We start from the raw sequence: 288358 nt of genomic DNA on the forward strand, positions 1-288358 counted from the left end.
GATAGAAGATAGCAACATCAAGGATGCATGGTATGATATTAATACTTGAGCAACACCGTATCTCAAACAAGACAAAGAAGGTATAGTTGCTCATACAAGATGCAGCCCTGACATGTTGGAGGGTTTTGCATGGTTTAAAGAGTCCCAAATGATGAGGATTGCTACTTTGGTGGCTGATGGGATTTATTTAATATGATAATGTTCACTTGCTTCGTTTGAGTACTTAATTAATCTTTTTTGTGCTCATTACTATTTAGACCCCAGGTTTCTACATTGTTGTTTCATATTAAGTATTAAGGGATTAGAAACCGGTGGGTTTTTAAATATTTTTCCCTTGGACCCCCTTTTTGAAACAATTTGGTTGTCCACTGAGTGACCTGCCTGGAATCTACCAGTTGAAGAAGGCGGAGAGATGTTTAGACCTTTTGTGATGGAGGGCGAGGAAGAATAGGTAAAGACAATGTGCTTCCTAACAGGGATGCAATCTCTGACAGACACTTGTTTGGGAGTGTTAAGAATAAGGTGTGCAGCCACGGTTTACACAACTTGCAACTTATTCAATGAAGAGGCATTCATATTTAAATAAAATGCATTGCAATAATCAAGGAGGAGACTAAAGCAATGACCACCAAGTGGCGCAGTTCAACTGGTATAATAAGAGTCCTAATTATGTAGGAGCAGGTGGGGCGAGTGACCTGTAACTCAAAAGTCAAGGAGGTATTGAGGATCAACCCAAAACTTCTGGCCGCTTTAACAGGAGTGGGTAAAGGCCACATTCCTCAGCCCACCAACTGCAAGACCAAATGGATTTCTGTGCACCAAACAGCACCTCAGTTTTTTCCGCATTCGTTTTAAGCACTTTTTCTTTCACCCAGATCTTAATCTTGGTCAAGCAAAGATCAACCTTTTTAACTACTGGGGGCAAGTTGTCAGAGTTGGCTATGATAATCTGTGTGTCGTCAGCATGAATGCTTGAAAACCGCAGGAATGATTAGTTCAATGGGAGGGGTGACATACAGATTGAAAAGAGTGGAGCTCAAGAAGGACCCCCGAGAGACCCTGCAAGGAAGACTAAAAGCCTTGGCTTTAAAGCCACCACAGCTGACAACATGCACTCTGTTGGTGAGGAAAGAACGGCAGCGATCAAGTGCTTTCCCACGGACAACTGCCTGGTGAAGACGCTGGACTAGGTGCGTGGGTGAGATGGTGTCAAAGGCTGCTGAAAGATCCTGCAACACCAGGACTGCTGCTCCGCCTGGCGCCCGATACTATCCGTGACAGCCACTACTGCTACTTCTGTACTATGGCCACTTCTAAAGCCATTCCCGATTAAGGTATTTCTCCAAGATTTTGGCAGGTGTAAGAAGAAGTGAGATAGGATGAAAGTCCTTCCTATCAGGGACCATGTAGGGCTTTTTTTTTTTAGAGGAATTAAAGTAGCTTCCTTCCAAGGTTGGAGAAAATTACTGAATTAAGGGCATGATCGAGTATATCCTGTAGAGTTTTAGCAATGCAATCAGGTGCCTGCTGTGAATTTTAAGTGACAGCAGTCCACAGGGGATCCTGATTTAAGGCTCATGAGAAGCTACTTGGTTTTCTGCTCGTAAATAGGGAGGAAAACAGAAAGCTTAGGGGACTCAATAGAGATGGCAAGTGATTCCATCGAAAAACTGAGTTCAACAGAGGATTTTGCCTCCGAAGTAGATGGTCACTTTATGGCAAAAATCTTGCTAAGAGTCAGTTTGACCAGAAGTGGAAGGGCTGAGATTTCTTTGACAACTCTAAAGAGTTACTTTGAAGGGTTACCTGCCAGTCTAAATTTATCTGTATTAAAGGTGGATTTAGCACCGTCGATAGCTCGTTTATTTGATGTATAAGAACTCTGAATCATTTTATCAGTAGGGTCGCGATACAATAGCCATTTCCGTTCTTGTCTACAAGTTTGGCACATCTGTCTAACATGGTCTGCAAACCAGGGCACGTAAGGTTTGGATTTGGTGCAACACCTACTTGTCAAACGGCAACATAGTCAAGGTTGCCCCTAACCAGTTTTGATATCCCTTGGCCGAGAACACAGGCAAGGTACCTACAGGGTTATGAGCCGAGTTAAGCGTCTGTTCAAGGCCTTCTGAGGGGATTCCACTCCAGTTCCTACCTAGGACTTTCTTAGGCTTAGATAGTTCCAAGCCCACCCCCTTAGGCATCAGTAGAGGGCAGCTCACATTAAAGTGAGCGGGGTGGCTTCACTGAACCTCAGGGCGGAAGAATCAGAAAAAATACCACCTAAAGTGTGCCCCACTGAGTGGGGGCTTTCGCCACCTCAGAAAAACCAAAGCACTGCATAGATTTTATTAAGGATAATGAGCCCTTGTTAGATAGGTCTTCTAAATGAAAATTGAAGCCGCCCAGCGCAGCAAAATTCTGATGGGAAGGGCTCAAGGGCTTGGAGCCAAGCTTCAAGGAAATCAGTGTGTGGGCCCGGAGAGGGGTAAATTGGAAGCTCTGTGAAAACGTGTATGGCAGTACTTTTCAATCTAAAACTCCTCCGTGACGTCTGACCCCGTGCACCATAACCACTTCTACAGTGCAATTAAATCAGTCCTTATAAATAATCACCGTCCGCCTCCTCTGCGGCCAAGATGATGTTGCCAAGACATAACGTAACCTGAAGGAATAGTGGCTACCAAATCTGGGCCCGAGACTGCAAAGTCCAGATGGAGATGTAATGAACTCATGAATGTCAGTGTGGTGTTTACACAAAGAGCATGCGTTTAGAAACGCACAGATAATTTAGGGACAGATAGTAGGTTTAATGGCGCTCTCTTGAGGTTTCCTATAAAACAGGGATGTGTAGAAATGCCAGTAGGTTAAACTTAAAGTTACAGCAAGGGCAGCTAAAAAGTTTCTCATTAATTAAACTGGCTCCCTTTGGGACAGAGCTCAACGAGATGGATCCGAGAGTACTACACACACAGGTAGCTTTGGGGTCATCTGACCTGAAACATCTGAGCTGTAACAGGGCATCCCTGGCGCTGTCTGGGCACAGACGGGCTTGCCTTGGGTGCACTTAGGCCCGTCCATGCTGGCATGTGTCCTAAATAGGCAAGGCTGGCCAAAAAACTAGCTCGCCAACCTTGCAAGATGGTGCCCGTAATCAGAGCAACCAGGAAGTGAGAACAGAGTGCCTTTTCCACACAAGCAGCCAAAGGCTGCAGCGGCCCGAAGGGCTAACCACAATGGAATGCGGCACAACAGACCCCTCCCCCGCCTCACTCAAAATGCAGCACAGATTTAAAATTACTGGTTGGGTCAGAGAGCCAGTGTTTGGCAGCGTGCCCGCACTGGCATTCTTGGGATCCGACACCACTCGAGAGGGAGCCGAAAGACTGCCAAAAAATATGCAGAATGGCCTCCTAAAAAGATCTGACCTGCCGCTGAGCCACTGATGGCCTGGGGAATCCACAGACTAGGATCAATTGTGGAATCTGGTCCTCTATCTTGAATCGAGAGCTAGACTGATTGGCATGTTGATTGCCTTAGGACTTCTCTGTGGATAGATTGATCAGATTAGGTAGAGTCCTGCTTCACCTTCTTATGTTTCCCCTTCGATTTGGACTTCAACCACAAAGACGACATGTCAAAGGTTCAGCGGTGTAAGTGCGTCCATGCCCTCAACTTGGAGTAGAACTTATGTGACGTCTATGTTCGACATACATGAGGGCACACTCATTCAAGATTTGGAATCGTAATCCAAACCCAAACATTAAAAGTACACCTGGAATTGAGAGCCAAACACTAAAAGTACACTTGATGGGGGTCCGTTACAGACATCTGTTTTCTTCAGTCACTGCATGGTTCATACCCTGTAGTTTTAGGTGGGGACATCGCTCCCATGAACACTTGATTTCAATTCCAAAGCCATAAAATACCGATGAAAGACTGAGCGGAGTTCCAGATCCACGCTCCAAGGTATGGAAAGAAAGCAACAGACGCTGCGCGCAGGTGTGACGCTTATATGCAGCTCTGCTCCACCGCTTCTGGCACAGAATGAAACCCACGTGGAGCTGCATGTCGCCACCTAGCAGCGTAGAGGAGCATTTCTATGAAACGTCCCAGATCCTGTTTGATACCGGAGGAGGAATTTGCAGTTAGAAGTATCCATTAGAAACTGTACTTCCAACTCTATTCTGTATGTAGCTCTAACCTTATTCTCAATCTACCTAGTGCACTGTGAAAAGCTTATGATTCTGGTATTAGCTTACCCAATCAGGAGGAACAAATTGAAAAGGCACCATGCTTGACCGCAGATTGGACACCTAAAGCCAGCAAGCTTACATAGCTGTTGACTCGCCAGTCATGTGTAACGCATTCCCACTGCAGACGCTGATCCCCACCCACTATGTGGCCAGATATTGGAGGCCACTCAGTCTCCTGCGGACAACCCCTCAGGGAATTAACCTCCAAGCCACCAGTCGGATGCCAAAGACCGGTCAACTGTTGTATTGTTTTTGATCCTCTTCAACCTAGATACACACCAGAGGCAGAACCTGGTTCAGTAACGACTCTTCTGTACTCTTCACTCCCATATTCTCCAACCACCCCTTTAATCGTTAAAACGGGAATGTCAGCATGTGGCATTTTTATAAAAACTCTGAATTGTAAGCAGTTCCATGCCAAGGGTGGAGATGGTATCAAAAATAGTTTGCAAGAATTAAGAAGACATGTCTGCATTTGCATTTCAAGTAAGTGAAAGAAACCGTTCTTTTGCTATGCAGAAATGGATTGTGGTCATGATTAATATGGTTCTACAGATGTGCAAGGTCTTTTAGCATACTTCAGGACTCCATTCACTGTAAGATGCCAGTAAGGCGCAAACGTGCTTCTTGTTGAAATGTGGAACATTACTCGAACATGCTTGCACTGAGTTATGAGGTTATCCTATTACTTCTTTAAAAATACAATAGAATCGAGCCAAATTTGACAGTGAAGGAGTGTTTATCATCTCAACACAATAGCCATGTTTTACAATGTTCAACACCCCTTGTCTGTTTTTATGCATTGCCTTGTTTGTAGGTAGATCTTCATTTTGTCCTTTGCTGATGTTTGGTGTTCTAGGAGCATCATAAGTCAAATGTAACAGGGTTTCTTACCTGTTCCTCGCCATCTTGTCCATAATGCATGCTGTAGTGCTGTTGTTTGTTGCCATTATGCATGCTGCTCAAACTGATCTGAAGCTGGTTTTGTCCAAAATCGGATACTGCAAGTTGCCAAACGTATCTTTTTCTATCATTGAGAGTCCACCAGATGGTACTCCTTAGTTGGTTATGTTACATAGATTTGTAATTGCACTAACATCCAGGTCGGTACCCAGTCGCTAAGCAGGTGTGAGTCTATGTACACACCGATGGCTTAGTGGGACTACTTGAAAAGCCAGGTCATCAGCTTCTTACAGAATTCAAGAAGTGAGGAGGAGGCGGTTATGTGAAGTGTCAGGTCATTCCATATTTAGGATTTATGGGAGGAGAAACGCTACTTCTCTATTTTATGTTTAATTAACTTTATAAATCTGATCTATAGCACTATCTACCCCACGGCAAAATAAAGTATCTCTACACTAGTAGCCTGTACTTCTGGCTTGAGTGCTGAAATTCACAGCCATGCAGCTGCATCAAGAGAAAACTTTAAGTATGTGTTAGAAATACTAATGCCTTCTCCATTGGATGCTTTGCCTCTTTTTTGGAATTCTTCTGCAAGGTGAGGGATTAGTGATTGCATCTCCTCTCCCCAAATCCTGATCAAAAGGTTTTTTTTAGTTGTCCAGGTGCCAAAGAGAGGCCACAGCTTGAGATACTTTCCTACTAACACTGTGTTTACTGTCAGGTAGCGGACTGGTTTTAAATTAGTTGTTGGTTATCTTTCAAGTACAAGTGGCCAAAATTAACTAATCAGCTTCTGCATGGGTTTAATGAAGTCGAGTCTTGTGGAGAGGGTTTGCGCTCTCTCTCTATTCTCGAGTCAACAACTTTGGAAGTAACTGTCCTTACGAAAACATTATTTTCATACAATACAGCGGGGAGCATGAACAAGGGCTTAAACTTTTCAACCGAAAACATGACTGAGTTTTGTTGTTCGCCCTCTATACAAAGCTACACTCTTAACAGAACAGTAGGCTGTGACATCAAGCGGTGACGACCTCAAGCAGCATCTTCTTGAGTTTGATCTGTGTCCAGATGTTGCCACATACATCATGTATGTGAAGACTTGTCCTCACTGCAGTCTTGCAGGCGACTGACACATCATCTAATTTCTCTGGAGTTAATGTATCTTCCTGTTCCAGCAATGGTGAAGGTGTATCGGGATTAGTATTTTCCCATTGCTTGGTTTCTGAGGATTCATACATGACAATAGTAAGTCACTGACATTTTTCTTCATAGGAAGTAACAATTTTGTTTAGACTTTGAGAGTATTTTTGCATTTCTATTTATGGCACAATGCATTTCTCCTTTTTGACTTTGACATTGTTCCAAGTCTTTTCTTTCAAGTTTGAAGTCTCTCTCTTTAAAGCCTTCTCTTGAACTTGTTTTTTCTTAGGGCCAGAAGAATATAACTTTATTCAAGAGATAACATTTGTTGTATTTTCAAAGTGGATGTCTTCTTTTATCAGCTTTTGATTGTTCATTATGAGGCCTTGTTAAAGTAAGACTTTCAATGATTTCTCCAAAATGTATTTTCAAACTGAATACTAGACCTGAGGATCATAGCAGAAGATTTTCTCATTGCTGGATTCCACCCTTTATTCAACCTGAACTTCCTCAGTTACTGCCAACTCTTTCATGCCTTCATCAACCCAAAGGAACATGGCTGCCATAGATCGGCGATACATTGAGTGCGTCATTGAATGTAAAGATTTATTCAATATATTTATATTAGCCCAATCGTTGCTTTTCTAAATTTAAGATTGTAAATTCAAAAAGTGAGCAGGCATAACAACCCTCGTTTTATGGCCTTTTGGGAGGCAGATAATCCATTCTAGATGTATGTCATTCATTGAGTACTTTCTATGGCAACTGGAACAGAACGGAAATGGACTGTTTTTCAGGGTCAAATTTTACACAAGATGAACGAAGGACAGAGTAAAACAACTATCCCCTCACCCCCCCCCCCCCCAAACAAATATAAAACTGTTGAAAACCCTAAAATGCCAGTATACTTGGCCGATTCCTTGCCTCTTGTTGCTTATCTTAAGATGCTTTCTATGACTTTTTACTGCTTGTTTTTTGATTCTTGATCCTGAAGAACAAGTTACTTACCTTCGGTAACGATGTATCTGTAAGAAACATTAGTTAGTTAGATTCCTCACCTTAGAATATCCCCAGGCGTCAGGCTGGATCCGGAAAGATTTTTGTAGCAATACCCCTTGCGCGTCGCTAGGCGTCGTCTAAGGCTCCGCGTCAGTCGTTGGCGTCGTGCGCCGGAATGACGTCGGATTACTTAGACGCCGCCCTCGCGCGCTGACGTCAGTTCTTGTACACAGCTTTCCGCGCCAGGGACGCTGAGCCATGCAAGAGACCGACACTGGTGCCAAAAAATCTAGGGCCCTGAAAGGGAGAACCTTAACCCTAGATGTCGGTTCGCAGAACGGGGAGGCTAGGTGGGTCGGTGAGGAATCTAACTAACTAATGTTTCTTACAGATACATCGTTACCGAAGGTAAGTAACTTGTTCATCTGAAAGAAACACGTTAGTTAGATTCCTCACCTTAGAATAGATACCCCAGCAATACCAACCCCGGTGGTGGGTCTGCGAACCAAGATCACACCAGAAAGTCCTGGAGAACAGAACGGCCAAAGTGGCCATCCCTCCGGACTTGGCTGTCCAGGCAGTAATGTCTCGCAAACGTGTGCAGCGAAGCCCACGTCGCCGCCTGACATGTCTTGAAAGGGGACTCCCCGCCCCAGTGCAGTCGTGGCCGCTGTGGCCGAGTAGAATGGGACCGTAGCCCAACAGGAGGAACCTTTTTCGCCAAAGAATAGCAGGTCTTAATACACAACACGACCCACCGAGAGATGGTCCGCTTGTGTACAGCTTTACCCTTCTTAGCCCCTACGTATCCAACAAAAAGTTGGTCGTCCACCCGGAACTGTCTTGTGCGGTCCAAATAAAAGGATAGCGCACGTTTTGGGTCCAGACGGTGGAGCCTCTCTTCATCTTTTGAAGGATGCGGAGGCGGAAAGAAGGTGGGCAGCGTGACAGATTGCCCGATGTGTAAGGGAGGCTTAGATGACAAAGCCTGGAGCTCACTCACCCGCCTAGCGGAGGTGATTGCTACCAAGAAAGCAGTTTTCAAAGTCAAAAGACGGATGGAACAGTTATGAAGGGGCTCAAAGGGAGCGCACATCAGAAAAGTGAGAACAAGGTTCAAGTCCCACTGAGGCATTACGAAAGGAACAGGAGGGTACATATGAGTAATGCCCTTGAGAAAGCGTGAAACAACAGGGGACTTGAAAAGAGAAGGCTGATCAGGAAGCCGTAGGAAAGCAGAGATAGCATCAAGATAACCTTTCAAGGTGCCCAGCGCAGAGCCCTGCTGGGCCAAGGAAAGAAGAAAGAGGAGAACCTCAGAAAGAGGGGCGGAAAGGGGATCCACAGCCTTTGCTGTGCACCATGCCACAAATTTGTTCCACCGGCAGGCGGATACCGTTTTTGTGGAGGGACGCCTGGCTGCCAGAATGACATCACAGACTTCAGGAGGCAAGTCAAATGGCATCAACTGCCGCCGCTCAATCTCCACGCATGTAGGTGGAGGCTGGACAGGTTCGGGTGGAGGACCGTCCCCTGCTGCTGCGACAGAAGATCCTCCTGAAGAGGCAGTCGTATCGGGGGAATCGATGGACATACTGAGTAGCTCGGGATACCAGTACCGTCGTGCCCAATCCGGAGCCACCAAGATGACTTGGGCCCGATCGCGCCTGATCTTCTTCAGCACTCTGGGCAGAAGTGGTATAGGCGTACAACAGACCACAACTCCACTCGCGACGAAAAGCGTCTCCGAGCGAGTGCCGCCTTGGAAACTCCAACGCGCAGAACCGCTGACATTGCGCATTCTCTTCGGTGGCGAATAGATCTAACCAAGGCTCTCCCCACTGCAGAAAGAGACCTTGCGCCACAGCCGAGTTCAGACGCCATTCGTGATCCATCATGCACCGGCGGCTGAGTTTGTCCGCTCTGGCGTTCAGAGAGCCCGCCAGATGTTGAACCACTAGGGTGATGCCCTGGTGTTACAGCCATGTCCAGAGGCGCAGGGCCTCCTGACAATGGGTCCACGACCCCACCCCGCCCTGTTTGTTGCAATACCACATGGCGGTGGTGTTGTCTGTGAACACCTGCACGACACTTCCCCAGACAGAGGGAAGGAAGGCTTTCAGTGCAAGTCTGATCGCCCTCAGCTCCAAAAGATTGATTTGGAGCCCTCTGTTCTCCGCCTCTCCCATACGGCCCCCCCATCCCAGGAGGGACGCATCCGTCACTACCACGTGCTCCGGTTGGGGAAGGGAGAGGGATCTGCCGCTGACCAATCGCGATTCGTGAGCCACCACTGCAGCTGTTTCGCAGTGCCCTCCGAGATCAAGACGTGGTCGGACAGGTTGCCTTGATGCTGGGCCCACTGAAACTTCAGGTCCCACTGCAGAGCCCGCATCCGCCATCTGGCGTGAGGTACTAACAGGATGCAGGAGGCCATCAGCCCCAGAAGCCGCAGCACCAACCTGACCGAAATCCAGGACAGAGGCCGGAAGATGGGAATCAGGGCTCAAATGTCCAGGACCCGCTGTTCCGGCGGATAGACCCGGAACTGCGCCGAATCGAGAACCACCCATATGAAAAGGAGCTTCTGGGAGGGACTCAGGTGCGACTTCGGCACATTGATGGAGAACCCCAGCGAATGCAAGAGGTCTGCTGTAGTCTGGAGGTGGGAGACGACTTGCTGGGGCGAGCCCGCCTTCAACAGCCAGTCGTCGAGATAGGGGAAGACTGGGACCCCTGACCTGCGCAGATGAGCTGCGACCACCACCATCACTTTCGTGAACACCCGAGGGGCACTGGTGAGGCCGAAGGGGAGCACGGTGAACTGAAAGTGCTCTTGATCCACCGTGAACCGCAGGTAACGCCGGTGGGCTGGCAGGACGGGGATGTGGAAATAAGCGTCCTGCAAGTCCAACACTACCATCCAGTCTCCAGGGTCTAGGGCAGCAAGAACCTGAGCTAAAGTTAGCATCTTGAACCTCTCCTTCAGAGAAAGGCGTTGACGCTTCTGAGATCCAAGATAGGGCGTAGGCCCCCTTTGCCCTTCTTGGGAACCAGAAAGTAGTGGGAATAGCAACCACGACCTACTTCTGGACCAGGAACGCGCTCGACGGCCTCTTTGGCCAAGAGGGCCGAAAACTCCTCCCGGAGTAGATGCAAATGATCCCCCGACATACGGTGGTTCTGCGGTGGCATGGCTGGAGGGGTCGTCTCGAAGGGGAGGGAGTAGCCCCTTCGGACGATTTGCAGCACCCACCTGTCCGAAGTGATGGAGCGCCAGTGGAGCAGGTGATGGCGAACTCTGCCCCCCACTGGCGTTGAATGGGCCTGAAAGCTCGGACTAGGAGGGCTTTGAGGCGGATGCTGCCGGGGTGGATGTGGACTGACCGGCACGTTGTCCTCCAGAACCGCCTCGGCGGAAACCACGTCCGCAACCGCGTGCAGGTTGGTTCTGCGGCCGGTGGCTGGGCGGACGTGAGGAGGCATCCCTTCCTTGGCCACGAAAGGGGCGAAAGGCGGAAGTTTGCAGCCGCGGCCCGGGAGTCCTTGAACCGGGCCAGCGCACTGTCCGCCTTCTCGCCAAAAAGGCGAGTGCCAACGAAGGGCATGTCCATGAGGGAGCTTTGGACATCCCCTGAAAACGACGTGGACCTCAGCCAGGCGTGACGCCGAAGCGCCACCGTGGTGGAAATCGCCCGACCCAGCGAGTCCGTGGTGTCTAATCCACATCTAATGGCGTGCAGTGCTGCATCTCGCCCGTTAGCAAGTGCTTGGGTGAGTCGCTCCCGGGCCTCCTCCGGGCACAAGGGCAGCACGTCCTCCACCGTATCCCACAGCGAGTGGGAATAACGGTTCAAAAGGCAAGCGGTATTTAAAGACCGCAGTCCCAAACTCAGGGACGAGAACAGTTTCTTTCCAAACTGCTCCAACCTCTTGGATTCCCTATACGGAGGAGCGGACGGGAAGGAGGATTGGGAGGTTGAGGCCTGGATAACCAGGCTCTCAGGGTGGGGTGGTGGGAGAGGAATGTGGGGTCGCCCGGAGCAGGGCGGTGGCGCCGGGCAGCGTTCCTGTCCACAGGAGGGACTGTGGAGGGCTTGGACCAAGTGCCCTGGAGAACGTCAATGAGGGCCTCATTAAACTGCAGCAGAGGCTCAGTGGAGCTTGCTGTCGGTTGAATGACCTCGGTGAGGACGTTAGTCCTCACAGCCACAGCAGGCAACTCTAGCCCTAGGGCTTTGGCCGCCTTGCGCAGCACCACAGAAAAGGCTGCACCTTCCTCCGAGGCCACAGTCAGAGGAGAGATGAATCCAGCGTCTGGAGAGGTATCCAAACCGCTGGCGTCCCCCAATTCCTCTGCCCAGTCCTGAGACAATTGGGCCTGTTCGGCCAGAGGGTCCTGAGACCCCTCCCAGTCGCCCTCATCATCCGATTCCTGGTAGACAGGAGGAATGATCGGAGCCGGACGGTGGATGAAGCGGTCACCCATCGGCACCGTGTCGGCATAGGGCTAAACTGAGGCTCGACGCCGTGCGGGGACGGCGTCGGGGGCGGAACCGGTGTCGGCGGAGGAGGCGACGTGAGGTCGACCGGCGCCGGCAGAGATCCAGGCCTGGATCCCTCGGGGACCTGCGGCGCCGGAGCCCTCGACGGCGCCGGGGCCAGAGCCCTCGACGGCGCCAGAGCCGCCGGCACGCAAGGTCGCCCAGTCAACCCTGCGGGCCCGAAGGCGTCGACGGCGGAGCCAGATTCCTCATGGCCGCGAGGAAGGCACTGACCTCCGCCGGAGTCGCGTCAGTCCCATGGACCGGAGGGTATGGGGACGATGGAGCCGCGGGGGTGGAACCACCCGGACCCTCGGCCGGGTCGCGCGACCGGCGAGGGGAGTCCGAAGAGCGATGACGCCGCTTGGACTTCTTAGAATGTTTGGAGTGACGGGACTTACCCGAAGATCCCGACAAGCGATGTCGATGGCTGCGGCTCCGCGAACGGTCCTTGGACCTCCTCCTGGACCGGGACCAAGAGCGACGCGGAGCAGAGTGTCGAAGCTCGAGCAGCTTACGAGACCGCTCCCGCCTAGCCTTCGACGTCAAGGCCTGACAGTCGGGGCACGACTCCGCGTCATGGTCGGCCCCCAGGCAGTACAGGCACCGGCGATCCGTTACCGACATCAGTCGGTGACAGGCGTCACAATGCTTGAATCCAGGAATCCTACCGGCACCAGATGTCGAGTCGAGTAACCAAAAGAGGTCAAAAAGTTAGTCAAAAAGTGACTAGGGGTAAGCTCTTCCCGGATCGGCACTCACTGGTGCGGAAAAACTGACGTCAGCGCGTGAGGGCGGCGTCTAAGTACTCTGACGACGTCATTCCGGCGCACGACGCCAACGACAGACGCGGAGCCGCAGGCGACGCGCAAGGGGTATTGCTACAAAAATCTTTCCGGATCCAGCCTGACGCCTGGGGATATTCTAAGGTGAGGAATCTAACTAACGTGTTTCTTTCAGATACAAACAATTAACTTGGCAGCCTGCCACTTCGCTTCCGGAGCCACCAGCAAATACAAGATGGTGGTCAAATAAGGGGGCAATGTGTGATTACAGTTTGTCAGTGTTAGAATGAGCCACAGATAAAACTGTTTTCTATGAAGACTCTAAACCCAACTAAAAGACTGAATAATCTTGAATAGTTTCAAGTTGCAAAAGTCCATTCTAATTTTGGCAGCCACTATGTTGCATGACTCACTGTTAATCAATACGAAGAAGAATTAAGTGCAATGTCTTATAAATTCATTCAGCTGTTTTCCAACAAATTCTCGCTCTTTGATAAAACACACATGAGTTGTGTCAGTTTCTAGGGACTCATACCCCTCAAATGGTATTTTAACAGCATCCTGTGCAGACAAAGCTTCTGCTCCAGATTTTGCTGCCGCACTCTCAGCCGCTTATGAGGCTAATAGGTTAGATCAAATCGGCAAAGGGGAAGGCGGTGTAAGCTCGAATTTATCTTAAACCACTTGAAGTTATCTGTCAAACTTTACAACTAGAGGACAGTGAGGCTCTACTATTCAAATGTTAAATGTCCAAGAAACATTTCACGGACTGCTAATTTACTGGCCACCTGGTCCCAAGGCAGTTTCTTAACGTACTAAATACTCTTGAAGAGTCCAGTATACACTACTCACATTTTACAGTTGTAGGTGATTTTAACTTTCATTTAGAAGATGCTGAAAATAAAGAATCATCACTTTAGACACATTTAGATTTGAATATGAATCAGCTGGGGAAGTCCGCTACACATAAGGCAGGCCACATCTTGGATGGCATTTTTTCAAATGATACTATCCTGAAGGTGGAAGCGGTACTCCCCTTAACCTGGTATAATCACAGCGCAGTTCATTTTACATTAGACTTACCAGTATAAGATACCTAAGCAAACCTAGCAGGGATAACAAAAATGTCATGCTTGGCACAAGTTAAATCACGAAGACTTGGAAAAGCACCTCAAAGTCTGAAGGCCGCTGCTCCCCGAACATTCAAACTAAGCAGCGGAAGAGTACAATAAGTGTCTGCATGACAATCTCTATTCTGGTCCCAGAGAAAAACTTTTAGAAATAGTCCATTTGCACCATGGTTCTCCCACACGTTAAGAGAAATGATGCAGAAATGCCGTAGACAAGAAACAATCTGTAGATCTAGCTACAGGGAACTATAAAAAGAATCTAAGTGCAGAAGTACTGCTCTTCTCTTGGAAGAATAACAAGGCATTCCCAGGTGATAAAATCCGTAATTGCCTCAGTGCAGGGTTTTGGTGGCTCTCTTTAAATCAACTTAAATGTAACGCTGGGAACACCAAGCTCCTCTTCTTCAGTCTGGATGCCGAAGCATCTTGGCAGTCTTTCTGTCCATCTCATGCCAACGTTTTTCACCTAAGGCTTTCTGAGTCACCTTGGGAGGGGGCATCATATTTGATGGACAATTGCGGTTTCGTACCCACGTCTATTCAGTGGTGGGTACTTGTTTTGCCCTGCTGTGTATGCTGCGAATGTTCCTGTATCTTTTGTTCTTTACGGCTAGACAACATGTGATCCAAGCCCTGATCACATCACAGTTGGACTATGGGAACGGGCTTTACATGAGCCTACCCAAATTCCTGAATGATAGGCTGCAGATGGTCCAGAACGTAGCGTCTCGAACAATATTCGGGTTACCCCGTAATTCCCATGCAACACAACTTCTTCAGAGTCTTCACTGGCTCCCAATGAGAAAAAGGATCATCTTTAAGATATTACTCTGTAACCAGAAAGCTCTACATGAAACTGGCCCAGGCTATCTACAAGCTAGAATTAAGTTCTATACTCCCCTGCGAAACCTTTGATCTGTAAATCTTTGTCTTGCCAAAGGTCCGAGGGTTAGGAAGGCAGGGTCGGGAGGGCAGATCTTTCCCTCTCCTGGCCCCTCTTTGTGGAATAAACTTCAGCTGACCATCAGATGCCTCAAGGCTACACCTGTGTTTAGAAAAAAGCTCAAGACCTGGCTCTTCTCTAGTCCCCAAGTCCTCCCCTACTATTTCCTCGTATGACCGTTCTTTGTGCATAGGCCACAGTACTGAGACTGCCTTAGTTGCAGTTTCAGAAGAGATCAGACTCACGGTGGACAACGAATGAAGGGCTGCGGTGGTCCTTTTGGATCTCTCCACAGCCTTGGATACTATGAGCCATACAGTTCCTTTGGAGCAGTTAGCAGCAATGGGGATCTCAGGATCTGCTTTTGACCTTCTGTCTTCATTTTTAGGAGATTGTGAGGAAAGGGGGACCATTGGGAAATTAAATTCAAGACCTTTTACTCTGACTTGCAAAGTTCCTCAAGGGTTGTTTCTCGGCCCTACGCTATTTAATATCTATGTGGCTCCTAAGCCAAACATATCTATTCGTTTGGCTTTCTCACCATAGTGTACGTTGATGACACCCAGATTGTGGTGTCGATCCCAAACAATGTTGAATGCGTTGCAGATTGGTTTAAATACTGTATGCGGGCCATTGTAAACTGTTTAAAATTAAACAGCCAAAAAACTGAGGTCTTTTCTGGAACAAATGTTGATGGCCTCAGCCCCTTGGTTCCCCTCTATCAATTTCGAAAGTAAGAAATCTAGGGGTCATATTTGACGCTGAGCTGTCATTTATGGAACAATTTAACAAATAGACATCTTCATCCTTTTTTATTATAAGAATACTAAGGAAGGTGTTACCCTTCATTCCATAACATCTGCAAAAGTCAGTGGTCATCTCCCTAGTTTTATGTAGGCTTGACTACTGTGATGCCAATTTATTTGGGCATTAAACAGAGATCACTAGATAAGCTTCAGGTGTTGCAGGCTAAAGCATGCTGTCTCCCAAGAAGATCCCCAAGTTTAAGTCTGTGACTGCTGCATTGGCGAAGTGTGATGTCGCTTCAAGAAGAGACGAGACGAACAACAGGTAAGTGGTGTTTGATTTATACACCTCATCCAACGGCGGTGGCGCAGCAACTGCCAGACCTCAGAATCTACTCACATGAGAGTCCTCTGAGAGTACTACCAGTGACCTCATTAGCAAATGAGGTGACATGCCACACTTCTCCCTTCCACACAAGCAATTACATGGCAAAACTTAAATAGTAAAATGTATGATAAGGAAAGGACAAACAGCAAATAAGCAATTTCAAAAGGAGCAACTCCTCATGCTACAAACTCTTTGCGGTAAGCAGGTTTCCTGATCACTCGGACACTCCGCCTGCGTATTGATGGAACACTTCTAGAACAACCATGCAAACCTGAAGTACAAGATTTACTTACTGCTGGTAGTGGTCTCAACATTGAGCGGTCAATGTGATTAGCTATTTTACGTTTGATAGTAACTCAGCTCTTGTTCCATATGCAACCATCATATGTCTTAACAGAAATTTTAAATCATTTGATGACTTGAAGGTCCTTGGTGAACTTGGATCATTCTGCACACCCTTTAGGAGCTTTTGACAAAATCACCCACATTGACCTCCACATCTCTCACACACTTATGAAAATCAAATTCTTCTTTCCTTTTGTGCTGAGAAGTTATCTCTTTCTCTCTGCACAAACCAGGAGAATTATCCACACATCCTTTGCTACAGTTCATCCACCCAGGACACACAAGAGTAGATGCCGATCTTCCTGTGAATAATGCGAAAGGAATCTTCCCTGTAGAGCCATGAGGTGAGAATCTATAGCCCATACGTCTATTGGACAACTCTTTTTACCAATCTAAGCCATTTGCTCTTTGGATGCCTTCCTTTAGAGTTTTGCGAATTGTCTCAATAGCACCATTCGTCTCAGGACGATAAAACGCTGACTTTTTGTGAACAATGCCACACCTCTGCAAAAAAGATTCTGTCTCACAAGAACAGAATTGCACACCATTATCTGTAAACAGATACCTGGGAAAAGCTCTCTCTCAAACACACCTTCCAGGAATTTGATAATCGCTGAAGAAGAAATGTCCTGTACACACGACACCTCAACCCACCTAGAATACAGATCCACGAGCACAATGACATAAGGTGTGGCATGTTCTCCTCTTATTGGACCAAGAATATCCATCACAACTTCTTCCCAAGGATATTTGGGTAGAGTTCTGGAAACCATGGGCAGTTGGTCTTGAGCCCTTTGTCTGAAACCGTACACTCCACACAATCTCTAATCAAGCTTTCAACGTCATGATCGAGTGTAGACCACCAAAAATGTCTCCTCAGTCTCCTTTTAGTCTTCACAATACCCATGTGCCCTTCATGTGCCAGACGTACAATTTTACCTCTCAAATTTTCTGGAGGAATTAATCTGGTGCCTCTCAACAGAAACCGTCTGTCAACTGGAAGCTCATTTAACACCTTCTCCCCAACATCCTGTACATTCCTTGAGCTTAGATTTATCCCTCATACCTGAAGTAACTAGATCTCTACTTTTGCACAAAGTGGCATCCTTCCATTCTTCTTCACTAATGGATCCTTCGGACACGCACAGACACACAGACACACTTCATGATCAAGATCATCACAATAGTTACACTGAACCATATCCAAATCAACCAGCCTGGATAAACAATCGGCTGAAAAATTGCTTGCACCTGGTACATACTGGACGGAGAAAGAAAAGTCTAGTCATCCCACTGCCCAGCTATGAATGCGTGACATAAGAGAATCAAGACCCTTTTTTGCAAATATCTCCACCAAGGGTTTGTGATCCGTTTGCACACCAAATTTGATACCCCAGAGAAATTGTTTATACCTCATTATAGACCAAAACAAAGCCAACGACTCGCGTTCAATTACAGAATAATTGCGTTCTGCAACCCTGAGCGTTCTTGATATGCAAGCAATAAGATTTTCCTTTCCATTCTTAGTCTGAATTAGTAAGGCACCTAAACCTTTACCGCTGGCATCACACACAATCTTAGTATCAGATGAAGCTTCAAAAGATTGCAGAGAGGGAGCATTGCCTAAATCTTGTTTTACACTGACAAACACTTGGTCACACTCTGCCCCCCACACAAAATCAGTGTTTTTCTTTAATAATTTTCTCATGTGAAAAGTCTTACTAGCAAAGTCTTTTTTAAAGCAACTGTAATTCCACCATTCCCAAAAAAGATGAGTTCTTCTTTTGTCATAGGTTCCTTCAAACTTTTGATAGTATCAACCAGTTCTCTCTTAGGTTTTATTCCTTTAGCAGTGACATTGTAGCCAAGATAACTTACTTCATTGACACCGAATTTGCACTTTTCTGACTGGAGTGTAAGGCCAGCATCGTGAAGTCTTTGTAAGACCTGACGAACATGAAGGTCATGCTCTATGTTGTTTGATACATAGATAATTATAACGTCCTGATAACACTTCCCACCAAGTTGACCTTTTAATATAATCGACATAGCTCTCTCAAAAGCTGCAGAAATTAAACCAAATGGCATTCTCTTGAATCGAAAGATGACAAATGGAGTCATGAAAGCTGTGAGATCTTGCGAACTCTCATGCAATTCAACCTGATAAGCTGACATCAGACCTAGAGTGCTGAAGACTTTAGTATCAGAAAAGGTAGTAATCATTTCCTCTATGTTGGGGAGCAGAAATTTGTCAACCACAACCTCTTTGTTCAACACTCAAGTCCACGCAGAGACGAATGTCTCCATTCCCTTTTTGTGCAACGACAATGGGAGCCAACCAGTTCGTAGCTTCGATTTCTTCAATGACCCCACACTCTACCAACCTCTTGAGTTCTAAATCAACTGCTGACTAAGTGCATCGGTATCCTCCTTACCTTTGCTACTACAGGACTGGCATTGTCTCTCAGTCTGATTTTATGCTTGTAGCCAATTAACTTACCAAGTTTATTTTTAAATAAACTATCAAACTCCTTAATGAATTTGTTTCCTTTGTGATCAACTTGGTCAAACTGTACCTGTGGATTTTTACTCTGATGAAGACTAACGCCCAACTCTTCTTGGCGATTCCAACCCAAAAAAACATCACCTTTGCAGGACACATACATTTTCCCACATGTGCTCTTGCCACAAACACCAATTGTTGCTATGAAATATCCCATCATGTCAATATTGCCCCCCCATACCATCCAGGTCGTATATCTAATTCATTGAGAGGTATACCATCAGGGAATACATTCAACAACGCTGGTCTTGAGATGATGGTGATACAGGAACATGAATCAAACTTCATTATTGTCTCTTTCCCATCAATACTAACTGTTTCAGCTCCACTGACTCCCTATCAGGAAAAGGATTGACTTCGAAGAGTTATGCCTGGCACATAAAGCGCTGCACGGATCTGGATCCCAGTACTTTAAAAGTACATTTTGGTGGTTTTATCCATTAAGAACACTGCGATGAGCCACCTACATATCTGTGATTGTTTCAAGGATTAAGAAAGTGGTATGGGTGGAGTGTGGGGTGGACGTAGTTTTGTACATTCCACTTGTAATCAGTGGAATGTTTATCCATTTTCTCTTAATAGTCAAGCAAATTTCCCCTGCTTTCATAAGCAACTAAAAAACCTGGCTGTTTTCAGCATCCCTACAGCTATTAGTACACCTGTGGAACAGATAGTCCTTCAACCTAAAACAAGACTAAGTATCAAGCCAGTGCCAAGACGCTCATAGGCAACCATTAATCAAGGACTATTTAAGACATCTTAGAACCATAAAGGGGACTTAAATTCCAAAAGTGTTTTGATAGAAATGTGCAGTACAGATGCTCATCACGACAGAATTTCAACAGCAAAATTGAATGTGGAAACTCTCAAACAATCCATTCCTTCAATTGAATGTTCTTAACTTTGATGGTTAAGCAAACAGCTACCCACCGTTTCTCAGTATCGGTTGTGCTGTTATGAGTCTCGTAACTCATTTCCTTGCTGCCCTCCTTTATACGAAATCATTTGCTTCTTGTGAAGTGCTTAAATGTTGCTAGTACCTCTAAGAAATTCATGTATAGATTGGCACATTTGTAGAATACTCACAGTAACACCAATATGTTCCGTTGGCAAAACTAACAACATTAATGAAAAAAGGAAACATACAGATAAATGTATTTTAATTAAGATTAAATATATTATTCCAAGATATTTTTCAAATTGCACTTGTACTGCACTAATCAACAGCCAAAGGCAATAAAAAAGGTGGAAGTGAAATTTCAGATATCAACACTTGACACAGAACGGCTGCCATGTAAAGCGACATACTGCTCCTTGGAACAAGGATACCTTTACACAAAAGAGTCATTTAACATTTTGGGAGAAGTTGAAAAAAAGGATGAAATAGACATATATAAAAAGTGCTTACTTTTTCAGGGTTTATTTTACATACAGTATTTCAATGAAGCGCAGTATGGCTAGAAACCACAGTCTATACATAGTGTGAGATGACAGTCTTATAAGTGTTATGGTTGATTCAGCACTGCTAACTAGCTTAAGCTACAAGCAAGTATGCCGTGGCGGAGCTGAATACAAAACCATATGGTATAGCACTGTTTGGAAGAATGTTAAATGACTCTATGGGCGCAAGAACATAAGTATAGTATTTATGTACATAACAGGTAGAAAACAACAAAACCAGCCCTAATAAAAATGACAACTAAAAATACCCTGCCCTGTATTTTACCAATTACTTCAAAAATGTACATACCCTAGTCAATCTGTGGTGAATGCAAAAGGACATGTTTATACAGATGGATAAAACAGAATTAAATTAAACAATTCTAACTTGAAAGTACATTACCATTATTAGATGCAGGTATAGATTAATAGAGTGCTGCTGGACAGATTTATTGTCAGGGAAAAGTTACAGAACTCAACAAACTTGAACATGCTTTCTACGGAACTCATCCAAAGAAACTGCTTCATTTGGGTTGTAAGCATGCTTCCTCCGCTTTTGCAGGGCTCCCGCCACATCAGCATTTCTCTCTGGCCCCAACAGTTCACATTAATTGCCTCTTTTCAATGATCAAAACAGAAAACATCTACCTATATTGGTGTGATGTTGAACGTAAACAAAGTCTAACACACACAAAGAAAAGTTGTCCTTTTTTGATCAACAAACATGCAACAGCAGATCCGAAGGCAGTGTTTGCCCATGGGACTTGCCAGCTGTGAGAGCTCAAATGTACTGTTCCTGGCAATCAATTTAAAATACAATCTTGTCTGCAGCAGTAAGCCCCAATGATTTTATGGAATTCATTTTTTGTTTTTCAGAGACAGTGTGCAGATTTCAGGTCAGCAAGAAATGAACTAAACAGCACTGTCGAGTTCTACAGAAATGCAACTTATTGCATCTACGTATACAGATGGGCAAAAATTAACAATGTCTTCATTTTGTTAAACTAAACCTTTAACTATGACAATCTATGAGAATGGTGCAATGCAGTGACTGATGGGAGACAAACAATGCAACCAGAAATTCCTATTGCAAATAGGCTGAATACTAGTTGACAGGCTTTAGGTTTTGATTCGTATTACAGATAGTCATTTGTCTAACGTCGAAGTGTGTGGCCAATTGCTCTTCTGAAGTAAACCCCTACTTTCCCTTAGCTAGTACAAACAATTTTGCAGTGTTTATCATCGACAGGGTTTTGCCCTCCATACATGGGAAAAGCTTGGCCTGCTCAAATTTAGTTCAAAAGAGTGGAAAACATTTGGTCTAACGCTGTACCCAACCTACACCATTGTTTGCCAAAATATGATAGACCTCTTTGCAATACCCGACTAATCTACAAAGAGGTCAGAGTTCACTACATTCTCTAGGAATCCCATCTTAAATAGAAAGAGAAATTTAATGAAGTGACATCTGAGAATACTAAAAGCTTCTATTGCAAAATTCACTGGGGTTAGCCAGTCTGCAGAAGGGTCAAAAAAGCTAACTTCTTCACTCTCATAAAAACTTGATAGCCATGCATGCCACCTTATTGACCAACAGTGGAGCACGAGCCACACTCTTTGTGTTATGGTAAGGCGATAAGGTGTGGGTTTGGACTTAGTTTTGCACTGGCAGTCAGCGGCGCTGCTGTCAAATGCCACGCGCAGACATGAGAACATACAAAATGGGGTAAACACTGAAGACTGTTCCGAGTGTGCTGTCAGCACATCCCCCGCACCAACCCAAGCGCATTAATAACTCTATCTTGTGTAATAAACTCTATAGTAGACTGTTTTGGATCGCCACAAAGAGTAAGAGTTGTCAAATTTCAGAAGGTAAACACCTCGACCAGGATACTGATGGCTGCCAGCATACACTTCTTCATGACAGTCTCGTCTATACACTGGTACAATCTCGTCGAGATGAGGCTTGTTGGCATTCTTTTTGGTTTTCTCTTCATTGTTAGGGTTGTCTGACAGAGAAAAAAGAACATATTTGTTGCTAAACATTTAATTTGGCACGTAACTAAAGCAAGAGTGCAATCAAATTTGACATCCACACAAAATGAGCAAAATTGAGTTTGTAGTGTACCTGTGAATCTTTGCTGTTTAGATTTCATACTACAGAACAGAAAGAATGCACTCATCACATGAGAGTTGCTCAAAAAAAGAATTCAACATGGTTATCTTGTTTGCTACAATAGGTTTTCTTACAAAAGGAATGCAAGTATAACTATTTCCTGTACGACAGTTTGGAGTTACCAGGAAAACTCCAGGTGAAGTTCTGCTCAACTCAGTGCAGAGCTGATTGACTCCACTTTTGACCTGTTCATGAACAGTTTTAAGATACACAAGGAAAAAGTGTAGCCAGTGAGGTTTACCAGATAGAAGCAGTTATGATTTTAAGTAAAAGTAGGACACCTTTTCAAAAAGGTAATTGAAGGCTGTAAAACACCCTATAAAAATACCTAAAAGACCAAGCGTAGATTAGATTTAATATTCCCATTCCACAGAAATGATCTATCTAGATAAATCAACTCTTCATGGACTAAGACAGTATTCAGTGTTAGAAGTTCAACTTCAGGAGACCTGAAGCCTGGTCAGCCCGGAAGGACGTTACTTACCTTTGGTAACGCTTTATCTGGTAAAGACAGGATCTGGCTGTAGATTCCTTATCTTAGAGACCTCCAGAGGTTCCAGACTGGATCCAGAAATTTTTCCAGCAGTACCTTTACACATCGGCAGAGGGCATCAAGTGAGTCTGTAGCGATGTTGTCTCCCGGATGTGACTCTAACTGAGTCTGCACCAATGTCAGTTTCTTTTCTGACTATTTCTGTGCTAACAACGCAGAGCCACCTAGATAAAAAGCCTCTGGCGACAGTGTGCCAAAAGGGGAAAAAGACTTATATCAACAAGTACAGAATGAAAGAACATAAGTAGAATGTAGAGAGGGAATCCAGGAGCCAACAGGGCACTCCGTTTGCAGAGCGGGGAGGATGGGTGGATCGGACAGGAATCTGTGGCTTTACCGTGTCTCTAGCAGATAAGGCGTTACCAAAGGTAAGTAACTTGTCTATCTGATAAGAGACATTTAACATCAGATTCCTGATCTTAAAATCAAATACCCAAGTAATAGATTTCTCAGAAAGGGAGGTACCATGTCGATCAAAGCAGTTTGCACAGCCCCTCAAAGCTTAAAGTACCCAACCATGTGCATTGATGTAGAGCAATGGTAGAGGCCCTAGCCCGACCAACAGAATCAGTAGTATCCATACCACAGCGGATCCTAAGTGTGGCAGTTTGCTGCCCATTTTGTGCCAGGGGAACAAGAGAATTCCGGGCTTACTATGAGGGGGAAGGCAAGAGGTGCTGCAGAGTGCCGCAAAGCGTGGGAGAAGCAGGCAAGCACACAAAAATTGTTCAGAGCGCACAGAGCGACACTGGAAGAGAAAATACGCCGACCACAAGCACCAAATTTCCTGGCTTCCCTTTCCGGGGGGGACAGGGGGAAGAAAGTACAAGTTACTTACCTTCGGTAACGATGTATCTGGTAGAGACGATTCTAGCCGCCGATTCCTTCACATAGAATTATCCCCAGGCGTGAGACTGGACCCGGAAAACTTTCTTGCCCAGCATCTCTGCGCGCCGAGGGGCGGTACCACGCGACTCCACCAGACGTCCTCCGCAGGCATGACGTCAGCGAGGTCACATAAGCCCCATCCCGGCGCGCTGTCGTCAGTTTGCTTCAGAGAACTTTTCCGTGCCACAACGCGGAGCCACCACAACAAAACTGAGGACAGCATGGGAACAGTGTGCGAAACCAGAAAAACAAAATAAAGAGAAAGAAAAGGAGAGAAACATCACCAGGCGACAACAGCAGGCCAGAGCAGGAAAAGAGCAGAGCACCACTCAGAGGAACAACAGAGCAAGCCAAGGCGAAAGCACCAGGTGGCAGCAAAGCACCAGAAGGCCATAGTAGCAAGGCCATAGCAAGAAAAGCGCAAAGCACCATTCCGTAGAACCACCTTGCAAGCCAAGAGCCCTCCTGGAGGCACAAACATGTGAAAGGAGAGAGAGTGAGTGACAGAGTGAGTGAGTGAAGTGGGAGAGTGAGTGAGTGAGCGAGTGAGTGAGTGAAGTGGGAGAGTGAGTGAGTGAGCGAGTGAGTGAGTGAAGTGGGAGAGTGAGTGAGCGAGCGAGTGAGTGAAGTGGGAGAGTGAGTGAGTGAGCGAGTGAGTGAGCGAGTGAGCGAGTGAGTGAGCGAGCGAGCGAGCGAGTGAGTGAGTGAGTGAGTGAGTGAGTGAGTGAGTGAGTGAGTGAGTGAGTGAGTGAGCGAGCGAGTGAGTGAGCGAGTGAGCGAGTGAGCGAGCGAGTGAGTGAGCGAGCGAGCGAGTGAGCGAATGAGAGCGAGCGTGAGAGAGAGAGCGAGAGAGAGAGCGAGAGAGAGAGCGAGCGAGAGCGAGAGCGAGAGCGAGAGCGAGAGCGAGAGCGAGAGCGAGAGAGAGTGAGAGAGAGAGTGAGAGAGAGAGTGAGAGAGAGTGAGAGAGAGTGAGAGAGAGTGAGAGAGAGTGAGAGAGAGTGAGAGAGAGTGAGAGAGAGTGAGAGAGAGTGAGAGAGAGTGAGAGAGAGTGAGAGAGAGTGAGAGAGAGAGAGTGAGAGAGAGAGAGAGAGAGAGAGAGAGTGAGAGAGAGAGAGAGTGAAGTGGGAGAGTGAAGTGGGAGAGTGAAGTGGGAGAGTGAAGTGGGAGAGTGAGACAGTGAGAGTGAGTGAGACAGTGAGAGTGAGGGAGACAGTGAGAGTGAGGGAGACAGTGAGAGTGAGGGAGACAGTGAGAGTGAGGGAGACAGTGAGAGTGAGGGAGACAGTGAGAGTGAGGGAGACAGTGAGAGTGAGGGAGACAGTGAGAGTGAGGGAGACAGTGAGAGTGAGGGAGACAGTGAGAGTGAGGGAGACAGTGAGAGTGAGGGAGACAGTGAGAGTGAGGGAGACAGTGAGAGTGAGGGAGACAGTGAGAGTGAGGGAGACAGTGAGAGTGAGGGAGACAGTGAGAGTGAGGGAGACAGTGAGAGTGAGGGAGACAGTGAGAGTGAGGGAGACAGTGAGAGTGAGGGAGACAGTGAGAGTGAGGGAGACAGTGAGAGTGAGGGAGACAGTGAGAGTGAGGGAGACAGTGAGAGTGAGGGAGACAGTGAGAGTGAGGGAGACAGTGAGAGTGAGGGAGACAGTGAGAGTGAGGGAGACAGTGAGAGTGAGGGAGACAGTGAGAGTGAGGGAGACAGTGAGAGTGAGGGAGACAGTGAGAGTGAGGGAGACAGTGAGAGTGAGGGAGACAGTGAGAGTGAGGGAGACAGTGAGAGTGAGGGAGACAGTGAGAGTGAGGGAGACAGTGAGAGTGAGGGAGACAGTGAGAGTGAGGGAGACAGTGAGAGTGAGGGAGACAGTGAGAGTGAGGGAGACAGTGAGAGTGAGGGAGACAGTGAGAGTGAGGGAGACAGTGAGAGTGAGGGAGACAGTGAGAGTGAGGGAGACAGTGAGAGTGAGGGAGACAGTGAGAGTGAGGGAGACAGTGAGAGTGAGGGAGACAGTGAGAGTGAGGGAGACAGTGAGAGTGAGGGAGACAGTGAGAGTGAGGGAGACAGTGAGAGTGAGGGAGACAGTGAGAGTGAGGGAGACAGTGAGAGTGAGGGAGACAGTGAGAGTGAGGGAGACAGTGAGAGTGAAGTGAGACTGAAGTGAGACAGTGAGAGTGAAGTGAGACAGTGAGAGTGAAGTGAGACAGAGAGAGTGAAGTGGGAGAGTGAGTGAGACAGTGAGTGAGTGAGACAGTGAGTGAGTGAGACAGTGAGTGAGTGAGACAGTGAGTGAGTGAGACAGTGAGTGAGTGAGACAGTGAGTGAGTGAGACAGTGAGTGAGTGAGTGAGAGACTGCAACCACAACCACATGGGGAAGGGCCACAAGCCCGGAACAGAGGAGCAACAGCAACCCACCCCCAGACTACACTGCCAAGGATGGCCACACCTCCTGAAAGGAGGTCAAAGGACAGGTAAAAGAATCCCTAACGAAGAAGACCGGTTGGGGGTCAGAAACTCCAACAACAGAGGGAAAGAGCAAAAGTAAGCCCTCACGCTGGAGAGAAACCAGCTAGAGGAATGCCTGACCGGAAGAAAATGAAGAGGACACCCACAGAAGATAAGTCACCCAGAGGGGGGCGACTGCAGAAACGCAAGCAGAGGATCCTCGCAGAACGGGGAGGAGGGGCGGGTCGTGAAGGATACTGCGGCTAGAATGGTCTCTACCAGATACAGCGTTACTGAAGGTAAGTAACTTGTACATCTGATAGAGACTACTAGCCACAGATTCCTTAACGTAGAATAGATACCCTAGCCATACCCAGAAGGGAGGTGGGCCGGCGAGAGAGCCTCCCCACCAGGAGAGACACAGGGCCCCAGTAGGGAACCAGTCACATGGCCAAGAAGGGAAAGGCCAGGAAACCCTGAGCCCAACCAAGGGAGAACTGCCCAACACCCTGCAGGGGCAGGCAGCGCCCGAAAAGCCGCAAAGAACACAAGGACCACCTCAGCCCTCCGGGAGAAGAGGTAGAACTGGAGGCAGGGCCCACTTGAAGAAACACATACACAGCGACAGAAAGAGCTGTACAGACCCTAGCCGCAAGCAGCTGACAAGGCTGCACCGCCAAAAGTGCAGACCGAAGAAGAAAGGCACAAGAGAATACAGCAAAGGCCACAAGGGTGTAGTAGAACAAACAGGTCTGCACCGGCATACACAGCCAGCAGCAGATCACATCACGGAACGGTGCACCCAGGACAAGCTAGGCGCCAGCCGAAGGCAGAGGCCAGGAAGGGTCAAGAAAGGCCAGCACACACTGACCCACGAAGTAGGTGGAACCAGGCAGAAAGAGAGACGGGGGACGGACCAAGCCGTCCACCAGGACACAAAAACCAGGGAAACCAGTGTCCCCCCCCCCCCCCCCCCCCCCCCAAAGAACACCAGACAGAGGACCAAGGCGGACAGAAGTGCAAACTGCTACAACGCACTGCCGCAGACAGCAGGCCGGACTAGGCAGGCAACACAGCGATCCAGGACGACGGACGGCCCGGGGTGCAACACAAGCCACTCCAAAACAATCAGCAAGAAGATCGCACCTGCGACATACCGTGATGCCACAGAGAGCAGAAGCCCAAAGGACGACCACACCTCCCCAGCACATGATAGAGCTATATAATAGCTACCAGTACCCCACATAGGGCATGTTACATCCCAGAACATGGGAACCCTCTTAGGAAAAAATTTCCGCAGCAGAGGACAAACAGAAAAACCTGCGCAGAAACCGCAGACAGCTTGCCAAGCAGCCAATAAAGAATACACAGAAGGCCTAATCTCAGAGCCTACACGGCTTACAAACAGCCAAAACAGGGCCGAACGAGCAGCCAACAGCACCAAAGGCCTAACAAAAGGACCTGAAGGTACATCAACTATACAGAACACACAAACGGGGCTACTTGCAACAAGGCCCCAGGAAAACAACGGAAGAACACCTCCCAAAACACAGACCGACTACAGGTCACTGAGGAGGAGGACGACGACGAAGCCCCGCAAGAAACCTCTGAATGGCAGAATCCGCAGGGGCGTGGGACAAAAGAGTTTCAAAGGGAAGGTCTACTAGTCGTTCCCTAACGTTCTCCGGGAACACATTATCCCATAGCCAGGCATGCCGACGAAGGGCTACCGAAGAAGCCATGGTACGACCAAGCACCTCCGAAACATCCAGAGCCGAGAGAAGAATAAACGCCGCCAGCTCCCGGCCATCCAACAAATGGTGCCTCAGATCAACACAGGCACCCTCCTGAGAAGCGGGAGGCATAAGGGACTCCGCCGAGTCCCACAAGCAAGAAGTGGCCCTAGCCAAGACACAGAGTGTTAAGGGCCCGCAAAGCCGCACTGGTGGAGGCGAAGATATTGCGCCCCCAGGAATCTAACCAGTGGGCCTCCCGGGACTGGGGGCACAAAAACCGATGGCAGGGAGGGAAAGGCTGCCTGCAAAAGAGGGCCCTGATAGAGGGGGTGGAGGGAGAGACAGATGGGATCATGCGGTGCAGGACGGTGGCAGTGCAGAAGTGGCTGGGGCACCGGGTCTCCCGTGGCGGCCTGCCCCCAAGCCCCCAAAAGAGAAGTGTGGAGCGAAGCCTCGAAGGGAAGAAGCAGCTCCCGACCACCAGAACCCTGATGGAGGACCTCTAGAAGATGATCCGTGGGGAAATGGGCAGCTGGATCGCCCATGCGCAAGATTCCCGCAGCCGTGGAAACAGCCCGAGCGAAGGCAGCACTCTCCTCCGTAGGGCCCAGCGGCGGGGAAAGCAGTTCCTCTGTGGGCGACGGCAGCAAGCTAAGGCGGCCGTCCCCCAGCCCAACCGGAGGAAGGAAAGGCCAAGCTTGAAGGAGGGGGGGGGGGGGGGGGGGGGGGGGGAGGTGAGGGTGGAGCGATGACTGGGGAACCTGAGGCGCCTCCGGCCAAGACTGCGGGCACGACGAAGAGCCGTCCTTAGAAGACGCCGGGTAAAAAGCCACGATGCGGCGACCCATCACCGGATAAGAAGAAACCATCAACCGCCGAACCTTTGGAGAAGAGGGGGCGTCCGAAGACTAATCAACGACCCGAAGCCGGCCCGGCGCTGTAGAGTCTGCGACCGGCGTCAGGTCAATGTCGACCGGCGCTGAAGGGGACGCCGGAACGACCTCCGCCACAACACGCACGGCAGGAGACCGAGGCTGGGTCTGAGCCAGGGCGGCTAAAGAACGGCGCCGAAACGGCGTCGACTCGACATCTGATGCGGCGGCTGCCGGTGTGGAGGGATGAGGGGGGCCTGGGGACATGCCCCGACCCCTAGCCGGCCCCTGCGGCGCCGCCAGGGCCAGCAGCCGGCCCCTGCGGTGCCACCAGGACCAGCAGCCGCCGCCTGCCCAGAGGACTGAGGGGGACTCGAGGACACGCCCGAGCCCCGGCAACCTCCCGCGACACCACAGGGACACCCGCGGGGGTTTGCGGCGAGGCAGAGGCACCGTGGTCTGAAGGAGGGAACTCCGAAGGGCCGCACCCCGACAGCACCACATCCTCCGAACCGGTCGGCGCCGGAGCCACCGGCGACGCCGCAGAAGTCCCCGCACGCGGCAAGGGATCCGCAGACTTCCCAGGTAGAGACGGGGAAGGAGGAGGAGCCAAAGGGGCCTGCAAGGCCACTGCATAGGCCTCCATCTGGGCTCTGGTCGCCCCCGCGCTGGGAAACAGCGGATAGGGTGGCGACGCGCAGGGCCGCACCACCCGCGGAGAACACACACACCCAACAGGCCGGGGACCGGGCCTCGGGGACAAACTGCGACACCAACAGGTGAGCGACGCCCTTGCGGCCTTGGAGAAGGATGATGTCTGAGCCGGAAGAGGCGGTTCTTGAAGCCGTCTGCGGGGGAAGGACTCGGCGCCGAAGCCGACCTGGACATGTGTGCCAAAAGGAGTTTCATCCGGCGCTCCCGCCGGGACTTCGGCTTCATTTGCTGACACGCCTCAGTCCGTGGAGTTGTGGTGCTCCCCCAAACACCACATGCAGATGGGATGAGGATCCGTCGCCAACATCTGGCACGCGCAAGACGAGCATTTCTTAAAGCCCGAATGCATTCGCACACTGTTCAAGAAAGTAGCCTAAAAGTGGAAAAGAAGGTCTGAAACAGGCCAGGGACAAGATCTGGATCCACGTTGCACGCGGAAAAGAAGAAAACTGACGTCAGCGCGCCAGGGTGGGGCTTATGTGACCTCACTGATGTCACACCCGCGGAGGACGTTGGGCGGAGCCGCGTGGTACAGCCTCCCGGCGCGTAGAGATGCTTGGCAAGAAAGTTTTCCGGGTCCAGTCTCACGCCTGGGGATAATTCTACGTTAAGGAATCTGCGGCTAGTAGTCTCTATCAGATATCAATATTCTGTGTGGCTAAAGCAGCTTGAACCACAAAGCTTTTAGCAGAGGGATGTCTAAGTAGACAGGAGGGATCCTCCAGGGCCCGTCGATGCCTGTGGGGAAGATAGCAATCCACAGGAAGTCCTGTTTCGGGTTTAGTCCAAGAAGGGCTGGCACTGCCCCCACCCCCAGCCAGGAGCAGCAGTAGCAAAACTTTAAACAAAAAACAAGAAAAAGTTATGTTTATTGTCCTATTTTTCTCCTGCCTTGTAGTCTTTGGGGGTGGTGCCACAGGATGACAGGCACCGAGGGGGGAGTGGTGGGCACTGCCTTCAGTGCAAATGACGGTTTGGCCAGCCGTCTGAGGCCGGCTAAACAGTCGTGCACACTGAAGCTTTTTCCAACCCAGCTGCATTGCTGGGTTGGAGAAACCAGGCACTGGCTTCCAGTCTCCCTGAGCTAGCGAATCAAGGGCGCTCAGGCTAATCCTGACGCTGCTCTCATGCTGTGAGAGCAGCGTCTGGATTGGCTGCAGGGCAGGCTGGGAGCTTGTGCCTGCAGTGGACCCAGAAGAGGGAGGATGTGGCGGGATTGAGGTAAGTGTTTGTTTATTTGTTTTGTCCCACGCCACTTTTCCCCCCGACACCAGCCACGAGTGTGTCCAAGCACCCAAAAGCATACCAAAAAGACAGTCACTGTAAGGAAGTTCAGGCTCAACATTTGACTGGGCAGGGTGTAGAACACCAATCAAGGGGTCTTTTGACAATTCCACCAAATGAAGGTGTAAATCCAGGGCAATCTAAACTTGATGAAGCATGTCCGTCAACACAGAGCTGGAGTTAGTAGCCAAACCGGGAGGAGACAAGAGGCTGGAGAAGATTCTAAGCCACTGGGGTCAGCCGAGCAATCAGCCAGATAGCACAGGGGGGGGGCGGTACTGTTACCTGAATTGGAGGAGGACACCCACCTTCCGTAGTACTTCCACAACCATGATCCTCAGAATAAAAACCCCGAGGAAGAAAGTCTGAGACAGTCAGCTCCATCGGCGCCGCAACGGAAGCGGGTCGACTTTGAGAAGGCAACACCTCAATGTTGGAAGGAGCGTTGACGGCACTACAATTGGCAGACAAGAGCTCAACACCAACTTGGAGTCAGCAGACCAAAAGCGGGAGCTGAAGGTGGTTGTATACCGACGCTGAGTAGGTGTTCGCCACAAGAGAAGAGGCCGACCTAAAGCCGAGGGCGAACCTGCCGAAAGAGTCACAGGCAGGACCCAATGCACCTCTGTGGGGCCTGAAGGCGCTCCACAGGGAAGGGAGGTGACAACCCAAGGGCAGAAAGAAGAGCATGAGCGTATTGTCTCATCTGAGTCAAAGACATCGCGGCCCCAGGATAGATGGGGAGATCTCATGCCTTGGCACTTCAACAGAAGAGTGGGGATCAGCGGTAGGCAAGGAAGGCAGGAGGCTCCGCAACTTGAACCGCCGGCACAGAGACTTCCCTCCAGACATCGAAGGTGAATGACGCCTCCGGGAACGGCTCCTAGAAGGGACATGCGATCCATCCCTAGAACGATTATGGGACCAAGGACGATGAGAAGACTTCAAAGTCTATGACATCTGCACTCCCACAAGCTTCCTGCAACGTTCCCTGCACGTCTTCAGTCGGAGCTGTTGACAAGAGTTGCACTTATCAGAGTCATGGTGCTCACCCAGACAATCGAGTGAGGATCCATGGCGGACATTTGTCCATAACAGGACTCCCAAGGCTTGAACCCTGAGGACATTGAAGAAAGGCACCTGTTCCGTCGATGAGAGATGTCAAGTAGGCTGGAAATCACCCGAGGAACTGCAGTGCGGATACGCAAGTTAGAACGGATAGGACAGAACTGACGTTGATGCGTCGGGGGAGGGCTTATATGGACTATGTTGATGTCACATCTGGGTGATGGAGTTGCTTGACGCCCTCTGCCGATGCACGGAGGTACTGCCGGGAACATTTCTGGATCCCGTCAGGCGCGTGGGGTAAATTCTAACATCAGGAATCTGCAGCTAGATGTCTTTATCAGAATGAGAGAAAGTAAAAACGCATATGCTGTTTGAAGGTGGGTCTCTAGTTACCAGGAGGTATGCACCCTGTACAAGTAGGGACCACAATCCTAGTCAGGGTGAGCTAGATACACACTAAAAGATGACCTGTGCTAACCCTCTGGTAGCCTGGCACAGAGCAGTCAGGTCTATCTAAAAAGGCAATGTCTAAAGTATTTGTGCAACACACAAACACCACAAAAATACTCCACACAGGTTTAGAATAGAGAATAATTTTATGAGTATAACAAGACCAAACCAATAAGTAGAACCAATAATAGGTTTTTAAAGAATAAACCAAAAATAGCGCTTCGAATTCAAGAGCACTAAGGGGTAACTTGAGGTTGCGCTAGACTGGGGTAAATTCGAAGTTCAGGGCAACCGCAATGGAGGACAGGCCGGCTACAGAACAGGTAGTGGTCATATAGGGGGTTTAGTGACCCTAAGGGTCAGTAGCCCTTTGGCTACTACCCTACACTCCCCGACCTCCCCTAAAATCAGTATTTAGGGGAGTCCCTGGCACCAGAGAAGCAAATCCTGACGACCTAAGAAGAGAGAGGACACCAAAGAGCCACAAAAGCAGACAGGAAAGAAGCAGCAGCTGACCTGGTACCAATCCTGCCGGAGGACTGCCTGTCATCGATAAAGACCCAAGACCACCTGTGAACACATAACCTACTCTCCTGCATTCTGAAGAAACTCCAAAGCAAAGACCCGGAGGCCTCCGGAACCGCCAGAACCAGACACCTAAAACCACCACTGCACCTGTCACCTCCGGCACGAGCTGATGTGCATCACTGGTGTCAACAAGGTCCCCCAGCCTTCCAGAGCCCGAATCCATGGTTGTTTCACCCCTTGTGGACTCCCAGACGCCACCTGCAATCTTTGCACACAGGCCGCCTCAACCGGGACTGCTCCCAGTAAGAAAACCTGACGTCTAAAGACACCTCTGCATCCGTCGCCCCAGGGCTCTCGGAGATGACCCCATGTGTTCCTACGTCCTTGAGTACCACAACACAATCTTACATTTCTATTAGGTTATGGTTTGTTATGAGATTTTGTTGAGTGCATAATTCACCCAAAGGTCTCAGAGCGCTAGCCTATCACAGGAAATGGAGAAGGGAGAGGAGAGGAGGGAGGAATGACAAAAACGACTTAAAACAGCCAGGTTTTGAGTGCCTTACGGAACTTTCTATGGTCGGTGTCCATACGTAGATGCAGAGGGAGTGAGTTCCATAGGGTGGGGGCAAGATAATGATCTTCCGCCATTCCTGGAGGTGCAGATCTTGAATGGAATAAGATGATGTTATGTTATAGGTATTGTTATTATAAGATAGTTGGAGCTCTTTGAAAATCTAGTCAGGGGCTCTAATGTCAACAGTGAAGATACTGTTAAATAAGGTCTCACAAATATTTTCATTTGGACACCTACAGTAAAATAAAACTGACTTGTTCACACTAGTTCAGAAAGCAAATGTGAAAAGCAAGCCAACAAAAATATAAAGCACAAGGACCTACCAGGATTCCCTCCAGATTAAAAAATGTTTTGCATACCACATCAAAAAGATGGATTGCTTACAAAACTGTACAGTGCTTTCCATTTACAAGAACAGGGGTAATAGTCCAGTCATATTGGCCAACATGTTTTTTCGAAATACCCTACATCATTAACCCAGATATTGCTAAGAAATCACAAGGTACTACAGCCTATACAAAACAAGTTAACAAAAGGGTTTAGCTACTAAAGATCAAGTATTTGTATTGCAACATCTGTAATTAAAACCCTAATCTATAAACAGAGTAAACAACAATGCATGCCATTCTACCAATTCTGGACTGCAGTCCGGCTTTCTAAAGGAGACTGTAGGTAACGTCTGAAAGATTACATAAGGGCCCGCTACTAAGACATGCCATCATGTGCTTCTACTCTTTTCCATTCAAATAAGAACTGGTTTACCAAGATAAAGATGCAATGCATTTTGGTTCCCATGGGGGTGAGGGGAGTATTAAATAGGGAACTGTAGGAAACTGGCTCTGTATATGGGATGCCAATAGGTGGTTATACCGTGCACAGAGGCCAAGGGTTCCCCAAAAGTGTACAGGGCTCAATGTAAAACCCAAAGTGCTCTATTAGTGGTAGTGTGGGCGCGCAGCCTTCGGCCTAACAGAGGACTGAAAGACATTTGTTGCACAACATTAACCATTAATGGACACACGACTCAAAAAGGAGATCCACTCCAATTTTAGAAAAATAAACTTTTTATTTCATTTTAAAACCAAGATCTTCGCAATAAGGTAAGTACGTTTTTAACTAAAAATACTTTTCACTTTAAAAAGACGACAGTGCAATTTCTGAACCGTTCAATGTTATCCTATGGAGAAAAACAAAGTACTACACTTACAAATCCAGTCTTCGAACACAAAGGTCAGCATGTGGCCAGGGTCAGGCGAGTACCAAACCTGCACCACCAGCGGCACAGGGGTGGCCAGGTGCAGAGGTTAAAGTTGGAGTTCGGCCCAATGCGTTTAATGGAGAATGGGGGTGCTTGAAGCCACACAGCTGGAACGCAAGTAGATCAGTGGCAGGGGGGAAAGCTTTGGGGGTTAGGACCAGCACAGGGGTGCCACAAAGCAGCACCAAACATACACCACCAGCAGCAAAGGGGCGGCTGAGTGCAGGGTGCAATTTCAACATCGGGCACCCAATGCTTTTCAAGGAGGATTCTGTTTTAGATAAACAGGGTGCAGGTGTCGCACCGGAGGTTGCAAGAGTGAGACCAACGACAGAAGAGGTAAGAAGAGATGTAAGGGGTCGGAGAGGCACTGTTGGCTCAGCTCACCAAGGTCCAAGTACTTCTGGTGCCTTTCGACGTCGAGGTCTTCTTACTGGAGTAGGTCACGGTCAGGTGGAGCCCCTGGATTCACACTGCAGGTGCCGTCGTGCATGCCAGGAGAGTTCAGCCAACGCTGAATTTGAGGTCAGGATCGCTGGGAAGACTTCACTGGACAGGTGAGCCACTCAGACTTGGGCCGTGGGCGTTGGGTGCAGAGTGGGCAGGAGACGGAGATCTGCTTGGATCTGGGATCCTTGTAGATGGATTCTTCTGGACAGGGCCACTTTTTTCTGAAGATTGGAGTCTTTCACGAAGGCAGCAGTCCTCCAGGGATTTTCAGAGGTCGCTGGCTGCAAGAAAGGTCGCAGAGTCGTCAAGCAGGGGACAGGTTGGTAGGGCTGGGGTAAGGTAGACGTCGCCTTCAGTCTTCTCTGCAGGGATGTCTTCTTTCTTCTTAGGTCGCCGCAGATCTAATTTTCAGGTCTGAGGAGCCACCTAAATACTGAATTTAGGGGCGTTTTTAGGGGAGTAGCAGGTAGGGCCAATAGGAATCATACCTGGGTTGACTACACCCTTAATTATGCCGCGCTCCGGTAGGAGGGGGCATAGCCCTAGCCCTGGTTGGAGGGGTCTCTCCATCTTCAAGATGGTGGGGACTGAAAGATGTCCTCCTCCACCTTAAGGGTGGAGTTGGCAGAGGTGAGCACATCTCCTGTTCATCTAGGTTTTTCTGACTGTTTTTTCGCTCAAAGTGGGGATGTAAATTGGGGGCTGCCATCTGCTGCAAGCAGCAGAAGCTGGTGGTCGCATTACAAAGGCAGCAGGCCTTTGAAGATTTTCCTTCGTGACACCTCTGCCCAGGAAGTGTATTGTTTCTGGTCCCAGAGAGCAGAGGCTCTCTACTCAGGGGTCTAGAAACCTGTCTTGTATGGCCGCCCGCCTAAAGCCAGTCAGTGTCCACACCAGGGTCGGTAGGTTTTCAGGTGGCACCTCTGAGGTGCCCTCTGAAAAAATGGTGTAATAAATCTCACACTGGCATCAGAGTGGATTTATTACAAGGAGTTGTTTGGTACCAAGCACTCCTGGTTTCAGTGAAGCCATCATGGTGCTGTAGAACTAGAGTTGTCGAGTTTGCAGTCCATGTACTCCTCAAGGCTTCCCTGGGACTTACAATATGCAAGAATTGACTTAAGTATTGTATGGGCATATTTACTCATGCACATATGTCCTCACGCACATATGTCCTCACCTGTGGTATAGTGCACTATGCCTTAAGAGCTGGGAGGCCTGCTAGAGGGGTGACTTACCTATAGCTACAGGCAGCGGTGGCTGGCATGACACCCAGGCAGGGTGCCATGTCGACTGTCGTTTTTCACCTCATAGGGGTATGCAAGCTGCAAGGGCAGTGGCATGATCCTAGCGAGGGGGCTCCAGGGGACCCTCTTCAGCTCCCAGGGCCAAGGTACTCAGGTATCATTTACTATGGATTTAAAGGGGGGCAGAAGTACCAATTGTGGGTATGTTTTAGGGTAGAAGCACTGGCACAGGGGACCTGGTTAGCAGGGACCCTGTGCACTACAATCAAAACCACATCAAAACCAGGCAAAAAGTGGGGGCTAACCATGTCAAAAAAGGCACTTTCTCACACGATGCTTGATGTAGTCAGCGCTCTGTAATTTGTACACAAACTTTTTAAAGCCCTGTAGGAAGGTGGAATCCGACTATATGGTTGCCCCCACTTTTTTCCTGGTGTTTGAATGGTTTTTGACTAGTCTGGCCGAGATCCTGCTATCCAGGACCCCAGCCTATCTGCTTACTCCCTTAAATAATTGGTGTGCATATTAGATGCACCAGTGATTGGATACTGTGGTACCTTATGAGCCCCTAGTATATGGTACCTTAGGTACCTAGGGCATTGGTACTTCACAGGCCTACCAGGGGCTGCAGCATGTATTATGCCACCCCTGGGAAGCATTCACAATCTGACACCACAGGCCTGCTACTGCAGCCTGTGTGAGGTAGTGTTAGCACTCCTCACTGAGGTATAGGTTCCTATATCTCACCATACACACACATATAAACCTATCAGTCACCCCTCTAGCAGGCCCTAACAATCCTGAGGGCAGGGTGCGTGGTTTACTATGTGAGGGGGTGCTTCTGCCTGAGCAGGACCCCTCTGCAGCTAGCAGAGTCTATTCTCTACTGCTGTTTGTGGATGCGGTTAAACCATATACTCTTAAGTGCATTATAACCTCGCGGTAAATGTTAACTTTGGAATGACTGCATCAAAACATGTCGTGTTTGGTGTCAAACAACTTGGAATCCTACCCCCACACCAGTAACTGGTGTGGGAGTAGGATCCCACCCTTCTAGAGGGGACGACATGTACCCACTGTACTACACGGTAGAAATCTTCCAGAGCCCTGGCATCACAAAATGGATGCCACCAGCACAGACACTGGGCTGCCCTCCTGCTGCTGACCGAAACTCGCAGTGGAGGGAGCCCAACAAAGGGTTTCCTGTCACAGGAAGGTGTCACCACCTCCCAGACAGGATTTAGTGTATTGGAGCTGGGTGGGTGCACTCTTAGTGCTTTGAAGTCCTGCACTGGGGGAGCAGTAGGCTCCTCTGTGCATATGCCAGCTCAAACCAGTTCAGGGGCTACCTGCCCCTGCTCTGGTGCGAAACTGGACAAAGGGAAGTGGGTGTAACCACCCACTACCCTGACCCTCCTAGAGGAGTGGTCATAGAGCTAGTCCCTCCCCTATCTTCACTATAAGATACCAAGCATTGTCAATGCAATTCAGATTACACCTGGACGACGCTCTACAAAGAAGTATCCTGGCCCTTCGACGTTCCACTATCTCTGGAAGACTGAAGATTCTCCCTTGGAGTCAAGGAGTGACTCCCCTGCTTGGCAGCCACCAAAACTCTTCTACAACGGTTGCAAACTTTACCGCTCCCGCCGGAGCCCGAAGTCCCTGCATCCCCTGAAGCGGATTTCCTGACCTATCGACGCCCATTTTGAGTCCCCAGCGAAGCTGTGGCATCTGGACCCCACGAGTGACGAGGAACAGCAATACCAGGGAACCGTGCACTGATTTCGAGTGCAAGCCCTAATCTACGTCCAACGAAGTTGTGCTTTGGACCATTTGTTGTCCAAGTCCCGAGCAGGTCTAGTACCGAAATTCAGCGGCCTACCCCGTCCCGAGTGACCGTGGGCTGCTGTTAAACTTTTCCTGCAAAGGCGTCTTCGTGGTTGCTTGCCCGTTGGCTAGTAACTCACCTGAAGACTTCCACATCGACTTCAAGGGCTCGCCCGGTTGCTCTGGGCCTGCCCTCACTTACCCTCGCTGGGTAAGTCCATCAGACCTTGCTGGTCTGCACCATTGCCAATCTTCACTGCACACGAGACTTGCGGCTGCCAAGGCTTGTTGGCTCCAATCCGGGTGCCTACACCATCAACAGCTGCAGACGTCGTGGGACCTCCCGAATCCAGCTGCTGGTCATAGTCGAATCTTCCTGGACCTCGTGAGCGAAGAGACAAAACACCATCAACGACCTGAAGAGACGCGACAGCTGTGGTCATCCATCTTGCTGGCCACCGGTCACTGGCAAGTGACTTTGAACTCTGTCCCCTCAATTTCTAGGTCTTCTGCAACTCCAATCCATCTTCTGATTCCAGCGGACACCTCTCCAGTCGTCACAAGCAGCAAGTCTTCAGTGATCTCCATTGAAAACAGCATCGCGACCCGACACCAAAGGACACCTGTGCACCCGGCTTCCCTGGGTGAGGTAACTCGTGCACTCCGGTGCCCAAGTGTGTGTTGGCCCTCGAAATACTTACCCTGTAAGTTGCTTGCTTGTTGACTTTTGCGAAGTGCCCTGAAACTGTAATAAACAAACCGCGACATTTGCCATTGAAACATATAGGAAACCCGCGTGTGTGTTTAGACACTGCACGCGTCTCCTGTGGGCTGGCTACTTACCTGCTAACACTGCAGAAGTGAAGCCCCAGCGATTCCCAAGGCCCTAGGCCTCTTCATTTTGCAAGTCGAGTTTGTTACACCATTTTTTTTGTATATGGTCTGGTATGCCCCTAGGGCTACAGCCATATTTGTGCTTAATGTATTGAGAACTGTTGATCTTTTGAATGTTTACCTGGCTCTAATCTCATAAAGAGATTAGTAGAGTATATTTAGAAATAAATACATATATATTTGATATATATACCTGTGTGGTGTCTTTTCATTTGGTAATTCAAGAGATTATAAGGTAAAACAAGCTGCTTTACATTCCTCAGAGACTATATATATGCTAGGCCAACTTCTCACAAGCCCAAATCTAAAAACATCAATACTATACTTGAGGAAAGGCAGTATGTTGAAAGGGTGGGTCACTGAGCAGCGTGAAGGCCTAGAAGTTATCAGTGGATCTCTCACCCCGGACTCAATAGGACTTTGGCTATGTTGCTGTGGAGGTGGGCTATGCTGTTGTCTTTGAGTCAACCCCCTTCCGAAGCCTTGAAAGGGGCAAAACAGTTGGGGATACTGCCTCACGGGCACAGAAAGGCTGAGGGTGCAGGCTGTGGCCCTGCATTTCTTGAGGAACTCCAAGGCAGAGTCTGCTTTATCTCCGAAAAGACAGGTATTGTCAAATGGCACATTCATTAGTTACTCCACAAGTATGGGAGAGACCCTTCTACCAAAAGGGACAGGGTAAAATATCAAACGGATGAGGACCCCATTGAACAGACGGGATCACTAGATATATGAGAAAACTAGGGTGAAAGTTAATAAAGAACCCCATAGATTATCACGAAAAGGAGAAGTGAAAACTCGCAGTAAGGCTACCGGTCTCTAAGTGTACCAAGGGAAACCAAGATTGTCTTCCATGAATACAGTCAGTGAAATGTGAGTGAACTGATTGGGTGAAAAGTGGGCAGGCAAACATTAAAACTGACCTCACCGCCCAGACCAATCGGGTGATCATTTCAAAATATTTAATAAAGAGACTTAATCAGTGGCAATTAAACCATGTGAGACAAAGTGAGAGCCCATTGTGCCCATTGTGACTTGACTATTTTATTGGTTTTTAATATTTTGTCCAGAAGAACTGTATACCACCGAAACGCTGCGTCGAAAACCTATCATATTACTTGTTCTTTTGTATTCTATGGTGGCAAACTGCAATGAAATCTGTTTTTTCGTTATGTATTATGGCATTTTTTTTTTTAGCTTTGTGATGGAGACAAATTGATATTGCTTTTATAAAATAACAGATCGTACTAGTGAGAGATGTCAGTAATGTGATGTTGCACAAATCATGAATGCTTTCAGTAATTATTTTTGATGATATACTAGTTATTATTTGAAGAAAATACTGATCATATTTTTATGTTTTAAGGATTAATTATATGTGAAATAAAAGATACATTTTTACATTAAATAGGGTTCATTGTTTAGAGAGCTGAGTGGATGGTTAATGAATGAGAGTTCCCACAAAGAAGATGAATATATAGGTGTGAGAATACGAGTATCACATAGGGACCTTTCACTGTTTATGTTAATTAGCTACTATTGAATGTCACCCAAAATGAAATTCAACCCAGTGTTCAAGGAGGTGTCTACCCATTGGTGCCCTGAAGGCCCATATAAATATGGGTAATGGCAGGATTCTATTTTGTTCAGGCAGGTGTCTATCCCTTTGGTGTCCTGGAGGGCCATATAAAAACTGGAAATGGCAGGATTCTATCAGAATTAGAATGTGGGTTAACCGGTTACAGCAAAGGTTGTAGAAAGCATGACTTTGGTCAAGGTAATGAGATGTTCACCTCAAGGAGATTAAACCACTAGCTACTCCTCTGGCACCATTGTGGAAGGGACGGACATGGATCGTGGTACTGGGTTCATCAGGGGGGAGTGGGTTCATCAGGGGAGAGTGGGTTCATCAGGGGAGAGTGGGTTTGGGCGGGCCATGTGCCCTTGCACACTGCTGAGGCAAAATATGAAGAAAACTAGTCCAAAGACAAAAAAAAGTTATGGAAGCGAGTTCTGGGTACACATCCAAAGGGCCAGAAAGTAAGAAACAGATGTCAACTTGAAGTGGTGGTGCTTTTATGTGGCTCCAGCATTCACTTCCGGGGTTGGATGGAGTTGACATGGATCCACGCTTCACCACCAGCTGGCATGCAGGAGGAATGCTGCAAAAATGTTTTACTGGGCCTCCCTCTACAGGCCACGAACTTAAAACAGCCAATTCATTTTAGAGTAATTTTTTCCTGATTAATTAGTGCAAAATGCAATTTAAGAATTGCCTGTATTTTTTAAAATCTTCTGCTTGTTAGAAACAAAAAATCATCAGAGACATTGAAGCTTAAATAGAGTTAACAAAATGGAACCTGTCCTTGCAAACTCAAGCCCTCTAATTTAATACAATATAAAATATCCCAAGACAACTGTTCATATGAGCAGTATTCACAGGGCTCTCAGAACCAGAACCAGTACTCTGAAATAGGGGGTTGGCATAAGTAGAAAGGGAATATTGAGCAAAAAAGGAGCTGCAGAGGGAAAAGGAAAAAAAAATGGAGCATCCTCCACCCTTACGCCACATTTATTTTTCGATCACCCTCCTTTTTCTAGAATCCCAATGACAGGGGAGTGGCCCTTTAGTTTAAAAAAAGAAGTGAAAAAAAAGGGAAGGGAAGAAAAACCCACAAGGGACCCATTGAGTATAGTGTGCGTATGGAAGATTTTACTGAGGTGAGTGGAGTTTTGCGGTCATACAAAGAATAGGGAGGTGGAAGGCTAGGACCAGAGCGGCAGTGAGATAGGGACTAAGCTCCAGGAAGTTGAGGCGCGAGCCCAGCGGAATCAGTAATTTGTAAAACATGCAGATAAATCCTTCTGTACTTGGATACAAGGCTTCATATATCTTATAGTTTTCTTATTTCTTTAGTACAAGTTTGACCAGAGTTCAGTTTGTTTACCTGTGAATTATAGTTTGTGGATTCTACCTCTCATACCTCCACCTCATCCCTATCTAGTCAGTCAGTCAGAATACTTTATTTCGATAAATAAATATCATAAAAAGGCATAGAAACAGTACAATATAAATTTCACACAATCAACAATTCATAATTTCTAAAATATTTAAAAAGGGGTCAGTTGAATAAAACATCCTAAAAACATCATTAGCATATTAGGTTTCTATTCTCTTAAGTTCACAGAGGAGGCATTTCATGTGAGAAATTAAATATTCAGTCATTCATAACATCGTAACAGTTGGATTATTAGAGAGCTTCCTCTTCTTCACCCTAACAGCACCCACCAAAAAACTAGCGACATGGAACATGATCCTAGGGGTCTGCAGTAACTGTAAAAACAAGAGGGCAGGCTTAACCTGTATAAACCCAGCCTCCTTTAAAATTGGAATCAAGTATTTCTTTCTTAATGCCGCGTAATGGTCACAGAACATCAAAAAGTGCAATGTGTTCTGGGTCGAAAAATTGTCACAATTACACGGCATTGCATTTTCAGGAGTACACCAAGTTGGAAAATGACCAAGAGTTAGATGAATCAGATTGAACCGAAAACGTGTGAGGAGAAAACGGTGAAAAGGTTGATTTACAATGGTTAAATATAATTCAGGGCCTACATGTGTACTCAAAATAATACTAGCCCGCACCAATGGTTTCTCAAATTCCACTTGTTCTCTTTCTAAACTAAACAAATCTCTCATCATACCTTTGATCAAACCAATATCTTTGACAGTTATCAATTCCGGGGAATAGAAAAGGTCTCGTCTCCCTATTTTAACAAGACAATTTTTAATGTAGACTAGCCAAGCTATTTTATTTACTTTATACAGCTGCAGGCAGTCTTTTAAAATGATATGGTTGAGGGGAAATTCTTGATTCAACCAGGTCTTTAGCCAGACCAAAACGGGGGCCATTCTAATCAGGTCTGAAATATAACCCACACCAAGTTCAGTGTGAACAATATATGTGGAAGTAGACTGTGGGAGAGAAAGAACAGATCTTAAGAATTTATTCTCCGTGATCTGTATGCTTTCCATAGAGCAATTACCCCATATCGCACTTCCATATGTGGCAACAGCAAGACATTTTGCTTTATAGATTTTTAATAAAGTTACAATTGGCCTTGCACCTAGTTTATTCATAAATCCCTGAAGAGCAGAAGATGATTTAACAAGGGCAACGTTTCTGTTTTTTATCTGAGGACCCCAGGTACCTTTCTCGTCGAAAGTGATCCCCAGATATGGAAATGTTGCTACTCTACACAGTTCTTGCTTCCCACAAATGAAAGTTTTTGAGAGCTTATTTTTGTTACACTTGCCCATAATCATTATCTGAGACTTTTTAGCATTGATCTTTAGGTCCAGGGAAGCCATAAAGACCTCAAAAGCGTCCAATAATCGTTGGAGGCCAACACCAGTACGAGAAAGCAAAACAGCGTCGTCCGCGTATAGGAGGACTGGAATTCCAAGTTCTCCTATACGTGGAATATCAAGGGTTGCATCTTTTAGTGTGGGTTCCAAGGCATTTATGTAAACAGTAAATAGGAGGGGTGCCAAAATGCACCCCTGCCTAACTCCCCTTTCTGAGTTAAAGTGGCTCGTACATCGCCCCTCAGGGGTAACTCTAACTGAAGCAGTTAGATCAGTATGTAAATCAGCTAGGAGATTAACAAGAGCCCTGTCCAGTCCCAAGTCAAGCAAAATTTTCCATAACTTGGAACGATTTACAAGGTCAAAGGCTGACGAGAGGTCCATGAACCCCAGGTACATGGACCCCTCCTTCGCCTTCGTGTATTTTTCTATTAATAAATACAAATTCAGACCTTGATCTATAGTGCTCCTTTTTCGGTCTAAAACCATACTGGACGTCTGCTAAGACCCCTTTCTCTGTTAACCAATCGTTCAGTTTTGTTAATCTATTTAAGTAGCAGCGCTGGAATTGCATTATCTTTCCCATGAGACTTGAATACTTAAGAGGCAGTTTGTGACCAGAGAATGCTGCTGGAAAAAAACTCAAATAGTTTCTAGAGTTATTTGCAGTATTTGATTTATACTTCATGTTAGAGTGAAATAACATATTAATGCTCTTTTTGGCATTCTGACAATATACTTAACCCTAAACTGAAGGCGCTTTGGATTTCTCTAGAAGCATATTTTAACATGAACAGCTTTTTTGCTTGCTTAAGAGTGAATTGACAAAGCAAACACAGAGATGATGGACGGAGCACTGAAGCTTTTCAGACACTCACCCCCAGTCACAGATCTGGGTTGAATCTATCATCGTTCTTTAGCTCACTCCACCACCCCAGTTCATACCCAGCCATATGCAAATCAGTCTTGACCCTGCTCCTTATGGGAACAGTCCAGCCCGAACTGCCAAGGCAGGTCTTCCCTGGACTGGATAAAAGCATCCTGGGACCGGTTTTGGGCTAACACCCCTCATCAGTCAGGCTAACTTGAATGCAGTGGCAAAGTGAGCAACCATCCCTCTTGAACATGGTCTTTAACAGGGATTCATACGTGCTGCCTCAATTTATATATTTTTGTATTATTTATACATGACCTTCCTACCACTCTAATGGTCCTACCCACCCATCCATGGTTGGTTTAACACCTGTAACAGTTCTGCTTGTATGCTGACCATCAAGTTATCCTTGACAGAACCAAAGTAGGTTTACAGCACCAACTAGATCTGTTGTCTGATTATTGTACCACCACCAGATTAAGTATTAACATACAGAAAATGCGATCCTTTATTGTAGAATGCCTGGTGACTAGCTGGTCAGTAGGTAGAAACGTTACAGAAATATAAATATGTGGGCGTTATCTTGTAGAGATGTCTCACACGAAACCTGCTAGGGAAAGCATTGTTGAGTAAAGTATTAACAAGCTTTGTTGACCTGATTAAATTTAACACACTTTATTGTGGATACTTACTGGCTCTACTTCCCACAGTCTAAAGCAAAAGTACTTTGTAATCAAATTATACATTTGCTAAATTTATGGGGAACTTGATCAAAAGAGCCTTTGGCCTCCCCTCTCTTACTGTTACACAAGCATTGCATGTAGAATTAGGGTTGCAATAATTTAATGAAACAGGTGAAATGCAATCTATTTTTCTTTTTTAATTTAGTAAGGAATGGCCTAACCACTTTACCAAGCATGTTTCATGGACCTTTGTAGTTATAACGGTCAGTGGACTCTTAGTGTAAAATAAGACTTGGAGGTAGTAGCGAAACTGTATCCAGATTCGGATTTCAATTCATTACAAAATGCCCTTTGTGTAAACAAATCTCAATTAAAGAAAAATGCTTATTTATTTCAAGTATGGTTGCTTTAGACAAGGTTTTAAATTAAAAAAATCATCAGGTGTTCAAACAGTGAATAATGTTTAGGCGCTTTGTTATATATTATATTAGTCCCTGGTCTTCGCTTAGACATAAGTAGCTTAGGATGCATATTGGTATAACTGTTTCGCCTTTTAAGCACTGTAATTGAGATAACCGCAAGACGTTTAAACAATGTGAATTTTATCTTCAGATACATAGCCACTTGAACTACAGTTTATGCTTCTGCCGTAATTATTTGTAACTGATGAATTTATCTGTGCTCAACTACTATTTAAAACAAATTCCATTAGAACTGCTACAGCAGCAATGGATCAGCTACAAATGAGGTAAATGGGGCACTAGGACCGACCTTGTATTTAAAAAATAGCAAATGTGTATAAAAAGATGAATGTGAAATATTTGAATGCAATATATGTGTCTTTTTTAGATGTATGATTATACGGACATTTCTGTTTAATATATTTTGTTTATTGTTATAATTTAGACATGCTTCCTTTGATTCATAGTAACTGTCAAACTTTTACTTTTTTTTAAAAAAAATTTTTATTTTACTGCTAATGTTAAAGATAATCTAGTTTTTGTTTACGTTAATTTCATTGAAAAACCACAAGTCTAACATTAGGTAAAAATAGAACATAATTTGCATAACGCTAGCATGATCTCAGTCATCTTTGCGAAACTAGCAACTTTACAAATGGATTTTGAAAATAGGTTGTGACAAATAAAAAAAGAAAAGAATATAAAAATACCTTCGTCCTCTTCTTCATCCTCGCTTGATTCACTGACATGCACACTGACTGCTGTATTAGGGGAGTCTGTCCATTCAAAATATACCCCAAAACCAATGTCATAACTGTCTGTAGCAAACTCCCAAAAGAGGTAGGAGCCTTCCTCATGAGTTGGTACTCGGACTGTCACCACCTCGCCTCGGCCCACGGTGATCACAGAGTCTGCATCCTGTCGAATCTTCTCTTTGAAGTCTTTGATTTGTGGTCGCGTCCACATGGATGGAGCTGCAATAACTGGTACGGATTCTATTGAACAGAGAAATTATAAATATGAATGCATCACTCAAAAGAAAGTACTCTTCATTAATCCCTAGGCACTGGAATAACAACAATACTTCATTGTACTGTTCTTTAAAATATCTAATTGAATCTATTCAATGCTACATTTCTTTGCTTTTACCTTAAAGAAAATTACATTTTGGTGTGTTGAAATTTGCAACCGTAGAAGTGGAGCCTGGCTCAAGCCTAATGAAATTATTCATTGCAGTGACTACAGTACTCTCAGTTTCTAAGACCCCTTTCTTTTACTTTAAGGACAGAACCAAAGCATGTCCTACACCTTAAAAGAACACCAACCATGTAGTTCCTAAGCAGTAGAAGGAGAGGAGTCATTCAGTCACAAGAATGGCAATTAACATTCTTGAAGGGAGGAACAAAGGCAAGAAGAAGAATAAAAGCCATTGAAAGGAAATGAGATTTACAAGAATGTCAATCAATGAATGGAGTGACTCAAAGCCCACTGTAAGTTTTAGTACTATACAATAGGCCGTCCAAAACAGACTCCTAAAAGCTATCTGTAGGATAGACCTAAAAAACTGCATGTATTCTGGACCATACCATTGAAAGATTTGAAAAGGATGCAGAGTAGTTTGTACTTAATTCACTGTGCTACTTGAAGCCAGTTAAGGTGTTTGAGTCAAAGTGCTGTGAACTGAAGACTTTAGACATATTTTTGCTGCTTGCTTTTGCAGCCTCTGGAGTTTCAACGGCTCTTTCTTTGGGCTCCAATGTAGACAATATTACAATAGTTGAGTCGCAACAACACAAATTCGATGCCAAGTGGTAACAGTAACAATAGGGGCTACTTCTAGGATGCATGCGATAGAAGGTGGTATTTTTAACACCAGTATAATTTAGAGACCGAAATCTCATTTTCAATTTAAATACATTCCTAGAACATTTAGGATAACCACACTCGAGGAAAACAAGTCATTTTGCTTTAACTGTGAATCTCTGCAAGAATGTTCAGATCACCTCTCGGATGGTCATTTACTACTTAAGCTAGAGTTGGAAAGCTTCTAGTTCCTGAATGCCAATGTGTCTCTTCAAGGCCTTCAAACCTTGACAATTTTGGCCTTTGAGCCATTCAAGTAGAGGTACCTCTAGTTCATCCAGAAGAATAAGTACTTCAGGAAACTAGTGATATTTTCTATTGTCTTTGGGGTGTAAAGGTGTGTGGTATGCAACTGGATTACAGTTAAGGAAATATTACACAAAGCAGATTATATAACTTCAGTTTCATTAGTGGGCTCACAACGCTGATGTTGTACCATAGAGAATAAGAAGTAAAGTGGGTATTGGGCCTGTTGAACAAACCACAGCGGCAAGCTTGGGTCTACAACTGCTTTGTACAAGGGTTTGCTCTTGGTTACTGAATACAATCTGACTTGCATTAGCAAATGACCCATTTTAACTATATGTACACCAAATGAAGCAACATAAAGAGATCTATGGCTTGTGGGTGTACAGGAAGGGACAATTAAATGTATCCCACTAAACACCGTACAGATCATGGACGACCAACATAATAGAAGCAGTAGAAGCAATTCAGCCTAATTTTTTAAAGCTATACCTTTAGGTCCATTCTCCATGGCTTCTTCCAAAGCGTTGGAGTCCAGGTCTCTTTCGGAACTGTCAATGTGTGCATGACTCTGTCCATTTACTGATGGTGGCTCTGCAGCTGAACCAGCATTCACCTTTGATGCGGTTGTTGCCAAAGACCCAGCGGCTGTTGAAGAGACTGTTTCCTGTTGCTTCTGTAAGGCTACCTGCAGTATTAAAACATATTTAGCACAGTATACATTCTTTCCTTTAAACGTGTTGCCAGCATTGTATCTAATCAGTTTATTTCAATAGGCACAATGTTTCACAACAGCACAAGTGCATAACATTATTTAAGATCAGAAGAACAAAACAGTTGCAACATTCAGTAAACCACACTCAAGGTAAAACAAGTTACTTTGCTTTAACTAAGAATCCCCGCTAGAAAGTTCACATTACCTCTCTTTGATGGAGCCCCGACAAGCACAAGAGCAGATTGACTTTATACTCAAAAGTAACTAAAATGCTGCCTTCAGTCACTCATTTAAAACAAATTAGCTATATTAGAATATACTGCTCCTCACCATCCATCACTTACATACCTCAGTGCTCCTAAACTTTGGTGGGTGAAAGGGTAGGTTACAAAGAACACAGAAGACCTGGCTAGCAAGAAATAGGCCCTATGGTTCACTGGAAGCCACTCCTGAGTTCATCTAGTGGTCTTAGTACAAAACATCAGCCCTTCTGGATGTCAAGTTCAGTCATTCGAACGGAAAAGTTGGAAATGTGTTTATCACACGCGTGACTGATAAATGCAACAAACTTGTAGCCCTTACGAGCCATGCTCGGTTAACAAAGAACGGTCTAGTTTTTTTTCACACCTGTGCACGATTACAAGAGCGCATGCCGTAGTTGGCCAATTTTAAATTGAAGTCTGGCCAATTTGACCTTGTGACGGCGCTGGCCTGAGCGCGTCTGGTTTCAGTGCATCTTCCTAGCGGTTGCTAGTGATGACCGGCCGACAGGTTTGCCTGCTGGAGACTGGCGGCCTGCCCTTGTTCTAAAATCGCACGCGTTTGGAGTTTTATGTATTGTTTGTTTTGGAACCTTTCTGAAACATTTTCCTTTGGCCGGGTTTTGCTCTGCCGCCCTCTCTGTGGGATTTCTTTTTGGCCGGGCTTTGCTCCGCTGTCCCTCCCTGTGAGATCCTCCTTGTGGCCGGGCTTTGCTCCGCTGTTTGCTGAGATCAGGACTTCATCCCCCAGCAGCCCCGCTATCACCGAGGACGCAGACGACGCTGCTAACGAGCGCCAGGAGGCGCATAAAGATCGGGGCGGGGCCTCGGCCCTTGTGGAACATTTCTGAAACATTTTCCTTTGGCTGGGTTTTGCTCCGCCGCCCTCCCTGTGGGATTTCTTTTTGGCCGGGCTTTGCTCCGCTGTCCCTCCCTGTGAGATCCTCCTTGTGGCTGCTAACGAGCGCCAGGAGGCGCATAAAGATCGGGACGCGCGCGGGCGCGCCGGGAGAAGCCCGGGACAAGGGCGGGCCGTCTTAGGCCGTCGGAGGCCGAAGGAGGCTGGGCTGGGCCTGTCCTCTTGGCTGTCTGAGTGAGGATATTTCCTGGAGATGTATTGTTATGTTTGAGGTTTGTTTGTATTGCAACCAGGGTGTATTTTACTTTCCTCCATCCTTTTTATTTCTGTAATCCCAACTGTTTTGAATAATTTGGTATAACAATTGAGGGATGTTCTATTGTTCTACTGGTCTTTGCTTTGAGAGTGTGGTACTGGTTCATACCGAGAACTAATAGGCTTGAGATAATGGGCAAAACTAAAATAGTGACTAGTCGTCCTTGTACTAGACAAAATATGGCTCCCAATACCCCTCTCACAAGCCTTACGGCTATTGACAAAATGCTTCAAAAAACTATAGGGGTGGTGGCAAATGCTATTGAGAACACTGAGCGACGTCTGTCTCTTACCCCAAGTTTAATTTCTTCTCCAATACTTGGGAATGTTTCTACTTCTATAGAGAACAACCTGGTTTCGTCGCTTGCATCCTCATTTGCTGAGCTTCCCCGTGCTCAAACTATTTTTGTGGCCAGCCCTGTGGGTACCTTATCGAACATCACACCACTACCCCAGGTTTCTCAAGTAAAATCTAGGACCCAAAAACCTCGGGGAAAAGAAAAAAAGAAGGCTAAGCCATGTACTAAACCTCCTACAAACAACCCTGCACCTAGAACACCTTGTAATTTGGGTCCAACACAATTGTCTGCCTGTCCAGCACCCCCGGTATGGGCTACCCATCTATTAATTGACTTACAAACTCAACTGGAATCACTCATCAATTCTCAATTTAAAACTCTGATGAGTAAGATTGATCGAGTGGTATCTTTAATTAATAGTAAACCACCTGGGTATCCATTTGCCCCTTCTGGGAGTGGGATTTCCCACAAGCCCACTGTGACTCCTTTGCCCAGTCATCAAGGTACTAGTTCTACAGCTTGCCCATTTAGTTCTAACGACAGTGGGGCACGGGCACTATCTAGTACGAACATACCTCCTCCCACTTTAGGTTTAAATGTTCCCGATCTCCCCATACCTTCTAGGCTGTCTACATCTGCTCCTAGTATGCCTCCACCTCCTTCTACTCTTTTTATTCCAACATTGGGTAAGAGGAGAGAGGATGGTGCTTCTATACCCCAATTTAAAGATGGGAATGTTCATAGTACTGGGCAACTACCACTGTCACTTTCTCCACATTTGCCTCCGGAGGCCTCGCCATATGTGGTGGTTCTCACAGGTGTTCCCCCACTGTCCGGTGCACGCCAGGAATCCTACCTCGAGCTGAAGAACAAGGTTACCCATTGGCTGAATACTTATAGATCTTTACCAAGAGGGAGCTCCGGGGAAATTTTGTTCGTGCGAAGGGTGGGCTGGCTGGGAGTGAATCGAAAAGATAAGGGAGGGGATTGTGTTATTATTAATTTCAGGGATCCTAGAGTGGCTAATTTTATTCTTGAATGGCAAGACCCGTCTTCCCAGAGTCTAATCTTACCTTTGCCTCTGGGTTATTTCTATTAACGGCCAGTTGGTTTGACAAGGTCCGACCTAAGGAATCTCTATTTTGGTCCACATACTGTTGCCTATAGTATTCCTGTTGCCAATTCCTTTGGCTGCTTGGACAACGAGGCTTGACTAGTTCCTTGTGTGGGGGCCACTGGTCCATCATATGGTCGGCCCAACTCCTTCAAGTCGGAGGGGAGTGTGCAGAGGGAGGTTTCTCTACCGTCAGTTTTGCCAACGCACCCGCGATTTCCCCTGGCTCCAATATTGGTACATCTGATGATGATTTAGGTTTGTCTCTAGCATCTCACCGAGGTCATCCCGTGAGCTCAGAGATTGTATCTCTCAGTTCCCCCGATGATGCAAACTCTGGCTCTTTAATAGGGTCATGAAATGTAGCAGGGTTGGGTCCTAAACTCTCCAATCCCGACTGGGAGGCTCTGATAGATAATTACGATCTGTGTCTCTTTCAAGAGACTTGGATGACGACTTCTCCGGTCAAGGTTGGTTTTGCCTCTTACAGTGTCCCGGCTGTGCAGGGTCCCAGGGGGCGACCCTCGGGGGTCTATGTACTTGGGTGGCTACACATTTGGGGTGTACAGTTAGTATTATCGATTCCCATTCCTCAGATATTCTTTGTACTATTCTGAAGTTCGGGGATGGTATTTCGATATTGGTAATTAATATCTATTTACACCCCATCCCTTTACAATTGGGATTTATCATTCTTAATGCCCTCAACGACCTTTTGATTTTGTTTCCTACACTCCCATACAAGATCATTGGGGGTGGTTTTAATTGCCAGTTTGAACCCCTGGTTGGCATACCCTCTATCACCTCTGAGGTAGATTTATCCTGGAATATACAGGATTGTCTTATGTACCCTGCTCTGCGTCTCACACCTCTGGCTATTGAGATTAACAAGCTCGTAGTATCTCATTCTTTGCGAGCCTGCAATGGTAGACTTGCCCCAGATGCCCCTGGGAAGCATACTTATAACAGACTGGGTAAAAGCTCAACCATTGATTACATCTTGGTAACTGTGGAGTTTTGGTCTTATCTTAAATCTCTCAAAATAGTGGCCAGGGCTGATAGTGACCATAATCTCCTCAGTCTGGAATTCTTGCATCATTTGGATCCAGCTCGAGCCCCAGGGACTTTGGTCCAATCTGCAGTACCCAACTTAATAGCAGTGGCTGGTGGTCGTCGCATTAGGTGGGCTAAGTTTTTGTCTACCCCAAACAAAATCGCGGCTCTATATTCACAGGTGGTCACCCATTTAGCGGAAGTATCTGTTCTCATGGAGGCCAGACAGGATCTATTATATTTCAAAGACCTAGAGACTATCCACACCAAACTTTTTTCAATGGCCGCTAGTTTTTTCTATATCACGGCAAAACCTAAGCTAAGTGGGATGAGGAAACAAGCCAATTGGCATAATTCTAGCTGTAGGGATGCTAAACGGGCATTCTTATGGGAGGTGAAAAACGGGACTTCTCATAGTATTAGAGGAGCCAGATCTTTGTATAAATCTGTTATCTGAAGCTAAAAAAGAGTGGGAGGTCGATAGGTGGGCTAATATAAAGGACGCCCTGGCTAGTCATGATTCCAGGACTTTCTGGAATTTATTCAGGTGTGGTAGATGTGAAGGACCCCCAGCTATAACACCTGGCCTCAGTGAGGAGGTTTGGTTGAGGCACTTTAAGCCCCTTTTCAGTGATCCGACAAGTGACACTGTGGTTGAATCTTCATCATCTTCAACTAATACACCTCCCCAAGTCCTTATTGAAGTAGGGGTCTCTGATCCAATTCTCTGTACCTCTTCTGAAATCCAGGCTGCCCTACTGAGTCTTTCCTCTGGTAAAGCCCCTGGTTTAGACAGGATCCCTGGGGATCTATTCAAAAGTGAACCAACGGTTTGGGTTCCATACCTTTTGATATATTATAATGCTATTCTTTCTGGTATGGCTATCCCTCATACTTGGAAGGGTGCAGAAATCATCCCTATCCAAAAAAAGGCCTCCCCTTTAGATCCAGTAAATTATTGGCCTATAAGTCTCATTGATGTCCTTCAGAAGGTATTTGCCCGAATTCTATTAACTAGGCTTGAAAGTTGGATGGAAGAATTTCATATTCTATCGCCCTTACAAGCAGGCTTTCGCCCTAGAGTCTCTACAATTGACCAACTGTTTAGGTTGTAGCTGGTACATTGGAATACTGTGTCTTTGGGGACGGGTTCTCTCTACCTGATCTTTGTGGATCTTAGATCCGCCTTTGATCTGGTACAGAGGGACAAGCTCTGGTTAATCTTACTTGAGATGGGCAGTCCCTCATACCTTTGTGACCTCTTCAAGCGTCTCCATTCTGGAACGTTTGCAAGGGTCCGCTATGGTATGAATGGTGAGCTTTCTGCACCCTTCCCGGTGGACAGGGGTGTCAGGCAGGGATGTGTGTTGGCCCCTACCTTGTTTACCCTATTCATCAACGGTTTGATTACACATCTTTTGGGGGCCAAGGATCTTGATTCTCCGATTTTAGCAGCTCGCAGAATACCGGCCCTAATGTTCGCTGATGATACCCTTTTACTTTCAAAATCTCCAATAGGAGCCCAGCGAACCTTGGAGGCCTTTTGTTCTTTTTCTCCTCGAGAAATTTGGTAATTAACCTTTCTAAAACCAAATATATGGTTTTTAATTCCAAACCATCAACCTACCCCCGTCCACACCTGGAGGGATGTTTTCTTGAGAAAGTTTCTACATTTGATTATTTGGAAGCCACCCTGAATGATAGGATGGAGTGGGATTCCCATATGGTCAAGGGTAATCTTAAGTTGATTCAATCATCAGGTGGAATTCTAAGGGTTTTTAATGAATGTTCTTATAAACCCTTGGGTCCCCCAGTGGAAATTATAGGGCTCAGGCTAGGGGAGCGGCACTATACGGCGTAGAGCTTTGGGGCCATGTTAACGCCAGCTCCATGTCCGTTACTGAAAATAATTTCATTAGACGCCTTTTAAACCTCCCTAAGAGTACTCCTTTGCTCCCCTTAAGACTGGATCTGGGATTGTTCCCTATCCAGGAGACTATCCTTCATCGACCTTTGTTTTACTAGAAGAGACTTTGGTCTACTCCAGAGTTATTAAGCTATAAGGAGGAGTTAGTCGACCTATTGTCTATTAGGGGATCGGGTAAAATTTTGTGGCTTAAACATGTTAAACAACTTTGCTACGATATACATAGGGAAGATTTGTGGACCTCACCAGAAACATCTTGCCCTCTGATTAGCAAGAGGACGTTGGGGGGTATTCTTAAACAGCATCACCTGAATCTCCGTGATCTGGACTCTAGCTTGGGCAGGCTGTCTTTTACATTTTTGGCGGTGAAGGATTACTATGTTTTAGAAAATTTTTGGGATGACATCCAGCCCTCGCTAGCAAAAAAACTTTATCTCCAACTCAGACACGGATCTTTACCTCTGCGGGCTTTGACAAATACATGGATTCCCACCTCATCTAGGTGGTGCCCCTGCCCTGGTTGTGAGCATGTAGAGGAGACAGATTTGCATGTTATGCTCTTTTGTCCCTCTTATAACAGGGCACGATTTAAATGGATCATTTCCCTTTGTAAACTAAGAGGTCTTAGGGATTATAGGGAAGTTTTTAGACTATTAAAACATGATACGACCCCCGTGTTTGTCTTTGCCACCTCGAGATTTCATCTCTCCATGTGGATCACAAGAAATGTAATACTCAAGGCAAACCATGTGTAGTATCATGATGTTCTACCTATTGATCTACTGTTCCTTTTTCTGGTCATTGACTGTTTTACTGTTTGATATTTTTAAAGCATATTTTAACTATTTTATTTAATGTATCATGGTTGAGGATGTTCTATGAATTTTTATCTTCATGTTTCTGTATTATACATCTGTGCTTTTATGGTTTATAACCGAAATAAAGCTATATGAATGAATGAAACTTTATCCACAAGCGGACTGGCACATGTTCAGGGAAGTAGAAATTTAACTGGATGAATTACAAATACCTGCCAAAACTTCAGCACCAAGTCTGATGGGGCTATGAAAGCTTCACTCTTGCTCATCAAATGAACTAGGGGTGGGCACAATTTATCACACAAACCAAAAGCAGTATTTCAAGGGTGCTGTACTGGTGGGCTAAGAAGAATTTTGCATGAAAAATTAACTACCTACGGAAGCATGATTCTGAAAGGTATAAAAGGGGTAGAGTTCTATGTTATGTTATATTATGTTAAAATTTCTTATAGAGCGCACATACACCGATTGGTTTCTTGGCACTCAACTAGGATATTGCCGGAGCCCCATGTGTTTGATCATCTGCTGGGTTGTAGATATAAGCTTGGATATATAGCCAAGCCTTCTGAATCTAAGGAATTCAGTGCAGGTTCTGATGTCCAAGGGAAGAGTATTCCAGAAGCTGGGTGACAGTACTGCAAACCTACAACCACCTCGTCGTGTCAGTTTGTAGGAAGGAATGGTTAGGAGGTTCTTATAAGCAGAGCACAAGCTCCGGGAAGGTATGTATTTTTTAACAGGCCTGGATATGAATTTTGGGCTAGCACCATGCAGGGACTTAAAAATGAGGCAGCCAACTTTAAATGCACACATTTGTGGGATAGGAAGCCAATGTAATTTTTCCATAATGGGGGAGACATGTTCCCATCTGGGTTGCTGAAATATCAGCCTGGCTGCCCGATTCTACACCAACTGCAGTCTTTTAGTGAGCTATAGAGGGATGCCGAAATAAAGAGTTGGCATAGTCCAGGTGTGAAATCACCATGGCTAGGACCACCTGGATCAGAGCTTCCAGAGTAAGCAATCTCCTGATCTTCCTTATCTTTCTGAGCTGAACGAAACAGGTGGAGGTTACTGCTCCTATCTGGGATTTCATAGTGAGGTCAGTATTGATGATCACCCCTAGACTATTGGCTGAGGGGGGAGGAGGCAACTTATTTGGCCAAAAATGTGCGTTCCAAGGGTTCTATAGAGTGCATTCGTTTTTGGGCTGATTTTTAGATACGTTGGAATGGAGCAAGACAGGCTGTGGCAGAGGTCCAATTTGGTGAAACTTCGCAATAGCAGTGTCGAAGATTGACCTAGGAAGGTGCACAGAAGGAGAGCGATCTGGCAGTGAGCATGTTGAAGCCCGGTATCTAGAAAGCGGAAGCATTTTATACCTGCTGAACTTTCTCTTCTTTCTAACAGGCTAAAGAACCAGACACACAAATTGCCACTAGTAAATAACTGATTTGTTCAGGACAAGCACCACCAACACTAGTTTCCATTGTAAATCTGGCAGCGGCAGAAGTAATGCAGGAAATATAGAAATAAATGGTGTAGGTACTTGTAGTAGTAGGACAAGGGTTTCCTTGGTAGACACACTCTGCAGAGATCATATGTGGCAATTCATGCCATGATGGACTCTTGTACAATATGATGATGGTCTTGTGGCAAAAGTCAAGGAATCATTTGGCACCGGGGCAGAATCAGGCCCACCTGCAGCAGCATTTCTGTCAACTATAGATTAGCGGCAAGAAAACACCACGACACACTTAGTAGGTTTTGCCCATGGATGATGAACATAGTCCAAGCCTACTTTGGGAATCAGTCATATGACACAAGAGGTTTTGAATTTGCAGACAAGCATTATTTTGATTAACTTGAGAAAGTCTCCTTGACTGACTGTAGCTCTCTCAAGCATGGCCCAATTCTTGTCTGCAGCGATCCATGTTACCTAGGAGATACGCAAATGCCACAAATTATGGGGTACCATAATCTGTAATCAGAAAGCAAAATGCCAAAAAGATCACTCAGAGTGATGGGGCATTGTAGGATTCTGATCCGCATTGTGAAAGTAGCTGCAGAGACATCCTCAATGGCCACTAATGGACTATTTTATTAACAAAACGTTTTAGAACAATTATAGCCCCAACATCTAGAAATGTGTGATTTTAGCCGCTTAATTAATCAAAAGGTTTAGCTGTAGGTCTTAGGGTGCTGTGCAGTGTAATAAATGTAGCATTTCGTCCATGTAAATCATTAACAACTAAGATATTTACTTATAGAACAAAGACTGTGTGGTGATATTTCAAAATATCTTCGAACCTGTTATGTTAGAATCCATGGTGAGTACAAAGCGGGCTTCTGCCACTGGTCTACCTTCCGAGTGCCAGCAGGTGGTTTGTGTGTCCTCATGGCTACCAGTCCAACCAGGCTGGGTGTGTGCGAGTGTGGCTTTCAGTCCTAGAAATGGGATGTGCCAGTGCATTGCAGGAATGGCAAAGCTTGGAGGCCTGAAGTGCCTCCCAGTCCATGCCTTCCCATTCCCAGTTAAAATGGAGGAGAGGAATACAACTCTTGGTCCAGGTTTGGGGCTGAGAGGATGCAGGTGGAACACACCTCCCAGTCCTGAGACAGGGGAGGCCTATACCTCGCAGTATCTACCCATGTCTTTCAAAACATGCCAAGACGTCTCACCTACCATGGCGTCCACGATTCCCAGTGTCTGCCAACTTATCCCTTTGCCCATTCTCCCCAGTGTCTCAATCAATCTCACTGTGTATCCAGTGTGCGTTTCCTTACATTACGCTACATCTTCCTCGATGTTCAACTCCTTGGCTACCACCCGCATCGTGTAAAGTTATGCGACAGTTGACATGTAAAGCACAGCCATCATTCATCAAAAAATGGAGACATGGCACTGAGTAAGACCTATAGTTTAAGTAACAACTCTACAGCACATCTAACCAAACTAAATGGTAATGTATTCTAGAGTACATTCATAGGAGACCCGGTGTTTTCATGTGTCCCTCCTATCTCTGCCTAAGCTAGTCACCTAATGTCTCCCTTGTAAGGTAGGAGGGTCTTCTGAGGTCCTTGACCCTCAATGTCTATCATTGTTGTGTCCACGTTTCAAAAAGTTGACCTGAACGTAAGTAAATGATTAAGGCTTTGTAAATAGTACGTGAGATACATAAAAGCAAGCACGTACTATATATTTACGCTTTGCATTAAGTCACATTTCTTTACAATGTGACTGACTTACAATTTGCGATTTTCTCTCGTTTGAGAAAATTGAATTATTATCGTAAGACCACATAATCCTGAATCAGCAAGTCATACCACAGCAGAACCTGCACAGCAAATTTCACAGCAGATCATGAGAATTCTTCAAACCATAAAACAGCTGCTAGCTCCTTTGAGATGGCTACATTCATTGGCTAGAACATACAGTGGGGTTTTCAATACTTTCAGAAGTCTACATTTTGGGCCTTCTAATCCTGATCAATTGAGAAACAGGCAGCAGACAATAAACCACTTGGCGTGAAAGCATAGAAGCGCATGAGAAAATGTAGAGCATCTAGTAGCTGTTAAAACAAGGAGCCTGGGCTGTCCATGTGTGCATCATACCTGTTGCTGTGCAAGCTGGACCTGGTACAGCTGCTGCATGTACTGTTGATAATGCTGCTCCTGGAGCTGACGGATCAGGATCTGCTGCTGCTCAAAGTTGCCTGGATACTGCTGTGCTGCATACTGCTGGAACTGAACTGCCGTCTGGGAGTTTAATGCTGCCATGATCTGCTGCCTAGATTAGTCAAAAATAAAACCAGAGAAGTTCGAAAAGTAAGTAAGGGAGACCAATATTTTTTCTTGAAGCAGACTTGTGCTTTAACAAAAATACTGTATTCCTTGCACAGTGATGTGTTCCTTCCGACCTTGAGGCTCACTCATAAGAATGCCAGTTACGCACACCAAAGTAGGAGTCACTCGGACACATTCCGAGGGCAACAGAGTCAAACAGATCTTTGTGTTTTAAAAATGACATAAAAAGATCTTGGATTAAAATATTGATATTACAAATGGCTGTGTCTCCACAAAGCTTGATGCAATACTGGTCTTCACCAGACAGGAAGATTAATCAGTTGACTATTGGAAGAACAAATCTTTGATGAACCTTCCAGGTCAGGTAGCTGCTTCTAACTGCCAATAAATCGTAATGATGCAGCATATCTTTTCCCCGTAATACTCTTGAAAAGAACAAACAAAAGAAAAATCAAGCACAAGGTCAAATTTTGTGAAGTTACATTACTTAAAAAATGTAGATACCTGGGATAGAGTTAAAAGATATTGGCAGTGCAATTGTGGTCTCCTTGACCTCCGACGGCCCACTTCTCTAATAGGAACAATGACTTCCCGAGATCATATGTGAAAGGAAGCATCCCCACTACTACATAGAGCTCACACGTCAGAAATGCACACCTTGCAATTCACCATCCGTCATTGGCATCAAACCACTACACCCTTCAACTGTCTCTAACTTCTTAACACTGACCACCCTTACAATACACTGTCACTTACCTCTTGTTCCACCTTTGTTCATTCTCTAACTCCAACGTCAAATTAAACAATGGTTAGGAATCCTAAAAACACAGCCTCAATCTACTTTGAGAGGACAACAACATCAACAGCCACACACGGTACATGTTCTGGTAGAGATAGATGGACCTATAAAAGTTTAATCAAATGTACAACCAAGAACTCCTGGATTGACAATATGCTGTGGTGTGCCTCAGCCTACCTTTAACCCTTTCTTACCTTCCTTCCGTACATACTGCAAAGTTGACAGCGTAATTTTTTATTTTGTCAACATGCCCAGATCACTATAACCTTTCCTTAAGGCGTTTCTTGGTGGTTACCTGATAGACATGCCCTTCAGAGCCAACCCAATCCGCATATTTCTCACTCCATGTGGAAGAACAACCCTTTCTCCTCACGTCATACAGAGTCACCAGATATCGTCAGTTAGTCTAAAATCTTGAAATAAAACCTCACACATTCAAGGATACAACTCTTTTGCATTAAGCCTGTTTCTTCCTCTAAGATGTTCATCTGCCATTGCCAACTCAAACTCCTCACCGCCAAACATTCCATGAGAACAACCACACACTTGCCACACCGCATCAGTTTCAAATTCAGCATCCTCTTCCTTCACAGTGAGGCAGGCAAGACAAACAGCAACCAGATTGCTCCAGCTCGGTACATACTCTAGCTCATAGTTATAACACTGCGATCCGACTGCCAGTTTCCAAAGTCAGTGCTTATGATCCATTCTCAGAATAATGCGTCGCCCCATATTTACATGTTTACTGTCCTCTCCACCCGAATCAGCAGCCAATGCTTCTCGTTCAATTAGAGTAATCACTCTCTGTACAAGACAATAAAAGGCAAACGCTACGGTTTGTTCTCTTTCTGCCTGTAACTGCGAAAGAACAGAATCGACCTCTATTGAACTGGCATCCCATGTAGTAAGTCTTCTTTCTCACGTCCAAAGGAGACAAAACGTGTGCCTTCACAATAGCCATTTTGAACTTCCTCAAATCTTTATTGCGCCTCTCCCCACAATTTCTCTTTTCTCAAAATAATTTGTAAATCTTCTGTTCTGTGGCAGAGTCCAGGACACACTTTGATAATAGTCCACTACGCTCTGCTCATCATCTGGAATTGCAGCATTGACAATGGCACTCACAAGAACTGATTTTGGTTTCATACCTTCTGATGAAACCGAATAGATCAAATATTTTAACTCGTTGCCAAATCCTTCATTTTTTCTTCGTACAATACTATACTAGTATTATACAATCTGTATACTTCTTGTTTTAAAACTAAGTTATGTTCTTCAATTAATTTTACAAAAACTAAGATGCCACTTTGAAAAAAGAGAACATTCTCTTGTTCTCCAAATATGCCTGTCATCAATCTTTGGAAGACACTTGCGGCAGAGGCAAAGTAGAAAGAGTCATGTGAATTGAAAGACTCCCTCTGTGGAAATGAATGCCATCAATACTTTCAATTACTTCCGAATTGATGTCAAGCATTCTTCATATCTCAGTTATATTTGGAATGAGAAAACAAGGCATTGCAAGTCTAAAAAAAACTTTAAACTAAATTCAGATTTTTTATTTCGTTAAAACAACTGAAGAGCACAATTCCTTTGCATTGAAAGGCTCAGGGAGATCCTCCCCAGCTATCTGTTTCGACATCCCCTTCACCTCTTCTCTGATCACTAGTGAACTTTCATCTAGCTTTCTGTCCTACAGGTGTTGCATTCTGCATTAGCACGATTTTACACACAGCCTTTAGCTAACCTTCCCTTAAAAACACTCAGAATACCATAAGATTTTATCTAAACCTGAATCTTCAATGACAATTACTTTATCAGCTGCTCTTGTGTTTATGACAATATTTAAGTTACATTGAAGTATCCAACCGAGAATAGGCAGAGCACTCTTTTCTACATAAAGCTTCCCTCTCACCACCCGATCTTGAAAATGGATATAGGCCCACACACATCCTAAAGCCATTGTAACCTTTCGGATTTATTTCCAGTGGATCCAGCTTGAAACCAGGCCATGTAGCTTCAAACATGTCTGAGGAACAATTGTGTATAGTAGTCGATAATCTACCAATAACATCAGGCCCAATGCCCCTTTCTGTGAGACTTTCTGCATCCCTTCCTAAAGTCAAAACTAATTGTTGAGGCAGGCCAAAAAAAAACACTCCACACCCATGGCATGAGCTTGTTCCAGCCTTCACAGCACGTTTCACTACTGGCTTCCCTATTAGGTGTTGTTAGTCTTTTGTCAATAGCATCCCCTCCATTCTTTGTCTCATCAGTCACAGCCATCGGAGTGCTGTTTCTTAAATCCACCCCCTCAGTCACCGCTGAGTGCTGTTTCATAATTCCACTCTGATCTCCCTCATATATATTTCGGATTTCTCCACCACCATGGCACCTGCAATCACTCAGTTCAGGCTGAGATTACCTGCTGCCCACAGACATTATTGCATCTTTTTGCTTGCACACCGGATGCTCCATTGATCTTTGATCCATTTTTCTGTCAATGGAGCAATTGACATTTATTTGCCAATTCCCCTAGCCTTTTTCCAGACTCATACACTGTTTAGCCTGCTCCTTTGGAATTGAGTGTAGAATTTGTGTCGCTTCAAAGGGAACGTATTTAAAGATGAACACACTTAACAGGTTTTTTCTATCCGAAGAGGCACTGAGTTAATCATGGGATTGGATGGAATTTTCGAATACTTCAATTCACTCCTCCCACTCAGTGGGGGTGTGGACCTGGTTGTGGCAGAAAGCTTGAAGGAACAATGGTTGATTGGGCAGTACCCATGGCAGAATTATACCTTTTGTAAGGCTACCACAACTTCAGATTCCGTTAAGGTGCTGCCAAAGTTTACTGGCACCTTGGGTTGATAGTAGTCCCGTGACAAGAAAGTATAAAGCAGTCCTCGTCAGCTTCAGCTGTCAGTGAGTGGCAGAAGGCTGGATCGAGAGTGCTGCTATTTGAAGTTTTATTAGTGGCTGTAGAGTATTGCCGATTAATGTATATGTAATGTTTGATTCTCACACTAGAGGGCAGCAGAGGGCTGACAAAGCAAACAGTCAAAGGACTGACTTATCACGTATTAAATTACGTACTGATGCTGCTCGTGTGCTCCAGAGGGGCCTGCAGAGTAAGGGCTCGCGCCGACCGACGGACGGGACGGATGGTGTCAGTGAGCGGTACTGAGGGCTGCTGCCGGGGGCGGAGTGTTCCTACTCCGCTCGCCTCACAGTGGAAAGCACGAGGCAGCACGCGCTCGATACGATAGGCTGTGCGCGCGGCCGACATTTAAAGGCTCGCGCCGGCTGTGGGGCATTAGATGTCATTGACACTGCGGGCACTCGCACCTTTGCCATCATTGCGCATGTGCTGGCTCCGTCTTCAGCACAAGGAGCCATAGGTAACGGAAGAAAAAACACAAGAATATGCCAAAAATGAACACACCACAATTCACTTAAAATGGGTGCCAGGCAATATCTTCAAGAGGCAGTCAAGTGAGGTGCTCTGTGTGGTGATTGGTATCTACGGCCTAGGTGCTAGCGTTACAGGGTCGGGGAGCTGCTTAAATAACACCACAGCTATCGTCTGGGCCGGAAGTCCCGTGCGATCTCCCTCCGCCCGTTTATTTTATTCTCTCTGGCCACGCCTGGCCAGAGAGTGTTACATTGTATGGATGCCCTTCAGGGCACTGGAGGCAGTCTCTCGGCCTAACAACTAGACTGCTACATCCCATCCCAAATCAGTGTTCTTCGGGGACATCAACAATACTTCAACATGCAAAGTCTGCTAGCCTTTGGCTCGGCCTTGGATTCGGCCATAGGCTGTAGCGACCTTGGGCATCGCGTTGATCTCTCCTTGCGCTGGCGGTGTTTCTACAACGCTGGATTGTCCACCATCCGTGGCCGGCATGGCATCTTCAGGCACTGAGTTTTGAGTGTTGTCGGTGTGTGGTGACAGCCCGCCACTTGGACACTCCTCACTCTCCACTCTCCTGGGGTGTTCACCATCGATGCTCTTCGGTTGTACTTGTTTGAACCAGGAGATATTCCGTGTGATGATCTCTCCTCCTTTCTTATCGGTGAGGGCAGTTCCATTGAGGTTCAGTACTGTCCACAATCTGGGCTCATATGCTGTGCGGAACTTCCCTCCGCTGCGACGGTGACGCACTAGGACGGTGCATCCAGGTGCTATGACTCTCGGCCGTGCTCTTCTCTGGCTACTTGCTCTGTCGTTAGTAGCTCTTCATCGAGCTTGTGTTTCGACAGGATATGACTCTGGTGTCCAGCTCTCAGCTACCGGAATGGTGTCTCGTCAGGGACCAGCTAGCATTAGTGCCCACGGCGATCACTGTGTAATGCAGTGTGATGTGCTGCGGTATTCTCTTAGAAATCTGTGAAGCATAATTTCGGGGTCAGATTGTTCGGCTACTGCTATGCGAAGGATTTTATTGAGTGTTCGCATGAACCGTTCCGCTTCACCATTGGCTTGAGGCCACTGAGGAGTGATGCGGTGATGTTTGATTCCTAGTTGCGTTAACAGCTCTTTAAATTCTCCTCCTTAAAATGGAGGTCCGTTGTCAATTTTTACGACTTGAGGTAGTCCAAAGAGAGCAAACGCTTTCTCGAGCACTGGCTGCAGATGGTTGAAAGATGTTGACGGTATGACATCTACAATAGGATACTTCGTGTAACTGTCGACTAGAACAGCGGTGACTCTTCCGTCTGGGAAGCTCCCACAGTCTAGGCTTACCCATGACCACGGGGACGGGGCTGGGTCCTCTGTTACTACCGGTGATGGTGCTTCTGGGTTACTGGTGAGCTGGCAGGCTCAGCAACTCCTCACAACAGTGTCCACGGCTGCCTCTAGGCCAGGGAACCACACCTTTTCTCGCATTTGTGACTTCATCCTCACAGTCCCTTGATGGCCTTCGTGAGCTAGAACAGTTGCTCTTTCCTGGAGGCCTACCAGGATGACGATCCGTGATCCACGTAGTACGACACCACTGTCGGAAGTGCTCAGCTCATCATGGACTCACCACATCTTCCCTAGACGGATTCAGTCTGGTTCGTTCCATCCGGTGATACCTTGGAGGAAGCCTTCCCTGCGTATGGCTTCTAGTACTTTTTGTAGCACAACGTCATTATTTGTTTCCTCTTTAATCTGTTCAATTGTGAGGGCTCGGGGGCAGACCCATTGAGACAGCATGCATACATATTCTTCGGTGCGTTGTTCTTGTCGGGCGCTTCCTGGAAGTGTGTCTAACGGGTGTCTAGACATGAAGTCAGCCGGATTTTTGGTTCCGGGTCTGTACTCTATGTCCATCTGAATATGTTGTAGTTGTATTGCCCACCTTTCAATCCTGGGCGGTGGATGCGGAGCAGTGCCTCTGAAGAGCGGAAGCAGTGGCTGGTGATCAGTTGCAACCTTGAACGGGTGTCCACAAATGTAAAGATGAAAATGGTTGCAGGCCCACTTGATAGCTAGCGCCTCTCGTTCAATTTGGGAGTAACGAGCTTCGGTTGGTGCGAGTGCTTTGCTTGCGAAGGCTAGGGGAACCCATTTTCCTGGCTCTGTCTCTTGGGCGAGGAGTGCTCCTAACCCCACGGGGCTGGCGTCCACTACTACTTCTGTTCGACGTGCCAGGTCAAAGTAGGCCATGGTGGTTTTACTCAGCAGAGTCGTCTTGACCTTTTGGAATGCCTCCTACTCTTCTTTTCCCCATTGCCACACTGCATCCTTCTTTGAAAGAGCTCTTAAAGGTTCGGCCACTGTAGTCAGGTTCGGTATGAACAGTCCACAGTATGTGGCCATGCCCAAAAAACTCCGAACTTCTGATGCTGTGTTGGGTGCTGGTGCTTGTTGAATAGCTTGCGACTTCCTGGGGTCTACTTGCACTCCATCTTGGCTGAATACGTAGCCAAAGAACTCAATGGCCTTTTGGAAGAATTGACATTTGTCCCGGTGGAGTGTTACTCATGGTCAACTAGTCGTTGCAACGTGGTTCGGAGGAGACGATGGTGCTCCTCGAGAGTCGCTGAGTGAATGAGTATATCGTCACTGATGTTGATGACGCCTTGGAGCCCAGATAGCATCTCCCGCACAGCGTTTTGAAAAATTTCTGCTGCCGAAGATATGCCGAAATTTAACCTTCTATAGCAGCGTAGCCCCAGGTGAGTTGAGCAAGTCGTGCTATACCTACTTTCTTCAGCCAGCTTCAGCTGGTGGTACCCCACGTTGAGGTCGAGTTTGGAAAACCACCGAGATCCATTGAGATCAGCTATTATGTCGTCGACCGTTGGGGTAAGGTGTCTCTCCCGCTTTATCGCCTGGTTAGGCATGCGCATGTCGATGCAGAGAGGTATCTTCCCTGGCTGTTTCGGCTTTTCGGCTATGACCATGGGTGACACCCAGGGTGTCGTCCCCGTGACTTTCTCGATCACTCCCTGTTGCTCTAAACTCTGTAGCTCCTGCTCAACGAGTGGTCTGAGATGAAAAGGTATGCGACGGTGCCGTAGGGCCACTGGTTTTACAGCTTTGTCAAAGTGTAGCTTCACTGGGTCTCTTTTCATGCATCCAAGGCCTTTGAAGACTTGAGGGAACAGCTCAAGTATATCATCGGCCTGTAGGGTCTTGACTGCGTTAGCAAAAGTTACCAGTCCCAGATCTTCTGCCGTGTGGCTGCTCACTAGGATATCCGCTTCTCGGTCTATGACGTGGAACGTCGTAGTGACCCCATGTGTTGACTTGCACCATCATCTTCCCCTTCAGGGGTAGCGGCTTCTGACTCCCATATGTCAAGATCTTTACGTTCGACGGGGCTAGTGCCAGCTTTGGCTTCAGTTGTTTGTACTGCTGGCAGCCCATGACGCTTATGGACGCTCCTGTGTCAATTAGAGCGGTTACTGGTGTTCCTGCAATTTCGATGGCGCACGTCGGTTGTGGCCTCCTTCGTTTTAGATCGCCAGCAAAAGATATCATGTAAGCTTCGGCCTCATCTTCTGTGGATTAGTCTAGGTACTGCCTTCGGTTGGCTGACATTTTCATTCCTTGAGATTGGTCTGCTTCGTCAAGCGACAACTGTCGTACTGCCTTGGACGGCGGACGTCTTCCTCGAGCACCTCTGCTTCTGGCCCCTCCTCTGCAGACAATGGCATAATGATTGAGGATGCCGCACTTCGAGCACGTCCGACCTTGTGCAGGGCATTCTTCCGGTGGATGTTCCTCATTTCTGCAGTAGCCACAGCGGGACCCCCGCTGACTTCTGGTCGGCCATCGCCCCCGGGCGCCCCTGGACGAAGTTCGCATGGCATCCGCACGTTCAGTCTTTATCGTTATCGGCTTTTCCACTTGCTGGGCAAGCTCGGCGTCTATGACTGTAGCTCTGGCATCAGAGAGTTCGTGCAACCTTGCTAGGATAAGAATATCTTCCAAGGTGATTCCTGGTTGTCGCAGTATGAGGGTCCGAAGGTGTTTGTTGCGGCACCCTTGGATTGCTTGGGCTCTTACTTCTTTGTTCTGGTCATCGTCCATGCAGGTACTAGTCAATTCTCGCAGTCGAGCGTGGAAGGCATCCATTGTCTCGCCTTCTCTCGGACGCGCTTGAGGAAGTTTGAATCGCTCGTAATCTGGGTTGAGCTGGGGATCAAAATGGGCATTTAGTGCCCTGACTGCTGCGTCGTAGTCGGTAGGAGGACCGGTATCCGGGAGGTGTGCAAACAGTTTATATATTTCTCTGTAGTTTCTCACAGGGGGAGGGGGTCGGAAAAGGGCATTGTGCTATGAGCAGATGCATTAGGTGTTGGGAGTGAACCACTAGATGGGAATAATATGCTCCATTGCTCCTGTTCATCAGCTAGTGAATTTATAAGCTTTGGATTACGATTTGTGTCTGTGCTGAATCCTTTGCTCCGGGTACGCAAGCACAGGAAGTGATCCACATGGGATGATTATGAGGCTGTCTGGTCAGCAATATCCTTTCATGAAACTAACAGGACAGTCAAGGATAAAAAGGATATAAACGGACAGCATGGAACCAAGGGGGGATGGAAGTGGTGTAGCTAAGGCTTTACACTGCAGCCTTAGAGAGGTAAACGGGCAGCTGAGTACTGAACAGATACAAAGGCTGCATACTTCATTGGGGCCCGTAGACCCTCCTCAGCTGTGCTGACCAGTAACAGGCCATGCCGGGCTACCTATCCAAGAAACCGACCTGAAAATTCCTTTATCTGCCTGTTCCATTACTATTCCTCCTCACACACAATCCCACGTAAAAAACAAAACCCCTGCTTATAAACGAGCTTGTCTTTCAAACTAACTAGATTCTGTAGCAGTCACATGAAAGAGTCTGTCTCCAGGACAGTTTCGAGGCTGCTTGGCCTGCAAGGCAGCAACTTTGGGCAAGCAGTTTTATGAGTCTCTTCATTAGAGACTGATATGAAAGAGGAATGCATCGGCTGTAGGGGTATCTGAGGAGGACATGCCCCATTTATCGCAGACTTAATCTGTGCGAGTCAAGTTCAATGAACTGGCCCATGCAATTAGGCCCATTTCTAAAACGCAGTGGTGTGAAGCATAAGCAAGCGGCCCAGAATCCAGAACTGGAGACTGGGCAGACTTCTGACTGCAAAGTGACAGAAGTGCCTGGAGAAAAATCTGTGTGAGTGGGAGCCAAATATGTTGTGCATTTTGACACAGATTACCTCACCCAGAGAAGAAGGGACAAACCTAAAGGCATGTACATGCATCTGGACTCAGAAATATAATTTCTGTGCAAAGGGGATCTAGTTTTCAGCCCCAGAAGAGAGTACACTTTAAAGCTACAAATGGAGGTACAATATATGTGAATTCCTGCATAGTAGGGTTCACACATTTTGCACACAAGTGCAAACAAAGCAAAGACTAGGGGTGGGCAATAAACTCCTCCAACAGCTGAGTTTTGCCCAATCCGCGTTACGCTTGTATTGCAGAGTTCCAGCAAAACTCCACCAACTGTCATGTGGTTGAGTATTTTCTCACTCACGGTTCACAAATGTTAAGTTGGCGAGTGAGAATTTGCAAATTCCAGCGCGATATTTTTGTGCTACAATGCCACTCATCGAGATTTTCTCAATGCGGGCAGTCGCAGCAGGTGGTGTTGCAAAATCTGCCGCTCGAGTAGAAAATCAATTTGAGCAGCAGAAAGAAGCAGCGCCCTCTGGCACACTGCATGGTGCTGTTCGAGCTGATTTTACAACCTTGAACAAACTCCCAGCGTTAAAAAGCAGCACAATAAGCCGAATTACACCAGTTCGGGGAACTCTATGGAGTTTCTCCTGTAACTCCGAGTTTCGCCCTCCCATGGCCAAGAGAAAACATGACCTTTTGTAAATCTTTTAGAATTATCAGGACTTTTTCCATGCTGAGCCATCTAGTTGGAAATGGCCTCTTACTTCTGCTGTTCCATACGGTATCTTTCTTCTTCTATCCGCCTTCTTTCTTCTTCTTCCCGTCTTAACCTCTCTTCCTCCTCTCGTCGACGTTTCTCCTCTTCTCTTTGTAGGCGCTCTCGTTCCTCCTCTTCTCTCCGTCTTCTTTCTTCCTCTTCCCGCCTTTAACACAAAACACAGTAAGATAAACACACATATTGCAAGACTGAATCGACAAAGGTTCAGATATAAAAGCAGTGGAGACTGTAAACTATAAGTATTAGAAAAAGGAATGATGGATTCCAAAGGCCCAGGGTAAGCAGTTCAAGAGTCAGTTTTAAGGGCAACCAGACAAACCAGGGAAAAATACAAACAGCACAACCACCCCCGCAAAGCTCAGAGTTAACATGAAGGAAATAAACTCCTTAAATGATCATTTGACAAAATGGATAGAATATCAATGGCGGAGGTCTGCGCAATGCTAAATTTACATACAAGGCGAAATACACTTCAGAGCTCTGCTAATGCTGTGGAATCATCAACTTGAGGTACGCTTGAAGTCCATGTAATCTAGTTATCATTTAAACTGATATTAGTAAGAGCAACAATAATGATTGTTACGCAAGGTCTGACTGCACCAAAGAGAATGAGCAGATTAATATGAAAATTAGGTTTATTGCCTCACCTTTTCCTTTCTTGCTCTTCTTTTTCTATTTTATGTGAGGTGACATATGTTGAAAAAAGGTGACAACACCTATTTAACAGCTTTACGAACTCTGTCATCGCGTCTTGCCTACTAGTGTTTCCCAGGGCAGCCCATTCTTTCCTAAATGAATAAAAGGGAACACATGTAATCAAGAAACAACATTTTAGCCATGATGAATCATACCACCTTGATTCACAACACATTTTTGGTTCATACTAAGCTACGCAATACAGGGATTCTCAACAATCAATACAAATAGACAAAAGAGCCCTCCTGTTGGAGCTTCTTTTCCGCCTTTACCATCAGCTCTTCTAAGTGACCTCAGAATGGCGTAAATGCAATACAAACAAGCGACATAGTACAATGTTCTAAAGAGCTCTGTGCCCGGTTTACGGAAGAAGTTAGTTAATTAGCTGCCCCATCAATCTAAACAACCCCCAGTGAAAATTGTTTACATCCCCGACAAAAGTCTGCGTCGAGAGCTGAAGCCACCCGTCCCTCCCTTCACTGGCAATACTGTGTCCAATCACTCTGCTGCTGGATGTAGAAACATTGGGAGAATTGTAGCAGCTCAACGTAGGATCTATCTCGAATCACATAATCTTCATGATTCTGAAAGTGGGCTATCAACTCAATGTACTAAATCTGCCTCAATAGATGACTTTTTGAGAGCTGCCGATGAAACCGGTCCTAGGATGCCTGTTTCCGGTCCAGGGAGGACCTGGCTTGGGAGTTCGGGCTAGACTGTTCCCATGAGGCATAGGGTCAAGACTGATCTGCATATGGCCAGGTCTAAACTGGGGTGGCATGGTGAGCAAAAGAATGATGGATTTAACCCAGATCTCTTGACTGGGGGTGAATGTTTTGATTTGTTCTGCATTCCGTCCATCAACTGTGTGGCTAATGCCACTTCTCTTCTAAGCTTGCTGGACTTATTAGCAGATTTCAATATGGTGAATCATGAGCTGCTTCCGCTGAGACTTAAGTGTTGGAATAGGTGCTGAAGCGCTGGATTGGTTTATATCTGTTCTGCAGAATCAGATGCAAAGAGTAATAGTTAGTAAGTTTTTGTCCTTGCCTTCTATAATACGCAAGCCTCAAGAATCAGCTCTACCTCCTCTATTATTTAATATCTATATTAGTCCTGAATTGGAAATTCTAATCAAGAGTGGCTATTCCTTTTACTCTTATGTAGGAAAAAACACAGCTTATTATTTTTTTTTTTTTAACTTGTCTTTTTATTTATTCTTTTACTTAACCAAGGTCCCCAATGACACAGCGTTAAGCCTACAACCCAGTTCGGGCCAGCCGCTTTTCAGTCAAAGCTCCTGAGGAGGATTCTATGGAAGCAGTATAAAATAATTTAAACACTGCATGTCGCCTACAACCCCTGTGGGGCCGGCCGCGTATCTAAACACATGGCGAGGTAGGGGCATTATATGTAGCGTTGGGGACCTTTGCAATGCAAAAACAAAAACACGGGCAAGGGGCCCATCAAAAGCGGATAGAGGAAACTAGATAGAAGAAAGCCAGACAGAAAGAAGAGAAAGAAGAGCAGGACAGCAGCCATAGTGGCCAGGCAGACGGACGGGAATGTGTAGGCAACAGCGCATAACATTAGACGTGCTTGCTTTGGGACTAATCATAGGGGGCGTCCCTGATGACTGACCTGTTCATATGAGGAGTCTACTGGGATCCGACGGTAGGAGGGCATCGTCAAAAAGGTGTAGCGCTCGGAGGGTAGGTAACGTGCATGTTCTGTTTTAGAAAGGTACTGGACTAGGGGCCGCCAGACAGCAGTGAAGCGTGTGTCACGCGATTGTAATCTTGCTGTAAGCAATTCCATAGTTAGCACATGCCATAAACGTGTATACCAAGCCGCTAATGGGGGAGTGTCCATTTTTTTCCAGTACAATGCTATAGTCTGTCCGGCTGCCCCTAGCATATGGAGTGCTATAGTCCAATTGCTGCGGGTAAGGGCTTTCAGACTGACAGGCTTAAGGCCCAAGAGAACTACTGTGGCGGAGTCAGGTAGTGGAAACCCCAGCACCCCCTTGATGTGGCTAAGTACTTCCTTCCAGAATAGGGTCAGGAGCGGGCACGCCCACCAGATGTGCATGAAATCTCCAGGAGCCTTCAGGCATCTCTAACACAATGAAGACACGATGGGGAACATTTTGTGCAGGCGAGTAGGCGTACAATACCATTGTGTCATGATTTTATAAGCGTTTTCCTTCTGCGGAACACTGTGATAAACCCCAGAGATATCCCGCCAGAGACGACGCCACTGCGCTGAGGTGATTTCCGTGGGGGAGAGCACCTGCCAATGGTGCTGGTAAAGATGTGGAGATAGGACCGGGGGATGTTGTAAAATCTGTATGTGCGAGAGATCAGGCCCTTTGACTCATCAAAGAAACGGACCAGCCGTTCAAACGGGGTGAATGGACGGGTAGCGGCCCTGTGCATTTCTGGGGAGGACACCCAGTGCCGCAGCTGCGCATACTGTAAACCCGCAGTCACCGGGAGACCAAAGTCCTCCCGACACCGGGCAAACGTCTTAAGTATTCCCCCTCGTACAGATCACCAATCACCCTACATCCCCCCTGTAACCAATCAGCAAAGGCTGGCGAGTGAAGGGCCGGTGGGAAGGCTGGGTTGCCCGAGATAGGTGTATGAGGGGAGGGAAATGTCGTTAAGCCCTTACGTACTGCAATCGCGTCCCATATATCCAATACCGTTTTGGTAGGGACTGCCATATAGACGCTCCGCGAGCGCGCCGTGCGAGAATGCCAGGCAAGGTCCCAAATGGAACGCCCGGTTACCGCCCTATCCATATGAAACCACACCTTCTCGCTCTCAACGGCTATCCATTCCGACACAAAGTGAAGGTGCGAGGCCCAATGATAGTCCAAGAGGTTAGGGCACTCAAGACCCCCCCCCCCCCCCCCTCTGTCGCGCGGCGACATGAGGGTCCTGTGGGAGAGTCGCGGCCTGCAGCCGCCCCAGATAAAGCGAATGATATCGCGTTGGAGGCCCTGAATTTGATGCTGCGGTATGGGGGTGGGGAGGCATTGAAATAAATATAAGATTTAGGGAGTATTGACATTTTTATGGCATTAAGCCTACCCAACCAAGAGACCGTGAGGTTTTTCCACCCCGCATATCTTCCAGAACAGTCCTCCGCCACTCCCGCCAGTTTACCTGGGTCCACGTGTCCAAGGTGGGGTTCAGTTGGAGGCCAAGATATCAAATATGCTCCGTGGCCCATTGGTAGGGAGCAAGCGTTTTCAGGACCAGCACTTCTTCTGGCGGAATCGTGAGATTCCGAGCCCAGGACTTGCCATGGTTTGTTTTGAGGCCCGAGACGTGCTCAAAGGACTGTAGTAGGGTATGGAGCAGTGGAAGAGACGTGTGCGGGCGCGACAAAGTAAGGATAAGATCATCCGCGAAGAGTGCCACCTTGTTTTGCCGGCCCCCAAGGGAGATCCCATGTACGTCCGGGTGCTGTCTAATCATCTCCGCTAAGGGCCCTACCACCAGGGCAATCAGCAGAGGTGACAAGGGACAGCCCTGTCGTGTAGCTCTAGAGATCGAGAAGGGATCTGTAAGCTGCCCATTGACTCGAACCAGAGCTTGCGGGGAAAGGTAAGGTGCCATGATCATATTCCCACCCAGTCCGATCTTCTGGAGTACCGCTCGAAGGAAGCCCCAATCCACTTGATCGAACGCCTTCTCCGCGTCCAGCGAGATAAGACAGGCTGGTATTTTCCAGTGCTGGGCTTTCCCCACCAGGTGCGCGATTCGACGCACATTATCCACCCCTTGCCTGCTGCGGATGAAGCCAACTTGATCCGGTTCCACAAGCCCGGGCATGTGGGGGTCCAAGCAGCTAGCGAGCATTTTGGTGTATATTTTAAGATCCGTATTCAGCAAAGCTATCTCCGCCATACCCATAGAGGACGACGGCCCCTCCGCACCCGAGAAGGAGTTATACAGCCGCAAGAGATGCTGCTGGAGCTGCGGCAGAAACATACGATAAAAAGCCAATGGCAAGCCATCTGGCCCTGGCGTCTTCCCGAGAGGCAGACCCTTCAGCGCCGCCCGCAATTCCTCCGTCGTGAGAGGGTCTTCCAGCTGTTGGGCATGTTGCGGGTGAATTGGCGTCCAGGGGAATTGAGCTAGGAAATCATCTAGGTCGGCGGGCGAGGGGTTGTCCGCCCCGTAGAGGGCAGCGTAGTAAGCCCTGAAGGCCTCACATTTAGCTTGTTCCGTAGTAGCCCAGACCCTACCTGGTGTTTGAATATTCGCTATGTGGGTATTCGCCGCACGAGCCCGCAGGCGCTGCGCCAGTACCCTACCTACTTTATCTCCCCCCTCAAAATACCGTTGCTTTAGGGTTAGCAGGGACGGCTTCGCCTTATAAGTGCGTAGTGTGCGGAGTTGGCCCCAGAGGTTAGCAAGCCATCGCAGAGTCACGAATGACCCTGATCCTGGCATTCTAGCACCTTTATGTCCTTGGAAAGGGTTCCTCCAGGCGGCGTGTCTCCCGGGCACGTGCAATCGCCAAGGACGTGATGTGGCCGCGGATGGTAGCCTTAAATGCATCCCGCACCACTGGAAAGGGAGTTTCAGGAAGATCATTGCTTACAAAGTAGGAGTCAATGGCAGACCGTATGCTCTCCACATCTGCCGGATCGCGCAGGATGTGCAATGGCAGTCGCCACCGTCGAGAGCGGACGGGAGAAGCGGCCGGGTCCTGCAGCAGAAGCTCCACATGGGCGTGGTCGGATATCGATATGTCGGACATAGATGCCCCCACCGTGTCCCGCACTGCATCATGGGAGATGAATAAATAATCAATACGCGAGTACGAATGGTGAACATGGGAGTAGTACGAGTAATCCCGCACCTCCGGAGAATGATATCGCCAGACATCCAGCAATCCAAGATCCGTTATATGTTTTCGAAGCGCGGAAGACATGGCTCCCGTCCCATTGGAGGGGTCCTCGCTACGGTCCATCGCAGGGTCCCATACAAGGTTAAAATCTCCCCCAAAAATTAAGGAGGACTCGCCATGTGGCACATGTTCTCGCATCAGTGCTCGGAGGTAAGAATCTTGCATCTGGTTTGGTGCATAAACATTGCACAGCGTGAGTGGGCGTCCTCCCACCCGCACCCCCACCCTTATGAAGCGTCCATCCGGACTGCAATAAGCCTTAGAGTGCCCCTGCCTGATTCCCGGTCTGCAGAGAATAGCCACCCCGGCTGTTTTGGTATCCGCCGAGGTCCAGAACTGGAGGGGATAGCTTGGATGCCCCATACGGGGAGTATCTACACGCAGCAGGTGGGTTTCTTGCAAACAAAGAATGTCCGGGCTATGCTGTCGCAAATAGCGCCACACCTGCTGCCGCTTGTTGGAGGAATTAAGGCCCTTAACATTAAGGGTTAGTATCTTTAATAGGCCAGGAACAGTCATGAGGAAATCAAATTCCAAGTTAGTCCATCATGCCACCGAAGAAAGCGCTGCTGGGGGGTAGGGAGGGAACACAGAGACGCGCCGACTCCAACACCAAGTGCGCGTTGCGGCAGCGTAAGTAACCACCCGCCATACCTAGCACCTGCTGAAAAGAAGAGGAAGCGATACAGAAAAGTAAGAGAGCAGAAAGTGAGAGGAGATAATTCCAACGTCGGCCAACCGGGCCACATTTCTCTGTTCCAATCGCCAGCCAGCCTACACCCTAGGGTTCGGACAAGCCTAGAGAAGTCGTAGTAGCAGTGGTGAGGGTTTGGTTAAAGTTGAGGAAGGTTGGCGCTCAAGCGTGTGCGACGTTGGTGTCACAGAGATCAAGTGTTTCCGGTGCTACCAGGTCAGGGGGAACAAACCCAAGGAAATAACCCCTGCAAATGTGTGGGTCATGGCCCACATCAACAAATTGTAAATGAAGTCCTGTGCACACGTATGAAAAATTATTACGTTCTGGGTGTGCCCATCAAAAAGCAAAAGATATCTGAAGTGCCTTGTTATGAAATCACAAAGGTCGACATCAGGCGTATTATGAGCAAAATTTCTTTATACGTGTGAATTCAGACCAATACAACATGAAAACAAATCAGCCGACACGTGTTTCGTCACAACGTGTAGCTATTGTGACTCATCAGGGCAGTTTGAGGATATTAACATTTGTGTCGAATAGTCCCAGGTGGCCAGATCTCGGCATGAGGAGGTGAATGACTACCCGTGAGAAAATGAACGGCGGTAAGCCAAAAACCGGATGAGTACGTACGGTTTAGATCAAGGTCGGTTTAGAATCAGCGTGTACTCCAAGGTGCGGGACCGCACCTTGGAGTACACGCTGATCCCTTACCCGAGATCACATTCTAAACCGACCTTGATCTAAACCGTACGTACGTAATGTCCTGTTTAGCCTGAAGGGAGTCTTGTTCGTTGAGAGGAGGGGTGCGCCAGCGCACGGTCGACCAGGCTGGCTCAGCAGAAACCCTTGCAGAGGATGGAGGACGAGCGGGGCTGGAGGGCCGTGAGGCAGGGAGTCTAAGCAGCTGCGCCGCATCCCTGTAGGATCGAATCACCCTTTGCCTAGATTCCCAGGTAAATATAGGCGCAAAGGGATGACCCCACTAGTAGGTGATATTCAAGCTTCGCAACTTATCAGTCACTGGTTTGAAGGTACGGCGGCGCCTAAGGGTAGCTGGGGCCAGATCCTGGAAAATCTGAAACCGATGCCCCTCATACGCGAGGTCCTGCTTGGCCCGTGCCGCCCGTAGAATAGCTTCCTTCTCTGTGAAAAAATGAACCCTGGTTAGTATATCAGGAATAAGGCCCGATCTGTTCGCAGGCCCAGGGACCCGGTGAGCCCGATCCAGGGCCGGGGGAGAAGCGTCCTCATCGCCCCACACTTCATGCAACAGGTGCGCCACATATGTCATGATGTCTTTCCCTTCCGCACCCAAGGGGATCTCCCGGATGCGGAGGTTATTCCGGCGACTTCGATTGTCCAAATCCTCCTGCTTCAGCTGCAAATCAATGTGTTGCTCTTCCAGTACAGCCAGACGCTGCCAAAGCTGCTCCTGGTCTTCTGTCCGGGCATCCATAGTCTTCTCCAACCCATCGACCCGTCCTCCAAGGTCCCCGACCTCTTTCCGGAGCTCTCTGACACAGGAGTGCACTTCAGTACGCAGGGAGACAATCTCCGATTTCAGTTCAGCCATGAAGGAGGACATAAAGGCCTGCGTCACCGGGAGCGAGTCTCCCCCAGCCGACGCCTGTCCCTCAGCGGGTGCAGACGAGCCCATCTTGCCCTACAAGGCCGCCACAGAGTTGTCCTTAGGGGCTGGCCCCGGGGCATCCTTGACTATTAGTGCGCGTCATAGTGGCGGCACAGTGGAACAGCCGGCAGTAAGACCTATCCTATAACGGAGGTCCCTCCGCCACCACCCCAAAGCACCGACCCCACAGAAGGCCCCCTTCCTCACCTCAGACTCCGTGAAAGGTGTTCAGCCCCACCGCTAACCCGACAAGCCCAGACAACGCCGAATAGGGGGGTCTTAACATTCAATTCGCCTCCACAGCTCTGCAAAATGTAGTAACTCAAAGGACCAGGAGCCCCTGTCAGTCCCCCACAGCCCTTCAAAGCACAGGTACACCCTGTGGAAGCATGTAAACAGACACAAGCCCCAACCCGCACCCCAGCAGAGTGAGAGCTACCAGACCAGGTTCAGGCCAGACCCATGATGCCCCGGGTGCCACAGCCCAACACCACCAGCAGCAGACAAAGTGGCAGCAATGAGCCGTCAATGGGGAGGGTTCACAGATCAATGGGCAGGAGCAGTCCAGCAAAGGGGTCGACCCGGCTGACGACAATATACAGACTCCCTCCCCCCCCCCCCCCCCCCCCAACGGCAAGGCCAGGCACCAGCCAGCAGTAGGAACAGGCCCGGCGAGCAGAGCACACTGGCGTCGAGTGACCTGTGAGGGAAGCACAGCAGGGGATGGGCGACATCAAAGAAAGTCTCCACCAGAGTCTCGTACCAGGCCCCCCCCCCCCCAGCACAGGGCCACCCCACCTCACAGAAATGGGGCACTAAAAGCAAGGTCTCTCCGGGGTCTCCAAACTCAAGAGCAGCTCTCCGTCTGCTTCTGTTGCCTCCTTGCGCTGGAGATCATCACGCAACTACCGGCCCCTCAGCCACCCGAAGCACGGCGAGCGCCAGCGATGGCCAGTCCGCTCTACCAACCGCCGCCGTCCGGGCCCCACCGCTTCTTCAAGTGTCGGGCAACAGGCGTCGTCGCTGGGCGACCCACGAGACCTCCCGCCGCCCTAGCGTGGCAGATATGGCGGCGGTGCAGCCCAAGGAGGATCCACGCGGGCCAGACTATCCCGCTGTCTCAGTTTACTGCCTTAAAGATGGCGGCCAGAGGAACTCCCAGGGGCATCTCCCGCCCCGCGTCCATGAGAGGCACGATGCAAGCTGGGCTCCACTGAAGGCAGAAGCGCTGCGTCGAACAGGGGGAGCACCCGCCCCCAATGGGCCCACAGCAAGGGGTCAGGGATGCACGCCCCCACAGCTTTACTCACAGTGCCGGGGGTCCCATGCAGGCACCACGACGGCCGCCGCCTCAACCAGCACTCGGGACACTGCCGTCCCCGCTGCTCTCCACGCAGGCCACCGCAGAGACCGCCACAGGCACAAGGTAGATGGAGGCAGTCCCGACAGGCTCCTTCACAGAAGAGCCCTGCACCCTCTGGCTCAGGACCGTCCACTCCTGGGGGATGCCACCCCGGATTCCACACGGAGGTGGGGGGATAAAACAACCGCAGAAAGTGCAGCAGCGGCCCCTCGCCAGTGCCCCTCGGCCACCACCAACCGTCAGGGCATATGAAGGCCCCCTCGGACCGGGAGAGCCAGCCAGCGAAGTCCCGGGGTCTGACGCACCTCACCGATCCAATCGCAGGAAATGGCGGTCCCAGGCCGACTGCAGGCATGCCGCCCGTCCGACCGCATCCGTGGCCCAGGTCCGCCGTCCGCACCCCCACTGACCGGGTGAGCGCTCCCGCAGTGCCTCCCTCACCTCTGGAGGCGGACAGCGCGCCAGGCATCAGCTCAGGACACAAGGGCCACTGCAAATCCGGAGGCCTCCAAACAGCACAAAATGGCAGGCGCACTAACCACCAGGCTGAGTTCCCGCACCAGACCGCCGCTTCCACGCCGTCCTCCTCCCACCAAGGGGTGTCGCGCACCAGCCGCACACAGTGCACCCCTGATTCGAGCATCGGGGTCCCCCAGCTCCGCTATAATAGCGTTAGTGCGCGGCGGCCTGCCGAAGCTCCTCTAGTGCGCGTCCGACTGCATCGTCAGTTAGACCACGCCCCCCACAGCTTATTTTTAACATTTTTGATGGCTCATTTGTTCTACTTCCAATGTGTTTAAAATAAAATAAGGACCTAGATAGATTGTAATGGGCTTACGATTAATATGGATTAAACTGAGGTGCAGTTAGGTAATGGGATGTAGCCTTTGGTGATTCTAATAAACTGAAACCAATTCAAGCATTCCGCCCATCATTTTTTTGTATTCCTCTGATTCAAGAGTTAGCACACAGGTTGGATATTCGTGCCCATTCATTTTTGAATGAGGTCAGATGTTTTTTTATACACATTACATAATAGAAGAGCAGCAAGGAATATTGCAGGCATCCCACTTCATTGCAAAATGGGGAACTCCGAGAAATGGACTGCATATTCTTTTTATGGAGATCTTTCTGCAATCTGGCTCGAATGACACATAAAACCACTTGCCCGCAGCATAGGAAGAATGGTATGCTAAGAGACCAAGTTTGTGTACACTCAAACAGAATTTAGTGCAAAAAAAAAAAAACAAGAGGGACTACTTTTATAAAGAACAGAGTGATGAAGACATGCAGCTTCTGGCTATCTCTATTCTACATATACAACTTACTAACTCCTCCATGTTCACTAGAAAGTGCCAACAAGCAAGTTACTACCTTTGGTAACACCTTATGTGGTAAAGACTATCTAGCCACAGACAAACTGAGCGGTCATATACAGAACCCTTCGAGACAATATCCATCGTCTTATTTTCATTTCATGCGTTAGAGTCCCAAGAACATAGCACAGTTAAGTACACTTTACATGACTAAGCAGCAGATTCCGCATCATATACAATTTGGGTTGACACAAGCACCAAAGTTTACATATTGTTACAACCATCAGATTCACTAGCCTGTTCATACCTCTCTCCAGCTTGCTATGTCCTCCTACAACTTTTTGTCATTGCGGAAGGCTTTCATACGCTGTTCCTCCAGTCTCCCACATCTCTTATCCAATTCACAAAAGAGGGGGCACGCTACCCATCCAGCAAATGGTGAACATTTGTTTAGCCAACACCAGTGCTAACTGTAGTAGCTTGTTAGCCCTTTTTCTTTTTTTTGCGTTGCGGTACCAGCCCTAGGAGGCACTGCTCAGGCGTAGCTTCTATTGCCATTCCAACCCCTCCACGGAGCCATGCTACTACATCAAGCCAATACTGATGAACTTCTGGCCATTCCCATGCCAAATGCATGTACCCCGTACGGGCTCCATGACATCTAGGACATCCATGCGAACGGGAGGCATTGATACGACAGAGCCTCGCCGGGGTCATATACACTCGCTGCAAGAAGTTTTAGTGCAGTATCTTCAACCGGGCATTACAAGACACCTTAAGCATTAGCGTGCATACTCTTACCCAGTCCCTCTCCAGCACGGCGTTTGCAAATCCTCGTTCCAAGCATCCCATGCCCTTAAGAGCCAAAGAACCCGAGTCCGCCCTCATGGCCTTGTACAACAAAGACACCGATCTGCACCCATCTCCACATGTTAGCAATATGTCCAAGGTCTCGGTGGTCCAGGGCATATCCGGATAAGTGGGCCATGTCACCTTGGCCAATTCCATCAGGCCTGCATATAGAAGATATTGCCCCTGTCCCCAGACAGGACCCTTCACACGCCTGCTCAAACGTAAGGTAGGTGTCATTTATATATAGGTCTGTCAATACTGTGCAGCCACCCTCTCTCCATCCCTGGAAAGACATGTTTTCCAGCATCCTGCGTACAGGGACCAACTGCCAGATGGACAATTCCGGGAGGAAGGGAGACCGCCCCAGCACTCGTTCCACAACTTTCTGCCACAAGCAGGCCATTTGCCTAACCACATATGGTAGATCCGCGCTCGCCCTGGCACCGCCCTGGCACCCTCCATCAAAGTCATAGGGAGATCATCTGGCTGCATCGCCCGGCAAGTAAATGCTTTTCCCAACTATCACCCTCATCCAACCACTGCATAGCATGCTGAAGTTGCGCCGCGTAATAATAAAGATCAAATCTAGGCACCCCTAGCCCACCCTCCTCATACCGTTACTGGCTCAATGGCCAGTGCGAACAGCAGCTGCAACAGCGGGCATCTCTGCCGTGTGCCACGCCCCAACAACCACTGCACCGACCTGGTTTGAACACATACCGCAGGATTTGTATATAACATTTTAACCCATCTACAAAAACGAGCTCCAATCGCCAACTTTCCAAGGATTTCCAACAAGTACCCTCAATCCATCATGTCAAATGCCTTTTCAAGGTCGATAGACACCAACGCCATCTCCTCAGGAGCCTCCTGTGTCTCATGCAATATATGCGTCAGCTGTCGTATGTTCATAGACGTACCAAGGCCCGGGATAAAGCCGCACTGGTCCTCGTGAATCAAATGAGCCATGTGTTGTCCCAACTGTTTGGCCAGCACTTTACATAAGATTTGTATGTCAGAGCTAATAATCGTCAAAGGTCGGTATGCCGCTGGGTCCCCAACATCGCCACCCAGCTTTGGGATCCGGCAAATTTCACCCTTGCGCATCGTAGGGGGGCAATATTCCACTGTCAAAGGACTCGTTTAAAGGTTTGCAACAAAGGCCGGACCAGCACCGCTGAATATGCCTGATAATACTCGATGGGCAACCCGTCACCTCCCGACGCTTTGGCCCTGGGTATGTCCGCTATCGCCTCCAACAGCTCCTCCTTGGTAATCTGCGCATTCAGATCCATCCTAACTTCTTCAGATACCTGCCACAACTGTAGGCCCTCCAAAAAGGGAATATAAAGGCCTGCACTTACCAGGGATTCTGCCCTGTACACTGTCTGCAGGTGTTGCCGGAACACCTCCAGCATAGCTGCCAGAGCATAGACCAGCTCGCCTGACTAGTAACTAAATGGGGGGGGGGGCAGGGAGGGGGGTACGGGGAGCCTGTTCCTTACGCAATATCCAGGCCAGTAATCGACCAGGTTTATCGCCCTCTGCATGCAGCCGCTGGCGATATTTCTTAAGTGTATACTTATCCAGCTTATCCCAAGTATCTGCAACCTGCTCCCGTAATGCACACTCTTTCCTGGGCATCATTTCGCCCCTGTGGCCCTGACACAAGCTCGGCCAACAATTTCTCCCTATCCTACAGCTCAGACTGTAGTAGCCTCTGAACGCCATGTCAGCCCCATTGCCATCCCCCTGATCACTGCCTTCATCGCATCCCACTTGTGGGATCTGTTGCTTGCAGAGCCCCAATTAAGGGACATATACTCTGTCAATACATTTGAGATTGCCTAATGCCCAACCGGGTCCTCCAGGATATCGGCAGGGAGCCATCTGCAGGAGCCCCACTCCCCCACTGCACCGAGCAGCACACAGGCGCGTGGTCAGATAAAAACAGAGCCAGATGTATAATCTCCGCTGGCATAAACGCTGGGTGCTCTGTCGCAAGTACCCCATCTAGGCGACTATGCGCGTTACGAGTGGGTGTTAAACGGGTAAATATTTTCTGAGTCGGTAGTGCTCCCTCCAAACATCCCAGACGCCCAGGTCACTCTTTAGTTTCTGCAACTGCTTAGTAATATGCTGTTTGTTGCCCCTTCTGGGCGGGTATCTATCCAGCTCAGGGTCCAACACACAAAGTTTCCCAACCATAGCAGGGGAGTGTCCAAGTCTGCAGTGATCAAGTCCTGCAGAGCCACAAAGGCATTTGGCTCATCAATATTAGGTGCATAGGTATTTAGTATACTAATCTCTTTGCCATCTAGCTTGCCCCGCAATAACACGCAGCGCCCTTCTACGTCCGCTTCTGTGTACTGTAGCGTAAACAGAGCCCCAGGTGCCACCCAAATCAGCCCCCCCATAGCATAGGTGGAATACGACGAGTAGAACACCTGCCCCCTCCACCTTTTTGCCAAACGCCCGCCCCAGCATCATCCAGATGTGTCTCTTGCAAGCACGCTAACTTTATGTTATGTCTCTTAAGGAATTAAAGGACCCTATGCTGTTTGGCGCAGGTGCCTAAACCCCTCACGTTCCAACTAGGAAACTTTACCACAACTACCATGGTCATACATTCGCACTCTGTCTGGCAATTTGCCAGGACTCAGCACTCTTCTGCAACAACACACTTTTGCAAAACACAACGGACGTTAACACAATAACAACTGAACCAACAACCCCACCCACGGATAATAATCACAGACTAATCTGCCCACCCACTGCTCGTGGCAGAACATGCACAGCATCCCACTAAGACCAACAGGGGCAACAAGAACAGGTCTCTTCCCAATCCGCCCACCATCTTCTGATCAGAGCCCCACTATCTTTCCGGAATGCGTAGAATACGCATACACATATGCCGAGAATAAGTCCCCCCCCCCACTCCCCGAAGTCCATACCTACGTGCATGAGTCCCCCACTATCTCCCCCCGCACACAGACCAATCCTCACAGCAACTAACAACACAATTCAGAGTTACCACAGTTCTGTGAGGTAGTCCCGGGGCACCAAGCCACAGCAAGGCCATGCATTGAGCATTTAACCACCGTCTCTCCCAAGAAGATCTTCCAACAAGGTCTCAGCCACAGTATCCATGGACAGTTGCAGCGCCTGATCCTGCGCATCAGGGTCAGCAGAGGCAGCTCCCAACAAGTGAATATCCACATTACCCTCCACGAGGGGATCAGGCTGCAATGTTCCATCCTCACCTACTGTTATCCTCCGTTGCGAGATCTCCGTAGCGTTCTGTGAATTCACTCGGTTTTTCTGCTGCCTGCAGGCCCCATCCGGGCTTGTCCCCAATCGTCGCTTCTGGCCCCTCGCTTCTCCAGGTGGCAGACCAACTCTGTGGATCACCAGCCACTCCCAGACATCCTCCGGGGAACAGCTTGGCGGGATACAGGAGCATGTACTGCATATTCAGCTCCCGCAGCTTGCGCTTCACTCCGAGGAAGGACTTACGGATGTATTAAACTTGCTTAGTATAGTCCGGGTATATAGCCACTTTATTACTAACCCTGGGCGTAGTTCGTGTAGTGGCACTACGCATAGCTACGCGAAGTGCACTTCGCGAGATACGCGTAGCACTACGCGAACTGCGTAGTGCACTGTTCGCGATGATTGCACAGTGCCGGATGCTTGTCCGCACTGTGCAATCATTGAAAACGGCATCTTGCACAGTGCGAGCTGTCGTTTTCTGCCGCTTGAGTAGATCTTTACTCGAGCAGCAGCTTTCTCAACGCAGACTGGTAGTTTCTCATCACGAGCAGTTGCGAGCATACGCGACCACTCGCAATGAGAAACCTGACCTCCCCGCGTTGAGAATCTCGCCGGGAGGTTTATTTTACACGCTCGCGATCGACAACTTGATGTTGCTGATCGCGAACGAGGAAAGTCTCGCCGGGATGTCATTTTACTCGCTCGCGGTCGCCAACTTGACGTTGAGGACCGCGAGCGAGCAAAAAAATGCCAACTACGCTATGCTATGCGATTTTGCACTGTGCTACGTGCAATTCGCGTAGCGCGAAGTAGCACAAACTACACAAACTTTGCGAGCGTAGTTGTCCGCCCAGGGTTATTTATTACTGTCATACTGGAGGTTCGGATGTTCCCTTGCCGCCCTCATGATGCAGTCTTTGTCTCGATAGTTGAGAATTTTAGCTATAATAGCTCGAGGTGGCGCCTCCGGGGGCAGGAGGGGGGACGAAAGCCTGTGCTATCACAAATACATCGGACAGTCCCTCGGGGCACAATTGGGTGTGAATCCAGTGCTCCACAAACTGCTCAGTTGAACCCTGTTCTGCTCTCTCCGGTATACCCAGTACTCAGATATTGCTTTGCCCCGCCCTCCCCTCCGACTCCTCGGCACAACTCTCCAATGCCATTGTGACCACAGTCATCTGCGCCACCTGCTGCTTTAGGGTGACCACTTCTCCTTTCAGGTCTGCTATATTCCCCTCCGCACTCGTGACTTTATCGGCACCTTTCTGAGATCCACAAGTAGTAGGTTCACATCCACAGAAACAGTGTATATTCTCCCCTGTATGTCTGCCATAAGTTCAGCCCTGGAGGGCTCCGGGCTCCTCTGAGGAGTCCTTCTCCGCCCATCCAGTCTGCCTAGTGAGCCACTGGCAGGGGGTGCTTAGGAGTAGTATACTGAGTGATGGTGTTGGAGCGAGGCAGCTTCTGGCCTTTCTCTTTACTACCTCTGCCAAGTGTTTGCCACACACAGACCTGCGTAATCTGAGTGGCAAGAGGATCTCCCCAACAAGCCAACATTATTAAAGCTGGCCCGCAATTGTGTCCATGCAGAAGGGCTCACTCAATAGTTAATTAGCCTCAATGTAGCAGGGCTGCAGCTACTGTTCCTCAGACCCCAATATAGCAGATAGGTACTAGGGCCAACCTATCCCAGGAGGGGTCTCAGGTGGGAAATCCCAGGTCAACCAGCCCACAATCAAGACGACCTGCACACCAAGGCCGTGCATTCAAGCAGCAGTTCAGCCCCAATGAGTTCTCATTTAGGATTATATTGTTGATCCCTCAGAGGCGCTACAGCAAATTCACAACGGCCCCCACGCTCTCACCAGGGGCGCCATTGCTCAACAGGGCACATGCATATGCACCTCTGCACCCTTCAATCCAATCGGCCCAGTCTCAATAACGCAAGGAAAGTGGGGGGCCCACAATCAACGACCCACCCCACTCACATCCAGCCCCCAAAGCTATAGGATCACTCACGTGCAGCAGCCCTGAGGGGGGGAGCCAACAGTCACAGTCAATGCCCAGCAAGGCTCCGATTAGACCTGCAGTGGAGCGCTCCGATTAGACCCGCAGTGGGGCGCTCCGCCCTCCAGGCCCCAACCGAAGGAACCGCTCTGGACTCATTCCCACACGCCAAATATCCTTGGATGCTACGGCTTCCAAGGTGCAGCCCACCCCACCTCGCTCCTGGGTGCCGATTCCGCAGCACGTCCCAGGAGCACAGCTCACCAATATCTGGGGGTCCCGCAGTAGGCCGCAACCCAACAGCCCATCACCGAACACGATCCCCACAGAGAGGGTCAGCAACCACGCCCCGGTGAACGAGCATAGCCAGGCGCCGCCGGCCATTCAGGGCAGCCCAACAATCAAGGGCACGGTAAGTGGCCACCGCAGTCCAGCGCAATCTCCATGTGGTGGCCTGGGAGCCTCGACAAGCTCCGATGCAGATGGGGCATTGCCTGCGAAGCCGGCGAGCAACACAAACTTTTGCGACCCCCGGAATGCAGGGTTGCAGCTCGTCCCAAGTCGGACCCCCAGCCTCAGGTGGTCTCCTGCAATCTTTCCCTGCTCAGGTGATGCAGTATTCCGAGGGCTATGCAGGATAAACGCAGGATTTTGGGGCAGACGGATGGAGAGCTGAGGAGGCTCTCGTCCTGTTGGCCGTGTTGCCTGGCCACGCTCAAGCCACAGACTGCTTACCATAGAATTATCCCTAGGTGTCAGATTGGATCTAGTAATTTTTCATGAACAGTACTCATGTATGTCGGTAAGTGGCGTCAATCAGCTCCATGTGGCTTCATCCGCACAGGAAAGGACGTGTGCGTGCCTATACAAGTGCCACCCTAGTGTGCTGACATTAGTTTGTTTTCACAACTTTTGACACCAGAAGCGCAGAGCCAAAAAGAGTACTGACCGATGGCATGTGAAACTAGGGCCCTGAAAGGGGAGACAGCTCTGAATCTACAAATCCGTTTGCAGATCGGTGAGGATGGGTCGGTCGGTAAGGCATCTGCGGTTAGATAGTTTCTACTAGATAAGGCCTCAAAGGTAAATAACTTGTTCATCTGATAGACATCTAGCTGCAGAATCATCACCTTAGAATCAAAATCCAAGCAATTACCCAGGAGGTGCAGCTGTGGAACAAATTCACACTATAAAGTTCTGCAGGACCAAACGGGCAAAGTGCCCATCCTTATGGACCGAACTGTCAGGGCAACAGTGCTTGGTGAACATGTACAGAGAAGCCCACGTTACTGCCAGACAGATGTACAGGACCAGAACTCCGCTTGCTAATGCAGGGGTCGCAGCCTTAGCTCTAGTAGAATTAGCACACAATCCCTTCGCGGATTGCTTCTTCGGCCAGCGCGGAGCAAGATTTTAATGCAGAGCATGATCCATAGGGAGATGGTGCTTTTATGCACAGCCTTCTCCTTTTTGGCTCCAACATACCCTTGAAGAGTTCAATCAATCAATCATGGAACTTATATCGCGCACTACTCACCCGTAAGGGTCTCAAGGCGCTTGGGGAAGGGGGTCTGCTACTGCTCGAACAGCCAGGTCTTGAGCTGTTTCCTGAAGGCCAGGTGGTCCTGGGTCATCCGCAGGTGGACGGGTAGGGAGTTCCAAGTCTTAGCTGCCAGGTAGGAGAATGACCTTCCTCCAGCGGTGGCTCTCTGGATGCGAGGGGCGAGGGCGAGGTTAGCGGAACGTAGCCGGCGGGTGGGCGTGTAGAAGGTGAGGCGGCTGTTGAGGTACCCTGGGCCTAGGTCGTGGAGGGACTTGTGTGCGTGGGTGAGGAGTCTGAACGTGATCCTCTTGTTGACAGGGAGCCAGTGCAGGTCTCTCAGGTGGCACGAGATGTGGCTGCGTCGGGGGACGTCCAGGATGAGTCGGGCGGAGGCGTTCTGGATACGCTGAAGTCTTTTCTGAAGCTTGGCTGTAGTACCGGCGTAGAGGGTGTTTCCGTAGTCTAGTCTGCTGGTGACGAGAGCGTGGGTGACCGTCTTCCTGGTCTCGGTCGGGATCCATCGGAAGATCTTTCGGAGCATGCGGAGGTTGTGGAAGCAAGCTGAGGAGACGGCGTTGACTTGTCTGGTCATCGATAGGGAGGAGTCCAGTATGACGCCCAAGTTGCGTGCGTGGTCCGTCGGTTCAGGTGCGGTGCCTAGTGCCGGGGGCCACCAGGAGTCGTCCCATGCGGAGGGTGATGGTCCCAGGATGAGGACTTCTGTCTTGTCCGTGTTCAGTTTCAGGCGGCTGATGTTCATCCATTCAGCGACGTCTGTCATCCCTTCGTGCAGGCTGGCTTTGGCGGTGTCGGGGTCTCTGGAGAGGGAGAGAATTAGCTGGGTGTCATCGGCGTAGGAAATGATGTTGAGGTTGTGTTGGCGTGCGATGGCAGCGAGGGGTTTCATGTAGATGTTGAAGAGAGTGGGGCTGAGCGACGATCCTTGCGGGACGCCGCAGATGACTTCGGTGGCCTCGGAACGGAGGGAGGCGTACTCTCTGTGTTCTGCCGGAGAGGTATGAGATGATCCATTCCAGAGCCTTCCCTTGGATGCCGGTGTCGTTGAGGCGTTGGACTAGTGTGCGGTGGCAGACAGTGTCAAATGCTGCGGCGAGGTCTAGGAGGATGAGTGCCGCTGTTTCGCCGTTGTCGAGCAGGGCTCGGATGTCGTCGGTGGCTGCGATGAGGGCGGTCTCGGTGCTGTGGTTGGCTCTGAATCCGGACTGTGATGGGTCGAGGGATCCGTTCGTCTCGAGGAAGGCTGCCAGTTGCTTGTTGACGACCTTCTCGATGACTTTGGCGGGGAAAGGAAGGAGCGAGATGGGGCGGAAGTTCTTGAGGTCGGTCGGGTCCGCTGTTGGTTTCTTCAGCAGAGCGCTGAGTTCGGCGTGCTTCCAGCTCTCCGGGAAGGTTGCTGTGTTGAAGGAGGTGTTGATGATGTCTCGGAGGTGGGGTGCGATGGTAGAGGCTGCCTTGTTGAAGACATGATGGGGGCACGGGTCGGTCGGAGATCCGGAGTGGATGGTGTTCATCATGCGTGACGTGTCTTCGGGGGTCACCTCGGTCCATGTCTGGAGGGTGGCGGCGGGGTGCGAAGGTACGACCGATGGGTGCGGGGGTGAAATGTCGAAGCTGTTGTGGATGTTGGCGATCTTGCGGTGGAAGTACGAGGCGAGGGAGTCGCAGAGGTCCTGTGAGGGAGTGATGTCGTTGTTGCCGGTGCTGGGGTTGGAGAACTCCTTGACGATGTTGAAGAGCTCCTTGCTGTCATGGGCGTTCTTGTCCAGTCGTTCCCGCAGAGATTTCTTCTTGGTGGTGCGGATGAGCTGGTGATGTCTGCGAGTGGCGAGTTTGAGTGCTGTTCTGTTGTCGGCGGTCTTGTTGAGGAGCCAGGCCTTCTCGAGGGTGCGGCAGGCCTTCTTGGAGTCCTTAAGTTCGTCGGTGAACCAGGGGGCCTTCTTGCTTCTGGGCCTGGTGAGGGGGTTCTTCAGTGGCACGAGGTCGTCGGCACAGGAGGTCAGCCACTGCGAGAGGTCGAGGGCAGCTGTGTTAGGGTCCGTGATCCTGACAGGTGGGCTCCGGCTGAGGGAGGTGGCGAGCTGGTCGGCGGTGATCTTGCTCCAGTTTCTGTGGGGAGCCTGCTTCGGGTGATGGTGGACCGTGTTCTTTCTGAAGCTGAAATGGACGCAGCTGTGGTCGGTCCAGTGAAGTCCGGTGGAGTGGCTGAAGGTGACGTGCTTGCTGGACGAGAAGAGTGGGTCGAGCGTGTGGCCGGCGAAGTGGGTGGGGGTGTTGACCAGTTGCTGAAGTCCGAGGTTGGCGAGGTTATCCAGCAGGGCGGTGGTGTTGCGGTCATTGTTGTTCTCCAGGTGGAAGTTGAGGTCCCCGAGGAGGATGTAGTCGGCGGAGGGGAGGGCGTGAGGGCTGATGAAGTCAGCGATGTCTTCGCAGAACTGTGCGCGTGGTCCCGGGAGTCTGTAGATGAGGGTGCCTCTGAGGGTAGTCTTGGGGTCGGTGTGGATCTGGAAGTGCAGGTATTCGGCGGCGTTGAATACGTCGATGGAGTCAGTCGAGATGCGAATGGTGCTCTTGTGTACGATGGCGATGCCTCCTCCGGTCTGGTTGACGCGATCCTTCCTGATGATCTTGTAGCCGTCCGGGATGGCTATGGCGATGTCGGGGGCTGAAGAGTCGTTCATCCAGGTTTCCGTGAGGAAGGCGACGTCTGGAGATGCGGTGTCGAGGAGGTTCCAGAGTTCCACGGCGTGTCTGTGGACGGAGCGGGTGTTGAGCAGGATGCACTTCAGGTGGTTGCTGTTGTCCGTCTTGGTGGGCGTGGTGCTTGTTTGGAGGCAAGAGAAGTTGCAGGATCGGCAGGCGAAGGGTCCATGGGTGCGTCGCGGGGACGCTCGGTAGCATCCGGGGGCTCGGGCGGTTTTGAGTGCGATGAGAGTAGCGAAGTCGTAGGTCCTGCGGGGGGGCTGGCGGGCGCGGGGACCAGGGGGTCTGGCGCTGGGCGCGGTCCAGGCGCGGACGGGCGCAGACGGGCTTACCTTTGGCGCACCTTCGGCGCTCATTCGGCGCTCATTCGGCGCTCCCGCTGCGCGGTCGCTGGGGGGGCGTCATAAATTAGGAGCCGGGAGGGAGGGTCAGCGGGAGGCGGGAGCGGGGTGGCCAATGGGCAGGGAGGGGGGGCGGGACTGAAGGAGGAGGCGGGAGTGGGAGTGTGCGCCTAGGGCAGCGGCGCCGAGAAAACGGCGGGAAAACCGGCGGGAAGCGACGGAGCCCAAGGAGTGACCAGGTAAGTGGCGGTGGTCAGCGGGCGTGAGGAGTGAAGGTAGCGGCGTGCGTAGCGACCAGGAAGCAGCAGGCGATACCTGGGAGGCGGAGGCGAGATGCAGGCAGCGGCGTCAGGTAGGTGGTGAGGAGCGGCAAACAGGCGTCAGGCAGCGGAGGCAGGTAGGTAGCAGCAGTGGGAGGGAGCGTCCGTCTGTGAAGGCACAGGGGGTCGCACTGACCAGCCCGCGGGGTCCCCTTAAATAAGGAGCCGGGAGGGAGGGTCAGCGGGAGGCGGGAGCGGGGTGGCCAATGGGCAGGGAGGGGGGGCGGGACTGAAGGAGGAGGTGGGACTGTGCGCCTGGGGCAGCGGCGCCGAGAAAACAGCGGGAAAACCGGCGGGAAGCGACGGAGCCCAAGGAGTGACCAGGTAAGTGGCGGTGGTCAGCGGGCGTGAGGAGTGAAGGTAGCGGCGTGGGTAGCGACCAGGAAGCAGCAGGCGATACCTGGGAGGCGGAGGCGAGATGCAGGCAGCGGCGTCAGGTAGGTGGTGAGGAGCGGCAAACAGGCGTCAGGCAGCGGAGGCAGGTAGGTAGCAGCAGTGGGAGGGAGCGTCCGTCTGTGAAGGCACAGGGGGTCGCTAAGAGTTGATCATCTAACCGGAACTCTTTTGTGCGTTCAAGGTAGAACAACAACGCTCTTTTTAGGTCCAGTTGATGGGAGTAGCTCCTCTTCATTAGAGAAACGCGGTGGAGCATAAAAGATAGGAAGAGTGATGGACATGAAAGGAAGCTCTAGTGGGAAGAAGCTTGTCTGGAAAGATGGTTAGGTATGGAGGCTTGGATGGCAAAGAATGGAGCTCACGGACCCTGCGGGAAGATGGTATTGCCAGTAAGGCAATCTTTGTGGCAAGGAGCTTGAGAGATTAGTTATGTAGGGTCTCAAAGGGAGCACCCATTATAAATGTAAGGATGAGATTGAGGTCCCACTGAGGCGTGATAAAGGGTAAAGGTGGAAACATATGTGTGAGACCTTTCAAAAAACTGTTTACAACAGGGGACTTGAAGAAGGATGGCTGATCTGGCAACCGCAGGTAGGCTGAGATGGCCCTTTAGGGTACCCAAAGCAGAGCCCTTCTGGGAAAGGATACACAGAAGGACCTGAGAGAAAGGCAGCAGAAAGAGGATCAACTTGATTTTCTGCACACAATGCCACAAACTTGCTCCAACGAGGTGTATACTGTCTTGGTAGAGGGACACCTGTCTGCCAAGATAACACTGCAGACTTCGGGCGGAAGATCGAAAGTTGTCAACTGTCGGAGAGATTCCCCATATAATGCGCCCACTGGAAGCAGTGTGAAAACATCAGGAGCAACATGTAAAAATATAAGTAGGGGGTCCCGTTCTTGAAGAAAGTAACGAAGTGCACCCAATATGTCTATGCTGATTTACTGCTTTCGGGAATTTACAAAAGTTTGCAGAAGTGTGCCAGGAAACCTAAAGTTCAGGTTTCCGGGCATACCCCAGGAAAACATTTGTGAATTCCATAAACATACATCCCAATATTTGATAGAGTGGAAATCTGCTGTGCAAGTGCAAATTCACTTGTTAAACCCTTTTCCTTTCAAAAATATTTCCACCAGTCTTAAAACGTCCGCCCAGAGGAGAATCTCATTTGCCTACAAAAGTTTTATGGCTGTCTTTGTCTGGAGGAAATTTACAACTTTAATAGTGGGAAAGGGCTGGAGGGAAGTTGGTTAATTTCCTGAATATTTAAGTTTGCAGGAATGCACAAACCCACTCGGCATTCCTGCCTTCAAACAACCAATTTCTGCTTGCTTCCAGACCGCGAGTAGGTTTGCACCCTCGAAAATCTTCAGGTGAGGAAATCTTTTTATGGAGTACAAAACCAACTTTTGTACTTGCATGTCAAAGTGTAAATATCTTTAAGAATTGGCAAATTACATTTCAACATTCAAGACTTTGTAGAGTTCATCTAGATGTTAACTGTAAATGTCCAGTAATTGATAGAGGGCTTGGCGAACAAGGGAACTGATGTACAGTGATCTGTCAAGATTCCAGAAAGTGGAGAAGGTAAAACTAAGTGTCACTGGACCGCTAAATACAATCTGGGTTTATTAAAACTAAAAAAATCAAGTGTATGTTTAACAAAGTCAATGTATTAGAGCAATTCCCAAGATGCTTTTGTGGAAAGTATAGTTAAGAGACACAGCAATGGTACAAGCAGAACAAGAAATTCCTACTCTGATGAAATATGAACTCCGAGCATAGTCAAAATGCTGGTATAGTCAAACCCCTACCACGATCAAAGACCTGGTCAAACCCAATGCCATTCATAAAAGAGCCTCTGCACATGCAGAGTCTGCGACTTTTTAAAGATTTGACATAAATGGATGCCTGGTATATTCAGAGCCCGGTATAATCAGCAATATGGTGTAACTGCTGCCTTATTACAACCCAAACCTTAACCTAATACAAGTCCTGGTATGATCAGAGAAGCGTTTCTCATAGTTCTGATATAATGAAACACTTCCATAATTTGTGACCTCAGTCCATGGCACCAAATTGGAGGAATGGATTTTAGTATAATCAGACTAGTAGATTTTTGAAGCATCTCTTGACAGATATTCAATAAAATTACACAACCCTTATACAGGAGCTCATCTGCATTAAAATGTTCAAGACCAAAGGTCAACCTTAACACCCGTTCATGTTTTTTAGTTTCAGACGGAAACAGAGCCATAACTTACTTGTCTTACAATTCTAACACTATGTGTAACAAAGCAATGTTACTGCAAAAAGAGATTAAAGACCAACAAAGACTTTACCTCCTATCATTTCCAAGCACATCAAAGAATCCCACCTCGGGGCAAGTGTCTGGATTATAGGGTCCCAAAAGGACATGCTTGTGCAAAGCCACCAGTTTGAGTTTTTCTTCATAAGTAGGATGAAACGCCTTGCCATCTTTGTCTGAAAAAGAGAAATTACAAAGCAAATTGAGAAATTTAAAAGAACAGAACAAATACATATGCTTAAATTTATCTTACACCAAAGTATATATTTGCTAAAAAAGTGGCAAGTGGTGCTACACAAAATATATCAAAAAGAAACTAAATGATAGTTTTCTGATTCATGAGCGAGGTTCTTCTATGCAAGCATTAGCAGCACGAAGAGCAAGTATGTTAATTCTTACCTTTCTGCATAACGTCCAACAGCCCTGTAAGAAACAAATGGCCCTCCCAGATTTGTGCAAATCATTACTTCAAAGTTTTAGACGGAACTGGCAAAGAAACAAGTTACAACTCTAACGTAAGTTACCTCCACTGTCGCTGGCACAAGCTGCCTAAAACCAGACATGGCACAACTTTACCTTGCAGTCAGCAAGCAGGACTGACCCCAACTTAACCAAAATACGACAAAACATCAGTAAAAGTGTACGATTATCTGAAATGTTTCGTTACGTTTTCAAGCTTCTCTGAACCTGCCACAGACCTTGTGACCAGGGTCAGCAGAACTTGCCTCTTGCTAGTGGACTACAGTAGACATTCCCACAATTGAAGTGGAAACACTGAGTACATGAAGCTCAGCAGAGTTTAGTACTCTGCTATGGAAGCAACACATTAATCAAGGAGCATTTCACAGAAATCAATGAGAGTGGAAGCCTGAAGGCAGGAAAAAACAAGCATTGGCATAGCCAATAGGTCTCGCCTTTGGGACCTTATAAGTGTTTAACCATGCAACAGTTGCATAACTAAACACTTATAAGGTCCCAAAAGCGAGACCTATTGGCTATGCCAATGCTTGTTTTAACTGCTGCAATCTATTGAAGCCTCACGGAGAACATCAAAGCGGCCGTGAAAGTGAAAGTAATTGCGGTAAAGCGCGACGCGCGCGCCCGCGCACATGCACTGTAGGTCTAGGCTGGCCTAGTAGCACTTTTCGGAGCCCTCACAAAATGTCTCGCCAGACCAGCGCATGCGCTGGGTCAGGCGAGACCCAACGAAGCATGTGTAAAACAGAGGCAAGATGTCAGACAACTATCCATGAGCTACACTTAACCCAAAACAAAACCCCACAGATGGACACAGCCTTTAGCTCTAGTGGCTGGGTGCAAGAGGTTCCCATTCAAAGATGCTAACGTATCAATTTGCATAACAGAAGATAACTACAACAAGCTCAAACAGGTGAGTCTCCAGCGCCACGCACACACAGCAATGGAAGTATTAACTGGTGCAGGAAGACTAAGTGAAGCTTCTTATATCTTCCTTCTCATGTTTTCCTCCAGCAGTGCTGAAGTATCACTATTAAAAAATATAAACATGATATATGACGATAAAATATCGATATCATACGGGTATCAAAATATCATATACCATATGTCACACATGGAATATGGTGACTAATGGGAACCACTGGACTAATGGCTTTGGATGCAAAGAAACACTTTTTCTGACAATTAACACAAGCTAGGGTGGGGGGGGGGGGGGGGGAAGAGTACTTGTTGTGCCAAAGTTTTTCATAGCTTATTGTTTCTATTTATTTACTTAGAAATTTCAGCTTACACCTGTGGGTAACGGCATTGGGGCAGCCCGGGACAATGAGAAGGTTAGCAAATCAAATGGGACTTCAGTTGGTTGCAAAACATAACATGCAAGACAACTTTATGCAATTTCCGGGGCAAGATATTCCAGAGAGGAACCAAGAGCACTAAAAGATTTTCCACTAAAATGTACTCGATGGTATCTGAAAACAAGATAAGGTAAGAAAGAGCCAGATCTGTCAGGTTGTGGTGGGGGGAAATTGCTTAGTTCCAGTGTTGTAGAAGGTCCTATGAATCGAGCATAGCACCTTAGACTGAATTCTCGGTTTCAGAGGCGGGATCGCAAACCGCTGAAACATGCTCAAATTAAAGTAGCCTAATAAAATGACAGATAATCAAGATTTGAATAAACTACAGCTTCGTGGTAAGAAATTCCAGCAAGATGAAGTAAAGGGTATGCCCACAGATTAGATGAGAAAAGATGGTATCACTGATAACCCTATACCAGTTGTTTTAGGGAAGAAATAGGAGCCTTTTCTTGGTTTCCAGCAAGTCAAGACACATGGTCTAGACCTTCTGAATTTGAGCATTCAGAGACAAGTCTTGATCAAGGGAAAAACCGAGCTTTTTCATAGAAATCTTTCTATAAACACTAATGCCCTGAAGTCTCAAGATAATTCAAGACCTGTTACTGTGTTTGTCTTTATTTGTGCAGACCTGTAATCATAAAATGAGTAATTTGTAGTTTAAGAGGGGAAAAAAAGGCTGCAACGCTAGAATAGAGAAACAAGCATTGATAAAGTCAACAGATCGGCCCCTGGCTAACTGATGGGATGGTTAACTTTCTCTTTTCTTTTTTATTAAAAGCCCATAACAATAACAAGAAATGGCATAGCCAATAAGGTCTCGGCAAAGTGAGAGCTATTGTTTTTGTTTATGTTTGGTTTTTTAACCGTCCCTGAGCATAAAAGGGGGGTGGGAGTGTCATCGCCTGCAGCAGCAGGGGAAAGTGCCTGCTACAAACAACCATGGATGGCAGGAAGTAAAGTGATAGGGGCGGGGACAGCTGGCATACATCTCCAACAGCATGACGCGTCTCGATCCCCAAGGGTCTTGATACACACACACCAAGATGCGACAGAAGTTCTCTCTAACAAACCTGTGCGGCATGTCCCATAGTGTGGCAAGTCCAGCTTACTGTGAGTGTAACAGAAGATGCCAAAAAACACTTGTGCAGAAATACGGGGCAAGATAAACAACAGACTGCTGTCAATGAGGCATAAGAGCGTCAACATTACACCAGCATGTTGGAACGGTTTAAGAGTTCATAAAAGCAAAAAGTGTGCAGCTGCGAAAAGCACGAGCACGGTCTAGAGTGCTGTTGAACCAAATAAAAATAGTCCTGAAAACATTTCTTAAAATGGTTGCTATGTATGAATAGTAGTACTTTGTGCCTGCTCTCTGGCTGGGCTAAAGACGGGAAGAGGAATGACACATGCATGCCATGGACAAATGGAGAGAAGGAATAATGGAGCAACGTGGGAGCTAGCAAATGTTAAACCTATGAGCGGGATGGCAAAATACATACAACAGGTCTTTTTTTGAGATAGCGCATGTGCGTCGTCTAGAGCAGAGACCTAAAAAGTATTGTAACACCTAAATGTGGCCCCATATACTTTCAATAACACTTTTAAAGTAAAAAAAAAAAATATCACATTTAATTTGATTAGAAGAGTGCAGATGCTTCCTAGCAGGCAGGTGTATTTAGCGCAGATATAGAAACTGTTTCTTACTGGCATAAAGAAAAGGTACTCCTGGCTTTAAATTACTGTAATCTGAACATGTAGTTTGACCACACAAGGATGACCAAAAACATTTTCTTCAAATGAAAGATAGGAAAGAAACAAATATTGGCAAAGTTTAGGCCCTTTAGCCTTGGCATAAAACGCCCTTCTTTTTAGAAGAATATGCACATGCGATATGGAAAATAATATGACTCGCAGTGCAAGAGATGCAGCGACTGGGCCATTGCCCCATGCGGTGTTGGGCAAAAGCAACATATGAATGACATGACAGTCGAACAAACTAACTGATGAAGAGAGCTGATCCAAGACCCATCTAAACACTATCCAATTTTATTTGTTACGGTTCTGATTACCTGAGGATGGGGATCATACCTGAGGATGGGGATCATACCTAAAATGAAGAGAGAATAGGGAAGATGTGCAATTGGAGGTAAATAAATGTATAGGGAAGCAGCGTAAGCGTGGGGTTACAAGGATATAGTGGAAGACAGAGTTGCAACGAAGGTAAAGGGATTCAGTAAAAGAAACAGCGAAAACAAGTACACATGAAATAACATTGTGTTACCACGCACAATGGATAACAACACTGCTGAAAAAGACAAAAGGAAAATAACGAAGATAGCCATGAAAGTACCCAGATAATGAGAAATAAAATGAGAAAATATAGAAGTCTTCAGGACATTACACACCTGCCTGAGATTTAGAATCTGTATCAAGACCTCTCCACATGGTGAGTTTCTTTTGGAGACAAAAAAGCACTTTCACAACTATCTTCCAATACCAAAGATAAGTAAATGAAAACGTTTTAGACCAAAACACATCCGGTTAACCAACCTATAAAAAAAACGCTGAGGCATGCAACTAAATAGTTGCTTGTCAAATGAACAAATGTTTAATTATGGCCAGCTGACAAATAGTACAGGTCCAGAGTGTACCGTACAAGGGAGCATAATAAAGCAGTTAACGGTGCCCTTGCTCGGTAGGCCATGGCTAACAGCATGGCTATGATCCAAGCTCAGTCTCCACGAGAGCACGCGTCTCACCATTCTATGGTTACACGTCAAGTGCAGGATGTTTTCCAGACTCCGCAGGTCAAGGAGCAACCCGTTTGTTTCCTTAGCAGCTAAAGGACAATAATGTCCTAAGAAGGGAAACAGAAGGAGGGACTAAAAAATGCTCTGGAATTTCGTTATCCGGCCAAAATGCCTATCTGAAGCATATAGCTGGATTCTAGCATAACTAAACACACTGCTTGTAGAGGAGGCACCTTACCTATAATTTTCCTCACAAGTGTTTCATCAAGTTGAAAAGATGTTATTTCAGTGAGAGGAAGGTCCTAGCACTTTTGACAATTCCATTTGTCTAGCCTAGACTGTGAAAATCTGATGCAGACAGCAACTACAACAAAGAGCATTTTATTCGTGTTTTTCAAGCTTTCATGTACATAACATTCATATGTATGTATATATGTATCCATGCATTTATATTTGTATTTATATAGATATATATATATACACACACATATACATACATTTGTATTTATATATATATATATATATATATATATATATATACACACACACACACACACATATATATGCATATATATATATACACACATATATATGTGCATATGTGTGTGCGTAAAGAGGTAGAGAGTGAGCAGTAGAGTAGTAGAGAGAGTAGAGTGAGTAGTAGAGAGTCAGAGAGTAGAGAGTAGTAGAGTGAGTAGTAGAGAGTCAGTAGAGAGTAGTAGAGAGTGAGTAGTAGAGAGTGGTAGAGAGAGAGTAGACAGTAGAGTAGTAGAGAGAGTAGTAGAGAGAGTAGAGTAGTAGAGAGAAATAGAGTAGTAAAGAGTGAGCAGTAAAGAGTGAGCAGTAAAGAGTGAGCAGTAGAGAGTGAGCAGTAGAGAGTGAATAGTAGAGAGTAGTAAAGAGTGAGCAGTAGAGAGCGAGTAATAGAATTTACAATAATGGGAACAAATTATTCAGTCAAGCAACATGAACCTCCATTTATTTGCCATTATCTTTGACTGCCTAAAATCCTCAATTGGTAAACCTTGTGCATCAGCAATAACAAATAGTAACACCAACCTAACTCAAAATGTGAACATATCTCTGCTCAACAATAGCACTGAACGTGAACAGATCACTGATCACTCCATCGCATGACAACCATCATTATAATCGAATCACTGGCTGCCAAACATGATCTCATAAAAGCCAAGCAAAAAAAATAAAGATCGCCCCAACAAACCACACCTGAGTACCACTGATCTGAGTATTAACATACATCAGGTATTCAGCATGAATGTGGGCTCTACAAATGCATGTTATATTACAGACCATCGCTTGTTCAACAGAGGAATTCACAAATTACACTTCCCACATACGACAATCAGGACCATTCACTCCCCGACACCCCACTCACATGTAATGCATTGAAATACTTCACATCATAATCACCCAGTACCCGTTATTACCTCAGGCAGCCCTGCTCATTTAAACTCACACCAGTGAACAGTACCAAAGTCTGTCTCTCTCTGGAATGCAACAGCACTACATGCCTTATCTAGAGTCAGGAGGATGCCCAGTTTGTTGTAGTAAGTGTTTGTGGAGGTCAGTGGCACTCTACATACGGCAGATAGGACATCTTCCACTCTTGGGTGAATGCCCCACTCCCTCAAACTCTAAATTAGGCCCAACGTCTTTGAAAAGTCCCCCCTTAAAATTGCATAACCAATGTAAACAGATCATCTGCTATCATAGATCATTTCTCAGGTTTGAGCTTTGGCACTATACAAGCACCCACCACCTCGTCATCCTACATTTCAACACATTTTTTCACTCCTCCTGAAGAAATGTGATTCATTTTGCATCAGAAATCAAATCCTCAAAATACTGACATTATTTTGGAGCGTTTCATACATTGATGTTTTAATGAAGGATGCGGATGCACACCCTGTAATGGTCGCATCTTCAGGAAATCTGCAGTGACATCCGAGAAAGGAACTCCACAATAATCCAGCTTTTGAATCACCCAGGCTGGGACTGTAGCACATAAATGGACTTAACAAACCTAAACATACCTTCTAAATCACTAACCGAATTAAGGACACCCAAAATTAAGGCTCTGTATTCGTTGCTAAGCTTAAGATGGCAAGAACAAGATTATGAAATAATGAATAGGGACTTTAGGGGTTCAAGACAACATCCATGGGTAATGTGCCATTAGGGTGTTGTTTATAATGTTCAACATGTCCTGCATTCTTCACCAAAACTGTTGACGCCATCATTGATGTTCTGATAAGATAGTAGATAAAACACCTAAATAGGATCGTGAGGTGTTATCCGCAAGAACAGATGAAGTAATGTGCTCCTAACAGAATGAAAAGTATCAAAACAATAAACACATCAGTTAAATAAGCCTTGTTGAGACAAGGTACAATTTAGAAACCTTGAAAGTTTATTAAAAGTTCATTACAAAAGGCAAAACATGGTTGATCAATCAAAATAGGGAAATAGCATAAAGCTCAGTCAACCATAGCATGAAGTCTAACACAATATTCTAAGTCTTAGACAAAAGACAGACTGACATGGTTCTGCTCTCCAAGAATCTCACATAGCAGGTCTAGTCTGGCAAAATAAGCTCCCCAAGTAGGGCTAAGTCAGACTAAGTCTGGACTGATCCAGAATTAGCTCTTTTTGTAGGCAAATATACAGTGTAAAGCACAGTCAGCATGAGGTGAGCAAAATGTTACATAGGTTCAGCGAAACTAAATAAATATAATGCAGCATCACCTAACACCATACGCTACATGAGTAACAATTTGTCCCCTTCTGATGTAATTTAATCGGAAGTGACAGTAAAAATCTAGTTACAAACAAAACAATGACAGTTAGAAAATGAATACGCCCTTTGAATTACTGGCGGGTAGAACCTCAAGTTACACTGGAAGGCTTCCTCTGCAGTTCTCTAACAGCAACACATCACAAATATTCCATTTGTGCACATTTTACTACGTGTGGAGAGAGAAATGAAAAGTCACGTTTGAAAACCAAGATGGAGTTGTGCCTAGTTTTGGCCTTATTTGGCTAATGTTAAGAAAAAATGATTCTATACACTACGGCATATTCGTATGTAGTGCAAAAAAGGTATAACACTAACCAAACATCATTTATTAGGCAGAAATATATCTTACGAATCCCTCCTCTGATGATTTATCACAATTTTCACTATTTCAATTTACAATAGTTTCCATCATCTTCAGCTTCTTGCATCTCGATTCCTCCGCAGTCTTGATATCATTACAGACATGTGCTTTAATGTTTTCCAACTCAATATCATTGTTTCTCTTCCTCTTCCTTGCAGGCGTTGCTGACACTTTTTCACACCCACAATGTAAACCTCTTTTAAAGTAAATTGCTTCTCATAACTATGGCAAAAAAATGATACTAATTCTACAAATACGATTAGTGGAGTTAAAATCTATATTGACAAACCACTCACCGACCTTTACACATCTCTTTCCAATCTCACTGACCCACATACAAACTGATTCCCACAATCCAAGTTCTTCAAGAACCTTTGCCTCAAGCGAAATGTGATATTTCCAATGCAATCATTAATAAGCTTGATGTTATCCAGTATGTAGGGACAGCACTGTTGAACCCTGAACACACGACAGGCTTCACCCCCTTGGCAAGTACATTTTCCAAAGTAAGACCATTTTGCATAACAATTGTATGCTTAGCCATTAACTCCTCGTTAATTAGAGCTAATGCACCACCAGTGTTAGAAACTAAGAGCTCAACTAGTGTAAAGAGCTTTCCAATTCTCACATCATTCAAAATCACATCAACGAAGAGTATCGCAGCACAAATATATCCATCATAATTTGTCTAAACCCATGCAATACTTCTTTTAAGGCTATCATCATCCCTTTCATTCATGTGATAAACATGAGGGAAAAATAAAGTAAGATAGCAGCTTCCCATCCAATTATGTTGTAGGTTAAAATGAGTAGTTTTGCCAAAAGCATAATAAATGCCTCCAGGTTCTTCAGGAGCCAAAAACTTATCAACCACCACATAAGTCCAAACACACTCACTCTTTCCAATCATTTCTATTGGGTCATTACTCTCTATCGCCGACGCACCATACACAATACTCAATTTCTCTCTTGCTCCACTCGCAGCCTAAGAGGCAATCTTGAATTTCTACATTTTTCTTCTACCTCTTGAAGCAATTTAATCTGTTTCGCAACTTCCCAATTTTGGATAAATTACACCTTTATTATGTTCTCACTTATGCTCCTCTTCAATCAACTTACAATCTTATTTTTTGTCATACTAGATTTCGAATTAGATTGCATTATTAGTGTCAAATGATATAAGTGGCTTTCAGATTTTCAGTTTCAGAATGCACTCCCAAGGAAGCACTGAAGTCTGTAAGGTAAGAAAAAATTCTCGGCCACGATGTATGTTGACAAAAATATTGCACGTGGTAAGGTAGTTGCAGGTAAAATGCCCAGCTGAAACAGAAATAGTTTAATTTCTGAGATTTCTGCAAAACTATTTCTTTGCAGAGACACATATAAGTAAGTCTTTTCAGAGGTGTAAAACATACTATATTCACTCAATACAGCAACATTCAGGAGTATATTCCTCCTTCAGGGAACAGCAATTGAACCTTTTCCAATAATGAAGGATTTCTAGTATTAAAGAATGTCCTTGACATCGCAAAGAGCAACTGAGGCATTCTTATATAAAATACACTGATTGTCAAATGCCTTTTGGCAGTAAACTATAACCAACAGACACAATGTTCTCTGTATGTCAAAATGCAAATATTTTATGCAGACAGGGCTACTTCTCTCAGCGACAAATTACTTGGCACACTTGTGTATATACGTAAATGAGGACCCTTGGCGACTGATTGCTATCTGAAACCAGGGTGCAGAAGTAGTCTTAAATATTGAGGTACTCACAGATATTTCAAAAGAGCAATTAAACTGGTTTATTTTTTCTCTCAAAGTACTTACAGTTGTGGCGGTTGCTACTGCCAACTTGAAGTTTAACAAAACTCCTTTGAAGAAGATCCAGTTTTAAGGAAAGCGCTAACTTAGAAGAAAGACTTTTCATCCACTGTGTCATTGTTTGAGGGGTGAGGATTGCAAGGACTGACTCTTGCCAAACAAATATAAATCAGACTAGTTGCAAGCCATCCAAGTGATACATCAAAGACAAACTGGGCATTTTTACTGTACACGACTGGTGGGCTCTCCAGTAGTACCCACCTAAATCCTCAACCCCCCCACCCCCACCCTAAAAAAAAAAATTCCGAAGAAAACTACGACCATATATATGCTATTCCAAAAAACAATAATCGAAAAAGATAGTCGGAGATCTGCTGGCAATGGGGTCGAGTGACTAAAACAACTTTCTTTCGGAATTTTCACAAGGTATAGTGGTACCCTCTATTATACTGGTACATATGTTGAGAGAAAATGCCAGAGCAAGAGAACATGGTATGTCGTTTTGTCTAGAAGAGAGTTAACACCCAAACTCAAGAACAGTGTTGGTATCCAGGTGCCACATTTCCAAAAGGATGGACAGTAACCGAAGAATGGACTGTGGTACAAAAAGAAGTCCAGACATAGTGGGAATGCTTTATTGGTAGCCTGGGGAAGAAATTTTGGGGAAATAGGGGTGGGGGAAGGACAGCTAAAAAAGTAGGAAACATTGAAGGACGCAAGTAAGGACTAGGTGATGAAGAGACTGGTAACATCCTCGACTAGAGGTTATCTCCGAGCTGCCACAGTCACACCATTTATGTCACCGCAGATGTATGTTCCTGTCCACATTAATGCTATAGTTGTATTTATATTTGATATACAAATAGTAAGGTGTAAAAAATGTTTTTATATTCACATCGGTTTGTGTTAACTTTTTTTTTAAACAAGTAGGCTATTAAATATTGGTCTAACTATGCTTTGGTATCTTTTCGTTGTTTGTGGAACTTGAGGACTTCTGAGCTATGATTAACATGCAAAGTAAGAGGAAAATTAGGTATGTAGCGTTTACAGAATGAAAGGCTCGTTACTCTTCGAACTCCTGTTGACCATTCAGTGCAGACTGTGAAATGTGCCTCAGTGTCATGGATTAGATACAGGTTTTCAGATGCTAAAATAATGTTAAGCAGAGAAGAAATCTAAATAAATTAAAAGTAAGGGGGCTCTAGCTGTATGTGAACCTCGTACTAGAAAAGAAAGCCCCCAAGTACCAGCTAATCCGCTTTTTTGTTGAAGCAGAAACCTTATTTTTCATTGAAATGTATTGGTAAATTAGGACACTACAACCTATGATTGATAGGTCATTGGTTGACATGTAATTGGTTAACTATTAAGGAAAATTAGTTAATTCGGATAATATGGTACAGATTGAATATAAAACAGAAATTCTGGTCCTGCAAACAATAAAACAATGGCAATGAAAATGTATTATACCTTTTTATAAGCAAAGTATTGTCTTATTGGCTTTGCTAGATCTTGTTTAAACTGGCAGATTTTTATTTTATTTTAAGATAGGTGCATTTGTCGTAATATCCCAAAGAATGTGATTGCCACAGCTAACATCACAAAGTATTTTCTTAAAGAAAAAACGATTAAAAAAAAAATCAACGCATTGACGGCCAACTCTGAAAACATTGCAACTATGGTTTATGTTATGACGATCATAACAGTCATTTTAGTATCGTAAATAAAAAAAAACACAAAGTATGCACACAGGTGCCAAAAGAAACCGCAGCACAGTAGCAGTGTGCAACTGTCTGGCAATCATCTGACACGCTTACATGAAAAATAAATAAGAAATGTACTACCATGGAGTGCAGAAACTCAAAGGAAAGAAAATGTTCTCTGATGTCATCAGTAGAAGGTTATCACTCAATCAAACAGAAACAAGGTAAAGAAGAAATACTCCAGAAGTTGGACAAAGACAGGATAGAAAGAGAAGCTACTGAATAACACACAAGCAAATTAAATGGACAAAAAGCCATCCAATCAAGTGAAAGGGGTTGACCATCTGTATATAATTGAATACACTGGAAACAGCAGGTCTTGGCCAACATACATTAGGTACACCTAACAATGCAACACTACTTGCATTCCAGCCCGTTTTGTGCCAATTCTAATGGCATCTACCATCAAACCAGGATTGCAGGGGCTTTCTTTTTCCGTTGGGATGTACTATTGGGAAAAATAAAATCGTTATAGCGGACATTAAAGAGGCCAGTTGGTCCATGGTTGGAGATTCTTGTCCAGTCCTTACGGGTCTAGAATAGACATTGACCAATGCTATTTTGAACTTAGGGGTAAAGTTACGTAGGATACACTGGATATCATTGGAGGAGAACTGGTGTACCTACCCATATACAAAGACCACCAGACGGTCTGCCCTTCCCCCTTGTGGTAGCAGCCATTGTGAAGGTCGCAAATCCCATCAGCACTATATACTCCCTAGCCCAGGTTTCCAGGAACAAACATATTGTGTTGGTATACAAAAGACACCAAATCAGAGTAGTCCAATTTATTTTTTAGGCCAGCAACGTTCCAGGATAGTACCCTCAGCGTGGCCGGTACTTCAAGTTTTTCTAGGTTTGCTGGAAGGATATCAATATTGGGGGCAATATCGCCCTCCGAGGGTCAAACGGGCTCCTCTCTCCTGGCCTTGATTGGGCGCCACTGTAGTGAAAAAGGTTAACTTGAGGGCTTAGGCCTTCTTGCATTCCTATGCTGATGCCCTGGTCTGAGATTATAAGGGTTTTAATGGGTGAGCCGAGTTGGCTATCGTTACAAGCCTGACTCTTAACTGTTGGCCCATCCATGTCTTACCCTCGTCCCTTTCTTTTTTGTTTGATTCCGTTTGCTTCTTTGTGCTTTCTTCCCCCATTCCGTGGATACTCTTCAGATTATATGCCCACATTTTAGGGTTTACTCTCTCCATTGGACTCCCTTCAAGATTTTTTGCCTGATCGGACTCATGTTGTTCTGTTAGTCAATCTAACTCGTCCAGGACCCCATACCTATTGGATAGAAGTAGACTGAACAACAGGGGTCTGGGTAACTGGTGCAGGGGATCCGCATGCTGATTGTTTGGGTTCCACATGCCCCACACATGGCTATTATGTGCCCTGATCGATGTTACTTAAGTAGGTTTATAAAAGTAACCAAGCAGGAGGGGCCGAATCCATGTGCCCAAGTCCTGATTGAAATAGTCCATGCAAGAGGCTACGAACCACCATTGGGTTTCTAAAATTGATCACAACACAGACCCCTTGCATGTCCTTGGGTCTGTTTCCTACCCAACTAACCCTATGGGTCATGGGAATCTCCCCTGCTTTATTGTAAGCGAACTGCCTGTGTCTTACCAGCCAAAACAGACATTTATTCATTAACTCATGCTGGGTTTCCCTCTGGCTTATGTTAATCTGAGGTACACCTCCTAATACAATAACATATGGAGATGAAGCAGGGGGTAGGTTAATGGTGGGAAAACTACCCTTATCAGCCCTGTCCACTCTGCTGGACTCATACCCTTTCCCCTCCCTTCTGCTCATCGGGTCACATGTTTGAGTGAGATTTCTCATTGGAGCCAAGTTGGAATATGCCAGGCCACCTGATATATCCACACAATTACCACTGAAGGTGTTGATGGTTCAGGGATTGTTTTGTGCACATGATGCGTCTTGCCTTTGTACGGACACTTTATTGGGGTTGGCTGTCTGGCCACTAGCATTAATTCCCCCTGCTACGGCCATAGGGGGCCTATCGCTACACCTTTGAGCCTGTTTTTCACAAGTTCGACCAGCTTGTCTAGGCGTGCTACCAGGGGGTGAGTTATTACTTTACGATAGATCTAATCTGTTCCTGTAGGCCCACCCATAGATTTCCTGCCCATGCTGGTTATTCAGTATGCTGTCAATATGACCAGAGTCTAAGTCATCGGGGCAAGAGTTGTTTTTGGGAGTTCCATTGTTAAACTTCTTTTGTTTGGCCGCCGTTCAAATTTTAGATTCATCGTTCTTTAAGAGGACCAAGATCCAGCCCCTCTTTCTGTAGATACACTTTGGGTGGGACTCCAGCTTCTGTATGTACTTCTTGTGGAATCGAAGATCGAGTTGATCTCTGTAATGACGACCGCTGGACGAGGGACAGAACCAGACGGTGAGCAACAGGGGTCTGGGGTTAGGCCTAGCAGTCTTTCAGCGAGTTCGATTTTGGTTGCCACTACTCCTATAGCCCTCTGTAACATTCTGTTGATTGATCTAGGTGGCAGAGATGAGGTTAGTAGCTGGGCCTGCGCCTTATGGCAGGCCCGATTCCCCATAGTTGCTTGGTATTGACAGAAAGCCAAAGGGAACCCCTTCAATGCTATGCAACAGAAACGCGACCGGAGTGGAGAGGGAGGGTGTAAAATATAAAATGCAAAGTGAAATACTAAAACAAATGCCACAAAACACGCTTCACTGACCGGAGCCTTCACCCACCACTGCAGGGACAGCAGAGCTGGTTCCTTAGCGGCCTCAGTTGTTTTTTTGCTGATTAATAGGACGTGGCCCAGCTAGCGGACGGGCGCAGGGCCCATCCTTAGCCCGGGAGCAGACGGGCCTGCCCTTGGCCCAGGCACGCTTGCGCGTGTCCCGCGCTGAGGGAGTCTCCCTGGCACTTAGCAGTGTTGGGGAGCAGCTGGCTCTGCCTTTCGGGGTTGAGTGCTGCTGGGGGACAGAGTCCCACACCAGAGGCAATTAAAGGTGCGTTACAGGCTGAGCCCGCCCGGTTCAAGTGCTCTCAAATCACATTCCTTTAGTAAAGACATGTCAATGAGGTATTTCAAGGGTAGCAGTTGCCACCAGACGTCCCCTTCGGTACCTCTGGCAATATCCTTGCTATCCCTGGTCTTAAGGGTGAAGATGCCTGTAACATGACCAGGAAGTAAACATGAAATATTTAAATTCTCTAGTTTCCACATCCTTGGTCACAACAGTACATACAACATGGGAGGATGGCGCAGGGTCAACACTGTCAAGTCACATCATGTGTTAAGGGCTAGATGATTACACTCCCACTACACCATAGATTTGGGTGCATCCAATGTCCACGCCAAAAGCAATTACATAAAAACACAAGGAAAAAACATTACTCGATTAATAACCTACCACGAGTGGTCAAGCTTGCATCACACATGCGACTGACCTCTTTGTGTAATCCACTTTACACTGCATCTTCCAATTTTACAGGTAGCATGATGAAAGTGATATTGAGCAGGTCAAAAACATGATTCAATAATTTAATACAAAATACAGCGAAACTGGGGTATGCATCACCCTAGAGGAAAATGTATGTTGCCAAATACAAAACTTGCACCAGCCAAGAATGACAAACTACATTTCAAGAAGTACACGTTGGTGAACTATAAAAATGCTTTAATATGAACGGCATGTTAAAATAAAAACACACACACACACACACACAAAGCACTCAGATGCAACGTCACTAGGTTTCTTGCCAGTTTCGAGCAGGAGCACCCTGCATTGTTCAACCAAAGCTGGAGAACAAAAAACACACCCATATTTCCTGCCAAACCTGCTTAGCAAGATACAGCGGCTACAACAACTCGGAGGACAGTAGAAAGCACCTTTGGACATCAATGGCCTGCAGCTTGTACACGCTGGCTGGATGAGTGGAGCAGTGAATTGAACGCTTGTTGGTCACCAGGTCAAATCATGGCAGGGCCCACTCGGCTTTGCAGCATTCTGAGGGTCAGGAAACTTAGTGGTATTAAACTGGGTAAATGCACCAGTTATTAGTAGCTCTTAGCCACGGCCGTGGTGGTGTACTACAAAAACAAATTAATATTAAATGAAAATGTCTGATGCATTGGTTTACATGCTAGTGACCAAGGAGTACAAAATGCTGCAGCAGGAAGAGCTACAGGGAAAGACAGGACGTGAATGACTATCGGCAATGATAGTGTTCATCTTCTGCTGCTGCCGGATCTGAAGAGGAGCTACAAATGCTTATAAGGCGGCTTATCAAATAAGCTTAGTATAAAATTAAAATCGTATTTTATATGCTCACATAAAATATTCCCAACAGAAACTACGATTACCTCTTCACTGCCAAAGAAATCATTTGACTCTTCCACACATTGTATGGTATAAAAAAAAAAAAAACTTATCTGGACTCCTGCTTTCACTCCAACCAGTGTAATGTGTTAATGAAGATGCAGTGTTAAGCGACGAATGTTACACGCCAAGTGACTGTGTAATACACACTACCTAATCATATGCCTACTGCTTAGTACTCAATCAATCAGTAGATTTGTAGAGAGATGCTTGTCACCCGGGAGGGTACCAAGGCGCTGGCTCGGCCCAGTTGATTAGCTGAATAGCTAGGTCTTCAGGTGCTTTCGGAACTCTAGAAGAGATGGGGATATCCGAAGATGAAAGTTTGGCTTGTTCCAGGTCTTGGCTGCTAGGTAGTAGAAGGAGAGGCCTCAGCATTCGCTACTTTGGATGTGAGTAAGGGCACCAAGATTTAAAAGCCTGTGCATCTCCGAAGCTGGCTCTTTCGGTACTGTCTTTTTTCCATACACCCGTCCCGCTATGCAAGCTGATTCCGAGTCGATTTAAACTCTTTCAGGCACAGGCTTTTCGTGCAGCAAAATGGGGTTAAACAAGCATTTACAATGCAATGGTCTCGGTAATATTATAGGTAGAGCTATTGGTATTGCTCATTATTTTTTTATCATTATTGTATCCCTAAATAAATGGCATACTCATTTCTATTGGCATTAGCTTTTTTTTTTTGCATATGTGATACCTATTGCATTAGCAGAGAGAGAGTGAGGTAGTGAGATAGAGAGAGTGAGGTATTGAAATAGAGAGTGAGGTAGTGAGAGAGAGTGAGGTAGATAGAGAGTGGGGTAGTGAGATAGAGAGAGTGAGGTAGTGAAAGAGTGAGGTAGTGAGGGAGAGGGATGTTGTGAGGTAGTGATATATAAGCATAGAGTGATGTGATGTAGTGAGAGAGAGGTAGTGAAAGAGAGAGTGAAAGTGAGTTAGTGAGATAGAAAGAGTGAGGTAGTGAGATAGAGAGTGATTGAGGTAGTGTGTGAGAGAGAGTGAAGTTGTGAGGTAGTGAGATAGAGTGGAGTAGTGAGATAGAGAGAGTTATGTAGTGAGAGAGTGAGGTAGTGAAACAGTGATGTAGTGAGGGAGAGGGATGTTGTGAGGTAGTGAGATGTAAGCAGAGTGGTGTTGTGATGTAGTGAGATAGAGAGAGGTAGTGAGAGACAGTGAAAGTGAGTTAGTGAGATAGAAAGAGTGAGGTACAGAGATAGAGAGTGAGCGATGTAGTGAGTTAGAGAGAGAGTGAAGTTGTGATATAGAGTGAGGTAGTGAGAGAGTGAGGTAGTGATCTTTTTAGAGAGAGAAGTAGTGAGATAGTGAGGTAGTGATATAGAGGGGAGTAGTGATGTATTGAGAGTTATGTAGTGAGAGAGAGTGAGGTAGATAGAGAGTGAGGTAGTGAAAGAGTGAGTTAGTGAGTGAGGTATTTTCTGACGTAGTGAGATAGAAACAGTGAGTGATGTTGTGAAATAGAGAAAGATTGAGGTAGTGAAAGAGAGAGTGAGGTAGTGAGGGATGTTGTGAGGTATTAAGATAGAAACAGAGAGTGATGTAGTGAAGTAGTGAGATAGAGTGAGGTAGTGAAAGAGTGAGTGTAAGTGACTTAGTGTATTTGAGAGAGAGAGAGTGAGGTAGTGAGATAGAGAGAGTGAATTAGTGAGTTAGAAAGAGAGTGAAGTTGTGAGGTAGTGAGAGAGTGATGTAGTGAAGTTTTGAGAGAGTGTGTTGTGATATAGTGAGGTAGTGAGAGTGAGATAGAAATAGATAGTGATGTAGTGATAGAGAGTGAGGTAGTGAGATAGAGTGAAGTTTTTAAGTAGTGTGTTAGAGTGAGAGATAGTTACTGTGGTAACTATGGAACTGTGGAAAACAACACTGCGACAAAAGATGTACTTACTACAAGACAGGCCCACTAGAGAATATAGCTGTGAGTTTGAGGTCAAAGAGACTGCGCCTGCCTCCGCTGTGAGAAGAGTAGGTGATGGCGTAGTGGCGCTGGAGATCACCTGTTGCCGAGTTTGAGGCATGCATGCCTCAATAGGAAGCCATTCCCCTAGCCCCTTTGTTTTTGTGTGGGATGGGCCAGTGCTTGTTGTCCTGTCTTTGTCCTCAACCCGAAGCGAACCTGGGAGCCAGGCTGCTTCAGCTTGTGCCCTCACCCCAGCGGCCACTTTCCGAAAGGATAGTAAGTCAACTGGAGAAATGGATCGCACAGGACTAACAGGGAAACAAGAGAGCACACCGGGCTGCGAGGGGAGCAAGAGAGCACACATGACTGACAGGGAAACAAGAGAGCACACCGGGCTGAGAGGGGAGCAAGAGAGCACACGGGTCTGAGAGGGGAGCAAGAGAGCACATGGGGCTGAGAGGGTAGCAAGAGAGCACACAGGACTGACAGGTAAGCAAGAGAGCGCACAGGTCTGAGAGGGGTGCAAGAGAACGTACAGTACTGACAGGGAAGCAAGAGATTGCAGATGTCTGAGAGGGGGTGCAAGACTGCACATAGGTCTGAGAGGGAAGGAAGAGAGCACAGAGGACTGACAGGGAAGCAAGAGAGCGCACAGGTCTGAGAGGGGAGCAAGAGAGTGCACGGGTCGGACAGGGGAGCAAGAGCGCCTTGGACTGGCAGTGGAGCAAGAGATCGCAGGGTTGGACAGGGGAGTATTGGAGAGCGCACAGGTCTGTTAGGGGAGCAAGAGAGCACGCCGGACTGACATGAGCAAGAGAGCACACGGGGCTGGCAGTGGAGCAAGAGAGCACACGGGTCGGACAGGGGAGCAAGAGAGCACACAAGGCTGGCAGTGGAGCACGAGAGCGCACAGGTCTGTCAGGGGAGCAAGAGAGCACACGGGACTGACATGAACAAGAGAGCACACAGGGCTGACAGGTGAGCAAGAGAGCACACGGGGCTGACAGGTGAGCAAGGGAGCACATAGGTTTGACAGGGGAGAAAGACAGCGCACAGAACTGAAGTGAATAGAAAACACACAGGACTGTCTGGGGAGCACAGAAGCACACGGGACGTGCAGGTGAACAATGGAGCACACAGGACTGGCAGAGGAACAAGGGAGCACGCATAGCTGGCAGGGGGAACAAGGAAGCACATAAGACTGGCGGGGGGGAATGGAAGAACGGAGAACTGGCACGGGTCAAGGGAGCACGCGGAACACGAATGGAAATCTTGCAAGCGAGAACGGGCAGTGGAGCAAAATAGCACGTGTTGCACGTGAACGCCGGTTCTGTGGCACCTCCTGTCGCATCTAAAAGGGGCGTCCTTCCATCATTTGGCGGTTCAGCTGGAAAAAGATGTGCTCCAATTCCCTTTTTCTGAATTCATGATAAATTCTAGGTTGTTTTATTTCTTCTGAAACTGTTGGTGGAGCTCCTGGTTCTGCGGGACTGGTTGTCAATGGATCCATGTTTCTAATCTGTGCATGTTAGAGCACATGACGCAGTGTTGAAGCATTGCACTCTCGCAACTGCAGAGAACACTCGGGGGCTCTCTGGAACGGGTAATGTTGCAACAGGATGCATCACTGGGTGGAAGAGAGACTGAAACATGTTCAGCAAAAACACACACACATTTAAACCTACTCCACCCACCCCTCTTTATCCACCTCCCGTTTCCATTTTGGAACATCCTCAGCGCAGCAGCTTCGGTGAGCCACACAGAATGGTGAAAAGGGAAGGAAAGACTTGTACAAAGGAGTACGCTGAAGAAAATACAAATAGGTTTGTACATCTTAATATGCAAATAGCATCTCAGGTGTTCGAGTACTTGCAGCGAAAAACCTAAACCCATTAGACACAAAAGGTGAGGGTGCGTGCACCCTTTTTCCAAGAGAAAGGTGATAAATACAGATTAAGGGTGGAAAGATTTCAAAACGTGTGGATGCTGTTGGATATATTTACCGGGCGAGGGAGAATATCTGGATAATGTGGAATGCAGTACCCTCTCGTGTCTTGGGATATCCACCTGCAGGGGCTGAAACGGCACTGCTTGCTGCTCGGCTGGTGAGTGTGTAACCACAGCAACTTTGACACTGTGGTGGCCCGGCGTCAGCTGCCTGTGCACGACGGTAAAACTCTCACATGCCCACTTCTCACCAGCTCAGTTACACACTGCCAGCTGGTGCACTGCCCAGCGCCCCGCGTGCCCACAGCCGGCATGTGTACCTACATGCGTGTGCACGAACATACAGCACCGATTCAAAAGAGCCTCGAAATATACCAATGATCTACCAGTGAGGAGGCCTTCCCATTGATGTAAAATAGCTTTAAGTCTATCTACCCAGCGATCACCAGACAGTACACGAACAAGTTCCAAGTCTCATTTAAAGTGTACCGGTGATGTATCCTTCAACTGAAAGTAACGTAACACCGCCGCAAAGGAGAAATAAATATGAAATTCAGTTACAAAATGAATATGTAGCACTGCTCCTAAGCAACGCACACAGCTCCCGATATATCCGGGAGAACTACTCCATACACCACCAACAGGGCTAGCTTAACGGGCGCCATGTGTTTCATAACATATTTGCACACAAGCGCTTTCAAGCAATCGGAAAGGATCTGACATATTTTAGAGTAATAGAAAAGTGTGCACATCGTGGATTGGTTGAAGCGGAGCATATTCGAATGATTGGCTACGGAGAGCTCGTCAGTAGTTCATAGGCTGTATGGCCATTGGCTGAAAAACTCTTGCTAGTTTCAGATTGGCTACAAAAGACTAGCAGATTTACACTCGCTCAGTCTAGTTTTTGCCCACACTCGCTCCATCTAGTTTTTGCCCTCAGAAGGGCGCTTGTGGCATCGCACGTTCCAATAGGCCCACTTCAATTCTGCTCTCATTGGCTGAGCATCGGGCAAGTTCCAATTTAGGAGTCAGTCTAGAGTCCAGAGAGGCGGGCGCCTGCTGTTAATTGCTCCCAGTTCAAACCCTGGGGCCGAGGCCTCGCAGTTCATATCTGTCTAAAGAGACGCGTTCGGTGGGTGCGGGTAAATTAAAATCTATATGCAGGCACATAGCAAAGGGAGACTGCTTTACAACAGCAATTCCGTCGCGAGCATTTAACAATGAAAATCAAAGTCACGGCTACGTACAAACTGCCGGGAATCGCCCTGAACACCACCGCCTTTCTCCGAGGCAGAGCAGAAATGCCTCGGAGAAAGGCAGCGGCATTTTCGGATTCGGGGGCGTGTTTGTCTTTTCTCTCCTCCAGCCATTGGCTGGAGGAGAGAATGAGACTTTCTTTAAAAAACACGCCCCCGATCCGAAAAGGACGGGGCCTGATCTGAGTGACGGGACCTCTTCTCCAATGGCTGGCCAGCATTCAAGAGGCCAGCCAATGGAGAACAGGGGAGAAGAGGGGCGGGTTCAAGCCCCTCTTCTCCAAGTCATTAAATCTCTCGACTTCCGGTTCTGCCTTCGGTAGACCGGATGGTCCCGAGACCTAAAAAAAAAAAAGTGTTTGGCATAGGAACATTCGAGAAAAGTCAGGATGGTATAACAATGTAGTGCAATATGGAACAGACTTGTGCAATAAATGTCAGGCTCTGAAGAATGTGAACAGGCCACGTTACATCTCGGGACAAATTTTAATTGATAAACCTCGCAGAATAATACAATCATTGGATAAGGCAAAAGGTCTGAGGTTAATGTGCTAAAGAAAGTACATTAAAGTCAGACAAGAAATACAAGGCAGACTTTATGGAGGGCTCTGCAGTTGTAAAATAGTCTCTCATACAGTTCAATGCAAGCAATGGACTCTGAAGGATACACCCAAATAGCAAATGTGATTAGTGGACAACTACAATGGGCTGAGCCAAGACATGTTTGACAAAATCTCAAGCCAAAACATGAGAGACTGGCTGAAGAAAGCTAATGTTTAAAAAGTGTGTCCCAAAGATCAATCCTATTGTGGGCAATAGGTCAATTCGACAGCTCTGCGCCAGAGCTTTAAAAAGGTTGTTAATCAATGCCACCTGCTGCTGTAAAACACATAAGTAGCAACAAGCATTTGCAATGCAATAGGTCTTGCGTTTACGAGAGTTTGAGTTATTGACATTGCAAATCATAATGCCTTTTATTTTTGTTTTAAAAACATAAATAAAAGGCATTGTTATTTACAATGCCAATAGCTGAAACTCTCGTAACTGCGAGACCTATTGCATTGCAAATGCTTGTTATTTGTGTTGAGGAAGGATGTAATGTATTGATTTCCGTCTGACAGGAGCATCACTTTCTGGCATGAGAGAAGGGCCGCCAGCACAAAGTGTGTGCGGATAGGATAAGGGGAAGCATGTGCATAGGGGAACAAAAAGAGCACTGAGCAGAGTACTCACCACTTGTGGAAATGTAAACAAACTCTTTCTTTATAATAAAAGAACTTCCACTCTGCGAACTATATTATCTATTACATTGCACACCAATGCTATCTATCAATGAATGTACATACAGGCCAATAGACCCGATTACGGTGGAAGACTCCTGATTTATGAAGCCAAAAATAGTATTATTTTAGCTGTCTCCTATCTGAAATTGCCTCTGCTTCAATAAAGGTAAATGGGGAAAATCCATTATCCGGACTAGCGTGCTACTCGCCGAAAAAACGCTTCAACACCCCATCAGGGTTGCAAGCGCTATATAAATGCAAACCTTTTTCCCTCTTCTATCCCTCCGCTATCCTTCTCAATCCAAATAACTGACCAACATATCCACCACTCAAATTACCTTCATATTTCACTATACTAATTCACCACTAATCCTTTATGGGTTCCAGAGAAGCGGGCTAGTCGCCGAAAAAGCGCTTTGATGCCTCGTCAGGGGTAGTAAGCACTATATAAATGCAAATACAATACAATTATCCTGAATTGTTTTTCAAACTCTCCCACTTTCCTAGTCTGAAAAGTTGGCATGTATGACAAGTGGAATTGCCTGAACCAAAGATATTACGGTCAGAACCTTACAACGAAAGACAAACCGTGAAAACTAATGGCAGAAGTGGGCTGATTCAATCCCCCACTGTATCTATACTACTTATTGCACGTCCCACTTTCTCTTTACTAATATTACAATTTTGAATAATTCAGAACAAGAGGCGAATAAAAACTAAAGTCTATAACCAGACCTAAAAAAAATACATTGCACGGACTCCGCACACACCGTTTCTCTGCAGACCTGTACATCAACAAAGCCCTGGACCTCTCTAACACATGCCATACCTGCTGTGGCAGAGGAAGCTACTGTCCTGCTCACACAGAAACAAAACCGGCTTCTCAATCCAGTCACCGAAGCAATCATCAGCATCCTGGTGTACCCTCCGCAGCAGAGGAAACACACAGAACCGATGTCCTTCACAATTAATCGAAGACACACGGACGGCCTCCAAAGAGGGAGACAGAACAGAATAACGAAACCAGACCACGGTTCCTTTAGGACGCCTGACAATGTGGGAGGAGCCGTGTCCTCTGCAGCGGCCATAATAAGGACAGTCAAAAATCGGCATTCTGTAGTCCGTGGTTGTACATTAATAAAACTGTAGATGCTTTGTTTTACAGGTGCAGCCTCACATGGCCCCCAACCTACGTTCACCCTGTGCTTGCTGGTTTTACCCGCTGGTACACGCTATCAATTACAAATTATATGCACATAGGTTGCTAGCACAACGGCAGACATGTTAGAGTCCGGCGATCCGTTGCATTAATTTCTTCTTCACGCTCATAGTCAGCACCTATTGTAGTTTCCGTTTGCGACTTCTGAGCTTCAGTTTTGGGCACGCAATCGATATGCTTTGTTGCACGCTCCTATTAATGACAACAAGTAAATACGAAATATTCTCGTCCTGGTCACCTTATCCAAGCATTTCAATTAGGGTATTTCAGGAACGCCTGAATCTGCTCTATTTGCTTTATTTTTGCCCACGAAAATTGCTTTGCATTACTGAATTGCCGGCATTGCAAACGAGTGGTGCGCGCACCACTGCGAGCCATATGTTTTCAATTATCGCGCACGTGTCTGGACACCATAATTGAAAACATATGGGCGTTGGTGCGCGAAACAGACACCAATAGGCCGTGGGCGGAGCAACGCGCCCGCCTTTGGCCTATTACGTGCGCTGTTAAAAAAAAAAAAACACGCACGCAAAGCCCAATAGCGGCACCCAAAATGAAAAGCACACGCACAAGTGTGTGCGATTCCAGGGTCCGTTTTGGAACCCCCCCACAAAAGGTCCTGCGCGAGCAGTGCTGTGCACTGCATCGCTAGGGGCGAGCCCTAAAAATCAGAAGGAAGTACAATTCAAACATGTATGTTAATCTAATAAGGAATATAAAAATAGGGGATTGATTCGATAAGGGTAACAGAGGCCAGAATCAATTAGCTATTATAAACATATGTTTACCTCTGAACCCATAGATCACAACTCTGTTTGATCATCAGTCCTTTTTATTGACTGAGAAAACCAATATCATTTTGCTTTTTTTCACAATTTTCTATAAACAGGGTAAGCTCTACACCAATAGGCTCCTTTGTTTTTTACAATATTCACACAAATATCCTGTACATAATATTTACATTTTTTTACACAAACATATACAAAAAACAAATAATACGACGTTATGTAACTAGGTTCTCCACCATTAGTTTTATCAATTCTGTATGAAAATGTCCAATATTATACACCTTTTGGGGCCTTAAACTAATTGTTCCTCGAAACAGTTGGGTTTTACTGGTCCTAGGCAGAGTCAGAAACAATGTTTTCAATGTTCTAACACGGGGGAACCTTATATTTATTAGGTTCCTTTTATTTGGGGAAGGAAAAAAGGCTATTTCCGCTATCCCTGTTTTTTCTGGATCTCTGCTAGTCTAATTTTTATATAGCCTACGCGTTTCGACCTTTGTATCTGGACCTACAAAGTCTTGGCAAGGTCTTCCTCAGGGCTTGCTTTACTGTTGTGTGGACATCTTTCTTTACTGATCTCCTAAAATTTCGTTGTGCCTGTGTGGCTCGAACCGATAATGTTCTCTGACCAGGTTGTGTTCCAATATGATGGGAAATGTCTGATCGCTTCTTTACTGGTTTCTCTTATGTTGTTTTTTTGTGGATTCCAAAGCCTTTTGAAGTTTTCGATTTTTCAAAAGGAGAAGGCTTGAGGTTCCTTTGCAAGAAAAGGAACCTCAAGCCTTCTCCTTTTGAAAAATCGAAAACTTCAAAAGGCTTTGGAATCCACAAAAAAACAACATAAGAGAAACCAGTAAAGAAGCGATCAGACATTTCCCATCATATTGGAACACAACCTGGTCAGAGAACATTATCGGTTCGAGCCACACAGGCACAACGAAATTTTAGGAGATCAGTAAAGAAAGATGTCCACACAACAGTAAAGCAAGCCCTGAGGAAGACCTTGCCAAGACTTTGTAGGTCCAGATACAAAGGTCGAAACGCGTAGGCTATATAAAAATTAGACTAGCAGAGATCCAGAAAAAACAGGGATAGCGGAAATAGCCTTTTTTCCTTCCCCAAATAAAAGGAACCTAATAAATATAAGGTTCCCCCGTGTTAGAACATTGAAAACATTGTTTCTGACTCTGCCTAGGACCAGTAAAACCCAACTGTTTCGAGGAACAATTAGTTTAAGGCCCCAAAAGGTGTATAATATTGGACATTTTCATACAGAATTGATAAAACTAATGGTGGAGAACCTAGTTACATAACGTCGTATTATTTGTTTTTTGTATATGTTTGTGTAAAAAAATGTAAATATTATGTACAGGATATTTGTGTGAATATTGTAAAAAACAAAGGAGCCTATTGGTGTAGAGCTTACCCTGTTTATAGAAAATTGTGAAAAAAAGCAAAATGATATTGGTTTTCTCAGTCAATAAAAAGGACTGATGATCAAACAGAGTTGTGATCTATGGGTTCAGAGGTAAACATATGTTTATAATTGTTAATCTAATGAAGCTTTGTGGTAAGCAAGTAAAGAACTAGCGAGCAATTTTGGTACACAATAGCTTCACTTTAGAGGACGATTACTATCTACGTGGTGCAATAAGGGTATATGATCAACCCGTACTGGAACACTCAGCGGAACTAACCTTAAAACCTACCAGAAATGACAAGCATTGGCGTAGCCAAAAGGTCTCGCCTTTGGGATCTTATAAGTATTTAGTTATGAAGTACAATATCCTTGGTGCAACAACATCAACTGCTGCATGGCTAAACACGTATAAGGTCCCAAAGGCGAGACCTATTGGCTATGCCAATGCTTGTTTAATACTGGAGGGACCATGTGGAAATGTGGCACTAAGGCCTAAACAAACCAGGCTCACTTGACCTTAGGTTTCCTCCCCTAAAATTTAGGTGGGGGCCTTACACCCCGGCAAGACATTATTAAATATGAATAAATCATTGTATAGCAGGGCATATGTGAGGGCTTGTTCGAATAGCATTTCCTACACTCGAAGGTTGAAGTTGAGCTACTTGCAGACGGGTGACCAGGCCACAGAGCGCTACTGTACCACTGACGCCCCTGTTTTGTTAGCTGGATTTTTTCCCTGTATACCCCCTGTCTATACCCCTTTCTGGTAAGTGCTGTCGGGCTGGATGGACAGATTGGCTAGAGCTGCTTGCCAAATTTCCACAGGATACATTACTAAACTTGTTTTTAATGAATAACCGGAGCAGTCTGTTAGTGAAAAAGTGATTGCATTTTACCTTCAAGTGTGTGGGGGTGTGTGGGTGGGTGTGTGGGTGGGGGTGGGGGTGTGGGGGTGGGGGTGTGTGTGTGTGTGTGGGGGGGGGGGCGTGGCGTGTGTGGGGGGGTGTGTGTGTGTGGGTGTGTGTGTGGGAGGTGTGGGGGGTTAAGGGGGTGTGGGGGGATGTGTGTGTGAGGGGGTGGGTGGGTGTGTGTGTGTGTTTATGTGTGTGTGTGGTGTGCGTGCATGTGCGCACGTGGTGGGGGGGCATCTATCCCTGTTCTTGAAGAGCTGGCCTCTCACTGAAGCGCTGGGCTCCGGTCTGAAAGTAAGTTCATTTCTTTCAACACACGTGCTGCGAAAACAGAACTCGCAGCTCTCCCAATTAACTGAGTACATAACTCACCCACAGTAGGGTGTATTCTTCCATCTGTTGTCCCAATAATCCAGTTACAAAACCATGACTATAACTCCCAGAAATTAAAGAGTTAACTTGGAGTGCATGTACTACTCATGCCTGAACCTGGGGAATGGGAACGTTTTGGCAGTGTCTCGCGTTAGTGCGCGTGCAGCAGCTCGGTGGTCTGTGTTCCTGCTGGCACATCATGCCTGCGTGCCGCCCTGCGCTGTTGAAGCCCGCCAAGGACCAGAGGGCTGTTCCCGCTTTTTGCGGCGGTGCTCCGGCAGGTTCTTCCAGTACCCGTCAATGTACAGGTATAACCGGCTCCCTTGTCTGGTCCTGGCGTCTATGGGATTCTTCAGTGTTGCAATATCCTGCAAGTGTAGATTGGAGTCATTCGACATACCATATAACCGTGACCTGTCAATCACAAGCAGTGGCGTAGCAAGGAAAAATAATCTGTAGTCCCCCCCCCCTCCCTATTCTGTATTAAAAAGTCCTAATTGAAGGGCAGTGCCCCCTCAAACCCCTAGTCTCTGCTGCCACTACACCTGCCGCACTATTGATAGGTACACCCCGATCACGAGGGTATGTGAAACACTAGTACCTTTGGTTGGGACACTTTTGTCAGTAATTAGCGCCTCATGTCTACCTTTATTTGTCCTACTGCAAGCATATGTGTAGACTTCGTTTAAATATGAGCCCCCACCGTGACCTTTCAACTGTTAATTTACTCATGACTTATTGCTTTTACATTAAAGCCAGGCTCAGTGAATTGTTGGTAGAGCCTGCTCGTATGAGCAGTTCCACTGGGAGGCATGGTGACATGCATGCCCTGCACGATTTACACACATGCAAGATGGTCCCTGGAAAAGACCCTAGAATTAAACACTCGACATAACGCAAGAACAACAATCAATACATTATGTATTCATTTTGCTCACCAACGAACCAATGTTCAACGTCTAAGCTTGCTATCGCTTGCACTTCAAAAGTAGACATAAGTTTTATCAAGCAACCGCAAAAGTGAACACGACGCGACCGCCATCTGTTTCCAATTAACGCGACTGCGAGACAAGCGCGGGCATAACTGGAAACAGATGGCGCAGCTGCTCACTCCCGCAAGGTAAACACTATACAAGCACGAGCGCTCCTTGGAAACAGTGCAGTACATGCACGAGTTTCCGAGAAAGTCCTGAGTGATTTCAAGAGGTCATCTTGCAGCGCTTGTGCGCTGCGTTAGGCTCGACCTAATAAACTACGGATTTGTATCCTTTGCTGACTTTGTTTACTTCGTTTCTTGCTTGATCAGAGAGCCTGTGAGTGGCCCAAAGGAGGACACAAGCCTGGAGCTTTAGACTGAAGGTAGGATTGAAGGTGGGACCAGGTGACCAGGGTGCTGATGAAGGGGCAAACAAGAACGTTGGCATATGTTGCAAGGTCATTTACCAAACGGAGATTGGGTGGGGAGTTTGTATTTCTCAGTGTAGGCACAATGGAATAACAAAGCAGACCTAAAAGCTTGAATTAATGCATAACTTCGGTGGGAGTGCATGTGTTGGATAGTGTAAGTGCAATAATTGTGATAGGAAGAGGAGTAAAAACAGGGTTGTTAGGGTCACACTGTCGCAGGGGGGAAAAAAAAAATAATCAGTAGTCGTCTGCTATTTTCCGTGTCCTCTGCATTTTTTTATCTTTATTTAGGCGGTAAAGGTTTGTGGATTGTACGGAGCGCACTCAACATACATGGCAGGTGCTTTACGGATGGGAGAAACTTTGGGCATTTCAGAGTGATACTTCCATAGCCATTCATAAAAAGCTAACACAAGACGCCTCAGACTTTGTGCCGCAGAAGTACAACACACAAACTCACTGATTAAATCTTCTGCTGAACAGCTCATGGGTGGGAGACCATGTTCTAAACAACTCATCCTTTTTTTGTCGACAAGGCTCCATTTAACCTATGTAATAGTGGTGACAATACAGGTTGATAGGGCAACTGATTCACCAAGTTCCAATCTAGACATTCAATAAAGTGAAAAAAGGACTACACTGAGTGCATGGCAGGGCAGGGCAAACAGTTCAGCAGTAGAAACAGAAGACATAATTGAAAGGAAACAAATGTAAAACAGCAACCGAAAGAGACACCTCAATGTTGGGTGCCAGTATCCTTGCTTGGGCTGAGAAAATAACTAATCCACACTGCTAACAGATGGATGCATTCTGCCGTCTGTCTGCCAGACATCTTGTATTTACCTTCCAAAACATAAATGTATATTTAGAAAGGAAGATCACAATTTTGCTTTAATGGAACAACAACATGTAACCAACATGCCACAGTGGTGTACCATGAGAGGAGACACTAAACTAAACCACCACACCAACACTGTTAAAAACACAACCCTCCACACGCACACTATACCAACACAACCCTCCATGCAAAACCACTTTTAACACTGGATTCTAATTTTGCATTATACAGGTTATCCATCAATGGCGAAAGAATGCCAACTTAGCTGCTATGTTCTCACCAGAAGCACTAGGTAATGAATTCCAATATACTTCATTGTCAACCAGTGCTGGACTGAAATATTGAATGAAGGTAAAATCCTCGATAGCCCTGAGAATAGTCGACTGCTTTCTGCCAAAGGATCTTTTGGTTCATCCAGCCACAAAAACATCTCTGAGGAAGCAGCACATATTCTTAGGTCCAGCGGTAGCCATGAGTTTTTGATTTTAGTAAAAAATATGCATCTTTACGTTTACATTTTTACTGAAGAAAAAACAAAGGTTAAAGAAAGTAACATTACAGTTAATTGTGAAAAAAACATCTGTTGGTTTAAAAAAACCTGTAGAAATTCACTAAAAAAAACCCAAAGGTTAATGTGATTGACGCTCTACCATCAGGGAGTGAGCAGCGGAGTGCTGTGGGCTGCTTTAATTGAGATGAGCCGGTTTCTGCATGATCAAACAACAATGGAAGAGACTGGCGATTCCACGGGCCCGCGCTGCCAGCCTATTGCCTTTCGAACCTGTCAGTGACACGAGGTGGGAGCTAAGCGCACACTGCAATTGGTAGGAATAGACAAAATGCTGGATCTATATTCCAACTGTGTTTTTTTGACAGACCATCTAAATTACGTACAGAATAAGACGCCATTATTTATATTCCACTTCCACAGGTTAAAAAAAGCGGTGCAGGCACATTATCACACTTTCCCTGCGGAGTCGCCAACATTGCAGACCCTGCACACTATGCTTGTCAGTCCAACACGACGTAAACTCCTTACCAGACTCTACCGATCCGCTAGAGCGGAGAAGTCCCTAGCTCGCAACAAAAGTTTGGAGAAATGGAATACATATTTTACTTTATTTTACTTGACATTGCCAGACTGGGGACATTGCTGCCAGCTTACTGGGGCCCTAACTTCTAATGGCAACCTCCGTAGAATTCACTTCAAATACATTAACCAGGCTTATCATACTCCACATAAGTTGTTCAAATATGGGCTCAGGGATACTGATAAATGTAAGATGTGGAACCTTGGATGCAGACTTCTGGCATCTAGACTGGGTATGCCATAGGGTGGCGGTGTTCTGGAATGGTGCGATTCATATACTGTCTAAAATGGTAGATACTGAATTGCAGTGTTCTCCGTACGTATGTCTGCTGGGCTTGGTGCCGTCCTTGAAGGGAGCTACAGGTAAACTTGTGAGGGTGGCTTTGCTCATGGCCAAGAGACGTGTGGCAATGACATGGTGGGGCACAGCTGGGCCTTCGACTGCACACTGGCTCAATGATCTGGCGTACTGCCGGGACAATTGTGTGCTGTATGCGGAGGAACTCCCCACCTCCTCAAGGCCTAATGACATTTGGGAACCACTGCTACAGTACCTACGGTCTGTTGAACATGAGGAGTCCCTAGGTAATGCGGAATGCTGAGCGTACTAGTTTTTTGCTTACATGCATGATACTTCGTTATGCTACACGGATCACATCGCTGTTGCAAATGTTAGATATATGCACAACTGCCACGGGTTGTTAAGTCTGTTTTCCACTTACATGTGCATTTTGATGATGTCTCTGTAAATTACATGTTTCAATAAAATTCTTTAAAAAAAAATAAAAACGTTTTGAACTACAAAAAAAATCAGCTAACTAGAATTACATCACTCATAACATGTTCTAAGACGTCATTTGAGACATCACTGATGACATCTCAAATGACAGGGCTTGGCCCTGTGGCAAATCGCAAACAGGCAGCCAACCCCACACTGCGCACAGCCATTGACGAAGCAGAGGGCTGGCCTGCAGTTAGGCCCTGTGGCCAACTCACCTGGAGGTAGCCAACCCCACCCTGCGCAGGGCCTTCTGTCACGTGCGGTGTGGGGTTGAATGGATGGCCTGGATTGCAGTCAGGCTCTGTGTTAAGCTCCTGGAGGCAGCCACCCAGATGAAGCCCACCCCCGTTCGTGGGTGGCATTGGGGTTAGCTGCAGGGCATGTCTTGCAGTCAGGCACAGCTTCAAACTCCCTGCAGGCAGCCAATCCCACGCTGCACACAGCATTTAGCCGTGCGCAGTGGGGTTGGCCACAGGTCTTGGTCTGCCCCCAGATGATGTAGCCAACCACCAAGCAGGCTGCCAAACCCACACCCTGCACAGCCTTGCAGTGCACAGCGTAGGGTTGGCCTTAGGGCCCTGGGGGCCCCATCCCCTGTGGTAAAATATATATATTAGGGGAGGGCGTGCGCATCCCCCTCCCTGATCCTGAATTCTTCCAATAAAAGGGGGAGGGAAGCCGTGTAGCATCCCTCTCAAGTCTTGAAAGTCCCCTGGGACCCTATCCCCTGGGTCCACACAATTAAATTGGGGAGGAGGGCGCGCATCCCAAACCCTTAGTAAGCCATGAAAACTAGCCCCCTCCACCCCAGGACAAAATACAATTTTTTAAAAAAATTGGGAGGGGGCCAAGCGGCCCCCCTTTCCAGGCTTTCTTGGGTCCGAGGACCCCATCCCTGGGGCCAAAATCTATGGGGATGGGATGGGCAGCCACACTCGACGAGCATGAATAGGCCCTGGTGGTCCCATGCCCTGGTGGTCCCATCTCCTGGGGCTAAATATAAAAGAAAGGGAGCAATGGAGCCTAATATGGCTTGGGGAAAGAGGTCAAGTGTTGTCCAGAATTCAAAAAACTTTAAACTATGTCCCCAAACCGGCCCCAAATCTTTTGAAAGAAGAGAACGAGGCCCTCCTGAGTCTTAAGGACAACAAACTACTCACCACCAAACCTTGTGATAAGGGAGATGGGATCGTCATTTTTGACACCCCCATCTATATTGACAAAATGAACAAACTATTTGTCTGTGGCTAAACACTACAAACGCATTACTATCAACCCTGAGCCAGCATTGAAACAACGAATTCTGGCCACTGTACGCGCCGCTGTGGATGAAGGATATCTGTGCTCCAAGGAAGCCGAGTTCCTCACACCCCGTCACACTAGAATACCGATCATCTATGGGGTGCCTAAGACCCACAAAAATGTACTTGATCCCCCCCTTAGACCAATTGTATCTACGATTGGCGCAGCAAGGGACCCCTATCAAAGTATGTTGACCAGTTTTTGAAACCTCTGGTAACTAAGCTTGAATCATATGTCAAGGATACCGGCCATTTCATCTCCAAGGTTGAGAACTTAGAGTACCGCAGCGACAGAGAACTTCTTGTCACCATGGACATAGAGTCCCTATATACTAACATTCCCCAGGAGGGAGCGTTGTCGACCATTGAAAAAATCTTACGCAGGGAACCCGACATCACCAATGCCCCATTTATTCTCCAATGTCTCAAGATCTTACTGGCTGAGAATTATTTTGAATTTAATAATGAATACTACCAACAAACCCAAGAGGTTAGCATGGGAGCTGCCTGTGCTCCTAGTGTAGCCTGCCTCTATATGGGCATGTTTGAAAAAATCAACATCTACAATGATATTGCCCCCTTCTTCGAGAATGTTTTTTCCTGGTCACGATTCATAGATGACATTTTTTTCATCTGGAAAGGGGACCAGACCTCCCTTGAAGAATTCATTCAATGGATCAACCTTGCGGACGCTAATCTGAGATTTACCGTCAATTCCAGTAATACCAAGATTGAATTCCTCGATGTGTGGGTGGAGCATAAAGACAACCAACTATTTGTCTCGCTATACACCAAACCTACCGCGAGGAATACCTTGCTCCAATTTGACAGCTACCATCCTCGCTGCCAACGGGAAGGCATTCCCTTCAGTCAGTTTCTCCGTCTCCGGAGTAACTGTACGGAGATGAAAGACTTTCTATCCCAGGCCGATGTCCTTAAAACCAAACTCCTCAATAGGGGCTATCCTTCCAAACTAGTGAAGAATTCCTTTAAAAGGGCCAGGTATTTTAACCGTTACACAATGTTCCAACAGAAGGAAGAAAAACCCACGGATCGTTTTGTATGCGTAACCAAACACTCCAACATTAATCACAAATGACCTAAATTTACACGCAGAGGACTCTTCTGACAAGCTTTGCCTTAACTTTCTTTCTACTTTAAAAGAGGCTGGATTAAGCCAATTGATCTTGTTTGCTCGAATTTCTCAAACATCCTGATTGAGGATCCCTATCCGGTGATTTGGTCGGACCACTTTTTTATCCCTTTTGCTATTCATCTTTGCCAGCATGTGAGACCTAAAATTCCCCCTAAGGCGGTAGGACGTAATTGGAGTAAGATCTCCCCTGACAGTATTGCCCTACATCTTGTAAATACCACTCCCAAAGACGCCCCTGATTTAGATTCACGCCGGACTAAACTCAACTGCTGGGTCACCTCTGCTATTGACTCGCTCACTCCTATGCGACCGATTAAAACCTTTCGAGCAGCTCCCTCCGCCCCATGGTACTCAGACGAGCTTCGGAAATATAAATCTTCTTGTAAGCTGTTGGAGCGCCGGTGGAGGTCATCCTATTCTATTGACACAAAACAAATATAAACTGGCCCTCAAAGAATACCGTAGGAAAATAATTGAGCATAAAAAATGTTACCTGGAGGAGAAAATTAATAGAGCGCATGGCTCGGCCAGGGAAATTTTTAACACAGTGAAGACTTTCACAGATCCCTTGGCTCTTAAACAGTGTCTTCCAGTCTCTCAGGCCCTTTGCTCCCGCCTCTCTGACTTCTTTGAAGACAAGATCGCGAAGATCTATGACACCTTCCCCAAGAATAATGATCTAGGGAGTGATACGCCTTTAACTGACCGCATCGAGTCTTCTTCCACCTTTTCAGACTTTGAGGCAATCTCACTGGAACACTCACTGATGGAACTGTCTAGATGCCGCTCCGGCTCACCACTTGACCCTTGGCCAGGCAAGCAATATAAATTATTGGCCTCTTTTCTTAATCCCTTCCTCAACTACATCTGGAATGACTCGCTCAAAACCGGAATTTTCCCGGAGTCTTGGAAACATGCCCAACTGGTCCCGATTATAGAGAAAGCTAATACAGATCCTAATGAGCCGGTGAACTATCGACCCATTTCTATGCTCCCAGCCCCTGCCAAGGTCCTTGAAAAGTTAGCTCAGCAACAACTGGCAGGTTTTCTTGAATCCCACGGCCTACTTCATGAATCCCAACATGGTTTTAGAAAGTGCCATAGCACTGAGTCTGCCCTTATAGAAATGGCCGACTCTGTGCGGTGGAAACTGGATGGGGGTTCCAGAGCGGTGCTGGTGCTGCTCGACTTGTCGGCAGCATTCGACACCGTCTCTCACCCCATCCTGAATGACCGTCTTCGGTCGAAGGGCATTCAGGGGAAGGCCCTGGAGTGGCTGACCTCTTTTTTGTCTAATCGCACCCAGGCAGTCTATACTCACCCTTTTACCTCTGTTAGCCGTACCCTGAAATGGGGTGTCCCTCAAGGCTCGGCTTTGAGCCCACTATTGTTCAATGTCTATTTTTCTCCTCTGGCTGAACTCATTGCTAGGTCAGGCATCATAGCTACTTCCTATGCAGATGATATTCAGCTGCTTTTCTCCTATGAGAGTGCCACGCAGACTACTTTTGATCCTCTGAAGGATTGTCTGCGGGACATTTCAAAATGGATGGACCATAACTGCCTCCGCATGAATGTGGCGAAAACGGAGGTTCTCTTTTTCCATCAACCCTCCCCTCTTGATGCAACTCTCTGGTGGCCACAGGAACTTAGCCTTCCCCCTGTCCCTAAGGACTCTGTAAAAAATCTAGGGGTCAAGTGGGACTCAAATCTTTCTTTTAGCAACCTAATACAAACCGTTTCAGCCGCTTGTTTTTCCAAGATCAGGATGATTAGGAAATTAATCACCTATCTCCCTAGTGACACCAGGAAAACCATAGTCCAGGCATTGATTACATCCAACCTTGACTATGCGAACGGCCTGTATTTTGGGTTGCCTGCGGGCCTCCTACATCGGCTCCAGACAGTCCAGAATGCGGCTGTTCGGCTGGTCTGCGGGGTTTCCCTACGCACCCATATTTCGCCTCATCGCAGAGCATTACATTGGCTACCAATCCATCAAAGAGCTGCATTCAAAGCCATGACCTTAGCCCATCGAGCAACTAGGGGTAGGGGATCGGCCTACCTCTCTGTTAGTATCCGTCCTTACTGTAACTCTCGGAACCTCCGTTCCAACTCCCAACATCTGCTTTCCATACCAAGATTCAGGAAAGCACGTTCTGGAGGTAAAACCTTCTGTGCCACAACTCTCTGGAACGAACTCCCGATCGCAATTAGGATGATCCAGGAAGAATTACCCTTCCGTAAGGCACTAAAAACTTTTCTCTTTTGTTAACCCCCCCAGGACTATCACTCTGCTTTCACTCAGAAGCGCCAGGACACCCCGTTGGGGTAGCTGCGCGCTATATAAAATACACAAAATAAATAAATAAAATAAAAATAAAATACGACAGATCATCAACTCTCACTGGTATCTTCTCAACATAGACTATAACATCTCATTAGAAAAACCACTCTTTGCCTTCAGAAGAAACAAAAACCTTGGGAATCTCCTAGTTCAAGGCAAAATACCGGATCCCTCTCCAGTGTCGCGCCAAACCTCCATTACTGGCCTGCATCCTATTACAGGAAACCATCGATGCGGCTCTTGTCAAGCCTGTCCAAATGCGTTGGTTAGGCAAAACATCAATATTAATAACCGTACTATCAACCTGACTGACCTCACAAACTGCCGCACCTCTAACATCATCATGCGATCTTCTGTCCATGCGACTTAACATATATCGGTGAAACCGGTAGAGAATGCAGACTAAGGATGTGCGAACATAAGTCCAACATTCGCATCAAAAAATCTGGCACACCTTTGGTGTCCCATTGGATTGAGCATGGCCACTCAGAACAAGATCTGAAATGGATCTTTGTAGAAAAGATACATACCCCTACTGGTAAGGACCCTACTACCATTAGAAAGAAAAGAGAGGTTTTTTGGATATACTTTCTGAATGTAGTAGCCCAGGGTTTAAATGATATATGCCCCTGGGAAAATGCGATCATATGAGTCTTTCCACATTACTCATTAGGGCTTTTAGCATCTATCCCCCCGTTTGGCATCTGATCCCTGATTTCAGTGCTTGAATTTTCTATATCCGATTGGTTAATCTTTTGATTTTAGCTGAATATCCTTTTTAGATATGCATTCCAGTTTATTTCTTTCTGTTTCTAAGATGGCTGCTTCATTCTACATGTTCCTCCATGTATTCATTTGCTACCCTTCTTTCATTTCTATTTTCTGGAAACCAACACGAGAGCTCCTATCTCCCGCTATGATCCGTTCACTTCACTATTTAAACACTGATTGTAACTGCAACCAGTTCTGCGCCATCTAGCTTTATCCTGAACATTTCACGGGTTGAAATATCACCGCCTGAACAACGCCTTTTATCCGCGGTAAGAACCCGACTCGATGCCTTGAAATCTGCATGCAATTTTGTTGTGCTGAGTTGGTTTTTGCGGCGTTTTGAAGCTTAAGTCTTTAACTACCTGATTTCTTTTGGCCCCTGTATTTCAAACTTATAGCTATGCCAATCCTGTCTGATTCCTTTACAAAGTAACTCATACCGTTACTGGCCCGTTCTTCTGACTTTTTAAGTAACCCGGGCGTTCTCCACTTTTTTGTTCTTAAAGCCGCTACGATATGGCCGCTTTATTAAAAAGTTCCTCCATGCCTTTTGGGCAGTCCCTTGTTTATCTCTAGATATCGTTGTACTCTCCTGGAGCTGAATCGCTAACTCCATTGAAGTACTATGCGATTGATTACCGCTGTATACTGGTGAGGAGGTTTCCATCTGTATCCTCCACCTTTTGGCGCCGCCGGAATTACGGTAAGCATGCTCCTTGATCCCCTTAGGGATATCCTTTGTCTGGATTGCTCCTGTTTCTATCACTACCCGTGTATTTTTAGAATGGGAATTTTGGGCTAACAGAGTTGCATTCACCCCTGCAACCTATTTAGACCACAGTATGATGAACTAGGTCTTTTCTGGCTATCACTTCTTCGTTCCGTTAGACGGAGAACTCATGTGATTGAATCTCCTATTATCGTCCGGACATGAAGCCCCCGTAAGACTACTGTCCTGTGTTTTGTTAACCTTATGGCTAATTGACTCTTTTCGCTCCCCTCCAGGAACGCGTTTATCCCCTTGCCCTGCCTATGTGGATTGATATTTCTAATTTTACTTAAAGAACAGCCCCTGACGCTACTTCTCTTACTTGGACCACACCGCTTCCGATTGTTTTCCTGAAGGTGTTCCCTCGTCGGGTAAGCCTCTGTGCTTAGTAGAGCTGCTGTTATCGTCTTCGGGGGTGTCTGTTACCCCTTTTTTTTCCTATGATATTTTTATGCCTTATTTTGTTTCTATATATATCTAGATAGTTTCCTGATTAGCTTCCTGATACCCTCTTGAGTCGTTGAACCCCACCTAGAGGAGTCTTTTCTTAAACGTATATCGAACTAAAAGGCATTGCCTGCTCACTATCTTGCTTTATAAAAAAAATTTCCCCCTTTCATCTTTTTCAGCCTGGGTGCACAAACTTTCGTGGGTATTAATTTCCCCTCACCTTATGTACTATCGATTATTCTATACATCACTGCACCATCGGAAACCTTACCGCTTTCCCTTTTTTTCTCCTTCACTGACTCTGGTGTTGATTTTTTTAAGTTGGAGCACTGCCTTTTTTTCCCTGGGAACTCTTATCTCCTCTGCGCTCATTCTTTAGGAGATGATATGCTGAGGGATGCATGTTGTCAGTCAGTCATAAGCTTTTATTCGATATGCAAGATATCTTGTAAGCACAATAAAAAAATACAATTATTACAATGTACACAAAGAAACAAAAGCTACAAGAAGCCAGTATGAAATTCATAAGAAGATAAAACGACATAAAATGCCCGTTAATAAATTAGCTAAAAAAGAATTAAACAGCTACTGACAATCTCTTACAGCGAATAAGCCAAAACGACTTTAAAAATTTTGCTATTCCACACACTAAAGGGGGGGAAGTGTCCGTGGTTAGGATACGCAAGGCTTCTAGGTGGCTACGTGTGCCCATATTTCGACAGAGGGGTTTCAACCAGGAACTCCTAGGCCTTGCATAATCCGGGCATTCAAATAAGACATGCGCAATGGACTCAACCCTGCTTGGGCAACATGCACAGTTGGGAGAAATACGGGCCGCTGGCGACCAACTCGATACCAATACACCTAGGGGGAGGGATCCAACTCTGAATTTAAAATAAAGGGCTCGGTCAAAGGGGAGAGTGATCAAGTCCAGGTAGGGTTCAAAAGCCACAATGTCTTTAATTTGCAAAAAGGCGACAGTGGACTTGCAGTGGTTAGAGTTTGTAATTAGACGCTCCGCACACCAATTCCAATAAAGCGCCTTAACAACTTCTTTTGGAGGGGCTGAACGTGATGACCAACAGCCTCCTAGACCGATCTTCTCCAAAAGCTTTTTAGTTTCACTTAGCCACTTTATCTTAGCCCAACCCCCCAGACTCATTATTTCCCCCAGGGCATCAGCATAGGAGTTTAGTTCTTCACCCCTCCAAATTCGCGTCCATAGCAGGAGCGGGCGAAGCTGGGCCTGGTCTTTAATGTTTTTACAGCCCGTGTCCAACCGTACTGGTACAGATGGTGTGCTCAGTGGCACGGAGATAAAGGATTTCAATAGCTTGCTCTCCGCTGTCTCTAGGGCGTTCAAACGGCAGTGGCCCCACAGTTCTGCCCCGTACAAGGCTGATGACACTACTTTAGCCTTGTAGATATCAATTACTGGGGTAAGTGATCTCCTAGGAGAGGCCCTGAACTCCCTCATGAGAGCACCTCCCACTCTCCTATGATTGAGGACCATTTTATCAATATGGTTAGCCCAAGACATCCTATCCGTGATCCGAATACCGAGGTAATCGAATTCGGCTACTTTGTCTAAGGGGATCGAGTTAAGTGTGGGTGGTCGGCCCAATTTCTTAGGAGGATTTAGGACTAGATATTTTGTTTTGTCCACATTTATTGTTAATCCTCTTACAGCACAGAACTCCTGAAAGCGCGTTAGTAATTTCTGGAGGCCTTGAGGGGTCTTCGAAATCAGGAGCGCGTCGTCCGCAAAAAGCAGGGTGGGGATACGGACTCCTCCGAGACAGGGGGCGTCGGCTGGTTCTTGTTGTAGATGTTTTACCACCCCGTTCACATATAGTGAGAATAGGGTGGGTGCCAAGACACAGCCCTGTCTTACGCCCCTGGACACTGGAATCTTCTCAGTGAGTTCTCCGTTTTTACCCCAACGGACCTGAGCAAAGGTATCGGCGTGAAGGCTAATGAGAAGGGACAAGATGTAAGGGGGTAATCCCAACTCATAAAGTACCCTCCAAAGATCTTCCCGGGGGACTAGGTCAAAGGCAGTCTTCAGGTCTATAAAGGCCAAGTAAAGGCTACCCTTGCCCAGTTCCACCACCTTCCACCCCAATAATACCAGCCTAAACACCTGCTCTATTGTCCCCATTCCAACCCGAAAACCTGCCTGAAAGTCTGATAGGATTTTGTTCTCCTCCACCCAGTGGAGAATCCTTCCAAGGATAGCTTTACCAGCTATCTTTTGGGTGGAGTCAATCAGACTTATAGGTCGGTAGTTCCCCGGTGTTTCCCTGCACCCTTTTTTATAAATCGGGACCACCACCGCCCCTTTCCAGGATTCTGGCACTGCCCCTCCCATCATGATGTCGTTTAGTAGAGCTGCTATGACCCGCGCCCACTCCGCTGGATATGCCCTCATGAGGTCCCCCGGGAGGCCATCAGGGCCCGCTGCCTTGCGAGGGGCTACCCACCCTAAAACCCCCTCAATCTCTAACGGAGTGAAGAGATCATAGGCGTGAGGTTCAGTTGTTCGTGTGAAGTCCATCCCCACATTACGATTCCCATCTAGAGGGAGGTATAGGGACCCAAAATGCTTTACCCAGCTTTGAGGCGGGATGTTACAGGGTCTCACAAGTGCATCGGGGTTTTTCCGTGTACCTATAAGATGCCAAAATGCCCTTGAGTCCCTAATTTTACTGGCCTGGAGCAGGTCTTCCCAGTATTTATCTTCCCACTCCTTCCTGGCAAGTTTAAGGGACTTATTGTAGGCCTTCCTTGCTTCCTGTATCACACTACGGGACTTGACTTTGATCGCCTCAACTAGCTTAGCCTTGTAAACCCTACATGTTTGGGTATACCAACCATCGACTGGTTTTTTAGAGTGTTTGTTACCCAACTTGTTATGGTGTGATGTAAAGACGTTAGTTAAGGCTTCTACCAGGGAGACAAAGAGCCCACTCACTTTACCCACCCCTTCTGAGGAGGTTCCAAGGTTTGATACCGCGTGGTTTAGGTGAAATAGTATTTCTTCTACCTTTGCCTCTGATAAAACCAATTTGGCCCATTTTATTCGTCTACCACAAGGGGAGACTTCAGAGTCGTCCGGAGGTGCGGCTACCCGATTTATATTATCCTTGCTTGAAGGACGCCACCACTGGACCATACTTAAAGAAAGCAAGTTGTGGTCACTTTCAGTCGAGGGGACCACCTGCATGTCCCTTACATAAGGCCATAGGTATACGTCTATTAAAAAATAATCTAACCTAGAGGTATGTCCTGGCCTATTATACGTGTGGGCACCCAGCCTATCCGAGGATGTCCTCCCATTTGCTGCCCTTAAGTTAAATTCAAGGCTCAGGGAGTATAACTGGAGCGCGACTTCTGACCACCTTCTAATCGGTGGGATTTCCAGGGCCGGAATCCCCCACCTGGTATCCTCCTCTTCTTGGTCGAGGGAAACGTCCGAGCCCAAAGGCTCGAACGTACAGTTCATATCACCAGCGACCAATGTACGAGACTTGTATGGGGTATTGTTTAACAAAGTCTCGAGGAGAGATATTACAGGAGACTTTCTCCCGCCCACGGTTCCCCGGGCATAAACATTATAAACATTTAAGACAACTCTTCCCCTTTGATCTATTAGGGTGATGTTTTGTATGTCTGGGGAACCTGTGGGGAACTCCATGATTCTACAATCTAGAGAAGCCGCGACCCAAATGAGGAGGCCACCCGCTGGACGCCCTCTCCCTGAATCCGAAACCTGCGCAGGGGAAGAATAGGAAGAAAAGCCCACCCTATGGACCGGTACATAGCTCCATGTCTCTTGGAAAAGGCACAGGGAGTGCTCATCAACCGAGGCAATAAAGTCCGGTAGAGCCAGTTTTCTTGCAATCCCTGCGACATTCCAGCTGAAAACCTTAAGGGCTAGGTCCGTCACAGCTGGAGTGTCGCTGGGCGCCGGAATGCCCCTACCTGTGGGCCTCCTCGCAGGAATATGAGGGGAACGTGGATCATGCAGGGTGGATACCGAGTCGTCTATCCCACTTGTAGGATTTCTTTTGATAGATAATACTTCCGCTGAATCTGCTCTATACCCAATTTCCAGTCAGATAGGTCCTGCTGTCCACAAATGGTTCTCCCTAATATCCCCTGAAACCCCAATCCAGTTCCGGCCAAGAGCAGGGGGACTTAAACTTCCTCCAGTAGAGTCAACAATTTGCCTGGGGTAAAAGTAGGAAAGATCTACCACTTTAACCCCCGGAGCCCCCATACTTTTAATAGGGGTGCAAATCGATGGTACTACTCTTGGGTCTTGGAAATTTATGATTATACAATCCCCCTCCTGCGTTTTTTTCCCCTGCCCTACCCAGTCCACTCTGCGGACACTTAAGATAATGCCATCCACACCCAGCGGGATTGGCTTGTTTGCCTTCAGCCAGTGGATACACTTATTCTTAAGTGATTGATGATTTTCCAACAGGCCTTCCTTTAGAGGAGGCACATTGACCATGACTGCAACAAAAGGTTGACAGTCTGGTGGGAGGTTTACTGGGGGGATCCGTCGTACTGGCTTACTGGAGGCCATTGAAGGGGTAGATATAGCGGTAGGATGGGATGCAGACCTAGGGGCTTTCTCTAGCGCTAACCTGTTAAAGTTGCTACGTACCCCTGGTTTTTGGGAGACTTCCATTTTGCCACTAGCTATCTGTGGGTGCTTTTGATGGAGAGGCTTAGGCTTATTTTTATCAGGCTCAATATGAGTTAATGAACCCTTTTGCTGAGGTCCTGCTTTAGGACGGGGGGGGGGGGGGGGAGATGTGAGAGCTGGAATTAATGGACTATTAGAAACACCCTTGTTAAGACATATTGGGTGCTTAGGCTCTCTCTGAGGTAAGGGCTTGTTCCCATTTGCACCCAAGTCCTTGTTTTCAGTCACTCTAATTATTTGTTTAACTGTTGTTTTAAGTGAGTGAAAGCCGTCAAGGGTTGATTGCTCAAGTTTCTCTATTCTTTCCCCGAGACCTTTAACTTGTGTTAGCAACGGATTCAAGAGGCTGTATACCTTCTCAAAAATATTTTCAGCCGTTGCTAAGTCAAGGAGCTTTAAAGGTTTGACAGTATTTGCGTCTGGATATAACCCCTCGGAAGGATTCAAAACATCCCCAACTATGTCAGATTCATTCGCTATAGCCTTGCCCCTTGTGGTTCTCATAGCAGCTCCAGAAGGCTTTCTTAGGCTTTGGTAAAGAGCGGCTTGTCTCACTAGGGAACCCTTTTTACGTTTTCGAACCTTTTTACTTAGGGGCCTATTCTCCTGTCTAGTGATTGGAGTTTGGGAGTTTTTGGGAGACCTAACTAGCTCCCCTTCTGATAGAGCTAAGGGCGAAGTGAGCGGTGTTGAGGGCTCCAGATCACCGATAACTTCGCTTGGGAGATTAGTTGGGAGATTGGTAAATGATGATGTGGACAGCCTACCAAGGCCATCAACCTCCGCTGTGGCTATAGGAAAAAGAGCAGCCAAATTTTCTAGCCTACCTATATTTTGCTCTATGCCAACCAACTGGGGGGGATCTATGGAAACACAAGGCACACTAGGAGGAGAAACGGATTGGACCTGGGCACTTGCCGGTATAAATGATTGAGCGTCGACCCCCAGGGATGAGCGTCTTGAGGGGAGGTAAACCTCAGATAAACGCCGTTCAGACATGGCAATCTCCTTTTCAATCACCGCCGCCACCCTGGTGATAAAGCGTAGTCCCTATGATGGGGATTGCAACGTTTGGCCCCCTTGCGCCTTCGTTCCTTAACAACTTCCCAGAACGAGTAGACATAGTTCTTCGGATACGGACCGGGGGTATGTACTCACAGTTACTGAAGAGGAAAGGGACGTGGCCCAGCCCAGCCTCCTTCGGCCTCTGACGGCCACAGACGGCCCGCCCTCTGCCCGGGCTCAGCCCGGCGCCGCCCGCGCGCGTCCCGGAGGGAGCCTTTCCTTTTAGAAGCGCCTCCGTGCGCGCTGATAGGCGGAAGGCGGAAGTGGTCAGTGCCTGCAATGCCTCACGGGAGCTGTAGTCTCCACCTGCTGTGGCCGGTGATGGAATAAGGCGGCAGGGAGATCGACAGCGTTAGCGCCCCGTCTCTGAGGCACTGCTCCACACCCAGGAACTGCCCGCAATGTCCGCTGTGCTGTGCTGCCAGGTGAGAGAGATTCAATTATTGTAATAATTATTTCCATTATCGTTTGTGCTGACCCCTAGTAAAAAAATGTTCTCTCACCCAGATGTAATGACTGATTTCTGCTTTATCCTCTAAGATATGAGTTATGGTGAAAATAAATTATTGTTCGTTATGCATTATTTGTTTAAATATCTTTTATGCTGGAACTGTTTGTATTAATTTGATGATTATCTCATAGGTTTTGCTGTGTCCCACACGTTTAACATCACCGTCGCCCTGATGAAGGTGTAGCCCTGTGCTGGGCCTAACACCGAAACGTGCGTTGGCGTTTACTTACAAGTGCCTACCTGAAGACTTCGCCTATCTACAATTATCTGGGAGCACACTAATTCTCCTTAACCTCCTTTGTGTCCAATTGCATATTCATTGATGAAAATGGTTTTTTAAGTTTAATATATACATATATCTATAAAAAAAATTATATATATGTCTGTGTAAATATGCTCTGCACTGAACCCACGAGTGTGCTGTATGAATGACTGTATGTATGTCTGTTGTTGTGTGGGACCATCCTTTATTTGTATTGTGTAATTCATTTATCTTGGTGAAATTTTGCGTACGAATATCATTATCCTGATTTTCGTTTATTTAAATATTTTTATTCTTTTGCCTAATTGGGTCAGCTGTTATCCTATCTTGTTTGTTTAATCTAGACCCTACTTGGGCTTATACATATCTATCGTGAGTAGGCAGTCGGTGTTGTCCCCTATTCCTTCTGCCTACCTATCCTACCTTTAGGGGCCCCCCTTCTATTGGAGATGGGATGGGCAGCCACACTCGACGGGCCTGAATAGGCCCTGGTGGTCTCATGCCCTGGTGGTCCCATCTCCTGGGGCTAAATATAAAAGAAAGGGAGCAATGGAGCCTAATATGGCTTGGGGAAAGAGGTCAAGTGGGCACAACAAATAAAAATGGGTAGGTGCAATATGGTCCCCCTGACCTCCCTAAGCCTTCATAAGCCCAGGATCCTCCATCCCCCTAGGATCATTGTTTTGTTTGAAAGGGGAGAGTGGCAGCCAGTTCCCCTCCCTAAGTTTCATCACGCCCTGAGGATCCATCCCCCAGGGCCAAAGCAAATTAAAAAGGGGAGGGGGGTGTGTGTGCTTTTTTTTTTTTTTTGGAGTAAATCCATTTGGTAGTTTGTAGAAATTACCCCAGGGCCGTCATTTTTGGCCCCCAGGGACACATTCCCTGGGGCCCAAAGTATATTTTAAGGTGAGGGGGACCTTTTAAAGACCCTAGGATCTCCATCCCTCAGGGCCTCTATTTACATTACAAGGGAGGTGGCCCGCGCCCCTCTCTGAGCATCAATGGCCCGGGGACCCCTTCCCCCAGACCTGACTCACTTGCTGTGTCCTAGGGAACCTGCCCCCGAGAGAGAGTAGTTTTCATGCCTGCAACGGCGCGGGCAGGGAAACTTGTGTTTGCTCTCATCTGTCAGGCGCATTTGCAAAACTATCGCCAAACAGGAGCAAACACGAAATCTAATCCCAGCAGGTGGGAGCTTAAAAAATGCTCCCACAAGCAGGCAGCAGACTTGACATCTGTTTTACTATTCGCACTGATGCTGGCAGGGAAACAGATCAACAATTGCTTCCGCCCTGAGGGAGCAGCATAAATAGCGGCTCCTGCAGAATGTGGGGGGTTGGCTTGTGATGCGTGGTCCCTGGGCTCCCTCTGCAGCCTCCAATGTTGTGCATGGTGGGCCCCAGGGCACTCACCTTAAAATAATGCGTGCCCTAGGAACTTGGGTCCCCAATGACATAATAGGCATGGGAATGGGGGACGGGTAATGCCCCTCCTCTTTTAAACAAGCATTGAAAATGCAATAGGTCTCGACTTTGATTAAGTTAAAGCCATTTGCTTTGCTAATGGTATTGTATAGCAAAGCAAATGGCTTTAACTTAATGAAAGGTGAGACTTACTGCATTTTTAATGCTCGTTTCCTTTTGTGATCCCTTAGGCCTCAAAGCCTCAGGAAGGATACATTAAACTTGTTGGTTATCTGCAGAGCCACTTGAATTCTGCAATTGTGCGGCTGCTGCATGTTTCGCATATTTATCGATTTGCCATATTTATCATATAATCCACCATCTGCTGAATAGTCTGCATATTTTAACAAAAGTCCTCTGTAAAGCTTGACTGGTCATCTTTCTGTTACTTTTTGCTATATTTGAGTGTTAAACTGAAACGAATGAGGAACAACCAATGTACAGACAATGTTAACAAGTGTGGAAATGACAAATAATGACGTAATACTATCATAAAATTGTACCTCATTGTGCCGCATTATTTAACTCAAACCTGCCGCATAGTTTGGCCTTCCCCTGCCGCATAATTCCAGTGGCCCTGTGTGAGTAGTTGGACTGGCATATGCTGGTCACTAGTTATAGTGGCCACCTTGCACCGGTCCAATTCGACTCTTAAGGTGTTGGTTTAAAAGACAACCTTTAAAGAAAGCTATCCTAGTGGTAGCTGTGGAGAGCAGCCTTCAGGCTAAGTCTTGAAGGAGTGTTAAGCTTATTGTTTTACCATAGATAACCTCTTGAATGACCAAATGAAAGAGTAGTCCACACAGGTATATATATAAAATATATGTATTTATTCTAAACAGAATCCCACAAGTCTCTTTATGAGGCTAGAGGTAAAGTTATAATTCAAACAAGCATTTATAGATACAATAAATAGCACTGGAATCACAGGGCCCCAGGGGGGGGACCAAACCATATATTAAAAAAGTGGTATAAGAACCACGACAATTCTACAGACAATGCCTAGGGCATTTAGGATCGCTGGCCCCTTAAGAATCCACCCCAGGTTATGAGGAAGGGGACCCACGGGAGGCGCGTGCAGTGGAAATAGCTGCTATCGGGATCTCTATTAAAGCCTATGGAGAATGTCGCGGTTTGATTTAAACAGATTAAAGACACTTCTAGCAGGAGTTCAAAGTTAAAAACTTAGAGTTAAGCTTTTGAGGAGCCCACTACCACAGGAGTACCGAGGTACCACTGTTACCTGCCCCAGGGAAGCCGGGTGCATAGGTCGTTTTCGATGTCGGGTCGCGGGCTGATTTTCAATGGGAAAATGTACAAAACTGCTGCTAGCCAAAAGCGTTGATGCCGTGAAGATTGAAGTTGTAGATCTTGTAGAGAAGAACCTGAAAGCAGAGGGGACAGAGTCTGGGTCACGGCACAGTGACCAGGGAGCTCAAGGAAAAGAGCCCTTCAATGTTGGGTGCTTCAAGTGGAAAAGGTGTAGCTTGGATCTGCAGCCAGGGGCTCCGGGAGGCTTCAAGGAAGGCCAGCTTCTGGAGGGCGACTGTCCCACGTCGGATGAGGGTCGCTGCGGTGTTAAGTGTCCGGATCGGATCCACTAAGCCTTGGTAACCGCAACCCACGCAAGATGAACAAATCAGCTACTGGTGCAGACCCACGAGGTCTGTGAGAGGTCTCCTTCGAGGAGACTGTAGAGTAGGCCTGGAGCAACCAGGGGAACTCTTAAAAGTAAGGATTGTCCTCCGCCAGGGCCCACAAGTCGAGAGACAAGGGACCGCGGAAGGCAGCAATTTGGAGTGCGTAAAAGGGTGCCCACGGGCCACCGGAGTGAGCTAGGGCGCTGATCTTTGGCACAGTTGCTGCTGAGAGGTTGGCTCAATATTGGGCCAAAGCACAACTTCCCCACTGGTCAGGGTCGTGTGCTACGCAAGAGGTGGCCGGTGTCCTGGGGTATCGGGGATCTCGGCACCCACGCGGTCCACGGTGCTCAGACTTGCTGGGCACGCTCACTGGCCTCTGGGATGCTAGGAAACCCACCTCAAGGTTGAGAGGAGTCGTCTATGTTCGAAGGAGCAGCGAAGTTCCAACCGGGTCACTTGCAGTGTTTCAGGTGCCTGCCAAGCAGGGGGGTAACTCCTTTACCCCAAGGGAGATTTCTTCAGTCAGCTGGGCAGCAGCTCGTCGAAGGTCAAGTCTGTGAAGTCCAAGATTAATCTGATTCTCCGGGGACACGTTATTCACCTTTATCCACAAGATTAGGGGAGTGTCCAGATCAGTGTCCACCAATGGTAGTTGAGGCGGGAAAGGGTGGCTACACCCTCTCCCCTTTACGTGTATCCCGCATGGCCGAGGGGCAGAATGTCCCTGAACCGGTTCCAGGCGGTGTATGCAGAATGTAGGCGCTGTAGCAGCCTACGTGCAACTCTGAAAGGTATCCTATGATGCACCCACCCAGTTCCAATCCACATAGCCTGTCTGGGAAGGTGCTGGCACCTCCCTGCAACAGGATCCCTATTGTCCAGCTGCCGAGGCTGGGGTTTTCCCCAGCAACAGGCAGCCAGAGTCGTGTGGGTGGCGAGTAGCATCCATTTTGTGATACGTGTGCACTTTTAAATTGGTGTCTAAATTCTGCCGCTTTTCCCATATCGCCCCTCTAGCAGGGGGGAATCATGCCCTCATGCCCATGACTGGACTGGGGTTAAAATTCCTACATGTTTGACACCAAACACGATATGGTTCTGTGTAGCCATTCTCAAGTTATCGCAATATACTTCTAATGCGGTTAAGAGTATATGTTATAGCGACACTACAAACATGTCATGTCTGAACTGGGGTGGCAGAGTGGGCTAAAGAACGGTGATGGATTAAACCCAGATCAGTTGACTGGGGGTGAGTGCTTGCAATGTTCAACACTCCATCCATCATTTCCTTTGGTTTTGCTTTGTTCGCCATAAGTTGGCAGGGTATGCTCAGACGTGAGTCCCTTGCTCACTTTGCCACTGGATTCAAGCAAGCCTGGTTGAAGACGGCTGAAATGCCAGAAACCGGTCCTAGGAAGCTTGTTTCCGGTCCAGGGAAGACATGGCTTGGCAGTTCGGGCTGGACTGTTCCCATGAGGCACAGGGTCAGACTGATCTGCATATGGCCATGTCTGAACTGGGGTGGCAGAGTGGGCTAAAGAACGGTGATGGATTAAACCCAGATCTGTTGACTGGGGGTGAGTGCTTGCAATGTTCAACACTCCGTCCATCATTTCCTTTGGTTTTGCCACACTACAAACAACCCAGCAATGGTTTTACGAAGGTTGCAGAGGGGCCCTACTCAGGTAGGGGTCCCCCCTCACACATCTCAGCACCCTGCCTTGTAGGATTAGCAAGGCCTGCTTGAGGGGTGACCAATGAGAATACATGTGTTGTACATAGGTGGGATACAGGGTACCTGTATCCCTGTAAGGGGGTGCAAGCACCACCTTACCCAGACTACAGTAGTGGTCTGGTGGTGTCATTTGGTATGGCTGTCCCAGGGTGGCACAATAAGTGCTGCAGCCCTGGTAGGCCTCTGAGGGACCCATGCCCTGGGTACCTAGGGTACCATCTACAAGGGCTGACAGGGTATCCTCGGTATCCAATTTGGTTGTACCTAGGGTACTCACATCAGTTTTAGGGAGGAAGCAGATAGGCTGGGGTCCTGGATAGCAGGATCCCAGCCAGACTACTCAAAAACCATCCAAATACCAGGCAAAAAGTGGGGGGCAACCATATAGTCAGATTCCACCTTCCTACACCCTGGTTATCTGGCAAGCCTCCACCACCTCTGAAACAGACGGTTCATTTCGCAAGCGATAATTTTTGTACCATGTTTCGTTAACTCGCTGCGGTTTCAAAACTCAAACATTTGCGTCAACATATACACTATCAAAAAATAGGAGTCTACGGAGTTCACATGTCTGAACCACCGTAAAGTGGCTACATAAAAGAAGAACAAACAAGGTTGCAGTCATTAATGTGCAGGAGTTCCGAGGAGCTCTCACATGAGCGCGGTATGCGGCCACACATTTTTCTTAAAAACGGCTAGTTTTCCATTGTATAAGTACAAGGTATTTTACTTTCAGAGGACCATCATCATCGCAACTATGAGAGACTGGGAACTACAACCGTAGAAATGGACTGGAATGTAGGGGATGAAGTTTACACCCCGAATCAATACCCCTGTTTGCAAGTACGTACTCCGGGGAGGTGGGGAGGGGTAGAGACACACGCACGCACACACACACACTCTACAGTTAGATCGCATACATGTCATTTGGGGGAGGTCTTGCATGGCCGTCCTTTGACCTTCACGCTGTCAGATTGCGATACTCGGCTGTATACTGGCCTGTTGGCGCAAAACCAGGAGCTGTCTGGACAACCGGACACATACCTCATAAGATAGTCCCTGAAGTCCTTGCTCTTCATGTAGTCAATACCCTTGCGTGCCAGTACTCCGGCCATTGTGGCGGCAGCATTTAGGTGCTCACAGCGGCAACAACCAAAGCAAGCACGATCAGCCGGTGTTGGCAGAGGGACTAGCTAAGACTCTGCGCCCGCTCCACCAGCTCACCAAGTCACAACCACCCCTCGCGTCATCGCTTTATGACACCCTTCGCACAGGGCCCCTAGATCCACGTCACCGTTACTTGCAGTAAGACACAAAATAAAACGAGGTCTACCGGGTGTAGAAGAGCCGCCTACCACGTTCACGTGCGGAACCAGCATTTCTAACGTTGATAAATTAAGTACGAGTACACTTAAAGAAAAAAACATTACCAGTTCTGAAACAGCAAACACCATTTCAAACAAACATTGGCTAACTGGTGCGCTGTTTCTTTTTTTAATGCATAATTTATTGGCAGCACATGACGAATAAAGAAAAAGAGAAAATTCTTTCAAACTGAGCATGACAATCAATGACTTTTCCGGGGGAGGGGGTTTCGACCATGCAGGCATATTAGAAGGAGGGGGGCATCGAGTGGGTGCACAGTAAGATTTGATCTTTTACTCCCGAAAATTACACAATGCCTTTATCTTGTGGCTCAGCATGCTACAGAAACGAGGGTCCACGCGCCCCTTCCCTGCTGCTAAACACGAGTGAAAGAAAATAGTGCTGAGCCACAAGATAAAGGCACAAGGTGGCAACCCTCAGTGTAAGGATTGCCTCTGGTGAAATCATTACACTGTGTTTTGCCTAATGTATGATGCAAAATAACGCGCACCAAATGAAAATTGGAGGCGGAGCCGCGAGACGACTTCTGGAATCGTATCGATTCCAAGAAGCCTCGTAAGACGAGAGCAGTGCATGCGCTGCTTACGTCAGGCCGAGACCTAAAAAAGATACGGCACCTGGGAGTAGGGTCCCTGGGACCTATAAGGTGAGAAGACACTCCCTCTCACCTTTAATTTCTCTGGCCCTGGGTGATAGGGTCTCCGGTACACAAAGGCCAATGCTATGCAGAGTGGCAAAGGCTCAACCCCACACTGCAGACAGCCCAAAGCTGTGCGTGGTGTTGCCTGAATGCAGGGGGTTACCTGCAGGCCAGGCCCAGCACGGGGCTGGCTGCCTTAAGGGCGGATGGACACGGGGCCTGCCAGAGGTCAGGCCCTGTGGCTAACCCTCACCATGCACAGTTTATTTTCTTTTAAAAAACCACGGTTACGGAGTAGTTATAGTTCGGAAATAGAATTTTTTAAAAACCTTAGAACTTCATTGAAAAAAAACAAAGATTACAGAGATATTATTGTCGGGCTCAGAATTCACTCGTACAAAACCAGTGAAACTCAGCAGTTATAGTTATCTGAGCTGACTATAACTTCCGACCCCGCAATGCAGTGCTTATGACCTAACATATTACATCACTCATGACATGGTCAGTGACACCATGGATGACATCATAAAGTGAGTAAGTGTTTTTAAGAGTTTATGGGTGTTAAACATATATACTAACCTACTACAAAAGTTGAACAAGTATACTAGGTGCACTACTTCGGAGTGTTACTATTTTTACATATATTATGAGAGTGGATGTGTGACTATATGTATCCTTGTGTGTACGAGTGTGTGAATTGCTGTATGGGTGTATAAGTGGGTGAGTGAGATGGTCTTATAGTGGTTGTATTGGTGGGTGAGTGGGTGTGTCAGTGGCTGTGTGAGTAAGTGGCGGGGTGAGTGGCTCTACGAGTGGGTAACTGGGTGCTTAGTGACATCATAGGTGAGTGAGTGGCTGTTTCAGTGGGTGTTTGGTTAAGTGAGTTAGTGTGTGAGTGGCTGTATAGGAGAGGGTGTGTGTGTGAATGGCTTTATGGGTGAGTGAGCGGATGTGTGAATGGGTATGTAAATGATTGGATGGGTGTGTGAGCGAATGTGTGTGTGCTTGTATGGGTGAGTGAGGGACTGTTGAGAGGCTGCATGGGTAAGTGGGTGTGTGAGTGACTGTAGGGTAATAACTGGGTGTGCGAGTAGCTGTGTAGCAGAGTGTGTGGCTGTATGAGTGACTGGTTTTATCAGTAGCTGTACGGGTGAATGAATGATTGTGCGAGAGGCTGTATGAGTGTGTCTGTATGAGTGTGTGTGTGAGTGGCTCTTTGGAGGAGTGAGTGGGTGTGTGAGTATTGGTATAGGTATGTGAATGGTTGTGTGCATGGGCATATGAGAGGTTGTATGGGGTGTAAGTGGATGTGTGAGTGGTTCTGTGAATGAGGTTATCAGTAATGTCACTGTAATCTGTGAGGTCATATGTAGTGCATTGCGGTGGTTGAAGTTATAGTTAGCTCAGGTACCTAGAACTGCCGAATTTCACTCAAAATCTGAGCCTAACTAGAACACCCACGCCCCTGTAATTTGTTTTTTTCAGCGAATTTTTTTAATTCTATTCCCGAACTGTAGCGTCCCTATTTATTTAGAAATCTGTTTATTGAGTTTGCAGGTAGCATCACATATTACATCATACGAAATCAACGAGCATCATAACATACATCATGGAGCGAAGTTTCAGTGCACAACACATGTATTCTGGCCATAGTACATCATCCGGAAAGGGAGTAACAGCGCCAGACTGTACAGCCGGCGGGGCTCTGAACACATCTGTCTCCATGTGTGATGCTATGGCTACAGACCTAGCGGAGAGCATCTGCTCACCAACTCCTGTACTTGTTACGTGCTAATCCCGGTGCATCCCCAAACAGTTATAAAAACAGTGCTAAACTCCCCGTTCAATAACCGGGTGGCCGTCTTCTCAACAGCCTAGCAACTAAAACAACTACCAACAGCAGCTCGCAGGTTCTAATCTAGACGGCCCTCCCATGTTGATCCCCTGCCCCGGCAGGTTCCGACCCCCCAGCCCCCCCCACCAGGACCGGTTCAAGCACTAAGATTCGAACCTTGGCATGCACTGTCCTCACTTTAAGGCCTGCCTAACACACTAGCGCAGCATCTCGACCAGCCGGACAGCCCCACATCACCCAACGCAGTCTATACAGCGCACTTCCGCTGCCTCCCGGGGCCACCTCCTCTGATTGCAGTAAAGTCCGCAGCATCTCCCCCCATTGGGGTGCGATGGGCGTCATTCTAAGGCCCAGTGTCTCCTCCCGCCTAAGTGCCACCTCCTCCGCCTTCGCCCACACCAGCAAAGAGCTACGCCATGCTCACATATGTGGCGCCGCGTCTGCCTTCCAGCGTTTGGTGATAAGTCGCTTTGCCACTATGATACCCAAATCGAGAAAGCGAGAGGCCACCTTAGCCGGGGGCGGCCGGTGAAAGAGATGTAATAAGTAAGTGGGCCACTCAGATGGTATTTCCCGGCCTGTACACCTACGGAGCTCCCCATGTACTGCCTGCCAGTACAACTGTAACGCAGGGCAGCCCCACAGCATGTGGAGCAGGTCGGCGTCAACTACTGCGCAGCGGGGGCAGCATGCATCCACGCGATGGAAATACTGGTTAATGGCAGCCGGCATGAGGTAGGCCCTGTGCAGGACAAAGAACTGTATTTGACGAAATCTCATGTTTCGAGGTACCCTCCTCGGCCCCTGCAGCACCCTCTCCCACTCTTTATCTACCATAGGGCGGCCAAGATCCCCCTCCCATCTCTCGCGCAGCCCCCCTAGGCTCGGCGCCGCGTGCATCCGCAAAGCCGCGGCAAACCATTTGATTAGATGCCCCCCTCGGCCCAAAACATGGAGGTATTGCAGCACTAAGTGCTGCTCCGGCTCTTCCCGCAAGTCCCCCCAGTGACCCGCCAGCGTCTCTATCAGGGCCCGGTGTCGGAGAAACTGTCCCTGTGCCAGCCCAGTCTCTGCCGCAAGGGTTTCGAACGGCAGAAGGCCCCCTTCATGGTATAAGTCCTCCAATGTGTGGATATCAGCCGCGTGCCAATCCCTGAGTTCTGCAGTTCCAAGCGTGCCCCGCCCGCAAGGGGAACCCTCCAGAGGAATTGCCGGGGCATATGGGATTCTGGCCCGTGTCAGCCGGAGACATCGACGGTAGCATTTATACGCCACCACTAGTAGCAGCGGTTCGGGCTTAAGCGCGCTCGTGGTCGGGTGAAAGATTCTGAGGAGCTCCGTTACTGCCAGCGGCGGGTTCCTCACCGTCGCCGTGTCTTCACGGCATCTGTCAGCTAGCCAGCGGGCCGCCCGAACTGTAGCGTCCCTATAACCTTTATAACTCATGTGTCCTAGTCCCACCCAGTGCACCCACTCGTCACTGATGGGCACTGCGAGGGAGACTGAAGGCCCCCGCGATTCCTGCTGGCTCCCCACTTGCAGAGCTGGCATTGCTTTTACACATAAGGAGCTGCTAACATGCCGCTCCCGGTGGGTAAAAGAAATTGTGCTCCGCTTTCAGAAAGCGAGAGCCTTGACGCTCTCACTTGCTGAAAGCGGAGTACAGTTTGCTATGTCTTGGCAGGAGTAGTAAAGCTCCCGTGTAGCCATAGCTAACAGCCATGTCCCAGGGGTGGGCACCCCAGGACATAGCAGGAGCCGACCCTCTGGAGTGGCAGCCCCAGGGCCATCTCTGGCTCCAGGAAGGTGCTCCCAACATTACAAAAGCCCTGGGTTTGGCAGTCTCCGGAGCTGCGACGGAGAAGTCCGCGAGCCCCCCTGTATTATTTCAATGTTTTAAAGCCCCGGGAACGTGGCAGCCCCAGGGGCTGCAGGGAGGAGGGATCCATGTCCCCCACATTGTGTAAAATTAAAGACTCAGGTAGGTGGCGGGCCCCAGGGCTGAGGGGGTCCAAGAGGACCCCCAATTATAATTAAATATGCCCTGAGGAAGTGGTGGTCCCCGGGGCATTAGTGGTCCCCGGGTAATTAGTAAGCCCCACGAAGGGGGGCCCATGCGGCTCCTACTTTATTTAAATACCCCGGGACCTGGCCCAACTGGGGGGGACGATTAGAAACAAAGCAGGGAAGCCCACACTTCATTTTTATTTATTTTTCCTGTGGGATTTGCAGATCCAGCGAGACTCCCGCCAAAATGTTTATTCAAAAAAAGCTTTTTTGGGCCAGTGGGACCCCTCAAGAGGCAAGAGGGTCACGCTGCATTTACACTTTCATTTTTACGTTCTTAGTGACTCAGTTCAAGTAGAGTCACAAGATGACTGCCAACACTTCCTGGTTTGAAGTGTTGGCAGCTAATCAGATTTCAGCACGATATTGGAAGGGGTCGCGGATCCTCCGGGTCCCTAGATATACAACTGAAAATGTCTTTACATTTCTCCGCAATTACTGAACGGATTTACACCACATCACAAAATGGCCCTTGCCTGAACCAACATCTACCTTGCTGCCAAATTTGGTGCAATACCGTTCAACAGCTCGGGCTGGAGGAATGTCTAAAGTTCCTTTAGAAATAAACATGGGAAAAATGCATTTTGGCACCCACCCTGTTTTTCCCGGCCCCCGCTTGACCTGATCACCCCGAAAATTTCAAGACAGCAGCTGAATTGAGTGTCAAACTAGCTGTGAAAATTTTGAGAGGGTCTGTCAAACTATGCCAAAGTTATTGGCAAAACAAAAAACGCTCTTCCTATGAAAACTACATCCTAACTATAACTACCTACGCACGCGCGTATTTATTTAATTGTTTTTTTTTTTTAAAGATCCTTTTAGTCATTCTCCTGCATTCATTGGTCTGTTATGCCATTCACATTTTTCTGCTGCCCACTACACCATATTTAGAGTCATCGGAATTATGATATTGTGCGGCTGCAACCTTTTTTGCATAATCAAGGATTTGATGCATTTGCCACATAATCTATCATATGCTGCATAATCTGCATATTTTAACCTAAAAACTGTTTCTAGCTCAAATGGGTCAGTGTTACTAACCTTGGTACATCTTAAGTGGTCATCTTACAGTTGATTAGTTCTCCATTTGATTATTAAAATGGTACTGAGGTGAAATTTTTGCCCAGACAGGGTTACCTTGCCTATAAATGACAAAATAATTAAGTGACCTTATTAAAAAAAGTTGCATTAGGCTGCATAATTTGCCTTTTGTTTGCACATAATTTGGTGCTCCCCTGCTACATAATTTCAGGGCCCAGAGCATACTGCACGAGGCAATTGGTCAGTCCACTTCAGCAATTATAATACAACTGGCTAGAATCAGCATCAGTCACGCCATTCTGCTCTTTCACAAGGAGCACAGCATATTTGCACAAAAAATAGTTCCCCTCAACCTAGGTAAGGCAATGAGCGCTTTTTGAGACCAAACAATATTTTCGTTTTTATTTTATTTTTTTAAATAATTATTCTTGGCAAGCAGCCTGCAGCTTGCCAAACAGTTTTACAAAAATCATGACAAATCAAAACACACAGGCAAAGAAAGTCAAATGGCTCGGTAGCTGAAGTCCATCCTATTGGCTTTGCCAGAGTTTGTTGTTATATACATAAAAGCTCAGCCGATGTGCAGAAATGTTGCTAAATATGTGCCAACCCTCTAGCTTCTTTTCAGAGGCGCCTGTAAAAGCTTAGGAATTTTAGCCCATTTACCAGCAAAACGTGCTGCAAAATCAATCGTCTGGCCCCATACATGATTTATTTAATCAAAGGATCGATCTCACTTTTACTAAACACACAAAACGTAGCCGATATTAAGACGACTTTAACACACTTGTCCAACGCTTCAAAAACGTTCATTTCCCAGAAAATTGGGTCGGGGAAGGAGGGGTAATTGTAAAACACAGCCTAGTCAGAGGGTTGAAAGGGAAAGCAAGCACAGGCTGCGGGTGAACAGCTCCGACCCTGCTCGCCTTGCAGATGCGCTGCGCCGACACCTAAACGCAAAGGCGGAAGTGAATCTGCAAGAAGGGATGGGCGGAAGCAAGCCGTTAACACTGCACGTCTGGCAGTTGGACCAACACAACAAACACAGCAACTGCCACCACACGGATAGCTCACATGTTCCGTGGTGTGGCTGTAAGAAAACGGCCAGAGTTTCCAAACACTCCCCTCCCCTCTTCCAGTCACAGGCCACTCGCTCTACTCATACATCACATGATGGCTGCCTCTGATCCTCAACCGATCTGCACTCTGGACTCAGAAGGTGTAACCCTTCATAGACTGTCACTGGATTGTCAGGCTATCACTATGCCAAAGGAAAGCACAACCACCCCTCGTAACAGGTGACGTGCACAGTTCTCCTATTGGGCAAGATTAGGAACGACAACGGGCACCTCTCCACATCACAGCCCCCCCCAATGTGCAAGGCAGCACCCCTAAGAAAGAAACTACTAGGACTATCAACATTAGATAGCGATAAAAAGACTGCAAACAAAGAAGACGCCCTTAACCTCGAATCTGATGGAGATAACCTAGAACCATGACGCAGAAACATTTAGGGTGGCAAGCACTAAGGACAGCTACTAAGGGGCTCGAACACCAGGAAGGGGCCTGGCCGCGGCCAAGGAAAGAGAGAACATAAACTAAACGGCAGAGCTTCTCATGCTCACCAGACAGTAATAGTGCGAAACAAGTGCTGTGGTTCAGAAGCGGTCAATCAGGACTCAAGACGCGAATGAAGCCATAACTAACACAGGTTAGATGAACACCCACAGGACATGAACTCCCACTGCACACCACCACACAGACACCACATGGCCTACTTTGAAGGTAACAAGCACATTTCCTTCACCACTCTGTGGCACACGTAAGTAGGGACAGCACCCACACTCCAGATCACATCACCCACACCAAATGAATTTGAGGAGATGGTGGGGATGAAGCCCTCTGGCGGCCGTGAACCAGTGCTGGGAAAAGCCCCAACAGCATCCAAGTATATACGTTAAAGCGCCAAGACGCATAAAATTAGCAAACGCTGCACCTTGCAAACACTCACTGACATCAAGGTCTTTCCAGCCACTAGTATGGGTTAACTACAGACAGAACCATGTGTGACAATCCAATTTACATCCTAGATAGGGTTTTCCTTCAGAAGGAGACGGACCCGGCTTCATGGCACCTTAATGTACAGCACGCTTAAAGTCATCTCCTACGCCAACGACACCCAGCTTGTCCTCTCACTTTCAGCAGACCCCAACACAACGCAATCCAACTTTCACAATTATATGAAGAATGTCTCAGCCTGGATGAAAGACAAATGCCTGAAGCTCAACACGGACAAGACTGAAGGACTGATTTTCAGCCATACACACCTCCATCTGGAATGACTCCTGGAGGCCAGCAAAACTCAGACCCACCCCCACTCTGAAAGATCACGCCCCAACCTTGGCCTCATCAGCGAATTCTCCACACAAAAAAACCGTCAACGCCATCTCCTCAGCCTGCTTCCGAATGGTACACAATCTTTAAGTGGCTACCCACAAGCAAAACAGTGACGCAGGCCCACAACACCAGCTGTCTAGACTACGGCAATGCACTCACCACAGGTTAACTCATGAGAAGAATCCAGACCATCCAGAATGCAGCAGCCAGGCTACCTGCCCAAAAGAACCCACCTCTTCCAGCACCCGAGAGACCTCCACTGGCTCCCCATCCAGAAGAGATGCCACTTCACGCTTCTGACCCACGCCTACAAAGCCCTCCACGACCAAGGACCAGCATACATGAACCACAGCCTGCACTTCCACGAACCTTTGCTCCACTCACCTCACCCTTGCACATACACCGCGGACATTTGCCAGTGCCACACAAGAGGATGATTCTTCTCCTACCTCGCAGCCAAATACTGAAACGCCCTCCCCCCCCACCTTCGAACAGCACCCTCATTGGAAGACTTCAGGAAGGGACTCAAGACCTGGCTCTTCAACCGAGACCCACAACCCCAGCACCAGCATACCCTCATGGGTGATAAGCTGCACGTTGATTATTAAAGCAGGAGATGCAATGCTGGAGCAGCGGGCCTACACACACATGGATTCTGGCTTATACTTCAGAGACCAGCAAGCCTTCCACAGAGCCTCCTGTAAAATTTGCTGAAGGGCTCATAATATTTGCCTAAGGCTGGTCACGTCACAGATATACAACAGCCTTGGTTGGAGTGAGGCCCCCTGCCATACAGGGGATGCAGGAGCCTTCTTACGGTCCTGTCCTAAAGACTGTCCAGGATTGAACAAATTAGTCCAGTGGTGCGGCTCGCTGCAGAGCAGTGACCTGCAAGGAATAGAGAACTGACTCAATGAAAGGCAGATCTTCCTTGAAGTGGGAGTACGAGAGTTAAGAGCACTCCTGCAGGTGACCTTACATGCCACAGACAATAATTCACACCAAAGTTTAAGAACTTCAAAACGTAGATAAAGATCTTAAAGCGCTACTGGATGAAAAGATAAAGTCTCAGTCACTGCGATGGCACAATGAGCGACAACTACAGTTTGACCTTCGGGGATACAGCAGTGCTTTCTCAAAAGGATATGCACCTCATTAATGATCCCAGTCTACTGAGAAGAGTGTGGCTGCCGGATCAGCTTCTCTACTGTGATGGTTAACAGGACTCAAAGGCGAGCTTATCTGTAAATATAGATTTACTTTACTCAATGGTTCCTCATGCACCGTCTTGAATAATTATCAATCAAAGGACGCTTGAGCACATCACCCCTAACTTGAAAGAACTGCACTGGCCTCTACTCCCTCCAAGACAACACTTCAAGGTTTGCTACGTCACCTCCACCTGAAAATACCCAACTATCCCGCCTCCGACTTCAATGCTCTAGTGGTATGTCCAGTACTAGGAGCACATCCGTTGCCAAGCTCATAACTCAAAAGACTCACAATGGACACACATGCCAACAGGCTTTTTTGTCATGTGGCCCAAAACTCAAGCATTACCTCCATTTCCATCTCGGGCTTTTGAAGAAAAAAACGTTATACTTCTATATCTGCAGTAACAGTAGTACGTTTCACATTAAGGTTTATATTTTCTTTACATAGTAATATTCATATTCTATGCTTGCGTTTGCACCACTCAAGTGCAGTTATTGAATGTGAACAATCAATCCACTCCACTATTACCCACTGCAAAATGCTTCAGAATTGCAGTAAAATAGCTGTAATTTGTAAAGTCATAACTGTGGATAGACCATATCTGCGCCTGTCAGTATGAACTCACTAGTTGACCCAGTAGGACCCCTTCTTTGGAAAGATACTACTAGTTACTGCTGTGCACATAAGCAAAAAAAACTCAAACTCGAAGACAATCACAAAATAAAAACAAAGAAGAGCTTGCATTTTCAAATGGTGACCAGGTATCTGAAGAAAGTTTACGTTAGTGGAGCTTTTCACCTAACCAGTCAGTTCTTCTTTGAGACTAGTTCTCCTGGTTCAGGTCCTTTGAGGGCAGGTAGGCATTTCTAGTGACGGATTGCTGCTGCAATCAAAGTTACTCTCTCACGAAGCTGCTTAAGGTCTCAATGCAGGAAAGGGTCTCTAGAGGATCACAGATAGAGCTAGTCCCAACAATACAACTAGAAGTCAGCTAGACTGACTTCAGCAGATGTGTGGTGGCGAACTATAGGGATAACATATATAGGCAGGGACTAATGCCTTCCAACTCTCTCCCAGAATCCATGGGATAATTTGAAACAATAGAGTACTCTGACCAAGAAAATAGGTCAAGGTAGAAAAAAAAAATGTAGAAAAAAAAGACAAGCAAACCTTCGAACTTTATAAAATAAAGTGGGAACTGGCTGTATTAAGCAGCATCTTTATAGTTTATGGGCGCAGCTCTTCACTGCATTTCATAGAAAACGGCAAGCGTAAATTAGTTTCTTAAATCGTGCAACTGCAGCCAACTTGATTGGTGTGGAAATTATGCACTTTGCAACGGACCTATGAGCTCGGTCAGCTATGTGACCATTACTTCTCCACACAAAAAGGGCAAGGGGGAGAGAGCGGAGTTACAAACATTCTGAAGAATATAAGTAGACCAGCGTTTCACCAAGAGCATTCAAATATTATACCACATACTAGCTAGTAAGTATGGCATTCCCACAAATTATAGAAAGATGTCACAGTAGATGGAATAAAAAAATTAAAAAAAACAGGGTTTGGTTTGAATGAACTGGAAGAGAGGTCTATAGGCGTCCGGTAACGTTGAGGTCAACCATGAGCAATGTAATGTATACAGCCAAAGGAGTCTTAAGGACAACAGAAGGTAAATCTATAAAACTCAAACAATAGAGGAATCTTGTTTGATGAATGCAAAGCAGTCAAACTATGAAACAGGTGCAGACAGAGCCATTCATATCGCAAAAAGGGAAGATGCTTTACCGTCAAGTGCATCACTATTGAGGCTTAGTAGGGAAACCGTATTCAGTTTTGAGGGGGCTCATTTCAAGAATGCAGCATGTTTATAGAAAGGCTGGAGGGCTTGGCGTTCTTTCACCTTCCATGATACAGAAAGGTGAATTAAACAAATTCCTGAAGGAAAGAATAGAAATATGCAGATAAACTGCAATGGAAAGGGTCAGCAAGATTGGACCAAGCACCCAAGAATCAGCAAGGATAGTCAAGACTTGGCGACTAGCCCTAAAGTGGTTGGGATAAGTCTGATTTTTTCCGGGCTGATAGGCTCTGCATACTTTCATTTTTAATGCAGACAAAGGCAGAATGTAGGTCCCATCTTTGCAATGGGAAGGGTCAGCAGAATGTCGCTAAGTACCCAGGAATTATCAAAGTTAGCCCGAAACATTGCAGCCAGCCCTCAAATAGTACTGGATATTTTGAGTTTTCCCTCAAATGTGCCTATATGGCCCTAGGCCAGAGCTTTTGGATGAACATAGCAGGTAACGGCTCTGCAACCAAGTGCAGATTTGAGCAGCAGTATGCAGGAGAATCAATCAACACACTGCTGCCTGAAGACAGCATTCAGAGGTTTCATTAGGAACTGTCTAGGACAGGAAATCTCACTTATTGGCTAGTAATACTTTACATCAAAGGCCTCTTGCTCCAGGTGAGAGCCGAGTTAATTTGTGGGCAGGTGGGGATGGGAAGGGGCCAGACAGAAGAGATCTGAATGAAATGTAAAATGTGGAGAAATACAAGGTGTTTTTTTCAAGGCTCACAGGTGAGACTAGTGCTAGGGTGAAACTGAACAAAATAAGAACTACTAAATTGGTGCCATACTGCTGTCCTGGCCAAAACAATGGAAGCTGGGTAAGCCTCCTTTCACTGAAATGCCTTTCATTAATAATACATTCTAAGTCAGGAGGATGTCGCCTTATGTTAACTAGAAAGAACATGGGTTTCTGGGATCTAAGAAAAGTATTAGGCTCGTAGGGCGGGGAGAGCACAGAAAAAAGATGCAGGCTGAGCCCCTCTTGCACAGTCAAGATAGTAACCTACCTAGTTCTTGGTCGTTTACCCTCGCATGTGCAGGGAATCAGCTTGAATAGGGCCTGTGCCATGACACGATTGCAGCTTGTTTGCCTTTGGGTACTTGAAAGGGTCTCCGGCTTACTTTGGCCTAGCAGGAGTAGGTGGAATCTGGGCCTTTTAAAGATTGTTTAGTTTCTGCTCAGGTGGTCAGCTTTGTCTGCTCTTCCACTTCCTTCCTCCTACATGAGGGCGATTTGCTCAACAGCATCCCTGCCTTTTCAAGAAAATTATATGAATGAAAGCTCTGATCACTTGACCTATTGGCTGTTTACTCATTCAACAACATATCTGCATGCTGCCACATGGATAACTGGGCTTTATCTGACTTTACCCTTTTTCTGATGTAGAGGCACACAGCATCCCGCTAGCCCTATAGCTAGGTTGATGCAATGTAGCTGCCTGTACAGTTTGTGCTTATTACAATTATAATTTGTAAGTCCTGCTTGGGCTCACTCGCTATGACCGTTTCCAAGGCCCTTGCAGAATTAAAAACACATTTATTTTAAAGCATTGTGCATTGCGTTTAAGGCTACACATGGCCTCGGTACCTGGCAATTGCCGCAACTTTTCAATCCTTACATTCCGTCAAGATCACGGAGATCATCAGACTGCGGCAACCTGATCATTAAAGGCACACAAAGTTAATTGGGGAGGAAAAAGTTTTGCATACACCACCGCCAAACTTTGGAACACTCTGCCTAGTTTTCTTAAAAAAGAATCCAATCTGCTTAATTTTAGAAAGCACCTAAAAACCTGGCTCTACTAACGTTTTTCCATCCTTTCTTTTGCTTGCATATCCTTGCTAAAGCGCCTAGACACCTCCGGGTACATGTAGCGCTATATAAATTCCTCATTTAATTTCACATACAGCCACCCCATCACAATGCAAGCCCTGCTTCCATTAACACGATAACAGCATCTCTGTGGTCATTACACAATATAAAAATACATCCCCACATATGCTCAAAACAATAAATACTACTATTCTAACTACACACAGGATTTGGGGTAGCTTGCTATCTTCATGGGGGAAGAACATAATCGCCCAACACGTAGGTAGCATACACAACACAAATGCTACAATACTAGGCAATAATATTTGAGAAAGATGGAATGGGTGGAGGGAGACAAAACGTCAAAAGGAAGTAAACAGAACAAGCGGCACTCTCCAAACACTACAGGTAATGATATGAGGCGGGGGCAAATTTACTTAGGGTCAAAAGTAAAGTTAGAAAACGAAAATATGCAAAAGCCTCCTAGAAGTGATAGTCCAGACTAGCTACCTAATGAACGAAAAATGCTTTAGGGAAAAAATGAGAATATTTGTATGCAAGTGAAAAGCTTCACATCAGGAGTGTAGTGCAAGCAGAAGAGAGGCAGGCAGGCAGGCAGGCGGACCTTGCAGGCTGCCGACGTTAAATCTTACAATGACTGATGTCTAAACTTATTCAAGGGGACATAGGAGAAGTAGATCAGTATGAACTTTGGCACGAAAATGCATTATTATGGCAAACAGCAACTAGTTATCTTTAGGAAAGGTGTCTGCAAGGAGGCATAGCATATACAGTACATTTCTCACTTGTAGAGAAAACTTTAGTTCGACTGATTGGCGTTTCATGCATTATGCTATATGTAGATGCTGTTAAATGTCATGCTGCACACTCAAAGACGATGTCTGAAATTAAGCTAGTATAATAGGTTGGCAGCAGACTCCTGTGTCAAGATTGGTTATTTTGAGCACGCAGAAATTTCCACACGAGAGTCCAGAACCGCTGCATACATCCATGCCAAGTCATAGCGAACCCGGTTCCCCAGCTTCGAGGTCAACCGCTCTAGCCGTAAGGCCACATCCTCTCGCCTGAAGTATTCACCTTGGAAAACATACAAGTCACTAGGTTCGGCCGTTGCTTTTGTCAGTGTGTGACGTCATTTGCTGCTTCCCTCTGGCTCACTGTACGTTCGGACTCAGTTGTCTTTCGGTCTATCTCAGTCTCAGGCACAACAGCAGCAGTCATCATGGCTTACCATGGGAAAGGCTTGAAGGTGCAGGTACAGCCCATTGTATCCCGAAACCATTATCATGCATGGAACATAGGAGGGAGACTTTGGTATGGTTATCCCAAAATACTAGTTTTGGCCGATTTACTCCGCTCCCTTTTAATGATGGTCTAAACCCCTCATCTCAGCTTGTTGGCAACCCACACTTGGAACCATTGCTTTAACTATCCCTAACGGCTGCCATGGCCATCATCGGATTCATTTCACCTCTGCTGTACAGTGCTTTATAAGTTCTCATACAGCTAACCACATTTTAGAGTTTATGACCCTGCTGTTGTTAAGCACTGCCCCCTCAGCAAAAACTGTAAAGACTGTCTAGAAGGTTAGAAAGGTGGGTCTGGTTGTTATATTATCCATCGTCTGTCTTTCTTCTGTATGGTGGTTTTCCATACCCGCTTCATTCCAGAATCTCATCTTCAGATACCTACAAAAGGTAAGTATACCAAGTATACACTTTTAGATGGGGAGTAATGCTTTGGACTTGCTGGTTGGGCGCGAATGGAATGGGTGGGTGCTATATTCGCTGGTTATGGGAGCACACATCGGATTCGCTTGAGGCTCACTGTGCTGCAGACAGCGGTCCAGCTTGTTCTTCTGTCACTGGAGTTGTGCTACTAAAACTACAAGCACAAAGTGCATTGCTTGTTTCTGGCTTTGCCAGTGCTTCATGTTACAGAACAGAATTTTAAAATGCTAGCAAGTCAAAAAACATAACTAAAAAACTTTGTCATTTAATAGGCCAATGGCTCTAACTTTCACAAATGCATAACAATTGCATTGCAAATGCTTGTTTTTTTACTGTCATCACACATCCCCTAAAGCTGTCCATTATATGCTTCGCATTCTTATAACGCACAATTTAAGGTAACACAAAAATTAAGAAGGGAGGCTTGCAAAATGCCTGGTACAAATTTACATTCAAATAGGATCTTAGACCATGAGGAACAAGGACACAACAAATATACTTTGCTTTAGAAAGGCCAAACTACCGACATTTGATGTCAAATTATTTTATTGTAAATATTGTTTTTTTCATTGCATACACAGAGCCTCTTGGGTACTTCAGAGTGCTTTTTGGAAACAGTGGGGGAAAGTAGAAAAAGGGAAACTGCTGGTCGTCAATCACAGCAAATTATGTAGCATCTAGTCCAGTGGTTCCCAAACTGGGGTCCGGGGACCCCCAAGGGTCCGTGACACATTCCCACGGGGTCCGCAGGCAGCAGTTTTAAAAGCAATGCAAAGTTCCTTGTATGAACAGCAGTTTTTGGGCACCAATAAAAGTGTCAAGATAACTCAGATGATTAATGTACCTGCTGGAGAGAGATGGGGTGTTTGTCCAGTGGCAGCTTTGAGTCATCTTAGGAAGCCCAGATGGTTAATATGCCTGCTGCAAAAAAGGTCTACCATGCATTTAAAAAATAAGTATTTTGTTTTGTGCATAGCTCAGTTAGTTCCTGCTTTTGCCAGAGACTCTTTTGTTATTATGCAGTTCACAAGTTCCAATCTCATTTAGCACAGTGAGCTATGAACTGACATTAAAGAGCTGCAAGTAAACTGCATTGTACACTTTAGTAAGTTATGCTTTTTCCCAGTCTATCACTATCCCAATGCTGCTAAAAAGGTTTGTTTGGGTAGAAATAAATGCTTATTATTAAAGTCAATGCTCATCCCTGTGTTATGTTCTGAAACCTGAGTTTGTGCTCTCAAGACCAAGCACTCTTAAAAAATGCCTACCAGTATGGATGACTTGTGAATACTACACCTCGTAGTCCCCTTTGCCTTATGTAACATTTTCTAGTCACTGATTTACAGACGTATGATTCATTGTCTCTGTACGTGTGTGATGTAAAGCGCTCCGACACCCTACAGTGGTTTGAGAGGTGCTATAAAACAAATTAAATACATGTGACAGTGGGGTTATGGAGAGATGAGAGGCACTGTTGGAGGGTAGTAGTGAGGGAATCAATGAAGATTCACAAAAGATTGTTGTATGCTGGTGCATAGTAAGGTCATTATTTCAATTCAATATATGACAAATGTGTTGTAAAATGCACCATTTTCCCCAAAATTTTCAGGGGGGAGAGACCCCCAATGCCCCCTTTGTAGTGGTCAGACTCACTCGCTGCACTTGGTGTGCAATGTATGGGGACTAGTCTGACAACATTTGTCAGAGCAGCTTTAAGTTTCCAGTCTAGCCTTAGCAGGAGCCCCAGGCTGTGAAATAAAACCAAACAATGAAAAGTTAGTCGTGAGATGCAGCACCAACCTTCCCATTAGGATTTTTCTATTTTTGCAAATATTTTAATATAAAAATACTAAAATCTTTAGTAATTTAAGTCTAGTCTTTGTTTGATCTGCATATGTGTGTGTTTTATTTTCTTCGAATTACAGTTTTAATGTTTGACATTTAAATCATACAAATTGCCTGAGGGTCCCCGGCTGCCAGTAATGACTCAATGGGGGTCCTTAGGAGTGAAAAGTGTGGGAACCACTGATCTAGTCTGTATGCAATAACGGAGACCCTCACATTTTTCTGAATTTATGACACAGGTATGTGAGAGTTGCAACCGTGGAGAGTTGAACACAGCTGAGCCCCACTTGTGCATAGATCCACCTAAGCAAAGCTGTCTTCCGAGCAAGAGTGTGAGCGTTTTTTGTTCAGTTGACCATAGCATCTGGCCTCGCAGTATGACAGAAGCACTTCTTACATTATGTAGTCCTCAGTTTTGTGGCATTTGGAGAATAAAGCACAAAGTTTTAAACTTGGTTTTCTATATGAACAATCAATAGACTTAAATGCTGGTGGAGTGCAGCTAAAAAGCCCCAGCAGTCAATTTCAGTAGTGTATTTAAGAAAAGGCAAGAGCATAGATGAAAATGCTCCAATGAGCAGTCAAGAGAGAGGTCAGCATTTCTTTAAGCAGGCATAGGTAGTAGTCATGTAGTTCAATTTGGGAGCAAAAGACAGTTCAGGGTTGCAGACGATTCGGAAATTTTAGCCAGCGTCATTGAACTGGAGCATTGTGTGATCACCCTAACCAAGCAGCAATATTTTAGTTACCGCAACATCGAGGCGAAGCCATATACAACTCATCTTTAGCTCGATATGTTTGATCGTTTCCAAATCCTCAAATACAGAAGACAGAAACGCACCAGGAAACCTACACAAAAGTTCAACCAGTTGAGGGAACAAATAAGTTGGCCGATAAGGGGGGCAGTATTTGACTGTGAATTTACCAGTGCAGATCGCCAGGTTGGGATGCTAAGAGGAACTGAGAAAATCATCTCAGCATCAATTAGCCAGATTCACCACAAGGTATAGCCCCTTATACAGGTATTCAGCAAGTTCTACACAAAATGTGCTGCTGTACTCTCAACATATATAAAAGTAATGGCGAACTGTTGCAAGTTCTAACCACTATATAGTTTCGTTACGTCCGGAGAACCCATGACAGTGCCAACAAACTATGTAGCTGCTAAAGTTGCAGGGAAATCCACTGATCAATGGATGATGGCAACCACTTAGCACTCTGCGTGACTGGAAGACACAAATAAAAACCACAATTTACTCAACTACCATTCTCCACAGGACTGCAGCAAGATTTTCCCATTCAATCAGCAATCATTTTGCCTTGCTCATAGACACAGGTATATTGAAAAGGTTGCCTCTGATGTTTTTAGGTCTCGCAGACCTGCGTTGCAGCGCACATGCGCTGCTCACGTCTGCGAGATATTGTGGGTGAGTAGATTTCAGAAGGGGGTTTGAAGCCCCACCCCTCATTTTAATTGGGTAGCGTCACCATTTATGGTAAACTGTGGCTTCCCATTGAAAATGAGGCTTCTGTGTTACCGCCCTTTGTCCTTTTGGGACGGCCCATCCGGATTGGGTCTCCTGCTTCAGGGCTGTTGTGAAGCAATTTCTTATCTCAGAGGCGTGTTATGTAAACAAGCCTCTGAGATCCAGTCCTGATGGACCTCCCAAAAGGAGACAGGGCGCCGCGTGTTTATTTTTGCATCGCGCTTTCGCTGAAAGTGAAAGCACGATGCAAATATAAACAGCACTATGGCGAGCGCTTATTATTTCAGGATTTCTGCGGCCCACCTATAGTTTCACTGATGGGTTTTAATGCTATCAGGCGGATAACATTAATCCATCAGCTGAGGTCTGCGCTAAAGGGGCACCAGCGCCTGTACGAGCTGTTGGTCACAATGCACTTTAAAATATTAAAATGTCTCCTGGCCCAAGATTTTCAGACATATTTGGGATTTTGCCCCCATGTCTTCTTTCAATCAGGTACAATTACTTTGGTATTTTTCCACCCATGGTTATTTATTAGATGGCAACATTTGGTTGCAAAACTGTAATTTCAAAGCTAACACCGTGACAGCAATCACAGCCGTCAGAAGCGCGGGATAATGAGAGCAATCCAACATCCAGGAATATGAATTTATGATCAGTGGCAAGCAGGCTGCCGCCAAGGCTTACAGCAATCCCATTGGACAGCCAGGCTTGATGAAGCCTGGGAACAGGCAATCGCAATGTGCGCGCAGCTCGCAATTGCCAGCATTTGTCCATAATTTAAAGCTATACGAGAAAAGGAAAGTATTCACCCGAACAACAAGCTGCCATTTGACAAAAGTAACAGTTACACAATTTTTAACCCATTATGTCCTCCTGTCCTCTCCTGCAATTCCCTTTTTAAATGGAAAATACCTATATCAAATCTTACACTATAACAACATTGACACTTGTGAAAACCAGAACAAAGAATCAATAACATTAACCACACGTCCATTTTGTTGTGTTTCTTAAGGAAGCCTTTGTTTCAGGCACTTCACCTTCTCACTTACCGACACTGACGGGTGCTATTGTAGGCTTGAAAGGTATTTTGTCACAAGTCAATAATGCGATACTTCACGAAGCCAATGACACTGTGTGCATACAACGAGAACTTTCCACGGTGACGTGACATTCTATACCAGATGCGGTATGGGACCATTTATTGACAGGCACCGCTATTATCAACAACTACACCACTACAATTTGCGGTAAACATCTCAGGCTTAAACTATCAACATAATTAGAGGCAGCAAAGTTCTGTAGATAGAGAGCCGACGCACTTCCGGCTTTGTGCAACGCGTGCTGTGACAGGATCGGCCGTTTCTCCTCTGTAGGGCCCAAGAAAATGCACAACATACATTTTCACAAAGAGATGTAATTGCCTAGTCGGATCCAGAGCTTGTCTGGAAACGTGAGATCCATTTTAAGAGTCTTTGCTGATGCCTTTTGTGAGAAGTTGGCCTGGTATATGCTGACCACTAGTTATAGTGGGCACCTTGCACCAGTCCACACAACCCCTTATTGATGATAGGTTAAAGACAAGCTTTATTGAAAGCTATCCTAGTGGTAGCTATGGAGAGCGGTCTTCAGGCTAAGTCTTGAAGGAATGTAAAGCAGCTTGTTTTACCAGTCTATAATCTCTTGAATGGCTAAATGAAAGACAACCACACCAGGTATATATATAAAATATATGTATTTATTTCTAAAACACACCCTTCTACTCTCTTTATGAGGCTAGAGGTTCAAACACATAAGTTACACTTCAAATATTACAGTAAAATAGCAGATACACGTCAGGCCCTAGGGGCGAGCCAAACCATATACTAAAATAGTGGTATAAGAACCAAGACATAACTAGACACAAGGCCTAGAGCATCGCTGGGACCCCAAGGAACCACCCAAGGTAGGGACACAGGGGACCCACGGGAGCCATGTGCAGTGTGGGAACAAAGCCGCGAGCTCCCGTTAGCTTCTATGGAGAAAGTCGCGGTTAGATTTTTAAAGATTAGGGACACTTAGAGATGAACTAGGACCAAACCCTTTTGGACATAGGAAGTTCTAGGGTCAAAACCCACAGGAGCACTGGACTACTCGAGTTACCACACCCAGGGAAGCCGGGTACATAGGTGTCAAATGGTGTTGGGTCGCGTCGTCGTTTTCAATGGGAGCTGGCGAAGAAGTGCTGCTGTCGTGAAGATGCAAAGTGTCCGAAGAGATCCAAGCCTGGATCAAAGATGAGAAGGACCTGAAAGCAGAGGGGACAGAGTCTGGGTCACTAGCCAGTGACCAGGGGCACGAAAGGCAAATGCCCATCGATGTCGGGTGATTTCAGGTGAAAGAGGTGAAGCTTGACTCTTCAGCCACGAGGACCAGGAGGCGTTGAGGACGACCAGGAACTGGATTTGAGCTGTCCCACGAAGGAAGTCGAGTGCTGCAGCATCGGTGCCCGGATAGGACACAACAAGCCTCGGCAACAGCAACCCACGCAGAAAGGAGAAAGATGCTTTGGTGCAGACCAGCAAGGTCTGAGGGACTCGCCACGCAGTGGGGAGTCAGGGCACGCCTGGAGCAACCAGGGAAGCCCAAGGAAAATCAAAGTTGCCTTCACAGGGACCCACCAGTCGACGGACCAGGAAGCGAAGGAGCCTCGAGCTGAAATACAAGAAGCGGGCTCACGGAACACTCGTGGAGTGTAGGTCCACAATCTTCGGTGCAGATGGTGCTGGGGGCGTGGGCTACAAGTAACTCAAAGCACGACTTCGAGAGACGTCGGGAAGTCAATGCACTTGCAAATGTGCACGGTGACCAGGAGTTCCGGTTCCACGTTACTCACGAGGGCTGCGGGTCTCAGCTTTGCTGGGGACTCAGGTCGGCCTCTGAGAAGTCTGGAAATCCTCTTCCTGGGCTGCAGATACTTCGGAGTCCGGCGGAAGCTTCGGAGATGCAGACTGGCAAAATGCTTTATTGGTGCCTGCCAAGCAGGGGAGTCACTCCTTGACCCAAAGGGAGATTTCTTCAGTCCTCTAGTCTTCAGTAGAGCGAAGTTCCAGGATTCAGTTGCAGAGTTTCGTCCAGGATATCTAAAGTCCTGTTGCCAGGGGTGCCTTACTTATACCTAAGGAAGGGGTTGGACTAACTCAGGGGACCCACCTATGGGAGGGTTTGGAAAGAGGGGTGGCTACACCTATTTCCTTTGTCCACTTTCGTGCCAGAGCAGGGGGCTGGTAGCCCCTGAACCGGTTTGAGCTGGACTATGCACAAGGACACCAAATGTGCCCCCAGTGCAGGACTTCAAAGCACTCAGCCCCAATACACATCAGCCTGTCTGGGAGGTGGTTACACCTCCCTGTGACAGGAAACCTATTGTCCGGGCCTCCCCTGCTAGAGTTTCGGTCAGCAGCAGAAGGTCAGAACCGTGTCTGTGGCTGCAGCATCCATTTTGTGATGTCAGGGCTCTTTTAAGTTGGTACCGGGTATACCGGTGCTGTCATGTCTCTTCCTCTAGAAGGGTGGGATCATACTCCCACACCAGTTACTGGTGTGGGGGTATGATTCCAAGGTGTTCGACACCAAACACAACATGTTTCCGTGCAGCCAGTCCAAAGTTAACATTTACTGTTTGGTTATAATGCACTTAAGAGTATATGGTCAGGCTGCACTACTGAGAACCCCGGATGATAGATTCCGAAGGCTGCAGAGGGGCTCATGCCTGGGCACCCTCTCACACATAACCAAGCACCCTGCCTTCAGGATTGATAAGGCCTGCCACAGGGGTGACTGATAGGCCTCTATGTGCAGTGATAGGTGAGATATAGTGAACCTATATCTCTGTAGGGGGTGCATGCACCACCTTACCTAGGCTGCAGTAGCAGACCTGTGGTGTCATTTTGGAGAGCTTCCCAGGGGTGGAATAATGCATGCGTCAGCCCCTGGTAGGCCTCTGGGGTACCTATGCCCTGGGTACATAGTATACTATATACTACGGACTTATAAGGGCACCCCAGAATCCAAATCTGTGGTGTACCTAAGGTACAATGAATCGATTTATGAGAGAAAGCAGATTGTATGGCTGGGAACCTGCTATTCAGGTCCCCAGCCTAAGTCAAAAACCATCAAAACACCAGGACAAAAAGTGTCGGCAACCATGTAGTCAGATCCCACCTTCCTACACCTTTGGCTTAGCAGAGTGGGTGAGTGGCAAGTGATTGTAGACATGTAAATGCTAGCAAGTAAAGATACATGTTCTATTGTGATTCGTGCCCTGTGATGTGTGATTTATGCAAGGCAAACTGAATACCTATCAGTACCGCGTAGAAAATTGGAACCCTTCTATGAATGTAATTCCCACAGGGCATTCGCACTGTTTACATATTTCTGCCCTGAACTCACTGAAATGGCGCATCACATTGTCTCATTGCCCACCTGCCTGCACTATGAAATAGCGCTTCTCTACCGATGACCCAGGAAGTACAACAGGAGGAAGAGTGCTTGCTTCAGAAGATTGCGGGTTAGAGGATGCTCCATATGGAACGTTTCCTGACAGGTCGAGATGTGCAAATGGAACTATGAAAGGAACAACCGACACCACAAACTTGCAATAGGGTTTTTTTTTTTTTATCTAAAAGGGCCTTTGTGGATTTTACTTTTTTATGAAAGTATCTGTCTTATTTTGATGTCCTAAAATATAGAAGTTTCATTTGGTGCCCCGTTATTTTCTTACTGTGCTTGCAAGTGTAATTTTTAGTTGAAAAGTCGATTGTATTTGCACAGAAAAATAGCACCGGTGAAAGGAGCATACGACACTAAGATTTTACACCACCATACACTAATTAAAGTGGCTGTTATTCCACGACGTTAAAAGTACATTAATGGAATTCTCATTTATGTAATTTTGAATTGTAGTCTGTCCCTTCCTTTCATGAAGATGATTCAGGTCGCACCTCTGGTCCAACGGAAGACCAAATGATTGTGAATTGTAACCGGGAACCCGGTATATCAGTGGTGGAATTGCAAAAAAGTCTAAAGCTTGTTTAACAAGCATTTGCAATGCAATAGGTCTCGCATTTGCGCGAGTTTAAGCTATTGGCATTGTAAATAACAATGCGTTTTATTTATGTTTCAAAAACCAAAAGATAAATAAAAGGCATTGTCATTTACAATGCCAAAAGCTGAAACTCGGGTAAATACGAGACCTGTTGCATTGCAAATGCTTGTTTAAGCACTATCATTGAGCCTTTATCAACTTCAAAGAGTGTCGATACCATAGGACACCAAACACATTTGTTAGAGAGTTTGTCTGAAAGGTTACACTGAACTTAAACATATGTTTCAAGGCAAGTACTTGACTGTAAAAATAATTGGAATGTGAGTAAACGACCTCAAAACACCTTAATTGCAAGTAAACTGAACCGCTTTAATACACTGCTGAAGTACTGGTGAAACATTAGTGTGAAAAAAAACCTATGACGTATGCTTCATCAAACTCCAATTTTACCCTATCTGTATATACTACGTTAACAATGGTATGCACAGACGAAAGAAATTACAGAGCAAGCGATTAAACCAGGGTTCACTGCGATGATAAAAGAGAAAGTTACTTGTATTCCTAGAACGGGTACCGGAGGCACTCAACTCTCTCCAGTCAGTAGATGTAGTGGAGAAAAAGAGTGTTAAAACTCAAATAGAGGTAGACATAGTAGAGGGTAGTGGCAAAAGAAAACTATAGCTGAAAACAAAACCTATCAGAACTTTACTTACTTGGAGGAGAAAAACGGATCAGTTTTATCAAATCTGCTATTCATTGTAGAAGAGCGAGAAAACACAAGGGTTCTTCAAGTTTTGAGTGGGCTTGAGATGACTGCTTTTAGCAACAAACCCCGGTTTTACCAGCACAAGTATATGCTAATCTTGGGTCAGGCCCACTGTTCCATACCATCAAAGGTTTTCATGCTGCCTTGGCTAATCACTTAAGAGGCCACTGTTCCGTGAGGAGGGGCTATAACCGCGCTGTATTGATAATGATTATTTCATTGTGCGTGCGAGGCGATGGGGTCAACTGATGCAGGTAATGTTTGTAAGTGATGTGGCGAGGGGTTTTTCGAGGACCACAACTCTGACTTGTCTTCTTGTAAATAAAACAATAAAATGTGTTTATCAAAAAAAGAAGCCACTGTTCCTGGCATTTACCGAACTAGTCCCCAATATACTACTCCCCAAACCGATGAGGGTGAGGCAAAAAGAACTAAGATATTTGTCCATAAATAACAGAGCGAGGTAAGCATGTATAACGATTCTCACCATTTTCAATCTGTTCTCAGGGTTCCTAGAGCCAGCAGTAACAGTGGGTAGCAAGCATCTTCCAGGCTTCGCAAATGCGGATAAAAAACATTGGGTCACATATGTCAGCAAAAAAGCTACCTGGTCACAAATATGTCTAAAAAAAAAAAAAAACACACTATTGAAGCCACTGGAAACATATCTTACATTGATAAACAACATATGTAAAAGAGGACCATCTTCGAATAAACTGATTGATCATTCCATCAAAACCATATACCACCACTTTCAGAAAACACGCCTCTACCATATGGAAAGTCCTTTACAATAAGAAAGCTACCTATGCACAAGCAGTATTTGGATCACATTGACTCATGCACACTTGACCATAAGAGAAAATAACTCACACTGAGAGACGAGAAGGGAAAGTGAGGCCAACTCTGCTCCAGCAGTAAGGATTGACTGACTGGCACTAGCCAACAATAAGACCCCTGCTTCTTAGCTACCCGACCATCCAACAGTACCTTTTTGCACATATCCTTAAAAATGCCAGAAAACATTTTCATCACATAACTTTAAAAGACTCCCTTTGAAAAGTTGGAGTGCTTTCTGACTATGTAAAGACGAGCAGATTGCCAACACAGGTTTAAAATTAAGATTCAGATCTACAATGACATTGACTTAAAATAATACAATCAAGTTAAAATTATACACTCAACAATGATCAATACAAATTTTAAAAACTTTACAAATACTTAAAAATATTAAAACACCATTTCTTTGATGGTGTGAAATATCAAGTGGGTCACCTCTTTAGTCGTACGTACACCATATTTCTGAAACAGAGGTTCCAGGAAGAGGTGTCGATTAAAGTGCAAATCAGGGCAGGTAAATAAAACATGGTCTAAATTTTGCACAGATTTTTTTTACATATTTCAGAAATTCGCTCTTCGAGGGATAATCCAACCCAAGCTCCAGTAACCACATTTATGGGTAGAATGTTCATATGCAGCAATAAATGAAAACGACGAACTTAGCATATCTAAACACATAGAGCTGTTCCTAATCCGCGCTTTTAGAAAATATTTAAATTGAGAGTACAACACTTCCAAAAAATCAGCTTCCCCCAAATTAAAGTGCGGAAGTGCTTGCTTAAGATTTTTAGAAAGAGAATACATTTTCTTATTCTGACCAAAAAGTGCAGAGCAAAAGTGACCTCTTATTTAAGCTTATTCCTAGCTGAGCGACTTAGCACAATATAGCAGCAAATTCCATTAAATAAGTGCATAAAAAGCCTATTTCTAAGCCCTTCAATAAGAGCCAATGAGTTTAATTTACGGTTTTTCCAGAGGATTTTGCCCTTCATTTTATTCAAGAAATCCCAAAAATGTGTATCAATTATTTCAGTAGCATACAACAGTGTAGATGGTATTTTTGCCCGGTAAACTGTGAGGAGATGTTTAAAACGTTGATGCTCATAGTCCTCTAAATAAAAAATTAAAAGAGTGCATTTGCATGAGCCTGGACCTTACTTATGGTACCAGAAATGTGTTCCTTCTCTTATAAATTGGCAGAAAATGTTTTCCCTAAATAGAGATGTGTTAACTGCATCCATTACTCGATTCCGCAAGGACCATTTATAGCTTCTAATTTATTTACAACAAAAAAATCAGCACTTTACTCTTCTGTATATTAACATTCGAGTAATAGCTATGTGCATATTTTTGTAGCTCATCTAAGTGACACTGGAATGAAACCTAAAACCACAATATCGCCAGCATAGAACAGGGAAGGTGTATGACAGGGATCCAACCTTGAAGCATCTCCTGCTACTTCCTTCAACAAATTAGGCAAGCCATAAATATATAAGGAATATAGCATGGGAGCCAATAAGCAGCCTTGCTTTAAACCGTTCTCTGTAGGGATTTTTGGGGAAAGCCCATGATCACCCTCAAGCAGGACTTGGAAAAGTCCAATGCCATAACATTAAGTGGAGTTTCAGGTATATTCAATGTACAAAGCTTGCTCCGAAAGGTGGGTCTGTCTACCCGGTAGAAAGCTGTTGATAAGTCTACAAATGCTACGTAGGCGTAATATATTTCTCTAAAATCACCTGAAGGGCAGTAATATTGTAGAGTCAAACTATTTTACTTAAAGCCTGCTTGCTCAATTGGAATAACATCGTTATCTCCGGCCCCGCTTCTTAGTTGTAGAAGAACACACTTGGCAAAACTTTTCCAAAGTAAATCGAGTAGCGTTATCTGCCTATTATTACAAGCTTGGGTGACTGAACATTTCTTATGGAGGGGAAGAATAATACCGCCCTTCCACAAAATAGGAACAGTACCAGCTGAATAGCAAAATTTGAAAAGAAGAAGTTAAATATCTTGATCTTAAATCTTTCTCCAAGTTTATAAATGTGATTGAAATGTGGTCAGGGCCTCCGGCACCCAACATTCAAGCCTAATGTATGAAGTTCCTAATCAGAAATTCATTTGGGCAATATATATCTAATTCCACAGGGCAAGAGGAATGGACAGGGACCAAGGACGTACCAACTGAAGTTAGCAGAGCAAAGATTCGAAAGATAGATTGTCTACTCGGTGGGTAATCATACATACCCTGGGCTTTACACTGCTTCCACTGGCTGTTGCAATAACCCTCCAGAAGCGTCTCAGATCTTCATGTTTTGTTGCCGTGCGGAGCTCTATCAAAATCTTGTACTCCTGCCGCTTTCTTCTACTAATTTTCCAACGAGCACGCCTCCTTTTTAAGATTAATTTCCTTTTATTGTGTGAGAAATTTAAATATTGCAGCCTTCGAAATGTATTAATCAATTTACTCTGGTGCCACTCTATTGTCAACTATAGGATTATTCCCAATAGTGGGAGGAGGAGGGCCAGATGGGAGGTCACTCTTATTTACAAATTTGGCCATGTTGTCTTCAAATTTATCAAAGGATATTATACCCTGCTCTATTCGCTTATTTAGGAAGTTAATTAAAGCTGCATTTAACTTCCCCTCATTACAACAGCTGGACCTGGGTGTCTGTCAGCCACCGCTCCTGCAGTACCCATAGGCGCTCAAACAGCCTCTTGAAAGACATTAAGTCATGTCCGAGGTTTGAGGCCCTTTCTAACTCAGACATGTACACACACCTGTGTAAGCTAGAATGCAGATCCATGAGGCAGGACAACATCCAGGAACTATGAGATGCTAAAGCTTCCAGATCATAATAAGTATTATAACTCCTACATAATAGGGAAAAGGTTAAACAGACTTCACCAGACTCAAATCACAAATCTACACCAACAACCCTGAGTGAACTTTGTCATCATGTGCTTATTTCTGGTATTCTATAGCTCTGGTGACGTATTAGTAAATTAACTACCGTAAAGAGATCACAAAAATGATATTACACGTTAAAAGGAAACAAAGACCACCACTTCTGCTTCCATGTATTTTTACTGGCTTCTAATGTTAAAGATAAAAGCATGTGGAAAACTGTGATTTTTCTACTTAAACGAATCCTACTGGTTGGTCCGCGTGAACAGCGTATGGACAACAAAAAAAAAGTAAACCACAGAAATCAATCTATCCCCACAGGTGTTGACAAGAAAAGAAATACTGTTCTGAAAGCTATGCATTCCCTAAATCTTCCACTTTCTCCACAATACCTCCGGCTGGTTTTTGACAGTTAATTATTAAAATGGTGAGGCTTTCCTTTCTGCTTTGTTTAAGCCTCTCCCTTGTAAATGTTTAACAATAGGCTGCTAAACTGCCACGTCTCGAACATAAAAACGAACCAGTTTCCCATCTCACATCTAACCCGAGGGGAACTGCAAACCAATGCCTCATGTACAATCACCAGCTATGCTCACAATTACACACCGTTCCTGAGAAGCGAGCAGCAATTTAAATTTGTCATTCATCCACCGTTACACGCTTCTACAAACATAGCCGTAACCATCTCATACCAACTGTGCACTTCTGAATCAGCGATGTAAACAGGAAAGGAATGCAAATCTATACGTCTACTCATAAAGGCATTTTTGAGTATGCAGAGTAGTACTCCTGTAGTACTTTTAACATATACTTTTACACAGGTCTGCATTAACCGCATAGCAGCCAAAATTGGAATATTTTCATAAAGGAGTACAACAAAGTACTGAGCCCTATTATAAAAGGGAGCGAGACATTTCTGGGTGAATCACAAGGATATGTACTAGTACTCCAGTAGTACTGCTTCCCATACTCGGAAATTCTTCTGTGTAGTGGTCAGTATATGATTGCCATTGGGTACTTCAGCATTTTTCTACTTTTAATCACACCAAGTATAATGATTTTTATTGTTCGAAAGCAGTCGGACTTATCCATATAGTAAAGTAAGGTGTGCAACACTGTCCCCAAACTGGATTTGAAACCTAAAAAAAAAAATAAGATAAGGACGCACTCTTAAAAGCACTACATCTCAATAAAGATACTGAACTTTAAAAAATCCTTTTCATATTTAATTGACTAAGTACAACGGCATCTCCTCAAATGAACGAAACTGGTTGTTTTACCCAAAGTAATCATTAGAATGCACAAGCTTCGCATTCAAGAAGAGAGTAAACTAATTAGAGTAGCTTCTAAAGAGAGTAGGTTATTTTTCTTTAGCATCACACTTCCTATGTCATCAGGACGCGTCTGTAGTTAAAGAAAAACACAAAAAAACATTTTCCAAAGTTCGCAAGTCATTTATTTTGCCTAGCAACGACACTTGCTTCTTTACTAAATTGCAATCCTGTATCTTTTAATTAGTTATACACACGTACAGGATACTTTGGTAGACATCACTTGACTCACAAAAAACAGCTAAGTCAGGAAGTTGAGGAAATATCAACTATAAATTATTCAGAATTCCTGCCAACAAATTGCAAAGTAACACCTTTGAATGATTCCATAAGTTGGTTCGCAAGCTTTTTCTCCATGGTGTGACAAGATGCTGCCTAATCACAGATCATCTCATTATCCTGGTTTACAGCATCCGACTGTGCTCTTTATGGGTATGCACTTGGGGATTTTAAACACACACAACGGGCAATGGGCTGCACCCCAATGTCTTGTATGCTAGAATTTGATCAAAAACATGCGTTTACACCTAGAGGGATTGAAAGGTAAAAGTAAAAACAGGATTTGGTAAGAACTCATTTTAAAATTCGGGTAGCAATCACAAAATGATCACGGATATATCAGTTGTTTCTAATTTTAAATTACTAGTTCGACATTCTTGATGGAATGGAGTATACTTCTCAGTGCAAAACGGTCCACCACCACTTATTAGCACAGATTGATAATATCACTAAAAGAAACACATCTGATGGGGAATGAATAAGTGTGATTTTTCTAGTAGACACCATGAAGTCTTTTCTTAAACTGAAATTATTAGAGGATGCCACTGCATGACAAACGTACTGTGTAGTCTCACCTCAAGCCTGCTTTACTCTATATAAATTATATATATACACACACATCGCGATGCTAGTTAAGGCCCCTATGCCTTAAATGATAACATTAAAAAAAAGCACAATGCCGCTCACGACTGTAGGAATGTAGGGACAGATATAGAAAACTGAAAAGCAAATCTGTATTGAGGATTTTAATTTAAGATATACTCTGGATAAATCATTTAACGAACTTACCAAGATGAAAGAGAAATAAATACATTGTGTTTAAAGAGCCTCAGATGAAAAAACGTAACTGGTCAGAAGAGTTGCGGAATTGAAAAATTAATGTGTAAGCTTACTTTCTACACACGGATATTTGTTCTAGATGAAATTGGGAAACGACTGATCATCACAAAATTTGCACCAGCCATCTCACACCTTTATTTGTAAATATTTAATATCAATGTGCAAATTTGGAGCAGCATAGGGATTGTGATGGGTATTTTGTCACCATGCGAAGCTCTCCACATTCTGTGTCAGCCTGCAGAGGTCAATGAGTATGTGAGTGCATATTTTTTCAGAGAGGTTTGCAGCTTTTCCCTGGGCACTTCTGGGGTTCTCTTTAATCTTTTAATACTACTTCTCACCAACCTGGTTTGTTCGAGTGGTTTACATTTGCAGGGTCAGGCAGACAACATCTATTGCTTTGTGAAGGCCTTGTCCAATCTGGTGAGCCATTTTGGTACCCTTTCAGTGTTCCCAGCAGAAATTAAGAGCACATTAGACCCTACCACAATCGGACTATAGTGCTGGTAATGACTCAAGCCATTTCATTAATCAACTCCTTTGTTTAAGGCATTAGTTATGAAAAGTGTCACCTAGGTGACAATTAATGTGTTACAGGGATTATACTAGAAAAATGGAAAGTTAATTTAGCTTCTATAATGAAGACCATTCTGAATAACCTCAGGATAAAAATAAATATAAAAGAACATAACATTTGGATCTCAAAGCAAGAGCTTTCTAAGGCCGGCTGCGTATCATAATGATGCGTGAGGCACTGGAAGGCCAATATATTTGTTAGTCTAGATTAAAAAGTTCTGATTCTTCAATCCCTTGAGTATGCAGGTTACACTAGCTTCCAGTAAATCAAGTGGTAGTTTCTAGTTTATTTCATCCATTGAGCAGTCTATGAAAAAATTAAGATCCATTATCACGCTTGCAGCTTCTGCTAAGCTAATGTCACATAGCGCCTCACTCTTGTGAGGCGAAGGGCCTCCATGATATAACTTTACAGCAATAATTAAGACATACTAAATCGAGTGAGAGGATTGTTTTATTTGCATGGTTTTGGTAGCATCTTTCAGAATTATGCAGGAAAATTATTTTTTGCATGATACAGGGATAGAACCATTGCTGACTGTTGAATGAAGCCGAAGGTTGTTTAAGATTAGGGCTACTGGAATTCTACAGCGATTTCAATATAATTATGGATTTGATGCATTTGCCACACCATTCATCTCCTGCTGCATAATTTGCAGATTTTAATTTAGAAAGCCAGTTTCTATCTCAATTCATTAAAGTTACTATAAATGCAGAGATGTGTGTTGCTGTGCTTTGGAAGCTAGAGCTGAGCAAGCCACAGAAAGCTTGGGTCTGGCTACAGACAAATACCTGGCCCAGTTTGAGGCCCTCGTGGAACATCAAGCCCAAAACAAGCTAAGCTTTCATAGCAGGCGATGTGGCCTGATGGCTACTGCTGCTGACCATGTATCATCAGGAGTCGAATCACGGCTTAGGCTCTGCATCCTGTAAATCGTGGCAAATCTTCCAGTGCTAAAAACAGCACATGTAAGTAGTCTGTATCTGTTGTGAACCACCACAGTTATGCCCTTGAGCAAGGTTCACGCTATGTAAAATTGCCCAAAATAAAATGAGGATTCTACCTGTCATCCAACTTCTAATCTGATCCTCCAAGAATTGAGCGCACAGCATTAACAATTGATGGCATTATGAGAACTATTGCGAAGATTGAAGCTGGGGGTAGTTTTCCTTGCTTGATAAAGAATAGGATTGATATTGTAAGTATTGCTTGACATTGTACCTGAAGTGCTTTGATTGGTCATCAATAGAAAGGATTATAAAAAAAACAAAAAACAATTGATGGCATAAAGAGATACCAGTCTAGCAGCTGAATTGCACAGTTTGAAACTAGATATTCTGGGATAAATCCAAGCCTCCCTCCTTGACTAAATTGTGAGGTCCGAGGCAACTACTTTAATTCACTGAGCATCATTTTGTTTATTATCACACGAGAGCACCTACGAATACTTAAATTCAGGATGTGAGCTGTACAAAAAAACAGTCTTGTTTGATTTAATAGCCTATAAAGTTGCTTAATTTATAAAAAATAATCTAGGCACCCGCATACTATACAAACGACAACAGACTTGCATTTGTGTTCACTGATAGTATGGTATGAGGGAAGAGGCAGGACCGCTTCTCAGTTCTCAGGGCTGGCTCCAAGAATCTGAAATACCCTTCCAACAGAGATCAGAGCCAACCCATCGACTGTTTCATTAAAAAAACAGGTCAAATGGCTACTGTTGGAAGAACTTCATCAGCAATAGCCTCTGTGTCAGCTGCTAGACACTTCCCTTCGTGCTTGACAATCATTTTCACGTTATGGGTTGAAAGGTATACTTGACAATTATTTTCACTTGGTGTTAGAAATATGTGCTGGACAATCATTTTTACTTGGGGTTTAAATTGTATAATTCGATGCTGAAATTGCTCGGCCCATCTAGTTGGGCTTTTACCTGTTTACTTGCTACCTCTTCTTCCCCTAGCACCCACATTTATTTTTATGCTTCAGGTTCCTCTCATGCTGCTTTATTGTATTTATACTGTTTCTTCACTTCAACATCAGTTTTCTCTTTGTACAGCACTCTGATACCAGTTTGAGTCTTGTTCACGTTTTCTAAAACTTTTCAAATAAAGAAATGTTTCAAAACGCCCACTTTTAATAAAAACTTTTCAAATAATCTTATGTACAAAGGTGAAATGCTTCTGCTTGTTAAAGAAATGCACTTTCTTGAATTCTGAAGACAACTTACTCTAACATGAGGATTGTTGCATGATTTACATGTTAACTATTTTCAAGGCTATACTCGTGCACGAGCTCTTAGAACCAGAGTCAAACCGACCCTTGGCTCAGCGCTCATGCTGCCAGCAGTATTAAAGCAACGTCAGGATTGGCAACAGAGGACTCTGGGAGCCTGTGCCCGCAGTGGAGAGGAGCACAATGCAGCAGGTGAATGTTTTTTGTTTTTCTCATTTGTCTCAACTCCCCCCCATCGAGACACCAGCAGCTACTGGTTAAATAGGTAGCATTGAGGTGAAACCTTTGCTGAGTGTTAATGTGTAGAAATGACAAAATAATAAAATGAAATATTATCAAATGCGCCAATTAATTTGCATTTTCTTGTTGTATAACTTATTCAACCCTACCACATAATTCCAGTGCCACTAATTTAAACAGCCATCCACGTTTCCGTTTCCAAAAATGCAGAGGCTTAGCCTGCCAAAAAGCAGATAAAATACCCAGCGTGTGCCCACATTAACACACACCGTGCAGCCACACTTCCCTGAGCAAACACAATCCTACTTGGTACATCACCCTTCCTTACTCACACAGGCCCCTTCCCGTTACCGTTGCAGGCCATCACTAAAATAGGTTGCGTCTCTATCTTTTTAAATACATGGGGTCACCACGACACACATTGGCTATTTTTCACTAGTACAATCACGAGCTCTTTCTTCTCTAAAACTTCGAGTGTCAACCCTCTGAATAACATGGGCTTTTGGCTTTACACCCACGTCTGCCTGAGGAAAAGAGGGGGCAGAAACACCGAACGAAAGTGCATTGAAATAATTACAGCACAGAGATCATCGAACAATATACCACTAAAAACAATAACCAAATTATAATCCAGATCACGACACAGACTAGGGCACCCCATACTTGCACATCTTGAAACCAGATATACTGGTCTGTACCTGGCAACCACACCCGCCCCCTCCCAAGCGCGTACACACACACAGGGAGATTATTCACTGCGCACCCATCTTCACCTTTGAAGAACTTGAGCGCGATATTGTAGATCTCTTCCAGGCTAAAACCCCAGCGTTGCTCGAGGCTCAGATCCTGGGTCTCCTGGTCCCCTTCGGGAGGTTCCTCTGGCCGGTGGTTGTGTACTACAGCCGGCTCCTGCTCCCCGGGACCGGGGTCTGGGCTCAGCGTCAGGCCATCAATGGAGACCTCGAGCCGCTCGGCGCCCACCACCGCCATGTCCTGCTGCGCTCAGAGCCGGGAGCGGCGGCCACGTACCTACATCCGCCTCACCCCTGACCCTATCCACGGCTTCCGGCAACGCAGGGAGCGGCGCGGGGCTGGATGGAAGCACTAACGTCAGAGCTGGCTGGGGACCTGTCAAAATGTAAACATAGAAAGAGGACAAGCGGCTCGCATTTAGACACAGATACATCGCAGACGCCATGTTGGAATGGGAAGATTCTTCATCGCTGGAAGTACTAATTTCAGGGATCAAAAGTGAATTTGTAAATGCAGTTCTACAACGCTGAAAAAAATTAGCTTTATATTTGAAAAACGTAGTTTTACTTAAACATGCAACTAGCGCGTCTATCATTAGCTTCTGTTAATTTAGAATCAATTCTGACAAATATGTGTAGATGACGTAGAAAGACAAGCGCAGGTCATCATTCTGGAATATTACAACAGCGATATCTAACGCTTCGCGACCAAAGGTGCTACAGTATCTCCAATACGGTCTTCTTGTTAACGTTAAGTCGTCCTGGAAACAAATGACGTCTGTAGTCGCGCACTCGTTTTAAGTAAACACCGAAGAGGCCGTCTTGGTGTGGGAAGAGGTCCATCTCCGGAAAATACTTTTCCTCAGTTCGGATTTCTAGTCTAAGCACAGAAGGAGGTGGACCTGTGTAGTATACTGGTATTGTGTGTACTGCACCTTTCATGCTTCTCTACCTTGCTGCTCAGCCAGTGTGGATGTTCTTGGAATGTTGGTATGTGTGGTGAGATCTAAGATGGTATGTGTGGAGTGTCAGTTGAGAGGATGGGCTGAGCAGCAAGGAAGCTGCTCCTGGTGGGGCTCACTCTGTAGAGAAGACCTTACTCTACATCTAATTCTGTACTACTCCATGTTGCTTGTGATTCCTGATCTACTAAATCTACAATAAGTCTACATGGAAATCCAACTGGCCTTCGGTTCCTTTTATTATTACATTTGGCGACGATCCGGAAAGAACCTTCCCTTGCCACCTGATGGTCTACAACATTTTTAAAAGCTGGAAGCAGCCCCATGGTAGGAGTTTCCTTCAACTTCAGCTACGCATTTAAAAGGCATACTGGCACCCGGTGAGCCCCACCAGTGACCTTCGATCGGTCGCCCTCAACCTCAGCGTGCCAGTTCCTGACTGCACACATCTGAAGTGTGCTATTGTACCAGTTCCTCCCATCTAAAAAAAAAAGAAAAAACCCTGTATGCCACGGTGTCAACCCAGTGTCAAGTATGACAACAATCACTGGCATACTTTCAAGCAATTACCACAAAGACTGGCAACCGTCATCACTTGGCAATATATTTAAAGGACTGGTGATACCTTTATTTTTAATGACCTTCAATGTCTGTCACGGCATTAATTCTTCAATTATGGACACCAGCTTTAAAAAAGCAGTTCGTGATTGCAGCGCTAACTTGTGCATCTTGACTCTGTCTTCACCAGCAGTATTTTTCCCTGCGGTTCCTATCAGCGAGCTGTGCATGACTGTAGCAAATTACAGTGACCTGCCTACCACCACATGGGGGCACAATATGGAGAGTGCATCTACTGTATGGAGAGTGCATCTATTGCAGGAGAGGTGCATAGACCTTCCCGTGTTGGTCTTGCTCAAAAGAGGGCTGCAGTGTTTATTTCCTATGTGTGTTTCCCTGATAGTATCTGGCTGTGTTGTACTTTGTTCCGGTCCTGGATGAAGTCAAGTGCAACTTATTTTTTTTTATTTTCATGCTTGGCCTGCGCTGAGACCTGATGCCCATACCTTGCCAACTGTCATTTTCAAATTTCAAAACTAAAGATGTGGCTCGAGCTCCAGCGCGCACTCACCTTCATCTTCTGGACAGGCTGACATCTCGTGGTTCCCTCTGTGACGTTGTAGGTGCCGCTCAATGCACGCCTTGGTGCACCAGCGTGCTGTGAACCACACGGCGCGCCGTCAAAAAAACGTGCTGCCATCTTGGCTACCCGAGGTTTCTCTTCAGGCTGCTGTCAGTGCGCGTTGCTGGAAATGTCTGTGGTGAAGAAAAGTTTCCAGAACGCTTCGATTCTTGTCGACTGATGCCACTTATTTAATCAAAACAAACTCCGATGTGGTGAAAAATGTGAGTACGACTTGCAGCACTTTGACACTGCAACACAAAGGGATCATCGCTCTGTGTTCAGCATAACATTGCACCTTATAGTGGATTAAGCACTTTGACTACCAGAAACTGATCAACAGCGTCTGGGTGCTACTGTCCTCCATCAGTAATCATCTGAAGCAAGTTTTCAAATGGTGATCTTATTCTAACACTAGTGGGTTCGGGTGAGACATCGCTCATCAGGGTTGCCGGACTATATTCTGGAGCTGTCCTATGTATCGTTTTCTTGACTCATTCTGGTATTATACTAGTACTTTAAGTTACAGGACCAGACTGCTTCTGGTGATTTTTGCAGTGTTTATTTTATTTAGTACATTAAGTCATATGTTATGCGCTCTATGTCAGTATACTATTTCATACTTTACTGGTGTATTTGCTCACTTTGCATTCACTAAGCAGAATTTTTATTTATTTGTTGATGTTCCCGATCTAGATATTTTCAGGGTACTAGGCTATGTTTTGTTTTCTTTAGGGTATTCGTTGTGTTGGAGCTGGTCTTCACACACTCTATTTTAACCTACAGTGTGGGTAGTGCACACCCTATACACTGATTCTACCCTACACGATGTTCTTTTTGTGCCTAGCATTAGTGTTCCAATCTCTCTACCCTTTTACATGGTTATTTAGCTGTGCGGATTGTTGTTTACCTCTAGTTTCTTGAAACCAAGGAGAGGGGGCTCTCACACCAAAGGGATGGAGCACCCAGTAACTGATAGGTTAAAAAAAGTTTTCCCTTTGGATGAATCGAATATTGTGCATCTGTCATTCACACATCACAACCAATAAACCGAGAGTTTACACAGAAAATTGATGATTGGGGCACTTATAAATCAACCGCAGTCTCATAAAAAATATCAGTATTTTTTAATTAATGTTTCAAATACAAAAATGTGAACTCTGAATATGAGTTCGATCACATTAAAATTCCTCAGAGTACATATATTATCGATACAAAATTAAATCAAATTAAAACATATACACATCAACAATCATTTAAACATATTAAAAAAAGGAAGAATACAAAGAAACAACACTACACTATGTCATTTAGAGCGTTAATTTGGACATTTGTATAGACAGCATTGAGCATGGGTCTAGATTCCCTGTCTAGGACTGTTTGCTGACCACCAAATTTAACCTTGTATGTAGGCGTCGACGCGTTTCGATGGTAAAATATCAATAGATACCACCTTCTTCAGGACAATACTTTTTATCTTCCTCAACTTTAAAAAAGGCCAAATCTCATATTTGCCGGTGCGACTGCACTCAGTTGGAGTATATTCTTATTGTTCTCCATGCTGTGATGCGATAATCACTGAAATGTGGATAATTTCTTATACGTTAAATCCTTTTATAGGTACCAGCTGGGCAATATTAATTTTACGATGGGGCACTTCCCCAAAATCTTGGACACCTGATGCAAACTGTGAATAGTTAAAACTCGGATACCACTCCCATTCAATTTAACTTTAGGCTCGTTCTTCAATCTTGACGTGGTCATACGTGTTCGGGATAAGTCTTTTATAATGGACTTGCTTGCTCGTGGTTGTGTATCCGACGAAAGCAATTCTCCCGAGGTGTTCGCCGCGTCTATCGTCCGCGTAATAACCTACCTCTAGTTTATGCATAAAGTTGAAGTGCACAATGGATAGCACCCATATTTCATTAATAATGCGCAATGGGCAGTGTTCACATATTTTGGTTTATTATGCGCAATGGGCAGTGTATCCATATTTTGGTTTGTTATGCACAATGGGCAGTGTACCCATATTTAGGTTAATAATGCGCAGTGGGCAGTGTTCATATATTTTGGTTTATTATGCTTATGCGCAATGGGCAGTGTACCCATATTTAGGTTTGTGATGCGCAATGGGCAGTGCACCCATATTTAGGTTTGTGATGCACAATGGGCAGTGCACCCATATTTAGGTTTGTTATGCGCAATGGGCAGTGTACCCATATTTAGGTTAGTAATGCACAATGGGCTGTGTACCCATATTTTGTTTTGTATTGCGCAATGGGCAGTGTACCCATATTTTGGATTGTAATGCGAAATGGGCATTACGTTCATTCTTCTTTTGCTTGTAAAGGAGGAAGAGGTGTGGTGTGTAGTTAATTAATTCAATGCATTCCTTTTTGGATTGATTGCATATGTTAGTATTTACTATGCTTACTTTTGTCTACCCTTTTTGCTGTTCTTTAAAGGGGAAGAGGTGCGTTATGCCATTTTTGTTAAATTAATGCAATGTTTTACTGCTATGTTTAGTTATGCTTTTACTATGCATTCTGCTCACTTAATTCTTTTGTTTTCTACTCACATAATTATTTTGTCGTTCTTTATTAAAGGGGGAAGGTGTGTAGTATACTGTTATTGTGTGTACTGCACCTTTCCTGCTTCTCTACCTTGCTGCTCAGCCAGTGTGGATGTTCTTGCAATGTTGGTATGTGTGGTGAGATGATAGAATGCTGGTATGACTGTGTGTGGAGTGTCAGTTGAGAGGATGGGCTGAGCAGCAAGGAAGCTGGTCCTGGTGGGGCTCACTCTGTAGAGAAGACCTTACTCTACATCTAATTCTGTACTACTCCATGTTGTGATTCCTGATACAATAAATCTACATGGAAATCCAACTGGCCTTCGGTTCCTCTTACCTATTACAACCTGCTGCGTTCTCTCACAGACAGGGCTTTTAGGTCTCGCCTGAGCCAGCGCATGTGCTGCCCTGGCGAGACATTTAGTGAGTGGGCTTTAAAAAGCAGACCACAGCTTTTTGGGTGGCATAGAGCGTGCGGTTACGTGTACTGTTACGAGCATAGGCGCCATCTGGCTTTCCTCTCGCTCTCCCAAGCGCGCTCTCGCGCTTCAATGCACCTCCCCCTCCCCGCCACAGTGCGTGTCTCGCGGCCGCGGGTCTTGTCGCACTCCCCCACCCCTCCCACTTGTTTCCTTCTTCAAGTCTCAAGCCCGCGTGCACTACCACCCCCCCTCCCACATGTTTACTTCTTCAAGCCTAGCGCGCACTCCCCCACCCCTCCCATTTGTGTCCTTCTTCAAGCCTCGTGCGCACTCCCCCACCCCTCCCACTTGTTTCCTTCTTCAAGCCTCGAGCGCACTCCCCCCACCCCTCCCACTTGTTTCCTTCTTCAAGCCTCAAGCCTGCCCAGCTGCAAGAGTTGTGCTTGTCAGGTCTGGCACCCGAGCTGAACATAAAATGCACCCTTTATGTTCACAAGGTTTTCATGGTGAATTCAGCTCGTGCGCTGGTACTTGAGGGTGCACGGACTCAGGCCACCCTGTGTGTCTGCCCGGCTCTGTTGGCTTTTGTGTGTAAATGAATATGCAGCTTGTGTATGTCTCCTAATCCAGGGTTTTGGCCCGTTTAATGCTGTGTTGACTTTTGGCACCTAAGGCAAGCGAGCAACTGGAAGACAGAGGTCATTTGCCCAGGATCACACGGTTTGGACAAGTAGATATTCCGGCATTGTAAGAACTCTGTTTCCTTGTCCGCCACTAGACTCCTAGCAGTAAAACCACATAAGATATACATTTTCAGGTCGTTTAGAGCTCTGTAAAGTTTGTTTTCCAGTTTTATGTTTCTAGCATGTAGGATTGTGTTTTTGCCTACCCTGTCATTAAAATCCTGCATATGCGGGGGAAATCCTGGCTTTGTGGTGAGCCCACGAGGCGTACCGTAGCTCAGACAAGTCCTCCCCTTTTAGACGTCAGTGCCTCTTGGTTTCCCTTCCCGTGACCCACAGAAGGCCATAGGAATTGCGCGGCTCTGCAGCTCAGGCCTTTCCTGTTTAATGATGTCTTTACCGTACTCGCCACATAATTTACAATCGTCTGCACAATGTGCAGATTTCAACAAAAATAGTTAAAATGGATCAAACGTTTGTACAGAAAAGTGCCGCGTGATGTTCAAGCTCAGTGGCAGACCTTTTTCAAAGGTAACTGGCTGTCCTTCGGTTGCTGGCTGCTGTATATAAGTATTAAAAGGCAAATTGTGAAGTGAATCTTTTGCTCAGGCGATATGAATGCATGTTAACATAAATTAGTCACATAATTCTGCCACAGAATGTCACATTAAGCGTCATTGTGTACCATTTTTGCCACATAATCTAGAATGACCCTTCTGCATAATTGGGTCCTCCATTGCCGCATAATTCCATTGGCCCTGCTTATGAGGCACAGTGCCCGGCTTTGGTGAGCTGGTATTTCTTCGTTTTGACAAAATGCTTTTCTTTCGTAGGCTGGTGGGTCATGCTTTGCCAACAGTAGTAAGACACAAGGCTCTCCTTTGGCGGGCTGGGGTTTTGTTTGTTTCAGTGTGAGGTCTCGTGTGGACTACAGTGGCATATGTGGCTCTTCATTGGTGAATTGGGTTGTTACGATTTGTGTGGATGTTCTCCGATCCTCTGGTCCAACTCCACCCTGCTTTACCTCTTCTCCGTCCGCATTTCTTTCTCCACCCTTCCCTTTCTTCACCCCCTCATCTCTGCTCTCCGCTCCCCTTTAACGGGCTTCCTTTTCGTCCACCCCTTTCTTTCCCTCTTATCTTCGTTTCTCTTTTCAATACCCGTACCACTCCTCTTGCCTGCAGGGCCTTAATTAGGGCAGTTTAGGCGTTAGTGGTTGTTGTGGTTTTACTTATATTTTCTACACCTTCTTTTCTTACCCATGTGTCCTGCCTTTATTTCTTCTTACATGTGTTAGTGGTTGTTGTGGTTTTACTTATATTTTCTACACCTTCTTTTCTTACCCATGTGTCCTGCCTTTATTTCTTCTTGCCTGTGTTGCCCCATATGTCATAGCTTGGCAACAGAATGCTGTAGTTTCTTGGAGGCTGCATCCTGGGCAGTTGGAGATTGGCTGCTGCCTGGACTGGTGGTCCTGTATATGTACTCTTGAATAAATACTCTTAAAGCTTCCAGTGTGCCCCTTTGGACTTCTTTACACTGGCGACGAGTTGTACCTGCGAGGGGACAGGATTTGATGACCACCAGTCTCCCCTGCGAACCCACTGCAGCATTACATGGCTTTGATCTGATGAAACAAGACTCAGGTACCATTTCATTGGGAAAGACTCATTTCCCGAGTTATTTCCATGTTCCTGAAGTAATTCTTACTTTAAAGACTGCCTACGCAACCTGGGATTCACAAGTTTTGTACTTGACAAAACTGCTACGTGGACTCTTCACTAATCGTGTGAATTGAGACTATTCTCGAGTCTTTTGCTGGCAAGGCGTTTGGTTTGTGTTCATGTTTTTCATGGATTATGCTCACTGCTGTTATGTTTTCATCGTGAGTGATAACTGACATTGACATTGGCATCATTTGAATTCCACTTGCGCTCGCTCGCGCACTGTAAAGCTCCTTACCTTCCATCAAAGGAATCCGATTCTTCGTGGGAGTCTGTGCGATGACGTTCATGTCCTGATCTTCTTCCTGCCGCATTGCATCTACATGTGTGACGTGGATAACGCTGTGTTGCATTTGCGTGCCGTGAGCCATCCGGAGTGACGCGGACTACGTGCCACCCTCTTTAATTTTACAATTTTACCAATCACGTTGGATTGTCTGTTTACCGCTACACCCCACAAGTGAGATTTTGTTTACTTTGTGCATCACTGATGTGCACACTCTTCCTTTATACAGTCATCTTTGCATAGTTCTGAATAGTTCTTCGAGATAGTGTCAGTGATGCGCACACTTATGGCATAATTCTGGAAGAGTTCTTCGAGACAGCGCACACATTTGGTGAAGGGTCTTAGTCTTAGTGTTCATTTCTATAGTAATCTGTTTTAGTGCATATCGCCGATGCGCACGGCTGCGCAGACAATTAAAAAAAAAAAAAAGAGTATTTTGAGAAATCGATCATTATTCCGTTTTGGTGCACAACTTTCAAACTAAGCACTCACTTATAGTTGTGGAACAATTCTTTTAAGCAGTATGTCAGTGATGCGCTCATTACCCAGTCCATTTCATCACATGTTATCTCTATTTCAATAGACTGATTTACGATTTCAAGTACTGTTACAAATTATTATCATTGACTATAGGACGTTGGTTCAGTGATAGTGAATTTCTATTGCAATTGTTCTTGTTTAATATTTGCTCACTCTTTTCTTGGTATTTTCTTCAAGATGGCTTCTTCCAGCATGTCTCAACCACCACAATTTCTCTCTGATGTTGGTGATCCCATCTTACCTTGCAAAAGGTGGAAGCCTCTATTTGACTCATATTTATTAGCTATTGGAGGGGAGAAATTTTCAGCTTTGAGAAAACAAGCCACATTATTGCATAATTTGGGGGTTGAAGGGAGACATGTTTATGACAGTTTGGATGAAATTGTCTTGGGGCGTGGTGAGGGTGAGCCTAAAAATCTCTATGACATGTCTGTTATGCTTGAAAAACATTTTGGTTAAAAAATTGATGTGGTATTAGAACGCCACAAGTTCTTTTCTAGGATCCAGGACAAACATGAAAAAATTAGCAGCTATGTAGCTACCTTAAAAACGTTAGCTCGCACCTGTGAGTTTGAACAACTTACTGATTCTCTTATTAGGGATCAAATTGTTAGATGCACGAATGACCCAAAGGTTCAACAGAAGCTTCTTGCAAAAAATCCTGATCTCAAAGATATGTTATCTATTGTGGAAAGCATGGAGAATACTAACATGTGGGTACGTGAGATGAAGGTAGAGAAAACTGGTGATGTTGCTGTAGATGATAAAGCTATTTATGAAATTAAGAGAGATGATTTCAAGAAAGACGATTCCTAGGGGGCATCCAAGGGGAGTCAAAGTGAGAGAGATAGAAACCTCCTGATTCAGAACAAACTCTATCCAAATATAAGTCTTCTGATTCTGAACAGTTTGGATCCAGAAACAACAGGTATGGTTTCAAATGTTTTAGATGTGGGAGTGAGAGTCATTCACCAAACAGTCCCAGTTGTTTAGCAAGATCTGTTGTCTGCAATAAGTTTGGGAAGAAGGGTCATTACGCATGTATGTGTTGTAGTGGTTGAAATCAAACTGTACGATATGTTGAACAAGAGAAAAAGTTTATTTGCAGTGTAAGAGAGGACGGTGTTGTCAATGGTAATACACTTGATATGCCTGAGTGTGAGGTGTTCATTGGTGGAGAACGATTTTCTGTTTTGGCTGACTCAGGGTCACCATACACTATGGTGGGTGATGCTAACTGGGATGCTGTTTTTGGTCTGGGAAATGTTGAACTATTTCCTCCGGACATCAACCCAGTAGGTCATGGTGGGGTCAAAATTGATGTTTTAGGATTTGTGATAAACAAATCAGTTCAAGGACAGAGAGACGCTTGGGAAAGTGTATGTAGCGAAAAGAGGAGACAATCTTCTTGGGTGGAGACACCAGAGGGATATGAGGATCAGATTAGATCCCAATTCACCTGAAAAAGTATTACTTTTGTCCTTTGGTTTGTTATCTGATGATGTGTGTTCACAATTTCCTAAGGTTTTTAGTGATGAGCTGGGTTTACTCAAAAACTTTTAACATAAAATTGTTTTAAAGCAAAATGCTCAACCTTTTGTCAGCAAAGTTAGGAAAGTTCCACACTTGTTGATGGAACCCTTAGATCAAGAGCTCAAGAGACTGTTATCTGCTGGTGTCATTGAAGGGATTGAATGCTCCGAATGGTTGGCTCCCATAGTTTTGGCACCCAAAGATGGTGGTAAAGGGATTTGCATGTGTGTAGACTTGCGTGGTCTTAATAGACATATTTGGGTTGACAGGCAACCTTTACCAAGCATCTCTCAAACTCTTGCTTTAATCAAAGATGCCAAGTGCTTTAGTGTGATGGATTTGTCATCTGCCTACCATGAGGTTCTCTTGCATCCGGACTCCAAGCATCTGACATCATTCGTGACACCTCTGGGGGCTTTCAGATTAATTTGAATGCCCTTTGGCCTGGCATCTGCTGCGACTTGCTTCCAGAGGGTCATAAATAAAGTTTTAGAAGGTTTACCCAAGGTCCTAATTTTCCAGGATGACATTCTGGTTTATGGGAAGGACCAACAAGATCATGATAAAGTGTTGTGGAAAGTTTTACAACAACTACAAGATGCTGGTCTAGTTATCAAAAAGGAAAAGTGTACATTTTGTGTATCATCTGTGAACTATTTAGGACATATAATTTCTTCTGAAGGAATTAGTCCCAAACTAGACATAACGGAAAGTATTGTGAAAGCTCCTGTACCTGTTAACAAAGACCAAGTTCGATCATTTTTAGGATTAGCAGAATTTTGCTCAAAATTTGTTCCTAATCTTGCTTGTGTTTCTTCTCCTCTCAGGTTATTACTCAAAAAAGGTGTTCAATTTGCATGGTCTGATGAATGTTCTTCTGCTTTGAACTCTATTAAGAATGTAATCAGTCGCGTGCCCACGTTGGGGCATTTTGATGCTTGTAAGAAAACAATTTTGTCCACTGATGCCAGCATGCTCGGTCTGGGAGCAGTCTTATCTCAGGTTGTGGATGGTGAGTCCAGAATTGTTGCTTTCGCCTCTCTCTCACTCAGGGGAGCTGAAGAGCGCTACTCGGTGATTGAGCGAGAGGCGTTGGCGGTTTTCTGGGCTATTCACCACTTCAAGTTTTACCTTTGGGGTTTGCCTGTGGTTGTTAGGACTGATCATCGTCCTTTATGCCAAATTTTCACATGCAGAGAGGTTGAAAATGTTTCTCCTAGAATCAAACGTTGGATGGAGGGGTTGTCAGAATTTAATTTCGTGGTTGAGTAAGTTCCTGGATCGATGAATGTCATTGCGGATTGCATTTCAAGGTAACCTCTAGATCAATCTGGTGTGGAAGTGGAAAATTCTCTGGTTGGATGGGTACACAAGTCTGCTGTAGACTCAGATAAATGGTCTTTAGCCTCTCGTGGTGACAGTGAATTGGAAATGGTCAAGACATTTTCAGTTGAAGGGTGGCCAGCAGACCAGGATGTACCTGAACATTTGAAATGTTTTATTAATGTCAAGGATGAGTTATGTGTTTTTGATGAGAAACTGTTGAGGGGTAATCTAGTGATGCCTCCTCGTGATCTTAGGTGCAAGCTCATTAATTTAGCCCATGAAGGACATTTAGGAAAGAATATGACAAAGGCCAGGGTTCGTGAGTGGTACTGGTGGCCAGCGATGGATAGATAGAGGAAATTGTTAAAGGTTGCTGGGAATGTGCTAACAGTGATAAGAGTAAGAAAACTTGTGCTGCACCACTTTCACCTGTAGAAGTTCCTTCTGAACCTTGGTCCAAGTTGGGTTTGGACATTGCTGGACCTTTTGAATCATTTGCTTATGATGAACGTTATGTGTTGTTGTTAGTGGATTACACTTCCAAGTGGGTAGTAACAAAATGTGTTCTTGTTGTGAACACCAGAACTGTTATAGAATTTCTTTGTGAGGAGTTCTCAATACCTAAGCACCTTATTACTGATAATGGTGTTCAGTTTGTCTCACATGAGATTAACAGATTTCTTAAAGAATTGTCCATCACTAATTACAAGACAGCTTTATATTCGCCGCAAGCCAACGGCTTGGCTGAAAGTATTAACAAGTTGGTCAAGTCTTGTGCTCAAAGGGCTTTACAAACCAGGTCTTCACTCAAAAAAATGCTTACGGAAACATGGTGGGCTCACCGTAATACTCCAAATTGTTTGACATCGGTTTCTCCTTTGTCAATTTTGAGATGGAGGAAACCACATGACAAGTTGAGTCCCGCCTGGTTAAAGTTGGATGTGAATGATGTGCGAATGGATGAACAGGTTGTTTTGAGATGGAGACTTCACCAAGGTAAATACAAAAGCAGGTTTGATTTGAGGAATTCTTCTCTCCTCAAACACTGGAGTGTTGGGGATGAAGTGTTGATCAGGAAACCTGGTCTTTTGAAGAAGGGTTGTTCACGGTTTATGGGACCCTTCATCATTAAGGAAGTTAGGAAGAATGTTGTAGTTTTGGATTCTGGTGAAGTGTGGAGCATGTCTCGGCTAGTTAAATGGGAACCTGGTTCTAATGCCCATGGGCGTGAACGAGGTTGTGTTTCTTCCAAGGAGCCTAGATGTTCTGGACCATGTGACAACTCTGGGACTGCAGGTTATGGTGATGTTCCTGTCGTGCCTGATCGGGGTAGTCACCGGAGATTGAGGTTCAGACCAACCTGGCATAAGGATTATAAAATGGCATAAGGATTATAAAATGTTTTAGACAGTTACATTGCAGTATTGTATTTATGTTTTTAACATTTTTATGCCACTCTTAATATAGTCTGGGGAGGGAGATGTGTTGTGGTTTACTTATATTTTCTACACATTCTTTTCTTACCCATGTGTCCTGCCTTTATTTCTTCTTACCTGTGTTGCTGGGCTGCGTCCCTGCATTCAATATGTCATAGCTTGGCAACAGAATGCTGTAGTTTCTTGGAGGCTACATCCTGGGCCGTTGGAGATTGCCTGCTGCCTGGACTGGTGGTCCTGTATATGTACTCTTGAATAAATACTCTTAAAGCTTCCAGTGTGCCCCTTTGGACTTCTTTACAGTGGTGTCTTCCGGGTGGTTGTGCCATGGACGTGACTGAGGAACAAACCAGCCCGGGGAGACGAAGCAGACGGGCGGATTTTTGGCAACTGCGAAACATTAAACTGTTGCATGGCTAGTAGAATTTTGTTGCGCTACTTACAGTGAGCCTATTCTCTACATAATGGCACATTCTTGATGCTCATTTGGCTTTTCCTCCTTCACGGTGGCCCATATTTACGTGCATTGAGCTTTATATGGTGAATTTTAATTCTTCCTTCTTTATGTCCCATAATTAACACGTATTGATTTCACTTCCTCAATCACTAGTCGGACCTACTTATTGTGAAGCGATTTCTACATGCAGTGATTCTCACATGGCGCTTCTTTACTTGTAGAATCCACTATCCCTTAGTGGCTCTTCCAAGCAACTCCCTGGGTGGCTCACCCCTGGCACCCTTAATTTTTGCCTACTTCCTACCTCTGGGTGAGACCCTATGCCATTTCCTGGACCCGTACACACACCTACTTCCTCCACCCTCTCTCTCTCTTCCTCCAACCTCTCTCTCTCTCTTCCTCCACCCTCTCTCTCTCTACCTCCCTCTACCTCTACCTCTCTTCCTCCACCCTCTCTACCTTTCTCTACTGCTCTACCTCTCTCTCTACCTCTCTCTCTACCTCTCTCTCTACCTCCCTCTCTACCTCTCTCTTTCTACCTCCCTCTCTCTCTATCCTCTCTCTCTCTACCGCTCTACCTCTCTTTCTACCTCTACCTCTCTCTCTCTACCTCACTCTACCTTTCTACCTCTCTCTCTTCCTCTCTCTCTCTACGTCTTTCTCTACCTCTCTCTCTCTACCTCTCTCTCTCTCTACCTCTCTACCTCTACCTCTACCTCTACCTCTCTCTCTACCTCTCTCTCTACCTCTCTCTCTAACTCTCTACCTCTCTTCCTCTACCTCTCTCTCTACCTCTCTACACACCTCTCTCTCTCTCTCTCTCTACACACCTCTCTCTCTCTACCTCTACACACCTCTCTCTCTCTACCTCTAAGTGGCAGCCGGAGCCTGATAGCACTGCTTGTCCTTTTAAAAAAAAAAGCATTGGCATAGCCAATAGGTTTCGCCTTTGGGGCCTTATAAATGTTTAACCATGCAACAGTTAATGTTGTTGCACCAAGGATATTGTGCTGCATAACTAAATACGTATATGGACCCAAAAGCGAGACCTATTGGCTATGCCAATGCTTGTTGTTTTTGTAGCAATTATTTTTATTGGCATGCATAAATGTGGGAAAAACAGCGGTACACACAGGACAACCAGAGTTCTTAATGACTGTAGTTAATCCTTACCTTGTTGACATCAAAGAGCGAACATTCTCCCGGCCTGTCCAGGGATCTGAGCAGCTCTGGCACCAGGTCATCACCTTGTTTTATGCTGGCACTGAGTTTCGAGCTGGGTGCGTGTTTCAAAATAATTACAGATAGACGTACAATAGATGAACCACTGTGCGGATATATCATCACATTTACCACCATTAATCTGACCATTATTTTTACCGTAGGCATTACACTATGACCTATTCTTTCTTGTCACTGCCATAACTTAATGTGGTTTTACTTGCACAGAACAGCAGTCTAGCAGGCATCAAACACATAAATAAAAATACAGATAGCCTCACCGAGGTAGCTACCGTAAGATTCTGAGATGCCCGCTTCACATCCTGCCTTTGCTCAGGGAACGACTTTTGGAATAGGAGGTCTTACTGATATTTGCTATGAAGTGACTGATCATGGGGGAACATGAGAGGGGTACATAGTATCACGATGTTTGTGGGGTATGTAGTCTTTAGTGGAAAAACAGCACAAGCCGTATATGGTGGGAAAAGTTTGATTAGAGGGCCAATCAGGGAGAAGTAGGGAGGTAACATATTAGTGAAATAGGGGAGGGTTAAAACAATGAACAATCACTTTTTGGAAGGGAGAAGGGAACCTGACGGTTTTAAATGCACATGGCAGGTACGGCATTAGCAGTTATGTATGCTATGGTTGTGGGGTGACAGCGGAGTTTATGAAGCAGTCACGGGAGAGTTTATGTAAGGTTACGAGCAGACAGTGGGGAAACCGGGGTAAGAGACAGAGGGAGAATACAAGTCCGAGCGAAGTAGTGCGGGGTAAACTAACTGACTGGAGCAGTGGTTTAAACAGAGGTGTGCAAAGTAAAGTGATTTATGTTTAGGGAAAAGTTTATTATTTAGAAATGAGGGACACAGTGGGTTTGAACAGAGGCACGGACGGTTGGTTGTAGGAGGGAGGAGCAAGGCAACACTTGTTTGCTGATGCAATGTTTGACATGGAGTTTGTCAGTAGGAAGGAAAAGAGATTGTTTATTAGTTCAAGCGTAACCAAGTGAAAGGACACTAGAGTAATTGGTTCTCTTTTGGAATAGGAGGTCTTACTGATATTTGCTATGAAGTGACTGATCATGGGGGAACATGAGAGGGGTACATAGTATCACGATGTTTAAAAAAAAAAAAAAAAAAAAAATTAATATCTATTGAGGAAATATGAATTTTATGACCAGTTATGTCCCCTATCTTAGACCCCAACGGCTCCATGTACATGCTACAAGTACATGTATGTTCCCTCTAGTTCCAGCTATGAAGACGCAAATACATGTGCGTCCAACGCCAGCATGTCCTCTTTCAGATCCGCCATGAATGGGTCAAATAGTCCATTCCTAAGTATGATTGGCCACCGACTTTATATGGTTCACTTTTCACGTTTTACAGTTCGGGCGAGTAGGCCCTGAATTCTGTCATCAAGCCTTTTCCTGCTTCTGCCTCTGAAATGCTCCAGCCTGGACCTGCATCCGTGTCCATGAACTTTGTCTTACTCTCTGCGCGGCTAACGGTGCCTGACGCGGCCTGTTGCCTGCCAAAAACTGTATTCAGCCTTCAAGTTATCTGCTCCGCTCCTCACCCAATGCATTCCTGTCTAGTAGTTTAGGTAAACATCCTTCCAGCTACCGAGCAAAGGGCTCGGCCTTGCTGTCTTTATACAAGTAATTCATAGCCCCTGTTACCATGGAAGATTCCTGCCCCCTCGCATCTCGTGTAGACACATAGACGCTTGTACATGCACTAACAGTCAGTATAGAATAGATTCCGTCCGAGAGACCTTTCCTTTTGGATAAAACAGTTCCTTAAACAAAGATATTAGATATTATTTGGGATTAGGTTGACCTGACCCCCCAGACTTCTGTCTCCACATGTAGAGCTAAATGTCAATTCCCCTTCACCCTCTAGTTGCACGTCAATCACACGTCATGCGGCTGCGCGCGCATCTCTGCCAAATATTTCTGCTGACACTGCAGGATTCTCTTATGGATCCACCCACTTGTGACATCATTTTAAATGACGTTTCTAGTATACGCCTGTATTTACGCCTATTTTCATTACGTATGTGTATTCTTATCTGTATTATCAGCTGTTACGCCTCCTGCATCTGTCTTAATGCAATGCTTTCCCTATATATATTGTTACTTGTCAATAATGTATTGCTGATCCCTTCCTGAACCTTCGGGGTGATGGAATAAGATTGCCTAGTTCGAACTATAATTCCTTTGTAAGGAATAAAGCCCTTTTCAGAACCTCTAATACCACGGATTCTGCCTCTTATTTTGACTGAGTTATTCTTACTAGACTTTACCGCATAAAAAATAGTACAGGTAATTTAAATATTTACCACATAAATTGGCGCCCGAACAGGGACACTTTCTCATCTCACGCGCCGGAGGTGCGTTGCAGGCCCGGTCTCCTGCCACAGCCGGACGGACAACAACGCGTACCCGCAGGATTTCCTGTATCTCCCTCCGACCAAGCGGGGGTGACTGAGGCTGCGATCAACACCCAGACGAGGCGGTGAGAAGTGCGAAGTATCCCGACCAGAGCCTAGCTGAGAGAGCAAGATCCGAGGTATACAGAGGCCCACCAGGTTCCGAAGTTCCGAGTCGCGTCGAGTCCAGTCCGGTCCAGTACAGTTCAGTTCCGAGGCCTTCCGTTCCGTGCTACCCGGTGAGTACCGTTGCTGGGGAGGCAGTTAGACGTGCACATTAATTTGTGCCGGTCCTGACGGGTTTGGGTACACAGATCCGGTCTGCACTGTTTTAGCAGTGTATCTGTACTGTTTAGCAGTATATCCAGTATGTTCATGTATATAATTCAATATTATCTAGTATTAGTATTATGTCAGTAACTAGTTTTCTTCTAATTATCATTGTTCGTTAAAAGTTAAATGTTAAATGTTAAATGTTTTACAGTGTCTAAAAATTGTGGTATGAATGAGTGTTCATTATTGTGTTTATTGTATTAATTGTGTTCAAGTCCAGTTCAAGTAAGAATCAAGTAGCAAGGTTTTAAAAATGCCGTTCTTTTCAAAATTAAGACAGATCAAAACTAGAAAAGGAGTGCTCGAAGAAGCTGTTCCCATTCCACCTAGGGACACCCCAGGGTACTTTATGTATCATAAACATGGCCTAGATGCCGTATTATATCTTGACCTATGGGTGGACTACACCAAGGATCTAGCAGAAAGTCAGAGGTGGCCCGCAGCTGGGACATGGGATGCAGATTGCATCATGAGAGTAGAAGAAGAATTATGGAAAAAGAAAGCCAGACAGTCACAGAAAGATGCCATTGAGTTATGGCGTAAAGAATCGCATAGGCGCACAGAGAAAGCGCTCAGACTGGAAGAGAAAAGTAGGGAGAACTCAAATAGAGCCCGAGAAAACGTATTAGTTGAGGAAGGTATCCGAGTAAAAAACCGAACAAGTAGACAGACAACGAAATGCTCTTATGAATGGTATGTATCCTCTTTTAGCCGAAGGTTTACCTAAGGCCACCCCGGAAAAACCGAAAGATTTGCCACCCCCATTACTCCCGATTAAAGCACATCCCAAGACCGCAAAAGATATTTTCCTTTCTTCCTATTTAGACGATGTAGCTCCCGAATATGCTAATGTTCCACCACACCCGCCACCTGTCGATGGTGCTCAACACCGAGATCATCAGCCCCCAGCTCCGCAACAACAAACTCCTCCGCACAATCCAGTAGGTCCATCTGTTTCCACCGTTTTTCCTGCATCCACAGTTTCTACCTTACATCCCACAAATCCTTTCGTGCCTAGCACCTCAGAAGGTGCGGCAGAAGGTGCGACAGCAATTTTCGCCACGCCACCATCACGAAGTAAATCGTCTCTTCGAGATTTAGCAAACCAACGTACACCCCAAATAGCAACGTCCGACGTGTTTAAAGAACATCTTGTAGATTGTAGATATGATCCAGTGCCCGGTAAAAATGACAGAATGCTGCTATCATCACTACGTATACGACGAGCGTCAATGTATTTAACGACACTACCAGGAATGATTAATCATCTAGACAATATATATCGCTTTGTCCAAACCGGGCAAGGCCCTGAAAGTATTGACGAAGCCATGGAATACCAGAAAGCGGATATACAGAGACAACTGTTACGTTTCTTCATAAACTGCTTGATCAGAAACAGAGATAGGTCCGAGGTAGATCAGGATGAAATGCAAGTACTTACCCGATGGGGTCAGAATATATCAGAGGGAAAACATGATAAACAGACATGTATAGTAGCTATGTGCCGAAAGATCCGCAAAGAAGTAGAACGAATACATAAAGCCAGATTGGAGGCAGACAAAACTGAATCAGAGGGAGAGGAGGAGGAAGAATCAGAAATGCCCACAGGACAATTAGAAACGATAGCCTATGTAGGTAGGGGAAGACCTTGTAACAATACCAGATACTTTAATGACCCGATACGTCCAATACGTCCAGAATGTAACAGACATTTCCAAACCCCTATGTTAAATACGAAGTCCCCTGAACACTTATTCCAGACTGCTGATAAACTACTCCGAGACCGAAGGGGGTATCATATGCTCGATTCTATGGATGAACAAGAATTAGCCAGGTCAGCAGTACAATGGGCTGACAGTTCTGAAAAATACAGTGATGATGCGTTAGCACACACGTTTTTGAATCTCACCCCAGACGAACAGCGTTTAGCTGGTATATACATGATACAACACCTTGTTATATTATATAGAAGCCAACACTCCGATCCTGGTCCCCTACCTGATATACTGATAGAATTACTCACGAATAAATGGAGAGGATCAGGTACTGATTTAATTAAGGAAATTCTAGAATATCGACACCAGTACATTGTCTTCGTATGCCCAGAACATGTTTCAGTTCCCCCCAAGTTGGAAAGAAAAATGTATCACATAGACAGACAGAATCCCTTACGCGAAGTACACCCTATAAGAGGTGAAGACAATAATTTTAAACGCGTGTTTGTGTACGCGCCCATAACTAAAATTGAATTATTAGAAATGAAGAAAGTAGTACCTAGCCATGACAAAGACCCAGCAGGTTTCCACCGTGAGATAAAAGACATGTTACTCATGGGAGAGTATACTTATCCCGACATTATGAAAATATTGAAAGTTTTATTGCCTGCCGGTATTTACGAGAAACTCAAAGAAAAGGAATGGGAGGTGGGAGACCAAAAGATAGATTGGACAGCATTAGAAAACGAAGAAAAGGCCCGAGCTGCAGGTTCAGGGCTTGGGGAAAGGACTACAGCATTACCAGGATTACTAGTGCAGGTACTACCACGCTTATTAACTACGAAAAAGGAAGACTGGGGTGCAATTTCAGCCTGTAAACAAAAACAAGATGAAGACACTAGTGATTTCTATTCCCGATTTGAAAAATGTTTTGGTATTAATAGTGGCATAAAAGCTAGTAGTGAGTCATACCCACATCTGTTTGTGACAAAATTAGTTGAGAATTCCCTGCCCCAAGTTAAGAGTAGAGTATTGAAATTCGAGAGTACTTGGCAAGGTAACACACCGTCACAGATGTTACAAATGTTACAATATCATCACAATAGAATTAGAGAAGAACAAGAACATGAACAAAGACGTATGAAAGACACGAAAATGAAAATGCTTGTTGCCCAGTCAGTTCCAGCTGACGGTCATAAAAAGGGTATGACACAGTCCAATGATTCAGCGGGTCCTGTTAGAGGGACATGCAACTATTGTAAACAGCCAGGTCATTATATACACGACTGCGCAGTTCTGAAACATAATATCTCTACGGGTATAACGAAAGAGAGACCACGTCCGCCTAGACAGGATCAGATCCAACAACAAGTACCTCAGAATATACAGCCTATGCCAGCTGTACAACAGACCGCACCACAACCACAACAACAATTACAACAACAGCCACAGCCTATTGCTGCAACACAAAACACGACACAACAGATGTACCAGTATGCACAAAATGACTATCCAGAGTATCAGCGCTACACATGAAATAGCCTAGAGAGGGAAGTTGGCTTACCCCTTATCGAGGTTCCCGTAGATCAAGAGGGTCCTTATGTACAGAGTCAAGTATTAGGGAAGGACCGAAAGTTTTTACTCGATACAGGGGCAAGCAGAACCACTATCAGTCACAGCGAAGTCCCAGGGGTACCCCTCTCAGGCTCACAAAATATTTCCCTTGGTTTTTCAGGAAAGCCCACTATTAACGAAGTATCACAACTACTGGCATTTACAGTTGGTCCATTGACACGGACTACAGACCTATTACTTACGAAATCATGTCCAGAAAACTTGTTAGGTATAAAAACATTGAAAGCTCTAGGAGCTGTAATATGTTGTTCTCCGGAAGGAGTACGACTATTTTTGCGTGACTTTAAAGGTCACTACGTGTCTAGAGACATGGATCACCGGTTACAGAATCTACCTGCACATTTATGGGCACAAGGCCCCACTGATGTAGGTTGTATGCACATTACACCATATCGAGTCACAATCAAAACAGGAGTGGTACTACCACGAATACGACAATACAAGTTACCCCCAGATGCTGTAGTGGCTTTACTGCAAATCATTGACGAGCTCATTGCGCAAGGAGTGGTTGTGGAAACCGACTCCAATGTATGTAATTCCCCGATAATTCCGATTCTTAAAAGAACTGATCCAAAAGCACCCCCAGTATATAGATTAGTTATTGATCTGCGAGAATTAAATAAATGCATTGTACCACAATACGCCGTGGTCCCAGATATCTCTTCATTGCTAACAGCCATAGATTCAGAAGCAATGTTCTTTACTGTAATTGATCTCAAGAACGCTTTCTTTAGCGTCCCAATCGATCCGGAAAGCCAATATTTGTTCGGATTCAGTTTAAATGGACGAAGTTTTAAATTCACACGCGCACCTCAAGGATTCACAGAAAGCCCCAGCATCTATAGCCAAGCACTGAAAAGAGAACTTGACAGTATTCACATGCCAGCTAACACTGCCCTGCTTCAATATGTCGATGATCTGCTGATCACCGCCCGAAGCGAACCTGAATGTGAAAAAGCATCACTGACGGTTTTACATTTCTTAGCCGACAAGGGGCACAAAGTGTCCCCTTCAAAGCTGCAATTCTGTGTCCAGCAAGTTGTGTACCTTGGGCACTTGCTGTCCAAGGGGGGAAGACAGCTTACACCCGACCGTATCCAGTTAATTGTTAACATGCCGCCACCTAAGACACAAAAGGAGGTACGGGCGTTCATAGGCCTCACTTCGTACTGTAGGCAGTGGATCCCTCAATATGCATTTCTAGCGAAACCACTCATTCAATTGACAACACAGGAGGCAGCGACATCGACTGTCCTCCCTTGGACTCAGGAACACACACAAGCTTTTGAAAGCTTAAAGAAAGCTTTATGCCAAGCACCTGTTTTAGCAACGCCATGTTACAGTAAACGTTTTACACTTTTCGTTACAGAACGTGAAGGTACTGCTTTGTCAGTACTCACGCAGGAACAAGCAGGATCACACAAGCCATGTGCTTATTTTTCTAGTACATTAGATCCCGTAGCTCAGGCTCTTCCTGCGTGCCTGAAATCAGTCGCAGCAACAGCTTTAGCAATCAGACAAAGCGATGCCATAGTATTAGGACATCAATTGACAGTACAAGTACCACACGCAGTAGAGGTTCTCTTGAACCGGACCCAAACACAACACTTGACTATAGCAAGACTGACGGGTTATGAATTAACATTGTTCCAGCCACACATAGAAATCAGACGTTGTAGTACATTAAATCCTGCCACACTTTTGCCATTAAATGGAACAGACCCATTGGCACATGATTGTATTGAAGTCATTACTATTACGACGAAACCCAGACAAGACTTGACAGATATTCCATTATCAGACCCAGACCTGACATTGTATGTAGATGGTTCATGTATGAGAACAAATACAGGAGAATTAGTGGCCGCTTATGCAGTCACAACAGATACTGAAATTATTGAAACAAATTGTATCAATACCTTGTCAGCTCAAGCAGCAGAGCTCATCGCTCTGACACAAGCCTGTATTCAAGCCAAAAATAAGAAAGTCAACATATACACAGATTCACGTTATGCATTCGGAGTCGTCCATGACTTCGGCGTGCTGTGGCGAGAGAGAGGTTATTTAACTTCTCACGGTGCCCACATCCAGCACGGTCCCCTTATTCAAGCTCTGTTAGATGCAATACATCTGCCTACTGCAATATCGATTATGAAGTGCAAGGCCCATACGAAAGTGACTGACATTATTTCCCAGGGTAACGACCTAGCTGACAGAACAGCTAAACAGACTGCTCAGAATCAGACTCGTCCAACTGACACGACAAAGACAATAGTTCCGACATCAACACACTGCATGACAGTTAAGGATCCCGCCCTTGATGTAATTGACATACAGACACATGCTACACCAGAAGAAATAAAGAGATGGACTGAATTAGGAGGGATCCAAACGGATCAAGGATGGATGACGAAGGGAAAATCTATATGGTTTCTCCCCGACTCCATGGTTCAGGTCATCATTAACACAATACATAGTCCAGCGCACCTAGGAGAGAAAGCTATGCTAGACAGTATTCAACACATTTGGTTCAATAAACACTTGCGAGCAGCAGCTAAACAGAAAGTACGTACCTGCATGATTTGTTGTCAGTTCAATCCAGGAAAAGGCGTACCTGTAGAACAGGGTGGATTTCAACTCCCCGATCACCCTTTTGAAGTCATCCAGATGGATTATATCCAGATGGAACGATGTCGAGGATTCAAATATGTCCTCGTAGTTGTATGCGCTCTCTCCCGGTGGACAGAGGCGTATCCCGTCTCAGATTACACTGCCCCGACTACTGCCAAACAGTTAGTTCGAGAATTCTTCCCACGGTATGGTTTGCCCCGTATCGTGTACTCAGACAATGGCCAGCCGTTCTCATCCGAGCTAATGAAACATGTTTCACTCCTATTAGGCTACCAATGGAAATTCCACTGTGTCCGACATCCCGAGGCAGCAGGTCTCGTGGAGCGACATAATCAAACTCTGAAAATTAGACTGTCCAAAGTATGTAGGGAAAAAGGTGTCGACTGGATAGTAGCTTTACCGGTTGCGCTCTTTTACATGAGAATGGTAGCACACTCTCGAACAGGGCTATCCCCGTATGAGGTGATCTTCGGTAGACCACCAAATATGTGGGGGACGCCTATACCTCGTAAAATAACTGATGTTGATTGTAATATGCTGACAGATTACCTGGCTTCCTTGATGTCTGCACTACAATCTTGTCGTTCACAGGTAGCTGCAGCTTTTCCCGATAACACTGAGGTGAAGCCCCCATGACGTGGTTCCGGGAGATATCGTATTTGTAAGGAATTTCGACAGAAGGAACCCGCTGGAGCCTCACTGGCAGTCGCCTAAACTCGTCTTATTGACCACAAGGACAGCTGTGAAGATCGAGGGACGTAAAGGGTGGTTGCACTCGAGCCATATCAAAAAGTTTCATGGACTATCATCCGACTTGAATTATCAGCCCTGCATTCCCTCACAGACTGACTCAAAACTCCCCCTGGTTGATAACACCGAAAAACAAAACTATAAACTGAAACTAAGGTCTAGCAAGTCAGACAATTTGATTGTTTAAGTCCTCTCCAAGGTGAATCGGTTGAATTTGTCTCTGACATGTATCCTCTAGACCGAAATAGAGAGAGAAATAGACAGGAACAGCTCAAGAAACAGGCGTACTGTAAATCACTTCGTAGTCACTGCATAGTGACATTATTGATTATGTTTTTTCTAAGTCTTCTGATTATTAGTGTCAGTATATTTTTACACATGTATTACCCTATCTCCAAGCGTGCTTTCAATGCTACTGCCGAACATTCTTTTAGCGAATTACCCCCACATGAGTTGTCCTATAGATTTGCGCTGCGCAACAACACATTCATTAGTATGTTACATCATTCTCATCAGACCAGCAATGCTACAAATTGTTGGATATGTGGCCGACTCCCTCCCTATCAGAAATACAAGGGAGTTCTGCCCCTCTTTCCGTATCCGTTCACACACAATGGCTCCTGTGGAGCATGGTTTAGTTTGATTAATTCCCTAGATTCAAATTCAGTAGTTTATCAAGACAACTGGGTTTGGGGAAACCTGAACCTAGTTTTACTTAAGGTCTGCTACCCTAACAAGGAGGGATTTCCCAAAAGAACAGGAACTGATCTAGAAAATGAAGTATATGGATTAGGTAACTTTACACTTAATCTCATGATCCTGAATGTTGAATCCGAAGCTACACCAATCTTGCCCGCTATGTCAGTATTTCCAGTTAGAGGCGAATTATGTGTAAGAAAGAATGGTTCAATACCCATGGGCCATAGTAAATGTACCACTGTAATAGAATTCAGTGATAAAGGCAAGTCTACATTTAGAGCTTCTCATCACTCCTACTTCATCTGTGGTCACACCGCATACATACGCCTACCCCTAGATTGGGATGGTACCTGTTACATTGCATTCCTTCTGCCACCTGTTTTCCTAGCCCCGCCTGATTACCATAGGAATACCCATTTAGTACACAATAGACAGCAGAGAGATCTCCCGATTGTCGACTACACTGAAACAGCATGGGAGCAATACACAGATTTCAATAAAGGTTTCTTTCCCTACATAGGTACAGTCACTAATAGTAAGCTGATACGTAGATTAACTAGAACCCTTGAAGCAGTAGTGAATGAAACTACTTCCGCCTTAGGCAACTTAACAGAGGAGCAGTCTGCGATGCGGATTGTTGTTCTTCAAAATCGTCTTGTCCTTGACGTCATTCTGGCCGATAGGGGCGGAGCTTGTAGGGTCATTGGATCAAGTTGCTGTGTTTTCATACCAGAAAACGCGCCGTCAGTATATAAAGCCATAACTCGACTTCATAAAATCGTAAGCCAGATACACCAGAATCCAGGCACCTGGACTTGGTCCGGTTGGTTCTGGAGCGTGTTGTCAGCCTGGGGATGGAGGATCCTATCCTTCCTAGGTATTGGCTTTCTCATACTATTCAGTTGTTGCTTGTGTCTACAATGTGGGCCAGCGATTTGTGGTCTGTGTGCCACATCGTGTATCCCGCCTTCAAATTTTCATTCAAGATCCCGGAAGAAGAAAGAAGAACAAATGATGCTATATGAACAGATTGATGGATTGATGAAAATGGATATTTCATAAGGGTCCGTAGGGGACAAGGAGGGAATGAGGAAATATGAATTTTATGACCAGTTATGTCCCCTATCTTAGACCCCAACGGCTCCATGTACATGCTACAAGTACATGTATGTTCCCTCTAGTTCCAGCTATGAAGACGCAAATACATGTGCGTCCAACGCCAACATGTCCTCTTTCAGATCCGCCATGAATGGGTCAAATAGTCCATTCCTAAGTATGATTGGCCACCGACTTTATATGGTTCACTTTTCACGTTTTACAGTTCGGGCGAGTAGGCCCTGAATTCTGTCATCAAGCCTTTTCCTGCTTCTGCCTCTGAAATGCTCCAGCCTGGACCTGCATCCGTGTCCATGAACTTTGTCTTACTCTCTGCGCGGCTAACGGTGCCTGACGCGGCCTGTTGCCTGCCAAAAACTGTATTCAGCCTTCAAGTTATCTGCTCCGCTCCTCACCCAATGCATTCCTGTCTAGTAGTTTAGGTAAACATCCTTCCAGCTACCGAGCAAAGGGCTCGGCCTTGCTGTCTTTATACAAGTAATTCATAGCCCCTGTTACCATGGAAGATTCCTGCCCCCTCGCATCTCGTGTAGACACATAGACGCTTGTACATGCACTAACAGTCAGTATAGAATAGATTCCGTCCGAGAGACCTTTCCTTTTGGATAAAACAGTTCCTTAAACAAAGATATTAGATATTATTTGGGATTAGGTTGACCTGACCCCCCAGACTTCTGTCTCCACATGTAGAGCTAAATGTCAATTCCCCTTCACCCTCTAGTTGCACGTCAATCACACGTCATGCGGCTGCGCGCGCATCTCTGCCAAATATTTCTGCTGACACTGCAGGATTCTCTTATGGATCTACCCACTTGTGACATCATTTTAAATGACGTTTCTAGTATACGCCTGTATTTACGCCTATTTTCATTACGTATGTGTATTCTTATCTGTATTATCAGCTGTTACGCCTCCTGCATCTGTCTTAATGCAATGCTTTCCCTATATATATTGTTACTTGTCAATAATGTATTGCTGATCCCTTCCTGAACCTTCGGGGTGATGGAATAAGATTGCCTAGTTCGAACTATAATTCCTTTGTAAGGAATAAAGCCCTTTTCAGAACCTCTAATACCACGGATTCTGCCTCTTATTTTGACTGAGTTATTCTTACTAGACTTTACCGCATAAAAAATAGTACAGGTAATTTAAATATTTACCACAGGTACGGCATTAGCAGTTATGTATGCTATGGTTGTGGGGTGACAGCGGAGTTTATGAAGCAGTCACGGGAGAGTTTATGTAAGGTTACGAGCAGACAGTGGGGAAACCGGGGTAAGAGACAGAGGGAGAATACAAGTCCGAGCGAAGTAGTGCGGGGTAAACTAACTGACTGGAGCAGTGGTTTAAACAGAGGTGTGCAAAGTAAAGTGATTTATGTTTAGGGAAAAGTTTATTATTTAGAAATGAGGGACACAGTGGGTTTGAACAGAGGCACGGACGGTTGGTTGTAGGAGGGAGGAGCAAGGCAACACTTGTTTGCTGATGCAATGTTTGACATGGAGTTTGTCAGTAGGAAGGAAAAGAGATTGTTTATTAGTTCAAGCGTAACCAAGTGAAAGGACACTAGAGTAATTGGTTCTCTTTTGGAATAGGAGGTCTTACTGATATTTGCTATGAAGTGACTGATCATGGGGGAACATGAGAGGGGTACATAGTATCACGATGTTTTTAAAAAAAATAAAAAAAAAAAAAAATTAATATCGATCTGAAATGTAAATCTAAAAAAGAAGTATGTTGGTTGAGCTGTAAATGGTGATTGCTTGTATTATTGTTTTTTATAGTGACCCCTGATGAAGGGCGATTATCGCCCGAAATGCATTGGGCTTTTTTAATAAATACACTGCCTTGGACGAATTCGGCATCTGTCATGTTCTTGCAAGAGGTCCGGAGGGGCACAGCGCGAACATAAGAAACATGGAAAAAGGCCTATTACTCGGAGTGTGGATTCAAATCAAAAATATGAACTGAATTAAAGGAGTATAATGAAGCAGTAAAGATGGTGAAAATTAGAAAGTTATGGTTTAATATGGAGCAACACATGGCTACTAAGATAGCGCCAGTTAGCAGTGCAACTATCTGGGGCGAGAGGACGCCTCTTCTCTTTAAGTCGTTTATTACACAGGTGCCATTAGGGTGGGGCACCATCTTAGTCTGCACACATTCTTTGAATAATTACGGATAAATTGGATTAAACGTGAAAACACGGAGTGCATCCCATTTATATAATTAATCATTTGCTCAGGGAACGCCTTGGGCGAAATCAAATTTAGCACCTTGTAGCTTGCCCATTTTTTTGCGGTAAAAAACTCCACCTACCTCATACATGCCAACATTTTAGATCAGGAAAGTGGGAGATTTTGAAAGTCATTGAGGGAATGGATTTCCTCCTTTGATATCTGTTGAAGTAGAGGCAATTTCAGGTGGGAAACGGCAAAAATGAAGGCATTTCTGGCTTTGAAAATCGGGAGCTTGCCACCTGAATTGGGTATGTTGGCATGTATGTTAACTGCACAAATATCTGTACAATTTTATGTCAAGACCGGAGGCTCCTATTATGCTTTCTAATCTTGCTTTAAATTTAATAGGAGCCAAGATAAACAAAACTACACCTCCCAAAAGGCCAAGCGACAAGCTGACCAATGGGAGAGCATGGAATTCACAACAAAAGGCAATCATGAAACACTCCCATGTATAATGACCAGCATGACTGCGAACAGCCCTGTTTTTTTGCTGCTCGCAGTCAAGATAAGTACATTGGCTTATTATTTATTGTTTACGGTGATATTGTTTTTCTGTTCATTGTTGTTTAGTGGGATAGTGTTGTTTCAATTATCGTGCCTTACCCGCCTATCAAGCAGCTCGTGCTTATCGTTTGGCCGCTGCTGCTCGCACGCGTTGTCTGTTCTTCTCTCAACGCGGTGCGAGTCGGCCATTTTCAACGGCTTTCTCCTCAGCTGTGGCGTTGTGCTGATAGCATCTCCTTTCTCCTTCCGGATTGTTCCATAAACAGTTTGCTGTTTTCTCTCGCCGTAGCTTGGTTTTTCCTCCGTGTCCTGATAACGATCTATTGACAGCCTCCGGTTATCAGTCAGCATCTCTGTGTGTGGTTTACTCTTCGTGGTCTCGGTCTCCACATTGAACACACGCCCTGGGGCGGGGCCTTTCTCCTTTCTTGAATTAACCCTTTAGTTACCTATTTCTGCCTTATTTAATATATATTTTGCTATGGAGTGTGATAGTTCTCCGTGTTCAGATATGGATAATGAAGAAGGAGAGGCATTCAAGAATGATTTAAATGTTTTTATTAACGCTTATGTAGAGCAAGGTGTTGAAGCATCCATGACAAAATTTTCAACAAATATGGAAAATTCAATATTAAATCTGATGTCCAAACTTTGGCCCATTCTGTGGGGGATATCAGAAAGAGAAAATCAGTACCTCCTTCCAATTCAAAAGACAATGTTCCAGATAATGATGCGTCACGAAATGTGAGTGAGGTTTCCACACATAACGTTGAGGACAAGGTTCCTCCCAGGACTTCTTCTAAGGAGGGGAATTCAATATCAGTTGGTAAATGCAAAGCTCGGTAAAAAAATTCAGAGGTACCTAAGAAACGTGATTTCTTAGATTCTGGATACTGATGATGATTTAGGTGACGCAGACAATGTGGCTGATTTATTTGGTGCCAATGAACTTTCCTTCTTTCCACCAGCAAAGAAGTCTGTTGTAATCAAAACAAAGTCCTGTTCCTGGTAACTTGAGGTGGTCATTTATTAATATAGTAGGTTCAAGATAAAGGTACAGAGAGCCCCACCAGGAGCAGCCTTCTGCTGCTCAGCCCATTCTCCCAACTGACAAACTCATTCACCCAGGATTCCATAGCATCATCCGCACCAACATTCCAAAGCACACTCACACTGGCTGAACAGCAGGTACAACACTTCTCCCTTCCTCATATTAAACAAAAATACAATGCAATGATACAAGTGAAAAGAACATCACAGAGAAGATAACATGCACATAAATCTGAAAAGGTACCATTGCAAAGACCTGAGAATGGTTGAAGGCAAACCAGAAAGAATGGATAGTAAGGAAAACACAGTACAGTGGGCTTGCAAGTTCACATCCAAAAATGCAAGAAAGCACAGTAGAAAAATTAATTTGCATGAATGTCAACAAAAGGCAAAGCAACAATAAAACATCAATGCCCACCCACGTACCTACAAAGAAGAAAAACAAACGGACAGGTAAATCAATCTATAAACAGAAAGACAACCTTTACACACATCCACTCCCTTTCCACACACAACTCCCACCTTACCACACAAAACCAAACAAACCAGCCAACTCCTACACCACACACAACCAACCAACCCCTGAGACACAAACATATCAGCTGGCCAGGCCGAAATGAACGTGAACACCAAAGGAAACAAACCACAACGATGCAGAAGAAAACACAACACATGACACGCAAGCTCAACCAGGACAAAAACGCCCGAGCTTAAAGGGAGGGAGGAAAGAGAGGACAAGCACACAGAAAATGCTCAGCGAAAATGCAAAGCTACAGGTGAAGTGAACTTCACCAACCAACCACACAAAAGTGGTATACACGAGTGACTAAAACATAGTCAACTCCAACCAAGGCCCACAAGGGAGACAAACCTAAGCCAACCCACAACCACAAAACAGTGGTAGGCCAAAGAGGCCCCAAAACATAGAGTCCTCTCACATACACACCACCAACAGTGAGAGGTAAACCCACTCCCCCAACAACCACAAGGGGTCATTTACGAAATATTGCCCACAAAGGTAACACACTAATGTCACCCACAACCACGAAAATAGTGGTAGGCTAGGGATGCTCAAAACCTAAGAGCCAACTCATACACACACCCCCAACAGAGAGATACAGAACAACGACAGGGGATGACCAGGAGTGACTTGACACGTAAAAGTCAACTCAGTAACACATACTCAGGTGGTAACAAAGAGTGACCTAACACCAAGGATGGACTCAAACACACCACCCACAGGGTGACGTACCCACGACACCCACACCCACCAAAGAGGTAGGAGACCAAAAGGGCATAACACCCAACAACCATCTCACACTTAAGCCCCCAACAGAGAGGGAACAGACAACACCCACAACCACGCCAAGGTGGTAACCCAGGGCGACCGAGCATAAAAAATGACAACAGAAACAACGTAACAACGGTAGATGAAACCACACACAAAAGGCAACACTGAGAGGCAAAGTGCCTACTTGAAAGTGTATGACACCCTTGCATGAAGTTAACAACACCTTATCAAGAAGTAACCCAACATATGCATTATTCAAAATGAAACATTTCGCCCAAGAGTTAATTGAAAAGAAATAGAAACCCCTTTCACCAAAAGTCATTGTGGGAAGAATAAAAGAGAGTCACACGAAATGAACAGGAAACGCTGGGAAACTTCCAACCTGAACGTAGACGGAGTTCAGGAACACTGCTCAAAGTACTTCTACAAGACGAAGGGGCGCCGGCCGGCAACAGGAAACACAGAAAAGCCACTTCCACATATGTGTAGTGCCCAGAACTCTTGGCTGAACAAGGATGCCGCTTCGTGAACACCATGCAGGGGCACACTAACGCAAGCTAAAAAGGATCACTGCAGACGCTGAGGAAAGAAATCCAACACTCTGTGGCTTCAGCCCAACCGAAACCAAGATGGCAGCACGCCGACTGACTGAGAGCCGGGTGGCTCCAGGCACGTCTATGCATCACAGCGTGGAGTCTGCAGGACACTGCGAACTGTCGAAGACACGGACTCGCGCTGGAGACAACGTACAGGAAAAAACGGTTGCAGGGAGGTGACAGTTGGGAGTTCAATTTGAAAACGGGAGGCACAGGAACGAAAAGTTTAGTGAGGATTACTTCAAAAGTACCAAACACCGCACTGATTCACGAAGGAAACATACGCAGGTGGAAACTCCTCTTCCGAAAATTACCCCTGACACGAACTCCAGCGAAACCACACACCTGTTGCTCCTTTTGACGTGGAAACACCTCATTTAAAAGCCACTCCTACAACGAACTCCAGGGACAGCACAAACCTGCCTCTTCCTGGTTGCACCTCCCAAGCTGCTCTTTCCCAAACGGGCAGAGGAAACTCTTCTTCCCAAAGCCGCTCTTGACATGGGCTCGGGGACTGCTCCGGCATGTTGCTCCACCTGACACAGACACTGGGGCCATGGAGTAAAGGCGCTACTCCATAAGACCCACTATGAACCCATCACAAGAGGCTCCTCCTTAAGACACAAACAAAGGGAACTCCTCTGTCCACAAGACAGGAACTGCGGGTACTTCTCCCACTAGTTGCTCTGTGGGATTGCCATCGGTACTTCCACACTGGGGCTCTGGGGGCTAGTCGCTCTTCTCAGCTCAGCTTGCAGCTCCACTCCTCACCACAACTCCACTTCAAACAAGAGCAGGAAAACACAGCAGGAACTGGCACACGAGGGTTGGGCAGACCGAAGTTGTGGTCACTGGTGGGGCTTAGGGTGCCAGGTAGCTGTGCCAAACTTAGTTACAGGAGGAGTTTCTTCAAGTCACACTTCTTCAGTTACAAACCAGTCCATTCAAGTTGCACGTGTAGATCCTTTCCAGGAAAAGTTGCCAAAATGTTGTAAACAAAACAAAGTCCTGTTCCTGGTAACTTAAGGTGGTAATTTATTAAGATAGTAGGTTCAAGATAAAGGTACAGAGAGCCCCACCAGGAGCAGCCTTCTGCTGCTCAGCCCATTCTCCCAACTGACAAACTCATTCACCCAACATTCCACAGCATCATCCGCACCAAAATTCCAAAGCACTCTCACACTGGCTGAGCAGCAGGTACAACAAAGTCCAAAATGGTTTCTTTTATTTCCAGACCGCTTCTGGATTCGGAGGGTTCCCCTATGTTTGACCCTTCTTCTATTGGCCATCCTAACTCCACAGAGTGGTTCCCTGCTACTCATGTTGGTGATTATATCGCCGCTAGACTTCATCTTCCTTTGGATAAATCCACCAGATCCAAACTCAAGTCAGAATGTCCTAGACCTTCCCTTTCTTCTAATATTACAGTTACCCTTGCTATTGACCAACCCTTGCTAACTTTCTTTTACAAGTTTGGCAAGGACCTCTGTAAAGGGGTTGATAGGACCTGGTCTAATTGCCAAGATAAGTTATTGGATATTGTGGGGCCTCTTGCACGCATATTTGATATGGTGGAATCTGCTGGTTGGAGGGCATGGATTTAGATCCGCAAGATATTTCTTTATGGATCCAACAAGCCTTTTCTCTTCTTGGCAACGCCAACTCTGCGATTATCCATGATCACCGTAAAGGACTCCTTTTAAAGCTGGATCCCAAGTTAGCAAACTTGGCTGCCCTTGATCCTGGGATCAAGACTGATCGTCTTCTGTTTGGTGATTCTTTTGTAAGGGACTTAAGTAAATACGTCACCACTTTTGCCTCAATTGATAAGGCCCAGCAATCATGAAGCCAAGGCTTTTCCTCAATGGGTTTTTGGACGCGCCGGTAGAGGCAGGAGTCGCTTTGCCGGCCGTTCATACCACAATCAAGGCTCCAGAGGATCATTTAATTTCAACTTTAATAATCAAGAGTTCAAACCCCAGTTCTACCCTCAAAGAAGTAGAGGTTTCAGAGGACGTGGACAAAAGAACTACAGGAATAATTCACAACAAGGTGAGTCCCTTCGGTCCTCCTCCTGTAGGTGGTTGTTTAAGGTTGTTCCTCTCAAAATGGCAAACTCTAACTGCAGATCCTTGGGTTCTAAACTCTATCCAAGGTTATCTTATAGAATTTTACGTTCAACCTTTTCAAACAGTTTTTCCTCCTCCTCTTATCTTCTCAGCCGACATGACAAATCTCATATCAATAGAAGTTCAATCCCTTCTACAGAAACAAGTGATTCAAATTTCTTCTCTAGATCTATCAGGGTTTCTAAGTTCCATCTTTCTGGTTCGCAAGAAAAACAAAAAGATACATCCTGTCATAAATCTGAAATTGTTCAATCAATTCGTAGTTTATCGTAATTTCAAAATGGAAAGTGTTATTCACCTCAGAGACTCAGTACATTTACATGACTGGATGGTCAGAATAGATTTACAGGATGCATATCTCACAATTCCGATTCATCATTCTCACAGGAAATTTCTCCAGTTCCAATGGCTTGGAGTGACTTGTCAATTTTGCTTCCTCCCTTTTAGTCTGTCTTCGGCACCTTGATGCTTTACAAAGATAATAAAACCGGTTGTGACTTATCGGTGATTCCTCAGCGTCAGGTTAATAATTTACTTGGACGATATCCTGAATCAGGACAAAGAAACATTGTTGTCACATTTACACCTCACTGGTTCTCTTCTTTCAGATCTGGGTTTCCTCTTAAATCCCAAAAAATCAATGCTCATTCCCACTCAGAAAATCGAATTCTTAGGTTTTCTCATAAATTCTTCCATTGCTTCCCTTCATCTACCTCAATCAAAAATTTCAGCAATCAAATCTGAGATTTCTCAGGTAATTCACAATTCCTTGATTTCCCTCAGATCCCTCGCAAGAATTGTAGGTCTGTTGTCCGCCTCCATCCAAACAATCTTTCCAGGACCTCTTCACTATTGAGCCGTCCAGCACCTGAAAATTCGCCATCTGCATCAAGGGCTGGCTTATTCAGATCTGCTTTCCATAGATCCAGAATCTCATCTAGAGCTCCAATGGTGGATAGACCATTTAGATGCATGGAACCGCAGAACCATCTTCGTCTCAGTCCCCGATCTTGTGTTAGAATCAGATGCAAGTCGGACGAGCTGGGGCGCCCGTTGTGGTACAATCTCTACTGGTGGTACGTGGTCTCTCGAGGAGTCGAGATTGCACATAAACTGTTTAGAGATGCTGGCAGGTTCCTTTGCAATCAAGAGTCTTGCAAAGGACAGAGTTCGCTGTTTTATCCTCCTTCACATGGACAATGTTTCTGTAGTTCGTTACATAAACCATCTAGGAGGAACCAAATCCAAACCCCTTGTGGAGTTAGCAAAGAATCTCTGGAAATTCTGCCTTCTTAACAAGATCTCAGTCAGAGCAGAATATCTCCCAGGCAATCTCAATTCCATCGCAGATTGGCACTCTCGTTATCTTCGAGTCTCCAGCAATTGGAAACTTCTTCCATCCGTCTTCCAATCTCTGTTTCAAAACTGGGGCCCTTTGCATATCTATCGTTTTGCTTCTCGTCTCAATACCCAACTTCCACAGTTTTTTAGCTGGCATCCAGATCCTTTGGCTTTAGCGACAGATGCTTTCCTTTAAGTTTGGTCTCCTCATCTCAATTACGCATTTCCTCCATTTATCATGATCAACAGGGTCCTTGCCCAGGTCCGGCATCAACTAGCTTCTCTAGTGATAGTGGTCCACTTCTGGAAGTCGCAGATTTGGTTCCCATCTCTCTTGGAACTGACTGCGGACTTTCCGGTACTTCTTCCTTCTTTTGACAATCAATCACTGCATTGCTTTCAGATTCCTTGGGTCATCCGCACAACTGATTCTAGACAATTCATTGCTCCTGTCAGCTTGGAAAATATTGGGTTTAACCACACTAACCTTGACATTTTCGCAGGAAGCTTTTGTCTTCATTAGCAGAACCTGGGCTCCAGACACGACTAGAGCTTACAAATCCGGTTTCCTTTCGAAATAGCCTGCTCTGAATTCCATTGTTGGCAACATATAACTGTACATCTAAAAAATCTATCTTCTCCATGTCATGACACACTGTGAAGCCCACGTTATGACTGTTGTTATTTAAAGAACTCACATATTCTCTAAGATCCTTCTTGGTTCCTTTCCAGATGACCTAGATGTCATCTATGAAATGTCCCTAGAAAAGGATGAAATCCATCCATTTTATTTTGCTGATGAGGCCATCTTGGCATTGATTTGGAGTATTACTAGTTCATTGTGTCTTACTAGAATACAGGGTGTCCTCTTTGGTCTGGCAGAACTGTGATTGGCTGGAAGAAAAGTTGGACTTAAAGACACTTGAGATTCAAATTGCTGATGCTGGCATTGGATTGGAGGACAGCTAGTCTTAGTAGAATACAGGGTGTCCTCCTTGGTCCTGCAGACCTGTGTTTAGCTGGAAGAAAAGTTAGACTTAATGACACACAAAAAAAAAGACGTTTGAGATTCAAATTGTTTATGCCGGAATCGGTTTAGAGGATAGCTAGTCTTAGTAGAATACATGGTGTTCTTTTTGGTCCGGCGGACCTGTGATTGGCTGGAGGAAAAGTTAGACTTAAAGACAAACAAAACAAGCATTTGCAATGCAATAGGTCTCGCATTTCGAGAATTTGAGCTATTGCCATTGTAAATGACAATGTCTTTTATTTGTGTGTTTTGAAAACCTGCAAGTGCTGCCTAAACATGCACTTTGTGCTTATAGTCCTTGCATATGAACTGCAAGGCTGGCAGTAAAAGAGGTGCAGTTACTGCCAGCCTTGTTTCTCATAAGCAACGAATATAAGTACAAATACAATTAGTCGCTTTGAAATGTGACAAAATACTTATTATATTAATTCCAGATTAGGTTGTACTCTATGTGGAGCTGATGAAGGGAAATTTATAGAAGGTCTAATATAAATGTGAGATGTGCTAGCGAGTAAGGTAATCACTGCCAATCTAGTTCAGGACTAAGTAAGTGTCCTGCCTGAAGACCTTCAAGAAAGTAGTCAATTGAGGCTGTAATTAAATCCTTTGGCGTGGGAGGATACAAGAAGAGACAAGGTGTCCTGGCGTCCAATAATCTCAATGACCTTCACAACTTGTACTCTAAATGCTCCATCTCCAACATGATCCAGCCCCCCGAACAGAGAACCTCCTCACCAGATTAGAGCTATCAATAAAGACAACCTCTCGAGAGTGAAAGTCATCCAGACTCCTTCCCCTATAAATCCGTTATAACTTAAATGTGTCCTACTCAATTGCAGGTCAGCCAGTAAACACGCCTCCGATATCTTCGACCTCATCCAACACAATGACTTAGACATTATCATCCTCACTGAAACTTGGCTAAATCCCACCTCCTCTCCTATTTTAGACCTCCTAGTACATCCTACTCATGACATAATTAGACTAGACAGAGCTCGGAAGCTGGGTGGTGGCATAGCATGTATTCACAGGAACACACACTAGATTTCTCTCATGGAGTCCTCTTCGCCTTCCTCCTGTGAATACCTCTGTCTCAGCATCTCAAGTAATAACCTGCCGGTTTGTAAACGTCACACTTTTTATCACCCCTAGGCGACAATCTCCCCTTCATCGAGCAACTAATGGAAATCATCTCTGGCAATGTTGACTCAGCCGTGTCCCAAATCTTCCTTGGTGACTTCAACCTTCACTGGTCCAACCCCAATGACCTTGCGGTAACTTGTCTTAAATTATTCTTAAATTATCAAGAACTGATTCAGCACTGTGACCAACCAACTCATAATAAAGGAGAAACTCTAGACCTCATTATCTCGAAAAGGCAGACCATCACTCTGTATACCATTACCCCTTGCGATTGGTCCGACCACCACTGCATCCTCTTTTATATTAACAGGGAGGTGTTGAGGACGAAGGGTCAACCAACGAAATCAAAGATCTGGAAAAGGGACCTCAGATCAATAAACTCAGTTGAACTAGCAGCCCACTGTAAATCTACCGTCTCCTCCCTAGCTGACTCGGGTGAGGTTCAGCTACTCACCGACTCATACAACTCGACCATCTCCAACATCATGGATGACATTGCACCACTCCAACAAAAAAATGCCTCAACAAAACTATCCAAACCGTGGTACAATGACAATTTAAACACAGAACGCCGCAACCTGAGGGCAGTTGAACGTTCTTGGAGATCCAAACCCTCCTTAGAACAACTAAAACTCCTTAGAGAGGTTAGGAGCTTCTACAACAAACAAATCAAGTGCGCTAAAGCTGACAACTTCAGACACCAACATTGATCAAGCTGCTAACCGCCCCAAGAAACTTTTCGAATTGGTCAAACAGCAATCTGTGGTAGCTGCAAACCTCTCTGACTCTGGAGACAGCCCACCTTCATGGAAAATCTTGCTGCTTTCTTCATTGAGAAATCAAGAAGTTATATACATTGATCTCGCCTCTAAGAATGCTCTCCTGCCATCCTCATGGTCCGCACAACCCCTTGACCTCTTAGTACAATGCAAACCTATCAGCATGAACACTAAGAACAACACGTCATGTGGGACCTTTACCCACTCAATGAAAAAGACATCAACATGGGTTACTCGGGGGATGGAATGTGTAAGCATGGATGTGGCTTGTCGGGTACCTTTCTTCATATCCTATGGGAATGTCCGGAGGTTGTGCGATTCTGGAACGGCATCCACGCCGTAATGGAGGAGGTCATGCACGTTGCTCTGTTGCCAGAGGCTAGGAGGTGTTTGTTGAATGTCTGGGAACCGAATGACTATAATGTGGCACAGACGCAGTGGGTGACTTTGGGGTACATGGTGGCTAAGCGTAATATTGCACAGCTGTGGGGCTCCCCGAGGCCGCCCACGACTGCAGTATGGAAGGAGAATATGGACTGGTGTATGTTCAGGGAAAAGACGGTGTATGTGGCGAGAGGCAAGCCCGGGAAATGGAATAAGGTATGGGGTCCATGGAATTTATATCGTGGACATATTTGCACCCCGCCTCTGCCGTTAGAGGTTGATATTGCTATGTCCCCCTAGCCACACATTCTGCGGGATTGTGTGAGGTGTGTTCCATGTTTTGTTTTCCCACTGCGCCCCACTTCCACTTCCTGTCAAGAACTGCTTCGGATACTGTATGTTGTCCCCCGTCCTGGGAAGCGCACGCTGCTATTCTGGACTCTCATTGCCTTGAGTGTGTTTTGTATTTCATAAAAAATGAAACTGTTTTATCCGATTGCTCTTGACCTATGGCCACGGCCTGTTGCATATGCTCACGAACTGCCGGGAGCTTCGCCTCTGGTTTATTTGAATGTGTGGCGTTGCATTGCGGGCCCTCGGGCTCTGTAGCGGCCGGCCTTGGAGGTTGTAGGCCCTTGTCTGTATTTTATTGTGTAAATAAAGGTTTCTTTAAAAAAAAAAAAAGACATCAACAAGATTCTCCAGCATATCAATCAACCCATCTAACCACTTTAATGACCCGTTGCTCTCGGCCATCTTCAAAGAAATCAAGAATGTACTCATCCCCACCTGGACAAGGATTGTAAATGCTTCTATATCACAAGGCACGATTCCTGACTGTCTAAAGCAGCTCAGGTGTCACCTATACTAAAAAAAACTAACTCAGATAAAGCTGATCTCAATAACTTCCGCCCTATCTCCAACATCCCCACACTAGCCAAACTCCTAGAAAAATGCTTACAATCCCAACTTTGTGCTCACATAGAGAGCTTCCAACTCTTTAGACCAACATCAATCAGGTTTTCGGAAGGGGCTTCAGAACTGAGTCGGCTCTCACTCACGTTATGGATGACATCTTAAAAATGCTTGACCAAAATGATTCATGCCTCCTAATCCTCCTTGACGTATCCTCCGCATTTGACACGGTTAATCATGACAACCTCCTATCCATTCTGAAGAATACGATGGGTTTCTCTGGTCGGGTGCTACAATGGTTCTCGTCCTTCCTCCATCACAGATCACAAAGAGTTGAGGCAAACCACTCCCTCTCCCAGCCCTCTCCAGTACTCATGGGTGTGCCCCAAGGGTCAGCCCTATCTCCTATCCTCTTCAACCTTTTCTTGGAACCATTAGCTAATTCTCTAAATTCCACAAACATTATTTTCCATATGTATGCGGACGATACGCAACTTTATCTGAAAATCTCATCCCCGGATGACAACATTTCACTCAACTCTATCCTAACGTCTACACAAAATTAGTTAACTGAGCACCATCTCCTGCTCAACACCTCCAAACTGAATTTCTTCTCATCTCGCCTCAGAATCATGTCCCCAAGCTAGACCTTTGGCTACATCACCTCACTGCTTTCAACTGCACCCCACTCATCATAGACTCTGCCAAAACCCTCGGAATCACCCTGGACAAGCACCTGAATATGAAAAATCACATCAGCAATGTGTGTAAGGGAGCTAATCACTTGATGAAGACACTTAGAAATATCAAACCATTCCTTCCACAAACCTATTTCAAGCAGGTGGTCCAAGCGCTTGTCTGTCGAAGGTTTGACTACAGCAGCGGTATGCTCTGTGGCCTTCCCAAATACACCCTGGCTCCACTAAGGGCATCACTGAATGCTGCGGCTAGATTGGTGACTGGTACCAAACGAAATGAGCACATATCCCCAGTCCTAAAATCTCTTAAATGGTTGCCCAACGAAGCTCGAATTCAGTTAAAGATTGCCGTTCTGGCGCACAATGCTCTGCATCTCAAAACTCCCAGGTACCTAGCGCAAAAGCTTGAATTATCCTGTGGTGGTAGAGCCTCAAGAAGCGCTAACACTTTCCTCCTGAAACCACTCATCCTTAGCAAAAAGAGAACTTGTCACCGCGCCTTTTCCGGCGCTGCCCCCAAGATATGGAACTCTCTTCCACCGGAAGTACGCAGAATCTCCTCAATGACTGCTTTCAAACTGGAAGCCAAAAGATTCCTAATGAACACATTCTTACCTTAATTGGGCTAGTTTTACCTGCTCGAAGCCATTGAGCCTACATCCATTGTACCAACATTTGATGCTGCTCTTCCTTACCGCATAGTGTGCCTTCCTGCGTAGTCTGCTATATACCTGTCTACTATATTACTCTCCCTGTCTAATTTGCCTTGTAATAATGCGATGTTTCCTGTCTTAGATGTCTTGATGGACAGAATGCAAAACAATGTCATACATTCAGCCCAGTACAGAGATCTGGGCCTAAATTCATAGTTTTTTTGCTCACCATGCCATTCCAGTGTGGACAGAGCCATATGCAAATCAGTCTTGACCCTGCGCCCAATGGGACGGGTATGCCCAGACGTGGGTCCCGTGCTCACCATGCCACTGGAATCAAGCTATCCTGGCTGAAGAGGGGTGAGACCGGTCCTAGGATGCTTGTTTCCAGTCCAGGGAGGACCTGGCTTGGCAGTTCAGGCAGGACTGTTCCCATGAGGCACAGGGTCAAGACTGATTTGCATATGGCTGGGTTCAAACTGGAACGGCATGGTAAGCAAAAGAATGATGGATTTAGGCCCAGATCTCTGTACTGGGGTGAATGTATGACATTGTTCTGCATTCTGTCCATCAACTGTTGTTTTTGCATTTGTCACCCCGAGTGGGAAGGGTATGCCCAGACGTGGGTACCGTGCTCTCCATGCCACTGGAATCAAGCATGAAACTGTTGTTTTTGCATTTAAGTGACTTATAGACACACACAATAAAAGACACTTGTGATTCACATTGTTGATGTCGGCATCGGATTGGAGGATAGCTAGTCCTAGTATAATGCAGGGTTTCCTCTCTAAACCGGCGTGTCAGTGATTGGCCAGAATGAGGGTCTGAGCATAAATATGGGCGGTCGACACTCTTTAATATATGCATGGATTTTAACTTCAAACAAGTGATGGGATTGGTACATTCATATAATGCACCAGAGAGGGAACAGGTTCTCGGAAAGTTGTGATTGGTTGAGAAACGGGTATAAATTAGGTGGCTTAGATAACCTGAAAGCTAGGCGTGAACTCATAGGCCATTTGAACCAGGAACCAGGAAGCAGAAAGCATGAAGGTCAGTACTGGGAAGGATATCGCCCTGGGTAGATTACCTAGATTGTTGACTGCAGGATACTTTACAGTTGAGCCCCAAGCACTATTGGACCTCCCTTTCACCAAACCATGGGTTCTAGTTTGGTGAAAGGGAGCTCCAATAGTGCTTGGGGCTCAATTGTAATGTGGCTACTAGCTTAGTATTTTTGGAAAGGAATTTATGTAATGAACTAATGGAAATTGTTGTATTTTTTGTTATAATTTTTTTGTTCTGTAATTGAGGGTTGATTAGAAAGGTATGGGGGTCCTTGAATCAATATATTTGTTTGATAAAGAGAATTTTGTCATTGAGGGTATTAAATAGGATACTGAATTAAATCCTTTTGTTATAGATAAGATGGGAGCACAACACGCCATCTAGTGGTATAAAATTGTGTCTAAGAGAATTTATGAGATAACAGGAGCCAACACTGGCTGGATGACAACATTGGGATATTCATCAAGTGAGGTATACAATTTTCAGACCGGGGATTTTAACCTGGGAAGAAGGAGGACAATATAGATTATGTTTATCCTTAAAAATAATTTATTTAAACTGTGTGTTCTGGAATTGGGAGAGTGATTTGCAAGGATATCATGATATTACCCAATCTCCATACACAGGCCAAATGTCTCCTAATGATGGGAACTTTATGGGATATTAGGTCACTGATGGAATTATCTAATACATTTGTGAATTTAATTATTTCTAGATGGTTATCTGATCTTTATATAGGGGGCAAATATCTGTGAATAATGGATCACTGGGGGTGGTTAGACGATTGCTACAACTTGGGTGATTAATTCAAGAATTGAATGGTTCTAAGAATGTATTAATTTTGATTTATATGGACTTTGGCTCGCACTGGGATGGGGAAACACCCAGTGAATGGATTATATTAGTATGTATATAGGTAAGGAGTCTTGCTGGGGTGTGTTTATGTGGGAAATGGTTAATGGGTGAATAGGTAGTATAGTAGTGTAGTACTATTTGTATGTATAAAACATCATTGGTGATATGTATGTCTAAATTTTAGGCCCTGATGAAGTCCCACAGGGATGAAACACATTGACTTGGCCGTATGGTTGCTTCTGTCAAATTGGCATTTTTTGACTAAAATTGGAATCAAAGTAACTTCAAGTCTCCTGTATAACTTTTATTCCTCACATCATGACAACTTGATCTATTCCTGGAGAACAGTTTAACCATCTGTTGATTTTGTAACAGATAATCCTATATAGAATTGAACGCTCCTTTTCATTTGTTATTTCTGGACCTTATGTTGGGGTGGCCTCTTGGCAATGGGGTCACAAAAGTAGAGCGTTGGAGGAAACAGAATTGGTATAAATTACACACCAGTGCGCCGTTTGGAGCCCACATTGCCAGTGTGCTTTTTTCTAGTAATCATTTTACTCACCACTGCTGGTGTCAAGATGAAGTCTCGATCCTCCAGAAATCCTTTCAGTTTCAAAGTGTGCCTCCAGAGATGCAGAACATGGACCAGTGGTTGTGCATGTTCTTTCTAACATATTTTATCATTATATTGTTTAATGTTTCAAGCTCCTGATCCTGTAGGACTTTAGGTTTCCGATTTTGAGAACCACGTAATGTGGGATTTAAAGAGACTGTTTTAGTTAATTGCTAGCAAACAAAATCCTACCTCTTTCTCTGCTTTCCGCTTTCAGGATATTCTCTCTTCTGCTCCTGCAGGTGAGGGCATATACCGGGGCTCCTTCACTCCGGTTGGCCTTAGTGTTTAATTAGCAAGTCAGAAGTATTGCCTAAATACTGGAACAATCATTTTGATTAGGGCACTTTCTAGTGTAACTTGTACCATTTGGCACTCCATTTGCATAACACGGGTTACACAGCAGGTACAGAAATGTGGGCAGCGTCTTGTGCAACCATCTTGAGACTTCAAATTATCATCTCATTTGATACAATAGTATTGCATGCAAGAGCAAACTGATATACAAATGGTCTATGAAGGACAACACTAAGCACAATAGAGTAATATATGATAACTGGGCAAATATATTCATACATCACATAGTCCGTTCTGAGATTTCAAATTAAGGCAGCTTATCGAACATTCATTATGTCTTAACAAATGCAATGTTAACATTTGGGGGGATTGATCTGTTCCACCAGCTTTAGGACTTCATTGTCTCTTCCAATGAGTGTCATTATAAGGTAAGGAATCTATCACAAAATAATGTTTCTCACAGATATATCATTACCGAAGGTAAGTAACTTGTTCATCTGAAAGAAACACGTTAATAATAGATTCCTTACCTTAGAATAGATACCCCAGGAATACCAACCCCGGTGGTGGGTCTGCGAACCAAGATCACACCAGGAAGTCCCAGAGAACAGAACGGCCGAAGAAGCCAAGCTGTCTCTCCGGACTTGGCTGTCCAGGCAATAGTGCTTAGTAAAAGTGTGCAGCGAGGCACATGTAGCTGCCTGACAGATGTCTTGTAAGGGGACACCACGTCCTTGGCCGACACGGCAGATCCTAAGCTAGGAAAAAGCACCTTGCCGCAGTTTTATAATTTTACCCCAGTCACTGTCTCAGATATTTTTAAGCTTCGAATGACAGCGAAATCGGGGTCACCATCTGATCCGTGCCCACCCTCAATATTAAAACTAGAACCTGAACCAGTCACACTAATGTTGACGGCCATCATTAATGCTATGTTTGCGGAAGGGTACTTCCCCAAAGCATGGAAAAGTGCATCCATACTACCCCTGTTAAAAAAAACGAGTCTAGGTCCTAAAGACTCCAACAACTTTAGACCCATCTCTAGACTCCCACTGCCTGCGAAAATTACAGAAAAAATAATGAATACCCAACTTAGTCGGTTCTTGGAAGAAGGGCAGGTGCTGGATCCCACCCAGTATGGTTTCCGGGGGGGACACAGCACGGAGTCCGCACTTCTTAAATCCACTGAAGAAATCAGGACTACATTGGACCAGGGAGCAAAAGTTGCCATGATTATGCTGGACCTCTCTGCGGCCTTTGATACGGTCCATCATGTTTTACTGATGGACTGGCTGCAAGAGATTGGAGTAAAGGGCACTGCCTGGAAATTACTCAAATCTTTCCTATCCAAATAGAGTAGAGATAGTGTCCCTCGGAGATTTAACTGCCAAACCTTTCTCATTGCCCTGTGGAGTCCCTCAGGGGTCATCCATGAGTCCAACTCTTTTTAACGTTTATGTATCACAGCTGGCTCCCACGATTGAATCCTTTGGGTTCAATTTGACTTCTTATGCAGATGACACCCAAATTGTAGTGTCACTGATACCAGATGGAGTACAGGGAATGGCGTCTCACTTACATGATTGCATGACAGCTGTGGGTAACTGGATGGCCCCAAACTGCCTTAAACTTAACTCCAGTAAAACGGAGGTGGTACTGTTCGGTAATGATCCAAATCTCTGGACCCCGCCATGGTGGCCGGATTCACTGGGTCCTCTTCCGATTCCTACTAGGAAGGACATTTTTTTAGGAGTCTATATAGACAACAAACTCAGTTTTAAGGATCAAGTGAACGCAGTGGTCTCAGCTACATATTACATTCTGAGATCCTGCAAAAAAAATATTCCATTCCTGCCCAAAGACAGCCAACAAACAGTCATTACTACCTTAGTCATGCCCAGACCAGATTACTGCAATAGCTTATATCTCCATGAGGGGCTCATTAAACATCCTTCAACTGCTGCAGAATGCAGCTGCCAGACTACTCATCGGCATACCAAAATATGCTTCAATCTCGGCTGAGATTAAAAGGTTCCACTGGTTGCCAATCAAAAAACGTGTTTTGTTTACAGCTCTGTGTGTGGTCTACAAATCCCTTCAAGGAAATGGACCCCTTCACCTAAAACGACGTTTCCGCTGGTATGTACCTAGAAGATCATTGCGCTCCTCAGAAGCAAAACTAGTCTCGGTACCCTGTGTAAAAAAAGCTAACTGGGGTGGCAGAAGTTTTGTTGTCGGTGCAGCCAAAGCATGGAACGACCTCCCTTTGCCTCTTAGATGCATGACAAATCTTCTGGACTTCTGGAAGGCCCTGAAAACATGTCTTTTTACTGCCCAATGACTTTTCATTACTCCTCCCATGTTTAGACCACTGTAAGACATCAAGTGTAGCGCCAGGACACCCTCGGGTAGCAGTTTGCGCTCTAGAAATGTCAATAACATTAACATTAACATTAACAATGCCATAGTGGGGAGGAGCCAAGATGGCGACCGGGACGGCAGCGTAGGCTCCCGGCTCCGTGAACCTCCGCACCCCGCACAGATATCCTGCACGAGATCCTTAGCCTGCGTCATCTACCCGTGTTGGTGAACGCGAGCGGCAACCGGCCGTGTGACCCCGAAGTTTCTGGCAGCGGTACCGCCGGAGAAATGACCGTCTGAAGTTTGCGGCCTGTGCAGCCCCGGAGCCGGGACCTCGAGTGAACGCCGTGGCCGGGCGGCAGTGCAACAACAACGGCCTTTGGTGACTGGGTGGGGTCGGACTGCCGGAGTGGTGCGAATATCGGACCGCGCTTCGCCGTGGTCGCTCCTACCACTAAGCGTAGCTGAACGAGTGCGTGCCCGTGGTGGCAACTCCAAGACTCTCCGGTGATTGCTTCAGCCTTCGCCGGTGAGCTGCCCGGACGCCGCCCGTAACTTGTCCCGATTCTTGCGGGCTGCTCCCGGATTTTCGCGGGCGCTGGTCCGTGGTGGGGACGACTGTGGCCCGTGACCACACACCGGACACATTGTTTGCCTGCCCTCGGAACCCAGTTACCAGTGCCATGGAACCCGAGGCGCTTGTGTCTGAGCCCCGGCCCCGATCTGGGATGGACCTACCCAGCGGCCATTTTGGTATGCCAGAGTCCACCATCCTGTACACCGGGTTGCAGCAGGATTGGGAGGGTGCGACTCTGAGGAGCGTAGCGGAGCGAGCGCCGAGAGCTGTACTGGGGTACGGTGACCTTCTCGAGGCTCTCGGTGCCCTTCACTCCACCCTGATTCACGGAGCCTGGGTGTTGGGGAGCAAGCTCGATGGAGTGACATCAGCGTCGGAACAGTTGCCGCCTGCCTATCCCCAGGTACACTGGGACTTCTCACGCCGCGCACGGGGGGGACAGTGTCGTGGCCGCCCCTGTGAATAGTGCACGCCTGGACTCTCCGGACAGTATATTAACGTGCGATCAGCTGGCTGTGGATTTGGTCTGTCCCGGAGGTTTCGGACCTGAGTGGGGGGTGGTGGCCTTGTCCCGTGCGCGGTCTCCGACGACCCAGGCAACGTCCAAGCAACGGTCGCCCGCCCTGGCTGATTCCGCCTTCCTGGGCCTGGTGTGCAGTGTAAATCCTGGCTCGGCATCGGGAAAGACGATCCTCCCTAGAGCTGACTGTGTCGATCTTCAGAGCCCTCTACCCTACCTGTGTGTGTCGCTTCCTGAGTTTTATTGGACACTTCTCTTCCTGGTAATATTGGACATGGCACTGGGACTGGGGGTATGCATGGGTGGGTTTGCAAAGAGTGGCCAAGGATGATGCTGACCCTTCCGAGGTGGTCACCTACTAGGCGGGCGGGCTCGGGAGTTGTGTGCTCTCACGGCATAACTGTTAGTGTACCAAGTGCGTAATGCTCCTTACTCCTCTTTGACAGGGTCGATTTTGTGTTCTTTATTGTTTGCTTTATGGGAAACCGTGTGGTGCGGGAGGGAGAAGCCGGGGGCGTGTTTTGCAGGCCCTCCTCCAGTTTATTAATACTCTCTCTACCCCCCCGTCTGGTGGGGGCTCTTTTCCCACTTCTTTTCTCTGTTTCTTCTATATTTCGGGTCTGGTTCCGGGGCGACAGGCACACTGCTGGGGGGGGGGGGGCCGTACTCATCTGCAGAGGTGCAGGGTGGGGGGTTGGGGGGGGGATCCTTTAGTCTTTCACCTCCTTTTTCTATGGCCTCCTTTTCTTCTCTTATTCTCCTTTGTCTTTTTCTGGGATCAGCATGGTAGTACTCCTTTGTTGTTAATCACTGCTGTTTCCGGAGTGCCATAATTTCCGTGGAGTTTCCTGGGTCTTGGGGCAGGGGGTTGCGGGCGCAAATGGCCGTGTCATTCCTCCACATCCTGAACTTCCTGTTTCAGCGCCATTGCTTAGATAGACTGCTGTGTATTGTTTACGTTCATCGTTCTGCCTGCCATTTTTCGCTGCTGGGAAACTGTTTGGCACCTGATCCTTCCATCCTTTTCTATTATAAAATGTAAACCTTGATTATCCTGGTCTCCTACTTGGGCTGTTCAGAGACTGAGAGAATGCTAGCGTCGAGATTTTGCTCCCCGAGGTACTGACTGTGATAGACCTGCTTTCTGTTATTCTGATTGTTTAGCGGCCGGCCCCGGGGGTTGTAGGCCCATACGTGTAATTGATTGAAATGTCAATAAAGGTTTTCAAAAAAAAAAACAAAAAAAAAAAAAAACAATGCCATAGTGGCAGCCGTCGCCCTGGTGGAATGGGCGCTCAGCCCCACCAGAGGCTCCTTTTTTGCCAGAGAATAACAGGCTTTAATACACAAGACGACCCATCGGGAGATAGTCCACTTGTGTACGGCCGACCTTTTTTGGCACCTGCGTAGCCAACAAAGAGCTGGTCATCCACCCGGAACTGTTACTCAGGTAAAATGAGAGCGCACGTTTTGGGTCCAGACGGTGGTGCCTCTCTTCCTCCCTGTAAGGATGCGGAGGCGGAAAGAAGGTGGGCAAGGTGATGGTCTGCCCGATGTGAAAGGCAGTGACAACCTTTGGCAGAAAGGATGGACGTGTTCTGAGCACAACCTTGTCCGGATGGACAGACAGAAAATTAGGTTTGCAAGAAAGAGCCTGGATCTCACTCACTCTCCTGATGGCATGAAGTGATGGCAACCATGAAAGCAGTCTTCAAAGTTAACAGACGAAGAGGACAGTTGTGAAGAGGATCAAAGGGAGCGCACATTAAATATGTGAGAACCAGGTTCAAGTCCCACTGTGGCATTACGAAGGGAATAGGAGGGAAAAGATGAGTAATGCCTTTGAGGAATTTATTTACCAACAGGGGACTTGAAACGAGAAGGCTGATCAGGAAGCCTAAGAAAGGCTGAAATAGCAGAAAGGTAGCCTTTGATAGTGCCCAATGCAGAACCCTGCTGGGCCAAAGAAAGAAGGAACAGAAGGACTTCTGAAAGAGGGGCAGAAAGGGGATCCACAGCCTTTGCTGTGCACCATGCCACAAACTTGTTCCACCTGCAGGCGTATACCAAATTAGTGGAGGGACGCCTGGCTACCAGAATTACATCACAGACTTCAGGAGGCAAGTCGAAAGGAATCAACTGTTGCCGCTCAATATCCACGCAAGGAGGTGAAAACTGGACAGGTTCGGGTGGAGGACCGTCCCCTGCTGCTGGGACAGAAGATCCTCCCAAAGAGGCAGTCAGATTGGGGGCTCGATGGTCATACTGAGTAGCTCGGGATACCAAACTCTTTGAGCCCAGTCCGGAACCACAAGAATGCCTTGGGCCCGGTCGCGCCTGATTTTCTTCAGCAGAAGTGGTATAGGCGGAAAGGAGTACAACAGACCGTAACTCCACTTGCGACGAAAAGCATCACCTAGCGAGTGCCGCCTTGGAAATTCCAATGCGCAGAACATTGCGCGCTCTCTTTGGTGGCGAATAGATCTAACCAAGGCTTTCCCCACTTTTGAAAGAGACCTTGCGCCACCTCTGAGTGAAGACACCATTCGTGATCCATCATGCACCTGCGGCTGAGTTCGTCCGCCCTGGCATTCAGTGAACCTGCCAGGTGTTGAACCACCAGGGAAATGCCCTGATGTTCCAGCCATGTCCAGAGGTGCAGGGCCTCCTGACATAGGGTCCACGACCCCACCCCGCCCTGTTTGTTGTAGTACCACATGGCAGTGGTGTTGTCTGTGAACACCTGCACTACTCTTCCCTTGACAGTGGGAAGGAATGCCTTCAGTGCAAGTCGGATCGCCCGAAGCTCCAAAAGGTTGATATGGTGGCTGGACTCCGCCGGAGACCAGAGGCCTCTGATCTCTTCCTCTCCCATGTGGCCGCCCCATCCCAGGAGGGACGCATCCGTCACCACTGTGTGCCCTGGTTGGGAAAGGGAGAGGGATCTGCCATTGACCCAATGCCGGTTTGTGAGCCACCACTGCAATTGTTGTGCAGTGCCCTCCGAAATCTGGACGTAATCGGACTGGTTACCCTGATGTTGCGCCCACTGGAACTTCAGGTCCCACTGCAGAGCCCGCATATGCCATCTGGCATGATCGACCAGCAGGATGCAGGAGGCCATGAGGCCCAGCAGCCTCAGGGTAATCCTGACCGAAACCCAGGATAGAGGCTGAAAGATCGGAATCAGAGCCTGAATGTCCTGGACTCGCCGTTCGGGAGGATAGACCCGAAAGTGCGTTGTATCCAAAACCGCTCCGATGAAGAGGAGCTTCTGAGAGGGAATCAGGTGCGACTTTGGCACATTGATGGAGAACCCCAGCAAATGCAGGAGGTCGGCCTTAGTCTGGAGGTGGAAGACGACTGCCCGGGGCGAGCCCACCTTCAACAGCCAGTCGTCGAGATAAAGGGAAGACTAAAACCCCTGATCTGTGCGGATGAGCTGCGACCACCACCATCACTTTTGAGAACACCCGAGGGGCGCTGGTAAGGCCCAAGGGGAGCAATGCTCGTGGCCTACCGTAAACCGCAGGTAACGCAGGACCGGAATGTGGAAATATGCGTCCTGCAGGTCCAATGCTACTATCCAGTCTCCAGGGTTGAGGGCAGATAAGACCTGAGCCAGAGTTAACATCTTGAACTTCTCCTTCCGGAGGAAGCGATTGACGCCCCGGAGGTCCAAGATAGGACGCAGGCCCATGTCCTTCTTGGGCACCAGAAAGTAGTGGGAGTAACAACCATGTGGCGTTCTGGTGCAGGAATGCCACTAAAGGAGCTAAAAGCAGAAGGCGGAGGAGAGCACGTTGCGGAAGGGCCCAGGGACTTGGCCGTAGCCCGCGAGTCCTTAAAGCGCTCTGCTTTGTTGCCGAAAAGGCGATAGCCATCAAAGGGCATGTCCATCAAAGTGTTCTGGACATCCCCAGAAAAACCAGTTGTCCTCAGCCGGGTATGGCGACGGAGCGCCACAGTCGTGGAAATCGCCCTGCCCAGCGAGTCGGCGGTGTCAAGGCCACAACGAATAGTGAACTTGGCTGCATCCCTCCCTTCAGCAATAGCATGAGAGAGCACTGTCCGAGCCTCCTCCGGACATTGACGCAGCACACAGGCCAACATATCCCACACAGAGTGGGAATAACGGCCTAAGAGTCATGCAGTGTTCACAGACCGCAGCCCCGAACTGGCGGCAGAAAAAATCTTCTTACCAAATTGATCCAGTTTCTTGGATTCCCTGTCGGTGGTACGGTAGGGAATGTGCTCGGGGACGCAGAGGCTTGGACAACCAAGCTCTCAGGGGTGGGGTGTTGGGAAAGGAAAAGGGGGTCGCCCGGGGCTGGGCAATGGCATCAGGCTACGCTCCTATCCACAGGAGCCCCTGTGATGGGCCTGGACCAGGTGCCCAAAAGAACATCCGAAAGTGCATTGTTAAAAGGCAGCAGTGGCTCCGAAGAGGTAGCTGTCGGATAAAGCACTTTTGTCAAGAGGTTAGTTCTGATGGCCACTGTAGGGAGCTTGAGGTGAAGGGCCTCGGCCACTCTACGCAACACCACTGTGTAACTTGCACCCTCCTCCGTAGTCACAGTAGGAGGAGAGAGCATGCCAAGGTCAGGAGAGGTATCAAGACCACTGGTATCCCCCAACTCCTTTGCCCAGTCCGGGTCAAACTCACATTGTGCTGTAAGAGGGTCATCAGACCCCTCCCAGTTCTCCCCTTCATCCGAAAGCTGATAAACAGGCCAAAAATAAGGAGGATGGACATAGGGATAGAAATCTCCCATCGGCGTCGGAATCGGAGTCGAGCGCCGCCAGTCCGGCGCCGTTTCCACATCCGGCTGAAACCGTGGGCGACGTCGTCCGGTGGGCCGGGCGACGTCAGAGGTAGTGCCGGTGTGGTCGACGTCGGTGGAGGTGTCACAAGGTCAACCGGCGTCAACCCGGATCCAGGCTTGGATCCATGGGGGTCCTGCAGTGCCAAGGCTGGAGCCGACAGCGATGCCAGAGCTGGAGCCGCCGACAGTAAAGTCCTAGAACCCCCAGTCAGGCCCAAGAGGGTCCTGAAGGTGCACCGGCGGGGCCCAACGGCCCAAAGAGGTGAGCCATGGCTGACAAAAATTCCTGCAGCTAGGCCGCAGTCGCCAACGGACCCAGGAAGGGCGGGTAGGCCGGCGGGGACTGCGTAGTCTCCGCCGGAGCCACCCGGGAGGCACCACCCGCACCCTCAGCCGTGTCACGCCACGGGTGAGTGGAAGTCAGAGTGATGGCGCTACTTCGACTTCTTGGAACGCTTCGTCCTACCTGACCCCGAGTGCGATGAATGTGGTGGCGGCTCTGCGACCGGTCCCTCGAAATCCCACGGGAACAGGACCTTGAGCGGCGTGGAGCCGACTGCCGGACTTCAAGCAACTTTCGGGACCACTCCCGCAAAGTCTTCGGCGCCATGGCCCGGCAGTCGGAGCACGACTTGGGGTCGTGGTCGCACTCCAGGTAGTAAAGACACACCCGGTGCGGGTCCGTCACCAACATCATGCGATGACAGTCCCCGCAGGTCTTGAAGCCGGGCATCCCTACTGCACCAGGAGTCGATCGACTCGAAAAATAGACACAAAAGGCCTTGAAAAAACTCTGTCAAAAAGGGACTGGGGGTACCGCTCTCTGCGGATCTGCGCTTACTGGCGCAGAAAAAGAAAGAACTGACGTCAGCGCACGAGGGCGGAGTCTAAGTAGCTGCCGCGACATCATCTTGGCGACCACGACGCCAACGACGGATGCAGAGACGCACGACGCCACCATCCGACGCACAGGGGTACTGCTGACGAAAACTTTCCGGATACAGTCTGACGCCTGGGGGTAATTCTAAGGTAAGGAATCTATCACTAACTTATTTCTTTCAGATGGGCTGTTCATTGCAAGTGTGAAGCAAGGGACTATTGTTCCAAAACAGGTGAATCCAGCCTGCCCCGCTCCTCGGTCAGTTTCAATTTAGCCAATGATACAATAAAGGAAAAGGGGAAACAACTGCCCTACTACCTCCACAACTATCAATCAATACACTCACACATGGTATGGCAGCTAGTGACTTGCCTCACCTTTGCCCATAGGGTATTCCCATACCCGTGAACAAAAAATCCAAAGATTATGAACGGAAAAACCTCACCCACTTTCTCTTAGCATGCTTCATCATTCACCATGTTAGGACAGTGCCAACTTAGCGGCATCAACCTTTCTACAAGGGAGCTAAGAATAAAGTAGTTCTGGTTAATCAAGGGGTCCAGATGTTATTTATTTATATATATATTTTTAGAGAGTTTTATATAGCGCAAACTAGACCCGAACCGGGTATCAGAGCACTTTACATGAGCACCAGTTTTGTTACAGAAGGACACATTAATTTTTTTTTTTCGGGCACGGTGAGATTAAGTGATTTACCCAGAATCACAGGATGTTGAGTGTCGTAGGCGAGACTCGAACCCAGTTCCCCAGCTTCGAGGTCGACCGCTCTAGCCGTAAGGCTACATCCTCTCCCCGATATTATAGTAAAACTACCTCTGCGTAAACCCTGGGGATTCCCTTTTTTCAGATGGTATGGAGGACAGGGTTCAAAAAATGATAAAGATGGGTGTGTATGAGATTCAATGTCTCAACACACCCACTATGTTAAATTAATGCCAACATGTTTCAGCCATCAGTAGGATCCCTACTTCGACAAAAACAAGCATTGGCATAGCTAATAGGTCTCGCTTTTGGGACCTTATAAGTATTTAGTTATGCAGCACAATATCCTTGGTGCAACAATATCAACTGTTGCATGTCTAAACACTTATAAGGTCCCAAAAGCAAGACCTATTGGCTTTGCCAATGCTTGTTTAAATCAGCACACGTTTTGAGTGGGTCTTGGGAGCTCTGAGGTTTACACACATTCATATAAGCTGTCTGAATGCTCACTACATGCACGATACATAAACAGGGCTTTCCTGCACGAAGTACCCATATAATAGCAGACTTCGCTCCTGGCAAAACTGCAATTACCCTCTGCCAGAGCTCGGTGAAAGAGGAGCCCTGGCTGAAGAGAAGACCAACGCACCCTCCCATCACACGGGACGACATTAATAGCTACCAGCCACCCACCTCAAGCGTAGTAAAAACCAACCGCCTTCAATCATTGGCTGAAGGTTCGTGAGAAGTAATTTCCGCGTTGTGCAATGCGTGCCTCGGATTTCTACCTCCTTATGATTCTTTCTCTGATTGGACTACAGTTTGACAGTTACTTCCCAGACCTCATCCACTCAGATTATTTGTTTGGGGTTAGCATGGCGGGGAATCCATGCGTCAGTGGGCGCGAACCACATGTTTTACCACCCTCTTCAAAGGAGGCGGGAGGAGACAGAAATAAATTCCACCAACCAATAGACTTGCTTGAGGGGCAATACTCACCCTCTGACAACTCTTTGATGTCACTAAAGCCGAAAGAGCCTCCTCTACTGTATTGTGATTGGTCTTTCTTGACGTCCGTCTCAGAGACAGTCGGGCCAACTGTAACACGAGTTGGGGGGATGATAAGGTGTAGACGCCTTCTCTTCTGAAACCACGCCCATGCTAGCCCTGCGCGCGGCTGTGTAGCAACTCCTGCGCGTGCCTTGAGGGTACCGGTCGCGAGGAGGAGGATGTGGCGTGCGGAGGGGAAATGGCTGCCGAAAACAAGCCGGAAGGTAAAGGAGGGGAACACTGGAATGTTTACGGGTTATTAGAGCGGTGCTGCTGTCTGCGAAGTGTTTGTGGGCGGGGGCCTGAAGGGGCTTGTCTGCCTGGGGCACCCTGGGGATGGAGACTGGATATTCACACGCCCTCAGGATTCCCTAACACGTGGGACAGAGTGAGACCCCCAGGGCTGTGAGGAGAGCGATGTCTTGAGGGCTGGTTTGTGGGTTCTGTTGTGTGCTTGCCTCTGTTCATGGGATCTACATCTGGGTGGTGAACTACCAGCGTGGGATCCAGGGGACATTGCGCGATACCGGGCTTAGTCAGGGGGTGTATGTTTTGTAATTGTGTAGAGGATGTGTTGTAAGAGATGATAGGAAAAGTGAAGGTCTTTTGTGTTGTTAGTGCATGGAAGTGAAGGGCTGCGAGGTGTGTTTGTAGTTTGAGCGATTAAACGGTGTGCTGGGAGAAGTTACAGGCTGCTGGGTAGTTGAGTGCGTAGTGAGGCATGAGTGTGTTCTATGGGTTTGTTAGAAGCTCGTAGGTAAAGATGGTCAACGGTTTGGGGTGTGCTTGGGGGTTACCGAAGTGGGATTGAAGTCTGGTTTAGTAAGGATGTATGGTTGAGAAGCCAAGGGGACCTTTGGGGGTTGCGATTGAAGGCTGGGGCTGTGTGTGTGAAGGAAGGAGCAGCTGTAAGGTAAGAGTGAAAGAAATGTGACCTCTGAGGTGTCTGAGTGATGGACCACTGGTGGTGTAGTGATGAAAGTAAACATGTGAGAGTACTGAGTGATGTAAGACCAACATTCAAGGGTAGAGAGTGACATGACGGAAGGACAACGTATGAGTATAGAGCGACGAAAGGTAAACATGTATGGTTGAGTTCCTTTTACTCACCCACGTGAGCGGTGTAAGTGATGGAAATTCAACTTGAGTGATGGAAGCGGAACAGGTGAGTAATGTGAGTGGCGTAAGAAAACCATGGGATTGATGTGAGTGCTAGAAGGGGGAATAGTTAAGGGGTAACGGATGAGTGTTGAGAACGATTAAAGGGGAAACAGGTGAGGCGTGTGAGTAACGGATTTGGGGGTAACTGTTGTGGATGGTAACGGCAATGAAGGGGCCTGTGAGGGGCATGATTGAGTGGTTGCTTAACTCTTCAGTGAAGAGTTGCGCAATGTGTGTGAAGGTATGCCTGTGAATGAGGGACATCCTCCATCTTACTATTGACAAACATGCAGTACAATAATGCAAATCCTGTAACTCTCCATTTAAAGTCTCGCCATTGCATTAAGTTATGGCAAAAGAAAATACGTTCTTCAAGTCCTTAGGTCCAAAAGCTGCTGTGAACGTTATATCATTTAATATATCACTGTCAAAATTTACATTTTATTGTAGGTTGTTGCACTGTCAGTGAATCAAAAGAACCAAAATCTTTGCTATGTACAGTGTATATGCTAAAGGGTATACATGGTCACTTAGGATTTAAATTGACAACATAGGTGCCTAATGGCGCTAAACTTGAAAAAGGTGTTTTTAAATTAACAATCCTTACCATCAATTACAGTTGACCTGGTGGCCTACTCTAAAAAATAAAGTGTAACACCTTCCGAGTATTTGAGCGTTGAGACATGCCACAGACTCGCTGTTTAAAATGTATTAGTGTCTTACTGCGTGTATGTGTTAATTGTGGTACACCCAGGGGTAACTTTTACTTATTTCGGATTTTCAACCACTGTATGATATTGTCTATTCTCGATTTATTGTGCCGCAAGTAGAAACCAGTAAAGCTGTACAGTTGTTAAATCCCCTATTATTACAAGTTGGATATGGCTTTTGAGTATGCGAACGGCATGAACATGCATGTTACTTTCTAAAAAAATACCATATGGTGTTCAGAATACCAGGACGGCTACCTGTAATTCAAAAGAACAATGTATTATAGATCACAGATTGAAGATTGGGTTAACAGGTGTTTGTGTGTTGCAGTAATCACGTTTTTAAGGCTTTTCCTGTGAGTTCTTGCTTTTCATAAATATAACTTGTCTTGGTTTTTTTTCTCTTTGAGAATTAATGTCTCGAGCATATCAGCTTTTTCAGCACAATGTACATTATTAAGTTGATGGATTTGACGTTTTGTTAGCTTTTAACTAAAGATATGTCTATATGGAATTGCATTTTTTTGTTGTTGCTTTTAGAGACTTAGTTTTTCAAAGTTTGACTGCTTTGAATGTTGGCAGGGGTGTTTTAGTATTTCCACGGTAAGAATTTCACATTATTGAATATCCACAAGGGGGTAGTGATGAACTACCAGAGATGACTTCCGTGGAATCCGCTGGCACAACAGAATGAATTCTATTCACCAATGAAACAGGTGCTCTTGCATTGTAAATCAATGCGATCTTTGTTAATAATTGACTTATCTTTCAGAAGAAGTTATTATTCTTGTGTGGTATAGCCCTTGGATGATGACTCGAAAGTTGAAAGGACCCTCCCTTAACTATACCGTCGCTATTCTTCCCACGTGTGCATGCATCCAGCCATTCAGAAATGCTAACAGTGTGCAATGCTTTGATAGCAAAACAAAAAAAAAAAGAAACTGCCTCACGCAGTTATATTATGATGTCCGCGTAGCTTTTCGGGAGAAACTGAGTGATTTTGTAAACTAGCATTGGCCGCGCGGCCGTGAAAGCGAAAGTGATCGCGATCAAAGCGAAAGTGATCGCGAGGATGCGCTCTGTGGTAAGCACGCGAGTGGTGCACATGCAGCAGTGATCGCGCTGGAAGGGAGGCAGATGGCGGCTGCGCACGTGCGCGCTAGCGTGAACGCAAGCTTTAGGCCAGCGAGGTCTGGCAGCACTTTGAAACCCCCAATACTAAATGTCTCACAGAGCAGCGCATGCGCTGGCTCAGGCGAGACCTAAAAACGGAGCGGGAGGGTCGAGGGCCTTTGTCATGGGATAGAACAGTAACCCTTAGTCCAGTCTGCGTGCGTAGTCATGCAATAAGGTAAAAGTAGTTTTATTTTTTTATAAACAATTTTATTGATTTAAGATACCGCGAGCATCGTCCAAACAGCATAATTTGCAGAGGAGAGAAAAATAAAATAATATGGTTATCCAGACCAGCAGAAAGATAATATTGGCCCACGCAGGGGCTGGTCTCTTTACACAGTCAGACTGTGATAAGACCACCACTTCCCTCATACTTTATCATGTTTTTTAGGACACCCACGAGCCTCATAGATGGGCTTTTCTTGCTGCGCACACCAGTCCACTCCCCTACGCCAGACTGATAGGGAGGGAGTTGCAGGCTGCTTGCATAGACGTGCCACGTCTGGTTTGGCCACCTGGTAGGCTAGGCCCACAAACATTTGCTCAGCGTGGTGGCACCCTAGCTCTGCCACCAGCCCCAGTAAGGCCATTCTAGGGGTTAATTTGATCAGGCCACCCAGGACTTTGGTAATTTCCCTCTCCACCCCAATCCAAAAGAGTTTCACCATAGGACAGTCCCAGACTACATGGAAGAAATCGACAGCTGGTTGTTTACAGCGCACACACAGAATGGGCTTCAAGAAACATGTTATATGCGTGAGGGTGATAATTAGGTCACGTGGAAGTAATTTATCTGTATCATACACAGCTGTGCAGAAATTGCCAGCTCCCGAGGGGCCATACAAGCCTCCCGCCAGTCATCATCTTCCAATTACCCCACAAATCCAACCCACTTCTGATGAAGGGTGGCAAAGTTATCAGGAGCATGAATGATCAATGTATGGTAGATTTAAGTAATCGTCCCCTTCCCCAAGCGCCCAATTAGTAACTTGGCTTCCAGTGGACTGTATTCCGGGATTGGTATGCCATAGAGGAGATGCATCGTCAGGACATGTCTCAGTTAGAGAAAGCAAAAGAACTGCGTGTTCGTCAGGGCAAAGTGTTCCGGCAACTATTGGAAGGACAGCAAAGTAGTCCCTTTGTAAATGTCTTCCAAATATGTAATACCTAACTGGTCCCATTGAAGAAACCCCTCAAGGGTGAAGAGTTGGTGGGTCCATGTGCCGCACCACGAGAGGGTGTGTTCAGTGCACTTACGGTCCCAGAAAATCAACTGTAATGCCTCCCTCCAGAATTGTATCACTACTTAGTTGTATGAGAGATTTTCCCTTGACATTGGATGTCCATAAAGTTTGATAATTAGGCCCTTGAATCCCATTCTAGGCGGTATGTCGGGTCATTTAATCCTCAAGCAAACCATTAGCTGACGGGTACCAATTGCGCCACCAAGCAGTATGCATAAATGTCAGCGACCCCTAGTCACCCATCAAAGGGTGACTTACGTGCTGCTAATAAGGCCACCCTGGGACTTTCCCGGACCAGATAAAGGAGTCAGTTTAGAAGTCAGGGAACAGAACCAGTGCCTGGGTATAGGGTACAGGAAATTCGCTAAGATATATAAATACCGGTGAAGACACATCATCTTGAAGAGGGTGTCACGCCCCTACGGATAAAGTGGCAGCCCCAGCCAGCGATGGAGAGCCCGCACCAGGCCCTGAAAATGAATGGCTCTCTGCGTCTCCCCTCACTTCTACCAGTATAGACTTGGCCAGGTTAATATGGACACCATAGACGTGAATGATCTCCAGGCAGTGAGGGCCAGAGCTAGGAGGATCCCAGAGGAACAGCAAGACATCATCTGCATAGAACGCCACTTGATCCTCAAATCCCGTCCCCCATCTCCACCCACTGACTTGTGCATCGCAGCGCAGAAGGCATGCCAATGGCTCAATAACTAAAGAAAATAATAGCGGGGAGAATAAGCACCCCTGACGCATCCCCTGTTGGATCAGAAAGGGAGTTGATAGTATGCCGTTCACCCGGACCTGGGCTCTGGGATTATGTTAAAGAAGCTGAAGCATCCTCCGAAATCTTGGCCCCGAGGCCCACTCGCCTCAGAACGGCCTCCAAGAATTCCCAGAAAAGCATGTCAAAGGCTTTGGTGAAGTTCACCAGAAGGAGGGCTAGGTTACCCTACACTTTTTGAGTTTGGGAGGGGGCAACTGACGTGGACCCCTCCCCACCATGAACCCACATTGGTCAAGATGGACAAAATAGGTAAGAGTCACGCCAGGTGAGTCGCAAGGATTATGGCGAAGATCTTAATGTCTGCTTTGATGAGGGAAATCGGAAGGTATGAGGCACACTTGTAGGGAGGCTTACCCTCTTTGGGGATGACCACAATAGTTGCATAGTCCAGGTTAGTGGGAAAGGAGCACCATGTATCACTTTGGCGTAAAAGTTTAACAGGTGTGGTGCAATGATGGAGCAAAATCTTTTAAAATATTCGATGGCATACCCATCTGGACCAGAGGTCCGGCCTGACTGGAGCCCAGATATAGGTAAATTGACCTCTACTTCCGTTAGGGGTTCATCTAGGTCCAGGGCCAGTGAGTGAGGGATAGAGGGCAGTGGGGTATCACGTAGGATGGAGTTTTTCACCTTGGGGAGGGGGGGCACCAGACGACTCGCATATGGGACTTGGTAATACATTGAGAAAGTGGGTGCTATGGTCGGCAACTCCTTTCTGAGATCACCCGCTTGATCTTGAATAGCTGGTACCACTCTAGAGGAGACTCCGTGAGTCGCCGGCCAATGCCGTAGTTTCCATGATTTGTCTCCCAATTCGTAGACTCTTTGAGGGGAGGCCCTCCACCACTGCTTTGACTCCTCCAACGAAACCTGCTGTAGTTCAGTGCGTGCAAGGTCTAATAGACGCTGTGCATCCCCCGAGCCGGGCCGCAGGACCAGATGATCTAGGTGTCATATTTGAGCTTCCAGGTCAGTCACTCACTGTTGCTGCAACGCTTCTGGTCTCTGGACGTAGCTTTGAAGCAGTCCTCTGATGGAGGGTTTGCAGGCTGCCCAGAGCGTCACCTTGGAGGACACTGAGCAGTGACTGGTCTGTAAATAGGCCTGGAGATCGTCCTCTACAAAGGAGGCACATTCAGGGGTCTTTAGATACCAGGCGCTAAATCACAATAAGAGGTCTGACCTCTAATTGTCAAATCACCGTCTCATACCTGGAAGAAGGGCAAGAATTACAGCCTTGATCCACTCTGGGTACTTTATCCACAGCAAATTAGAGGACAAATTGAGGTGAGTGACTTTCAACAAACAATTGATCTGTCCAAACTTTAACACGTGTCACACATGTGATGCACTTCTATCTTAAGTATTTTAATGCGTAAACACGTGAGCATCCATAATTCGTGCTAGAGGGTCCAAACACATGAGTCACAATAGTGGCGGACCACTCCTATAGGCACACACTAAAAGTGAAGTTATCCTCATTAGTAAAACAAAGCTTAAACTCAAATATTCTATATATCTCATTCGAGATAAGGAAATTATGAGGTGGAAAATCAATCAATCAATCAATCACTGCATTTGTAAAGCGCGCTACATACCCGAGAGGGTCTCAAGGCGCTGGGGAGGGGGGGCCGCTACTGATCGAAGAGCCGGGTCTTGAGGAGTCTTCTGAAGGCCAGCAGGTCCTGGGTCTGTCGTAGGATGGTGGGGAGATTGTTCCAGGTCTTGGCGGCGAGGTAGGAGAAGGATCTGCCGCCGGCTGTGGTTTTCCGGATGCGGGGGACTGTGGCGAGGGCGAGGTTGGCTGAGCGGAGTCTTCGGGTGGGGGTGTGGAAGCTGAGTCAGTTGTTGAGGTAAGTGGGTCCGGTGTTGTGTAGTGCTTTGTGTGCGTGGATGAGGAGTTTGAAGGTGATCCTTTTGTTGATGGGGAGCCAGTGCAGGCCTCTCAGGTGGGGTGTGATGTGGCTGCGGCGGGGGACGTCGAGGATGAGTCGGGCCGAGGCGTTCTGGATACGTTGGAGTCGTCTCAGGAGCTTGTTTGTTGTTCCTGAGTAGAGGGCGTTCCCGTAGTCGAGTCTGTTGGTGATGAGGGCCTGGGTGACGGTTTATCTCGTGTCGAGGGGGGATCCATTTGAAGATCCTGTGGAGCATACGGAGGGTGTTGAAGCAGGACACGGAGACGGCGTTGACTTGCCTGGTCATGGAGAGAGTGGAGTCGAGGATGACCCCCAGGTTGCGTGCGTGGTCCGTGGGTTCCGGGGCTGTGCCTAGCGATGTGGGCCACCAAGAGTCGTCCCAGGCTGTTGGGGTGGGTCCGAGAATGAGGACATCCGTCTTGTCTGAGTTCAGCTTCAGTCTGCTGTCCTTCACTGACACTGAGCTCTACCATCCCCGGATCCGAAAATATAGTCAAAAATCCATCTCATCGTGACACATTCAACATATTCCATGTGATGAAGATGATGTCACTGTTCAAATAGTTCAAGTCATGTTCATGGAGTATTGTAGATATTCAGGAATAAATGCCCATGAATCTAGATCATATCACTAGTGAACACAGGCACATTCTCTTCTGTGATAGAGGCATTACATTATCCGTATCCCCCCATAGCTCATTGCTGTGGTATAGACTTCCCAACTCAGCCTCTGAGAGAACGCATGGTTCCCAAACTGGGAATCTCACGCCCATTCATATATGGATGAGCACCCTCCACTCATACCTAATACTAGGTGCGGCTGCCAAAATTCATGTAAACGCATTACTATGCGCCATTATGATGCGGGCAGGGGAATACAGATCCCATGCCTCATTAATGCTACAGGAAAACAACGCAGACCTATTACGATGAACCCTTATGATGCGGGCCAGGGAAAATCAGATCTTAGCTCACGTGTCATTCTACCATTAACACACATAGTGGGTTAGGGGCTATGCCCCTTGTACCCATGTGGTGAAATCCCTTTACAATCTCCATGTTGCAATGCCACCCACCACACATTCACATGTTACGGCATTTGTGTGTACCTACTACTTATCCTCTCCTTATCATGACTGTGGCCGGGTATTGCACGTGTGCACATTGCTATATGGCACTTCTGATGTGGGCCCGGGAAGCAGGGTTTTCCGTCTATACTCTTCGGGTTCTGTGTTTACGGGTACTGGAACCGCCCTTATGGGTGGAGGTGAGCCATTCACTACCTGCGATGCCCTGTGTGAGTGTATCAATGTGGCCAGTGGTGTTCACGGCCTCTCCTCATTCCAGACCAAATCACCCAGCAATATGTTCAGCCCAATGTTTGTGTGATTTTTAATTGTACTACAAGCAGCAGAACGTAAAGTAAGAGCTAGGGCTGAGAATACCGCTCACACAAGACAAAAAATACCCTATAGGGAGCAATGACCACCCTCAGCCTCTGCACACCATAAATGTCTCATAAACAGTGCCTTGTCAAACAACTGTACATGCTGTTCACCCTTACTAAAGCAGAGCTCTCATGTTTTATAGGTCCATGTTTGAATCCGTAATTGAGTCCAGGACTCTGGTACTATTGCATCTGCTTTTCCCATTATAAACTCAGGCCTGCATGTACCAGAATGCAAAGCAAAAAGCTGGACTGGGCCAACCATTCATAAAGGCTCGTGAGATATATATGAGGGCTCTGATACTGTCCTGTGCCAACAGCAAGGCTCATTGAGTCACACACTCACAGCCAATATTTGTTGTGGACTACAGACCACAGGACCACTTCTGTCTGTCTTCCTTCCGAGGCTGACAAAACAAAAATACAATTACATTGGGTAACAGTAATACCTGTCACAGTGCTTTAGACAAAGCCAAAACGGTGGCATTAAGCCACATATAAATATCATTAAATCATCCTCATTATCAGGCAATCGCCTAGCAAATTATTTGGTCTTGTCTACAAACTGTGCCCATGACTACTGTGCTACACCAAATTATGCATATAAAAGTCATTAATGGTAAGGTTACAGATGACGCAATGGGGCCACCACTTCTACAGTCCCAGACTTTCACTTAACATCCAGGTGCATCCTGGGAGTTGTAGATTTTTCAATTAATTCAACTTTGCTATGGCACCCAGTGACAGTGAAATGTATGGGTGCCAACTAGATTTGTGAGATATTCAAAAACATGTCAAAGACATAAACATGATGGCAGGTAGTGTCTGTCTTTATCAATTCTAAATAAATGTGCTTGGAGACTGGCTTCCTCTTGAAGGACTGGCGGAGGGTTAGCTGTAGTCATGTAAGACAAAAAACAATCAATTTGTTCCCTTCTGCCGCACCAGATGAAATACAGGACATCAAAGAACCTCTCAAAGTGTGTTAACTATTAGGTGATTGCCGGTATGTTGTGCCTTTTTATTGATCTTGACAAATATTTTAAGCCCACAGGATTAAGGAAGAGGTGCGCCACAGTATGAATTGTTTAATGACAATTCTTCAGATGTCAAAAAATAAAAATATAGTCTGTGTTTACACTTCACACAGCTAAAAATAAAATTAATATTACTTAGAAAGAAAAGTAGTCCACAGTGTATTTTTGACTGGTTGAAATCCTGCCTTGAAAAATAACTGGCCATGAAGGGAAAGTGAACATTAACAGGATGCTGAACTTTATTTCGGACAGCTATTTAAGTGTGTTACAGCTTTCAAATGATAAGCAAAGTCCTACAAAGATGTGTCAATGTATGAGTTTTTTGGAATAAAGTTCTGAAGGTTCAAAAACCACACTGATTCGGTCTTGACAACTTTTCCAGCCAAAGGTCATTGTTATTCAGAAAGAAAAGATAGCTAGTCTCTGGGAACCATGCTAAAAAGTTCAAAGTTCCATAGAAAGCCTGTAATGCAATTCCATTTTTGTGAAAGTGGTATAACCAGGAAATCCACTTACCAGCGCTTTAACTGTGATGAAAAAGGCGGAGGTTTCAAGAATCATTTTGCCCAAAAATCACCTTTTCAAGTAATTAAGAGCAGTGCCGAGTAAACGTGACCTAGAATCCTATGCTTGGCACAGGATGCCACCTGACCAATACTAATGTCCCCATCTGTTTTCTGGCATTACAGTCAGACATTTCTAGCAAACACATGACTAAAATAAGCTAGAGCTGTTGTCTCTGCCAGTGCTTATTAGCAGTATCAGATCAATAACAAACACGAGAATGCTGTAAATAATTAGAATTGAAAATAAATCTATTTAGGAAATGTGACACCTAAAGATTACCAAGGTCTGTGGAAGGGGTATTGGTCTTCGGAGTGTCTTTATCGCTTCTGTTCCCCTCCCTCACACCGCTTTGCTTTGACACCTCTCATCTGTTAGACATGTAAGCCTTTCTTCTCACATTCTATAACCTTCAGCTGCATGTTGCACATGTCCACTCCTTTCTCTTCCTCACCATCTTTTAACTCAGTCCTCATCACCTTTCACCATTCCTCTGTCTTACACATACACACATCTTCTCTCCTCACCTGTAAACACGACATTGTCAATATTTCAACACTGTTTGCTTCCTTCACGCACTTTTACATAAATGGTAGTTATTCTTGGTGGGAGAACACGGATTGGAAGTGCATTTAGTATGAGCCCTGACAGACTCAGTGAGATACACACACTACTTCAGCCTGCACTCAAGGGCTCCCAAATGCACCCTGTCATGACCATCCACCCACAAGCTGACCTCACCCAGAGAAACCTAGTGGTGACTTAAAATGTGCTACACAAGACTTAAATGTTGCATTAAAACACATTTAAGAAAAACAACATCTGGGAAAAACATATATGCTTAAGGAATTGTAATTGCATTATATAGCACTTGCTACCCCTAACGAGGCGTCGAAGTATAGTGAAAATGTGAAAGTAATTTGAGCGGTGGACATGTTAGTCAGTTATTTGGATTGAGAAGGATAGTGGAGGGACATAGAAGGGAAAAGGTTTGCATTTATATAGCGCTTGCTACCCCTGATGGGGTGTTGAAGTGCTTTTCGGTGAGTAGCACGCTACTCCGGAACCCATAAAGGATTAGTGGTGAATTCATATAGTGAAATATGAAATTATTTTGAGTGGTGGACATGTTAGTCTGTTATTTGGATTGAAAATGATAGTGGAGGGATAGAAGGGAAGGATTTTGATTTTTTTTGTTTGTTTTGGAGCTCATAGCAGTAGAATGAGTCTTGGGATGAGTCAAAGGGAGGTTTAGGGGGATGAGTAAAGGGGAGGTAGAGGGGGTAGAGTCAGAGGGAGGGTTTAGAAAGGCTTGTTTTGGGGAAACGTGCGTAGGACATGAAATTCTTCAGCCATGATAAACGTATATTCCCCATTCATGAAACCATTGTGATGATAATTGAACCACAGTTACTCCACCGTTGTGTTTTTTTCTATGTTGTGTCACTACCTGCATATAAATTGTACACAATATTCTTATAAAATATCCATGCAGAAATAGGTAGAGTGTGAGTGTGTCAGCATGCCTGCACATCTAAAGTAGGAACCATGGTTCAACAATGCGCTAAATATTGAATCATTATATTGTACACATTGAGTAACTGTTTTTTATGATATATTGTTTTCAATTTCGCCCCCAAAAAAGAATATAATATTAAAAAAAAATCCTATCGATATAAATAAATATATATTTTTGATACTTTATCACATCTGGTTGTCCACATATTATTTCTGTATATCCATAGGTCCGCTTTGTCATTGTATTTCCTAAACGTTTTTTTCACACTTGAAGAAGGAGAAAAGTACTATAGAGTTAATAACACCCATAAATATCAATATATTCACCCACCATTTTTGAATACTTATTATCATTAAATCCACTAACTAAACTTTCCTTTTTTATCAGACCATATTACGTACAATGGACAGTTAAACTCTTGTGGAGACATATCCTATCAGAGAAATAATTCAGAACATTAGATCAACTAAGACTATTGATATCATTATCAATGAAACCATGCTAACAATTTCGCTGTATCTGCTGCATGCCATTCCTATTGTGATAAAAAATCAAATATAAAAAACTGCAACCCCACAAAATCAATCTTCAAGAAAACCCCTTACTTCAAAACAATAATAGGACATCTTTTCTTTTTCTTTGTCAAAAACAATAATCAAAAATCTAAATCTAACTTCAAAGAAAAACTTTTCCTCTTTTCTTTAATTCATAATCTCAAAACTTTATTTCTTCATCTAGATTGCTTTGCAAAGTTCAAAACTTATTTCACCACTGTCATGATTTGCAAAAGTTGAAGGTGGTTCTTCATCTTCTAGCTTGTTTTAAAAAATGGATTGGTAACAGTTTATCGGACCGTAGATCTCTGTATCTGGCTCTTCTCTTTCTTCTTTAGACACAGATGCAAGATGCGCCCATTCAGGTGAAGTGTACTTTCTGTTTGTAATTCTCTTCCTTGCTGGTCTTTTAGCAACAGATTATCCTCTGTCACTATTTTCTGATTCAATTTTAACTACCTCTGGTTCTTGTATGATCAATTCAATTTTGTTATTCTTTCTGTGATTTGTCTACCTTTGAGGTTATGACTCTTGCATCTTCAGTTAGTAATACTGCTGAATCTTTTTCACTCATTGACAAACTTGTGCTCTGATCAACATCAGCAAACTCTACCCACAGTGAATCCCTTTCTTCCTTTGGGAGTTCTTGAATTTTGAACTTCAGATTCTCATTAGATTGATTAGAGACTATTAATACTTAGTGCTGCTTTTAATTTTGCATTGGTTAGTGGCCATCACCTCCATGGACTACATTCTACTCGGGGACCTGAACTTCCACCTCGACAACAGCAACGACCCCGACTCCACCACTCTCCATGCCAACCTCGCCAACCTAGGACTGAAGCAGCTCATCAACACGCCCACCCACAGAACGGGTCACACCCTCGACCCCATCTTCGCGGGAGGAACCAACAACCGGTTCAGCCACACCAGCCAGCCCATCTGGACGGATCACCACTGCGTCCATTTCACCTTCAACACCACCACCGCAGCCAAATCCGCCCCGCGCCCTCCACAACGGAACTGGAGCAAAATCACAGAGGAACACCTCAACACCACCCTCCGTGCCCCCCAGCGCCACGACCGACACCAACTCCGCAGCGAGGGAATTTCACCGCTGGGTCACCTCCTGCGCCGACAAGTTGGCACCCTTCTGCCACCCCACCAAACAACGCTCTCTGAAGGCAGCCTGGTTCACCACAGAACTACAAGAAGCCAGACGCACCTGTAGACGCCTAGAGAAAACCTGGCGAAACCTTAAAACCGCGGAAGCACGGAACAACCACAAGAGCGCCCTGAAGGAATACGACCAGCGCATAAGAGACACCAAACGGACCTTCTTAAGAGACAAAGTCCAGACCAACACAACCAACGTCAAGGAACTGTTCAACGTCATACAGCAGTTCGCAAAACCCACCTGCGAAGCCACGGACGTCACTCCTTCCCAGGAACTTGAATTTGAATTTGAATTTAAAAACATTTATTGAGCGCACTTATACCATGCGGTTTCATGGCGCTTTAAGTGATGCAGTAGCAGTCGGCAGTAGAAGGCTAGACAATGTAGGCTTGCTCAAATAACAGGGTTTTGAGATCTTTCCGAAATTGTATGTATGAAGGAGAAATACGGAGAGCGGCAGGAAGAGAGTTCCAGAAGAGCGGGGCGAGAACAGCGAATTTCGCTTCGCCAGATTTCTGTTTCTTGAAGCGAGGAGTGGTCAGGAGAGCCTTGTGGGCAGAGCGGAGTTCGCGACCTGGAAGGTACGATTTTATGGCAGAGCATACAAACTCGGGGGCTGTACCCGATCTGGCCTGAAAGGTGAGGCAACCGAGTTTAAAAAGAGCACGCTCCCTCACCGGGAGCCAATGCAAAGCTTTAAGCAGGGGAGTGGCACGATGGTATTTGGGTAAGCCATAAATCAAACGAGCCGCTTGATTCTGAATGAGCTGCAAGCGATAGAACGCGTAGGCAGGAGCTCCATTGTAGATGATATTACCATAGTCAACTCGCGACAATACCATGGCCAGCACAATAATTTTTAAGGCAGAAAGGGAAAAAAAACGGGATACTTTCCTAATTAGCCTTAGTGAAAAAAAACAAGCAGAAACCACTGAACCAACTTGTGAGTGGATGGAGAGTTGTGAGTTAAGAAAAATCCCGAGAGTTTTGACCTTAGGGACGGGAAGAGGGGGAACACCAAGTGACAGGGGCCAGTGGGAGGAGGTCCATGGACTGCAACCACCTCCGGTCAGGACTAACTCAGTCTTGTCCGGATTGAGTTTGAGGTGGTTGCAGTTCATCCAGTCCTGAATGAATGTCATAACTGTCTGAACATTGGAGGCAGATGAAGGGGAATTAGAAAGATTAAAGATTAACTGGAGATCATCGGCGTAATTAAACACCGTGACCTCCATCTGCTGTAACGAAAAAATGAGGGGTGGATGTATAAATTAAATAAGAGGGGGGAAAGTGATGAGCCTTGAGGAACCCCGCATTCCACCTTACGAGAATCCGCGGTGAAGTTGGCCAGATGGACAGCTTGGGCCCTCCCTGTGAGGAAGGACTCAATCCACGAGAAGGCTAGGCCTTCTATGCCCGCCGCCCCTGACACGATTGAGGAGAATGGAGTGGTCCACCGTATCAAAGGCGGCGGACAGGTCTAATAAGATCAAGGCTTGCGGGAGGTTGGTGTCAATGCCTTCACGTAGCGCATCCATTGCCGAGATCACCACTTTCTCGGTGGAGTGCAATGGGCGGAAACCGGCTTGGCGAGAAGAAAGACAGTGATTGATTTCTACATGAGTACTTAGGGTAGTTGTGACATGAGTTTCCAGAATTTTTGCTAGATAAGGCAGTAGGGATATGGGACGATAATTGGAGGGGGAGGAAGGATCAGCGTCAGGTTTTTTAATAATAGGTATTACAACCGCTGATTTGTGTATGCCAGGGACATTTCCTTTCCTTAACGAGTCATTAAGGAGGGTCAGAGGGGGAGTGGGGGAGGTTAAATAAATTTCCCTAAGGATATGGGCTGGGGCGAAATCTAAGGGAGAACCAGATTTGACTCGGTGAAGTAATGGGAAGAATGTGTCCTCAGTTAGTAGTGGAATGAGATTGAGTTTAGGGACAGTGGGCGGGGGGGAGGGATTGACAAATGTGAGGGAGGGTGGGGGAATGTTAAGTTTAATTTTGGCTACTTTGTCAATAAAAAACTCATTGAGCGAGTTACAGAGGGACTGAGAGGGGGGAATGGTAGCCGTGGTTCTACTGGATAATGCTAGTTCATGGACCGTGGCAAAAATTTCCTTTGAGCGAGACTCAGCTGCCATAATCCTGCTGGTGTAGAATTCAGTTTTAGCCGCAAGAATGCCCTTTTTATAAGTTTTTAGAACAGACAGATACATTGTCTTTAGCTCTGGGCTATAGTTTTTCCTCCAGGCTCGCTCGGCTCTTCTAGCTGCTAATTTCTGTTCTTTTAGTTCTAAAGTAAACCATCGATTGGCTGCATGGGCCCGCTTAACAGTGAGTCGCCTCAGGGGGGCGAATTCGTCACCCGCCAAAGTCAGCCAGTTGTCGATGGCGACCAGTTGAGAGGTAGCAGTGAGGTCTGCAAGATCGGGAGCGGTTTTGGCCAGGGTTGAACAAAAAGAGGGCATATCCGTTTTTCCCCATTTCCTGACCCAGGTGTTTTTGGGAAGTGGAGGTTTGACCAACGCGGTCAGTGCAAGGGAAAAGGAAATGATAAAATGGTCGGACCAAGAGCACGGGGAAATTATGGGGGATGTAGATGGAATGTTTAATGCCCAGATTTGATCCAACATGTGACCGTGTGTATGTGTAGAGCCATGAGTGAGCAGTAAGAAATTTAAAGAAATCATAAAGTCTGTAAATTCTTTGGATTGAGGGCTTTCAACAGGTTCATTGGGCCAAAAGTTTAGGTCCCCTAGAACTAGTACCGATGAGTTGTTAACCACCAGGGTGGCTAAGAGAGCCTGAATGCTAGGAAGGAAGGATGGGGTAGGCTGGGGAGGACGGTAAATTAAGACAAAAGTGAGTGGTACCTGGTGGAAGGTTGAACGAGCTACAAGGTAGTCTACCTCAGGAATGGGTAGGGAAGGGAGAATCTGGAAGCTGAAGTCGGTCCGGGCTATTAAGGCCACTCCACCACCCCGTTTGCCCTCAGGCCGGTCAGCTCGAATGGCAGAGTATGATGGAGGCAGCGCGGCTAACACGTTGGGTAGGGAGTCAGCCTTGAACCAGGTCTCAGTTAAAAATATAAGGTCTGGGTTATGAGTGTCAATATAGTCAAATAACTGGTATTGATGACTAACCGCGGACCTAGTGTTTAGGAGTATTGCTGAGGTGTTGCAAGTTGGCGCTGGGGGAGCTGATGGGGGCAAGAGAATAAAGGATGGTGTTTTGGGTGAAGGAACTAAGTGTGGACCGATGATGGGAGGACAGTGAGGGGGGGGGAGTATAGATCAAGCTGTCTCAGGTGGGTACTGATCAGGGGGTCAACCGCTCCAGGGACCCAATAGGAGAGTAGTAGTGCTGACGAATACGTAAGTAAACGGGTAGCCTTTCGTGCCCCTAGCCCCGGTCGGCCGCGGACGGGCGCAGACGGGCTTAACTCTGGCGTAACTCCGGCGCGCCTACGTCGCGCCCGCTGCGCTCGTCCGCTGCGCTGACACATACTGCACGATTAAGTAGGGGCGGGGCGGTGGAGGAGGGGCAGGGCTGGGAAGGAAGGCAGCCCGATCAAAGATGGCGCCCGTTGCTACTAAGAGCCCGCAAATACGCCAACCCGCCCTGGCAACCCAACTCTGAAACCCCAATAAAGGTAAGAAACCTGCACAAACTTTAAAAACGAGTTAATAGCAGTAAAAATGCAGTACTAGTAAACATCGCCTGCGCTAGTAATCAGCGGAGGCGGAGAGCAGGGAGATCGCGACCAGTTATCCAAGCGTTATACCAGCCAGCCCACTGCCACCGGGCTACTAGCAAACACGAAAGGAGAGCAAGTCCAAACTCTTAAGTAGGGGCGGGGCGGTGGAGGAGGGGCAGGGCTGGGAAGGAAGGCAGCCCGATCAAAGATGGCGCCCGTTGCTGCTAAGAGCCCGCAAATACGCCAACCCGCCCTGGCAACCCAACTCTGAAACCCCAATAAAGGTAAGAAACCTGTACAAACTTTAAAAACGAGTTAATAGCAGTAAAAATGCAGTACTAGTAAACATCGCCTGCGCTAGTAATCAGCAGAGGCGGAGAGCAGGGAGATCGCGACCAGTTATCCAAGCGTTATACCAGCCAGCCCACTGCCAACGGGCTACTAGCAAACACGAAAGGAGAACAAGTCCAAACTCTTAAGTAGGGGCGGGGCGGTGGAGGAGGGGCAGGGCTGGGAAGGAAGGCAGCCCGATCAAAGATGGCGCCCGTTGCTGCTAAGAGCCCGCAAATACGCCAACCCGCCCTGGCAACCCAACTCTGAAACCCCAATAAAGGTAAGAAACCTGCACAAACTTTAAAAACGAGTTAATAGCAGTAAAAATGCAGTACTAGTAAACATCGCCTGCGCTAGCAATCAGTGACAAGCTCAGCTCCTATTTCCATCTGAAGATCAAGGCCCTCTACGACAACTTCAGTGAACCAGCACCGGACACTACCCCCCTTCCCACCACCGCTGACAAGCCTACCATCACGTCCTGGGATTCCGCACCCGTCGAACTCATCACCGCGACCATGAAGAACACTCACTCGGGAGCCCCTACGGACCCCTGCCCACCGCACATCTTCCACAGGACCACGCTGTCATCGCACCCTAACTGGGACTGATGATCAACACCTCTCTCAGATCCGGCATCTGCCCAGACGACTGGAAACGGGAGGAGGTGAAACCCCGCCTCAAAAAAACAACGGCCGACCCTACAGACCTGAAAAACTACCGACCCATCTCTCTCCTCGTCTTAGCGGCAAAAGTCACCGAGAGAATCGTGAACTCCCAGCTAACCTCCTTCATCGAAGAGAACTCCATCCTAGACGCCTCCCAGTCTGGATTCTGCAGCAACCACAGCACCGAGACCGTCCTCCTCGCCGCCACGGACAACATCCACATGCTACTGGACCAGGGACACACTGCGCCTTCATCCTTCTGGACCTTTCCGCAGCCTTCGACACCATCTCGCATCGCGCGCTCACAGCTAGACTTCACGACGCGGGGATACAAGGATCTGCCCTCGACTGGATCCAATCCTTCCTCTCCGGCAGAACCCAGAGGATTTGACTCCCTCCCTTCCTCTCCAACCCCACGGAAATTAACTGCGGACTACCTCAGGGAACTTCACTGAGCCCCACGCTCTTCACCATCTACATGGCCCCCCTCACCGCCATCATCAGACAGCATGGGCTCAGCATTGTATCATACGCCGACGACACACAGCTCATCCTCTCGCTCACGAAGAATCCCGAAGACACGAGACTCTGTTTCCAGGAAGGAATGAAGAACGTGGCAGCCTGGATGCAAGACAGCTGTTTGAAGCTCAACTCAGAGATGACCGAGGTCCTCATCCTCGGACCATGTCCCTCTGCCTGGGACTACACCTGGTGGACCTCCGCCCTCAGGAACCCACCCACCCCGACAGACCACGCTCGGAATCATCCTGAACTCCTCCTTCTCCATGAACCACCAGATCAACGCTGTCGCCTCCAGTAGTTTCAACTGCCTTCGGTTCCTCCATAAGTCCTTCAAATGGATCCCCCCGACTGCGAAAGACCGTCACCCACGCACTCATAACCAGCAGACTGGACTACGGCAACGCCCTCTACGCCGGAATCAACAGAACTCTTCTACACAAACTACAAACCATCCAGAATGCCGCGGCCAGACTCGTCCTCGGGACTCCACGTCACAAGCACATGACCAAACACCTACGAGGCCTCCATGGGCTACCCGTTGAGAAAAGGGTCACCTTCAAACTCCTCACCCATGCCTACAAATCCTTCAACAACATTGGACCCAGATACCTCAACGAGAGAATGTCCTTCCACGTACCCAAGAGGAACCTCCGCTCCAACGACCTCGCCCTGGCCGAGGTCCCCTGCATCCACAGGAACAGAACCTGTGGGAGAGCTTTCTCCTACATCATTGCAAAAACCTGGAACACGCTTCCTGTGAGCATCAGACACTCCCCGACCCTGCACACTTTCAGGAGGGACCTCAAGACCTGGCTCTTCGATTGATCCGGAGCTCTCCCTCTCCCAACAGCACCTTGAGACCCTCACCGGTGAGTAGCGCACTTTATAAACCCCTGATTGATTGATTGATTGATTGATTGATTGATTAGTCACTATGATCCTTAGATTGAAACTGACCACTGGTATCTACACCAGGATCTTTACCTTCATCAGCAAGTTCACTAGTTTTGAAATTTTCTTCACCCCCCTCTGGATCCAGTCTGCAAACGTGACTCTGTGACTCAGTGGTTGTATCACAACCTTTTAAGCGCTGTACTCACTCTTCTCGTGTGAGCGCCGTGGATACCAAAGTGTGACTCAAGCAACAGCATTGTTAGCCACAAGTGCAACTTGACAAGGACCTTTCCACTGCTCCTTAAAGCAGCTCTTGTGGCTGTGCTTTCCCCCCATAGTACGGTACCCTGGTTTCGAGGGATAGCACAGAGCTTCTCTTGACCATTCTGTTGCCAAATGCACCAAATAAGAGACATATTTCACTTCATGGGCCAGACCCTAGCAGTAATGTTGTATGATGTTGTATGTTATTGATACAAGTGTTGCTGAGGGTATGTAGGCTCTTCTCCTGCCTCTGCCCATTAACACTTCATGGCGCAAGAGTCAAGTTTTTTTTATCTGGGGTATTTCTAATGCTCATTAGAAGAAGAGAAAGAGCATCGGGCTATTTCAAACTGGTGGATGCACATACTTGGGCCAAATTGTTTTCGATAGTTCTGTTCGTCTTCGCTGCAATGCCAGATGATTGAGGATGATAGCTACAATGGAAGTTTGGATCAATCTATTTAAGAATGTCATGTTTGCAATGAGCTCCTTCCAGTGGAGGGGCTTGTCTTAATAAGCTTGGCAGGCTGAACTATGGATTCAATTCCCTTAACAAAAGTTTGGCATCTGTCATGCTGTCAGATTTCCAGGTAGGGTAGACCTCGACCCATTTAGAGAACATGCAGACATTCACAAGCATACTTTTTTTTAAAAACAAATTTTATTGAAATTCTGGGTACATCCAGGCCTGGAAAGCCTACACAGTGTGATGTAATTAATAAAACAGCAGACCTGAATGACCCTAGAGAACTATAGCCATAAAATGTATTAACACGGACAACCGCTCTCCCAAACCCCAGACAACTACTACATCTTTATTGTGTCATCAGCCACACTGTGGTATAAGTGCTGTCATCCCGAACCATGTGCCTGTATCTCCATATCTAACACTGCGTCGACGGATTGAGCTGGTGACAATGGGATACCTTGGAAGATCGTGGTGAGTTGCCTAATGTGACACAAAGGTGGCCGCCCTTTTGAATGGCGCACTGCGTGAGCCGCGGGCAGCCTCAGTCACAAACTGTGATGTTGCCAGACACCTTGTCCCTGTGCAGATTTGGTCTTATATACTCTGTCTGCCATAAGCAAAGCAGAAGTGAACATGTGTGCAATACCTCCAATATGGCTGGGGCTGCGTGTGTGCATCTGGGGGTTGCAGTTCTGATGATGTAACTTTCTATTCTCGATTGTCCTGTTTTCCATTTTCTCTATGTACCCTGTCCTGTGGTCTCTTATGCTCTAGGATAGCCAGTGACTGGACAGGCATCAGGTAAAAGAGGAGGAAGGATAATACCCGCTGTCAAATTGAACCTGGACCATTTCTTGGTTCCAGAGGATGCCAAAGGTCTAACCACCAACCCCACTGGCATGAACCTTAAATACATCTCTGTAGTAAAAGGAAGAAAGAACTCTTACCTTGGAAGTCACAGGGCAGGACTGGTCATGGGCTCTGGCAAGAACCTACAAAGAAAGAGGACAGGTTAGTGCAGGTAAAGGTAGACAGTGAAGAAGGACTAAGGTTGACAGTAACTGAACGAGAGAAAAACCACGGGGCGGGGGGGGCGTGAAGAGGAAAAAGTGGACAGGTGGACCTTCTGCAGGAGGCCACCACCAGGGAAGAGCACGGCAGTGGGAGCACTGGTGTGAATGATAAAGCACCCACCACAGGGCCTGCACTACAGAATCCAGAAGGACAGCATCCAGGTGACCACAGGAACTGCGACGCGCCGCAGCAGAGGGTGCAGACTGCTAGCAGGGAAGCGGATGCCGTGACTAACCCAAACGAGGAGGAGTGGACAGAGAGGTGGGGATACCTCGGCCTACCAGCAGCATGATGGGTCCCGTCACAGCCCCAGGGTGGGTTGTGGCAAGTTCAGGTGGGTCTCAGAGCAGGATCGAGTGGGTAAAGTATAGTGGGATGAAATGGAAGGCCTACTGGGTGCAAAACCCTCTTATTGGGTCAAGTTGCTGCAAGAAAAAAGGCATTGTGTGTTGGTTTGTAGATTGCCAGTTTGAAGAAGAGAAGCCACTAGCTGGAGCAAGTGGCCTGTTGAAGGGGCAAGTATGGAAGAATCCACTGGGCAATGCCCTTAATGGGGAGTGTTTCAATTTTTTGTTGAGTTATTTGATTTTGGTTGTCGGGTGCTATTTTGTTATCCTTTTACTTTCTAATTATACTTATCTGCTATTCCTTTGAGGCCACCGGAACCAGTCACCGGTCAGAAACTGGGAAACAACGCTTCTGGGCAGGAGGCGTTCCTGGGATTGTAGCCACATGGGAGGACAAAGTATTCTGTCCAGCACCTGCCTGAAGAAAGAAGAATGGGTACGTAACCGTGAGACGGGGAAGATTAGATTTCCTTTTTAAGATAATAGCCACTGTCCTTCCTTGCAATAAAAAATACATTTAAAAAACTCTTTCATTTAGTGTCCGCTCCTTGGTGAACCAGAACTACAAAACATGACAATATTTCTAAAAAGAAAAGCCCCAATTTCCCTATCATCTTGCTGAAATAATAGCAAATCAAAAATGGCATCTTGAGCGTCATAAACTCCAGAGACACATGCCACAAGGGTTCAAAGCAGCAGGATCCGAAGAAGGGACCAGTGGTCTGACTCCAGGTTGTGCCTAATCAAATCATCGGAAAAGACGGGAAGCACATTCCTCTTTCGAGGAACAATGCCTTCCAAAGACCATAATTCCAGCCAATGAAGGAGGAGCCAGAACAAATTCAAACCCACCATATGAAAGGTCTAAAATACCCAATGGGTCACATGGTAGATGGAATAAACATACAGGAGTCACACCAAGTACAAAAATGCTTCCACTGGGAGCAGAAATAGAGCTAAGCCTGAGGGATTGGAAATAATATGGACATGAGTATGATAGCTGAAAAAACAGTCTATAACAATAGGGGGTGTCTAAAAAAATGGAAAAAGGTGTGGGGCAAATGGAATGACTATTGAGGTGGTGTGGGTACTCCCCTACATCTGATACCAGGCCCGACCCCCTACCTGATTGTGTCCCTTCTCCAACTTGAAGGGCTCCGGTGGGCGGGTCTCGAGTTAATGATATACGGCTATATAAGCTGACTCCAATACCATCTTGCTCTGTAACAGACTCTATTGTGGTGTTTCAATGTTGTACTGGATTGAATAAAGAGAATATTTTTAAAAAAATGCTTCCAGTGTTGTCTATTAGACTTAAGGGGAGAGGCTTTCTGGAGGGTTGTAAGGCCTTCACCACTTCGAGGGACATCCTCAAATGAATCAACCTTAGCTGTTCATCTTCCATGCCTTACCCATCAACCAATCTTGCCGGAAAAGGGACAATCTCAGGGTGGTGGCATGAGGGGAAGTGGGAACAGAATCTTACATTCCAGAATTACAGCAAAATGTGCAGAAGGGGAAACCACGACCTACCTGGGAAACATGGGGCCACCAGAATCACTGATAAACCTGACCTCCAGATCTTGTCCAAAACCTTGGGAATGTGAAATAACAAGGAAAAACCAATAGCAACCCACCAGGTGACAGAAATGACTGTACAATCACGCCCCATGCCCTCTGCTCTTTTGTCCTCGAACAATACAAAGGCAGCAGAACATCCTCAACAGAGGAGAATATGCCCTTCCAGAGTTCCTCCAGATGGCCCATAATTTCCATCCAAACTTTGATCTGGATGAAACAGTTAATGGACGTAATGGGAAATACCTAGCTCAATAAGTCCACGTCTGGGAGATATGTGCCTCAATGGAATGTAGGTGAGCTACTACCCAGGAGAGCAATTAAAGTTTCAATTACTTCACGCCTGAAGTCAGTGCCTTCATCCTCATCACTGTCCCCTTGCTCTCATATGCCACCAGTATCACTGTTTTGCTTCGCCCTCCCAAATAATAGAAAATACAGATCTCCCATACGGAGGCACACATACGGCGAAGCTATAAAAACACCTGGAAAGACAGTTTTCAAAATAAAGCATGGGGTTTTATTCGTGCAACAGTCTCTAACAGAAATCTTTCCCAGATGTCAAATGAAACAACAAATAAATGTACATAGATATATATATATATGTGTGTGCAAGCAATAATAACACACTTATAAGTAAGCAAATGCAATTGTTAAATGTATGGAATAAAATACAAGCAGATAATAATACTAGGCGTCCACTGCAAGAAATAAACACTGTTAGATGCAAATAATCAGACACAAGGAGTCAAAAGGAAAGCATGAAAAGTTACAAAGATATATACACTAAATACATCAGATGATTATAACCACTGGAGACTTAAATGTGCACACAACCACACTCGCACATCACAATGGCAATAACCAAAAACAATACATCAACATCACCGAAAGAGTTTTCAACATTCTTGCCAACTCGGCTGGATTAGCCCTTGACAGCCAGGCAGAAGTCTCGATCGGGACCCTCAAAGTTCTGTGTGGCAACACATCTGCTCCATAGCGAGCTACCATCTGAGCATCAAGATTTTCCGCCTTTAATATCGTTTGCTCAACCTGAGGAGAAGTTTCTGGAAACCTTGCTCCTTTTCTTCTGTTATGTAAACCGAGCTGACCGTACTGGTCTGTGTCAGGGTCAAGACAGAAGCTGGCCAGGCCTCTGTAGATTGACTTCGAGACAGAGCTGTACATTCCACACGTTTCTCTGGAAACAACAATCTCTGCCGTGAAAGGTACCAAGTGCGCATCCTGCACATTATCTTAGTGATGCTTACGAAAGTCTCTAAAATTACAGAAAACAATCTTGAACGTGGATAGCCTAAACAACTTGAGTGATCTGGGGGCCAGCTTGTGTGCGCAAAGCTCAAGCTAGACAGCCAGAATTCAAGATGGCATGAAGGCATGTCAAAGGCAATAGTAAGAACTTCATATACTTACCAATTTACAACACAATTCACATTTGTGCACCACTACCTATAACACTACACACTTTATCTCCCAATGTACAACATAATGCATATTTGAGCACCACTGTATATAACACTACACTCCGAGACAGAGAAGTACATTCCACACATTTCTCACTCTCATGCTTTCAAATGCAATCTCACACATTCTATTCCTGGCAAGGCTGTAAAAAGAAAAGACTCCCACTTTGAAGCTACAAGGAACGCGAAAGAAATCATTAAGGAAAAAATGCACATGCAGGAAAAATGATGTTGTACATTCAATCTCAAATAAATAAAAACACCTAAAATCAATTAAAACAATGGTAGTCAAAGGTCATCACAGGGTCCCAATACATGGGAGTGCCTCTGGTGCTACAATCACCCAGGAGTTCCCACTGGTAATCCTCATCAGAAATTAATGGTATGTCCGCTGCAGCCTTGTGGTGTGAAGCACACAGCAGTGCACCACAATGTTGCAAACCTTGCCAGGAGAGTAGAGGCGGGCCCCTCCGGTATTGTCCAGGCACCTGAACCAGGCCTCCAGGAACCCCATAACCCACTCCACAAGACCTCAAGTTCACCAATTGGTCTCACCGAAGTGGACATTGTTGGGTTCTACACCGGTGCCAAAAACCAGGTATGATTCAGATACCCTGAGTCCGCTGAAAAACATAATCATAAACACAAATGTGAACTGCTGTTTGACTAGGCATATCACAACAGTTCAAACGGCATAAACATAATAGATTAGACTTACCAACAAGCAAGGCCTACTTGGTGCAAGGCCTGCCATTTTCTGTGGTATGCAGCTGCTGAGTAGCACTAATGGGTCATGGATGGACCTGGAAATCTTGCACAGACAGTTGTGATGTAGAGTTCTGCACTGCAAACTACCTGCACATTGATGGATGGGAACTGCTTCCTGTAGTGGTAAACTTGCTCCCGGTCATGAGATGGCGCCAACGAAAAATGAGTTCCGTCTATGGGTTCCTACTGCATGCGCCATTCAATCCATAGAACTCTGGCTTGCTATTGCTTCAGAGTAGCATTATCCATGGGAAACTGGATGTACTCATGCAAACCTCTGAACATAACAAACAGGACCTGGTTGAGGACAGTGGAAAAAAGTTGACTGAGACATTCCATTTCAGTCACTTACTGCATTCTGAAAACAACCAGTTAAACAGAAATGTAACACTATCATTATATACAATATAGGTTGTACTGCAGTAGGAATTCTGACTGCCGGACAAAGTTCAGATTGTAATTGCTGTTTCAATGCCTCTACAGTGTTTCAGTTTAGTCTGCACTTCTTAATAATGTGTCTTCCCTGCATGGTCTGTAGATCTGAACATGGTCTGTAAACACTTTCAATACCTTGACGTATCCTTCTCCAACTTGTCTGTTATGGATGATGCGGGGTAGGGAGGAACCAAATAGGTTTACGTCCGGGAAGAGACCATTGACTAAAGTTTTATTACAATATCCACCCACCTTCTTACCCTCATAAAGCTCTAAATAGGACGCTTCTAAAGAAATGCAAATGTATAGACAAAATGGGTCTATATGTATGGCATGTATGAGTATGGTGAATGGAAGTTTCACAATTAAATTCACACAAATAGGATGCTAACAGGATCCTTGTAAGGTTCTGACAAAAGCCAACTAGACCGCTGAGCCATTGGTGCGATGGCTGAAACATGTATACCCAGGGATACAGTGGATACTCTTTCCCTGAGTTCAACCCCACCTGTTTTAACTCCATCGGGGTGCTCTTTGAAAATAAAATGAGTCCTCAGGACACCCTAGACTGTTCTAAATCAAGGATCCCACACAATAACCAAAGAGCTCCCTTGGCTACCAAGGTTGAACCCGTCCGGATACACTAGGTATCTACACGGGGACTCTATGATGAAGCATGCCACTTGGAATCCCAGTGGGTGAAAGTCCATTCAACACCACATGCTGATCCCCCTGGGCGGATACAGAGAGATAGGCTAAGTACGGTAGGCCTCCTTCTTGGAATATTTTGTGGTGGACGATGGACATCAGCGCAAAATACACTGGCAATGTCTAAATTATGTGTGTACATATATCTTAGATGGTCACACTTGTTAAATGATAAAGTTACCCAAATTTACAAAATACGTAATGTCCTCTGCCACCATGACTTACTGACTGCCGTCTGCCAAAGTCAAAATCAAGCCCAGAGTAGTGTCTTTGCCAGATATATAACCAAAAAATACTATTTGGTTGGACAGCGGTCAGGGCATTCAGGATGTTCCTTTGGCATGGGGAAGCTAGACAGTACCTAGGGCAACATCAACCAGAGAGACAAACTGAGGTACAGCCATGAGATCATAAAGCATATCATGTTTTTCATGGAATGGGGAGGGGTGGCATAATTGATTTAGGACATGGTACTGCTTGAGACAAGACCAGCCTGAGCCGTGGGACTAAGCTTTTCAACAGCTAAGACAGTGGAGAACCTGCAGTTGAAAAGATCACAGTCCACTAGATTCTAAAGAGAGCATGCATAACTTCAATTTGATGGACAGAGTAAACTATTGTGTTTATGACAACCCTCTCCATAAATAGAAAAGGTGCCTAATTTAGAGTGGGGCTGGGATACTCCATCACAATTAAATATTGCGTCAGTTTAATTGCAAGTGCATTTTAGCTTATGGGACTTGTAATAAGGTGGACGGAGAAATCTGTCACATTTTGATGGAGCATCACATCCCAAAAAATATAAAGAAGTACCAGAGTCAAACATAAATTCATTAGGCAACAGAGACATTTTACTATTGTTTACATACAACAAGACTAGGGTGTATGGTACTAAACGCCAGCACACAACGTTGAGTGATGTCCTACTTAAAGAGCTAGAAATCATTGACCAATTATCCGAAATCAGACCAATGTATGTTAAGTAATCTTCGCATAATATCTCAATAATATTTTTTTAACAATTTGTGATGTTTGCCATTACATGCTTTTAACACCATTTATTTTTTACTTCTTATTTCCCTCTGTGAATGTCAGTCCCCATAACAAGAAGATCTGCAGCCCACTGCATGGATGTGGTAGTCACTGACCACCATGATGCCACACATTCTTACCGGTGCCAACTCCGACTTGGATGGGGAATGGAAGACCACATAGCAGAGACAAGAGAGCAACTTTCGTCTCATTTGAAAACAGTGATGGTGCTTCTGACCATTGTTTACAGTTTGATGGGTGGAAGACTATTGTCTCAAAAGTGACTACTATATTGCGCTCTCGTAATACAAGGGCCATAGGGCATAATGCACTTTTTAAGTCAGTAAATGGTGATCTGTCACATTTATCACCGAGTAACCGATTCACCAAACTATAAATCAGGACCAATGTGTCAATGATGTGATGATGGTTTCTGTGTGAATACTAACAATGCAATACTCTTTTTCTCGTATGTTAACTTGGTCACACATTAATATGTATACTAATATATGTATGCCTAGATTAGTTAACAAGCACGATTTAAAAAAATGATTAGATGTATATTTTTGTGGATGGGATACGCCATTGCAATGATTACGGTTATCTGCTGTAATACAAGTGTCATAAGCAATAATGCTGTGTAAAAGGTCAGATGGGTTATCAGCCATGTTAGTGACAGAGTATTCCGTCCACCAAATGTGAAACTAGACCCTTCATCAAGTGGATCTGTAGGCTTACACTCCCATAATCAGGTAAAAAGTGTTGGGTTTGCTCAGATCTTACAAAACATGATATGTTGGCATTATCTTGTATAACACAGTAATCTGTGACATGCATAGAATCCCTGGACCACTACTTGAGGGAATGAGTGCAAAGGGCATCCACATCTTGGGCAAATATATGCCAGACTATTGTCACAAAGCAGGCCTAGGCCTTAACACACACAGGTGTTTGAGGGTAGTTCCGTATAGTCCATAAAGCCTGACAGCAGATACAATTGTAAATTATTACTGCAGTGGACATTCCTGTTATAAAACTAACAAATATTAACATAACATGTATTATGGGTCTATATTTGAATTTGACAGATGGAATACTTTTTCCCACAGCATTGTGAATCTCCCGCCTATTGTATTACAAGTGCATTTATTAAGTGCAACCTTATTTTCTACACCAGAAAAAGAGCTTGTTGGTGTAAAGTCCTCTACTCTATGCTCCGATTATCATGTACCAGGAAAACACCCTATGGTCTCAAACTGACTCTAGCTCCTTCGCCCTCGCTCCATGCCAATGCCACCATCACCCTCTATAACAATGGGATCATCCTTATACAAGCGTCTAATGCCAATCTGATTAAGTTAGCCAATATCTTGCCGTCCCTCAAGCACGCGGCCTCGGCAAAGCCCATTTGATTTGATTTGATTTGATTTATCTATTTGTATAGCGCGCGATTGCCCGAGGGCGTCTTGGCGCCGAGATATACCACTGGGTCTGATGATGTTGACTAGAGCTGTGTGGAGAAAAGCCATGTTTTAACTTCCTTTCTGAAGGATTTCAGGGATGGACTGGTTTTTATGTCTAGTGGTAGTTGGTTCCATATTCTCGCTGCGTGTACCAGGAAGCTTCTTCCGCCCCAGTTAGTTTTCCTAAATCTAGGGACCCTGATGAGTTTCATTTGGCTGGATCTGAGCAGTCTGTTTGGCTCATATAGTTGCAGATGTGATTTTAGAAATTGTGATCCAGTTCCGTTTAGTGCTTTGTATGCCAAGCATAGTGATTTAAAATGTATCCTACTTACAATTGGTAGCCAGTGCAGGCTTTTTAGTTTATGGCTTACTTGTTCGAACTTTGACACCCACCCTCATTCTTCCAGCAATCAGGTCATCACCAGTCCCCCCCAACTCTCAGCCTAGACCCTCGCTCCCTTTGAATTACACCTCGCTGCCAGATGATCACAGTGCCGCTCAGTCCCTGGTGGAGGTGCCCCAACCTTCTAGTCCCTTGACCCAACAGGTGATAAACATCTTAGGGCAGCTGGGTGCACAACCAACTAGTCCGGCTCTCTCTGTCCCTCGCACAGAGAGCTCACCCAGTTCCCTATTTTTATTGCCCCAGCAATTGCGGGACATCTCGAGTCCTCTCGGCATACAGTCAGCTAGTCCGACCACTTCTGCTCCGCGCGCGAAGAGATCCCCATGTGACCTTGTATCTTTGCCTTCATCAATTGAACTCTCGTCCCTCATCCCTCCCCCCACACCACATACCAAGCAGGTGAATGGACAAATGCCCCACTCCGGCCATGATTTGCCATACCCTCGATCTCCGGTAGGACTTGCTCAGGACCCTCAGAGATATGGTCTGATCACTGTCGCTAAAGCTACAACATTGATTCCCAAGGTTCACTATACCCCGCTAGTTCCACACGTTCAACTCCCTCCCCAGGAACAACGATCCACCACCTTAGCGCACGCAGGCTTACACGGAGACTTCTCCTCTCTGTTAACACATCCTATACCCCTTTCAGACTTTGGTGCACGCCTTGATGATATATATCTCCAGCTGCACCTTCTCACTACCGAACTACATGACCTAAAAGTCCTTTCAAAGGATTTTTTCCCAATGATTAGTTCCATCCTCACCTCTACGAATCTGCCTAGAACCTCCCCAAGTGATAGTGATTGCTTGGGCCAGGTTTTAGCCTCCGCTGTCTCGCAAACCATTCCCTTAGCTAACGCGCCCACACGGCCCAGAAGAGCTGAGACCTTGGCGTCCAATGATATTAATGACCTTCACAACTCCTACTCGACTAGGTCCAATCCCAACTTGACCCCGCCGAAGCACATACAAACCATCCATCCTAACCTGCACAGAGAGCCTACTCATAATCTTAGAGTCATCAATAAAGACAATCTCACGCGTGTGAATGTCACCCAGACTCATTCAGCCACAAATCCTCCACGTTTGGAATGTGTACTACTCAATTACAGGTCTGCCAGCAAACATGCCTCCGAAATAGTCGACTTAATTCAACACAATGATCTTGACATCATCATCCTTACTGAATCCTGGCTAAATCCAGCCTCCACTCCTATTTTAGACCTCCTTGTACCTCCTACTCACGACATAATCAGGCTAGACAGAGTCAGGAAGCATGGAGGGGGCCTAGCCTGCATTCATAGAAACACACTCTCGATTTCCCACCTAGAGTCCTCTCCGCCCTCTGCCTGTGAATATCTTTGTCTCAACATCGCAAGTAACAACCAGCCGGTCTGCAAACTTCACACCTTTTATCACCCTCCGGGAGACAACCTCCTTTTCATTGAACAAATAATGGAGATCATCTCGAGTAATGTCGACTCAGCCATCTCCCAAATCTTTCTTGGCGATTTCAATCTCCATTGGTCTAATCCTAATGACCAAGCGGTTACTTGCCTTAAAGACGTTTTGAAGGATCATGAACTTAAGCAGCTCTGTGACCAGCCAACACACAACAAAGGTGAAACTTTAGACCTCATTATCTTGAAAGGGAAGTCCATCACACTGGAGTCCATTACTCCTTGCGATTGGTCAGACCACCACTGCATTCTCTTCTATATCAACATGGAGGTGAAGTTGAGGAAGGCTCATCCAACGAAATCTAAGATCTGGAAAAGGGATTTCAGATCTATAAACCCAGTTGAATTAGCTGCCCACTGTAAAACTGCCCTCTCCTCCCAAGCCGACTTGAGTGAGGTTCAGTTACTCACCGACGGTTACAACTCGACCATCTCTAACATCTTGGATGACATTGCACCTCTTCAACTAAAAAATACCTCAACAAAAAAATCCAAACCATGGTACAACGACAATCTAAACACAGAACGACGCAACCTCAGGGCAGCTGAACGAGCCCGGAAGTCAAATCCTTCTTTGGAGCACATAAAATTCCTTACAAGTGTGCTAAGGCAGATTACTTCAGACAACAACTTGATCAAGCCGCTAATCGCCCCAAGAAACTCTTCGAACTGGTCAAACAACAATCAATTTCGGGTACAAATCACTCTGTCTCCAATGTCAGCCCACTGTCTGGTGATTCATTTTCTGCTTTCTTCATTGAGAAATCAAGACTCATCTCCAGTGAACTTGCCTTCAAGAAGGCTCTACTGCCAGCTTCTGGGTCCGCACCACCACTTGTCATAGATAAGCCCAATCTCACAAACCTGATCATCAAGAACAAGGCCCCATGGAGCACATTTACCCCATTCAGTGAAAAGGACATCCACAGGATTCTTCAGAACATCAATCCAGCCAACCACTTCAGTGACCCATTGCCCCCGACCATCTTCAAAGAGATCAAGAATGCTCTCATCCCCACATGGACAAGGATAGTAAATGCTTCTCTATCCCAAGGCACGATCCCAGACTGTCTAAAAGCAGCGCATGTATCACCCATACTAAAAAAAACAACCACAGAGAATTCTGACCTCAATAATTTCCGCCCCATATCTAACATCCCCACTCTAGCTAAACTACTCGAAAAATGTGTACAATCCCAAATTTGTGCTCACATGGAGAATTTCCAACTCCTTAACCAACATCAATCAGGCTTTCGGAAGGGGCACAGCACAGAATCGGCACTCACACACGTTATTGACGACATATTAAATATACTCAATCAAAATGGCTCCTGCCTCCTGATCCTCCTTGATCTTTCCTCCGCATTCGACATGGTTAATCACGACAACCTCATTTCCACTCTGAAGAACAGGATGGGATTCTCGGGTCTAGTGCTACAATGAATCTCCTCCTTCCTCCACCACAGAACACAAAGAGTCAAGGCAAACCACTCCCTCTCCCAGCCCTCTCCAGTACTCATGGGTGTCCCCCAAGGATCCGCCCTCTCTCCTATCCTTTTCAACCTCTTTTTGGAACCTCTAGCTAATTCTTTAAATGACATGAACATTCCCTTCCATATGTACGCTGACGACACACAACTTTACCTGAAAATCTCATCCCTGGACAACATCATGTCACTCAACTCTACCTTAACGTCTACTCAAAATTGGTTAACTAAGAACCACCTCCTGCTCAACACTTCCAAAACTGAATTCCTTCTCATCTCTCCTCCGAACCACTCCTTCAAGCTAGACCTTTGGCTGACTCACCTCACTGCTTTCAATTGCACCCCTATCATCATAGACGCTGCCAAATCCCTCGGAATCACCTTGGATAAGCACCTGACTATGAAAAACCATATTAGCAACGTATGTAAGGGAGCTAATCACTTGACGAGGACACTCAGAAATATCAAGCCCTTCCTTCCACAACATGACTTCAAACAAGCGGTCCAAGCACTGGTCTTGCAGAGGCTAGATTATGGCAGCGCTACGCTTTGTGGCCTTCCCAAATACACCCTGGCTCCACTGAGGTCAGCACTGAACGTTGCGGCCAGACTAGTTACTGGTACCAAACGAAATGAGCACATCTCCCCAGTCCTAAAGTCTCTTAAATGGTTGCCCTACGAAGCCCGAATCCAGTTAAAGATTATCGTTCTAGCGCACAAAGCCTTGCACGACAACACACCCAGGTACCTAGCACAAAAGCTTGAATTATCATGTGGCGAGAGAGCTTCAAGAAGCGCTAACAACTTCCTCCTGAAACCACGTATCATGAATAAAAAGAGTACTTGTCGTCGGGCCTTTTCAGGTGCTGCACCAAAGATCTGGAACTCTCTTCCACCGGATTTGCGCAGAATATCATCAATAACTGCTTTCAAACTTGAAGCCAAAAGATTCCTAATGAACAAGTTCTTACCTTAATTTGGGCGATGTGCATTCGCACGCAACCATTGATCCTACAACAGGTGTTGATTGACTCTACATCCTTTTTACCATCCTGTGTTTCTGCTCACTGCCCCTTCGGATGTAAGGCTTGCCCCCCGTAGCAGCCTGTTATTGACCTTTATTTCATTACTCGCTGTGTACCATCTGTCTGTGATTATTGTGACTTTAATTGTTTGGTATTCTTATCTGATATCGTTACTGGAGCTGTATTCTGCCTCTCTTCTTGTTGTGTATCACTTGTATGTGATTGTTTGTGACTACAACTGGTTGGTATTTTTACTTGATATCGTTACTGGAATAGTACTCTCCCTTTCTTCCTTTTGTAAAGCGCTCCGATATCCCTCGGGATCTGGTTCGCGCTATATAAAACTTTATAAAATAAAAAAAATAAAAATTAGAACCTATGGCACTTGAGATACGGCAGATATGAATATGCCATATTCGTGATGGAGTATCTCATTCGTCAAACACTAAAGATGGTTTACAGTGTTTTTGTGCCTCAAACAAATTCTGCCTAAATTGTCGATGTTAGCTTGACCTTAATTTTGTGATTAAATACATTTTGTGATATCACATGAAGTGCCCTTTCTTTAGAATATTAACATGAATTGAAATGATTCAGGACATTTTTGCTGTGTGTACATTTTGCCATTTCAATCTGTATTGTGTCATTCATGTGTGCATATGTCTGCTTTGAGGTTCCTCTAGAGAAAGTGAGGAAGACACTGGCCACACTTCAGAGCAACACCGGGGCAACTCTGAGCCTGAAGGTGATACAATGGCACTGAGGGCCAGGAGGCCACATCTCCATCAGACACTGACTCTGGCCAGCACTTTGTGGTAGAAGTAGAAACATTAGAGGATAAAATATCTGCTTCTATGACTGCCATCACTAGCATCACCACCTCCTCATCCCTGTTTTTTGATCCCAAGCCAGCATCAAGTCCAACAAGCATTGGCATAGCCAATAGGTCTCGCCTATGGGACTTTATAAGTGTTTAGCCATGCAACAGTTGCATAACTAAATACTTATAAGGTCCCAAAAGCGTGACCTATTGGCTATGCAAAGCGGCCGCGAAAGTAAAAGTGATCGCGATCACGATCAAACATAAAGTGAAAGTAATCGCGGTAAAGCGCGGCGCGCGCGCCCGCGCACATGCACTGTAGCTCCAGGCTGGCATGGTAGCACTTTTTGGAGCCCTCTCAATAAGTCTTGCCAGAGCAGTGCATGCGCTGGGTCAGGCGAGACCTAAAAATGGACTGGGCTCTCCTTTGCCCTGGGCTCCTTTACCCCTGCTCCCATCTGGTCAGCACTGGTATCAGAGGAGCCACTGGAGGTTCTTTAGAAGCCGTCTGTTGGGCTGATGGTATTGTTACATGCCATCCCTGGCGTCAGTCTGGAACTGGGGAGAGTGATTGACATCCTGGAGAGCATATGCTCTGTTATGTCTGCCACACAGAGAGGTCCTGTCTCTGGATAATGCTACACAGAAACAATATCTCTGGTAGAGGCTGCTCGGACACCAGTGTTTCTGGCACACCTGCCTCTATTTCCCTTTCTGGTCTCATTCCAACGCCAACCACAGTTTTACCTGCAGACCAAATTCCTCCAACTCCCTCTATTATTCCACCTCCCCTTAAACCAACCAACACCCCTAAACAACACCATGCCCTTAAACATTCCTCCCCCGAAACCTCAAGCCCTGTCCCACAAACTAAAATACCCGCCTTACTTCCATCTTCTCCAAGAGGGTGGAGAGCTCCCCTGAGGTTGTTGAAGTGTTGTTGAGAGGCAAGCCCAGCTGGAGCCTTTCACATTTAAGACTGTGATAGGACACCCATCCCCTCCTTATCTGACTATAATATTTGTTCATTTTACAGGATATTGCCGTTAGTTTTTATTGTTTAATTTGTTCATTTATTTATAAAAAGTTACATTTCATCATTTTGTGTCTGTTTTTATTTTGCTTAGGTAGTGTTATAATGTTTGCGATATGTGATTGCCTTCAAGCTCAATAATACTGCCAACTACACCCTGAGCAGCACCCCTGTCTACCGGCCCCCCGGACCCCAAGCCAACTTTGTAAACACAATTGCGTACTTTGAACCCACTCCCCCTCCCCAATACTCAGTTGCAGTGCCTTCATCCTCTTCGGTCACCTCAAATACGACTTGGAGGACCCCACTGGCCCCAACACAGCCAAACTCCTAGAGGACCAGGCTTAACTTTGATTTAAGAAATGCATAAATAGCAGACGCGGTGCGTCCATTGGGGCGTTGCCCCCCCCCCGCCCGCAGCTGCTCCCTCGGCGTCTCTGAACTTAAGTAAACTCTCAGTTTACTCAAGTTCAGAGATGCGAGGGAGAACTGACAATCATGTCAGTCAGCATGACGTCGGACCGCCCACCCCCTTCAGAGTCTGAAGGGGGTGGGCGGTCCGGCGTCACGTTGACTGACATGCATTGTCAGTCAGTCGTCACCAGAGGCATGCAGCAGTAGTGCACAATGCACAAGTGCGCATGAGTGGGGACGGTTGGAGAAATTTTCTCCGTGCCCAGTCATGCGCACTAGTGGCTGCACAGGCTGGCGCATGTCCATTAGGAGAGCGAGGGTTGAGCAAAGGCTCAAACCTCGGTCTCCTAATGGGCAGGCGGGCGGAGAGTAACCGGGCCCTCAGCCAATCCTGGCGCTGCTTGCAGCGCCAGGAATGGCTGAGAGGGGTTGCCACCCACTTGCCAGCAGTGATCCTGAGAGTAGGTAGGCGCCAACGGATCCGGCGAGGCAGTGCGGACCTGCCTGGTCAGGTAGGAATGGATTTTTATTTTATTTTAAAACTCTCCCGCACCCACGCGCGACACCACCCCACCCCACATGACACACACCCCCGCGAATGTCTCCAGCCGCCACTGCCGACACATCTCAGTTTCTCCCATGGTAGTAGGTTGCCTGTCTCCATACTGTGAGGTCACCATGCTTATTACACTGGAAGTGTTGTGTCATTTTTTCGGGTGTCAGAAACTAGGACCGGATTCACAAACTTTATTTGCAATGCAAAACCCGGCAGTGGTGTCAGCGCTGTCAAGTGAGTGTTACCTACTTTTTGGTAGTCAAATTTATGTTCCCACCGCTGACTTTCTACTCCCAAAACCTATTTTGGTTACCATGCCTCAAATGCAGGAGAGTGTTACATTTTGGGCCTTGTTATTCAGACCCCTGATTGTACACGGGTGCAATTTACTTTACGAACCTTCGTATTGTGTGATGATTTGGGGGAAATGTCACCGAGATCAGAGTAATTTCTCGGCTAATTGCGTCTTGTCTCCTCTTAATATCGCGCATGTAACGGTTTCATTACCTTCACCTGACAATCACAGGGTGCCCAGCCGGCACCTCTCTGGCACACCTTCTGCCCCTCCCTTGCTTGGCCTCTCAAGCGCCATGAGGCAAGCGTCATCTTTAATTCTTACAGCAGACAGAATGCTGGCCATTCATTGCCAATCTTTGTATTGTTAGTTTTATCTGTTGTTTATAACATTAAATCACGGCACTCTGGTCTCTTTGACGAAGTCCTTACAGCAGCTATACCTGGGACTCTTTGTATTCCCCTCAACCGAGTTTCACTTTCCCTGAAGTCCATAAAATTATTATTGGTTCTTCGTGGACTAGAACTACTGATAGAGAGTCTTAGAAACTATGGTTTTCAAAAGTGAATTTGCAATACAGGTCTTTCCTATCAGCGCTGCTGTGTCCAGAGCTTTTATTATTGCTTTAATAATTTGTCTCTTAATACATCGTGTAAAGAGTAAGTGTGGACATGCGAGAATTAGTGTGAATCAAACAAGTGCACACGAAATTGAAATGTGAATATCGACAAGTGTGAATGAAGCACGAGTCTGTCACCGCCGTGTGAAAATGAGGGCAGGAGTGTTGCACCAATAAATAAAAATGGGGGCATGAGTGTGGCAGCAACAAGTGCTAATGAGAGCATGTGTGTGACATGACATGCTCAAGAGGAGCATGCGTGTGCCTCAAAAAAAGTGCAAAGGAGAGTATAGGTGTTGCACCAACACCTGCAAACAAGAGTCTTAGTTTTGCACCAGTATTGTATGCCTGCAAAGAGCATATGTGTCAGTAAAAACAAAAATAGTACTAATTACGCTCAGTAATCCCTAGTTGTTTGTTTACATGATTCCCTACACCTTGTGTGCTATAGGTATTTATAGTGCTTACTACCATAGACAAAGCGCTTAATCAGTTTGAGATGGTTAACATTCTACTCCTTGGCAGGCCAGTGTTGGTGATTTAGCCATGCTTGATGGTTATGATTTGCGATGGCATGTTATGGTATTTTAAACAATTTCGTGCATTATTTACTGATGGAAGTTTACTGGGAAGTTTTACAGAGAGCTTATTTGGGCAATAAGATGTTTAGTTGCATGGATAATTTTACACTTAGTTGTAGTTTTTGCACGAGGATATTACCGCCCTGTTGATTAAAGTTTGTTTCTCATGCTCTTAACTAGAAATTTTCAAAGTCATTTTTAGGTTGTGATTCAGGGTTAGGTAAAAGTGAGACCTCGGACATTGGGGAAGACGTGTAGGTTGTTCCGGCTCGCTCGCTACGCTTGCTCGCCACAGTGCAGTATTTATGCCCTACCACTTTCAAATGTCACCAGCCGCCACTGATAAATAGTGTATACATAAGAAACAAAGGCACGTGCCAAATGTGGAAAAACTGCCCTCACTCACAAAATTGTGACATGCTGCATTATAGGGTGTGCTACTGATACCCCCGCGCAGACCAACGCCTAGGGTGGAGCAACAGGGAGGGGAAGACAATACAAACAAATGTAGTAAAGGAGGGGTGTAGAAATCTTAATTTTCTCCTCTCACCTCCATCCATCACGTTTTTAATCTAGCCAGATGGCCTCAGAATACATTTGGCAGTGGGTACACATCTGAGCTAGTTTTAATCCTCACTGGCTGCACTTTTTCTTCAGTGATCCCAATACTGTGCATTTGTTTGTAATGTCTTCCCCTCCTTGTTGCTCTACCCCAGGTGTTGGTCTGCGCGGGGGTGTCAGTAGCACGCCCTATGATGAAGCATGTCAATTTTGTGAGTGGGCAGTTTTTCCACACTGGACATGTGCCTTTGTTTCTTATGTATACACCATTCATACACTTCTTCTTTTCCCTACTCCTTTTTGTGTGATTCAGTGACAGAACGGGGAGGCGGGAGTAGGGAGCTATCCTCTCCCCCCTTCTTTTTGTGGATATTAAACTTGGATTTACCAAGTGAGTGGAAGGCCCCACCCACACTGGCAGACACCTACTTGACCCCAGCTTCAGCGAAATCAGTGGACAAGCCCACATCCATCACCTGGTTTTGCCATGCCATTCTCCATTTCAACACACCCATCCTTCACCACCGTTAAAAAATGCCATTTCAAACCCTCACAATGGGATTGGAGCAAGGTCTCTGAAAAATCCTGGACCTTGGAGCTCCGACACCACAGACCGTAGCACCTCAATAACAACCTCCCCAGATGCATCCCCAACTTCAATGCCTGCATCTCCTCCTGCACAGACACCATGCCTCCACTGAGGACCACCAAGGCCGCCAGACCACAAGTAAGCTGGTACATACCTTACACTCCAGAGCACCAAGCGCCACTGCAAGCAGGGCCGGACTGGCCGAGGCGGGCACCGGGCAATCCCCCGGTGCGCTGCACGAGTGGGGGCCGGTTTCAGGCCCCTGGGGGCCGTTTTTGTTACATGGCCGTTTTTGCAGCATATCCCTGTAACAAAATCGGCCGAAAACCGCCCTGGCAAAGAGCTCGGCGGCACCCCCTGTCTCTGGGGGGAGGGGGCAGGCAGAGCACTTTGGCAGGGCCGGTTGTGGTTCCCAGTCCGGACCTGACCGCAAGCATCTACAATTAAGATTGAGACAAAGCCAGGATGACACAGACAAGAGCAACTACATATTAACCCTGAAATACGACCAACAAATCAGAGCCACAAAAAGCTATGCATCAAGCAAACGCATTGAATGCAGCAACCACCGCGACAAGGAAATCTTCGCCATCGTGAAAGAATTCACCTCTCTGGCAGCAAGCTCCACTAGAGCTCTCCCTCACAAGACCTCAACCTCATTTGTCTCTCTTTTTCAGCAGTAAGATCTCCAGCATCTGTGACAACTTTGAGCCCCAACTGGACCCCTCCACCCTCGCAGCTACCCTACCAGTCACTGCCAACACTTAAAGGACCACTCTGACCACCTGGCCCAATCATATCCATTTAAGAAACTGCAGTGATCTTGCACATCTTACACTCCAGCGCACCAGCAGACCCCCGTCCCTTATCACATATTCACTAAAGGACTGGACCCCAGCAGCTCAGCCCTCACCCTACTCCTGAGCAACTCGATTACTACACCCACCTACTCGGACACCTGGAAACACAACACAGTTCTCCCTCTACTAAGGAAACCCTGAGTGAACCCTATAACCCCAGCCAACTATCAGCCCACCTTCCTGCTACTCCTCCCGCTGAAAGTCATGGAGGCCTCCTCGAAACCACCCAATCCTGCTCTAATTTCAACCACAACAGTGAAAGCACCATCATCGCCATCATGGACGACATCTAACTGATCATTGACAGACAAGACACAGCTGCCATCATTCTTCTGGATCTAAGAGCCTCATTCAAAACAGTTTTCCAACTCATCCTCATTCGCCGCCTACATAATGCCAGCATTAAAGGACCAGCGCTCCACTAGATCTGCTCCTTTCTCACAAGCTGCACCCAGTCGATCAGCCTGAACCCCTGCACCACAGCTGCAACTAAACTCATTTGTGGAGTTCTAAAAGAATTATCACTCAGTCCCACTCTGTTAAACGCCTACATGGCCCCACTCGCCAGCATCATTCGCGTCTATAGAATACGTTATATCCTACTCAGACAACACCCAGCTCATTCTCTCCCTCTCTGACAAAACTATGATCACCCAAACCATCTTCTCTGCCTGCATGTCCAACGTCACCATATAGATGAAAGCCAACTGACTCAAGCTCAACATAGACATGACAGAAGTAGTCATCTTTGGTAAAGACTCCACCTGGTGACCTGCTGATCTCGGACCCACACCTAACCTAACCACCCATGCAAAGAATCCCAGAATAATAGTACGCTACCAGCTCGCTATGGCAGGCCAAGTGAACATAGTCTCCGCCTCCTGTGTCCACACCGAAGAGCGCTCAAGAAGGTTTTCAAGTGGCTTCCCTTCAACACCCGCAGAACCGTCAACAAGACACCCATCACCAGCAAGTTGCACTACGACAATGAAGAATAAAGCCACCAGGAAAGTGGTTACGCAGAGCTTTGCAGAACACACTTTCTCTCTGCGGTTACAGGAGATTGTTCGTACACATACTGTCTGTCATTGTTATTTTATGTTTGCTATGGGCGACAGTGCTTTGTATCTTACATTAGATCTAACTCGATGGGAGAGATTACTGCTATTTAGATTCAGGGCGGGGTTGGTTGGGCGTCTAGTATGCTTTTACGATTTGGAAGGTGCATGGAGTAAGGAACTCCCTCTTTGTCCCAGTAATGGCAAGGCGGATCAGTCTTTGCTACATTTTTTGTATTTCTGTGACTTCTATGGGCGATATTTTCAAACATGTATTAAACCAATACTGAACAAATTAGCCTTTTGGAAACGTAGGGTTGCACTAACCTATCTTCAAATGTTGAATAGTCCAGATATTTGTTATACCATTTGTTGCTTTCTTAAATTGGCCATTCGCAGTAGAAAAACAATGGCAGGGACTGAACGGGGTATCTTAGGTGTTTTAATCATGTTTTATATTATTTATATCTGATGAATTGATATTGTCTTAACATTCTTATTTATTGCATTGCACTGAGACCTGTATATTGTAATTTAAACGTATGTATTTATCTTACTGTATAATTTTATTATGTGCTTTTATGATTATTTTTTTAAGATCGAATAAAGATTTATTGAATTGACTACGACAATGCACTCTACATGGGAATTAACACACCCGACCTGAAAACTCCAGACCATACAGAATTCAGCTGCCAGACTCACACTCGGACTTCCCCCTGGCACTTACATCACCCCATGCCTCAAAGACCTCCAGTGGCACCCCATCCACAGTCACTCTTCAAACTCCTCACACACACCTATAAAGCCCTGCACAACATCGGACTTACCTAGCTCAACAACCGCATTAACTTCCAAATACCTACCCCAGAACTCCACTCAGCCGGACTCCTACTCACACACATCCCCGCATACACAGAACCAGATCCGGAGGCCCGCCTCCTACCTCGCTCCCAAAGCCTGGAACAGCCTAACCCTGCACATCAGAGCCACCTTCTCCGTTCTTGAATTGTGCTACAAACTGAATCCATGACTTGTCACCAAGTATCGGTCCATGCTGCTCCTTCTTTTCAGCACCAGTACACCCTCCCAGGTGATTAATGAGCTCTACAAATACCCATAACACAACATAGCAAAACACAACATAGCATAGCATAAACGTAACATAACATATTTCATTATGTTGCTTATATTAACCTGTAGTGTAGTTCCAATAGTACCCTTCATGCAGGACCTACGCATTTGCGGATAACATAAACTGTGGGTCTGGTGGCAGACTACCTCTGTACACTCACGCCAAATATGTTAGCCTGTTTTCGCATTACCTAGCTCGTAGTGCTACTAGAATCTCCTGTTATCAGAGAGATTCGTTTTTGCAACCTCAGAACACAATAACTTCAGACTTGAGGAAACAATATACTACTTTTCACCAAGTCACTCGTGCTTGCTTGTTTTGTTCTCAGAGAGATACAGAGAAGAAACAGTTGAGCGTTTTTACAATAAAAATGTATTGTACCGTAGTTCTTCTCATGTAAAGTAAGTGCGCTGTTACAATTGTAACACAGTAGCAGAGATATAGAACCAGCAGTACAGTGAATAAGAAGGAATAGTATTGTTCTACCATTTTGCAATAGTCACGAATATATACATGAATATGAACTGCATTTATAAAATAAAGTGCGTACTCCTAAAATGCCTGACTAGATGTACCTAAGTGTACCTAGCATGTGAGTAGGTGCTACAGAGCCTAAGAGCCAAGACTCCCTCTAGGATTGAGTCGAACCCCCATACCTGAATAGTGAGAGTGTGGGACTTCGTCCTCGACTTGAGTTGGACACCCTGCGAGGGATCGTCAAACCACTGTCAGCTGGACCGATGGCATGCCGGAGCTGCAGCGTCTCTGGTCAGTGTGTCGGCCTTGAAGTCTTGGTTCCCTCCTGCTCTCTGGTAGCAAGAGGCGCTGTATTTATATAGTCTATGTATATGTGTTACCCATTGTTCAGTATGAGGATGACGTTGGGGATTAAACCTTGTGCGTCGATGGGAGAGGTGAAGTATACCTCCTGGAGAGTGTACTCATCAATTATTCATATGTGCTAAGGTTGACGTCTTAGCAATATCGATTGGGAAAAACCCACCCTCGGCATGGAACTAGGTGAAAGGTTTAGTCCATAAAAGGCTGCAGTCCTTACAAGGCGTGATGTCCCTATAAGGCATTTTGTCCTTATTTGGAGTTATGTCCTTATACGGCTCGTTCATATGAAATAACAGGGAGATGATATAGGGAAAGTGTTCGATGTTCCCTGGACCTATATTAGGGTACCGATATGAAATATAACACCTACTCCACCTTATACTTAACAATAATAATACACATTTCTAAAATACACATGTATAAGTGTCAGTGCATAAAATTATCAAGTAATCATTTTAAAAGTTTCTAAAAGCGTTAAAAACAGTTTGAAAAACGAGGAAAAAAATGTTCTTTGGTAATGTTTGACATTGTTGGAAAGTTCCGCAAATCACAGTTCTAAATGAGTTCGATCACACAAGTTGAACTACTACAAGCGTTCCTAGAAGGCCATGCTTTGAGATAGAAAGTGTCAATTTGAAAACGTTATTTTGAAAAGGGGAAAGAAAATTTCTGATTTCGTTCCCAGCACACGATGAGCCAGATTTAGATTAGAAGTCCTGGCTGGAAGACATAACATTATCGCTGCCTGCTACAGCAGGGAACAAACATTGTAATACCTCGCATAGCACGTCAAGTGTGCATTGATGAAACTCCTCGCTGCCAACAGCTGTTGTGTAGGCTTCCAGTACTGGATTTGACTCCTCGGTGTCATTGCTGGAGCTGAAATTTAATTCAGTCGTGAAAGGCACCTGCGGCTCCTCGAGGAAGGCATGTGTCAAGATAGGAATACGCTGGGGACAGAGCCATGCATGGGATCACAAAGGTTCCACCCTGGAGTCTAAGTCCGCTGGAGTCTCCGTCAGAGGTGTCAGACAGATGTCCAATTCGCATTCGCCTCCGCAGAACAGGCATCGGAAGACAGGTACGATGCAGTCCTCAAAGACTGGTCTGAAGGATAAGAACCAAGAAGCACTCAGTTCTCATAGGCGAGGTGCACCGCGATGCTGTACCATGTGCTCACTGTAATGTCTTTCCAGGAAAGCCTTCGCAATCTCGCTGGCGGATTGTCCGTCCATTGCGCAGCAGGTAGACGATAATCAGGATTCCAGCTACAGCGAGCAGTATCAGAGGTAGACTCCTGAAAATACTTCCAAACACGGAGTGTATGAAGTTAGGAATAACTCTGAGGATAGTCTGGAAAGTGCTAAGGAATCTGGACCCTATGGTCTTAAATAGGTGTATAACGCCACTCGTATCAGACATGTTAAAGATACGTCCTACCATTTCTACGAAATGTAGGGGGCAGTTTGTTCGAATTAGCACCTGTATCTCGGTCGAGGTCCTTGCAACTTGAAGTTCAAAGGTTTCTCGAGCGGAGGTCAGTGGCACGGTTTTCTGTAAAAGCATGGCTTTCATTCTGCTCAAAGCATCAAACTGTATCAACGGAACATTCAGTGAAGGCCATACTTGCGCCTCCCTGACTGTATTTGTGGAAAGAAACAATACTTGCATACAGAAAGTAACCCTGGTGTTCACGGTGACCAGATATGCAATGCCTGGAAGCATGCCACAACAACCTTGATCATTCAGCATGAAGTAACTCCCATTCAAAAGTAACTCAGACACTGGCGATTTTACGGCAGCTGGTGTTCCTTTCATGTGGCAAGACAGATTTGAAACTGAACCATTACAGGCTCCGGGCAAAACGATATCTTGGCATATGAGAGAACCGCTTAAAGCGCTCTTGCAGTTGGTGCCACTAAGAAACACTTCTCGATCCCCACTCCGCATCGAAATCTATATGGTAAATCCCAGAATTTCTTAATGTACTCTTTACCCAATTTTTCATATCTGCCTGCCTGCCTTTGCTCAAGGCAATGGTGAAACTGAAATGTAGTGACCGGGGGAGTGATTTGGCCATGGATTAGCCACTCAGTTGATGGTAATTCAGCTAATGTAAATGGTAGTCTGTCCAGTTTTTCAATTTGCAGCATTTTATATTTAGCTCCCCTTTGTGCCATTTCAATCTGTTTATCAGTTAGATTGTATTCTGAAAACAGAGACGTACTGTTTATAAAACGCCAAGGCACAAGGCCTGCAAGCAAAGATTGTAGCGTCACGCTCAATAACATAATAGAATGTAACTGTGATTGGCCGTGTTGTAATATGGCTAAATCCTGTTCCAGTATGTCAATAGCAGAAGATACAATGTTGCCCAATGAATATACTCTGGAGGTCAAAGTTGTTAACCCATTATCCACCACAGCAAAAGTTTTTTCTAAGTTTATATGGTCTATTTCCCGAATTCTCTCTGCGGCTTCTTGTTGGGAAATCTTCCAGATTTCATTATAGGCAGCATAAATGCCTGCATATATGAAACGTTTTTGACGTTCTTTCCTAGGTCCTAGTAAAAAGTCCCTAAGATCCATGTCTTGTGAGAGTAAAAGTAAGTGTTGTTTCACTTCTGCAAGTGTTGAGGCTTTTAGCCAATCTAGACACAACTTCCCAACACTGTAGGATGTTACTACCCCTGGGTATGCTCTCTGTACATAACGTGGGTCTGGCCTATGCATATTGTGTCCCTCGGTGATGTGTAGGAACCTTTTATGACATATGATTGTGTCTAAGGGCCAAACCGCCCAATCCTTCCAATTGGGGTCTGTTCTATTGTACTTTAATATGTCATCAACTGTTGCCCCTTCCTTTATAGAAGAATTCTGCCACCCATGTGTTGGTGTAGGAAACTTTGGAGAGTTCATGTCCTTTGTCTAGGCTATTCCAAGACAGGATGTCTGTTGCACAATATCATTTAAAAAAAAGATCATCTGCTGTGGAATGAGGCACGTTCTAAATAGTGCCTCTGTACCCTGGAGTTGCCAGTCCTTTGAACCCCAAATCGATTTTGTGTCAATTTCGTCTTGCTATAGGTCGAAACCCTGTTCAGACAATTAGGCCAAAAATGAAGCAGAGTACATCTGTTTAGTGTTTGCTAGCATGATTTTCAGTGCTGATGTTGGTGCAACCTTATAATAGAATGAGGCTGGATCTGTGATGTTAAAGCCTGAAAAGTATGCAAATTTCTGTGCAAACGTTTGTGAACTCGTTTTTGGTGGTGTTGGGCAATGTTTCCACTGATGATACTCAAATACATTCCTAGGTGAAATGGATTTGTGGAGAAAGTGATGACCAAAATGTTGGTAACAGTACAATTTGTCATAGTCTGATGAACCTTCTAACATTTCATTATTAGAAAATGAAGCAGTTTTCTCTAAATCAGATAACATGTTATTAACTGTTTCAGTGTCCCAATCAACAGAAAATGTACTGGAGGTAATGAAATCACTTAATGAGATTTTAAATACATGATTAATTTTTGTAAGTTCGGCTGGTCCGAATATGTTGAAATCAACCTTGTCCCATAATATACCATCCGGTATAGGTACAGCTGCGATGTTCACTGATGACAAGTCTCTTCGTTCACGATGTGATGATGTGCGTGGCTTCAGGAGGATGTTGACCTTTCAGGCTGTTGAATCTTGTTGAAGATAATGTCCATTAATAAGCATACTAAAAGTCAATACTAAACCTAGCCATAAAAGAAAAAACATTATCCCAGAAATTACCCAGAGTTCAATCCAAGGTGAAACCAGGTATGTCTTTTGAAGAAAGAGAAGAAAGTTCTTTAATTCTTGCTTGAATGGTGTTTTGGCTGGCGTCGTTTCCGGCTCGCTTGGATCCAGAAAAAACGTATCAAAGTTAATGAAGTAGCCTGAAGCAGTTCGATCAATTGTTGGAATTGCATCAGGATTAATTGAAATGTCCTTTTCCTCTCGACGAGGCATGTTGATGTAGACATCTGTATTAGGTCTAATTGCAACTTGTGAATTATTCTTATTTTGATTTTGATTTTGAATGTTTGGTTCAAGTGGAACAAGTTCCATAGCATCGTTGCTTAGTCCTTCATTCCTTACAGGTGGGTCTTCAAACTTGATGAGTCTTTCGGTTTGAACTTCTTGGATTGTATGTAGCTAGAGGAGGGCGTCTGCTACATTGGAGCCCACTAGGCCTACTGTTTAGTATCGGCCACATAGTGTGGTTTGATTAAGTCGATTGAGACAAATCTTTTCTCCTTTTTTCCAGCAAGAGGCGGGAGCAGCACAGTTCTTGTTCCGTGTACTGCAAGGACAGGTACAGGTTTCCTGTAAGAGGGTCCAATTTCCATTTAGTCTGCAATTTTCTCTCTGACCAAATCCCCGACTTTTGGGATCCAGACAGGTCTTGCCATGACTACCTTGACTTCTTCAGTGGCGGTCTGCTTTAGATGGACATTGCTTTGTTTTGTCCTGGACTCTTTTAGATCCTGTAAAACAGCCAAACGCTCATGGATATCAAATGGTTTTTCATCCGCCACTGCGCCTTCACAATCAAGATCAGGTACCCACATTTGTGTCCCAAAAAGGACTTCATATGGAGTGACACCCCCTAGAGAGCTTCTTGGCTGGTTGTTTAATGCCCGTTGTACCCCATAAAGGTGTGTGACCCAACTACCGCCCTTGCCTAATACTCTAGCTGTTAAAGATTGCTTTAAGTCCCGTTTTTTTCTCTCCAAAACAGAATTTCCTTCAGGATGATACTGAGATGAGAACCGCAATGCTACGCCCATTCTTTCCATGGCCGCTTTGTAAGCCCGTGAGCTAAACGCAGGGCCGCAGTCAGAGTGTAACGTGCCAACTGCGTATGTTCCGATAAATCTCGCAAATCTTTTATAACAGTTCGAGCATCAGCAGAACGCTGAAGCCACACCCATAGGAATCTCGAGCATGAATCCACTGCCACCATGATATACCTGTAAGCCCGGTCTGTTTGTAAGGGACTGCAGTGGTCCAAGTACACACATGCGAGAGGTTTGTCTGACTTTAGTAATGGCGTCTATGCCGGGCGTGTAACGGTGGAGCCTTTCATTTGCTGGCAGATGTCACATTTCAAGACATAGTCTTTGGTTTGTTTGGATAAGCCTGGTCACCAGTAGTGCTGTTTCAGTAAAGAAATAGTCGCCGTAACGCCTGTGTGCGCAGAGCCCAAACCCTCGTGTGCAGCTAGTATTTAACCTTGCCTACGATCCATATTTAGTATTACTCTATCCCCCACTCCAGGAATCTGAGCATATGGAATGTTTTGTGCATCTAATTTGTAGGAGTACTTGAGTGGAAATGTTTAATTCCCTGTACTGCTGGTTCTATATCTCTGCTACTGTGTTACAATTATAACAGCGCACTTACTTTACATGAGAAGAACTACAGTACAAAAAATTCTTATTGTAAAAATGCTCGACTGTTTCTTCTCTGTATCTCTCTGAGAACAAAACAAGCAAGCGCGAGTGACTGGGTGAAAAGTAGTATATTGTTTCCATGAGTCTGAGGTTATTGTGTTCGGAGGTTGCAAAAACTAATCTCTCTGATAACAGGAGATTCTAGTAGCACTATGAGCTAGCTAATGCGAAAACAGGTTAACATATTCAGCGGGAGTGTACAGAGTTAGTCTGCCACCAGACCCACAGTTTATGTTATCCGCAAATGCGTAGGTCCTGCATGAAGGGTACTATTGGAACTAATCCAATTTCCAATGTTCGTAATTTCCTTTGTGTAACATTGTGCGAGAATGTATTTTAATACCTTTCTCATGCATGTTATAGGAACTGGTAGTCATAGTGTGAGGGGTTAGTGTGTATGGTGTGGAAGTGTGTGATCATATTTTACATTATTATTTGGGTAATTGAATTAAGGTATATGTTCAGATGTTCAGGGTTATATGAAGTGCATGCCTCAAATTAAGTGTGCATACACCTAATAGTTGATTTTAATCAAACTGTTTATGTTTAGAGTTCTTACTAGTATTCAAAGTATTCAAACGCTTAAGTTAAATAAACATGTTAGTTATGGTGTGTTTGCCTAATATGTTTGTCTCTCTCTTTGGACATTTAAAACAAGTATTATCAAACCCAATAGGTCTCGCCTTTGGGGAATACTGGCTTTGCCACTGGTTCTAGCCTTGCTGCATAAGCATCGATGTGCTGGGTAGCATGGCTTTAAAAAAAAAGAAAAAGAACTATGTGCTACAATCTGTGGATATTCTGTAGGTATGATTTTGATGCAAGTGCTTTTTCTCATTTTGTTTGCTGATCTGAGTTGGATCGGTAAACAAAAAGAAAGATTAAGGCATGGGGGAAAGCAACACAGAGGGGGAAAGCAACATGGAGGGAGGGTGAGTAGGAGCAGTCAACATGGAGGGCGGGGGCGAAGTAACACAGAGGACAATCCCACATGGAGTGCGGGTATGTGGGGGCCTCCACAGGAGAGTGGGGTGAAGGAATATGGAAAAAGGGAATGTGCAGGGGCAACCAACACAGAAGGCGGGCGGGGGCAAAGTGTCATGAAGGGTGAAGCAACATGGAGGGAAAGGGGGTGGGCTGCACCTGTTTGGAATACCTTCTAATAATTCCTAAGATTTTACTGTCATACATATTTATATAAACGAGTTGGGCATATCCCAAGTTTGTAAAACATGATTCATCTTTCCGTCTTTATGTGGAAAAACTGAATGTGGGTGTTATTGCAACTTTGTCACCCTTTGGATTTTGTACCTAACAGACATAAATAAGGAATGTTATTGGTGTGCGAGGTACGTATGCCGCAAACTGCAGTTTTGCAATTGGTCACTGAGTTGTCTGAATATTGTCCCATTTGGGGTGCTTTCTGTACTGGGACAATGTAGAAACTGTTCTATGATGCTTTACATGCTGGTGCAACATTATCTGAGATGTCTGTGGTGCTTTACATTCCAGTACATTATGGAACTGGCCAGTCTGTAGTGCTTTCTGTATTGGGACATTGTGGGAACTGGTCTATGATGCTTTACATGCTGGTGCAACATGATCTGAGCTGTCTGTGGTGCTTTACATTCCGGTACAATATGGAACTGGCCAGCCCACGGTGCCTTTCATATTTGGACGCTGTGGGAACTGGTCTCTGTGGTGCCTTCCATATTTGGACACTGTGGGAACTGGTTCTCTGTGGGCCTTTCATATTTGGACGCTGTGGGAACTGGTCTCTGTGGTGCCTTTCATAGTTTGACGCTGTGGGAACTGGTCTGTGTGGTGCCTTCCATATTTGTGCACTGTGGGAACTGGTCTGTGTGGTACCTTCCATATTTGGACACTGTGGGAACTGGTCTCTGTGGTGCCTTCCATATTTGGACGCTGTGGGAACTGGTCTATGTGGTGCCTTCCATATTTGGACGCTGTGGGAACTGGTCTTTGTGGTACCTTCCATAGTTGGACGCTGTGGGAACCGGTCTCTGTGGTGCCTTCCATATTTGGATGCTGTGGGAACTGGTCTCTGTAGTGCCTTCCATATTTGGACTGTTCCCATGAGGCACAGGGTCAAGACTGATTTGCATATGGCCAGGTCTAAACTGGTGTGGCATGGTGAGCAAAAGAATGATGGATTTAACCCAGATCTCTTGACTGGGGTGAATGTTTTGATTTGTTCTGCATTCCGTTCATCAATTGTATGTCTTTTGCTTTCTTGCCCTAAGTGCGCCAGGTATGCCCAGACGTGGGTCTGGTGCTCACTGTGCCACTGGATTCAAGCTATCCTGGCTGAAGAGGGGTGAAACCCCGAAACCGGTCCTAGGATGCTTGTTTCCAGTCCAGGGAGGACCTGGCTTGGCAGTTTGGCCTGGACTGTTCCCATGAGGCACAGGGTCAAGACTGATTTGCATATGGCCAGGTCTAAACTGGGGTGGCATGGTGTGCAAAAGAATGATGGATTTAACCCAGATCTCTTGACTGGGGTGAATGTTTTGAATTGTTCTGCATTCCGTCCATCAATTGTGTGTCGTTTGCTTTCTCGCCATCGGTGTCCTGGGTATGCCCAGATGTGGGTTCCGGTGCTCACTGTGCTACTAGATTCAAGCTATCCTGGCTGAAGAGGGGTAAAACCCCGAAACCGGTCCTAGGATGCTTGTTTCCAGTCCAGGGAGGACCTGGCTTGGCAGTTTGGCCTGGACTGTTCCCATGAGGCACAGGGTCAAGACTGATTTGCATATGGCCAGGTCTAAACTGGGGTGGCATGGTGAGCAAAAAAATTATGGATTTAACCCATATCTCTTGACTGGGTGTGAATGTTTTGATTTGTTCTGCATTCCATCTATCAATTGTATGTCTTTTGGCCTGGACTGTTCCCATGAGGCACAGGGTCAAGACTGATTTGCATATGGCCAGGTCTAAACTGGGGTGGCATGGTGAGCAAAAGAATGATGGATTTAACCCAGATCTCTTGACTGGGGTGAATGTTTTCATTTGTTCTGCATTCCGTTCATCAATTGTATGTCTTTTGCTTTCTTGCCCTAAGTGCGCCAGGTATGCCCAGACGTGGGTCCGGTGCTCACTGTGCCACTGGATTCAAGCTATCCTGACTGAAGAGGGGTGAAACCCCGAAACCAGTCCTAGGATGGTTGTTTCCGGTCCAGGGAGGACCTGGCTTGGCAGTTCGGTCTGGACTGTTCCCATGAAGCACAGGGTCAAGACTGATTTGCATATGGCCAGGTCTAAACTGGGGTGGCATGGTGTGCAAAAGAATGATGGATTTAACCCAGATCTCTTGACTGGGGTGAATGTTTTGAATTGTTCTTCATTCCGTCCATCAATTGTGTGTCGTTTGCTTTCTCGCCATAGGTGTCCTGGGTATGCCCAGATGTGGGTTCCGGTGCTCACTGTGACACTGGATTCAAGCTATCCTGGCTGAAGAGGGGTGAAACTCCGAAACCGGTCCTAGGATGCTTGTTTCCAGTCCAGGGAGGACCTGGCTTGGCAGTTTGGCCTGGACTGTTCCCATGAGGCACAGGGTCAAGACTGATTTGCATATGTATCTGTACTCCTGAGGCACAGCCGGGAGCTCTGCTAGAAATTGGATCTTTTAAATACTTATGTAAATTGTTTTTAAAACTTGCGTACTTCTCCCTTACCTGTTAGGCTGGTTGGGGCATCTATCCGGTACCTAATTACCCGCGCAGCCGATCTGAACGCTGCCACGGGGTTGGGAATTCGCAAGCACCGCCATCAGCGACCCAGCCTGTTCACAGGCCACACCCACTTCTCCAGGCCACACCCCCCTACGTCCTCTTCCCGCATAAAACTATGCACAGTACTCGGACGCGCTGCGGACGGGCGCAGCGGGCGCGCCGTCAGCGCGCCAAAGGCGCGCCAAAGGCAAGCCCGTCTGGGCCCGTCCGGGCCCAGCCGGACCCAGGCCCAGGAACTCTGCCGGATTTGTTGCAGGATCGCCTGGTGTACACAAGTGACATGCTTCGGGCCCTTCACCAGAAAAAATCTCAGGACTGCCACTACGTCCATGCCGAAGGTAAACCCTTTATCAATTGTGCACGTTGTAACTTAGCCGAATACGGCCCGGGAAAGCCGGGACTACAGATGGGCCTCCTTAACTGCCGCTCACTCCCTAAGCATGCGCACAAAATCAATTTGCTGATACAGGATCATGGCCTGGTCGCTCTGTTTCTCACAGAAACCTGGCTCTCCACCAGCACGGACTCGGACATTGTCAATGCCCTACCCCCAGGCTATCTCATTCAAACCTTACATAGACCTAAGGGGAGAGGAGGAGGGCTGGCAATCATCTACAGAGAACATCTTGCCTGTAGGATTAGCAATGCCAATATTGAAGATTGCGAAAGCTGCTACTTTGTCCTTCAAATTTCCCCGGCACACTCCCTTTCAGGACTGTTGCTCTACCGCCCTCCGGGGACACCAGGGAATTTCCTCAACGCCCTCACTGACACGGCGTCACAATCAGTTTCCTCCACCTCGAACTTTCTCGTCGTGGGCGATCTCAACCTTCATCTTAATGACCCCACAGATTCTTCAGCTTCGGATCTTCTTCAGGAACTTAGGTCTTTCAATATCCGATTGATTAACAACGAACCTACCCATGACAAGGGTCACCTTTTGGACCCCGTCCTGACCAACATCAGGGATATCACCTCGGGTCCCCCCATCCCTCTCCCTTGGTCAGATCACTTCCTTGTTCCCTTTTTCTGGCACCTTACCAATGCACTCCCCCAACCCCCCAAAATCCGAGTGACAGACCGTCGTTGGCACAAGCTTGAACCGGTGGAATGGGCCAGTTTGCTCTCTGATTCTACACCTATCCTCTCCACGGACCCGGTCACGGCCGACGAACAGTTCAATTTTTGGCTCACATCCTCACTGGACAAACTCCTCCCCAAAACTATCACCCTTAAACATACCAAAAGAGTTACTCCTGCCCCCTGGTATACTCCGGCACTCAAATCCCTTCAACAGGAATGTAAGAGAACAGAACGCTCCTGGAGAAAGGATAAATCTAATGAAAAGAAGGCTGCCTATCACACCGCCTTACAAAACTATAAAACCACCCTCCGCAATACCAAAACTCTATTCTTCCAAGAAAGAATAGAACAATCCGCTAGCTCCAGTGTGGTAAATAATTTAATTACCGGTACTTAATTTGATGCGGAAAATTTAATAAGAATAGCTCAGTAAAATAAGAGGCAGAATCCGTGGTATTAGAGGTTCGGAACGGGCTTTATTCCAAAACACAATTCGAATTTGTGGGCTTCATATTCCATCACCACGAAGGTTCAGGAAGTGAAGGACAATACTTTATTGACAGGTAATCATTTTTATAGAAGAGGCATTACAGTGAAACAGATGCAGGAGGCGTAACAGTTGATAACAGAGATAAAAACATACATGCGTAACTAAAGAACGTCATTAGGTATGATGTCACAAATGGGTGGTTCCATGAAAGAATTTCGCAATGTCAGCAAAAATACTTGGCAGAGATGCGCGCGCAGCAGCATGACGTGTGATTGACGTGCAACTAGGGGGAGAATGGGACTTGACATTTAGCTCTACATGTGGAGACAGAAGTCTGGGGTTATGTCAACCTAATCCTAAATCATATCTTACATCCTATGTTTAAAGAACTGTGTTATCCAAAAAGAGAGGTCTCCTAGGATAGAATCTTATTCTATACTGACTATACTGACTGTTAGTGCGTGTACAAGCGTCTAAGTGTCTACACTAGATGCGAGGGGGTAGGAATATTCCATGGTAACAGGGCTATGAATTACTTGCATGAAGACAACGAGGCCTGGCCTCTTTGCACGGTAGCTGGAGGAATGTTTACCTAAACTGTTAGACAGGAATGCATCGGATGAGGAGCGGAGCAGAGCAGATAATCTTGAAGGTGAAATACAGTTTTGGCAGGCAAACAGGCCGAGTCAGGCACCGTTAGCCGCGCAGGGAGTAGGACAAAGTTCATGGATACAGATGCGAGCTCAGACTGGAGTTTTCAGAGGCAGAAGGCAGGAAAAGGCTTGATGGCAGAATCAGGGCCTATTCGCCTGGACTGTAAAAATGGGATAAATGAACCATATAAAGCCGGTGGCCTTTCATACTTAGGAATAGGATATCCGGCCCATTCATGGCGGATCTGAAAGAGGACATGTTGACGGTGAACGCACATGTGTTTGCGTCTTCAAAACTGGAACTGGAGGGAACATACATGTACTTGTGACTTATACATGAAACCGTTGGGGTCCAAGATAGGGGACATAACTGATCATAAAAATCCATATTTCCACATTCCCTCCTTGTCCCCTACTTGCCCTTAAGAGATATCAATCTTCATCAATCCGTTGATCTGTTCATATAACATCATTTGTTCTTCTTTCTTCTTCCGGGATGAATGAAAACTTGGTGGTGGAATACACGATGTGGCACACAGACCACAAATCGCTGGTCCACATTGTAGGCATAAGCAGCAACTGAATAATATGAGAAAGCCAATACCTAGGAAGGATAGGACCCTCCATCCCCAGGCTGACAGTACACTCCAAAACCAACCGGACCAAGTCCAGGTGCCTGGATTCTGGTGTATCTGGCTTACAATCTTATGAAGGCGGGTTATGGCTTTATATACTGACGGCGAATTTTCTGGTATGAAAATGCAACAACTTGATCCGATGACCCTACAAGCTCCGCCCCTATCGGCCAGGATGACGTCAAGGACAAGACGATTTTGAAGCACAACAATCCGCATAGCAGACTGTTCTTCTGTTAAATTGCCTAAGGCGGAAATAGTTTCGTTCACTACTGCTTCAAGGGTTCTGGTTAATCTACGTATCAACTTACTATTGGTAACTGTTCCTATATAGGGGAAGAAACCTTTATTGAAATCTGTGTATTTTTCCCATGCTGTTTCAGTGTAATCGACGATTGGGAGATCTCTCTGCTGTCTATTGTGTACTAAATGAGTATTTCTGTGATAATCAGGAGGAGCTAGGAAAACAGGTGGCAAAAGGAATCCGATGTAACAGATACCATCCCAATCTAGAGGCAAACGTGTATATGCAGTCTGACCACATACGAAGTAGGAATGGCGAGAAGCTCTAAATGTAGATTTGCCTTGATCACTGAATTCTATTACAGTGGTGCATCTACTATGGCCCATATGTATGGAACCATTCTTTCTTACACACAATTCACCTTTAACTGGAAATACTAACATAGCGGGCAAAATTGGTGCAGCTTCGGATTCAACATTCAGGATCATGAGATTAAGCGTGAAATTACCTAATCCGTATACTTCATTTTCTAGATCAGTTCCTGTTCTTTTGGGAAGTCCCTCCTTGTTAGGATAGCAGACTTTAAGCAAAACTAAGTTCAGGTTTCCCCATACCCAGTTGTCTTGATAAACTGCGGAATTTGAATCTAGGGAATTATTTAAACTAAACCATGCTCCACAGGAGCCATTGTGTGTGAACGGATATGGAAAGAGAGGCAGAATTCCCTTATAGTTCTGATAGGGAGGGAGTCGGCCACATATCCAACAATTTGTAGCATTGCTAGTCTGATGGGAATGATGTAACATACTAATAAAAGTGTTATTGCGCAGCGCAAATCTATAGGACAACTAATGCGGGGGTAATTCACTAAAAGAATGTTCAGCAGTAACATTGTAAACATGTTTAGAAATAGGATAATGTATGTGCAACAATATACTTGCAGCTATTATTAAAAGACTTAAGAAAAACGAAATTAATAACGTCACTGTGCAATGACTACGCAGTGATTTACAGTACGCATGTTTTTTCAACTGCATCTTTCGGTTTCTTTCTCTATTCAGGTCTAGGGGGTACATGTCAGAGACAAATTCGACCGATTCACCTTGGAGAGGACTTAAACAATCAAATTGTCTGACTTTTTAGACCGTAGTTTTAGTTTGTATAGTTCCTTATCGCTTAGTTCAACCAAAGGAAGCTTTGAGTCAATCGGTGAAGACACGCGAG

General features: G+C 46.0%; 2 protein-coding genes across 3 annotated transcripts; one reads left to right on the forward strand and one right to left on the reverse strand.

Moving 5' to 3' along the window:
• Window positions 1-19888: 19888 nt before the first annotated feature.
• ACBD3 (acyl-CoA binding domain containing 3) lies at window positions 19889-178196 on the reverse strand. The gene is made up of 8 exons (XM_085610409.1): window positions 177840-178196; window positions 93487-93628; window positions 69701-69841; window positions 69040-69198; window positions 58620-58794; window positions 48137-48332; window positions 46246-46530; window positions 19889-22194 (listed from the first exon to the last, which is right to left on the reverse strand). The coding sequence occupies exons 1-8, from the start codon at window positions 178054-178056 to the stop codon at window positions 21983-21985; spliced, it is 1527 nt and encodes a 508-aa protein (XP_085466535.1). The 5' UTR covers window positions 178057-178196; the 3' UTR covers window positions 19889-21982.
• Window positions 178197-232138: 53942 nt separating this feature from the next.
• LOC146816555 (uncharacterized) lies at window positions 232139-266375 on the forward strand. Of its 2 annotated transcripts, XM_085610410.1 has the most exons (3): window positions 232139-232231; window positions 253885-254012; window positions 259645-266375. In XM_085610410.1, exon 3 carries the CDS (start codon window positions 261865-261867, stop codon window positions 263758-263760), a length of 1896 nt encoding a protein of 631 aa, XP_085466536.1. In that variant the 5' UTR covers window positions 232139-232231; window positions 253885-254012; window positions 259645-261864; the 3' UTR covers window positions 263761-266375. The 2 variants fall into 2 exon arrangements, with proteins under 2 accessions (XP_085466536.1, XP_085466537.1); XM_085610411.1 differs by lacking the exon at window positions 253885-254012 and having other exon boundaries at window positions 232142-232231.
• The last annotated feature ends 21983 nt before the right edge of the window (window positions 266376-288358 follow it).

The sequence above is a fragment of the Triturus cristatus genome, chromosome 6 (assembly GCF_964204655.1).
Source record: "Triturus cristatus chromosome 6, aTriCri1.1, whole genome shotgun sequence".
NCBI lineage: Eukaryota > Metazoa > Chordata > Amphibia > Caudata > Salamandridae > Triturus > Triturus cristatus.

Coding starts and splice junctions, on each gene's coding strand:
- ACBD3 (XM_085610409.1), bottom strand. CDS start 178,056: ATGGCGGTGGTGGGCGCCGAGCGGCTCGAGGTCTCCATTGATGGCCTG. Junction 69,199..69,700: donor GAAGAGCAAGAAAGGAAAAG/GTGAGGCAATAA, acceptor TTTGTGTTAAAG/GCGGGAAGAGGAAGAAAGAA. Junction 48,333..58,619: donor TCCAGCTTGCACAGCAACAG/GTATGATGCACA, acceptor TTAATACTGCAG/GTAGCCTTACAGAAGCAACA.
- LOC146816555 (XM_085610410.1), top strand. CDS start 261,865: ATGCCCCACTCCGGCCATGATTTGCCATACCCTCGATCTCCGGTAGGA.